This window comes from Cupressus sempervirens, chromosome 10 (genome assembly GCF_028749045.1).
Source record: "Cupressus sempervirens isolate cs-2001-9-10 chromosome 10, ASM2874904v1, whole genome shotgun sequence".
Lineage (NCBI taxonomy): Eukaryota > Viridiplantae > Streptophyta > Pinopsida > Cupressales > Cupressaceae > Cupressus > Cupressus sempervirens.
In genome coordinates this window covers 64,478,072-64,766,429 of record NC_143127.1, presented here as the reverse complement: position 1 = coordinate 64,766,429, position 288,358 = coordinate 64,478,072, and the positions used below count along the sequence as shown (strand labels likewise).

The 288,358-nt window shown below is 35.2% G+C and overlaps 2 protein-coding genes across 2 annotated transcripts; both read left to right on the top strand.

Moving 5' to 3' along the window:
• The first annotated feature begins 81,711 nt into the window (after positions 1 to 81,711).
• LOC149532579 (plasma protein) lies at positions 81,712 to 211,283 on the top strand. Its single transcript, XM_089803234.1, has 7 exons — positions 81,712 to 82,152; positions 82,263 to 82,364; positions 86,266 to 86,377; positions 142,477 to 142,592; positions 150,382 to 150,567; positions 204,920 to 205,065; positions 210,801 to 211,283. The coding sequence occupies exons 1-7, from the start codon at positions 82,019 to 82,021 to the stop codon at positions 210,983 to 210,985; spliced, it is 981 nt and encodes a 326-aa protein (XP_089659360.1). The 5' UTR covers positions 81,712 to 82,018; the 3' UTR covers positions 210,986 to 211,283.
• On the top strand, positions 105,477 to 107,618 carry LOC149532580 (uncharacterized). Its single transcript, XM_089803235.1, has 5 exons — positions 105,477 to 105,989; positions 106,105 to 106,257; positions 106,399 to 106,799; positions 106,942 to 107,348; positions 107,483 to 107,618. The coding sequence occupies exons 3-5, from the start codon at positions 106,410 to 106,412 to the stop codon at positions 107,484 to 107,486; spliced, it is 801 nt and encodes a 266-aa protein (XP_089659361.1). The 5' UTR covers positions 105,477 to 105,989; positions 106,105 to 106,257; positions 106,399 to 106,409; the 3' UTR covers positions 107,487 to 107,618.
• Positions 211,284 to 288,358: the final 77,075 nt, after the last annotated feature.

Sequence of the window (288,358 nt, the reverse complement as noted above, 5' to 3'; positions counted from 1 at the left end):
TTAATTATAACCCTAAAGTAGTAAAAATACTTGTATGAAAGAGCTTAGGGTTAGGGATTGTTTTATAGTTGTGATGCAAAATTGGTTCTTGTGATGGTATTGAGCTGTAAGGGATTATGGATTGTAATCAAGTTATAATCACAGTATCGTAATAATATCAAACTTTTTGTTTGGTGGACGTAGCCCAGGGATTGGGTGAACCACGTTAAATCTTGGTGTCTTGTGTTCTTTTCTACGTGATCTATTATTTTTTGTTATTGGATTTATTTGTATGTAATTTTTATTTATGTCTGTGGTTTAATCCTAACATACTGTGTGAGTTTGAGCCAAGAACAATCAAAGATGCCTTGGAAAATGAAAATTGGATTAAGGCAATAAATAATGAGATTGATCAAATAAGTAAGAACAAGACATGGATATTGGTACCAAGGCCAAAGGAAAATAATGTTATTGGGACAAAGTTCCTTCAAAAATTTCTTACAAGCACCAAAGCTCTAATACTAATTGTTAGAATGATTAGAATAACTAAAACGGGAAGGTAAATTAGTTATCCTCAGGTCTAGATGTACCAATTCAACTTTTAACAATTTTCAAATAACTTAAACAAACTCATAAAACCACTTGGCCAATGTAGCAACTTATCAATAACTAAACTTATTCATTCACCACTAGTTCTTTGTTCATTATATGTTGAATAATAGAAATAAACAATAGTAAATAGCATGCATCATAAAATAACATTCACACATGTATGACACCAGGATTTAAAACGGAAACCCAATTTGGAAAAAGCTACCAAGTAACATGCTACCACTTTTCAGTATTCTGAAGTGAGATCAGTTAAGAACCAACTCTATTAAAGGTTACCAAAAACACTATTAGATGTGACCTTGTTAAAGGATTTAATCAGCGTCAGGAGTGGCCTTGTTAGAGGACCTTTGATCATTCCATTAGGATGTCACCCTAACTAAACGATTTACAAATAACAGTTAGGTCAACCTTGACTACAGAATTTTACTGCCACAATGGTTATAAAGTAACACTTAGGTTTGATCTGTCAAGATACAACTCACTTTGAATATTCAAATCTCCATTCGAGTCATGTTGGCTCATTGACTAGACTTCGTCATATACTCCATCTTTGATCCACTGGGCAACCCTACAAGTAATCACACTTCACCAATCTTCCTCTTTTCCTCTACTACTCTTTTCTTCACAAGTTCTTCATAAGTTCATCATTCAACAACCATAAAAAATCTCATGTTCCTCCTTAAATAGGTAGCTTTGATATTTTTCTACTTAAACATCACCATAGATCTTAGGGTTTGATTAGAATCATTGAATATGTCCATCATTTAGTCCTTCTTCTCCTTTCTTGAAAATTCTCTTAAAATCATTACCTTTGGTCTCTTAGCAATCTCAATTCATGCATTAAATATGCCATCTCATCAATCCTTATCATTCATGCATTTTGACCAATCCAAAAATTCAACTATGTCAGCCTCAAAACATGATTCTTTCACATACATTTAAAATGATCTAACACTCGGTCATTACTATTTTCTTTAACTTAGTCAACATTGGCTAGCTCGGTCTCTATTTCTTTGTCTTTCTCAACCTACACCAGCTCGCTCGGTCTTTACTACACTTGGTCTTTACTTCATTTTCTTCTTCATTTTTCTCGATCATAACTATCACTCGGCTAATATTGTTTGCTCAGATAACTCTTAAGTTCCTTAATCTTCTACTTCATTGACCTAGTGAAACTATCACTCAATCGTGCTAAGCGTTTTACTCAACAGCTCTTCTACACTTCAACTTGACTGTCTACCTCACTTTATATGATAATCAAACAACACATCATCTTTTCAAAGACTAATTGATCAAGATCCCATTGTAATTTCATCATACTCACTCCTCTTTACTTAACAACTTCACTAGTTCATCTAGTTATCTCTCTTTTCAAATCCTCTTCATCAATCAATTGATATGGCACTCTACACTATTAGTAAAATCCTTCCGGTAAATTTTGACATCAATGACAACATAACAATTGTTCCAATTGTAGTTTCCAACAAAGGAGAGTGATATTATGCATTTTCAACTTGGAAGAAAATATATTGCAACCAAAATAAGGGCTTCAAGAAAATGTCTACTTTAAGGATGATGTTTCTATTTTAGTATTCATCCACTCTGTTTGAGACAACTTCAAGGGATTTTGCTATTCCTTGCCATTTTCCTCTTTGTGGGGTTTATACATACATATAAATACATATATAGACACATATATATATAACCATTATAATATATTGAGAAAATATTATATGTGATATAACAATAACTAATTTAAGTTAATATATTAACAAGAGACATGTCTCTTTATATCACATATATAGACATTTGAATAGTAACTACATTTGCATAGTAACTTGAAAAACACATAAATTATATAAGTGTTATTACTAGTATAGATATCTTAAATAAATCTATCTAAAGAAATGTTGATAGATATCCACTACAAAACAATTATAATTTAATTTACTACATCTAAAATTATTTAATTTCTTTTATCTCTATTGATTCAGTTTTTTACTAACTTAAAACTTTTTATTTTAATTTCTAAAAAAATGATGATTTATATCTCCAAATATTATAATTTAAATGAATATTTTATATGGTATTTATTAAATTATTTTAAAAAGTATATTCTATTTATAATAAGATTTAAACTTTTGACATGTAGATGGTTGTCAAATTTAATTTAGAAAAATAAAAGTTAATATTAGCATGCTCACACCATCCCACTCCACCTCATTTTACTTTTATCAGCATTAATTAACTAATTATAGCATATTAAGAAAACCTAAAAAAATAGCATGATATGAAAGCAGGTTGCTTATGCATACTTAAAGAAATTTGAAAAAATTATAGACGGTGAAGAGGTTGTCCACAGTTAAAAGTATACATTTCCTTGAGGTTTCAAAATTATAACAATTGTCCCTGAATCGTCTCCAACATGGAGGTGAAGGTGAGGAGTGTATATGAGCAATGTTAGTATGCTAATAGAAACCAAATTTAAACAAAGCTTCTACAAACTAAACAAAATTCATAAACTTCAAGATAGACTAAGATGAGCTCTCAATTGAAAATATGAGTCATTAATGGGCTCTCTCAATGAGAAGCTCTTTTGTTGAGTGGCTTTATCTAAATGGATAGGATGTATGCTCAATATGCTTCCAAAGGCTTCAATGGATGATTGTGGATTTTTGGTGTGGATAGATGGCTTTAGTATAGATTTGGCTCTCAAAATAGCATTATAACTTTACTTCATGGATTGTGTTAAAATGGCTTGGGAGAGGATTCCTTAAATAGGCAAAGGGCTTGAGGGATCAAGGGCTAGGATGTAAGGATGGGAAAAAGTTCATGGAGGGCTTAGATTGCATGAGAGGAGAGCACATGGATTGTTCTTCTTTATAGCCAATCAAGGAGTAACACATGTCACATGGTGAGAGGATGGAGGAAAGGGGAAGGATGAGTCAACAAAGGAGGCTCAAGGGATAAAATCTTCATAAAGACCCTCATAATGGCTTGTAAGAGCAATAAAAGGGCTTGGAAGAGTCATTTATAGCCTAGTGGACTTCATAAAGTTTTATGGTTGAGATACTTTGAGGGAGATGAGAGCAATTTCGACTTGGGCTTGATTAGGAAGGTTTTAAGCTTGCTTAGGCTTGTGCAAATGATTAGAGGATGGATTAGGATGGTTTAGGATTAGCTTAGGGATATGCAAGTGGATGGCATTTAATGAGGGTGGGTGAAGGAGGAGATATTTGTTAACTTTGGCTTGGGTTAGTAAGTCTTAACCCATGTTTAGGGAATGTGACAAGGTTAGGAGGGGATTAGGATTAGGTTTAAAGACATCTTCTAGAAGAGTCTAGACTTTGGATGAGGATAAAGACTTTCTAGAATAGTCTAGAATTTCCTAGGATGAGGATGAAGACTTTTTAAAAGAGTCTAGAACTTCTTAGGATGAGGATAAATTAGATTTTTAGGAAATAAATAAAGTTTTATTTATTTCAAGAGTTTGGGTTGAGGAGATATTTATTAAAAAAAATTTAATAAACATGAGGATTAATATTTAATCTTAATTAAATATTTTGAGTTGGGATTAGGGGTAGCAAATGATGGGATTAGCCTTTAATCAAAATTAAAGAAGGATTAGAAGATTTTGGAAGAGGTTAGTGGTCTTAAGGAAATTGGTCAAGTTTTGGGCAAAAAATAAATTTTTTATTTATTTTGAATTTTTTGGTCAATTTATTAATTAAATAATTAATAAATAAGGAAATAATGTTTAAATAAGATTTAAACATTTTTGGGAGGGATTTCTTAATTAAATAATTTTAATTAAGATAAAAGGATTTAATGAAATAAAAATAAATTAATTAATTAATTAATAAATAAATGATGATGTCATCAAAAAAATTTTAGAAAATAAAATTATTTTATTTTCTAAAGGTTTTTTAGATGTCTACAAGGAGACTAAGTCGTCCGCACATAACTAGCTAGCCAGTCTACGAAAGTGAATGTGCTCACATGCTTCCTCATCTCCTGCTAACTGATTTGATATTCCTGAAATGTGTGAAGAGTATGAGGCATTGCCAAAGAAATTGTTCATAAAGATACAATTTGACTATTACTTTCATAATTTCCTATCCCACGCACTTGAATACAACTGGTTGTGTGTGTGTAATGTCTAGAGGCTATTCATCACCTGTCATTCGCCTGATGTGTAGCTAGATCACTAGAATTATCTACAGGTCTGAAGCTAATTTGTACGATAGTTTGTAGCATTATTGAAATTATCCCAACCCATCGAATGTCTATTATCAATGGGATACCTGCATTAAGCTTATATCACCAACCAGGCTAAAGCAATAGCTCCCTCTCATTATGACGCCATGAGAGATCTTTCCCCATAAGATCATCAATACAATGTACGTACTTATATTCACCAATGTTTGAAGATTGAACACAACTTCAACAACCATTGCACTCCCATCTGCAGTAGGATAGTCGATATAATTCCGAGACTCTATATATTTGATGTCAGCAAGTTTTCATAACAACAAAGTTAGAATTTGATGATATCATTGTATCTAGACATTAGACTTACGAGGAGAGTATGAAGCCATATATACTTGTTTGAACTTGACCCGCTTACCTACTATTCCAATTGATTCCTTCAATTTATGGTAAGAACATATAGTCTTATGAATAGGGAGTTAACACAACAAACAACAAAAAGAATAATCCTACGAGGACAAGCATACAAGGTTGCGACTAAGAGAGTTGTGTCAATACTGCATCTTATCATGGTTCATTTTCTGTTGAAGTGAATCATGGTCATTGATATTGGAAACTATGTCTTTCCATATAAAGAATTACATATTCAATCTATTGCAAATGGCTTATCAACACCTACAATCTTCCAATATTCTCCTTTAATGATGAATGAAGAACTTATCAAAGATTAATCCTGTAAAGAATTATGAGAGATTAGTAATTACAGCTATCCATGTTGTCATGGCCTCGACTCCACGGTTGACATGGTTGGCATGGTTGTCTTCTGGGGGGCATGAACTTGAGAAGGGTCATTACTTTCATCTTGGTCATAATTGGAGGACCACCATTTCCGGATTTTGTGTAGTCTTTACCATATTCATATTTTGTATCATTTACAAGGGTTGAACAAATATATCTATGCTCCCACAAAACAAAATAAAAAATTATACTTAGCACTAGTCTAAGTTAAAGGAATAATATTCCCTTCCTTTTGTGATACTGTACTATGATATGAGATTATAGGTTATATTGTTATTATATGAAGGCATCATTTAGCTTTACTAGCAAACATACAATATCTGTGATCAATTGATGCTCAAGTATGGAATACGTGTATCATTTTCTCAAAACTCTATGTTTCGATTGTTGTTGTGAAGTGTGGATATTCATTATATAAGGCTTAATAATTTAGAAGAAGCAATCATGAAATGTAATGATGTGTCTGGAATGCTTTCTCATTACATCAATTTTCTTAACATTGTTAGTAGAAGAGAGTACCGGTGTAGGAAAAATAAGCACCAAAAATAAATAAATAAATTCCATATGATGTAATGCAAAACTGATCAAAAGTTATAAGAGTGGAAATTTTGCATTGTGGGGTGGAATAATAACTTATGTTCTTTTCCGATTTGAATCATCCTTAGAGGGGAGATGTCAGAAAATACACAATCAAAGATCCCATTTAAACCATCCTTAAAGGGGATATTATTCAAATGAGAGGCATCTCTCAAACAATTTGAGAGTATTTTTACCCTACAAACCTTCATAATCAAAACTAGGAGCACGAATGTCATACTCAAATTATTTTACAAATGTTGATATGAAGGAGAATTCTAACCTTCATTGGAGCATCTTGTATCAAGGATGTTGATGTCTAGATAAGTATTTATTTTGAGTATTACATTTATTTGCTCCATGTAGTTTCTCTCTTATTTGTATTTCTATATGAACTATAAGAGCTATTTTCCTTGATCTTTTTTATTTTTTCTTCAAGGGTGTTCTTGTAGGAAAAGGAGATTGATACATTATATATGCTAGAAAATATTGTGCAAGACTCAATCGTATGACAGTAGTTCCAGAGTGTTTTTGAATCTATGATTCATTAGTTATTTGATAATCGTGCTAGATAAAGTGAAGCTCTCAAAGAGAATATCATTGATGGTTGAGATTATGAGTATTCTTCTATATAAAAAGGGGGCCTCACATTTCATTAGAGGCAACCATGGACAAAGAGAGGAAGTAGATAGATGATATGTCTCAGTTGAATTTTGAGGATCTTGATCATATCATATTTAGAGGCAATTTAACACTTCATTAGAAGTAACCTTGATGAGGAGGTCAAAATATTGGTGTTGCTTCATGGAGGAGAATTCTAAGTGCAATCCCTTGTTATACATTCTTGTCTATAAGAGATAAATTTGAGGTGAAAACCTTATTCTCGAGGATATGTTTTATGGTGGATGTTATGACAACACCACATCATAGTATCCATGGTGACTTCATGTGAAATTTTCATGAGCCCAAATTGATTGTAATCAAAACAAGAATTATATATAGATTATTTATGTGATGATAAATACTCCGTAAAATAGTATAATCTTACTTATGGTTAATATGGATTCTACTCAATATAAATAGAATCAATAATAAATAGTAATGTTTACATTAATAGTTTAATCCATAAATAAATCAAATATATATATATATATATATATATATATATATATATATATATATATATATATATATATATATATATATATATATATATATATATATATATATATTATTGATTAATAAATAAAACATTGGAATCAAAAGGTAGAAAATAAATAATAAAAATATATCCCTAACATGGGACCCATACACCATACGTCGTGGCTTGATTAGTCAAGGGGCACAATCCATTCAACATGATGGGTATAAAGGCACCAAGGAATGAATTGGGGCACCGGCTATAGTGCAACTTATACCAAGGAATGAATTGGGGCATCGGCTATGGTGCAACTTATTTGGACCTGTAGAAATATGTGCCTCATGGGTAGAGCATATCATGAGATGAATGGACGCATGACATCTCTCATTTTTGTACTTGTTACAGTGTTCGAAGTGTACTAAGATGGCAAGGTAAAAGGTGAAATCAGCAGCACTTACTTTTCTTTTTAAGCATTCTAACATTTAAATGATTTTTCATACCTTTTTAAAAATAAATTAATAAACTAAAAATCAATTTTATAAAAGAATTGTAGAAGATATTAATGTAGATAATAGATGAATGTTATAAATAAATTTAATGGTTTATTTTTTAAAGTAATCTTGAAAACTAATATAATTTTAAATTAAGATTTATTTTATTTTTCTTAATAAATTTTATTGGAGGATAATTAAATTTTATCGATTTAGATGTTAGAAATCTATTTGTATTCGTACTTTTTATAATGTTTTAAAAATTTTACATGTGAATTTTGAATAATGTTTTTAAAACTATCTATAAGAAATTCATACAAAGCATTGAGTGAGATTATACTATACACTTAAAGTTTAAGATAGGATATGAAAAGTTGCATAAATTTGTACACAAAAGAGAATAAATAGTAGATTGAACATAAAAAAACTTAGGTAGATGAAATGATTCATGAGTCAGATGAAAAAGAAAAAGTATAACAATAGGTGTTTAATATTTTCCAGAAAAAATTTTATAGCTATAATATTTTATATAATTATAGTTATTATTATAATTATAATGTTAGTTATAGGCAATAGCTCTTATGTGAGAGGTCTTGGCTTCGATTGTACTCAATCTTAAATAATTAATCATAACAAATAATAAGAATTAACCTTGGCTTTGACTTTTTACCAATATATATATATAATGTTAATTATATTATTTTATAATAATAGCTAATGTTTTAAAGACAAATAAATACCTTTTTAAAAATAAACATTATTATTTAATATTAACTTATGTATAAATAGTAAACCAAAAATTACAATTAGTTTTTCAATTAATATTTTACAAAATTTATAGATTTGAAACTTATTAAATTTACATTATAATACAATGTATAGAAAACATAAGGTAATAAGGTAGTGGATTCAAAAATATTATTTCATTTAAATCATTTTAGTTGTATAAAATCTTAATGAATGTAAAGATAAATAGGTTTGATCATATTATTACTTTTTTAAAATTTATCATTTACATTAGAATAAACTTTACGCTTTAAAAAAATTAATTAAATTCTAAAAAGATAATTTTATACTAATTTAAAATAAGGAAAGTAAAATATAATTAAGAATTAGAAAATAGAAAAACTAAAAAAAAGTACATAGTGTGTAAGTTATAAATTGGAAAATGGAGAAATATAGAGTATATATGTGTGTGAGTACATCTGTATAGAGTATATATATGTGTGAGTACGTACTTACATACACACACACACACACACACACGGTTGAGATTATGAGTATTCTTCTATATCAAAAAGGAGCCTCACATTTCATTAGAGGCAACCATGGACAAAGAGAGGGAGTAGATAGATGATATGTCTCAGTTGAATTTTGAGGATCTTGATCATATTAGATTTAGAGGGAGTTTAACACTTCATTAGAAGTAATCTTGATGAGGAGGTCAAAATATTGGTGTTTCTTCATGGAGGAGAATTCTAAGTGCAATCCCTTGTTAGACATTCTTGTCTATAAGAGATAAGTTTGAGGTGAAAACCTTATTCTCGAGGATATGTTTCATGGTGGATGTTATGACAACACCACATCATAGTATCCATGGTGACTTCATGTGAAATTTTGATATCATGAGCCCAAATTGATTGTAATCAAAACAAGAATTTTATATAGATTATTTATTTGATGATAAATATTCCATAAAATAGTAGTCTTACTTATGGTTAATATGGATTCTACTAATATAAATAGAATCAATAATAAATAGTTATGTTTAAATTAATATTTTAATCCATAAATGAATCAAATATATATATTATATCGATTTAATAAATAAAACATTAGAATCAAAAGGTAGAAAATAAATAATAAAAATATATCCCTAACATGGGACCCATACACCATACATCATGACTTGATTAGTCAAGGGGCAAGAGCCATTCAAGGAATGAATAAAGGCACCAAGGAATGAGCCATTGATGGGTATAAAGGCACCAAGGAATGAATTGGGAGGTCATCACAGAATTAATACAGAAAAGGATAAGACATTCAATAGAAGAAATAGAAGATATGACAGAAGAGAAATGATTGGAGGAAAAAATGACGTGGACAAGTAAAGGTACAATTACAAATAGAATAACATCACAATGGATGGCACTGGCTAAACAACAGAAGATTTGCACCTCGGCCACTACCCTCCATTGCTAGACGCTGCCCGTTCGTTCTAACAACTCTATCCTTGTCTTTACTTTCCTTCAAATTATGTCCAATCACTCTATCTAATCAATTATGTACAATACTTATTAAAATATAGTATTCCAAATATTTTATATGAAGAAGTTATTAGAAAGTATATTTGTTAAATTAATAAATTAAAATAACAAAATATTCTTGTCAAATGATTAGATATTCATATTTAAATTATAAACTGTAGTGTATAGATTAAGAAATATTACTGCTTTGTTGTAAAATGAATATTTTTACCTATTTCATTTATTTAAATATTGTAATAAGATTTTTTTCAACTAATAAACTCGTTTTAATAATTATTATTTAAATATTGTAATAAGATTTTTTTCAACTAATAAACTCGTTTTAATAATTATGAGAAAAAATTAAAGTGAAAATTAGAAGTTATTTCAAGTGTCTTCAATCATAAACATATATCAAATTTTAAATATATTTTTGAGAGAAGATTTTATGATTTCAAATTGACTTATATTATATAATAGTTAAAAAGTTAAAATATTTTTAATATTGAAATAAATAAAAGAAGTTAAGGAAAAACAAGAAAATCAACAATGTTTATTTATGTTTACTCCACTAAGTAAAAAAAATTATAATTTTTTTTCCCTGTGAGATAAATGAAATGAATTGAATATTTTTAAATAAATATTTTTAACTTTAGAAAAAGTATATTACATTATAAAATTATAAAGTGACTCAAAACTCCTTAATGGTTAGTAAAAAATGTTTATATTTTTAACCTAAAAATTTTAAAAATATGAAGAAGAATTACTCACTTTATAATAATTTTTTTTTTAATTACATTTCCACAAGAGAAATATGAAGTAGGTAAAACTACTTACTATATAGTAAGTTAAAATTGTTTATGTTTCTTATTCTATAAAATTAAAACAATTCCTTTTATTTTATTTATATTTATGATATTAACTATTTATTAATTATAAATTTTATATTTTAGTACCTTCTTAATTTTTACTTAATAATATATATGAGAAAAAATGTTTGATAAAATATGAGAAAGAATGCTACAGCCTAAGTATTTATGATCTAAAATAATTAGTATGTTATACATTGTGTAATAAATACAATATCTTATTTTCAAATAAGTAAAGAAATTTAAAATCATCTAAAATAGTAATATAAATTATTTTAATAGATTTAAAATAAATATATAACTATAATTATAACAAAGATTATAATAAAAAATTATTTAAAAATATTAAAAATCAGTGTTATTAACTTTATTACTATTCACTTGTTGAAAAAATTTAATAAGATATAAAAATATAAAAATAAACAAAGTTAACTAGTGAATAATTATATTTTTCTCTTTTTAAAGAAGTCAATAGTAATAAAGTTAATAAGAGGTATTTATTTCAATATTGAAATAACTTTTAATTCATAAGTCAATTAAAATTCATCAAATTTTCTTTTAAAAATAATTTTAAAATTTGTAATAGATTTATGAGAGTTAGATAAATTGAAGGTAACTTTTGATTTGTGGTTTGATTTTTTTTAAAACACATTATAATATTTGAATAAAGAAAATTGATAAAATATTGATTTTACAGACAAAAATAGAAAAATATTTAATTTATAAATTAAATTTTGTACATTTAAATATAAATATGGAATTATGTAACACCAAAATAAAATAAAAGAACATTATTATTTTAACTTAACAAATAAAAGCAATTATATATTAATATCATCATATACTAAAAATACTTATTTTAATACAATGTTGTACAAATTTAACTAGATATAGAGTGATTGAATGGAATTTGACAAAAAGGAAAAGTAGTATGGTTTGAACTTTTAGAATAGACGAGAAAATGTAGGGCAGTGACCAAGGTGCAAATCTTCAACTATTTAGCTACTGCCCACAATGGATACGTGAAGGAAGGCATTATGATTTGCAAGAAGGTACAAGGCATTAACAATTGCATAAACTAAGAATTCCAGCCAAGGAGATTGCACAGTATTTAAGAGGGTCAAAAGTGACTAGGCGGGTGGGCTAGTGTTAATATCACCAACCACCACCAGTCAATCAATAATTCAAAACCAACAAGTTGCCAAGAGTTTGAAGAGTTTGAGGCTATACAGAGTACGTGTCCACCAATTAACCCAATCCACACATATTAAGTGCAGGAGAATATATACACATCTTCACGTTAGAAGGTCAAACCCTAACGATCGAGTTCATGTTTTTTACTTACAAATCTCACGTGTTTCGTTAGCTTGGAGAATAAATTCAACGTATATATCAATCAAGCCACAAAACAATAGAGTTGAAAGAGGATTCTAGGAGGCCCACGTCACCTAAGGCTAAGGTAAGTAGGTAAGGATGTAGAATGGGAGTGTTAGGAATATTTTGTTTATGTAATAATATTTATTAATTATATGAGTTATCTTTAGTTATTTTATAATAGTTGTAAGAATTTGGTATAGCTCTGATACCATGCAAGAATTTGCCTAAGGGAAAAATTCACCCAGGAACTAAGAACTCAAACACAAGCACAACTGTAGACCAAAAATGGATATGATCAATTAATTAGAGTATGCCTTAATACATTGCTCTATTTAGTATGTGACTTGATGCAAACACACTAGGAGTGCCTAAATATAAAGGCCTCTTAAGAAGCACCTAAAATGTCTCTAGAAGGAACCAGGAGATAAGATAAGCATTGACAACTAAGCACACACCTTATCCAACATTCTAGATGAGTGGATAAGAATGAGAAGGTTGTAGACACCATGTGCTTAATTAGTGTGCTAACTCTTGTGTTGTAGACACCATGTGCATAAAAGAGGTGTGAACTCTTGTGTTGTCAACATGACAACTCACAAGAGTGCACATACTCCTAGGTGGCTAATAAATAAATATTAAAAATATGCATTAACCTAAGTAAACTTAAATAAGTGTAAATAATAAATACTTATTTACACCAACACCCCCCCTTAAGTGCAACTTAGGGGAATGCCCTTAAGCTTACGAAAACTAGGATGCAATGCATGATGGGTCCCAACTACTAGGCCATGTTAGGTACCCATGTACATAATGATATGCATTCTCTCATAAAGTGGGGAAAGAGGGAAAACCTCATGGGAAAAACCCTCCCCCAAAAAGAGAGATGAATGAGGATGCATGGATGGATGGAGTAATCAAGACCTCCCCCCCCCCATTATAGCATACATCCAGTATATACAAGAGAAAAATGGACAAGGAAAAAACCTCCTAAGAGGAAAAAGTCCCCCCCAAAAAGGAGAAGAAGGAGATGAGGTAGTCCCCCCCCCTTAAAAGTAGTGCGTTGATCAATAAGAAATGCTCTGATGTAGAAGCTTATTCATGACCATAGAATGATGTTCCTCCCCTTTGGAAGAAACAAAGGCAAGGGTACCTGAGAGATACTTGCCCTAGATGGAGAAGGAATCTCTATGATGACTGATGTCGCTGAAACCTATTCAAGTGTCCCTGTGTCGACATTGATGATGGTTTCCTCTGAAACTACTAAAGTGAAGTATAGATTGAACAAGGAAGGATATAGAACCTGCTTCAAGAAACCAATAGTCTTCTCAAATGTGAAAGAGACCTCCTACAGATGTTGTAAATGAGAATCCACAATCATGCCAACCTGGAAGGATTGATCATGTAGAGAATGGACTTGAGGATCAGAGTGGGCCCTCGCAACAACTGTAGAAGAATCCTCAGCAAAGAGAAGCAATAAATCATCATAAAAGTCTCCCATATCTGTTGTGTGTGACTCCAAGAACAGAGCTGAAATTCCTAGCAAGAAATCATCACTTGGAAGACCATGTGTACCTTGTAGTGCTAAAGTACATGAATATGTCACTATGGCAAAGGATGGAGTGTCCTTCTCAAAAAGAAGATGAATGTCATCAAGAATGTCTCCCACATCTTCAATGTGAGACTCCATGAATAGGCCTACAAGGGCAGGAAGGAATTCATCACATGAAGGTAGAGTAGGAAGACATAAATGGTCTTGTTGCACTGAATCTGAAGCATCTGTGGTTGGAATAGGATCAATAGGAGCAATAGGAGCTGGACGTGTGATATCATCTAAAGAGGCTGCAACAACAACTAGAGGTAGGATATCTTCTAGAACTGGAGGAACATTTGGATCTCCATACTTCTTCCAAAGATACATCCAATAATCATGCGGTGGTCATATCTTGACATTCAACTCATGACGATCAAAATGAGAGAGACTGTTAAGAATGATTACGATCAATCTACCTTGAGGTTTCGGACATTTATCAGTGATCAAGTCATTGGAGCATAAATAAGGAAATACTTCCTTATGCTCTCTTCTGAGATGATAAGAATGGTACCACACCATGTGTAATAGTTGCACTTTGTCAACTTGGGTCTAATGCCATACCTACAAGTGGGACAATATTCCTCTTCCATGATGGACCAATCAATGTAACCTCCAAAGAAATCAAACCCCCCCCCCCCCCCCCATGAATGATTTAGGCACTTGGTAGCCACTTTCCAATTTAGGGCCTATTTCTGAAAGTAGTATTTCTATCTATAAAACCTATAATATGATTACAGATCTGGAAAGTAGACAAAAAAATGCACTTTCAAAAAAAACGGAACATGATTTGGAGTCTAAATGAGCTCGTACTAAACATTTTAAGTGGCAAAAATTGGGATTTGTGAGCTGCAGAAAAATTCAAAAATAGAGATCTCAAACCACCTACACCAATGTGTAGATCATGAAATTTTACCCAGAACAAAAAAAATTGCTCGCAAAAAGGAGTCCGTATGAGGGAGATATCGTTAATTGAAAATTGTTGTTGCTGTTATGTTTTCTGAATCGCCGTCGCACCTCCAGAAAACAAATGGCTCTAGATTTTGTCTTAGATGTCCGATTTGGATGAAAAAAAATCTGATCTGGGAGTTTTTAGACCTTTTAAATGTGATGCAAATATCAGATTTGCACCAGCAAGCTTTAATTTTCACTTGCAAAAAATCTCTCCTATGGTCCTATGGCCAAAAAAATTCTGGAAAATAATGTAGATCCAAAAAAATAACAGAGATACAAATGAAAAGAAAAGTAGATCTAAGAAAAAAATGCACATATCTGAAATGATCATACCAATTTTGCAAATCGGTCCTTCAAGTGCCGGTTTGCAAAAAAATTTGCCTCACAATTGACTTTGGCCTAGGGTAGGCAACTTAATAGCCAATTTTCACCGATTCAGCATTTCGGACACAATGGCGAGGTTAGATCTAACTCTAGATGCTCCCAATTTTTGTAGTACTCCAGATTTGTGATGAGGTGTTGAAGCAAGCGTGGTCTCAAATGACTATGTGATGAGAAAGTCTCCAAGCTCTGATACCATGCAAGAATTTGCCTAAGGGAAAAATTCACCCAGAAACTAAGAACACAAACACAAGCACAACTATAGACCAAAAATGGATATGATCAATTAATTGGAGTATGTCCTAATACATTGCTCTATTTAGTATGTGACTTGATGTAAGCATACTAGGAGTGTCTGTAAATAAAGGCCTCTTAGGAAGCACCTAGAATGTCTCTAGAAGGAACCAGGAGATAAGATAAGCATTGACGACTAAGCACACACCTTATCCAACATTCCAGATGAGTGGATAAGAATGAGAAGGTTGTAGACACCATGTGCTTAATTAGTGTGCTAACTCCTGTGTTGTAAACACCATGTGCATAAAAGAGGTGTGAACTCTTGTGTTGTCAACATGACAACTCACAAGAGTGCACATACTCCTAGGTGGCTGATAAATAAATATTAAAAATATGCATTAACCTAAGTAAACTTAAGTAAGTGTAAATAATAAATACTTATTTACACCAACAATAGTACTATTACTATTATATAGTAATAGTATTATTATTAATCTATTTTATAATTTAAATGTGAAGATTCTTAAGATCATTAGAATTATGACTAGGATTTATGATAAAGATGAATAGAAATACTAATAAATGTAAATCATTTTAAATGTAGGAAGAGTATTGATTTACATTAAACATTTAATATGAGTCTATTGAAGGGATATGTAGTAGATGTGTTAAGATAATCTCATAGGTCTTTGAAGGATAATGCTTAACTAATCAAGAATTATCTTAAGGAACCCAGAGGGTCTTCCTAGAGGATTAGGAAGCCCGACTTGAAAGGTAGTTTCAGGGAAGAAAGTTGAATAATAGAAGGTCGTTCCTCATGAACACAGGGGATCCTCCTAGAGAGTTAGGAAGCTAGATTAAGGATCCTCAAATATGTGTAGAAATGTTGGAATCCCTAGTTATCAGTCACTAGAATTGAATTTAGTAATCTATACTTCTCATAATTTCTATAGGTAAATTTTTCCTAAGCAGTGGGGACATTGCAATCCGCCCCTTGTGTACATCATGAGAAAGTAATGACTTTTGAATGATTGTCACTTCTATTTGTAGAAATTATTGGAAGGTGACAATCTTACAATAACTCAAATCATGATATACATTTTTTGTAAATGTTGAAATAGATCATGAAAGGCTTTATCTTGTAAATCAACAACTAAGTACATTAGATAGCATTAAGTTGTATTTCTATAAGTTGTTTTTATAGATATATGATAGGTACTTGGTTAATATCTTGTCTTGATATTATGATAGGCCATTACCACATTGAGTACTTGGTGAATATCATTTAGTTGATGTTCTAATATGTCATTACTTGGAGTATTTGGTGAATATCATTTGATTGATGTTCTAATAGGTCAATTTTCATGTTACCTAATATGATATCAATTTGCTATTGGTGAATATCATGCGTTGATATTCTGATAGGCCAATACTTACATGATATCATATACTGGAAATATTATGATCAAAGATTTCCTAAATGTGTTATTCTTAAATATTACCAATGGTGTAATGTCTATGTATTTTATCCTTCTTTATTAAGGGGGCTTGTTAATGCTATAATTTTTTCAGATATGAGATATATAAATAATATATGGAATAATTAACTTATTTTAAGAGTGTGTGTGTGTGTGTGTGTGTGTGTGTGTGTGTGTGTGTGTGTGTGTGTGTGTGTGTGTGTGTGTGTGTGTGTGTGTGTGTGTGTAGTTATATAACCATTATAATATATTGAGAAAATAATATTTGTGATATAACAATAACTAATGTGAGTTAATATATTAACAAGAGGCATGTCTCTACAAGAGACGTGGCTCTTTATATCACATATATAGACATTTGAATAGTAACTTGAAAAATAATTAAATTCTATTAGTGTAATTACAAGTTAGAACATATTGAGAAAACCTAGAAAAAATAGCAAATAAGTAGATCTAGATAAATAGAAATTTTTATTATCGTTAAAATAAAAAATTAAACCAATTTATAGAAACTTTGTTCTAAATTTAAACTTTTTACTGTGATTTATTAATTTAATTAGAAAGCTAAACTAAATCATTCCAATAATATTCTTTCATTTGGTAGGGATTACTGATTAATGTAATTAATAACTATTGAAATAGAAAACTATATCATCCAAGCATGGTTTAGTTTTGTTAACCAAGATAAGAAGTTGTCATAACTTCATAAAGGCCAACTCATTTTTATGGGGACATGAATAATTGAGAAGATGCCAATCTCATACTTTTTTACAGTAAAATTAATAAATATACAAAAATATAAGAAAGAGATAACAATAATTGAATGAGAACATAAGGATTGGCCTACAACTATGAATAGAGAGAGTGTACAATCCTTCGTCCAACTCAAGGAGGCATTTTGAAGGCCAAAGGGCCATCCTTCACTTAGTCTGATACTGTGCGAGCATTTATGAGGGTTGGTCATAGGCAGGTTTGTAATGACTACATATTATCCATACAATATTTCTATGAAATACCAGATTCTTTCCCATAAAATTTGGTTTCTTAGGTTGGAGCACTAGTTAAAACCTTCATTCAAGCCCTTCAAAATGAACTAGTGATCCTTAATGGAGCCAAGTTTGAGCCAGAAGAAAAAAGAGAATGGAATGGGGAATGCAGATGATGAGATTCAGGTAAGGATCCTTCCTCCTCTACGTATGTTTTTGTTCCTACTTCTCAAATGAATAAGGCCATAGAGAAAAGAATTTCTCAACTCAAAACCACAACCATCTTTCTTGCAATTCAAGACCTTAAGAAACTTCTAGTGAGATCCTTTTTTAATGAATGACTTCACAATAATTGGTACAAAAAAATAGGATATCACTTTTCCTTTCTCAATAATCCAAAAGGGTATTTTGCTTATTTTATTTGATGGCCCTAAATCCCCAAAGCATGTGGTCGACAAATAGTTTTGGAAGATTGGGAATTCCAACTTTTGAGCCATTCCTTGGTCCCCAAAGGCTATCAATGCCAACATTTTGGCACTTTCTTCCTCAAGATGGATTACTATAAACAATCTCCCACCCTTTCTTTGGAATCTCATTCTACATGTTTTTGAGACCCTTAGCAAGGTTATATGTATATATAGATCTTCCACCCTTCTCCCCCACACAAATGCAAGACCCTAATTGTAATCAAACTTGGTAAAGACATCCCAAACAATATTTCATTATGTATTCAAGGTTACTACCATGTGCTCCTTATTTCTTTCCTGGGTGGACGTAACACTTTTTTTTTGTGTAGTAAAGAAGGTCTCATAAGGAAGAATTACCATTTGGTTGAGAAATATGCCCCTAATCTTGCCAAAATAGTTCAAGCTCAATCCAAGGCCCACTTTTAGCCCGTCAATCATGAGTATTCGTGAAGTTATTATGGATTTTTGGTGTGTGATTTTGGTATAAAAACTTTAGGACCAGCATTGAAGGCCTTAGAGGCCTCACATGGGCTTTCAAATGGGGTTGATTGAAGCTTGCACAAGTTGAACCCTATAGATCAAAAGATGAGGATTTCAAAAAGTGGTTATAATAGCCAATCGAGACAATATTTTGAAAGTTATGGCCTTCTGAAGTTGGGCTGGTCAAAATTTCCAAAATAAGTGTCAAAGATATATCGGGCTGACTCTATATGTAATTTTAGAGTTAGTCAATCTCAAGGGTTAAGCTTTAATGTCTAGAAACTTCCTGGGTGGTGTAGATATGCCTATATAAGGAATGCTCATACATTGTCTAGGATAGCTCTGGGTGATAGTTTGTAGCTCTGTGTGGCAATTATTGTAAGGAAGGCGCCCATGTGGGTTTGCATATTATATTTCAAAATTTTGTAATTTTTCATTTGTGGAAATAATAAGAAGTCCATATTTTATTCTCGCCAATTGTGGTTATCTCTTTGTTTCTATTATGTGTTTGTGATATTAAGGGGAGAGAACTTCATCAAGTGGCATCGAAGGAGTACCTGAGTGTGTAAACAAATCACCAACTATGAGGTATTTTCACTAGGATCATGGTTTGGGCTGACAGTGTAGATAGAATGTCAATTGTGAGATAATTTACACTAGGGTTTCAAAAGAAGCATAAAAATGCCTCCACGAAGAGGAATTGGTGGAAGAGTCATAGGTGTTACACCTGAGGGTTTTAGAGCCCTCTAGAGATAGATGCAAGCATTGGAAGAAAAAAAATGTGCAAAGGAATAAATCTTGTTATAAGAGATGAAAGAAAAGATGAAGGAGAAGAAAAAAATGTTGAAGAAGAGGCAGTTCTGAACCCTGAAGAAGAGAGAATTTTTGGGCCATTTCTAAGATTGAAAAAAGACCTAGGTTTGATGTTCTCACAATTTTTGGAAATCTTAACCCAGACGAATTGATTGATTGGATCAATGAATTAGAAGAATACTTTGAGTATGAAAATATTGAAGATATAGATAGGATCAAGTTTGTGAAGGCCAAACTAAAGGGACAAGCAAAGATCTGGTGGCAGGAGATTCAATTTGAATGAAATAGAAGAGGGAAAGATAAAATCACAAGATGGGATCAGATGATACATAAATTGAAGTGTTAATTCACTCTTGTAGATTATGAGCTTAATCTATTGAAGAAAATTTAAGGGTTGAAGCAAGTGGGAAGATCTATTCAAGAGTATACCAAAGAGTTCTATTGAGTTCTTATTAGAACCGGCCATGCAGAAGCAGATAAGGAGAAAGTTGCATGTTATCCTAATGGGTTAAGGCCAAGCATTCAAGAGGAGCTAAGTCTAGATCAAATGCTCAATATTGAGGAGGCATACCAATTTTCCTTAAGAGTTGAGGAAAAGTTGAACAAGAAATTTGATAACAAGAATAGTGGAAGATCTGGCGAATGATCTTATGGAGACCGAAAGGATGACAAAAAGAAAAAGGATGAGGCAAGTAATAGCAATCAGGATGAATGGGGAAACAATTCAAATCATTCCCATGATTAGAATAATAGAGATTAGAGAGGAAGAGGAAGAGGGAAAGGATCTGGAAGAGGAGATTTCCTTTAAAAATGTTCTCACTATGGAGAAGAAGGGCATAGAGCATTTGAATGTTCCCAGCACCAAGGAAGGACTGATAGAAGAACTGAAGACTATGCCAAAGTTGTGCATGTTGGTGAAGATGCCAAATCATTACATTCTAAAGATGTTGAAAGAGAAGAAGTCCAAGTTAACAAAAGAGTCATGCTAAGTGGTGAGAATGAACCTAATCAAAGGAGGCATTTCTTTCACACAAGGTGAAAATGTGAAAATAAGTGTTGTGATGTGATCATTGATGGTGGAAGTATTGATAATCTAGAGATAGAAAATATGTTTTTGAAGCTAAAGTTGAAGAGGTAGAAATACCCATGTCCATACCATATTGCCTCAGTACAGGATGACCACAAGGTCATGGTTAATGAGCAGTGCCTAGTGAATTTCAACATTGGAAGTTACCAGGATGAGGTGCATTATGATATCATACCTATGGGCATATGTCATATGATTTTGGTTTAGATCCTGGTAGTTTGACAGACATGCTATACATGATGGGCATGTCAATACCTACACACTGACAAAGGATAGTGTGAAACATAAGTTGAAGCCATTGAAGGATACATATGAAAAGGTATGTAGAGCTCCTAAAGTATGTTTTGTTGATGAAAAGAAGTTTCTTAAGGGTATGAGGTGTGAGTATATGTGTTTTTTTGTAATTCCAAAAGATGGTAAAGAAGAAGTAGAGGAGGTACCTATAGAATTTGCAAATTTGTTGAAAGAGTTTCCAAATATTATCTCAGATAATGTCCCTATGGATTACCACTAGTAAGGAAGATCAGTCACCAGATGGACTTGATTCTAGGATCTAGTTTTCCAAACAAGGAAGCACATAGAATGACACTAGTAGAAATTGAGGAATTGAATAGATAAGTGCATGAGTTATTACATATGGGATTGATTTTGGATAGCCTAAGTCATTTTTATTACCATGAATGTTGATGGTTTTCCTTTGGAGAAGTATCCTAAGCATTGGTGAGCATGTAACATGATTGAAATTTTGTATTCATGATAGGGTTTTTCATCAATGACAAAAATAGTATGGTTTCTGTGAAGATTGGCAAAGTAGTAGACAGAGAATGAGGTCATACAGATAGAGGTTTGATGTTCAGATGATGCATGGTTAAGGACATGTTCTACACTTTATCCTAATGATGATTTTAAGTGTGCATCAAGTAAGTCAAAGACATGTAGAAGATATACGTGATTTACAAAGAGCAGTATAGAGGCTCAGTACCTGATAAGAATTTTTTGATGATTATATTGTATCTTCTAATAGAGATATAATCATGACATGTGAAGTTACATACAGACATCGGATAGTCTGATGATAATGCCAGCAAGTGCACAAGTCCTGGAGTCGCACATAAGAGAAGTTGTAAAGATTATGAGCCGACAGTGTTATGTGATTATGAAATAATTAATTATCTTATTGTGGTCCTATTGTAATAAATTGGGAAATCCTCAAGGCTAACTCAAGGAATTGTTTTGAGGACCTAGTATAAAGGATATCATTTTCCTTGGTTGTAAAGTGTGTGTGTGATGCAAAGTGATCAAGTAAGTGTGAACAAGAGTAGAGTATTTGGAAAATGTGAGCAAGAGATCCAAGGGACTATTAGATGCAAAGTAGGTGATTTGATATCAAGATCATAAGGAGCAGAATTCTGGTTAATAGAAAAGAGGAAGAGGAAGGAGAAGTACAATTCAATTCTATTATTCAGCAAGGAATAATACAAAGAGCATTTGGATAGTGGGTTCATTGGTCTTGCCCCTAAAGCTATTTGGATAGTGGGTACATCTACCTTCTAGAACTCCTAATAGGATTGGCACAACTCCTAACAGAGTTGGAATCTCCTAACATGGATTCAAAGTCTCCTAACAAGGACTAATATGTACAGAATTGTTTCATAGAATCCTAACAGGGTCCATCCTTTAACAAGGAATATTTATATTAGTACATCATCTTGTGGGTAGCATCCCTACCAGGTTTTTCCTCTGATCAAGGGTTTCCATAGTTAACATATTTAGCATTATTGTGTATGAGTATCTTGTTATAGTTGTTGATTATATTGCTCATATGGTTAAGTTTTAATAAGGTTGATAATTATGATAAAAGTTGGATGATTGATTCACACCCCTCTCTCAATTATATTGATGGACTTTATATTCTAACAATTGTGTTGTACCATAAGTATTAGCTCCAAAAAATATTGGAGAATGGAGGATGTACAAAAATTCACAGGCTATCAATAAATTGCAAACAAGTATAGGTTTCAATTGTCATAGATGGATGATATCATGGATTGTTTAAGAAAATTTGTATATTTCACAAAGATAGATTTGAAGAGTGGTTACCATCATATTTGCATCAGAGAATGATATGAATGGAATACCGCCTTCAAGACAAGGGAAGGATTATATAAGTGGTTAGTCATGTCTTTTGGGCTAACCAATGCACCAAACACTTTCATAAGGCTCATGAATGAGGTATTAAAGGAGTTTCTAGGTAATGTTAGCCATTTTTAACCTCCCCCCCTTCTCATCCTCATGAAATAGTTAGGGTGACAATCATGTCCCATATTCTAATGAATTATTCATAAGATGCCATGCAAGCATAAAAAGGGGTATGTAAAACTTTGGTTATATGTACTTTTCTTTTATATCCCTAAGTCTTTAAATTCATCACATTGTATGTCAATATCTTATGAGTATTTCAAGTTGTGATGGTGTGAAATCCTTTCTATTGCCTTGTCGATCCAATTTGTGATCTAACTATTATAGGGGATGTGAGGATGTGAAATAGTCAAGATAACAGACATCATGGATTCACATTTGTTAGGGCTAACTATTAGGTTAGATCCTAAAGGAATGATTCAATGGAATTTGCATTATCACAAGAAATCAACAAGGTGGAAAGGTGTCAACATCTCGAAGGGTCTTGATGGGTTGAAAGAAGAAAAGCTTCAAAGGCCCATGATCAATTGTGATCATCAGATCTTGGCATATCAATGTTTGTTGCTTTCCTACTTTTCAAAGATGCATGAAGAATAGCCAAAGCAAGAAAGAGATGAGATGACACATTCCTTATTCACCATGCAGTCCAATTCTAAACCATCACATGATTGCAAGTAGTCAAGTAAACTCTAGTTTCTAAGCTGCAAAGTTGTGATGGAGAGCAGCAATAGTTAAATGGTTATCGTTGTTTTGCAGCGGTTAGTAGAAGGAAGCTGTAAGAATTTTTGATAGAGCACTCAACAAGTGAAGGAGGTCATTGTAGCATTTTACGGTTAATCCATGAACAAATATTTCAAGTTGTGGAGTTGCGAGTAACATCTAACAGTCAAAAGGAAATGGTCTTCACACTGTCACAAGGATTTAAATTGAAGTGAAAGATTAAGTTGTGAATGTGTGAAAAAGTAATAATAGACAGTTAAGGTTTAGGGAAATTGTCGTATCGTGTGGAGTTAAGGTTAAACTAAGATCAAGGCTACAAAGTGGAAAATGCTTAGATCACACATTTGTGGGGTTAAGACTGAGGTTAAGATTTGAAGTTGTGAGACAATGAAACAAAGAAAAGGTTAAAGTCAGATGGTTTTCACTTCATCACAAGGTGTTAAGAGTGATCTAGGGTTAAGGATGCAAAGTAGTAATATTTGGTCTTCACACCATCACAGGGTTAAATGATGAGTTAGAAGCTTAAGCTATGAGGGTGCAAAATGCAATCAAACCAATTGGGTTAAGTTCTCGTAGCTTCACAAAGCTTCAATGGAAGTTATGATATGAGGTTGCAAGAATGCAAGCAAGGAGAATATTACAATTAAAGCTGATGATCACAATGTTGCATGGTTTAGACAAGTTTTGTGTTTAGGGGTTGTGAAGGAGTGACAAAGGTAAAGATAAAGGCATCACAACATCGCAAGTAAAGAAAATGCTAGGTTCTAAACCATTGTGAGGGTGTGAGCAATTAGCTTTATGGTCATCACTAGGTGGTTAGTGAACTGAAGTGATAGACAACTATGAAGTAGCAATAAGGCAGAAAATGAAGGTGCCATAGTTTCATAAGGCCATGTAGTTAATGAAGAAAAAGAATTGTGAAGTGACGATTAGAGGAAAGCACAATAGTGCAGGTCAACATGGCAGTTAGAAAAGTAGGTCAGGTTGTGGAACGTTTAAAGATATGAGGTCATGTGGAAAGGTTGACTATTGAATGATGACACAACCAACCTAGCACTACTTTAAACACAAAATCAAGTAGCTCGTTGATGGTGAACTAGTCATTTGATCGCCTGCAACCACCATTTTTGGTGTTCTCCATGCCTAATAAATGCAAATTTCATTCTACTAGCCAAAGCAGTTATGGATGTCATTTTTGTCTCTTTAGGATTTGGTTTTCACATAAAGATCAGATTTCTTGCATATGGATGTGCATCCAATCAAATCTTACTCGGATTAGTAATTACTGTTCTCTAGAACTTGAGTATAGTGGTTGAATTTTAGGTTTTTAGTGGATATCTTCTCGGTTATGCCTAAGCTATAAAGGCAAATTTTGTGACTCTTTCAAGGGTCTGTCTTTCTTTGATTCTAAAGAAGATTTATTGTATACTCTTCTTCTATAATTTCCTTTCCTTTGAGTGAATATATTCCTCTATTGTACCTTTTTCTACCATTAATACATGTGCAAAACCTTCTTGCCTTCTGTTAATATATTGCCTTTGTTCTTAAAGTTGTATGTTGTATCCATTTTTCCTTTGAATGATATAGAGTGAAGATCCTTCCTTATAAAATTTCATTGGTTTTTGATCTGTATCTGATTGTTAAGTTAAAGCAATGACTGAATCTACGTACTTCTGGATTATTTTGATGAATTGTGCAGTTCTAGGTAGAGATAAGACTAAACATACTATTTGGTGTATCACCTCCTCTTGATTAGACTAGGTAGTTTGATTTCATGCATTTTCTTCTCCCTTTTCCTTCAAGAAGTAGTTAGGCGCATCCTGGTAATGAGGAAGTTGGCCTTCTCTGGAGACTCAATCTCATTGTTCAAGTTCCACAACTTGGAGATTGTTTCCAAGTTTCACAAGGTTTCCTTTAGGTCAAACTTCAAGCAAGGGTGCAAACTTTTGTGACAACAGGTAAGTTTTTCATTATTTACTTAGATGATATTTTGATCTTTAGTAAGATATTAGAGGATAAATTGTTACACATTCATAAGGTATTTGATAAGTTAAGGGAAGAAAAGTTGCTAATAAATCTAAAGAAGTGTAGTTTTGTGAAGAAGGAGTTGGTGTACCTAGAATTCATAGTTTTAGAACAAGGTCTAAAAATGGACCCTAAGAAAGTGAAGGATGTCCTTAAATGGCCTAATCCATGGAGTGTGATTGAGGTAAGATCTTTTCATGCACTAGCCAGTTTTTACAAAAACTTTATAAGAGGTTTTAGCAGTATTTGTGGACCATTGACTCAAACAATGAGAGGGGATAGGAAAGAATTCAAGTGGACTATAGGAGAATATACAAGTTTTAATCTATTGAAATAGAAAGTTACATAATAGCATATTTTAGCACTTCCAGATTTTAACAAGGTGTTTCAAGTAATTTGTGATGCTAGTGGTACTACAATAGGAGTTATTTTGAGCCAAGAAGGTAGACCTATTACTTATTTCAGTGAGAAGTTGAATGATGCCAAAAGAAAATATTTTGTTTATGATCAGTAATTTTATGTTATAGTTTAAACACTGAAGAAATGGAGACATTATCTTCTTCCTAAAGAGTTTTCTTTTTATATTGATTATCAAGCTTTGCAATATTTGAATAGTCAAGGAAAGTTGAACAAAAGGCATTTGAAGTGATTTGAGTTTTTGCAGAGTTATACATTTATTTTGAAATACAAAAGTGGGAATTCTAAGAGAGTTGTAGATGCTCTTAGTAGAAGACAAATTTTGCTAACAGAAATCCAGATTGAGGTAGTTTTGTTCAAGGAACTCAAGAATTTATATCCAGAGGATCTTGATTTTGGTGAATCTTGGAAGACTTGTATAGAACCTGTTACACTTGATAGGATAAAGTGGTTGGATTTCATAATCCAATATGGTATGTTATTCAAAGGAAGTTAATTGTGTATTCCCAAAAGTTCTATGAGCGAGAATCTCAACAAGGAGAAGCATAGTGGAGGATTGACTGGACATTTTGGGAGAAATAAAACCATTGCTTTGGTTGCTGAGAATTATTATAGGTAATAGTTGTAGCAAGGTGTAAAAAATTTTGTACAAAGTTACAAATTATGTCAGGTGGAAAAAGGAGTGAAGAAGAATACAGGTTTGTATCATCCATTACATGTACCAAATAAGCCATGGGAGGATGTTAGGATGAATTTTTTTCTTGGTTCACAAAGGACACAATGAGGGAATGATTTAATATCTATGGTGGTTGATAGACTTTCAAAGATGGAACATTTCATTCCTTGTAAGAAGACTAGCGATGTTGTTCATGTAGCAGAGTTGTTTTTCGATAAGTGGTGAGACTACATGGTCTCCAAAGAGTATAGTTTTGAATTGAGATACCAAGTTCATTAGGTATTTCTTGCATACATTGTGGAAGAAATTGAAGACAGACTTGAAGTTTCGTTCATCACATCATCCAAAAACTAATGGATAAAAGAGGTGGTGAATAGGAGTTTGGGGAATTTGTTGAGATGTTTGGTTGGAGATAAGCCAAAAGATCAAGATCTAATTTTACCACAGACAAAATTTTCATATAAAAATTTTGTCAATAGGAGTATTGGTATATCACCATTCCAAATTGTATGTGAAATTAATCCCATAAATGCTTCTAAATTGAGGGAGTTGGATAAAGGAGAGATAAGTAGTGTTAAAGTGGAAGATATTGTTGAAAATTTGATGAACATGCATGAGAAAATATATTATTAAAATGAATACATAGTACAAGGATGAGGAATATGTGAAAAGGAGGTATAAGAAGTTTCATATTAGAGATGAAGTCATGATTCATTTGAGAAAGGAGCATTTTCAAGTGGGCACATATAATAAGTTGAAAATAAAGAAGTTTGGACTATGCAAGATAGTGAAAAAGCATGATTCTAGAAATGCCTATGAAGTAGAGTTGCCTACTGAATTGAATATTTCACTAGTATATAATATTTTATATTTGATAGGGTATCATGAAGGAGGTGATGGAGATGAAGTTGCAAAAATGCAGTGGAGTATTCCAGTGACCAGTTCAGCGATATTGGAGATCAAGGAGATATTGGACAGTTGTGTTGGAAAAAGTACAAGAATGGAACTTATGAAGAATACCTAGTCAAATGGAAAGGGAGGCCAATAGAAGATTCATCACATTTACTAAGGAAGGAGGTTAAACATCTTGGTTTTCCTCTAAACACCTAAGACATGATGGGGTCACTTCTCAAATTACCCCGGGTGTCTGATATAGGAGCATCCCGGGTGTAAGAGCAATCTTGCATCACCCAAAAAATATTTCCTTTTTGTTTCTTGAATAAGGATTGTCTTAGTCCAGAGTTGTTATTTTTGGAGGCTTTCTACTTAGCAAGTTAGTCATATGAGGTCATAATGTTCTAATTTAGAGGAAAATGTTCATCTTGGATATATCATCCTACCAGTTAAGGCTCAATGTCATATCATGAGTATTCATGAAGTTATTGCAAATATTTGGTGTGCAATTTTGGTATAAAAACTTTAGGATCAATGTTGAAGGCCTTAGAGGCCTCAGATGGGATAAGAAATGGGTTTGACTCAAGCTTGCACAAGTTGATCCCTATAGGTCAAAAGTTGAGGATTTTGAAAAATGGTTGTAATAGCCAATCAAAGAAATGGTTTGAAAGTTATGGCCTTCCAAAGTTGGGCTGGCCAAAATTTCCAAAATAAGTGTTGAAGGTGTATCGGGTTAGCTCTATATATAATTTTGGAGTTAGTCAGTCTCAAGGGTTAGGGTTTGATGTCTAGAAACTTCTTGGGTGGTGTAAAAATACCTATATAAGGAATACTTGTACATTGTATAGGATAGCTCTGGGTGATAGTTCATAGCTCTTTGTTGCAATTATTGTAAGGAAGGCGCCCATGTGGGTTTGTGTGTTGTATTTCAAAATTTTGTAATTTTGCATTTATGGTGATAATAAGAAGCCCATATTTTGTTCTCTCCAATTATTGTTATTTCATTGTTTATTTTATTTCTTTGTGGTATTAAGGGGAGCAACCTTCATCAATTTCTCCCCCTAAAATTATTAGAAAGGATCCCAAGTCAAGAGTGACCTCACCCCTAACCCCTGGCATCCCATACTCTTAATCAAGAGAAATATGGTGAAGGGATAGGGGCCATTATGGACTTGTTAGATTGTGGTGACTGATCAGGAAAGTACTGTACATACTTCATAAATAGTGGGGTTTGGGGCATCGGCCCGAAAAAAAATATTTTGGGCAGTAGCCGACATGGTAGCCGACATATTATGGCCGACATATGGCCGACATGTTATAACCCTAAAGCGGTTTAATACTTGTATAAAAGGGCTTAGGGTTGGGTATTTTTCATAATGTTGTGATACGAAATTGGTTCTTGCGGCGGTATTGAGCTGTAAGGGATTATGGATTGTAATCAGGTTGTAATCACTGGATTGTAATAAGATGGGACTTGCTGTTTGGTGGACGTAGCCCAGGGATTGGGTGAACCACGTTAAATCTTGGTGCCTTGTGTTCATTTCTGTGTGTTCTATTATTTTCTATTATTGGTTATATTTGATTGTAGTTTTTATTTCTGTCCGTGGTTTATCCTAACAAGTGGTATCAGAGCAAGGTTGTCTTTCAGTTATCCTCTGCAGGAAAGTCTCATGGTTAAGTGGGAGTCTCACAGTTGAGTGGGAGCGATGGCAGATGAGGGTAAGTTGAGGGTTGATAGGTTTAATGGGCAGAACTTCCAGTTATGGAAGATGCAAATGGAAGACTATTTATATCAGAAGGATTTATGGAAGCCGTTGAAAGGAAAAGCCAAGAATCAGGGAACTATGTTAGAGGCTGAATGGGATCTTTTGGACAGAAAGGCACTCGGAAGCATTCAGTTATGCTTGGCATCATCGGTGGCATTTAATATTACAAAAGCAAAGACGACAGAAGATTTGATGAAAACCCTAGCGACATTGTATGAAAAGCCCTCCGCTTCAAATAAGGTATTTCTCATGAAGAGTTTATTTAATATGAAAATGGCAGAAGGTGGATCTATTGCAGATCATTTAAATGAGTTTAATACTATTACTAATCAATTATCTTCTATGGGTATCAATTTTGATGAAGAAATTAGGGCTCTCTTGATTTTGTGTTCTTTGCCTGAAAGCTGGAATGGCTTGGTAATGGCGGTGAGTAATTCTGTTCCTGGATCTAGTACCCTAAAATATGATGATGGGATCGGTGTTATTTTAAGTGAGGAAACTCGTAGAAAATCCTCAGGTGGATCTACATCAGGAAGTGCTTTAAATGCACAAAGCAGGGGTAGAATGACTGAAAGAGGAAGTAACTCTGGAAATCATGGGAAATCAAGAGGAAAGTCAAAGGGGAGGAGGTCTCAATTGAGAGGACCAAATGATTGCTGGTACTGTGGGAAACCAAGGCACAAAAAGAAAGATTGTTGGAATCGAAAGAAAAATGAAGGAGATAAATCAGATGGAGACAAGGAGAAAAATGTGGTAAGTAACAAATCCAAAGAGGATGCTTTGCTTCTGTCTTTAGAGAGTGTTGATGATTCATGGGTTTTAGATTCTGGTGCTTCATTTCATGCTACACCTCATAGAGGTTATTTCATTGATTATGTCCAAGGGGATTTTGGGCTTGTTTATTTGGGGGATAATGAACCCTGTCAGATTGTTGGAAAGGGAAAAATTAAGATTAAGTTGCACAATGGGAATCATTGGCTACTACATGAGGTAAGACATGTTCCAAAACTAAGTAGAAATTTAATTTCAGCAGGGCAACTCGGTGATGAGGGTTGTGTAGTTACTTTTAATGATAAAAATTGGAAGGTTTCAAAAGGTTCCCTTGTAGTAGCAAAAGGTGTGAAAGTAGGCACCTTATATCTTTGTACAGGTCATATTGTTCCTTCTACTTTGATTGTTTCAGAGAAAAATGAATATTCAGGAACAATTACTGCAGTTGAGCAGGGAGAACAAATAGCTGCTGTAGATTCTGATACAGCGTTGTGGCACAATAGACTTGGGAACATGAGTGAGAAAAGTATGAAAGTACTTCATTCAAGGAAAGTTTTACTAGGTCTAAAATGTGTGAATATGGATTTCTGTGAAAGTTGTGTGTATGGAAAACAAAAGAGAGTGAGTTTTGTAAAGACATGGAAGGAAAACAAAAAGGAGAAATTAGAGCTTGTGCATACAGATGTATGGGGACCAGCCCAGGTATCTTCCCTTGGTGGCTCTCATTATTATGTTACATTTATTGATGACGCAACTAGAAAAGTATGGGTTTATTTCCTTAGACAGAAATCTGATGTATTTCAAACTTTTAAGAAATGGAAATGCTTGGTTGAAAATGAGACTGGTAAGAAATTAAAATGTCTCAGATCTGATAATGGTGGTGAGTATTGCAGTCATGAATTTGAAGATTATTGCTCTGCTAATGGTATTCGTAGACAAAAAACTGTTCCAAGGACTCCACAAAAAAATGGAGTGGCTGAACGCATGAACAGGACTATAATGGAGTGCGCAAGGAGCATGAGGTTGCATGCTAGGTTGCCCTTACACATGTGGGTGGAGGCTGTCAATACTACAGTATATTTGATTAATAGATGTCCCTCTACTCCTTTGGGCTGTGGTATTCCAGAGGAAGCATGGACTGGTAAGAAGGTGAGTTATTCTTTTCTCAAGACCTTCGGTTGTGAAGCTTTTGCTCATGTAGACTCTGAAAATAGAACCAAGCTAGAAGCTAAATCAAAGAAATGTGTCTTTGTTGGATATGGCATTAATGAATTTGGTTATAGGCTTTGGGATTTTGAAAATCTTAAAATTATTAGAAGTCGGGATGTCATATTCAATAAGAAAGTGTTGTACAAAGATCTATTGCAGCAACATGAGAAGAAAGAAGATGATTATGTAGTGTTGGATGATACTCCAAAAGCTGATGTTCCAACCATTCCTCATGATGTGCAACAACTGCAACAACAAATACCACACACACCAGTGAATGTTAGACGGTCAACAAGGAAAATTAGACCTCCACAAAGGTTTTCTCCCTCTTTGTATTCTATTTTACTTACTGATGCTGGTGAACCTGAAAGTTATGATGAAGCTGTGCAGGTGGATACTAAGATTCAGTGGGTGTCTGCAATGAAAGATGAAATGGACTTTTTGCTGAAAAATAAGACATGGGATTTGTGCAAGTTGCCTGCAGGTAAAAAGGCTTTACAGAATAAATGGGTTTACACATTGAAAGAAGAGGAAGGAGGTAAGAAAAGATTTAAGGCTAGGTTAGTTGTAAAAGGATTTGCACAAAAAAAGGGAATTGATTTTGATGAGATATTTTCTCCTGTTGTTAAAATGACTTCTATTCGTACTATTTTAAGTCTTGTGGCTACTAAAGATTTGCATTTAGAGTAGATGGATGTTAAAACAGCCTTTCTTCATGGTGATTTGGATGAAGAAATATATATGGCTCAGCCACAGGGTTTTGAGGTTAAAGGTAAGGAGAACTTAGTGTGCAATTTGAAGAAAAGTTTATATGGCTTGAAGCAAGCACCTAGGCAATGGTATCTGAAATTTGACAGTTTTATGCATGAGCATGGATATAATAGGTGTCATTCATATTACTGTGTTTATTTTAAGAGGTTGGATGATGATAGCTACATTATTTTATGTTTATATGTTGATGATATGCTTGTAGCTGGGTCTAACATGGATCATATTAAGGGGCTGAAACACCAATTAGCACATGCATTTGCTATGAAGGATTTGGGGGCAGCAAAAAAAATCCTTGGTATGAAGATTTTGCAGAGATAGGAAGAATAGAACATTGACGCTATCTCAAGCTGATTATGTTGAGAAGGTGTTGCAACGTTTCTCTATGGAGAATGCTAAAGCTGTCAGCACACCTTTACCTAGTCATTTGAAATTGACTAAGGAGATGTGTCCCAAGACACAGGAAGAGGAGGATAAGATGTCCAAGGTACCCTATGCTTCGGCTGTAGGAAGTTTGATGTATGCTATGGTATGCACTAGGCCAGATATTGCACATGCAGTGGGAGTCGTTAGCAGGTATATGAGTCATCCAGGATTTGAGCATTGGAATGCTGTCAAGTGGATTCTCAGATATTTGAGAGGAACATCCAATAAGTGTTTACACTTTGGGGGCTCTACTACTAATTTACAGGGCTATGTTGACTCAGATTTGGCTAGGGATATTGATACCAAGTGGAGTACTACAGGTTATGTCTTTACTGTTGGTGGGGCAGCCGTGAGCTGGGTTTCTAGGTTACAGAAGATTAATGCTCTCTCCACTACAGAGGCAAAGTATGTTGCTGCTACAGAGGCAGCCAAAGAGATGATATGGCTTCAGTTCTTCTTGGAAGAATTGGGACATCCTCAGAAGGATAATTATTTGTTCACAAAAATTCAGAGTGCCATTCATCTTGCTAAGAATTCAGCTCTGCGTTCTAAGACCAAACACATACAGTTGCGATACCATTTCATTCGGTCAATTTTGGAGGATGGACAGTTAAAGCTGCAGAAGATACATACCAATGACAATCCAGCAGATATGTTGACAAAGGTTGTAACAAGAGAGAAGCTGAACTCCTCTTCAGCTTCGGTTGGTCTTTTAGACTGAACATGAATAAAAGAACAGTAGAGTCCAGGATGGTTTGATCTAGTGGGAGCCCCATGTGGTAGTGGTATTGCTACAGGATCAGTCTCCAAGTGGGAGATTGTTGTTTAGTGTGGAGCTTGATCAGTCCCCAAGTGGGAGATTGTTAGATTCTGGTGACTGATCAGGAAAGTACTATACATAATTCATCAATTTCTCCCCCTAAAATTATTAGAAAGGATCCCAAGTCAAGAGTGACCTCACCCCTAACCCCTGGCATCCCATACATACTCTTAATCAAGAGAAATATGGTGAAGGGATAGGGGCCATTATGGACTTGTTAGATTGTGGTGACTGATCAGGAAAGTACTATACATACTTCATAAATAGTGGGGTTCGGGGCATCGGCCCGAAAAAAAAAATTTGGGCAGTAGCCGACATGGTAGCCGACATATTATGGCCGACATATGGCCGACATGTTATAACCCTGAAGCGGTTTAATACTTGTATAAAAGGGCTTAGGGTTGGGTATTTTTCATAATGTTGTGATACGAAATTGGTTCTTGCGGCAGTATTGAGCTGTAAGGGATTATGGATTGTAATCAGGTTGTAATCACTGGATTGTAATAAGATCGGACTTGTTGTTTGGTGGACGTAGCCCAGGGATTGGGTGAACCACGTTAAATCTTGGTGCCTTGTGTTCATTTCTGTGTGTTCTATTATTTTCTGTTATTGGTTATATTTGCATGTAGTTTTTATTTATGTCCGTGGTTTATCCTAACAGGACTCTTATTATACTGCTAATAAACTAAATGAATTTTATCTGGTAATTATCCTGGCTAAATCAGACACACCCCTATCTCCTGAGTAGATTAGTACTTTGTCTCACAAGAGGGTTACCTCTAAAATAAGTGTCCCTAGTAGTGAGGAATTTGAGAAGAGAAAAAGGAGATTGACGGTGAAGATGGGATCTCACCCTTAGGCCTCTATGACAAAGAGGAAGAAGATGAGAGGTTTAAATTTAGTGCCAAGAAGAAAACCAAAAAATCTAGAAGGATATCAATTGATAATTTGGAAGGATTGACAAAATAAGTTGAATGAAATATAGATGTGAGAAGATAGTCAAGAGGAAGAGAGGTATACATCTCTCTCTTGCACACCCCTCCCAACCTAATAAGATTTGGAAGAGGATCCTACTCAAGTGCTTCAAGATCTTTAAGACTCCTATGGATATTGACAAAAAAATCCTCTTAATCATGATGGCCAAGTATATTTCATGGAATGTGAGAGGATTAGAAACCCTAGATAGGAAGTTTGTCATTAGAGGCTTCTGACACCCCTCCAGGACACTGAATTTCTCCTACTCTAGTAAATCAAGGCCACTAGATTCCAACCTAAGGTGGCCTTTAAATGCATTTGGAAGGATGCCAATCTATTCTGTACTAATCACCCTAAAGGTAGAGGAGGATCATCCATTCTAGTTAGCCCTAAGTGGAAGAAATATATTGTTGATTGGGGGGTCTAACCTTGTAGAAGATTAGTCTAGATAACATTTAACACCCAAGGTAGATAAGTTGGAGTATGTTTAGCCTATTGGTTCCTCAAGTTATTGGTTGAAAAACCTATGATCCTTGTTTACTCAATGTTGGGTAATTCAATACAATTTAGCCAACGACTAGGCACTATAGCATTTAGGGTTGAATTGCGATGACAATCTAATTTGTGGTGACTTTCTTTCTTTCTTTTTTGCAAGTTTCCTTGAGGTCATCGCAATACTGAGGTAAATGTCACAATTGTGATGCCCACATAAGTATAAACAAAAATAAATAAAACACAACATAAATCATTCCCCACTTGTGTTGATTGTGGAGAGATGTGCACGAAAGATGGTGGAGAGCTCTGACCAAGGGTGGAGAGCTCTGAATGTCATCATGCCCTTGTGCTTGGTGCATTTTGTTACTATGATATATCTTTGTCTTTCATTTATGTGTCCTTGCTCAGTAATTTTGTTGTTGTGATCTCTACATTTTGTTATTGTACCTTTTCTCTATGATTTGGTTGTTGTGCCCTTATGATTTCTGTGTTTCATTGCCATGACCTTGCTCTGTGATTTGGTTTCCATGCCCTTTTCATCTCTACTTTTTTTGTCATGCCCTTGCTCTATGATTTTGATGTCATGCCCTTGCTCTGTGATTTTGTTGCCATGTCATGCCCTTGCTCTACGATTTCATTGCCATGTTGTGCCCTTGCTTGTGATTTTGTTGCCATTCCCTAGCTCTATGATTTTCTTCAGGGGTATGTAAATGTTGGTTTCTTTTCCTTCTAAATAGGTATCTCTTTATATCTCCTTATGAACATGTATATTTAGATATCTTTTTTAAGATGCTTATTACATCTTAGCACAACAAAAAAATTGATCCAACAACATACATATTCCATAATCCAAATAATAATAAAAATAAAACTCACTCAACCCATGCTAAGTGACTTACCTCAAGATCCTCCACAAAAATAATGCAGACTAGGAAAAATGGGCGGAGTTAATAAGAAATTTTACAAAAATATATCATAGGTGATATTTTTAGAAAGAAACTAGCCATAACCAGTTAATTGGATCTAGTTGTTGATTAGTTGGGTTAATTATAAATTCCTACAGAACTTTCATCAAATTAGGTACAATAAAATGAACAATCAATTGTTCCCAACTAGTAGGATCCAAGGTATATTTTAGTGGCTAATATTCGTAAATTGGCTAATTTTAGATTTTTTTGGCTAGTTATTTGGCTAATAATTTAAGATTTGATACAACCTAAATCGCCATAGTTTAATAAAATTTAGTTCCATAATATTTAAAATTGCTCAATAATTTATTTATTGAAAATTTTAAACTCAAATATTCACCACAATATTCATTACTTGATTAGATTTGAGTCACCTAAATATAACATATTATTGGAGAAAATAAATTGAACTAGACAATAATTATCGTAATTATTAGTTACTTTAGGGATATATCACCAATATTTAATTTTCACTATTGATTTAAAGTATATTAACGGTCCTCATAATATTCCATGAGGTAAAAAAATGTTCAATTTTTATTTGTAATATTCCATGGTGATTAATGAACTTCCTATTATTATTGAGATTCGTCAATATTTTATATTAAAAAAATATGATTTGAAAATAATAGCCAATAATAATCATATTTAGAATAAAAAATTGAGAGATTTGCCAATAGAAATAATTTTGTTTTTTCAACATAATGAAAGATTCGCCAATATTTTATATCTTCTTTTGGAGACAGCTTTCTTAAAGTTTACCCTGGTAGGATCAAATATAGTTTTCCACTTGAGGTGATAAAATTGCATATGCAAGGAATTGAAGAATAACTTTAGTGAAGAGTTGAGTATAAGGAGTTGAATAAGCAAGTTCTGCTTCAGTGTAAATGTCATAATCATGAGGCTCGTTCCCTTGTAGAAGCCTCTGCCACAATGACATTACCTCTAAACCATGCAAAGGGTGTTGAAGTGGTTCCCAACCTTGAAATACTCTTATAAGAATTTGGTACTTGGGTTCATCACAGGGAGACTGTGCCAATACTTGAAAGACTCTTATAAGCATTTGATATTTAGACTGTAAATTCTCAAAGACACTTGCAAGTAATTCCAATGTTATAGTACTTACCGCAACACTTTCCTAGATTCTATCCAGTGGCTCCCATAATATCCTCTATTTTGTCTAGTTATTTTCATGTATGTCAAAATAATAACTAACATTATCATTGGATCATATAATAATGAAGTAATCAACCTAGTTAATCAGCAACTACACCAATTTAATTGTTATTTCCAATGTCATAGTACCTACCACAACACTTCCATGGATTCTATCAAGTGGTTCTCATAATATCTTCTATGTTGTCTAGCTATTGTTTCTATCATGCAGTCTCTTTCTAAAGCCGCTCCTTCTCCTTTGCTCTTGTGCCTTCAATTTTGATTATCAAACTTCTGAATATCTACCTCTACCTTATCTAAAATCAACTTTAATGTGTGTTGTAACTCTACCATAGGTGTTTGATCACCAATAACTTTCATTTCAGAATTCAAGTTTTCAAGATTGGTCAACACCCTCACTTGTGGACCTCTCATGTCAAGCACTTTTTGTATTGTTTCAACACCATGTTCTTGTTTCTAAGCTAATAGTTCTTCAGATGCATTTTCTTATAAAACATTAATTTTGTTGAACAATTGTAAACTCTTAGAAAGTGCATTGTTGTTTTCATGTATGTATGTATATATGTATGTATGTATGTATATATCTGTGTGTGTGTGTGTGTGTACAAAGAGATCTTGTGGATTGTGGATTATGGATTATAAACAAACGAACAAAAATGACATTAATCATTCCTCATTTGTTTTGATTGATTGTGGAAAGTTGTGTGTGAAAGATGGTGGAAAGCTTTGAACGAGGGTGGAGAGCTGTAAACATTGGTGGAGATCGGTCAAGATATAGGATTTTGTTATTGTTCCCTTGTGATCTTTGTGCCCTTTCTCTATGATTTTATTCAAGTGGAGAAGAGGTGCCTATGTAAATGTTCTTTTCTTTTCCTACTAAACATGTATCTCTTGTTCATATATAATAGCTTTAGTCAAATTCAAGGATAACTAATTATGATGATTGTATGCATATGTGCATGTATGTATGTAAATCAGTTCACTATGTGAACTACTTTACATGTGTACATACACACTTGCATAGTACTTGTGCTAAATTAAATTAATAATTCATGTCTTGAATTCACACAAGCAATTATCCTTGCATCCAATCAAATTTATTAATACCAAACTAAGTATGCATAAATCTGTACTTACAGATTATATTATCTCTTGGTGATTGAGTAAAGATCTCCTGCATAATATTGTCCAGGTAATGATTAGATGCATTCACATTAAGTCATAATAGGATCGAGTAGATGATTCATTTATGTTACTTCATACTTTTTTTATGAACATTTTATTTAACATAATCAGCAATACTAGAATTATGTAGCTACAGCTAGTACTCTTGTTTATTTTATTTAATCATACAACTATAGCTATAGCTACAACTAGTACTAAAACATAAATATAGATCTTTTATAGTTAACTTTTTTAATTTCAAAATCTTCATATTTAACATGAAGTGTTCCCACTACTGGCTAGTGGAATAGCCACAATGTGCCACATAGCTCATGTCTTTTTCCACCAAATTATATTTTTATTATATTTTTGTCCTTCAAAAATATTGTAGGTGAATGTTCTTCTAATTTTCTATTAATTTAATAATTTGTCACTTGTCATTTGAGGTAATTTTCTATTATGAGATAGAGACATCTATCATAAGGATGGACATGCCAATTTTGATCATCCTGCTTTCAAAGCTGATTTCCTTATCAAATTAATGAAACTACTTGCAACTGACACCCTGATTTTCTACAACTTGCCCTATCATCCATTCACACAATCATCTTCCTCCTACCCCACCATGTCATGGAACCCTTGTTTGAGGTTTATATCTTAGTCCCACCATTTCAGGAGACCAAGCCAGTGATTTGTATCTAGAAAATTGATGATATATAAATTCAATATGGAGGAGGATATATTGGCATCACAAATGAATCATCCCATATCCATAAACAACATCTAATCTTCTCTAAGTCTCTCCCCTCTAAAGACCCAATACATGGAGCCATTATCATCATGAGTAGACTCACTCTACTCAGACGAATTCAATCGAAACTATTCATACCAAACTAAGTATGAAATTTATACTTACAAATTATATTATCTCTTGGTGATTGAGTAAATATCAAATATAGTTTTCCAAGGTGATAAAATTGCATATGCAGATGTATGTATGTATGTATGTATGTATGTGTATGTGTATGTGTATATGTATGTATATATATGTATATATGTATATGAATATGTATATGTATATATATGTATGTATGTATATATTTATCTCTGCATCTCATTGTCATGCCTTTGTGATCTCAGTATATGTATGTTTGTATATATGTATATATATACATACATGTTCCTTCCATGTATATATATGCATGTATATATACCTATATATACATATATATACATACATACATTTAATGTGTGTGTATGTATATATGTGTGTATGTGTGTCTATGTATGTATGTATGTATGCATGTATACAAATAGAGTGATCTTTGTATATATGCATATACATACATAGACACACATATGTGTGTGTATGTATTTATACACATACATATACATCAAGAGAAGCTTCTCTATATATATACATACATACATAGACACACACATATGTGTATTTGTATGTATATATACACATACATATTGATCTAATTTAGGATCTATAAATTTATGACTTAATCTCAACAATCAAATATACTTTCTTGATCCAGGAAGTAATTGTGTGGTATGTATTTTAAACCGTCAAAATTACAAGAAAATTTATGCTTTAAACACAATTAATCAACTATGTGTTTAATAACAAGAAAAACTTGAAGAATTGAGAGCATAAGAAAGAGAATAAAGAGACACAAACAATTTGATATGGAGTTCATCCAAGTAGGACTATGTCTTCGAGTCTACTTCTCAATTGGGGGACCGTTCTATTAATTTTTCCAAGCAAAACACTTTGTTACAGAATCCAAGCTTTGAACATTCACAGTCTCTTCTGTGCACTTGAAAGCACTATACAATGCCTTCATGCTTACAAATTCTCTCACAAGGAAAAGCCATTCCTTTCTTTACAAAAACTCCCTCTGCAAAAATTCTCCAAGAATATTTTTTCTCTCAAGGACTAATTTCTATCTCAAGAATTACAAAATTTCTCCCCAAGAATTTACAAAAATTCTATAATACACCCTTGTCCTTACAAGAGAGAAATAACCCCCTTTTATACAAGCTTATTTGCCTATTATGGTTAAAACCATAATATTTGACAAATCTCCCTTTTTTACACAACAATCCCTCTGTTACAACAAATTCTTACAAAATAATATAGTTCCCAAAAATGAATCATCTATAATTTTAATATTATTTGGCTCTCCTTATAAATAGTGTTAGCATTTGCATCCTTAATTATAGGGAAGATATATTTTGAGAGATCTTGCTATTTTATAGGGGTTTGTTCATAAGCCTTTACTAAACGACATGTGTTTTGATTTTTGTTTTTTAATAATTTTGTTGCCATTTTGTTAGAAAATATAAACCCACAAAAATAGGGGTGCTTGAAAATAAGGAGCTCCTTTTTCTGAGGTAAAAGTAATTCTACAATATCTTCCACATTTTATCTCAGATTTTGATGAAATAAACACTATTGGAAAACTCTTTAAAAACTCTTTGTATTGATACCAATATTGACCATTTTTCATGACTTCATTTTTTTTTAACCTTTTTCTGAGCCCTCTGATTTGCTGATTTCACCAAACCTTTGACTAAGCATAACTTCTGCATGTGAGATCCTTTTGACCCTGTTCAAGTTATGTCAGGTCTAATTTTTTTGAGATCTTTGAAATGATGTCGAATTTGAGAGATTCTAAGACTGTGAAAATTTTAGTCTTTCTAGATCCACCTAGATCATTCCCCCCCCCCCCCCCTAAGAAGCTTTTGGACCTCCAAAAGTCTATTTTTACATAGAACGAAAGTGAGAACATGTTTGCCTCACTTGTCTAGTATCACTTGTACAGCCTGTTGGAATTCTGAGTATTTGACTCATCATAAACACACACAAAAATGAGATAGCATTGTTGACACTATTAACCATACATTCACCAATATTTTTTGATGCATCCACCATCAACATAGTACCAACTAGTAGAAAAAGAAGCAACAACACCGAATAAATTGATGAAATGGAAAAAATATCAGCTTTTTGGATCACCTGCACAGGAACACCATTAGAAAATGAATTGTTCAAATCCTTTTTTACCATCACTAGTTGAAGACTTGATTCTGTTTGCACCTGATCCTCATTAGTTGTGAAAGACATGAGTTCCAATCTACTACTTTCATTTACAATCATTTTCAAGTGCCCTATATTTACAATTGATCCTTCATTCTTCATATGATGAGCTCTTATAATATATTCAATTCCATCCTTAAACAAATGATACTTATTATGTTCCCTATAGAAGATAACATTCCTATCATATAAGTATGGACTACCCAACACAATCCCACAAATGTCAAGTGGAACCACATCAAATTTAACCTCGTCTATGTATTTGGATATTATTGCAAATCTTAACTTACATTGCTTAGTGACTTGCAATCTGTTATCATTGCACACCCAACCTAATGGATAAGGTCTCTTATGTGGCTTTGTTTCCAATCCCACATATTTAACAACTTCCTCTGAATTTAAATTAACTTGGGATCCACTATCTATCAATGTGTCAATTTTAGTGTTCTTTGAAATCACCCTTATATGAAATAATTCACTTCTTTTACTATCTTCAGGAACATCATGACTTTTGGAAGTAGAACATGAAACCTTGGTTGAAGAATCAGCAAAAGCTTTACCTTTTAAACCTACAACTGATATCTTTGTTTCATCATCAGAATCTGATCCAAGATCATGAACAATAGTTGTAGTCTTTTGCTTTCCTTTGCTATTATTCTTAAACCACTTTGGTTTCAATTCAGGATGCGGTTTCCAACACTTTGCATCTATGTGTCCTTTCTTTTGATACTGTGAACACATAGGCTTTTCACCATCCTCTTTCTTCACTATGGCTTCTTTCTTGTCCTTCTTGTTACTTTCAAGAGGAATAAATTCTTTCTTTGAACTAGAACTTGTGTTTCCTCTACCGGCTTCAATATGGGTTGCTTGAACACATACTTCATCAAAGTTAGAAGGACTAAATGTCATATTGTATGTTTCAAATATGAATGCATTCCACCTATATACTTTAATAAAGTATCTTGTGTATAAAGAGGAATTCCAAGATTTAATGCCTTCTTGCTAAACACCTGTGTATACTCTTGCACAAACTGCCCTTTACCTTGTTTGAGATTTTGCCAATCCATAATGGCTTGTTGCAAATAACCCAAAGGATAAAATTGTTTCTTCAAAGCAGAAGTAAATTCATACTAAGATGAAATAATTTTACCATGTGTAGCAAGATCATCTTGGATCTTACTCTCCCACCAGACTGATGCAGTACCTCCCATCTTGAGAATACCTAGCTGGATTTTGGAAGAATCATCCAAAATATTTTGAATCCTACAATACACTTCAATCTGCTTAAGCTAATTATCCAATTTTTCAGCATCCAATTCACCATTATATACAGGCAAATCAAACTTCACATCAAGCTTTAATAAGGGTGTCTTCACAAAATATTTTCTTTTAGAAGAAGTAGATAGAGAAGAAGAAGATGATGAAGAAGATGAAGAAGATGGGGATGGAGGTTCAGGAGGGCAACTACCACCTCCTACTCCTTTGCCTTTATCATCTTTTGATGAAGATTTAGCTTCTTCTTTCTTCCTAGCCTTATCTCCCTTTCTCAATTGTCGTTCATGCCTCTCTTGGAGAAGAATGTCCACCAAAGCTTTCAACTCCACAAAAGCTCTCCAAAAGGGTTTCGCATCAAACTCAGAAATATTTTGTTCAAATGCCATCTCTGATCGACAAAAAGTCCTTCTTTTCCCAATATCTGGATTGAACTCTGCAAGTTCACCTTCTCCTTGTTTCAACTTCAACCTGGTTAACATTCACCACCTACAATTTCTCTATAAAAAAAGGCTCTAATACCAAACTTGATCTGATTTAGGATCTATAAATTTATGACTTAATCCCAACAATTAGATATACTTTCCTGATCCAGGCAGTAATTGTGTGTTATGTATTTTAAACCGTTGAAATTACAAGAAAATTTATGCTTTAAACAAAATTAATCAACTATGTGCTTAATAACAATAAAATATTAAAGAATTGAGAGAATAAGAAAGAGAATAAAGAGACACAAACAATTTGATATGGATTTCATCCAGGTAGGACTACATCTCTGGGTCTGCTTCTCAATTGGGGGACCATTCTATTAATTCTGCCAAGCAAAACACTTTGTTACAGAATCCAAGCTTTGAACATTCACAGTCTCTTCTATACACTAGAAGGCACTAGACAACGCCTTCGTGCTTACAAATTGTATGACAAGGAAAAACTATTCCTTCCTTTACAAAAACTCTCTCTGCAAAAATTCTCCGAGAATATTTTTTTCTCAAGGACTAATTTCTATCTCAAGAATTACAAAATTTCTCCCCAAGAATTTACAAAAATTCTCTAATACTCCCTTGTCCTTACAAGAGAGAAATAAACCCCTTTTATACAAGCTTATTTGCCTATTATGGTTAAAACCATAATATTTGACAAATCTCCCATTTTTACACAACAATCCCTCCATTACAACAAATTCTTACAAAATAATATAGTTCCCAAAAATGAATAATCTATAATTTTAATATTATTTGGCTCTCCTTATAAATAGCATTAGCATTTGCATCCTTAATTACAGGGAAGATATATTTTCAGAGATATTTCTATTTTATAGGGGTTTATTCATAAGCCTTTACTAAATGACATATATTTTGATTTTGGTTTTTTAATAATTTGTGGCCATTTTGTTTGAAAATATAAACCCAAAAAAATAGGGGCACTTGAAAATAGGGAGCTCCTTTTTCTGAGGTAAAAGTAATTCTGCAATATCTTCCACATTTTATCTCAGATTTTGATGAAATAAACACCGTTAGAAAGCACTTAAAAAACTCTTCACAGTGATACCAATATTGACCATTTTTCATGACTTTATTTTTTTACCTTTTTCTTAGCCATCTGATTTGCCAATTTCACCAAACCTTTGATTGAGCATAAATTTTTCATGTGAGATCCTTTTGACCTAGTTCAAGTTATGTCAGGTCTAATTTTTTTGAGATCTTTGATATGATGTTGAATTTGAGAGATTTTGAGACTGTGAAAATTTTAGTCTTTCTAGATCCACTTGGATTACATATACATAAAGACAAGCTTCTCTAATCACCTACTGGGGAAAATATAAAAAGATGCATGTTTAGAAAGAAAAGAAAAGAACATTTACATAGGTACCTCTTCTCCCCTTGAAGAAAATCGTAGAGCAACACTACTACATTTGGGCCCAAACACCACAAATTATATCGCTGTCACAAATTATCATCATAATTTGACCCCAAATGTTGTAGTGCTACAAAGGGCTTAGAGATCACAAGGGCATGACATGGTAATGAAATCATAGAGCAAGGTCATAGAGATCACAAGGGCATGAAAATGAAATGTAGAGATCACAAGGGCACGACAATGAAATCCTAGATCTCCACTTATCTCCACCAAGGGCATGGGAATGAAATGTAGAGACCATAAGGGTATGGCAATGAAATACAATGATCACATGGACATGGAAATAAAATCTCCACCAATGTTTAGAGCTCTCCACCCTCGTTCAGAGCTCTCCACCCTCTTTTGCACACAACTCTCCACAATCAAAACAAATGGGGAATGATTTATGTTGTGTTTTCTTTTTTTTCATTTATATCTAAAATCAACTTCACATTGTCTTGTAACTCTTCCATAGGTGTTTGATCCTCGATAGCTTTCATTTCAACATTTAAGTTTTCAAGTTTCCTCTTCATTATATAGTCCTTTCCACCCTAAAAACCACTTTGTTACTTCATTAAAATCAAGACTTGAACAAAGCTAATGATAAAATAAAGCCCATATTCTAGAATCCAAATTATAAAATTATAAAAATCACTCAACCCGTGCTAAGTGACTTAGCTCAAGATCTTGCACAAAAATAATGCAATCCGAGAAAATGGGCAAGAAATTTTAGAAAAACATATCGTAGTAGATATTTTTAGAAAGAAACAAGTCATAACCTAGTTAATTTGGTCTAGTTGTTGATTAGTTGGATTGATTACAGATTCCTATAGAATTGTCATTAGATTAGGTACAATAAAATGAAGAAGCAGTTGTTCCCAGCTAGCAAGATCAAATACAATTTTCCAAGGTGATAAAATTGTATATGTAGATGTATGTATGTATGTATGTATAGAGAGAGATCTTGTAGATTGTGGAGATCAATGGAGATCTAGGATTTTATTGTCGTGCCCTTGTGATCTCTGCATCTCATTTTTGTGCCCTTATGATCTCTATATATGTATGTATGTATGTATGTATGTATGCATGTATGTATATAAATAGAGAGATCTTGGCACAACAGAAAAATAAGAAAACTCACTCAACAAGTAGCATGGCCACAAGTATTGTCACAAGCTTTTAAACATAACTATATAACAAGTAAGTTAGGATGTATATAAGTTGACCTTACATTAACTATAAACTACAACACAAAGGTTGCACTAGGGTAAATTACAGTATTGTAATTATAGAAAACCATCTGATTCACCCGAGTGGGTGTATAATGGCGAAGAGTTGTATTAGGTGAGTAAAGCTCACCAATGGTTATAGGAATACATCTCCATCAAAACAATTAGAAACTAGAACTACATATTTGTTAGAGTGAGTAGTTCAAGGGTCTTGATCTCATGGATATGGGTATGTAGGCAGCCTGGTCGGCGAAGTATGCCCCTAGTGTGCAGATGCCTTGGACATAGTTAGGTAGCACTTAAATATTCTAAGACATTATATGTTAACTCATGAGGCCTATATTTTAAGACATTATATGTACCTAGTGTACCTAGCTTTTTAAAGTAGAAGGCTAAACTTTGTGTTTTAGTGTTAACTGAACTAGTTTATTTAGACCCATTGATTATTGTCACAAGCTTTTACAAATAACTATATAAGGAGTGAGTTAGGATGTATACAAGTTAACCTTACGTTAACTGTAAACTACAACACAAAGGTTGCACTAGGGTATTACAATATTGTAATTATAGAAAACTGCCTAATTCACCCAAGTGGGTGTATGATGGCGAAGAGTTGTATTAGGTGAGTAAAGCTCACTAGTGGTTATAGGAATATAGCTATATCAAAACAAATAGAAACCAAAACTACATATTTGTTAGAGTGAGTAGTTCAAGGGTCTTGATACCATGGATATGGGTATGTAGACGGAGTATGCCTCCAGTGTGCAGATGCCTTGGACATAGTTAGGTAGCACTTAACCATGTATGTATGTATGTATGTATGGATGCAACTATTCTCTACTTAACAGTGCCATCCACATGAGGGGGGGGGGGGGGGGGGGGGGGGGGAATTGAGCTTACACCTTTTGCAATACTTCATTTCCATTATTTGTGCTCTTTGAATCAAAGGTATATAAATTTATCACTTGTAACTATAATTTTCAAATAGTACAAACCAGAATAATTTCTTATAATTCTATAGTTCTCTTTGTAAGTTTATAAAATTGAATTTTAAAAATTAATTACATTTATGTACATCTTTTTCAAGTTTGATATTTCTCTTTTTCCTAACTCACAGTCCAAGAATAATTTTTCAAAACACATACTAACCAGTTGAAGATTGAACCAAAAAATTGTAAGAATGATTGTACCAAAACAGCTTAAAAATATGATTAGTGCACGATAATCATCTTTTTACCCTCTTTTTGGAATAGTTGTTCTTACATTTTATGATTTTTGGTGAGAACAAAATTCCAAACTAATCAGATAGGTGATCCAAAATTAAATCATAATTGGTTGAGGCATGTTTAAATACCTTATTTCACATGTTATTGAATGTTATGTGTTTTTGTGCTACTGTTAATGAATGTTAAAGGATGAACTAATGTTAGATGTTAGCTTTGGACATTATGAGATTATTTTATGGATGCTCATAATTATTTTTTACTTCATGTGATAATGAATGAATGTTATATTTTATTAATGAATGTGAGATCCATCTCTTATTAGGAACTCTTTCTAGGCCGTTGTACCAATTCTTAATCCCAAAATAGATAATCATGATTTAAAATGCAAACGTGGGTGCTTAACTTAATGAATGAGCACACCAAGCAAAAGACCTTGTGTGATGAAGGATTATATGATTTTCTATATATTTCACCACATAGCAGTTCATTACAGGGTCACATACATTCTTAAGTAGACGTTTGTGAGCACTAGGTGTTTGAAGGATCCATGCAAAAACATGTAGAAGCAAAAATGGTCACAATGAACATTTTTTATGACATGTTTGCCAAGATCATACACAAGTTCCTCAAGGTGACTTCGCAATATTAAAATTTCATGTTTGCCAACACCACTACTCCTCCTCCATATCTTTCACAAATAAAAAATATTGCCTCCAACATTACAACCATATGATAAATGGGAATAGCACATGCCCAAGCCATAACCTAATTAAATTGGTCTAGTTGTTGAGTAGCTAGATTGATTACAAATTCCTGTAGAACTATCATCAAATTAGGTACTATGAAATAAACAATCAGTTGTTCCCAGCTAGCAGGATCAAATAAAGTTTTCCAAGGTGATAAAATTGCATATGTGGATACATCACTTGAATGCCAAGCATGAAGTGCATTCCCCAATTTATAACGAGTGGTTGGATATAAAGGCTTCATACATTGTCCCAACAATGGAAGCCAAGGATGTAACCATGCATGTATTGGCACGCTTTCCCTGTGAGTATCCCAAGTATCTACTGTCATTGTTAATTTAGGCATCACTATATGATATAGAATGTAATGAAGTACTGAAGTCAGTAGTAACTTCTCCCATGTCTCCAAAAAATGTAGCATAGGTTCAAGGTCCCTTGGCTCCCTGGAATTTGTAGTAGCTAATCTCATTGCTAGAAGAATAACTTTAGTTAAGAGTTGAGTGTTTGGAGTTGAAGAAGCAAGTTATGTTTCTATGTAAATGTCATAATCATGAGGCGCATTCCCTTGTAGAAGCCATAACCCAATTGAATATACATATATATATATACAAGCTACAAACCAATTAAATGGGTCTAGTTTCTGATTAGCTAGGTTGATTACAAATTCCTGTAGAATTGTCATCAAATTAGGTACAATAAAAGGAACAATCAGTTGTTCCTAGCTAGCAAGATCAAATAAAGTTTTCCAAGGTGATAAAATTGCATATGCAGATGCATCACTTGAATGTCAGGCATGAAGCACATTCCCCAATTTATAACAAATGGTTTGATATAAAAGCTCCATATGTTTGCCCAACAATGGAAGCAAAGGATGTAACCATGCATGTATTGGTACGCTCTCCCTATGAGGATCCTGAGTAACTACTATTGTTGCTACAATGGCAAAGCAAATGCAGATGCAATACATATTTTACTATAGTCCATATGGAGGACTGCGTAAAAATATATATATATATATGACATTAACCATTCCCCATTTTCTTTGTGTAAATGTCATAATCACAAGTCTCATTCCCTTAAAAAAGACTCATTCCATTGCAGAAGCCTATGCAACAATGACATTACCTCTAAACCATGCAAATGATGCAGATGTATGTATGTATGTATGTATGTGTATATGTATGTATGTATGTATATATGTATGTATATGTATGTAGGTAGGTAGGTATATACATACATACATACATACATACATACATATACATACATATATATATATATATATATATATATATATATATATATATATATATATATATATATATATATATATATGTATGTATATGTATGTATGTATGTATGTATGTAGGTAGGTAGGTAAATATATATGTGTGTGTGTGTGTGTGTGTGTGTGTGTGTGTGTGTACGTATGTATGTATGTATGTATGTATGTATGTATTTATGTACGTAGGTAGGTATATACATACAACATATATATATATAGACCAGGAAAAATGGGTAGAGTTAATGTCATTGTTAATGGGCATTATATTTCACCTACATACATACATTATATATAGATATACATATTGCCCATTAACTCTACATTATTTTTGTGTAGGATCTTGAGCTAAGTCACTTAGCATAGGTTGAGTAAATTTTATTGTTTAATTATTTGGATTCTGGAATATGTATGATGTTGGATCAATTTTTTTGCTATGCTAAGATGCAATAAGCACCTTTAAAAAAATCTCTTTGTCTATATACATACATGTATATGTATGTATTTATATATGTATGTATGTATGTATGTATCATGTGGAGATCTAGAATTTTATTGTCGTACCCTTGTGATCACTCCATTTCGTTGTTGTGCCCTTGTGATCTTTGCATCTTGTTATCATGCTTTTCTGATCTCTGCATCTCGTTCATTTTATTGTACCTAATATGATGACAGTTTTATAGGAATTTTTTGTTGTGCCATTGTGATCTCTACATCCCAAGTATCTACTAGTGGTGATGTTAATTTCGGCATCACTATATGATCGAAAATGTTATGAAGTACTAAATCTGGTGGTAACTTCTCCCATGTCTCTAGAAAATGTAGCATAGTTTTAAGGTTCCTTGGCTCCCAAGAATTTGTAGCAACTATTCTCACTACAGGAAGAATAACTTCAGTGAAGAGTTTAGTGTAAGGAGTTGAAGAAGAAAGTTCTTCTTCTGTGTAAATGCCATAATCACGAGGCTCGTTCCCTTGTAGAAGCCATAACCTAGCTAAATATATGTATATGTCATCCCAACTAATCAACAATTAGACCCATTTAGCTAGGTTATGGCTTGTTTCTTTCTAAAAATATCTACTATGATATATTTTTGTCAAATTTCTTGCAAACTCGACCCATTTTTCCTAGTCTGAATATTTTTTGTGGAGAATCTTGAAGCAAGTCACTTAGCACCTTAAAAAAAATCTCTCTGTATATATATACATACATATACACACACATTCATATATGTATGTATGTATGTATGTGCCCTTGTGATCTCTATACATGTATGTATGTATATAAATAGAAAGATCTTGGCATAATAGAAAAATAATAAAACTCACTCAACAGGTAGCATGGCCTCAAATGCGATGGAAATGCCTATTGGTAAGTAGATTCCTCTTTTTCTCTCTCATTTTTCATGTGTTTATCTCACTTGAACTATTATTTCTTATGGGACATTTTCTAAAATTGGACTCATTTTATGTAAGGGGCAATGAGGACATTCCTAGATGTACTCATGTGATGAATTTCTCATGACCAATGAAGATGGACTTCCCCTGAGAGTAGTAGGAGGCGGTGAGGACATTCCAGGTACTTTAAAGATTGATCATTTCTTACAAATTTTAGATGTTAATAGGGAATTTAGATGGGGGGGGGGGGGGGGGGGGGGGTGGGGGGGTGGGGAGGGCGGGGGTGAGGGGGAGGAGGGGGGCAAATGAGCTTCCACCTTCACATGGTTTTCCCTAATTAGTAGATAATATTAAACTATTCTTGAAACCAAGTGAAGCTCAACATTAACTTTTGATTGTATGAAAACTAATTGTGAGAATCTCTTGGTTTTAGGCAATGCAGAAGGACTCCATAGTTCAATATGCAATGTCAATTCACATGCATATGACATCAGGCAGAGCTGAAAAACACAACAGATTTGCATTTTTGTTAGAGGTCTTTAATTAGGTATTTAAGTTATAGACTATTGTTCATGATGGTCTATAATTTTAAAAATTTAATAGACCTATTAAATAAATGTAATTGTGTTTTGTTTTATTAGCTCTGCATGTTGTCCATATATTTGAATGCAACTGCATGTGCATTCTCAATTTAGAGTGGTAGAATCTTATTTTGGATGTGATGGAAAAATGGCATGCACTAGAAGATGGGAAAATGATGTCACTTTTGTAGGTCTGGAACCTTTTTTGTACTTTAAAGATTGATCCTTTTTTTTTTAAAATAGATTTTAATGGGGAATTTAGATGTTGGGGGGGGGGGGAGGGGGTGGGGCCAAATGACCTTCCACCTTCATGTGGTTGGCCCTGCTTAGTAGAGGATATTAAACTATTCTCAAAACCAAGTGAAGCTCAACATTAACCTCTGATTGTATGACAACTAGCTGTGTGAATCTATTGGTTTAAGGCAATGCAAAAAGATGCCATACTTAAATATGCAATCTCAATTCATATGCATATGACATCAGGTGGAGCTAAATAAACCCAACAAATTTGCATTTTTGTTAGAGGTTTGCATGACCTATTAAATAAATATAAAGTTATTGGGTTTTTCAGCTCCTTTTATTGTCCATGCATACAGAACATAGTTGCGCGTGCATTATCAATTTAGAGTGGCATAATCTAATTTTGAATAGGACAAAAAATGACATACACTAAAAGATGGGAAAATGATGTCACTTTTGTAGGCTTAGAACCTTTTTTGGTACTTTGAACATTGATCCTTTCTTAAATATTTTAGATGTTAATGGGGAATTTAGATGTTAGGGGGGTAGGGCCAAACGAGCTTCCACCTTCATGTGGTTGGCCCTGATTATTAGAGAATATTAAACTATTCTTGAAACCAAGTGAAGCTCAATATTAACGTATGATTGCATGACAATATTAACCTATGATTGCATCATGGCTATTCAACATTTTTTGTCAAATTTTTATTATTATTAATACAGCATGTCATCACAATTGTGGCGGCTACCTATCGATCCCACAACATTCCTTCCACATGCCCATCTCACTTATGATGGATATTCTAGACAGTTTGTTGTGGGGCCCATAGCATTTTTGTCATATAGACATCACAATTGCAACGATGTCTTTGACAGATTTCCATCACAATTATGATAGTGGAAATGAATGGTTTTCTAGTACGTTAGCTCAATTTATGACATTTGTGGTCCTTGCAATTGTGAAGGTCTCCCTTGCTGTTGCAACTTGTGACAAAAAAAGTGTGACGCTCATCCAACGGGAGCCAATTCCTCTTGATGGTTGGGCGATGGGTTACCGTCATAATTGCAATGGCCTATCATCGCAATTTAGGCCCAAATGTAGTAGTGAGGACTAGTACTTGATGATAAAACCCTCTTCTCTTCAAGCTCTACTGACCTAGGTGGCTATACAATATGAAATCTATTTAATATTACTTATGCATATTTATTTAATTGATTCTCTTGAGATATCAAGTTATTCTCAAGGAGAAATCAAAGTTTTGAATGCTTGGGCTACTTAAATGAATACTTTATGGTAAATTTAATTATTAGATAGAAATCACGACAGTAATTTAATGTAGTGCAGGTAATTAGGTAAAGAATTTTACCAATTATGACTATTAATCAACTTAATCATAACTAAACCAATCCTTTGCCATTGGGTAAATAAAATCTAACCCATAATCATAGTATCATCAAACTTTGAAGATAGCATGTACACCATCATTTATTGGAAAGAGAACTTGAAGAATTGAACCCTAGCCTAATTGAATTTAACATCGATGATGGAGATCAATTAGACAAACATCACAATATAGCATGTAACATTTGATAATCAAAGATGCATATAAAGTTCAATCTAACAATAATAACATGAATTCAAAAGGACAATACTAACAAATGACTTATTGAACATCCAAATATATGAATTAAGAAACAAAGGAAAGTATCTTTATATTGCTATTTAAAATAAGGAAAAATGACAAAATACTATAGATTGCATAAACCTTGAAATTACATTAATCATTGAAGTTCAATATGTCTTATAATATTGCATAAAAGAGGAAAATATATTTGAGATAAAATATTGTATTTGTATATTGATAACATGTATCTTATATAATATAAAATGAGATCTTGGTACACCTTCTTATACAAAATTAAGGGGTACAAAAAAGCTTCAAATCTCTTTAGAACATAACTATTCACAACGAACTAATTATGCATATGAACAAAAAACTATTTAATAGAACACCATGTTTATCACTCTCCAATTGTATCTTCATCCTCCTCATTGTTCCACATACATTGGTTCTAGGACAATCATGTTCTTGCTAATCCATTTTGAAATATGGGAGTGTGTTGGCCATATGAATTGGGAAACTTCAGGAATGAACCTTTGTATATCTTCACATTTTTTCCCTATTGCAATACATACATCAATTTGAAACTTGACAAATTTGTGTTCTAGAATGATGATGTTATCCAATAAGGTGTGGAAATCATTTATCTAAAAACTCTTATTTTTCTTGAAATGGGTCATGGCTCTTTGAGGTAGTTTCATCATTCCAATTCTCCATTCCTCAAAGTTCTTGATATTTCCCTCATTGTTCCTTACAGTAGGTATGACAAAATGTTCACTAAAAGTAATGAGAAATATCGTATGCTCAACCTTTTTTTGCTTTTGTTTCATATATGCCAAGTTTCTTGATATGGCTTCCATCATATCAACTATGTGTTAGAAAGGATAGGGTTGTCATTGCACCAAAAGATTAACCTTTCAATGTCTGATACAACCACTAGACTTATAGAACATAGGAAGCAGTTAAGATATGTCATGAATCCTGAAGGGAAAATTTGATGGTTAGTCCAACAATCCCCCCCTCAGCATTACCCAAGGAGATTCAAACATGTGACCAAGCTCTAATACCGATTGTTAGAAAGGCTAGGGATTTTGTTGCACCAAAAGACTGACCTGTCAATGTCTAATACAACCACTAGTCTTATAGAACACAAGAGGTAGTTAAACCATGTCACAAATCCTGAAGGGGAACATTGGTGGTTAGTTAAACATTGTGTCCTTAATTTTTCAAGTATCATCAAGATTTCTCTTGGTTATCTCATAAAGTCTACCCAATTCAAAATGGGAGGGCTTCCATTTTCTCTCCAACTCTAACAATATAGTTTTTTATTTATTGAAGAAATCGAGCGTGCTACTTATATTTTGGAAACCTTCATGTACTTGGTTGCATTTTCCCAAAATCATTTTCATCCTGAATGTTAGGATATCTTCAAGGTTTCTATAAATATATTCTTTATGTATTTCTTTCTCTTTGATTTCTTTAGGTTGTTTTTCCTAGATTGCAATAACAAGGGTTTCTTGATGAACAATAATGACATTGGGTGTAGGAAGGGCTTTCAAACTATGGAGCTCACTTTCTAAATGCCTAGTTTTTGTATGCATTTTGTTGATTATTGACTTCATGTCCATCTCCCTTATCTACAACTCTTCAATCCTCTCTTTCATATACTTCATCTGAGCCCTATTAAACATTGCTCTATACATCAAATCAGTAAAAAAAACCATAGGGTTGTGTTATCTATTGTTTGAAGAACTTCCAATTCTTCTATTCCACTAGAAATACCAATCATCTTGGGCTTTTTACCCTTGAATGTGAGCCAACTATTTAAGGTCTTTGTTTTTGGATCAAACCCAGACCCCTCTATCTTCTCTAATGTTTCAAATTCAATGGAAAATGTTGCATCTTTCTATTTTCTCACCTGATATAACAAGAATAACTCTTTGAGTGTCAAGCCATGCATAATAAGGATATCACTTTTATGCACAATTTCTCTATCTTTTTCTTCAGTACAAGTTATGTCATCTAGATGTAGTTCATCAATCGTCTAGTGCACTGTAGCAACATGTTGTGATTCATCGACTCCCTCCAACCTCCTCTTCTTTCATCAAAATTTTTCATTCTATATTTGATCCACAAGTTTTTAAACTCCTATATCATAGTAAAATATTCCTACTAAATAAACCTATGAGATATAGCCTCTCTTTCATCTTCAGTATCAATTAACTCATCACTTTCCATTGTTAATACATGATAACCATGTACCTATTTCTAGAAAATTGGTGTAGGTTGTGGTTCTTTAGTTGCAGTATCTTCCTTCAAGTTCCTTAAAATATGTGCAACTTCCTCTAACTCTTCTTCTTCATCTAAATCATCATATGTGACCAATGGGGTGCTACCTTCTTCAAACTCACTTGCCTTTGGTTCAAAGGAAAAATCTCATGTTAGTAATTTTCTTCTCTTTTGGGCCAATAAGGATCGAGGTTGCTCAATTTTTTTTCCCTTTTTCTATTTCTAATGCTCTTGACATAACTTATCAAAATCTTGAATGCACTTGTCCATTGTAATTTCCTCCAATTATATTTCTCATAGAAATGTGGGAGCCCCTTACTCAGCCTTTAGTTTTCAAAATTTAGCAAAATTCTCCACTTCTTCACCCTTTGCATTGTCTCAGGAATATAATCATGGTTTATGATGATGTCTTCTTCAATGTTAAATTGGTGATTATATCTTTAAATGAAATACTTTATGTGACCCTTACGATCATATTGTTTGACTCTGTCACTCTATAATCCAAGATTATTCATAGTGTACTCCTACACCTCATTTATATTGGAATATCCTATCATGAAACTGTCAAATTTAATGAAGTGGTGCATACAATTCTCCCCTTCTCCTAGGAGTTTCAATATCTCTCTCTTTCCACAATAGTTTCTAGATGAATTCAAGAAATCCTACCCTTTTAGACACAAACTAGGGTAATTTGTGAGGTTGTTGCCTACACCCATATAAGCTAATTAGTAAGAAATTAGGCTTTCATATCCAATCCCCAAAATTGAACTCATATTTATTATCAGGAAAGTATCTTTAGGACTCAACATGATCTTGATTTGTTTGGGTATCCTAGTAATTAAACCTCCTAACAACCTAGTAATCTATACAACAAATACATCTCTGAACACTTCATAATCCCCACCCTTGCCATGTCTGTCCTGAGCACTACACCACATCTAAATGGGAAATGTATTACCCTAATAATTATTTGTGTTCAGCTTCAAAGAACTCCTAAAATGGTTAGTGTTTTGAAATAATAGTAAATGACATAACAAAGAGTAATTTTTGAACAATTTGGTGGTCTTCCACCTAGCTAGTTGCATATGGAGTGTTATTTCAATTTCTCTAGCAAATTCAAACTCTAGATAAGAGTGAGGATTTTGAATCCTTGTAGACATATTTATGTAATCAAAAGGAATCTTCTCTTTTGAGTCTTCTCCAAATAATTGAGCTCAACCATAATAAGCATTTTTAAAGGAAACCGTAAACATATCAATAGAATGAGGACCAATATTCTCGACTGGCATCAACTTATTATTCAGGCCTCTATTTATGAAATGTTTAATTTTTGTGAGCTTGAACTTGATCGTCCTCTCACACTCAATTCTGAATCGATCTCTATCTATTTTAGTTAGGGCATGTGTGCTTAAACTAAAACATTCTTTAATACAAGACCTAGTTATGACTAGTAGAGGCATTCTATCTGGTTTCCTAGTTATTCTTGTGGTTGGTTCATAATTTTCAGCTAAAACATTGATGGTTTCAATGTCGACATATACACTTAGAACTATAGTCTTGCCTAGGTCTAGCTTCCAAGCATTGTTTTGAGGCTCTTTCTCATCTCTATTTGCATAAAAGTATCAAAACAAAGACCTACCATAAATTGGCAGTTTTGCATCCTTACACTCACTATACTCATTAGAAAATATGGACATGGTTCCAGTAGTTGAGGAGTCAAGAAATAATTCTAGGAGTGTTTTCTTGATGCTCTTTCCTATGTTTTCTCCTTTATCCTTCTTAACGACTACTTATTTCTTAGTACTAACGTCTTTCTTGGGTGCCATGTGAAAGGAACTTCAAATTCAAGAAAAAGATTTAACTTACAATTTTTTAGAATTTGCAAATACAACCACACATCATGCATGTTTGTTCTTCAAATCCTTCCTCAACTTAGAGCAGTACATCACATAGAATTATATCTTTCCTTTAATAAGTTGTTGCCTTTAATTTTCTTTTAATTATCATTTATGACTTCAGACACCTCACACAATTGATCACTTCTCCACTTTTCTTACTTGTCACTACTTCACGAGGTGCTTTCTTTGTCCCTTTCAAAATAATGAAAATTTTCTATTTCATGGGTACCTTTGGTCTTTCCTTCCAAAATGGTGAAAACATGCTTTTCAAGGTACTTTCCAAGGAGAAATTGAAAATTTTATGGTGCATATTTGCATGATAATTTTTTGGTTCTACCACAATCAATGCCCCAAATGAACACACTAATAGGATCCCCCTATGGAATTGGATGTGTCAATTGAAGGAGATTCCATGGATTTTTGTTAAAGATTTCAACATGATTGAGAAATAATGGGATAAAGTTGGAGGGTGTAGGTTTGAATGGAAAGGAGATGAAAAAATCTTCTAAACCAAGATGATCACTAAATTCTAACTATTTGACCCACTTTATGGAGGAAGGAATGAGTGTCAAGGCATCTTTTTTACATGGAAAAACTTCTAGAATGGGGCAAAAAAAATTTGTTGCAGACTTGACATGTTTTATGTGAACAAAGATGCATTCAACTTCCAATTTTCAAGGGAGGAGTCTAATGTGCAAGTTTATCCCTTTACCCTATTAGATCATCATCCAACTGTGGCCAACATTTTTATGCTTAAACATCCTTCTCAATCAACCTCCAAATCCTTAGGTTTTTCCCTTATAACATCCTTCCTCAAGAATAATGACCTAAATGTTGCCACCATTATGGTGAGATGGTATAATCATTGCATTGTCAAATATCCTAGTGTTATTAATGTTGAAAATATAAGAGGAATAACTAAGAGGAGTAACAGTGCCAAAATTTCATTTGCGAAGGAGTTGCAGAGCCCAGAGTTTATGAGAATTGTAGGAGCTAAAACTAAAGAGATGGTGGGAGAACACTGCAGAAAGGAACCGGTGGGGGATTTGGAGAAATGGAGAAATGGGGGAAAATTTTGGAAAAACTTGAAAAAGGGAGGGGTTGCAAGTTACATTGCGAAACTTCATGGTTTTGATCCTGAGATCACCAACAACATGGTGAATTCATGGAAAGATGACAAGGTGAAGGAGAATGGTGTCTCATTTTTTATCGCTAAGGAGATTTTCGCTATGGTAACCAAGAATCCAATGGAGGGTTTCAAGTTTTATAGGGATAAAAAACTCTCAACCAATGCATCGAAGGATTTTGTAAAGAGCATTGAAGAAATGAATGAACTAATTGAAAGTGAGACTTTTTATGTGATGGATTCCATCAAGAAGCTCTGGAGGTATGTTTTGCATGCTATCATTGAATATATTACTCTGGACCCTAGGTTTGATCAAGTAAGAACCCATCATTTCATTCTTCTTAATCATTTCTACCATGATAGTAAAATTTCTTTCCCTTACTATTTACTTAACTCCATGAGTAAGGCTATCACTAGCTTTAAGAAGAAACCTACTGTCAACCTTGCTCTGCATGAGGGATTGTTTTTGCTTATCCACGAGTACTTCAAAGCTTAGACAGTTAGCAATAATCCCTCACTAAATGCGGAAGATGACAATGGTAGCTCCAACTACTCTTCTGACTCTGATGATATTCAGAGCATAAGCTCGGAGGAGGGGAATGTTTCTTCTAGAAAGAAAATTAAGGGTCATGTTAAGAAGTCGCCCTCTGATATAATCCCAAGAAGAAAGAGCCCAAGGGACCACAGCCATACCTCTGGTAAAGATGATATGGATTATAATGAGGATGAGGAGGAAATGGCTTCTAATGATGAGGACAAGGAGATAGAAGAGGAGATTAAAGAGGAACATGCTGGGAAGAAATAGAAGAGGGATGATGCAAATGATGAGAGGGTTTCAAATCAGGGACCAAATGTTATGATTCTCCCTCTTTCCCCTGTTCATCCTCATCCTCATTCTCATCTCGAGGAGAAGGAAAAGGACAATATTGGTGGTAAAGAGGGGGAAGTACTTTTCAAAAATAGGAGAAAAGCTTGGAGGAATTTCAATATAAGGACTGCAATGATAGGAATTTATAGAGAAGCTATGAATCCTCAGATTATGGTGGAAAACTAGGAACAACCTCAGCTTGAAGAGCTCATAGACCCGGCTATTTTGGCCATCACTGATAATGCTAGGGAGACGGGTATGAACCTTTTGAACAACACTCATAATAGCATGATTGATAATTTTAGATCAATCAAGTGGCTATACCATGAGCTAGAAGAGGTCAGAGAGTAGGTTTGTCAGTTGGAGGAAAACAAAAAGAAGATAGAAAATGAGAATTAGGAGGATCAGGATGATAGAGCTAGTCTAGTTGAGAGGAGAATTAATAACCTTGAAAACTACAATCATAATCTAGCTAGTCAGATGATCTCTCTCCTTAATTTGATTAATGACAATATCCTCTCCTTAACTGGTGTGTTCAAAGACAAACATCTACTGGTAGGTGAGGATGGAAAGGAAAGAGGAAGAGCCAGGTCTGATGATGATATTGCCACTGACATCACCTTTACTAGTTTGGACCAGGAAATGGAGAAAATCTAGGAGCAGATGACCGAGGAGCACCAGAAGATTTATGAGGCTGCACAGACCATGCAGGATCTTAAGAAGAAGAATGAAGAGTAGCCCTCTTGTTCTGTCTTTTTGTGTTTTTTTTGTTTCACTTTTGGCTTTTTGTTCTAGATTTTGCTAAGTTTTGTTAAAGACAGTTTGTTCTAGCCTCTTTGTTGGCCTTGTTTGTTGGCTGGGCCTCGTGCTTATTATCAGCCATTAGACTTGTTTTATTCTGGCTGGGCTTCTTTTGCTTATTATTAGCCATGCTTTTGTAGCTACTTTTGGGTTTCAGGGTCCCTATAAACCTATTTATCTTATCAAAAACTAAGAGGGGAGGGGTGAATCAGTTACAACTAAAATAAATCCTAGATCCCTTAGATGTCAACACAGAACACAAACTTCACTAAAAATGCACAAGCTCAGTAAACACATAGGCACTCAGTTTACACTAGTAAATGTTGTAACTCAGTAAATGCTTAATGTGAAAATCTGATGATATTTTCTGTGACTAACCTTACTTAACTTAGTTGCATTCAAATAAAAGAAATAGCATGAACACAAGTGACACCAAGATTTAACATGGAAACCCAATTTGATAAAAACCACCAATTTCAATTAGTTACTGATTTTCACTCTTCTAAAGTGAGCCCTATTAGGATCCAACCCTATTAAAGGTTAAAATGCATTGTTAGGTGTGACCCTGTTAGAGGATTTAATCACCCTATTAAGAGTGGCATTGCTAGAGGTCTTTAGACACTTCAATCTAGAAATGCCACCTTGTTAGAGGATTTACAAATAGTTGTTAAGACAACTCTGTTAAGAGATTTAGATCATTGCTAAAATGGTTAGAGAGTAACAATGAGATGACCTAATTTCTGATGCAACCTAATTGCTGATTATAGTTCTCAATTCTGGCTTGTATACTTGATCCTTTCTGATTGAATATATCTTTGCAACTCCACAAGGATATTCTGCTTATCCTTCTAATGAGCTTCCCCTTAGCATCTTATATATTCCAATTCACTTGCACACATTCAATCCTCAACTTGACCTTATATTTATACCTTACACATTGTCAAGTCAACTTGAATACAAATTCATCTCCTCAGTCAGCTAGAACCAACAAACAAATCTATTGAACTCAATATGTCAAAACAAGAAAATCCATCATTAGCTAACCCTATTCGGTAAACACTAATCATAAATGATTTTCCTTGTATTAATCAAGTGAACTTAGTTAACATTGCATCTTTACAAAGTTCCTTTGGTAACCAAGTGAGCTCCATTAACACTAGTTCCATCCAACTTTTCCTTCATTAAATGAGTGAGCTCAATTAACACTCAATCTTCTGCAAACTTCTCTTTGTTGCCTAAGTGAACTCAATAGACATTGTCTTTTGAACTCAATAGACATTGTCTTTTGAACTCAAAAAACTTTGGAATGCTCGGCAGACACAAGAAAGTATCTTCACCACCCGAGTGAGCTCGACATACACTAACTGGCAAAGATATGACATTTTGTATAACATCAAAGACAATACACAATTAACCAATTATTTTCAACAATTAATAGATGGAAAACAATGATAGAAAGCTTGAAGAAACTCTTTCAAACAGTATGGAAGAAGAAAGCTAAGGACAAGAGGAGAGACAAAACCTCTCTACACAAGGTTTTAGTAGATACAAAGACTGCCATGCAAGTTAATCCCACTAATAGTAACTCCCAAATTACCCTAGTAGTAGTAAGATACTCTTTGAGGAGGATTTAGAATGTTAGGATCCAAGGAGAAAAAACTAGGGCTATGATTGATTGGATTGATCATAGGGGCAAGGGATCTACGTACTTCTTTCAACTTCTTAAGACCAAAGAAGCAAGAGACAAAATTGAAATGCTCAAAGATGAAAGAAGATTGATTGATGAGCATGCAAAAATTCTAAGTGCATTTGCCAAATTTTTATGTGGAATTATTTACATCAGAGGACAATGGTATTGAAATGGAGACAAAAAGGAGAAGGAAAAGGGGGTTGATTTTGGAGAAGGTTTGATTGGAGGATAAGATAATGTTAGCATAGCCCATGCCTAAGGAATAAATTATATTTTCTATATCCAACAAAGCCCCTTGGTCAAATGGAATCACAATTGAATTCTAGAAAACCCATGTGGATTGGATCTAGTAGGACCTTCTTATGTTATACAAGGAAGTAGTTGATAATGAATCTCTAAGGGAAGATATTAATACAAGGTTAATCAAGTTAATCCCAAAGGATGGAGCCAAAACTTTAATCAAGAATTAGAGACCCATTACTCTCCTTAGTATTTCATATAATAATTTAGCCAAATTTTTAGCTCTAAGGCTTAATGATGTTCTTCCCAAAGTAATCTACCACACCCAAACTAGTTTTGTTAAAGGGGGGCATATTCTTGAGAATCACATCACTTATTGAGAGGCAATGGATTGGGCCAAGAGTTTAGGACATCAATCTATAATGTTTTAAATATATTATGAGAAAGCATATAATAGCATGGAGTGAAAATTCATTGGCATAATGGTAGAGTGCTTAGGGTTCCCATAATTACTCAATAAAATTGTTGATATTCTAATGGAAGATGCATCAACAATAGTTGAAGTTAATGGAACAAGATCCAATCTTTTCCCTATTAAGGTCCATAAGATAGGGGTGTCCCTTGGCAATATTAATGTTTGTTATTGCTTCTTATATGCTTCACTATATACTTAGAGATGATACCTTATCCCGTAAGGTCAAAGGGATTAATTGACCAAATCATGAGGAACTAGCCAATGTGTAATTCACTAATGATACATCCCTGCTAATTGAATTGTTAGAAAGCAACATCACAAACCCCACCAGTAAATTAGAAATATTTTGCAAAGCCTCACGTAGCAAGGTATCAATTGTCAAATCCATAATGTGGGGTGGGATAAACATCCTCCCTCCTAGTACAATAACTTTGATTTATCATGGGGAGGCCCTAACCATCTGGTAATGTAAAAGGGTATTCCTTTCTCCATTTCCCCAAACCTCAATACCATATTGGAATGGATCAAAAACAAGATTGAAAAGAAACTAGGAAAGTGGAACAATAACTACTTGTATTTGGCTAGTAGGATCTAGGTGTGTGAGAAAATATTGTCAGCCTATATAGTCTACTATTCCTTTGCATGGCTCTTCAACCAAGCTCAAATCAAATATATCCAAAAGATTAGTAGGGATTTTTTGTGGTCAGATGGGAAAGGACACAAAAGGAGGCATGTTGTTAAGTGGGTATGGTGTGCTAAAAGGAAGGAATTGGGTGGTCTTGGATTGAAAGACTTAAGATGGCAAGGTATTGCTCTTTTTTGTTAAATGATTAAATCCACATAGGGTGATGAACCTTGGAAGATACTAGTTTGTAATAATATTGCGAGAGGTGTGTTGCATACTAGTAAGTCCTAGAAGAACCTCCACATTCATGATCTCCTCTTAAGAAGGTGGAGAATTAAAGTAGAGGGCTCTAATGTATTTAAAGTCATCTGGAAGGGTTAGGAGTGTGTCAAGCAATGGGTGTCAAGGGTAGGAGTCACTGATAATAAGTCTAAAATTTGTGGAGAAAAATCTCCATGGTGGAATCTAGAGAGGAATGAGAAACCTCATGCACTTATACAAGGATGTTATGTGAAATCTTGGTCCAAGATGGGCATTGCCAAATTCATTGACCTGATATATAACGACAGAATAATTGGGTGGGAAGAATTGGCCTCTAAATATACTCTCCCCCTGCTCAAAAAAGACCTTTTCTATGCTTAAGGAGACCAAGGTGTATGCCATACTTCTAGTTGAGTGTGGAGAATATATGAATAAGTTACCCATGCTAAAATAGTCAAATAGATATCCTCTATCCACAACTAAAGTTAAATATATCTACAACCTTTTATCTAACATGAGGAGATGTATAATCCCCTCAATGCTTAGTGGTCTCTTGACTATGATGCTAAAAATTGGTCCAAATGCCTTTATTCTCTTTGACATAGGAATGTTGAACCCAAGATCCATTATTTCCTATGGAAGGCCATGCTCCATAGATTACCCATAACTAGATTGGATGGAGATCCCTAATCGTGCATTGTTTGTCTTCAGCCAAAATTTGTTAACCGCATCTTTTCAGAGTGTAGCTTTAGGTGTTTTGGACTTTTTTTAGCATCCTTGTGGGACAAGACATCCATCTTTTTAATGCTTTCTTTAGTTTCCTTCCTAGATTCCCTAAGAATCTTAACCTTTTTCTAGGTCACTCTTTCATCTCATTTGTTTTGGTTCATTTTGATTTTTAGGAATGATGACACATTTAAAGGTAGGCATGGGCTCATTATGCATAAAATTTGTGTGTAAGTCAAATTGAGCTACAAGGTCAAAGAGAAGAAATCTTTGAGAGTTACTAAAGTTTGTACGAACATGCTCAGAGATAAAGGGATCCAGTTTGAGGTCAAAACCAAAGATAGTGACAAGTTTATTTTTAATTGTACCCTGAAAGAGATGATTGAGTAGATCAAAATAAGGAGGGAGTTAAATGAGTTGAACAATCAAGTCGCACCAACTAACCAGGAGATTACTGGAGCAACCATCATAACAGGTCAAAGTTGGGTGGTATAATCAATAGGTTGGTCCAGAACAATGATATGTCCAACATACTAGTGTTTGCAAAGAATGTGGCAAAGATTAATGCTTGAATACTTCCTTGTCTCATGATTAATGCTATCCCACGGGTTCTAGCTCTACCTTGGGAACTACTGATGAACAACCCAATTAATGTGATTAGCACTGGCGACCTCAAACTTAGGTGGACAAATGCTCCCCTACCTTAGACAACATGGATCAAGGAGTATATTTATGAAAACCACACTCGTATGTGATTTTATTTTGATTTTTTTTGTATGGCCTGATGTTATTCTAGTTGATTTGAATGGGCCATAGATCAAGATGTTAGTTGATACTATTTATAGATTAAAGTATTAGTTGTAAGTGGTAATCTATGATGTAGCAGACTATTATATTATATCTTATTGAAAAAATTAAAAAATATATAACTAACTAATTTTATAATATTGAGAGATGTAACTATATAATGATACCACTTATCTTCTAAGTGTCATTTAAATGAAAAGTTGAGATAAGATCCTTACATCAAGATTGTTTCAATGTAGAGAGATCATACAAGCTCACCTCATGATTGTTTTATTGTCGAGAGAAAACATTTTTAATTTTTGAGTTTGCATGCTTTCTTTGTGACATAATGCACTTTTCTATTGGGTATTAACTAAAAGGTGTGGTAAGGGGTTTATTTTAATGTCTTCTCCAATGATTGTGCTGAATGATTTCTACTAGAACAAAGGCATTGCAATATTATTTATCTTATCAATATCCAACCATTTTTTATCATAATTGAAAGAAGTAGGGATTCAATAATTTAAAAATGCATATGACAAGGTAATTTGAATTCATGGGTTGTCCTTTTTATCCATCGATATACTATTAATTCCTATCTATGGCAGGTATACTACTACATTCATTAGATGTAAATTAATAAAAGATTTAATAATTTTTTAAATTCTTATGTCAGATATATAGTTCATAAATTTATGTATATTTATAAAATGAAAAAATAACTACTTATTTAAAATTCTATTGATTCTTAACCAAAAAGATAAAGAGAAAAGTATTTTCTCAAACCAAAATTTAGAACAATTGTCAATTTCAAGCATGGATATCATTTATTATCATTTAGTATAAAATTTGTACACATTTACAAGGTCATTATTTAAAGTCAACACTTAAAGAACCCTCAATTTACTCGTGTCAAATCCTAAGAATAAGGTAGATACTCTATAATATCGCCCACCATACTCATGCCTCTGTCATCTCCCTGTTTCATCAACACAAGATCTTCATTTCTATAATTTTATGCACTCCAGTTTGATTTTTCTAATGTGGAAAAACACTAAACCTACCGTGACTAAAAATATTCCCTTTTATATGTGATTATTTATTTTTACTTTTTATATTCTTGATTTTTCTATTTACTTTTCTTAATAATTTGCTCGTGCTTTAATTATATGGATAACTAGCTTATATATATACATATATATATATACATATATACATATATACATATATATATGTATATATGTATATATGTATATATGTATATATATATATATGTATATATGTATACATATATGTATATACATATATACATATACATATATATATATATATATGTATATATGTATATATGTATATATATATATATGTATATATGTATATATACATATATACATATATATATATATACATATATATATATATATATATATGTATATATACATATATATATATATATATATATATGTATATGTATATATATATATATATATATATATATAAAATAAGTCGAGAGATATCCTTCTCGAGGCACCTATTTTCATAATCCTATCATTTTCATCATCGCATGTTTATGTGAGTCTAAGAGGCATGAGGAAATGATTCGAGACTCTTGATATGCCTCATTTTTACTTCCATTTCTTCTCTCTACTTTTCATGATTTTAATTATATTTAGTCTATTTCTATTTTATTTTTTTGACATGTAAATGAATGTCAATTTTTTTGTAAAATGAAAAATGTTTACATTGAAGAGTGCTACCACTATAGAAAGCCTCTGGGCTTAATAAATAATAAATATAAAATATAAATTTTTAATATAATTATAACTATATTTCTATTTTATAATCTTAGATGTAGTTATATGTTTATAAATAAAACTTAAATGTATTAATAAAATAGAAATATAAGTAATGATTATATATATACTAATAAAAATGTGTAAATATACTAATAAGGATAATATTTTTAAAATTAAATATACAAAACTCATAAATTATTAAAGAAAATATAAAAAAACAATCAAACTAATAAATAAATTATTTAAATATAATTTTGTGTATTGAATTTAATTTACTTAATATTTGAAATTCTAATCTTAATTATTTTATATGAGAAATGTGGTGATGTTTTTGTCTCCTAAAAAATCTTATAATAATGTTTTTATTTTTATGGAATGGAATTTCAAATCTTTGCCCATCACAATTTTAGATTATTTATTATTATTTTCTTCTAAATTTATATATACAAGAAGTAAATTATATTTCTATATGCATTATACTAAAGTAGTCACAAATTTACCTTCTATCATTCTATTGACTCTCAATGTTTTTCCATAAAATATTACAATATTTTTTCACAAACTAATTAATTACATTTTAAGAATATTTTAACCTTACGTTATTTTCCTTTTTTTTTCCGCACTTCTATCATAAACTTAGTTCCATTTCTTTTTCCTATTTAGATGCTAGATATTTTATCTTTATTTTTATTTAATTGTACTAACTCAAAAAGTAATTTGGTCATTCAATGTCAAGAGTAGGAGACGACCTATTTTCTACTACTACAAGTGCAACTATTTTTTTTATTATAAGTGATATATTTTATTGGTTCAGAAAAAGTTTACATTGGCAAAAGAGAAGGCCTAAATGCCTTGATCTTCAATACACACCCATACATTGCAGCCCAAAAAAATAACACACTACCCCTTTGACCATTAACATGGACACATACACAAGATGTAGACATACATATACATAGAGATATAAGGCCCTTCTACATAAAATGGACATATGGAACACTACCATATAGGAGCTCACATGTGGTGACCCCAACATTCCATTATCTCCTCCCTAGATTCATTGATCATCACACTTGTTTTGACCACCTTACTCTCTTTCCTGCCTTAAATTGGTGGGGGCATTAGTCTTGGAATTTCTTGTGTCATGTTCACTGACTTTGCTCGGTATGAACTTCATCTTCCTTCTCTCTTCATCCATTCACCTCTAGTCCTCTTGTCATTGAACCATAAAATGTAGTAGCTCCATCTGTATAGACCTCACCTCCCCCACCCTATTCCAAAATGGCATCAAAAAGCTAAAAAAAATGAATGGTTGAACACCATCATCTGACCCTTCCACGCGTTTGTACTGGCCCTCAGTTATACAAAATATGACACCCACTTCTGTCATGTGCAACCATCATTGATATCCATAATTCCACCATTCTTGTCACCTTCTCTTTATCTTGGGCCAGGAGAAATGCCCATACACATAACAAAGAAGAAATATTAACATTTGTACTGGGATGAATATCTTCACCAATAAACTCCTTCTCAAACAACTGGAAGAGAATTTTGAGAAACTCCTCCTCTTATATGCAAAACACCTCTATGAGATGCCTTAGAGTAATCCCACTTTGAAACCCTAAAGTTTCTTTTTCTTAGGTGTCAATAGGTAAAAATTTGTGTCCATTTTTGTCCCTTTTAGATTTACTCCACTTACTGTTGAATAACAACAACCTTTGCACTATGAACCAACTTTATGCTATTCCTTAATCTAGAAAGTTTTCTTGTTACTTATGCCACACAGAATGACACCTTTTCATCATAACAATCACATCCCTCTATCTTAAGCCTACATCATGTGCCTATATATATCATCTCCTACATCTACTAAACCACTACTCCACCCCATCATTATTAACACACATTCAAAACGGAATTCAATAAAGGGTCATTACTCAAGGAATAAAAATATGTCTAAAATCTTCTTTCACTTCATTTTGATCTCCCAAGTTTACACCAACATTAGCCATTTTATCTCCTAGCACATTCTCATCTATTATAGTATAGCTAACATAAAAGTTTTCAAATCCTTCTAACAACCGGCAAATTCTTCTTATAAACTTATCCAGATGTTGTGTTTTCATATTTCCCTTGATAATGTAATTAATCACGCTATGAGAATCACCAAAAAGATTAATTGTCTTGCCACAACATTTCTTAGCCAATCAAAGAGGAAAAATTGTTGCTAAACATTCAACTACATTATTTGACCTTTGGGGTAATGCCTTCACACCTAAAACCAAAACATTGTTTGTTGTATCTAAGATGGCACACCCCGTGCCACTGCACTCCAAAATGCCTTTTGATGCACTGTTAAAGTTAACTCTATACCATCCATCCTCCACCTTAAGTTTCTTTCCCCATTTTTTTGAGTCTTGACCTAAAGATAAATCCTTGAAATCCCATTAACAGGCCTATTGCAGGGTAAGTGCACAAAGTTGTGGTGCCAAAAGGGGGGCATAAGTGGCCACTTTTTCTTTTTCTTTTCTTTTTTTCTGAAATCAACAATTTTTGAACTTCAACAAGAATTTAAAGATATAACAGAAACAAAAGTAGTAGTCCTTTGAATCTAGTTTCTAAACTACTAATTTTTTTTTTAAATGGTTTAGTTTTTGGCCCTCAAAAAATGGGGCCACAAAAAGTGGTACCATTTTTTCAAAAAAAACATAACATAGTACAAAGTGTGGCCCCCCTAATATTTTAATATTTTTTTTGAAATTCTTTAATTGTTCTAGTCAAAAGTTACCTTACATCGTGTAGTTTATCCCAGATTTTTTGGGTAATTTTATAAACTGTATTTTTTTCAATGAATTTTGTAAGGGGAGACATCCCAAAAAATGTGAAATATCTATGTGCTCCCCCTATAAATGATTGAAAATTAATCCAAAATCAAATTTTTTTTTTCAAAGTGTATAGAATGGAGTCTAGTTTCTTAAAAACTAACTTGTTTCAAAATTTGATGAATAAGCTAAAATCTACACCCCAATTAGTACATGTTAGTTTTTGAGAGAAAATGGACATACGTTCAAAAGAAATTATATGGTTATATAGCTAATAAAGAGATCTACAATATCATGTAACCTGATTTTATCGATGCTCAACCACAAGGAAACTTGAAGGAGAGCACAAAAGACAAATAAAGCATTTTTTGTATACTTGCAGCAAAACACGTCTGAGACCAGTTTAGAGTCTCTAAACCTTTGGGTTGGTGGTATCTAATGTGTGATATAGTGTGTGCATGCAATAGCGTGTACACACATTGTAAGCCTTGTATTTTAAAGACAGGATGGATATGAAGAGAGGGAAGGAGAGAGGTAGAGAGGTAAAGAGGGGGAGAGGGTAGAGAGTGAGAGAGACTAGAGGATAAGGAGAGTAGGGGATAGGATTTAGAGTGAGAGAGGATGGAGAGAGAATGTCATGAAGAAAGAGCATGTGATAGGATGTAGATAGAGAGAGGGATTAAGGTTGAGTGAGAGAGTGAGAGAGAGTAGTGAATGGAGAGGGAGAAAGGGAGGAAAGTGAGATAAATATGTTAGTGTAAATAATTATTATTTATACTTTACTTAAGTTTACTTAGGATAAATGCATTGTTTTATTATTTCTTAGGTTAGACACCTAGGAGTTTGCGTACTCATATGAGTTATCTTGTTGACAACATAGGAGTAAGAAACTCTAATTTAGCACATGGTGTTTACAACACTGGAGTTTGCATAATCAATTGAGTTGTCATGTTGACAGCACAATTGTTTGCACTCTTAATTAAGGACATGGTGTCTACAACATAATTGTACATGACACACCTTTGTAGGCTTGTCCTCTCATCATTGCACTAACTCCCCGTACTTAATGGAGGATAACCCGTTCCTGGTGGACATGTGCCTAGTTATGGAGCTTATCATGTTGCTAACTCGTAGACATTCTAGATGCATCATAGAGGCCTTTATATATAGGCACCTCTAATGTACTATACAATGAATTGAATATCATATTGTTATTCTGATCATACTCTGTTGGTCTATTTGTGCTAGTTATTGTGCTTATTGGTCTTGGGTGAATTTTTCCCTAAGGCAAATTCTTACATGGTATCAAAGCCATAGAGGCATCATTTCATAGCCATCGAAGACTGATCTTGCTTCAACTCTCTAAGGACACCTTGACCCAGATCCAGAGTATCCATAGATATTAGGAGCATCTACAGCCAAAACGAACCTCACAATTGTGTCCGGAGCGTCAATTCGAGGAAAATCGACTATAAATTTGCCTATATTGGGCCATAGTCAATTTTGAGGCAATTGTTTTTGCAAACTGGCACCTGAAGGTCCTATTTGCAAATCCAGTATGATCTCTTAGATTTGTACATTTAATTTGTTTAGATCTATATTTAATTTTTCTCTACAATTATTTTGTATTTTTTGGATTATTTTTTGAATTTTTTTGGCCAGCAGAGAAATTTGTTTTGTAGGAACCGAGTGGTGAAATCCCAGCCCCTACAAGTGGAATATTCCATTAAATCATAACATATTCCTTATTATATTTGGCAGCATCAACTTGCAATTCCAACGCACTCACATTTACTGGTGATTGCACAATATAGCTAGCACCTACCAAACATCTAGCGGACATAGCAATCGACGTCACCACACACTATCCGATGGGCACGTTGCATTATCAAAGCAGGCCATTCATTTTAAACCATGTAGTCTTAACATCCACTGCATGTGGGATAATTATCCCATATTCCCGACGGACACTTCCCACACCGACAATTTCAAACCTCCAGCCACCGTCAAAGAAGTCCTCCGGTGAGCGAAACACCAATAGATTCCCAGCACTAAGTAAAGGTTTTCTAATGTTGCAGCAATAATACTCGGCCCTGCCGATAAACAACCCCCTCCATGCAATAGTGATCAGACTACCACCTCGACCGACACGTGGACAAACTAGTTCAACAGCCCCACGTCTGCAGAGATCCCCATCAACATCAAACTACACGTCATCAACCCCTCCATGTGGTCACACATCATTTTTTTTGTACAACCCGTATAGGACACATCAATAGTGATGTCATCTAGGAGGTTGAATTTTTTGTTGGCATCAACCATTCACTATGTTAAAATTGACGATCGTTTGATCGTCATTTCTAGAAAAATTTGAATTGCTGTGATGGTTGTTTGGACATCAAATTTAACCTCGTGTTTTTCTGCCAAGACCCCTCTCCAAATTCATTTTTGATTTGACAGTCTAACTTTGGGAGGTCATATCTCAATCATTCGAGTTCCAAATTAGGTGCAATTTTTTTAATTTTGGGTAGAATTTCCTGAACTTTTCAATGGTGCTATTATTTTCTAGTTTTGGTGCACAAATTTGTTAGAAATTACAGTTTTTGGTGATTATAATTGTCCAATCTTGCATTTTGCAACTTCAAACACTCTGTATGGACTCATCTGGACTTCAAATCCGGTTTAGTTTTTTTGATAGTGAATAATTTTTTGTCTACTTTTTAGATCTACAATTAGATTATAGGCTTGTTTGGACAAAAATACCACTTTTAGAAATAAGTCATTTATTTGCTTTGTATTGCTTCAAAATTGTTGTACATTGCTTAGTTTTAGATTTGGACTCCAAAAGGAGGTTGCAAACAATAAATTAAAAGACCACTAAGGCCAAAATTGGCAAGTGGCTATTGTAATCACACCAAGTATAAAGTGCCAAAATCTTTCTTTTGGGGCGGGGGGTGTTTCTTGATTGAGTAAGCAAGGAGAGTGTCTCTTGGTGTTGTGTTCCTCTTTTTCTGCTACTATCTTTCATTTCTTGCATTATGGAAAATCTTAAGTTTTCAAAATTAACACCACATAACTATGCTACATGGTCTATTAAAATGTGGTGTCAAATAATGCATAATGAAGTTTCTCAATATGTAGATGGTTCCCTTCCTAAACCAACAGGTGATCAAGTTTCTAAAAGTGATATTACTGCTTGGGAATAGGTAGGTAGGAAAGCCCTAACTGATATTAGGATGGGGGTTGAAGATAAGATTCTCTATCAGACCATGAATTATAATACATCCAAGGAAGCTTGGGATGCTCTCAAAAACTTATATGGTAAAGTGTCTGAGGAGGATGCTTATAAAATTGAAGATCAGCTTGTCTCCCTAGATCCTAAAACCTTTGATTCTATACAAGATTTCATTATTAAGGTGAATGAATTAAGAACAAAGCTTGATGATTGTGGTAGTCCTATTAAAGATGACAGGTTGATCTATCTCATTCATAATAAGCTGCCATCTAAGTACTCCACCTTTGTTTCTTCTTACAACACAACAAAGACTACATTAGGGGCTACCTATAAGAAAATCACTTTTGATTATTATGCTCAACTGTTAGACGATGAATAAAAGAAACTGGAATCAATGGGAATTCTCAAGTCGACTAAGTCTAAGGCATTGGTGGCTAATAATGAAGGTTCTCAAAATGCAGCTGGTCAAAGTTCAGACAAAGGAAAGGGCAAGAAGAAGAAGTGGAAGAACAATAAACAAGAGGATACAAAAAAGTCAACACCAACATCAAATCAACAAGGCAAGTCTTCATCACATACAAACAAGAAGGGGGACTCTAATCAGGAGAAGAAAAAGTGTGCTTATTGTTAAAAGATGCGTCATAAGGAGATTGATGAGTTGAAGCACATCATGAAGAAACACAATGTTCCACTACCTAATGCTTCTAAGGACAAAGGAAATTCATCTTTAGATTCTAAGGGCAAAGGGCATTTTTTACTTACAAACATTGTTAGTCAGGGAGAATGGATCATTGATTCAGGTGCCACACATCATATGGGTGCATCAAAGTGAGATACATTTAGAGGTACCACACATCTTTGTAGGTGATGATACTAAGGTGGAAGTTGAAGGTAAAGGAAAAGTTGAGATGAACAATGGAACATTGAAGGATGTTCTTTATGTTCCAAATCTTACCTCCAACCTTCTTTCAGTCTACCAAATGAATCACTATGGAGGTGGAAATAAAGTGGAATTTCTTCCAGATTTAGAGGTAGTGAAAAGTATTAAGGATGACTCAATGATGGTAATAGGTGAAGCCAATCATGATTCAAGGCTTTACACTTTCTTGTCCTTTGTGCCTACATCAAATGCACAAACCTTGTTACTACATTCAAATGCATAAAGTAAATTATAGTATGAGAGATTTGGACATCTTAACTACATATATCTTTAGAAGCTTAGCAACAAGAAAATGGTCAATGGTCTACCTCAAGTTCAGTTTTCAGAAGGTGTTTGTTTAGGTTCCTCACTTAGAAAATATCTAGAAAAATTGTATGAAAAGGGGAAGCCTTGGAGAGCATAATGTGTTCTTGAATTGGTTCATAGTGATGTAGCGGGACCATTTCTAGTACCATCATTTGGCAAGTCATGCTACACACTCACCTTCATAGATGACTAATCTCTCTTTACTTGGGTTTTCTTCATAGCTCACAAGAGTGAAGTGTATGAAAAAATTCTAAGCTTCAAGGCTCAAGTGAAAAAGCAATCAGAAAAATTCATCGAAGTTCTTCAAACAGACAATGGGGGGGAGTATGTGAACACAAGACCAATAGACTTTTGCACTCAAGGGGGTATTGATCTTCAACATTCACTACCATATATGCCACAACAAAATGGTGTTTCTGAAAGGAAAAATAGAACTCTCAAAGAGATGACCACTTGCATGCTACAAAACAAGTCTCTTGATCAAGTCTTTTGGGCTGAAGCAATGAATTGTGCTAACTATATCTAGAATAGGAGTCCTCACATTGCTTTGAATGAAATACCTCCTTTTGAAGCATGGACTGGTAGGAAACCTATGGTTATGCACTTTAAAGTCTTTGGTTTTTTAGCATGGGCAAGACTACCTCCACAGAAATGCAAGACATTAGAAGCCCAAAGCAAACCTTGTATCTTTGTTGGATATGTAGACTCACATAAAGCCTACAAGTTAATGGATCTAGAGACACATGATATATTCTATGAGAGGAGTGTACATTTTGAAGAAAGTTGTCCAATCTTTTCTTATTCAACTCCTCCTTCTTCCTCCTTCATTGAAGAGAGTGATAGTGAAAATAGTGACTTGGAAGATGTTCATCCCCGACCAACACATAGGCATCAACTAGTTGAGATTGAGGATACTCCTTCCACATCTTCTTCCACTAGACCTAGATGGGCTAAGTAGAAATTGGATGCGGTAGGACAATTGGCAGGGAATCCTTCTGATACAAGGAGGACAAGATCACAACACAATTCAGTCCCACATGCTTATATTGTAGTTTCTTTAGATCCACAATCATTTAAAGAAGCATTAGTTATTTTCGAATGGGATAGAGCAATGGAGGAAGAGTATAACTCTCTTATGAGAAATGATACATGGGACTTAGTCTCTCTTCCTAAGGGAAGAAAATTGGTTCGGTGTAAGTGGATCTATTGGACCAAATCGGCAATGGATGGAAGTGTGGATAAACATAAGACTCCACTCATTGTAAAAGGTTTTTCTCAAGTATTTGACATTGATTACACTGAGACCTTTGCACCAATGGCAAAGATGAATTCCATTCTTTTGACAATAGCTATAGCAACAACTCAGAGATGGCTTGTTCATTAGATGGATGTGAAGAGCACTTTTTTGAATGGTGATCTATATGAGGAGATATATATGGAGCAGCCATAAGGATTCATACAAGATTCTACCTGGGTTTGCAAATTGAAGAAGTCTATCTATGGACTTAAACAAGCTCCCAGAGCTTAGTATGCCAAGATTGATTCCTTCCTTCTCTCCAAAGGCTTCACCAGATGTCGTTCTGGTCTGAATGTCTACATTCTTCAGAGGGATGATTCACATTTGCTCCTTGTACTTTATGTGGATGACTTGATCATTATAGGAAGTACTGTATCCATCATCGACAATGTTAAGGCTACTTTGTAGGATAGGTTTTCAATGAAAGACTTGGGTCTACTACACTATTTCTTTAGTATAGAGATACATCAGTCTTCATCAGGGATCACACTATCATAGCCCAAGTATACTCTTGATCTTCTAGCTCGATTTCACATGAGTGACTACAAGGTTGCGGCTACCCCATTTCTTTTAGGTTTTAAGTTAGAAATGAAGTGTTCCAGTCCACTTGTTGATGCAACTTCCTATAGACAATTGGTGGGAAGCCTCATCTACTTGACACATACACGCCCTGACATTTCATTTGCAGTTGGCATGGTTTCTTGCTTCATGCAAGAGCCACATGAACTTCATTGGAAGGTAGCCAAACGCATCCTACATTACATCCAGGGTACACATACACATGGGATACACTATGCAGCTAGTACAGGATTTCAGTTAGTGGGATATACTGACTCTGACTATGTAGGGGATCTTGATTCTCGCAAGTCTACTTTAGGATATGTGTTTCATCTTGGTTTTGGCCCCATTTGTTGGCAGAGTAAAAAGTAGAACACCATTGCTCTCTCATTGATTGAGGCTGAGTATCAAGGAGCTGTTAATGCGACGACAAAAGCTATTTGGCTACAATAGATTCTGAAGGAGTTTGGATTTGATCTACCCAGACCCCACAATCATACATTGTGATAACTAGAGTGCTATTGAAATCTCAAAACATCTAGTGCAACATCAGTGCACCAAACATATTGAGGTTCATATGCACTACATCGGAGAGCTGATTCATGAGCATGTCATCTCATTGTAGTACTATCCTACTGAGCAATAGGTAGTCAACATATTCACCAAGCCCTTCACATAGGTTAAGTATCTTCATTTTTGAGATCTCTTGGGGTTGAAGGATTTTTCATTGGAGGGGTCACATGATCCTTCTCTTCTTTATTATACATATCTCTCTTTTTGGAGGAGGGTTTTTCCCATGAGGTTTTCCCTCTTTCTCCATTTGCAGAGAGATTTCATTGCATTTCAGCATTGCATTTGTACTTGGGTATCTAACATGGCCTAGTAGCCGGGACCCATCATGCATTTCATCATAGCTTTTGTGAGCTTAAGTGCATTCCCCTAAGTTGCACTTAAGGGAGGGTGTTAGTGTAAATCATTATTATTTACACTTTGCTTAAGTTTACTTAGGATAATGCATTATTTTATTATTTCTTAGGTTAGACAACTAGGAGTTTGGGTGCTCATATGAGTTGTCTTATTGACAACACAAGAGTAAGCAATTGTAATTTAACACATGGTGTCTACAACACTAGAGTTTGCATAATCAACTAAGTTGTCATGTTGACAACACACTTATTCATACTCTTAATTAAGCACATGGTGTCTACAACATAATTGTACGTGACACACCTTTGTAGGCTTATCCTCTCATCATTGCACTAACTCCTATGCTTAATGGAGGATAACCCATTCCTGGTGGACATGTGCTTAGTTGTGGAGCTTATCATATTGCTAACTCCTAGACATTCTAGATGCATCATAGAGGCCTTTATATACAAGCACCTTTAGTGTACTATACAATGAATTGAATATCATATTGTTATTTTGATCATACTCTGTTGGTCTATTTGTGCTAGTTATTGTGCTTATTGGTCTTGGGTGAATTTTTCCCTAAGGCAAATTCTGGTAAAATAGAGATAGAGCTCAAGAGAGTAGGGGAGGGAAGGTGAAAGAGAGAGGGAAAGGGAGGGAGAGGGAGAGAGAGGAAAAGAGAGGGAGGGGGAGAGAGAGAGAGAGAGAGAGAGAGAGAGAGAGAGAGAGAGAGAGAGGGGGGGAGAGAGAGGGAGGGGAGAGAGAGGGAGAGAGAGAGGGCGTAGGAGGGAGGGGGAATAGAGGGAGCAAGAGAGGGAGGGAGAGGGAGAGAGAGAAAGTAGGGGATATGAGAGAGAGAGGGAGGGAGGGATTGATAGGGAGTAGGGGATGGGGGTTCAAAGAGTACATAGGATGGGGTGCATAGAAAGAGAGGGGCATATAGTAGAGGAGAGGGAGAGATTAATAGGGAGTACGGGATGGGGGTTCAAGGAGTACATAGGATAGGATGCATAGAAAGAGAGAGAGGGACATAAAGTAGGGGATTGGTGAGTGTGGGAGGGACGGAGGAAGAGAGAGAGATGGAGAAAGAGAGTAGGGGATGAGAGAGAGAGAGAGAGAGAGAGAGAGAGAGAGAGAGAGAAAGAGGGGCATAAGAGAGAGAGAGAGGGAGAGATTGATAGAGAGTAGGGGATGGGGGTTCAAAGAGTACATGGGATAGGATGCATAGAAAGAGAGAGAGAGAGAGGGTCATAAAATAGGGAATGAGAGAGAGGGAGAGAGGGAGAGAGAGAGAGAGAAGGGGATAGGAGAGAGAGAGGGAGAGATTTATAAAGATTAGAGGATGGGGGTTCAAAGAGTCTATGGGATATGATGCATAGAAAGAGAGAGTGGGACATAAACTAGGGGATGAGAGAGAGAGAGAGAGAGAGAGAGAGAGAGAGAGAGAGAGAGAGAGAGAGAGAGAGAGAGAGGAGGAAGAGGGAGAGAGAGGGAACGAGGGAGGGGGAGAGAGGAAGTAGGCATTTTTAAAAATGTGATTTCCAATAGCACGTACATGCTATAGCACGCATGTGCTATGGAGAATCCCATGGTGCATATGCACTATAACACATATGCACTATGGTCTGGGCTCCACAAGCCTAAGCCCATGCTACAATGTGTGCATGCTATTGGATATTTTGAAAAAAATAAAAAGGTGTCATCCTTTTGGCACCACAACTTGGTGCACTCACCTTGCAAGTGCAACTATTGTTTCAATGCTCTTCACTAGATTTCATAGATCAAATAACGAACTTTAACACTTTGTGTCTCTTGTTTTAAGTGTAACTAGTGATAGTTGAAGAGTTATGTCGAGCATGATAGTTGATCCATAGGAGTAGAACAATCTTTGAAGACATGGCCCAAATATTTTAATCTTTTTGTGAATTTGCACGTGCAATGTGATTTTGATTAATACTTTAAACAATTATTTTTATATAGAAATTTGTAAAGAAAACATGAAATAGTAGACACATCTTAAAAGAATAGGGGATTTTTCCTTTTAAAATTGTTATGACATGATTTTGTCTTGGAATATGAATTAAAATATTTATGGGAAGTGGCTTACGTTGCTTTCATAAAAATATTTAGTAGAGTGGGAAATAGGAAAAGATGAAATTTCAACTCTTTGAAAACTTAAGTAAATTTTTGTACAGTTGGATAAGGTGAAGAAAACATTTAGCATTAGAAAGAATGATGGAGAATCATATCTACTATATTAGTTTCTTTGAGGGTTATTGAAATCACTAAAGTAGGATAAACTACATAATCTAAATTTATTTTCCTTATTGGATGTAATCTTTAACAATTATTAAAGAAATTTATTTTTCCTATTAGATTTTTAAAAGCATTTTATGAAGTTCATGAAAAAATAAAGTAATTTGAGAAAGGAAAACCCTGCTTTTGAGTAGAGTAGGAAAGTTTTCTATTGAAAGAGACATGAGTCAATATAATTTCGAGAAATGTATGGAGGATGCACATGTTTTTGATGGTGAAGTGAAATCTTCTCTATGTGTATCCTAACAGGCATAGCAAATTAAGTCTCAATCATTGGTCCCTGACTGATTTGAAGTGCACCAGACATACTCATTATCAAAGAGATGAGGGGCATGGTTTGTGAAACTCACTCTAGCTATAATGTATGGATCATAAAACAAATGGGAAGGAGAAGGAAAGGAAGGGGAAGGTGAAGGAGGCGGGTGAATAGAAGGACCCAATATTGGGTTGGTGACTAGTATCAATATAGTGGTAGAAGAGGTATATTACCCATGGATGTGATGATGCAAAAACATTTGCTATTGATAAATTATTATATAAATGTATTTAGAATAATCATTAGTCTATAAAGATAAATAATTATATGCGTAATCAATTTTATGCTTATGTGAAGGAGAAGAAGATCAATAAGGAGGAGGAGGAGAAAATGAAGGAGAAGGCAGAGGAGGAGTATGAGGAAATAAAACAAACAAGAAGTAGAAGTTGAAGAAAAAGTAAAATAGTGATATTGTGATTTATTGTGCTTTTTTTAATACAAGGTTAAGAAGTCTTGATTTAAAAAAGAAAAAAGAAAAAATGGATAAGTTTATGAAATGCACACCTTAGAGGTAAATATGTATGATAAATGTTTAATGAAAATAGTAAATCATATAATGTATTGAGCATAAAACAAATGGGAAAGAGGATGAAAGGAAAGGGAAGACGAAGGAGGGGGTCATTTGAAGGACCCAATATTGGGTCAGGTGATCTATATGAATATAGTGGTGGGGAGACATATTACCCATGGATGTGATGATGCAATTATATTTATTATTGATATATTATTGCATAGTTATATTTAGAATAAGCATTAGTATACAAAGATGATTAATCATACGAGTAATCAATTTCATGTTTATGTTTATATTTAACGAGAAGGAAAAGAAGACGAGGAAGAAGGTAGAGAAGGAGGAGGAGGAGGAGCAAGGAGGATCATAAGAAGCAGAGGATATTGGGGAGGAGAACAAATTTGGAGGGAGGGAGAAAGAGAGAGGAAGAGGAGAAGAATGGGAGAAGAGGAGGAGAAGCAAGAGAATAAAGAATGAGCGAAGGAGGAGGAGGAGGAAAAAGAAAAATAGGAGAAACAAAAAAGAAGAGGATAAGGATGAGGAGGAGATAAAGAAGAAGACTAAGAAGAAAAAGAGGAGGAGAAGAGAGGAGAGACAATGAAGAAGTAGGATCTAAGGGCCCGTTTGGATCGTGGATTAGAGTAGGAATTAGAATACGCAATTCTCAAAATTGTCAAATCCACTGTTTGGGTCCACCAAATGAGAATGAGAATTAGAAAAATTAGAATCCGGTATCCTTATTTGCCCCCCAAAACCAAGATTTGGTATTCCATCTAAATAGGTGGAATTGTGCAAATACCCATTTTAATTCCATTTTTCAAAAAATGAGTATTACACGTTATTGAAATAAAATTGTTTTTCATGTCCGCTACGCTGTTTGATCGCTCATTTTGCAACACGTGATTTTTCCCCATTCTCGCCTCTGCACATATCTTCTCTGTTCGTTGCCAATGTTTAAGATATTCTTGAGGGAAATGCTTCATTTATTACCATTACAGAGCATTTCTTTTCAAATGATTAAATTCTTCTCGCTCCAAATTTCCGTGAGCTTGCGGGTTTAGAAATGGATGAAATTTATTTCAGTAAATTATATTTAATGAATTCTTGACAAAGGTGTATTTAAAAATAAATAAAAAAATCTGCACACTTGGATCCAAGATTTATCAATGCATGCATCGAATAAGGCATATTGCAACTCTCAACGGGCAACTTTTCCAAATCGCTACTGTGGTTGAGGTTAAAATGTTGTAGCTTGGTTGTATCAAATGTGAATATACTTCCAAATCCTTCATATAAGCTCAATGACGTCTTCTCTATGCTCTGTAGTTCTTCAATGCTTTGTTTCTCAACAAGGGGTGAAATCAACCTCTCCAACCGTATGCTCTTGAGTTCAGGGAGTGAAGATAAGACATCTAGACCTTTCACTGTTGCCCTCTTTGTACAACAATTGAATACCATCAGAACTTTCAGCTTTTTCATGGATTTCAAAAATGGGGGAAGAATGTATTCTCTTGAAGTGAAGAGTAACAGCAGAGCCTCTGCTTCAGGGAAATCAATATCAGACCAGTGATTCTCCTCCGTATATTCTGGTTGGTATTCCAATTTCACAATGTGCAACCAAACAGAGAAATCTATATTCTCATAATGAATTTTTGGTCAACCAAACAGTCCCAAATTGAATTCTCTAATCATAAACAGGATTCCAAATTCTAGAATCCCAAAGCCAGCATTCCGAATGCCAATGCTTAATTTATATTCCAGCAACCAAACGGGCCCTAAAGGAGCAGAAGAAAATGTAAGAGAAAAAGATGGAGTAGATGTGAAAGAACAAAATAGAAGGAAGAGGGGAGAGGAGAGAGGGGAGAGGGAGTGGGGGGAAAGGGTAGAGAGGAGAGAGGAGAGAGGGGAGAGGGAGTGGGGGAAAGGGTAGAGAAGGAAAATGATGATGATTTGAAATATATTTTAAATTATCTTAGAAAAAGAAAGAAAAAGGAAATCAAAAGAAAAGGGAAAAAAGTGGGGAGAGAGGAGAGAAAGATGGTTTTATAGTAGTTTGCAGGTCAAATGATAACAATTGCATACTGGTGAATGAACTTAACACATGAAAACTAAACAGAATATCTCACAATTCAAATCAACTATCCCCTTGCACCGGTAGTTAATTATCTTGGAATGACGTCGTCATCGACGCCGCATTAGCTCTCTCGTTCAATAAAAAATAAATTAGTGCCACAGACAATTTGATTTCATCAGTACGGGTAAGACTTTATTTGTTGGGTGGGGCTGTAAACTTCATTACGAAGGAATTCAGGAGGGTAAATTCATTGGTCTTTTTGGTTCCCAAGTATTCTAAATTGAATTCAATTGCGAAGTAGGCAAGAGATAATGTACATGCTGATAATTAGAGCAGAGATAATGTACATGCTGATAATTTTTGGGGCTCTAATCTACAAATTTGTGCAATTCCTCATATCAGACGAAGAGTCTGGACAAGACTCGAAAATCGTGGTGGGCAACAGGTCATTTATTTCTTGCATTATCCTTTAATTATTATGAATTAAAATTCATGTTAGATTACCGGGTTTTCTATTGGTTGTATGATGTTTTTGTTCTTGGGTTTGAATTCCAGACTGGAGAAACTGTATGATGGTAAAGTATTTCACGCATTGAGAATTCCAGATGAAGGAAGTGGGACTCGTCAGAGTATTGATATCGTTTTGCTCACAAAGAGGTATTTCATAGCACTTCTGTATCTATCAATTTTTGTTCTACGTGTAATCCGTTTGGCTATTGAGGAGCGAGGTATTAGGCCGCCTTAGATGCACAAAGTAGTAAGTTTGGAGGGAATTCTTATTAAAGGCTGGTCATTCTCCATCTTCCCATAATTTTTGCATCACAATTTTGCTTCATGTTTTTTGGAGACCACTTCGAGATTCATATCTTTAATCTTATCTATTTTAACTGATACCTATAGAATTAAAGAAAAACACAAACATAATATTCTGTGTAGATCTCAGAGTTGAAGGTCTCTCCAATACAAGCTAATCTAAGTTTTGCTTTTTGACCAGTTCAAATAACTGGGATTTTACTTTTGTTTTGCAACCTCCTCCTAGCTAGAGCTGTAATAACCACCTTAATATTTTCTTGTTTTCTTTTTCTTTATTTAAATCGCATCAACTTAAAGTGAGATTTAAGTGCACTACCCTTTTCGCTTTCTGATCACCCAATTCCGATGATGGTCAAGGTAAGAGCATATGGTGAAAAGATCTACATATCAATTAAAATTACAGCAGTTGAAAGTAAATCACTAAGCGCCAAGCCAGCCAGTACCACTTATTCAAGCGGAGTGCATATGTAATACTGAAGTGAAACAAACATCATCAACTTATCCACTGGGGCAAGTATATCAGCAAGAAACAAGTTTAAACCCATTCGTGGTACTGCCATCCAGTGTTTATGACACAACGGCATAGAAATAATAACTCTTAGTGGTATGACTACCCAAAGCATTACAAGATCAAGTCCATATACCATATAAACACTGAATAATTGCTGATATAAAGTGCTGGTACAAGACAACTGCTCTAACACCCCAAAATATGAACTGAATAACTTGGATATTCAATAAGACCAAGAACTCAACAAGAAATGATCTATTCAACATAGTGCAGCTTTGAAAATAAACTTGTTCGCTGCTGTCCTAGTGTCAAATCAGACTGGCATACATGCTGTTATCCCTCTGGAATGCTGATTAGAAGTCTAATTCACACCCAAATTGGAACTACAACTTCAATGCACTTCAAAATCCCTCCAATCATAACATGAGAGATATATCAGACTAAAAGATAATTCAGTCACAAGCAAGTCTGAAACAGGGCATTAGTACTACTGGTACAGTATATGCAGTGTGCATGGGCACCAACCAAACTCATCACATGATCATTTCTCATTTCCGGAATGACATGGAACCTTGAAATAAGCCCTAGGTGATCTCAAGCAAGGAGACATATGCCCTTAAAAGAACACTCTTCATACTACATTTCAAATGCCCTAATAGGGTGTACAACCTAGCAAGGACAAAATGTACAGCAGCTTCATGATTGCTGCAACACTCTCCAATCAGTACAGCCTGCTATGACATTCATTTTGCATCAAACAAAAATATCATACTAACAAATAAACCCTTGTACACTAAGTTGCCGGTTCGGATTCTGGTTCAGATGCGGGTTTGACATTTGGGTTCAAAATTCAATCAAAATTTTTTGGGGCCAGGTTCAGGTTCGTTTTGGGTTCATCCATACAAGATTTTTTATTTTTATTTTTATTATTTATATATATATGTAAATTATGCTGCAGCAAATAAGTTCATACACCACTATATGGAGTGTGTGTTTTAATGTTGGGTCGGTTGGATAATAAATCAGATAATATTTAAACCAAAAGAATGCCTTTTCAAAACAATAAAAACATTAAAAAGTCAAACTTTTTTGGTTGCACACCCAAATTCGCTCCAAATTAGCTCTAAATTCCTCTCTAGTTCTTTGTCAACTACAAAATTCGCTGGACATTTGCCCAAATTCGTCTAGGGTCCGAAAAAGAGAATCCACAGGGAATTCATCAAACAAATGACGAATTTGACAAGAACTGGAACCGACTTCGAAGTAGCTACGAATCGAATGTCGAATTTGCATGTTGAGGGGCGAACTTGGTAACTTAGCTTGTACCCGTAAGTGAAGTTGTATGGTCAAAAATGAGGTGCATGGTTGTGTGTGTATTTTTAGCATCAACATTTTGGATCACACTCCATGATCCATCGTGAGGATGTAAGAGAGTACAAGAGATGCGATCTTGCATTTTTGCATCTCTTGCACTCTCTTACATCTTGATGATAAATCATGGAGTGTGATCCAAAACTTAATGTTAAAAATACATTCTAAATCAAAACCAGAAGCTACTAAATTGAATTCTAATGGACTGTGGAAATCTGACAACATTGATGAGGTGTACGACTTGCAAAAGATGGTATGAACTACCAGAATTGAATGGTACAATCAGCAAGAAGATTCCTCCAATTTGGCTTACAAACTCTTTACAAATAACTTGAAAATCTCCACTTCAAAGAACATCAGAAACCTCCATATCTGTAACCCATAACCTGAAGAGTCAATCCATAGCACAATGGATCTCTATATGCAACCACAATAGCTAGCTAGGGCAGTTTAACTCTTCGAACCAGCAACTCCAAGAGGTGTTTCATCTTTAATAAAATTTGGAAGCACTTAGATTATATCCAGAAACAAAAGCAAATAAGTTAATAATATTTCCAAATCTAAATTCCCAAATGAGCCCTCAAGCTCCTTCACAAAATACTGATAGGAGAATTAATATTATTTTTCACATGCAAAGTCCCTCAAGCCTAGATGTTCAACATTTTGCTAATGAGATATTACACTAAGTTGTCCCTTCATTATTTTTGACCATTAGACAACTTAAGTGACTAATTAATTAAATGCTAACAACTTAATAATCAATCTAAGTTGTAAAAAGCATTGAAACGACCTAGAAAATTTGATTATACCAACATGATACTAATGACTTGGGATGGTGATCATTGGCGATCAGGTGTTTGACTAAAATAGCTTGCTCCTCCAAGAAGTTTGGAGAGGTCCCAAAATGTCGAAGCTGATTCTGAAAGCATCACTAGTCTTACCAAGGCCACATGAACTCGTTATCAATAACAACTCTGTAATGCTCTCCAAGATTTTTGGAGATCCCCTTTGTTCACCAATTAGCCTTTGGAGGAACTTGGAACTTAGGCTACTTGTTCACATATCACTTTTGCTAAAAATAGAGGCATTATGGGAACCCACATTTTAGCCTATGTCCTCTCTCAAGGTAGTTGGTTTCACAGTTTCAGATGTTTGCAAATGAAGACTAGAAGTATCCAAAATTCTCCTATAATAGCCAGCAATTTTGAGGAGATTCTGAGAAGTTCCATGCACCGTGTTTCAGATTTGCCGGATATTATTTAAATTTTGAATGATGTTTTGTGGAGTTTGCCTGTAAACTGTTGCCACTAGTTGGTGCCATACACTGGCATCTACTTATTGACCATTCCCTTCCATATTTTAAGAAGTCTACCCCAAAGTTTCTGTAGCTCTGTGATCTTGACATCTTCATTTCTAAAATTTTCAGGTACTTTTTTTTTTATTTGGTTCCACATAGATTGTTAGTACAATAATATTTGCAAGCAATTTTGAGAAGTTTCTGTGTTTATTGGGAAACTTTATATACGACCTACAGTGTTAATTTTATCTGGGCTTGTTTGGAATGTTTGGATGCATATCCTTTAAACTGTTTCAGAATGTTGGCACATGCATATGCCCCAAGTCCTAAGTTCTTCTGATTTATAATTGGAATAGACATGTACAAAAAACTTATATGCTGAGTGTAGTGTCAGAAACAGGAGTTTCCTCTTTCTGATATGATATCTTTGCAAATTATAGAGTGCAGACGGGAGGTCTTTACAGTTACTGAATTTGTTGGCCTAATAACTAAAATAGTATGTTCTACTCATTGTTTGGATTCTTAGGTTCAAATTAGTGTAATGTATCTCTTTTCCTTTTGTGCAGAGAACTATCAGTCATTGCTGTTAGGAACTTTGCAGGAATCTTAGATGCAGCATCTGATGGAAGTTGGAGACTTAGAAATTCAAAAGGACAATTTGAGAAAATCCCTAATCTTGTAAGAAACTAATGCATTCACATTTGATATCTTCTTGTTACTTTGTGTTTTATTTTCCTATTAGAGTTATTTCAACACAAAGCAATATCAAATTCTTTCCAAGCGCTGGATAATTATTTACTAATTTAGCTAGATTCAATAGCAAGGTTGCAATAGTACCAAGGGTGCTGTGGTATGGTTCCATGCAATATATAGGTGCACACTTTTGTGTGTGCATAATACACATAACACATTTTATGTATTAGAAATTTAGAGACATAAGATTTCCACAGTCCATGGTAAATGAATCAATACGCTTCTGGGTAAAAACTGTTAAAATTTTTGAATCGACAATTCAGATGAAAATCTGTGTGGAGTTTCACATCAAACCCCACAGTTTACCAGAAGCATGCTAACTCATTATTTGATTGCAATTTATGAATCTGGAGACACATTAAATTTTATGATACACGTACACAACTTAGTAATATACCATAGTAGTACTTCATTTACACAACGTCTACATCAAGTTGAAAATATAAATGGAATTCAATTACATGGGCTTAATATAGGAAAAAACACAAAAGTTGAACTTAGATCATAAAATCTCTAGCATGGATTTTGTTCAAAACTCATCATTGTTAAGGAATAAGTATAATGCAATGTTAGTAGCGGACAGACTTACTAAGGTAGTGTTGATGTGAGTTGTGTTCCATTTCAACATACAACATCGAAGACTTATTATTCCAAGATGAAATACCAAATACCAAATTTCCAACTCTCTCTTGACCAAGAATGCTCATATGCGATACAATGTAGAATGGATTGTGTGATTGAATGAGACATCCCCAAGGTCCCTTCTTCATTGTGGACTTCAACTCAGTTTTATGATGTGATATGTTGGCTATCACAAAGGGACTTACACTATTCTTTCAATGAATATCAACTATTTCAACTACTTCAATCACTTCCAACCAAACAAATGGCTTGCAAAGGGAAAGGTTTTAGAGAATCCAATCTAACTCTAAGAATGGATGACAATGTTGATGATGGGGTGAGCCTCTAACCAATCCTTGCCTTGCCTTACCAACTAGGCATAGGAGGGTGCTATTTTCTATGGATGCAGGAATGATTTTCATGTTGTCAATGTTGTTAACATGAATGTTGATGGTATCCCTTTGGGGGAGTATCTTAAGCATTGGAGAGATTGTTAGCATGATTGGCATGTTGCATTCATGACTATGTTTGTCATTTATGTCAACATAGCAACAATTTTGTGAAGATTGGCAGAGTAGCAGACAAAGAACGAGGTTGTACGGATAGAGGATTGTTGTTCTGCGTCAAGCGCAGTTAAGGACACATTGTGTCCTGATGACAAGTTTAATTGCGCATCAAGTAAGTCGAAGACATGTAGAAGATATGCGTGATTTATAGAGAGCAGTATATAGACAGAGTTCTTGAGAAGCAATTTCTGATGATTGATTTGTATCTCTTTACTGAGATAGAATCGTGATATGTGAAGTTAGACAATAACAGAGCACAGTCTGTAATGTCCCCTTTTTGATAGGCACTAGCTACTTATTTTATTTTAGCCTTTATTTTCTCCGGAGGCTAAAAAGGAAGAAATAAGGGGGAAAAGATATATTAAATTAATTAGTTATAAGGTTACTAAACAATGAAATATTAAAAAGTAACTTTATATTTAATTGATTTAATATTAAAGTGACTAACATAATAAAATATCAAAAAGTCACTTAAAAGAATAAATTGCTGGATTCCTCTAGAAGCTTCTTGGAGTTGCTTGTGAAATCTTTATAAGGAGCCTTTGGAGGATCATTTTACACATCTTGAGTTGCATATTCATCTATTGTGCTGAGAGCCTTAGTGCTTGCATACTTGCTTGAGGGTTTGAAGACTTTAAGGTGCCAATTTCGGTTGTGAGATATCAACCCTAGTTGGGAGTGGAGGAATTGGTATTCAGCCAATTCATTTGTGATTAATTGGGAGATAATATTCAGTGATTTTTGTTCAGCCTGTGCATCTAATTTTTGACATCAGTCGGCAAGGAGAAAGGTTTCAGTTTTTGTAGCGGATCCAAAAAAGAAAAGCGAAAAAATAGAGCCGAAAAAGCAGTCCGAAAAAGCAGATCCGAAAAAGCAGTCTGAAAAAGTAGATCCGAAAAAGCAGTCCGAAAAAGCAAATCCAAAAAAAGCAAAGCCAAAAAGCATGTCATCTCAGCTACTTATTCCAGGTTCTTTTGGTATTTACATTTGGCAATTGTAGATGGATACATTTGACAAGTAATATATGTCTTTTTGTTACCAAAGTATTCAGTCATTGTAAACATTGAAGTATTGAAGGGAAATCAACTTAATTCAGCTTTTTAGTTTGTATGCCAAATGTTTGTAAAAACGTCTCATTGCATAGTCATTCATAGGATGCATGCCAAGTGTTTGTGAAAATACCTCTTGGCTGTAGGTGTGCATTTTACATCAGAATTTCATGTACTTGCATTTGGAAAATAATAAAAAGAAGTTGCATATCACTTTGATTTCCAATTAGTTATTTTCCAATCATTTGTATTCATCAATATCATTGGCATTCAAAAATCATAGCAAAACAACAAACATCAGCAAACTGAGGCTGTAAGGGAAGTGTCTGACAAAATTCCTAAGGCAGAAAAACAGGGATAGAACTTCAAAAATTGTCAAGGCACTTTACATAGTTTGATGATGACATCAGCAAGTGCGCAAGGTCTGGAGTCGCACATCTGAGAAGTTGTAAAGATTGTGAGCCGACAGTGTTGTGTAATTGCGAAATAATAAATTACTTTAATGTGGTCCTATTATAATTAATTGGGAAAGCCTCAAGACCAACTCAAGGAATTGTTTTGAGGACATGGTATAAAAGAAGGATATTTTCCTTGATTGTATGCATGTATTGTGATCGAGATTGTGTGAACAAGACGAGAATATTTGGCAAATGTGAGTAAGCGATCCAAGGGATTGTTGGATGCTAGATCCAAGGGATTGTTGGATGCTAAGTCGGTGATCTGGTATCGAGATCAGAAGGAGCAGAAGTCCGGTTGACAGGATAGAAGAAGAGGAAGTACAAGTACAATTCATTTCTATTATTTTGCAAGGAATAATACGGAGATCAGGTGGATAGTGAGTTCAGTGATCTTGCCTGTGAAGCTGTTTGGACAGTGGGTTCATCTGCCTTCTACAACTCCTAACAGGGATTCAAAGTCTCCTAACAGGGATTGATATGTACTGAATGACTTTTATTGACTCCTAATAGGGTCCATCTTCTAACAAGGAATATTTATATTAGTACATCATCTTGTAGGTACCATCCCCACCAGGGTTTTCCCTCTGATCAAGGGTTTCCATTTGTGGACTTTACTTTCTAACAAATGTTCATCCAAATACCATATGAAGGCACAATCTAAATGAACATCTCCAATAGAAGTTAAGCACTTTTATTTTAGGCCTAGACTAACCTTGCATTGTTATTTACAATCAATAAGTACCAAAAGGTAGGAACACTAGCTTCACCATTAATTGCCATTCAACAACATCTTCCATTTATCTACTTCTACTTCTACTTGGCTCGAAATGAAATTTAATCTAAGTGAGGAATAGAAGAAACCATGCAACACTCCGAAGAAACACTAAGTAATCCACCATGAAGACCAACAATGAATCATCAATTGCTTTGATAGCATTATGACAACAATTTCATCAAGCCTCTTCTCCTACTCTACTTCTACTACTAGCTCTTCTCTAATGAATCTAACTTCAAACCCTTACAAATGAGGAGGCCTTGGCCTTTATAGTTGTTCAGTTACAATGAAGGCCAAAGATTGATTTAGTATTAAGAGACAAGATTTATCCCTACAAACCCTAATTAGGGTTGCCGCACTATCAATCAATTACATGAAGGCACCACCTTGTGGGCCAATAAGAAAACTACAATACTTTTGAGGGCCAATGAGAAAATTGTACACTTGGCATAATATGATTGAAGCATGCGTAATTGGAATTTTCTGATTGGTAGAAAACAAATAGGCGCCACCTCAACATTCTTGTCATGTAGATTAGATCAATCTTTTGGTGATGAGAAAAAATTTCTTGATATTCAACATTATCAAGCCTTGTGATGGCATATTCCCAATTTGTATCATCTTCTCAAATTTTCTCCATCCATTTTTGAAAATTTTCTCATTTCCATGACTTAAACTTACTCGTACTTGCAAACTTGATATCTCCTTCAATGCCTTGACTTTGATCTTCTTGAATTGTTGAAGTCGTTCATGTGGCTTGGATCCATTTAAGGCAAACTTGGATTTTAGGAGGAATTTCAAGTTGATGAAAATATTCCCTAATTTTTCTTATGGGCTTGCAAATTTGTTCTTTGGTTTTCTTAAACTCAATTTTGATCTTGATCTCCAAATTTGCACTTTGATAATTTTATTTGAACCTCTTTCTCATTTGAAGTTTTGAGCTCACCTCTTGACCTTGTAGCATCCCTTTGTTCTTTCCTTGAAGTCTTCAATTTGGTCTGCCATTATCTCCTTGCCTTCCTAGCTTCTCCTTGAACGATTTACCTTGCAAACCAAATGGAAAGATTTCAGTAAGCTTACAAAATTGAGAGGAAATAAACAAAATGAGGGTAATGTAAAATGAAATTGCATTAAATTCCACTTTCTTCCACATCCAAACAATGAGGCAAAAGGCATTTGACCAAATTTCTCTTTCTTCTTGCACATCCCAAGTTTGATTTCATTGATAAAGTCTTGCAACTTGAACTTGAAATTACCTAGAGTCTATGTAATGTTCCCTTTATAAAATAAATAACAATTTAATCTTTGTAATGGGTCGATTGATTTATTTTATCTCAGACCCATTTTTATTTTTGTTTTCTAAGTTTTTGTCGCCGTTGGTTATCTTTGTATTCCCTCGGAAAGGTTTCCCTGATGAGTATTTAAGCACGGCTTGTAGGAAGTTTGTAGATATGCTTTGGGATTATATTTCCTTGTACTGCGGATTCTTGTTGGGGTTTGGTATTGTTTGCCATTTCGGAAGTAAAAGATCTTCCCTATTTGGCTCATGTGGTTTAGGTGGAATTCAACCCTCACCCTATTCTGTCAGTGCGCAATTCGGTCTGTATCTGGGAAAATTGGAGTGCTTTCATTATTTGCAAATACTTATCAACCTGTGAATTTTCTTTCAGACTGGTACGGGCATTGTTTGGTGTTTACATTGTTGTTCGACAATTAATAATATCAATTAATAGTTTATGGTGTACGGCTCTCACTCCCTCCTGCACCTGCAAATCACATTATTACATAACCTATCCGTACAAACTCAGTTATTTTGCCTCACCTCCTAATTGTACGACACATATTTCCCCACATTACAGCCCTATACCAACACCGTACGGCTTGGTATCTCTACATATTGTACGACCTGCTATTGGGGCTCTTATTTCGTACGGCCACTCAAGTGTCAACCATACGGCTCCTTGCTACATAGACACCCAACCCATTGTACGGATTTCTAGCCAACGTACGGCTGCCTCTTTTGGCTATATGGCCTCCATCGTACAACCATCAACTCCTTGTGTAAGGCCTATTTTCTGTACGGGCATCCTCTCAATTCGCCGTACTAACAACCTAGACACCGTACAGGCTTCAAATTGGCATATCCATACCATTTCACTGTACCAGAATTCGCAGAGAGAGATAGATTGTTCGAATCGTTGTTGGAACATTACAGTGGTATCTGAGCACTTCGATCTTGCCAGCCTGTGGACAGTGAATGGGATTTTATAGTTGGAAGAGAAGGACACATTCCATTGATCGAATGGCTGATGAATGGGAACCGACCGGTGCCAAACTTGTGGCACTATTGAGAGAGCTTGCCCAGAATTAGGCACAGATCACTGATACGCAACGACTCATGGAAGAAACTCTCAAGAAGTTGGCGGAGAACAAACTATCTGGGGAACAAAATGGTCACAGCGTGGACTCAGTGTCGGGTAAATCACACCCTCAGCCAACACGCTCTCGACCTTCCATGCCGACTTTTCCACCACGGACAGAGGCACATCACAGAGAGAGACAACCAACCTTCGAAGAGATGAGAGAAGACTGGAAGAATGCAAACCTTGAAGAAGACATTTCCTACAAAGATTACGTAGATTTGAGAATGAGATACTTAGGAGGCGGAAACAGAGGGTACTTCAACGATGATCTCAGGAGAAAGTTGAGTAAGATGAATCTGTCTCTATTTGACGGATCGGGTTCCATATTAGCACAAGCATGGGTAATGAAAGCCGATACCTACTTTCAGCTGAATCCTATGTCGGAAGAAGAAGCAATCAAATTTACTGCATTGCACTTGGAGGGGGTTGCGCACGAATGGTGGCACCACGACACCACCACATTAGGGCATGATCAAATAAAGACTTATGCAGAATTCACAGAGAGATTAATAGAACGATTTGATGGGAAAGATCCTGAGCTCAATTTCAAAGATTTGGTGCAATTAAGGCAAATTGGATCCATAGATCAGTTCATTGCGGAATTTTAGAAACTTTCGGTGTTGGTCACGGACATTTCCGAAAGAAGGTGGGTCGTTCTCTTCATGGACGGACTGGCGGAACCGCTGAAAGGTTGGGTGAAGGGATTCAATCTGTTTACCTTGTTGGAAGCAATCAGTAAGGCACGGAGTATGGCATCGTCGTCGGCATCATCCTCATCCTCTTGAAGTCACTCACATTCGAAATAGCTGATGTTTCCGAGGGACAAACCTCCGCCCAAGAAGCTGTCGTTGGATGAAGCCACCCGACAAGAACTCTGAAGGAGGAAATTGTGTTTCAATTGCAAGGGGCCTTGGGAGCTTGGCCACCGATGCCTCGGGAAGGGGAAGATCCATTACATCGAGGTCGTATCCAATGATGAGGACAAACACAAACAGGAAGAAATGCTGGTCGAAGATAACCAACCTAACAATGACACCAACATGGCCAGTTTAAACCGTACGGAGAGGATTGCCGCCTTGGGTACAGCGCGAAGGATCTATTGCGTTGGCTGGCAGTCTGAGGTGCACAGTTTTCCGTGTATGAGGTACCCTTCAAGGACAAAGGGTTACGGTGATGTTGGATAGCGGAGCTACTTTGAATTTCATAATCTCATCCTTGGTAAAGCGAAGAAGTCTCCTTACGGAAGCACACACAGGCTTTCAAGTCAAGGTTGCCGGAGAGACCTCCCTGCCTTGCATGCACCTTGTTCCTCAGCTAAGCATCACAATGGCGAATCACACAGTGACGGAGGACTTTTTCATAGTGGACCTTGTTGACATGGAAGTCATTTTGGGCATAGAGTGGATGGAGACCCTTGATGAGTACACTTAGAGTTTCAAGCGGATGCACTTCACTTTTGTGGTTGACGGAAAGAAGGTTGTCCTCCGAGGGATGGCAAATGAAGGTCCGAAGGAAGTTTTCGCGCATTGAATGGAGGCAATCTGGCGGCACAATGATGTTGCGTGGGCTGCGCATTGTTTTATCTCGGCGAAACCTATAAAGGGGCATCGAACACCTCCATAGGATGATGAACTTCAGGATATTTTAAATAGGCATGAAAAAGTTTTCATGGATATTCCTCTTAGCATATCACCTCATTGGGGGTTTGAACACACAATCGAGTTGGAAATAGGGGCAAAACCAGTTATAACCAAACCGGATCACCACCCCAAGAAATTCAAGGATAAGATCGAACAGACGATTCAGGAATTGCTAGAGAAAGGATGGATCCGTCCCAGTTCTAGCTTGTTCGTGTCATCCGTGGTGCTGGTCAAAAAGGAGGATGGAACGATGCGCATATGTGTGGACTATCGCACGCTGAACAAAGGAATAATAAAGAACAGGTATCCCATCCCAAGGATAGATGAGCTGCTGGATGAACTACATGGCGCAGTCTATTTTTCAAAAATAGATCTTCGTTCCGGATACCACCAGATCCGAATGAGGGAAGATGTGGAGAAAACGGCTTTCCGCTACCACTACGGACATTATGAGTTCCTGGTCATGCCGTTCGGATTGACCAACGCACCTGCTACATTTCAATCATGCATGAATCGCATCTTCAACAAACAGTTGCGTAAGTATCTATTGGTATTCTTTGATGATCTTATTTATAGCAGGACATGGGAGGAGCACTTGAAGCATCTGAATGAAGTTCTGAGTATCATGGAGGAACAATCCTTGTTCGCCAAGCAGTCCAAATGTGAGTTTGGTATGATAGTGATATGGTATTTGGGGCATGTTGTTAGTAGATACAGGGTTCAAGTGCATCAGGAGAAGATTCAGGCTATCCTCGACTGGCCTCTCCCAAAATCACTCACGGATCTACGAGGATTCTTCAGATTGTGCAGTTACTACAGGAGATTTGTCAAAGGATTTTCTCAGCTCAGCGCACCTTTAATGGATCTAACGAAGAAAGGGGCTTTCCAGTGGAATGAAGAGGCACAACTCACCTTTGATAAGCTAAAAGAGGCCATGAGCACTTGCTCGGTACTTGCACTGCCTGACTTCACCTGACCATTCATTTTGGAATGCGACGTATTCGGGGAAGGCATTGGAGCGGTTCTGATGTAGGATAGACACACCATCGCCTATGAGAGTAGGAAGCTTACACTAGCAGAACGCCTGTATTCCATCTACGACAAAGAAATGTTGGCCATTGTACATGCACTAACCAAGTTCCGGTAGTATCTGGTAGGTGTCAAGTTTGTTGTCCGTATGGATCACAACAGTTTGAGATATTTCCTCCAGTAGTGGGACTTGAACAAACGGCAACAAAAATGGGTAAGCAAAGTTCAGTCTTTTGATTTCGACATTGAATATGTAAAAGGGATGAACAATGTTGTTGCAGATGCCTTGTCCAGGAAACCCACCATCTTCTTGCTAGACTAGATTTTAGCTGACTGGAAGGCACAACTGTTAGTAGAATATTCCAAGAATACATTTGCCTGTGAAATAATGGATGACCACACCCACGATGATCGGTACAAAGTGGTGGATGATATCATCTACTATAAAGACCAGGTGTACCTAGTGCTAGAATCCAAACTGAAGCAAATCCTGAAGGAAGTACATGATTCACCTCTGGTTGGACACCCTAACTTCCTTAAAATTTATAGAAGTATTCGGGAGAGATTTTCATTGAAGGGACTAAAAGGGGACATGTTGCAGCATGTAAGAGAATGTATGGTTTGCCAATAGAACAAGTCCGAACACACTCTTCCTATTGGACTGTTACAGCCTTTGCCAATTCCTGAACATAAGCGGGAAAGTATATCCATGGACTTCATAACAGGTCTTCCCAAGGTGAACGGAAAGGACTATATCTTTGTGGTGGTTGACAGGTTGACAAAGTATGCACATTTCTTCACCATCCCCTCGGACCTTCAGGCTGCACAAGTTGCCGATCTGTTTTTCAGAGAAGTCTTTCGTCTGCATGGGTTACCTCGAAACATTGTCAGTGATCGGGATGGACGATTCGTCAGTATCTTCTGGACATAATTGTTTAGGATGGCAAGAACAGAATTATCACCTAGCACGAGTTACCACCTGCAGACGGATGGTCAAACCAAGATTGTGAACAAGTGGCTCGAAGGCTACCTTCGGAACTATGTCTCGGCACAACAATGAGTGTGGGTAAAATGGATCCATTTCTGGGAGTATTGCTACAATACCACGTATCACATGTCTATCGGGATGGTGCCATTCAAAGCCTTGTATAGGCACAAACCCCTCTCCTTCATCGACATAGTTTTGGGTGACAGTTGCGCTCCAAGGGCGAAGGATTGGCTTCAGGAAGGATAGGACATACTGAGGAGTTTGCAAGAGAACTTGCAGCAGGCACAAAATCGACAGAAGGTGTACGCTGACAGACACCGGATAGAGAGGAGTTTTGAAGTGGGGGATCTAGTCTATCTCCAGCTTCAGCCATACCGACAGTCTTCATTAAAAGGAACAGGTAAGGAGAAATTGAAGCCACGTTTTTATGGTCCCTATCGCGTGATCCGTCGCATTGGTGAGGTAGCGTACGAATTGGAACTTCTGGAGGGTAGCCGCATTCACAATGTCTTCCATGTTTTCTGTCTGAAGAAGGCAATAGGACAAAACGTCACAGTCACTACCGACCTTCCGCCTCTCAATGAGGAAGGGAAGCTCATTCTGGAACCTGCTAAGATTCTTGAAGTGCGTGAAAAAGCCCTACGAAACCGCACTGTGAAGAAATACTTGGTACACTGGCAACACCTACTGTTGGAGGATGCAATGTGGGAAGGCGAGCACATCCTCCAGCACCCGGCATTACACTTGCTTGAGGACAAGTAAATTTGGGGACGGGAGGACTATAATGTTCTCATTATAAAATAAATAACAATTTAATCTTTGTAACGGGGCGATTGATTTATTTTATCTCGGACATATTTTTATTTTTGTTTTCGAAGTTTGAGTCGCCGTCGGCTATCTTTGTACACCCTCGGAAAGGTTTCCCTGACAGGTATTTAAACACGGCTTGTAGGAAGTCTGTAGGTATGCTTTGGGATTATATTTCTTTGTACTGCGGATTCCTGTTGGAGTTCGGTATTGTTCACCATTTCAAAAGTGAAAGATCTTCCCTATTTGGCTCATGCGGTTTCGGTGGGATTCAACCCTCACCCTATTCTGTTGGTGCGCCATTCGGTCTATATCTGGAAAAATTGGAGTGCTCTCATTATTTGCAAATACTTATCAACCTGTGAATGTTCTTTCAAACTGGTATGAGCATTGTTTAGTGTTTACATTGTTGTTCGACATTAATTAATAATATCAGTTAATAGTTTATGGTGTACGGTTCTCACTCCCTCCTCCACCTGCAAATCACATTATTACATAATCTATTTGTACAAACTCAGTTATTTTGCCTCACCTCCTAACCGTACGACACACATATTTCCCCACCATACAACCTTATACCAACACCGTATGGCTTGGTATCTCTACATACTGTACAGCCTTCCATTGGGGCTCTTATTTTGGACGGCCACTCAAGTGTCAACCGTACAACTCCTTGCTACACAGACACCTAGCCCACCGTATGGACGTCCAGCCAACGTACGGCTGCCTTTTCTGGCTGTACAACCTCCACCGTACAACCATCAGCTCCCTACGTAAGGCCTATTTTCCGTACGGGCATCCTCTCCATTCGCCATACTAACAACCCAGACACCATACGGCCTTAAAATTGGCATATCCATACCATTTCACCATACCAGAATTCGCAGAGAGAGAGAGATAGATTGTTCGAATCATTGTTGGAACATTACAGTCTAGAAAGTAAATAGGTTTTGTAGTGTATGACATGCTCAAATTTCATTTCTTACTGATCCTCCTTAGCTTTGATGTTTGGAGACAATCTGGCTTTTATGTACAAAATTGAAGTCCTTTGGATTCTCAAAGTTGTTGGAAAGGATGTAATTATCCTCCCAAGATGGCCCGCTGTCCTCTTCAATGTTATTTGCTTCCTCATCTTAATAGTTCGCTTCCTTAGTGCTGATAAAATAGCTGCTCAGATAATTCGCTGCTCTAGAGCAGCAGAATGAATTGTTTTGTTTTGATGTTAAAATTAATTTATGCCTCCTCCCTTATATAGGGAATGAACATCATGAAAAGGCATGTTCCTATGAAGGCCAAGTTAACCTTTTTAAGCCAATAAAACCATTTTATTTAATCATTTTCTACCCATTTGCAGGGCTGACTTGATTTAGGGAATCAAGTGAATGTTTTATCTTTTAATTATTAGTCACATAGGCCTCTTCTCTTGGGGAGGTATTTGAGTATGATGGAGGATTATGGAGTCCTATTGCAGTGATGGAATTTGCTACTCCAAGAGATTTTCTTTTCACCTTTTCAATCTTTTCAAACTCTTTACTTCCTCATCTTATTCTACCAATGCTTGATTTCTCTTGTCATGTTCAAGGTTTTGTTCATCATTTCATGCGTTTAGAAGTTTGAATTTGTGTTTTCAGCATCACAAGGACAAGGTGGAAATTGAGGTAGAGGGGGGATTTTCCCTCTGTCAAATTCTCAACTCCACACTAGTTAATTTTCATTACAACATTCCATTCCTCATCATCCTCTTCCATTTTTGTGCCTCTTGGAAATCAACGGCTGATATCTTAGGCCTCATAATGCAAGGCAGATTTTGAGCATGTTGGAGGGATTTGGATTCCTATAGGGGTGGCAGAATATGCCACTCTTAGAGGAATGTTTTCTCTTCACTTTGTTTCAATTCGCCACCTCTAATTTCCCTTTTTGAATTCTCCATCCCTTCATTATCTTCTCTTTGTAATGCAGGTTAGGGAGAGGTTTATCGAGTTTCATCATGTTTCATATAAGGCAGAAATCTAGGCATGGAGAGGATTTTTGAATTTTCTACTTCATTTCCAATTAATATCATCCAAAACTTGATCTAACCCATCGTTCCATGTTCTCATTTTCATTTGTGTGAGTTTGGGGACCTTTTGCCTTAGGTTTTCAGTCATTGATCCTTGGTGGAAATAAGGGGTAGGCGAGGAATTAAGATTCCTCAAGGGCAAGCAGACTCTGGCTTCCGTGAGGAATTTCCTCCTAGTCTTTTCAATCATCCTCTTCTCTCATTTTGGAAACTACCCTACACTTTTCAGTCCCCTGTCAAGTGATGGTTGTTAGTTGTCAATTATCCAACAACGCAAGTCGTCAATTATCAAAAGTCAAGAAAGGTTCAATTATCCTTAGAATTGAGTAGATTTGTCATATCCCTATTTTTAGATAGAATTTTAATAATAATCAAATAATATAATGTTAGTAAATAAATAATGATAATAAAGTTATATTAAAACTATTACAAAAATAGGAAATAATTATTATTTAATGTATATTATCAATGAAATAATTTTTAGTATGATATTTTAAATAAAAAAAAAAAAAAATCAAAATGAATAAATGAAAGAATAAAATAAAATAAAGAGAACATATTGAAGAAAGTATGTTAACTTTTTAAATAAAATTTAATAATAAATAATAATAAACACAAATAATTAAGTAAATAAATAATATAACATAGAATAATATAAATTAACTAAATCTAATGAAACCTTCAGGTTGTTCAATGTAGACTTCTTCATCAAGAATACCATTGAGAAATGCAAATTTAACATCCATCTGATATACCTTAAATCCTTTATGTGCTGCATATGCAAGTAACTGACACCTTCCAATCTTGAAACAAGAGCAAAACTCTCACCATAATCAATTCCTTCTTCTTGAGAGTAGCCTTTACATGCCAATCTAGCGATGTTTCTTGATACCTTACCATCTTCATTCAACTTATTCCTGAATACCCATTTTGTTCCAATCACATTTTTATCTTTAGGCCTAGGTACAAGAGTCCAGATTTCGTTCTTTTCTATTTGCTCTATCTCTTCATTCATAGCCTCAATCCAACTTTCATTTTCCAATGCATCTTTGACATTTCTAGGTTCAAAATCAGCAAGTAAACATGTACCTTTTAGCTTACTTCTTGTCATAGTACCTTCTGATTTGTTTCCAATAATCTGATCTGGTGCATGATGCCTTCTGACACACTTGGCCAATATAGGTTCCTTGCCTTTTTAATGAATTGCATTGTCATCATCTTGAACTTCAACTTCTTGTTTTGGTTGCTCAGAATCGGCAGGCATTGGCTCGGTAGCTTCAGAATGTGACTCGGGTCCCTGTGACTCGGTTTGAACTTCTTGCAACTCGGTGACTGAGGAAGACTCGGGAGTAGAAGTCTCTTGATTGACAGATGTGTCTAGCAATGTATCTGGTTAAATGTAAACAAATCTCTTGTAATCTTCTGGTTCCTTTTTGCTTTCTTCTTCAGTCCTTTCTGCAAACTCATCAATTCTCACATGTGCACTTTTTATGATTTTATGAGTAGACAAATTCAAACATCTATATGCCTTACTTTTGCAAGAATATCCTAAAAATATACTTTCATCACCTTTCACATCAAATTTGCCTTTTCTAGATTCTTTCAAGATATAACATTTACTTCCAAATACTTTCAGGTAACTTACATTGGGTTTATAGCCATACCATAACTCATAGGGGGTTTTGTATGAATCCTTCTTCAACTGTATTCGGTTTAAGGTATGAACTACAGTGTTGATAGCTTCCTTCCAGTATTTGATAGCAATGTTCTTTTCAATCATTAGAGTCCTTGCACAATCCATGATAGATCTGTTCCTCCTTTCAGCTATTCCATTCTGCTCAGGAGTTCCAAGGGTTGATACCTGTCTTTTGATTCCGCTTTCAATGCAAAAGTTATTGAATTCATTGGAGATGAATTCACCACCTCTGTTTGATCTTAAGCATTTCAATCTTTTCTCTGTTTCCTTCTCTACTCTTGCCAAATACCATTCGAATTTCTCGAATGCTTCTGACTTCTCTCTTAGATACATAACAGTCATCATTCTAGAGTAGTCATCAACAGAAAGAATGAAGAACTTTTCTCCACTATAGCTCTCAATTCCAATAGGTCCACATAAATCAGTATGCACAATTTCCAAAATATCTTCAGACTGATAGTTCTTACTTTTAAGACTAGTTTTTCCAATTTTGCCAATCTGACAATTCTTGCATAAACCAACATTAGGTTTCTTCAAACTAGGAATGCCTCTTACTTTCCTGAATTTTCTTATTTTCACCATGTTATCAAAATTTACATGACATAACCTTCTGTGCCATAACCAACTTTCTTCAACTTGAGCAATAAAACATGAGCACTCACCAAGATCAAGATAAAACAAGTTACCTTTTGTTTGATTGCCTAATCCAATCAGTTTTCCTTTGTCATCCAGCAGGCTTGCCTTGCCATACATGAATTCCACCTTGAATCTAATGTTGATTAGCTGCGCCACACTCAGCAGATTATGTTTTAGTCCTTCAACCCAATAGGCATTATCACATACAAGTTCTTTGGTTAATGAGATTCGTCCTCTTCCTTTTATGCAACAAGGGTCATTGCTTCCAAACCTTACACTACCATCATCATAGTCTTCAAAGTGTTCAAACTTTGTTTTGTCACCAGCCATATGATGTGAACATCCACTGTCTATGAGCCATGTATCATTTTTGCTCACATGAGAGATAAGTGCCCTCTTATTATCTTCATCATCATCAGATTCATCTATCACAACAATGTAAACTATTTCATCTTCACTATTATCAGAATCCTTAGCCATAAGACATGTTTTCTTACCTTTGTCCGTGAATGATTTGAAATCCTTCTTGCAATTGCACTTGTGACCTTTCTTCTCATCCTTGCTAGCTTTGTTTGGGCACCTGGCTGCAATATGACCAATTTCTTCACATAAAAAACAGATTAGGGGAACTTTACCTTTGTATTTTCCTCTGCCTCTAGAATATTTCTTTGCAAGTAGAGCTTCAACAACTTCAAGATCATTGTCAGAACTTTCCTCTGATTCTTCTTCACTTTCTGACTGAGTGTCCTTTATTTTCTTGCCTTTTTCCTTAAGTGAAAGCTTAGCCTCAAATGCAGATTCAATATTCTTGGAAGCTGGAACATAATTGTCATAGTTATTTAGCTCAAAGGCTGTCAATCTTCCTACCAGGGTATCCAAAGTTATCTTATGATTTGTCTCACATCTTCTTTCTTGAATTGCAGATACTCTAATTGCATAAATGGGAAGCAATGTTCTAAGAACTTTACTTACAACAGTTTCTTCCTTGATCTCTCCTCCAGAAGCTTTGATTGCATTGACACTTGCTTTGATCATTTCAACATATTTGGCAATGTTTTCATCTTCTCTCATCCTCATCTGATCAAATTGTCCTCTAAGGTTTTCTAATTTGACTCTCTTCACATTGTCATCACCACCATAGATGTCTTTCAGCTTGTTCCACATTTCAAAGGTGGTTTTGCAATCCTTGATATCATCAAATTCCTCGTAGCTTAGAGCAGATGCAATATCTATCATCATGGTGTTATGAGTCTTTTTCTCAGCAATGTCACCAACAGATAATGTACCAGAAGGAGTTGTGTATTCTTCATCAAGGTATTTCAATCTTGAATTTCCAATGGAAGCCAGATGAAGCCTCATGAGACCAATTGTTGGAAATATAGATGGAGTAACTGAGAGGGGGGGGTGAATCAGTTACCACAAAAACAAATCCACAGATCCCTTAGATGTCAGATAAAACTAATTACTGTTGTCACTTGGTAAACATACAGAAATTGCTGTAACTCGGTAGATGCAGTGTATGTTATACTTTAACAGATCTTAAACATTCACAGTGATTAACATGCAAGCATGAAAGAAATAACATGAACACATGAGACACCAGATTTAACGTGGAAACCCAATATGGGAAAAACCACCAAGTAACTAGCTACTGATTTTCATTCTTCTGAAGTGAGCCCTGTTAGGAGCCAACTTGGTTAAAGGTTACAATACACACTGTTAGGTGTGACCTTGTTAGAGGATTTAATCACCCTGTTAGGAGTGGCCTTGGAAGAGGTCTTTAGAACAATTCAATGGAATTGTCACCTTGTTAGAGGATTTACAATTGGCTGTTAAACCAACTCTGCTAAGAGATTTTGGAATCACTGCTACAGTGGTAAAAAAGTAACAATGAAATGACTTGAATGAGATGCAACTAGATTTGCTAATTATAGATCTTTGTTCTGCTTCACACTAGATCCTTCCTGATCAAATATAACTTTGCTGCTCCTCAAGGATATCTGACCATCCTTCAAATTCGCTCACACTTTCCTCTTCAAACAATCAATATACTTGCATACTTACTCATACACACTAGAATCTCAACTTGACCTTTCATATATACCATTCAGATTATCAAGTCAGCCCAATTACAACTTACAATGACCAATAAACATTACCATAGTCGACTAGAATCAATACTTGAAATAATTAAACTTCATTTCTCAAATCAATGAAATCCTTCATTGGCCGACCTTGCTTGGTAAACACTAATCTTGAAATGATTTCTTGTGTTAACTAAGAGAAGCTTGGTTAACACTGCGAACTTGCAAAATCCTTTGGAAACCGAGTGAACTCGGTGAACACTAACTGTGACCAACTTTCCTTCGTTAACCATGAGAGCTCGGTTAACACTACTTTCTGCCACAATTTCCTTCGATGCTCGACTGAGCTCGGTAGACACTGTCTACGTAGAGTAATCTCCAAGAATGCTCAGTAGACGCAGAAAATTGCCTTGCTAACCAACTGAGCTTGTAAGCACTGATAGACAGCTGATATGACATTTGTGTAACATCAAAGATAACACACAATTAGACAATTGTATCCAACAAGACCTTAAAGGGAGCACTTCATAGAAGACGGAGAAGTAACCAGGGATCTAAGGATCCTCAAGAGGGTTATTGATCCCGATGTGGAGACGTCTTTGAGGTTGGGTTAGGATAGATGATAGAATAGTGAAATATATTTTATTAATGTATAATCTAACATTGGTTTTGTAGGTATTATTGTCCTCGCTAGTGGGGACATTACAGTGGTATCAGAGCATGATCTTGCCATCCTATAGGGTTAAAGAGGATCTAGGAGAATAATTTATATGAAAGACTAATGTAGAAAGTTAATGACTATTAGAAAGGATTCAAACATATTCATGATAGCAACGTAAGAGTTCAAATTAAAAGAAATATCTATTTCAACTCAACAAAAGAAATTATCTAATTGCTTGAGGACAAGCAATTTGAGAAAGGGTGGATTGTCATATTCCTATTTTTAGATAGAATTTTAATAATAATCAAATAATATAATGTTAGTAAATAAATAATGATAATAAAGTTATATTAAAACCATAGTTCCAAAAATCGCCATGAAATCGCCGAAATCGCGATAAGATTCATGGCTCCCGATTTTTTTGGAATCGGAAATCGCTGGTGGCGATTTTTTCCTGTGAATCGCCTGAATCGCCAAAATCGGCGATTCATGGCAAAAATTGCCAAAATCGCCATCGTGAATCTTCAGAAATCGGTCGCGGCAGCAAGGATAGAAAGTTCAATTTAAAAAAAAAACACATGTTTTATTTGCTTTCTAAGTTGACTTTCCTCTTTGTTATAACCCTAAAGAGCCTTCTATTTGCTTAGTATGAGTAGAAGAGAGGAAGAGTGAGAGAGAAGAAGAGAAAAGAGAATCCATAGGTTTCCAACCGGCAAGAAGGAAGAGCACCAAAGAGATCAGAAGTCCATTTGGGGAAGCCATAAATTGCATTGGGAGCATTAAGGAGTCAATATCAACACTCCTAAACTCATTTGCAAGAGGTAAGTGTTGATTTTTTTTTTGCATGTTAGTGTAGTATGCATTTTTTGTTAAATTTTTTTAGTGTTCATTTGCAAATCTTGAATGTTTTTTATTTTTACTAAATTGCAAACTAGGGTTTGTTGTTTTGTAGTTTTTGTTTATTAGTTGCAAACTTTGATTTTTTACATGAATTTTTTTATTGCAGCAGCCCTTTGCTTTCATTTTCCAATTTCCACAATGGGTAAAAAAGATGAATGCTGGAAATATAATGAAGAGTTTCCTGGGAGAACCAAATATCAAACAAAATGTATATTTTGCAAAGAAAAAATAAATTCGGGAGGTATCTATAGATTGAAATACCACATTGCTGGCATACCTGGCCATGATGTCACAGTTTGCACTCATCAAACCGCTGAGGCAAAACGTACTTGTTTAGTGGCATTAGAAAAAATTGAACAAGACAAGTTGACTAAGAAAATGCAACTTGAAGGGTTAAGAGGTATTGGCTCCCGTGCTCCCACATCCGCAACCGCATCTACATTTGCAAGTGCATCTGCATCAGCTTCCGCATCAGCTTCCGCATCCATAGGTTGTGTTGGAGAGGGTTCTTCTAGGCCTCCTTTTCATCCTAGTGCTAGTGCTCATGTGAGTGTTAGTGGTAGTCGGTCTCATACTGAGACAGAGTCCAAAACCAACCTATTGCAGCCTAGAGTGCGGAAAAACAAAATGGATAGTTACTTTGTGCCCCGCATTACTCCTGGCTCCCAACCCATGCTTGAGGGCCTGGGTTTGAACAAGGAGATTCATGATGCTGCCAGAAAAGAGATTTGCAAATTCTGGTACTTTTGCAACATTCCATTTATTGCAGCCAGGTAATTGATTCTTTTTTCTTTGTTATCTTCAAAGTTAAAGTTAAAAGTAAAAGTAAAACTTTAATTATATCTACTTGTTTTATGATTTTAGTTTTTGACATCTAAATTTCTAATCAATATCATTATCTATTTGTGACAGGACTCCTTATTGGCAGAACATGATAGATGCAGTTACCATTTGTGGTCAGGGGTTTAAAGCCCCAACTGAGGCTGAGTTGAGTGGATACCTCCTGGAGGAAATGGTTGAGGATATGAGGCATGAGCTTGAGGACAACTGAAAGGAGTGGATCGAAAAGGGTTGCACCATCATGACTGATGGTTGGACAGATAGGAGGGGAAGAACACTCCTCAATTTTCTTGTATCCTGTGGAGGTGATTGATCATTCTACTTTCCTACATACATAATTTTGAATCCTGATTGACTATTTCAAATTTTGATTTGTTGATTGCTAATAGTAATTATAATTCGTTGTTTTGTTACTTGTAGGATATACCATGTTCCTCAAATCCATTGATGCTTCTGCTCATGTAAAAAACGCCACATACTTATGTGAGGTTATTGAGGAAGTTATAGCAGAGGTGGGGGAACAACATGTGGTGTAAGTGGTGACGAATAATGCAGCAAGTTATGTTGCTGCAGGTAAACTTTTAACTTTTTAAGTTTTGAAAATAAATTTATTTGAATTTTGAACTTTTTCTAATTCTAACTTAGAATTTCTAAGTTTCCTAAGTTCTAACATGTTTGAAATTTGAATTTCTAATTATCTTAAAATTGTTGTAGGCAAACTTTTGATGGAGAGGCACCCCACCATATTTTGGTTCCCTTGTGCAGCACACTGCCTTGACCTCATGTTGGAGGAAATTGGCAAACTTGAGTGGGTCAAGTCATGTGTGGAAAGGGCAAAAAACATATGCAAGTTTATTTATAATCATTCATTTGTCCTTAGCACAATGAGGAAGTACACAGGAGACAAAGAGTTAGCTCGTCCAGGGATCACGAGGTTTGCCTCGAATTTCATCACCTTGCAGTCCTTGTTGACATCAAGGGATGATTTGAGGAGCATGTTTGTTGGGCGGGAGTGGATTTCATCTTCCTATGCTACGACCACTGCAGGGATAGAAGTGGTGGATTGCATATTTGATGATGATGGTTTTTGGAAACTTGCTAGAGAAATCCTTAAGGTAATTTTATTGCAATTTAACATTTAATATTTTACAGTTTACTATGCTAATTGTTTAATGATTTAGTTTTACCTTAAGTTATATTATTGAATTATTCTATGTTTAAGTTTTGACTCAAATTTTTGTTTTACTTTATATGTAGGCCACTGAGCCCCTTGTATCTCTCTTACGAACTGCTGATGGGGAGAAGCCCTCTATGGGCTACATATATGAGGGCATGGATAGGGCCAAGGAGGCCATTAGAGCACAGTATGCAGGAGTGCAGGAGAAGTATGCCCCTATTTGGGACATCATTGATAGGAGATGGCAGAATCAGCTCCACAGACCCATCCATGCAGCAGCTTACTTTTTGAATTCGGCATTTCGTTTCCGTCCTGACTTCAAGGCGGATGAGGAGGTTCTCACCGGATTATATACAGTGATCCAGAGGTTGAATACTGATGAGGATAGCAGTGCTGCAATTATTGAGCTTGATAAGTTCAATAATAAAGAAGGGCCACTTTTCTCTAGCAGGGTAGCCATAGATGCTCGGGAAACAATACAAGCCAGGTAAAAATTAAATAATATATTCAATGTTCATGAATCTAGATTCTAAACTTAAAGTTGATTATGTAATTTTAGAGTTAACTTGTAATTTGTAATTTGTAAATGAGACTAATTATTTTTATTTTCCCTTATTTCAGATAGATGGTGGCAAATGTTTGGGGCCACAACCCCAAAATTTCAAAAAATTGCCATTCGTATTCTGAGTCAGCCAAGCAGCGCTTCTGGATGTGAGCGCAGTTGGTCCATGTTCGAGCACATCCACTCGAAGAGGAGAAACAGGTTGACAGTGCAGAGGTTGAATGATCTTGTCTTCGTTCATTACAACGTCCGTCTTAGGATCAGACAGATTTTGGGCACTGACTCCTCTCCGATCATTCTGGAGGAGATTGATCCAGAATCAGAGTGGCTCACAGAGGTTGTAGATCCAGTCTTCACTGAGGAAGACCGTGCGTGGATTGACCAGGTGGATATAGAGGCTGAGGCAGCTAGAGCACGTTCTTCAGGCATTGGTAGACGCACACGTGCACGCACAGACACAGGCCCTAGCGACGTTCGTGAGCCCATCTTATATGCGGGAGATATGGCTTGACAGTCCTCTAGGACCTACATTAGACGCCTTGCTACTAGGCAGACTGGATACTCAGAGGCTGAGGCTGAGGCTGTAGCCGAGCTTGAGGATGATGTTGAGGATGATGATGACTATGAGCCTGAGGCTTGAGCTGGAGCCTTGTTTTTATATTTTGTTTACAGATATTGATATTGAATCATTGATAGACATATGTTTCAAACTTTCATGGATCTTCATCTTAGATTCTTACATACATTTATGATTTGATGTCTTATGGATCATCTTATATACATTCTATGATTTAAATCATTATGATCATTTGATTTCTATTTACTTCAGCGAGCCTACAATTTACATTTTAGATAACATAGTTACGTATGTGATGGATTTTATGTTCTATGTTTATGTATGTTAAGTTTTAACTTCTATTTGATGATGTTATAGTGTGCTTAAGTTATATTCAATAAAGGGTGCATGAAATAAGTTTTAAATTGTTAAAATCTTTAAATTTAAAGGGTTTTTTCAAATTTGCCGATTCATTGCCGATTCACGATTCGATTCGGCCTTGCCGATTCTGATCCGATTCCGATTCACGTTTCTTTGATTAAAACTAATACAAAAATAGGAAATAATTATTATTTAACGTATATTATCAATGAAATAATCTCTAGTATGGTATTTTAAATAATAAAAATAAAATAAAATCAAAATGAATAAATAAAGGAATTAAATTAAATAAAGAGAACATATTGAAGAAAGTATGTTAACTTTCTAAATAGAATTTAATAATAAATAATAATAAACACAAATAAGTAAGTAAATAAATAATATAACATAGAATAATATAAAGTAACTAAATCTAATGAAAAGTCGAGAGTTATTTAACAAATAGACACGACTCCTTAAAATTAAGGTATAAAAGGGAGGAGAGTTTATTTTAGAGGGGAAAAAGAGAAGAAGAGAAGATAGGAGTTCAAAAAGGAAAAATGAAAGAGGAATATAATATGAAGAAAATAAGAATGTGACTTTTTGAAAAGATATTAGTGATATTGAAAGGATGTGTATGTTCGAAAGGGTCATAATTATGAATAGTTGTGACTCTTCAAAATTGTTGTAATTATAAAGTATTTGGACTTTTCTAAAGGATCTTGATTATGAAGTGTTGCAACTTTTCGAAAGGATTATAACTATGAAGTGTTGTAACTTTTCAAAATATTTCTATTATGAAAGATTGTGACTTTTGAGAAAGAAGAAACAAAAAGGGTCAAATAAAGACAGAGCCAAATGGACCATGCAAAGAGGAAGGTAATAAAGGTATGTTTCTGGATTATATTTTCTTAATTATAGTTATGATTTTATTTATATTAATTAAATCATACTTATAGATAATTTATGCATATACATATGTGTGTGTAAAGATGGAATTCAAAATGGATAACACACATGACTTAATAGTTAAAGATTTAAGATCAAGAGAGTCCCTTTTGAGGGAAGACATTGATCTTAATATTGTTAATTGTTTAAGATGAAGAAAGTCCTTTTGGGAAGAGAGTGATCTTAATAGCTTAAGATCAAAAGAGTCTCATCAGGAAGAGAGTGATCTTAATTCAGTTATAAGGCCGGAATATTTTGTAGATGTTAACATATGCATATGTGTCAAGGGCCCTGGATAGAGAATGTCTCTTCTAGGAAGGACCTTAAAAGGAGCACTTCATAGAAGATGGAGAAGTAACCAGGGATCTAAGGATCTTCAAGAGGGTTATTGATCCCGATGTGGAAATGTCCTTAAGGTTGGGTTAGGATAGAGGGTAGAATAGTGAAATATTTTTTTTTAATGTATAAATTCTAACATTGGTTTTGTAGGTATTGTTGTCCTCGCTAGTGGGGAGATTACAAGATTTCACCTTAGAAAGTCAGGAAAGGTTGTGGTCGTAGGGTCAAGTGGTGGTTGTTAGTCATCAATTATCTAGTGGCGTGGTTAGGTTAGGGACCCTTCTATTGTTAATCCTTTTGATTAAATTTAATATAATCTGCAATAAAGAAAACCTTCATCATGCATATATATATATATATATATAAGAATTGGATACATAATTTAGGGCACACACAACTGGGAGGAAGGGGGGGTGAGCTAGTTATGTCCAAACTTCACAAATTTAAACAACTTGCATGATGTAAACCTTAAATCACAGATTTGATATTTAAGAATGCAACCAAAGATCCACAAAATAATATGAATATATAACACAAATATTTTTTGTGTGGAAACCCTGTTAGGAGAAAAACCACAACGAGTATGAACCCACAAGATAATGTACTTTGTTAAAACTAAAAGCACGATACCCCCAAACACACATGCATTCAAGCACATGACCAAGAGCTCACTACCCAAATACAAAATAGAGAAGGTCCACTACCTTACAAATTCTAGTGGACTATAATCCACAAGATATGAAATGGATAATAGCATCTTCAACATACTTGGCTCAGTTCCATTGAAATACAAAGCAAATCTCTACCTTATTTGTACATCTGTACTTCATACACTCTCTCCTACCTGTATTTTCTCATTCACTCATACACTCTCATACATCCACATGATCACAAGATCATTACATATACAAATCATCAACCTTGAAGAAATAAACAAGGTCGACTTCACCACTCAGTCCTAATTACAATATTTAATGCAAACCAATCCATGTTGGCTAAGACATAGCTTAGACCATTAACTTCATCCTCGAGCATGCTAAGCATCCAATAATCATGCCTCGATCATTCATAACATTCTAGAACACCAAGTCAGCCAAGAACATGAAAACACTAACTCAACAACTGAAATCTTCATTTGTGAGCACACCAATCAATGCAAAATGGAAACACAATAGGAGAACAATCTATAAACATCCACAAGCACCATGAAGTACCACAAAAACAATTATATCAAATCTGATCTCAGAAATCATTAGCATATTTGAACCGAACCTCAAGGACACCAACAATACCATCTGTAACTCAAGAAGAATAGCTTGCAAATCTCCAAATCACAAATTACTTGAGCTGAAAGATATCAATGTCCCAAACACACCACATATGTCCACATACTAGAATATTGCAATACCAAATCATATCGAGCCAAATACTGTCACATTGTTACCATTAAACATCCAAAATACCAATCTCTATACAGAAACCCATAACTCATTCCAATCACCATGCGAACCTCTGTAAATTGAACTAAGTCAACTATAGACATCCCTCTTCACAATTCACACATACACATATGCTTAATTCCAATATATTGATCACACCAAGGCAAAGAACTCTTTGAACATCTCTACAACATTTTGTTGATGCCAATTTTTGTACCACTACATAACATATAGCGATTGAATACTTGATATGGAATATCAAACACTTAATCCTTCTCTTGAAAAGTAAATACTCATGAGGACATGAGAAAAACTCCAATGTTCCTTACACCTATGGATACTAACTCAGTTATATTAATGTAATTTGCTGGTTAATCACGTAGGCGGCCTTACGTTGTTCATTCCAGGATTATCAAAATCTCATTCTAATGGTGATGATGTTTGGCTTTGCAAAGTATATGAGCACCAAATGATGTTGATGGTGATGATGGAGGGTGTGTGTTCAAATGACTTATGCTTTCCTATATTTCTTCTTCAAAACTCCAACTACTAAACTACTTGCTTCTCTACTCCTACTCCTATGAATGGAAAGATTAGCAAATGGATGGGGATCTAATTTGATGAAAGCTTACCAACGGCTCTACCTCCATAAATGCAATGATTCAAGGGAAAAAAGACTAGATTATCACACAAGGCTTCCTAACAAGCCGCTAGGATGCTAGTGACCTAGTTTGTAGATCCCTATCAAACATCCACTAATATCACCATACAACTATCCATCTACTCTTACTCTTAACAACTTTCTTGAAATAAAATCTACTTTAACAACTTCAGTGCAATTTAACTCTAACTATTGGAAGTAGAAACCATGCAATAACACCAAGTGTTCTTAATCACTATGCAAGTCACAACAATGATAAAGAAGCAATTTTGGTATTATCTTAAGCAATAATTTTCTTCAACCATTGGAAGTAGAAACCATGCAATAACACCAAGTGTTCTTAATCACCATGCAAGACACAACAATGATAAAGAAGCAATTTTGGTATTATCTTAAGCAACAATTTTCTTCAACCATTGGAAGTAGAAACCATGCAATAACACCAAGTGTTCTTAATCACCATGCAAGACACAACAATAATAAAGAAACAATTTTGGTATTATCTTCAACAACAATTTTCTTCAACCCTCTACAAATGAGAGCGAATGGCCTTATATAGGGGCCAAAATTACAACCAATGGTAGAGATTGAGACAAAATCAACAATCCATATTGAATCCTAGAAACCCTAATTAGGGTTGCCACCCCATCGGCCAATGAGAAGACACCACCTCATCAATGGACCAATGAAAAAAGGAAAATTGGCAACCAATGAGAAGGCACCAAAATGGTAGCCAATCAGAATTAGACACCTATCCTACCCAAGAAGAACGAGAAATTGCCACTTGGACTTACATCAAATGATCTCCTAATATAATTCTACCTTTTTCTTTCATCTTCTTAGCCAAAACAATGAACTTGGTTAGCCTGTCGTTGACTTCTTTCATGGGAGGGCAAAGTGTGTGCTTCATCTTGAGCTCAGCTGAATTCATCATTTTACTTGCTGCTTGTAGTGTCTTCTCATGATCCTTCTCATACTCTTTTGCATATCCGATAAAGGCATTGAGGGAGGCCAGGGTGCCCAAATGCTTCTTCTTGATGGCAACCTTCCCCAACTCATCCAATCTTGATCCAAATTTTGTCTCATTGACGTTCTTCTCTTTGATATCTTCAAAATCAAGTGCAGCCCCAACATTGCTCATCATGGTTGAAATGGAAGTGTCAATGCTAGGGCTGTGCTGTGCAATCTTGTTCCGTATCTCTTCAAGTATCCTTAGTCTGATGGTCAAGGCAACAAACCAAGACTCCACCGTACTAATTCCTCCTTCATCCACCAACTTGGTTCTCTCCAAATATCTCTCCGGTAGCTCAATAAATACCTGTAGCCTGGGAATGGCCAAGTTCTTGATTGAAAGGAAATCCTTCCACTCCCCTTCAAATGCTCTTAATTTGTCTCTAATAGCCACAAATAACTTGAATGTCGAGATAAAGGAAGGCAAGAAATTTCACCCATCTTGAATTCTATCATGGATCCAATCCCTTGACTTCTTGCAACTGAGCCGATATCTCTTCTGCGTTACTCCCACTATCTTGAGGAAAGACTGCCTGGTGCAATTGTTGGATAGGCTGGCAATCTCTCCAATACTTGTTCTCGGCCTCCAACTTTACAATCCTCTTGTTTGCCTTCCTCAACTTTTCTCTAATTGAAATCATGCCTTCCTCAATCTCCTCACATTCCATGTCATCCGTGATTCTTCCCAAGTTGTGCTATACTATTTCATACTCCTGAGCTACAATCTCATCCACTACCTTGCTAACCTTTGGTATAGCAATCTGAACCTTTCAGTGACCCTCATCATCACTCCTAATTACCTTTGCCACCGTTTTTGCAATTTGTTTCTATTTCTCGCTTTCTTCCTTTTCCATTAACCCTTGAATATCTTCAGCTGTTAAGACAGTCACCACCTCGCCTCTTGGCATAAACATTTTCCTTAACCATAGTGGTGCAGTGCATCTCCCCAAATCTGGATTTGGTTTGACTAGCAAATCATCACCAATGGCCTCGGGTACTTGGCTTATTTCCTCAATATCAATTGGCCTATCCTCTTCTTCACTAGTGACTATCACATCATCTCCATGTTGGTTCTTCGAGAGAGGAGATTACTCGGTACTATCATTGAAACCGCTTGATTCCGAATCAGAGCTCACCTCTACCACGACCCCTTGTCCATTTGTATTATCTTCTTGGCCTCTAGCCTCAATTATGCTCTCCCTTGACGGCGGTGCATTCCATCTCTTTGCTGGAGGCTCCTGATGTTCTTTGTTTTTCTCGACCTCTTCTTGCTTTTAACTGTTCTTTGTTGCTGGCTACTGCTTCCACCTTTCTGTCCGACTAACTCCGTTGGACCTTCTTCCTCAAGTTTCATCTTCTCATAAGTAAGGCGTATGTTCCGATTTTGTAATTGCCTTAACTTCTCATTGTACCACAACTTAGTGTGAAAATCAACTGTCCTTGTAACTGCCTCTAAGGAAGGATCTTGATGATCATCCCAATCCACTGGACTCAACTCCATTCCATCCACTGTATCATAATCTTCTCTTAGCACCTTTTCATCATCTTCGAGCTGATCGGGAATATCAAGGCCTCTCCATCTGATTGCCCTCATCATGCCCACTTATAATCTTGAGGGGTGCTCGACATAATAACCCGGCCAAAATAACCCTGGACACAATAACCCCCCCATAATAACCCAAGGACACAATAACCCAGGGTCAAAATAACCCATGGACAAAATAACCCATAGTCATTCTAGATTAAGTTAGTATGCTTAAAAAGGGATTGTGAGGGACCATAGAGGATATTTAGGTCATTTTTAGACCATATATCCATTATATACCCCTAAAATAGCCTTAAAACATCTTTAATATGCTTAAATAACTTATAAAATGGTAAATAATTATAAAAATAAAGACAAATTCGTGGGAATAAGCTAAATAAGAGTTATTATGAAAAGATATAAGTCAAAAGGCATTATGAAGAGGCATTAAGAGGATATATAAAGTGGTAAAATTAAAAGCTTAGAGAAGTAAAGGAAGGAAGAAGGGGAGAAGAATGAAGAGTGTGTAGAGTGATTAGAAAAAGAGAAATCAAAATTCATAAAAAAATATATTTTTTAATATAATTTTTTAAACATTATATTAAATTTTTTTGAGGGTTTCTATAAAGTATACAAAAATAAATATACTTTTAGGGAATCAAGAAATTCTTCATAATTTTTAATATATACAGTGCCTCTTCAATTTTTAACAAGTCAAAAAAATAAGAAATTACTCATTTTAAATGGTTACACATATTTGCTTCATCGAGAAGTTGTCAATAAAATGATCTGGCGTTGTGCATAATATTTTACAAATAAATGTTCAAGTTGTTAAAGTTTGTAGCTACGATAGAGATCTTTATCTCTTGAAATCTGGACGTTATTACTGTTATTATCCTCTTCAGCTGAAAAGGACACTTAAGTTTAATTTGTAATAATAAATGTAAAATACGTGTCATTCACATGCAATGAGGCATGAATATTCGAAGAGTCAATTAATTATAGGAGTTATGAGAAACTCAAGGGACCTTCAGTTATAATATGAAGAGTCTCTTCTATTGTTATATATTTTGCATCAAGCAAAGGATATTGTACACTTGAACATTTCATTATCAATAAAGATATATTTTTGTTGTGTGGTTGGGTTTTTCCTTTCATTCTAGAGGGGTTTTCCTAGAATATTTCTGGTGTTCCTTGTTTCAGTTTTGTCTTCTTTTATTGCTGGTTATCTTTATGGATTTCTGGGCTATAGATTTAACACAAGTCGGTGCTATACTACAACACAAACAGAATCTGGTGATGTGATTAGCAGTACAGGACATAATCATGCTCCAAAAATTGAGATGATCACTGTCAAACAGAAGTTGAATGAAATGAAAGACATGGCGTGCTTGACTCAAGACTCTACAAGAAATATCATTTCTACTACATGTTCTAATATTTCATTACTGGTAGCAGGAGCAATACCATCAACCAATGCATTATCCAAAATGATTCGAAGGAAAAGAATAAGATTTGAAACACCACCACCAAATCCTCAGACATTGAGAGATCTTATCTTACCAATTGAATATACAATTACCAATAGAGGGGAAAAGTTTCTTTATCATGACAGTAATGACGAGAATCATTTTTTAATATTCACCACCACACAAAATTTGCAACTACTAAAAGAATATGAAAATTGGTTTAGTGATGGTACATTTAAAATAGTACCAAGTATTTTTCAGCAGTTGTAGACAATTCATGGCTTGAAAAATGATGCAATATTTCCACTCGTCTATATTCTTATGACCAACAAAACAAGATCCACTTATACACAAGTACTTGTAAAATTAAAACAACGGCAACCTGATCTAAACCCAAAAACTATACTTATTGATTTTGAATTAGGTTTCAAGGGAGCTATTTCTGAAATTTTTCCAAATATCACTATTCGAGGATGTCTTTTCCATTTCTCTCAGTGCTTGTGTAGGAAAGTTCAAGAAATAGGTCTACAAACACGTTACAGTGTCGATGAAGTATTTTCATTTGAGATCAAAAAACTGGTTGCGTTAGCTTTTGTGCCTCAAGTATATGTAATCAATGCATTTGAAATACTTCTACAATCTCCTTATTATATAGGACATGAGGAGACTTTGCAACCCATAATTAATTATTTGAAGACACATGGATTGGAGGACTAACTAGAAGAGGCAATAGACGGTCACCCAAGTTTCCAATCATAATGTGGAACTGCTATTCAGCTATTCAAGATGATCTTCCCAAAAGTAATAATTCTATTGAGTGATGGCATAGAGGATTTAGTGAATCGCTTCAATCATCGCATAGCTCAACCTAGAGATTCATCAAAGTAGTGAAAAAAGAACAGGGTCACCAAGAGAATAAAATAGAGAAATATATGGCTGGACACACTACACAACCAAGCAGGAAAAAATACTGTGCACTCAAAGAAAGACTAAAAAGACTAGTTGATGGTTATGACAATAATAATATTTTAGATTATATAAGAGGCATTGCTCATAATTTGACACTTTAATTGAAAATTCGAATAAATTTTTTTCTTAGAAATATACTTGTAATTTATAAATTTTGTTTTCCTTTCTCTATAATCTTATCGGGTTATTTTGTCCATGGGTTATTTTGACTCTGGGTTATTTTGGATTGGGTTATTATGACCCTGGGTTATTTTGTCCTTGGGTTATTATGACTGGGTTATTTTGTCTAGGGTTATTTTGGCTGGATTATTATGTCTTGTAATCATCTTGAGAAAGCTAGCTTCCTCACGTGAAAGTCAACCTGTGCATTGGCCCAAAAATCTTCTATAGTAGGAATATGTTTGAATGTATTTCCGTGAGATGCCTTGATAAGACCACGAGGATCGAATCCCTATCTTGCTCTATACCATCCTAGATGATATCATTCTAATTCTTTCTCCGTACCAACAAAGGCGACAGGATTGGGGCAAGTATTATTGTCTATTCCAAATGAGAAGGTAATCCTTGTCTCACCTTTAAGTTTCATCATTTTGTCATAATGCTCAAGTTGCCTAGCCAACTCCATCAAAACTATCTTGTCGGGTGGGTACCTTGGAAGTCTCTTGGGACAAATTGTACTTCCTGCCACTCTAATATATGTGAATTGTGAAAATTGGATGAACCAACTCCCATACTTCTTAACTTTTACTTCCGTTTCTGTTGAGAGCCTTTTAGCAGGCGTCCCTTGTAGTATCCTTACCGTCTTCATGGAAAATGTGTCATAAAACATCCTACAATCTTTGGTGTTGAACAAATGAAGTTGTGGATAACACTCACGCACCAAAAATTGCCCCGGCCCATTGCCAATCACTCCTAAGGCCTCAAGTCCAGGGTTTTCATATGGTCTCGCAATCAGATAGAAAAGATAGGATCCCATATAGAATTGCTTTTGATTTTGCACTGTACTAAGTTGCAACTCTAGATTTTCACTTATAATTCTAGCCCTATCAAATTTTCTCTTTCCATTTTTAATTTCATCAATAAAGAAGTACATCTAGTTCTCGAATTGCATACCTTGAGCTACACCCATGATTTTGCTGAGAAGTACAATAAGATTGCCATATCCTGATTTGAAATCTGATTTGATGAGCTTTGACGATTTGGTGACTCCCTTCTTGCCTTCATGTGACCAATTCTGCTTTAGATGAATGAAATAAGCCTCCCGATTATCCTAAAATAACTTAGCCGCTTGATCCATCATTACCACTGTCATGCTTTTATACCGAGGAATATTAAATACTTCTTCGACCACTTGTCCGTCGATGTTGGCTAACACTCTCTTCCCTTTATCAAAAATGATGGACTTAGTAACAATATCAAACTAGGATGCACATTCCATTACCAATTCCAGACAAGGCAAGGTAGGAGGGAAAGCTGCTGCGTGTACAATTTTGCTCTTGTAGATCTTCTTTGCCATGGGGGATTGTCCTTCCTTCAATCTGTCTTTTAACTGTATCATGTTTACTGTACCGATATTGGTATCACTTATTCGCCTCACTTTCGAGAAGAAGGTGGTCTTAGGCATCATGTCTTCCTCGTCTTTTTTGGTATTCGTTCCCTTTGGGTTCTTGTTTGCACTAACATCTACCATCCTAAACACTTATTTCTGCCCCTTCGTTCTAAATGAAATGGACTACACTTATCAATCTCCAACTTTCTTTTTATCAATGGAATCTAGCTTATTTTTGCCTCTCCAAGTCCTATCTCTACACTTATTGATTTTCAAACTTCTTTCCTAGGGATGGAACTACAACTTATTTTTGCCTCTTCATTACCTTAGGATGGACTACACTTATATCTCCCAACTTCAATCCTAGAGTGGTCTAGCTTATTTCTGCCTCTCAAAGTGTCCAATCATGAAATCTACACTTATATCTCCCAACTTCAGCCTATCAATGGAATGATGAAGTGGCGGATGATGAATGCAAGAAGAATATAAGGGAAACGAACCAAGCAAGAAAAAGGAATAGAATCCGTCTTTAAAACCAATCTTCACCTCTAACAATGAATAGAATTTTACCTTAAATCTGCGTTTACCAATAACCAAGCCCTCTTCAAGTTTGGATCAGATCTTAGAAATTTCAATCCCTAACAAATAATGATGCCCTAGCAAAAATCAGAATTTTAACTTCCTTGAAATTGCCCACACTTGCCAAAAATCAAACCTTGAATCATATAGCTTCTTCATCACATAAAATCACCTAATTTTGGAAGGAGAAATCGCTGTCAAAGATGGAGAAATCAGACCCAACAAAAATTGCCCAAGTCTGAAATTTGCCTCTAGAGGAAAATCGCACATCCAAGGAGGAGGATAAAATAATAAGAAAATAAGAGGAGGGGAAGCCCCTCTTATACCACACTTTTTGTCTCTCCAAGTGGGCTGACTTACCTAGAGGGAAAACAAAATTAAATTAGCCCTTTAATTAATGGCCCAGATATAAATGCAACATTAAAATTACTTAGCCTATAGTGAAATTGGCCCATTTAATTGCCAATTTTGATAAAAAATTGCAAAATAGAAACAAGGTAAGCATAGGAGATGTCAAAATTTTCATTTAATAATGTTTTGGCAGTTAAAATATCATTAAAATTGAATTTAGCAAGCCAAAATCAATTTTCAATTTCAAATCACCAATTTCTTTTATCATTTCTAAAATCCTCTAGGCAAAATTTCAACCAAATTAATGAGATTTTGCAATTTAGTCCACTTTCAATTTTGCAATGCAATTTTTATTTTTTTAAATAAAATAAATCCTTTTCCTAGCAGTCAAGATTCAAACTCCAATTTCAATTTCATTATCAAAATTTCTTCTCACAAAAAAAAAACTCAAGATTTTCCAAAATGACTAAATCTAACAAATTCATTTTGAAAATGCTCAAGCTTATACCATTATTTCAAATTTTCAAAAAATCATCAAGTCCAAAAATTTGCAATTTTATCCTGCCAGTTATTTGTTTTAACCATTGAAAAAATGTTGTTTTTGAATTTTGTTTGGCCTAAGGATAAATTACATGTTTTGGAAAATCAAGTTTTACACTGGGTGAAAACAAATCAAATCAAATCCCTCCTGGCCCGAAGGTGTCCAAGGTGTAAAATATTCGAATCAAAAACCTCTGGACAACTCTGAAAAATTTGTTAAGGCAATTGAAAAAAAGGAGGCCCCCAAAGTTTTGGGGTGATGGTGTGAAAACCTTACAACACAATATCATAGACATAAATATGTTGACATCAATGACAAAACATCTCTTACATATGCGATAGCAATCGCTGAAGCACATATTTGCACATTATTCTAACAATCTCCACCTTTGGCATCGATGACAACATATGATGTGAAAAACAATCAATGTCAAAGAAATCAAGTAAACAATACTACCAACAATATTATATCTTCTAGTGTCTCTTGACAATATCTCTCCCCCTTAGATTTTCACTTGAGTATCTCTCCAAATACTATTTTTCACATGAACATCTCTCCCCTTTGACATCAATAGAAAAGGCACACATATGCACTTAGACATAAAAGCCAACATTTTGAACAAAATATCTTCCAATGAACATCTAACTCACACAAGATTGACCACTCTTGAGTTTTAGCCACCATACATTAATCCAAATTGTAGGGTATCTCTATGAAATGCCTCACACTGATGCATACCCATGCATCTTCGTTCTGATCAAGAGGGGCAATAACCCCTAGCTTACCTTTGAGCTACTCAAAAGTATTCTTGGGCAAGGGCTTCATGACTCTAGTCTGACTTCCTTCTTATTCACCTTCCCTCTCAAGAAATTAAACTTGATAGATATTTTCTTTGTCTTTGAATGTAGCACTGGAATCTTTCAAATAGTAATAGCATTTGATTTTTCATAGTAAATAGCAATAGGCTCATCAATACTTACTTTGATATCTTTCAACATTTGCTTTTTCATATCACTTGTATACAATTGATTGGTATAGCAACATATTCTACCTCTGTAGTAGATTGTGATGTATAATTTTTCTTTTCTCAACCACGAAACCAATCTCTTTCCCAAGAAAAATGCACCACCACTTTTACACTCCCTGTCATCCACATTGCTAGTCCGATCAACATTTGTAAAAGTGCTAAAAGTGAAATCATCATATTTAGGATACCATAAGGCATAATAAACTGTCCCTTTCAAATATCTGAATATTTTTTTAACAATAACATGAGGTTCTTTAGGATCTGCTTGAAATGTAGCAACAATACAAGCAACACTCATAATATTTTTCCTACCAATCATCAATTTGTATCTGATCCGATTTGCTGAAGGAATCATCATCTATAGTCAACTTGCATCTGGTCACCATAGGAATACCAACTAGTTTTGAATCTTTCATGCCAAACTTTTTCATCAACACTTCACATACTTAGATTGAGATATAAACAATCCATTATCTAACTGTGTTATTTGCAAACCAGGAAAGAATTTCATCTCACCAGTCATAGATATCTCAAATTCTTTTTGCATTTGATCAACAAACTCTTTACTCAACTTGTCATTTCCTCTAAAATCGATATCATCAACAAAGACTTCAACAATCAGAATACTACTTTTATTAATCTTGAAATATAAATTACCGTCAGCAGTAACTTTGTTGAATCCAAGCACGAGTTGTCCAATCTTGCAGACCATGTTCTAGGTGCTTGCTTCAATCCATATAATGCTTTCTTCAATCGAAAAATCATATTGCTCTAATTTGTCAATGAAAAACCATCTAGTTGCTCTATGTATGCTTTTTCCAACTCACCATTAAAAAATGTAGACTTGACATCCATCTGATATATTTTGAAATTCTTGTAAGTAGCACAAGCAGAAAGTAGTCTAACAAACTAAATCCTAGCAATAGGAGCAAGAATCTCCTCAAAATTAATACCTTCCATTTGTGAATATCCTCTGTAATTTGTAAACAAGTAAAGCCTTATCTCTTGTCACCTCACTATCTTCATTCAATTCATTTCAAAAACCCATTTATTACCTATCACATTCTTGTCCTTAACTCTGGGATCAAGAATCCATGTATAGTTCTTCTAAATTTGATTCAATTTTTCTTCCATAGCCTTCACCCAATGTTCATCTTGACATGCTTCACTTACACCTTTAGGTTCAATCTTTGAAATCAAGCTATACACAACTTTATCTTTAACGATCCTTCTTCTAGTTTGGACATCTTTGTTTTTATCACCTATTCCCTAGTAATTTGAATGATTCAACTTCACATACTATAGAGTTTTAGGATTGCTTGAATTCTTGATTCTTGTGTCTCTTCTTCACCATTGTTTTCCTCTTCATCTTGAACTCTTTGTATGATCTGAATTTGAGGTTGCATTCCTTGTTTTGCACTCTCATCTTGATCATTTGCGTCATATCACATTTGTGTCCGAAAATTCTGAAATATTTCACTGTAGGAACATTTCCATACCGTAGTTAATAAAGATTATTACTAGTTCCACCTTTGATTTTCACCCGGTTAAGCGTATAGACTATGGTCACTACACTACTAACTTCTCTTCAGTAAACTGCTAAACATTTCCTTCAATCATCGTTGTCCTTGCCGTGTCAAGAATAGTTTTGTTCCTTCTTTTTGCAACATCATTTTTTTGTAGGGCCCGTGGAGTAGACATCCATCTTTTTATCCCATGTTCTTCTCAAAATGTATTAGATTCACCGGATGTGAATTCACCACCTTTGTTGCCTCTCAGACACTTCATCTTTAAACCTGTCAATATCTCAACCATAGTTTTAAAGATCTTGAATTTTTTAAAAGCTTCAGATTTCTCCTTTAAATATGTAACAAATGGTTTTTTATAACAAAAACAAAGACAGTTCATAAAGAGATTTTCCCCAACATTCATTGAATAGATAACTGAATTCCTTTTCATATGACATTAACTGTTTTAACTATCAGCGTTTAACTGAAATAACCATGTTCAGCTGAGATAACCATATCAATGATCAATTGAAGAACCTAAATTGACGATTAACTGAAAATAACTGTATCCATGATCAACTAAAATAACTAGATTAACAATTAATTGAAAATAACTGTATCCATGATCAATTGAAATACCTAGATTAACGATTAACTAAGAATAACTATATCCATGATCAACTGAAATAACTAGATTATCGATTAACTGAAAATAACTGTATCCATGATCAATTGAAATAATTAGATTAATGATTAACTGAAAATAACTGTATCCATGATCAATTGAAATAATTAGATCAACAATTAACTGAAAATAACTGTATTTAACAATAACTATAATAACAATTAGCTATCCTTTTATGCATATAAATAAAATAAATGCATAATATGTAAAAGAAAGAAAAGCATACGAGAAGTATCCGGTGGGTCTTTAGTTGGTTGTGCAAGCCTCGACTTTTGGTAAGAAGAGAAGCATTGACTTAGGCTTAACCTCCCAACCTCGGACCATACTTATCCCCACACAATCTATTGAATTAGAAAGGCCCTCCCTACTCCGGGATCGGGCTTGGGATATTCTTAGTCCAGCCACCTGAGCATTCTAGTGTTTAGAATATCTGCACAGTTATGAATAGAATTGTCTTCATAACTGACACCATTGACATCGAGTGATCAATAGATGACCAACATGCCTTTAAACTACCTTGGCCAAGGTTTTTTGATGGGTTCAATGACCCGATCACCATCGCTCGACTTGACAACAAGAAAACATTAATAAGGACGAGCATGAGCTATTAAGTAAGATTATTTAATTTATTTAATCAGATCTGATTTCACTTCCATGTTCTTGTAGGTTTCATCTCACCTCTTCAGCTTTACATGGCTATTCAGCCAGTTAGTCCCTGGTGTTTTGGAAATTCTGAGAAATCTGCTCTGTTCATTAATTCTAAAAGGATTCCTTGAATTATATATCTTATCACAAACTGTGATTTGAAAAAATATGCTCTTTTAGACCAGCAGAAACATTATTGAGTTCTGATTTCTATATGGTATATTTAAATTAGGATTTATTATATTTAAATTTCTCTTTTCTCAAGAGGTTATATTCAATATTATCTATGATGATTATATCTACAAACTAGCTGTTATGGAAGTCGGAAAAATAGTAGCAATTGACATGAAAAATATTCAGCAAAACTTGGAAAATGTTTGATTACATAACCTGAGACTATTATGGAAAAGAAAGGAAGTAGGAGCCTAGCTGGCCGCTATGATTCAGCCTCCCACAAACGTTCTTCAGGTGCTAATAACCAATGCATAAATGTATCACAATTTCTGCAATCAAGACTGTAAAAATAAAACTTGGAATGCTATGGGCGACAGTGATTTTCCAAACGATATTTGTAGGTTCTCGACTTATGAAAGTTGGAAATGAGAGGGAGAAAATTGGAACTGAGAGAGAGACAATCAGGTGTTTGAAAAAAGATACATCCATCTCTCACTCACGATTTCTTAAAAAAGAATAATGTGACTCCTTGGCTTCATAACATAAGAATATCTTGGCTCTTTCAATGCCAAGTGTTAAATCGATTTTTAAACAAAAGAAGAATTAAAAGGGTGGAAGAAGATTTGAAGATTATAATTCGAAAAATGTTATGGTTTATATTTATCTACGTACACGTAGATATATTGGTGAGGTGGCATCATTTTATTATAAGAAAATAATATTATGGTGTCACTTCATTTTTATGTCTGTGTACGTACATAGGTATATATTATAATAATATGGTGAAAGATTATTTAAAATACTTTGAGGTACGCATTTATATTTTAATTAAATTATTTATGTTTCTTAAATTATTTATTTAATAGCGCATGCGGTCCTACAGATGTATCCTAAAGTCCAAGTCGCTAGGTCCTCACCAAAGAAGTTTAAGGTCATACCTGTCACTCCTGTTGACTGGACTAAGCTAATATCCCATTCTGTTGATCCTGTTTAGCAATGCTTCCCCCCTTCATTTTCCCCTGCAATCACCCGTGAAACACTTCCACCATAATAACAAGTTCCATAATAATTTTCATATAAACATTTAAAAGACTTTAATTATTAACCATAATTCCAAAATCAAACAACTGCTAAACATCATATAACAAATAATGGTTAACGACCATCTTCATTAATAGTTAATACAACGGATATAAATAACTACCTACTTCACATGATTATGAAAGAAAAATCCATTCAATATAACGGCTATGAGCAAATTTAAAATTAGGTCAAAATTTGGGATGTAACAAAAAAAAAAAACCCACGTCATCCTTGAATAGTCATCAATAAACAATGTGAAATATTTGCCTCCATGATAACTTTTAGTTTTAGCAGGACCATATAAATTAGAGTACACAAGATCTAACAATCCATTTGAAAAGTAAGTCTTCTTTTGAAAGTAGACCTAGTTTGCTTATCCATTTGACATTCCTTACACAACATTAATAAGATTCAACAATTTAGGTAGTAGCACCTATCTACATAATCTTATCAAAATTCACATAACACATTCTCTTATTCCCTAATCAACTCTTGTCAATTTGAGCAATCAAACATCTATTAGCACTATTCAAATGAAAGACATTACCTTTAGCCTTGGTACTTGATGCAATCTCAACACCTGAACTTTCCAAAATTTTGCACTTTGCATTCTTGAATTGTAGACCATAACCCTCATCAACTAATTCTTCTTTAGACCTTCAACATATAGGACAACATCAACATTATTCTTACCATCAAGAGTAACAGATCCTCTGTCGTGGATTAGACAAGGAGTGTCATCATCGAATCTAACTACACCACCATCATACCTTTTCAAGCTTACAAACTTGGTCTTATCACTTGTCATATGATCTGAACATCCACTATCAATCACCCATTTTGTTTTCTCTTCAACATGTGTTGCTAAAGCTCTATCTTCATTCATGTAGCTTGTAGGAATCAGATCATCTTCTTCTTCAATAGCAATGGATACCCATTCATCATCAGTTTTACCACCTTTATTAGACTCATCATCTAGCACACCTTCATCAACAACATAGTAACAATTCTTTTGATAATTAGGTTGGAATTTCCTAGGCTTATGCTGTGGAACTCTTTCAGACACCTTAACACAAAATGACCTATCATATTACAAGAAAAACATTTAAGAATCAACTTTCTTTCATACTTACCAGCTCCTTTAGGTATTCTCTTGGAAATTAGGGCTTCAAGCCCTTCAAGCTCACGGTCTTCTCTTTTAATCTCTTCCATCTCTTTAGCATATCTAGATATACTATTTGAATTTTCTCTTGGACCATATCTCTACTTATCTTTAGGAATTGTAGCTTTGAATGCAGACTCTACTTTAGGGAGGGCATCACCAAATTCACTCATCTCAAAGGCTGAAAGTCTACAATCAAGCATGTCTCTTGTCACATTTTTCATAGTCACGATCTCTTCAATAGTAGCTACCTAATGCTTCTAGGGTGGACGTAAGGATCTAAACCCTTTGGAAGGAGTCTTTGTTTCATCCATCTGTCCACCAACACATCTAATACTGCAAACAAGTTCATTCACCTTTTGCTTGTAGGAAGTGATGTTCTTGTCTTCATTCATCCTCAAAGTCTTAATTCTCCCTTTTAGGCTTTGTAACTTTTCTTGCTTCACATAGGCATCACCTTCATACAATGTATCCATTTTTTTTCTAGATATCATGTGTAGTCCTCAACTCTTCAACTCCATAATATTATGCATCTTTGTATCAGTCAAAGTACTCAACAATGCTTCCTTAGCTCTGATGTTATATTCAGCTTACTTCTTCTCGCGAGGAGTAGCAATCGAAAGACTTGTAGGAGGATTATATACATTCGTTGTGATCTCCCTATATTTATCTCCAATGTCTCTCTCTCTGTGACCTTTTTAAAGAGAGTAATTTGTGCCATCAAATGTTGGACTACCCTTATTAAAGGTTGCTATCGAATCACCTCAAGCTGTTAAGTTTCCTTAAGAGGAACTAAGCGCTGATACCAATTGATGAAATTAGGGGAACACACACAGAGGTGTGGGGGGGGAGGGGGTGTTGAATCAGTTGTGTCCAAATTTTACAAACTTAAACAACTTGCAAAATTTAAACCTTAAACCACAGATTTCATATTTAATTATGGAACCAAAGATCCACAACAAAACATGAACAAATAACATCGAGATTTTTTGCATGGAAATCGTATTAGGGGAAAAACCACGACAGAGATGAACCCACGAGACAATGTACTCTGTGAGAAGCAATATACCTTACTACAATGGGAATGCACATGTGTTTAGGTACATTGCCTATAGCTCACTTCTCAAATACAAAATAGGGAAGGCAAACTGCCTTACAAATTTACATGGACGACACTCCACAAGTAATGAATTGGATAATAGGATCTTCAACATGGATGAGTCAGTTCCATTACCAATTAAATCTCTATCTTATTTGTATATCTTTGCTTCATACACACTCACACATCCACTCATACACTCTCATACATCCACATGACCGTAAGATCATTACATTTATACAAGTCATTAACCTTGAAGAAATAAACAAGGTCAGCTTCACCACTCACATCTAATTACAATAATACAATACAATATTTAATGTGAACCGATCCATGTTAGCTAAGGCATAGCTTGTACCATTAACTTCATCCTTTAACACACTAAGCATCCAATAGTCACACCTCGATCTTTCACAACACACTAGAACACCAAGTCAGCCAAGAACATGAAGAACACCAACTCAACAATTGAAATCCTCAATTGTAAGTACACTAACCAATGCAAACCAACAATACAATAGGAGCACGATCTAGAAACATCCAAAAGCACCATAAAGTATCACAAAAGTAATTGTATCAACTTTGACCTCAAAAATCATTAGCATCTTTGAACTGAACCTTATGAACACCAACAATACCATTTGTAACTGATGCATGAGCATCTTGGTTTGTAGCAATCTTGCATCAACCAATAATACTTGGATTTCAGGTTTCCAGTTTTTCCAGCATGTTGATTGTTTCAAGTTTCAACAATCCTTTGCTCAAGTCAGCACTTGCGATGATCGGAGTTGATCTAGACCTAGTCTAGTTCTTATTCCTAGGTTCACATCTCTTTGGTTCTTTGTTGCTCGAGTTATGATTCGTCTTCTCTTGGGTAGCGTGTTCTTGCCAGTTTGACGCTTGGTGTATTTTGATCTTGCGACGGGATTCTACAATCGTGAATCTCCGATGGTGCATTCAACTACGTTCTTGGATCATGTGAGGACCTACATCTGGAACCACAAGCCTACAAATGTATTATACCATTTGTTCCTTATGATTTTGGACTGGACCTATTTGTTGCAATAAGTTTCTTGTTCTTGGGGAATGTTTTGGATCTTTAGGCAAACCTGCGTGTCGAGAGGCTTAAACCACATATCTAATTAAATATGGAACCAAAGATTTACAACACAACGTGGATACATAACTTCGAGATTTTTTTCATGGAAACCCTATTAGGGGAAAAACCACGGTGGCAGTGAACCCACAAGACAATGTACTCTGTGAGAAGTAGTAAACCTTACTACAGTGGGAATGCTCGTACATTTAGGTTCACTTCCTAGAGCCCACTTCTCAAATAAAAAACAGGGAAGGCTCACTACCTTACAAATTCACATGGACTACAATCTACAAGTAATGAAATGGATAACAGGATCTTCAGCATGCTTGATTCAATTCCATTGAAGTAAAAGTTAAATATCTGTCTTATTTACACATCTTTGCTTCATACACTCTCTCTATACACTCACACATCCACTTATACACTCTCATATATCCACATGATTGCAAGATCATTACATTTATACAAGTCATTAACCTTGAAAAAATGAACAAGGTCAACTTCACCACTCACATCTAATTACAATAATACAATACAAATGTGAGCCAATCCATGTTAGCTAAGGCATAGTTCGTACCATTAATTTCATCCTTGAACACACTAAGCATCCAATAATTACACCTCGATCATTCCCAACACGCTAGAACACCAAGTCGGCCAAGAACACGAAGAACACCAACTCAACAATTGAAATCCTCAATTGTAAGCACACTAACCAATGCAAACCAACAATAAAATAGGAGCATGATCTAGAAACATCCACAAGTACCATGAAGTATCACAAAAATAATTGCATCAACTTTTATCTCAGAAATCATTAGCATCTCTGCATTGAACCTCAAGAACACCAACAATACCATCTATAATTGATGTAGGAACATCTTGGTTTGGAGCAATCTTTCATCAACCAAAAACATTTAGTTTTCATTTTTCTAGTCTTGATTGTTTTCTAGCTTCTTGATTGTTTCAACAATTCTTTGTTTGTTCAAGTCAACACTTGCAATGATTGGAGTCCAATCTAAACCTAGTGTGGTTCCTATTCCTAGGTTCACATCTCTTTGGTTCTTTGTTGTTCGAGTTATGATTTGTCTTCTCTTGGATAGCGTGTTCTTGCCAGTTTCATGCTCAGTGTATTTTGATCTTTCGACCAGAATCTACGATCTTGAATCTCCGGTGGCACATTCAACTACGTTCTTGGATCATGTGAGGACCTAAATTTGGAACCGCAAGCCTACAAACATATTATACCATTGTTCCCTATGATTTGGGACCAGAGCTATTTGTTGGAATAATTTTCCTGTTCTTGGGGAATGTTTTGGATTTTAAGGCAAACTTGCATGTCGAGAGGCTTAAACCACATATCTAATTAAATATGGAACCAAAGATCTACAACAGAACATGAATACATAACTTCAAGATTTTTTTCATGGAAACCCTAGTAGGGGAAAAACCATGGTGGTGGTGAACCCATGAGACAATGTACTCTGTAAGAACTAGTAAACCTTACTACAATGGGAATGTACATGCATTCAGGTACAGTGCCTAGAGCTCACTTCTCAAATACAACATAGGGAAGGCTCACTACCTTAGAAATTCACATGGACTACAATCCACAAGTAATGAACTGGATAATAAGATCTTCAACATGCCTGAGTCAGTTCCATTAAAGTAAAAATTAAATCTCTATCTTATTTACACATCCTTGCTTCATACACTCTCTCATATACACCCGCACATCCATTTATACTCTCATAAATCCACATGATTGCAAGATCATTAAATTTATATAAGTCATCAACCTTGAAAAAATAAACAAGGTCAGCTTCACCACTCACATCTAATTACAATAATACGATACAATTGTGAACCAATACATGTTAGCTAAGGTATAACTTGTACCAATAACTTCATCCTTGAACACACTAAGGATCCAATAATCACCCCTCGATCATTCACAACCTGCTAGAACACTAAGTTGGCCAAGAACACGAAGAACACCAACTCAACCATGGAAATCCTCAATTGTAAGCACACTAACCAATGCAAACCAATAATAAAATAGGAGCACAATCTAAAAACATCCACAAGCACCATGAAGTATCACGAAAATAATTGCATCAACTTTGATCTTAGAATTCATTAGCATCTTTGAATTGAACCTCAAGAACACCAACAATACCATCTGTAACTGATGTAGGATCATCTTGGTTTGGAGCAATCTTGCATCAACCAAAAACATTTAGTGTTCAGTTTTCCAGTCTTGACAGTTTTCTAGCTTGTTGATTGTTTCAACAATCCTTTATTTTGTTCAAGTCAACACTTGCAGTGATTGAAGTCCGATCTAAACCTAGTCTAGTTCCTATTCCTAGGTTTACATCTCTTTGGTTCTTTGTTGCTCGAGTAATGATTTGTCCTCTCGGGTAGCGTGTTCTTGCCAGTTTCATGCTTAGTGGATATTTGCGACTGGAATCTATGATCGCGAATCTTCGATGGCGCTTGGATCATGTGAGGACCTAAACCTGGAGCCACAAGCCTACAAATGTATTATACCATTTGTTCTATATGATTTGGGACCAGACCTATTTGTTGCAATACGTTTCCTATTCTTGGGGAATGTTGTGGATCTTGAAGCTGACCTGTGTGTCAAGAGGCTTAAACCACAAATCTAATAATTAAATATGGAACCAAAGATCACAGCACAACACGAACACATAACATCGAGATTTTTTGCGTGGGATCCCTATTAGTGGAAAAACCACGACGGGGATGAACCCATGAGAAGAAATGTACCTTACTACAATGGGAATATACATGCATTCAGGTACATTGCCTAGAGCACACTTCTCAAATAAAAAATAGGGAAGGCTCATTGCCTTACAAATTCATATGGACTACAATCCACAAGTCATGAATTGGATAATAGCATCTTCAACATGCTTGAGTTAAGTTCCATTGAAGTTCAAATTAATCTCTATCTTATTTGCACATCTATTGCTTCATACACTCTCATACACAATCGCACATCCACTCATACACTCTCATACATCAACATGATTGGAAAATTATTACTTTTATACAAGTCATCTACCTTGAAGAAATAACAAGGTCGGCTTCACCATTCACATCTAATTACAATAGTAACAATACAATATTTAATGTGAACCAATCCATGTTAGCAAAGACGTAGCTCGTGTCATTAACTTCATCATCGAACACACTAAGCATCCAATAATCACACCTTGATCATTCGCAACATGCTAGAACACCGAGCTGGCCAAGAACATGAATGTAACAAACGAATTTTCCTAACCAATTTAAAACACCTAATTAACAAATAATTGATTCCATTTCACATGACAATGACTTCCATTAACTTTTTAAACTAGAAAGAAGTAACTGTTTTCTATTCTATTTGCAATTTATATTCAACTGATATAACGAAATAAATGTATGAATACATTGCTAACATTTTAACCTTTTCTAATTGATAACATGTTCAACTGAAAGTAAAGTACAACTATCTTCTATATCAACTAATATATTCATTCAATTTATGCTTTTAGAAATCTTAACTACCTATTTATTCTTCTATGGATCTAAAGATAAAAGCGCAAAAGAAACATACAGAAATAATGGAGAAATGCCATTGTCATGTTGTTCAAGCCTCGGCATTGGTGAGAGGAGAAGCATTGACATAGGCTTAACCTCCCAACCTCGGACCATACTTATCCCCACACATTCTAACTTAATAGAATGACCCTCCCTACCTCGGGATTGGGTTTGGGATGTTCTTAAGTCCAGCGATCTGAGCTACCCAGTGGTTTGAGTGCCCTATCAGTTATTCCTAAATAACTGAAGCTTATGGACAAACAAAAAGATCTCATGATTGGCACATATGCCCATAACTACCTTGGCTAAGGGTTTCAATTTGGGTTCGTAAACCCGATTTCCACTACTCGACTTGACAACATATTCATTATCAGGGCATGCATGAGCTATTTAATTATTTATTCCAATCTGATTTCTTGATTTTATTTGCAGATTTAATTTACACCTCTTCACCATTCATTGGCCTCTTTGCTGGGTGAATTTGTCGGTGTCCGCATGATTCTGATTTGGTTTTACACCTCTTCACCATTACTATGGCTTCACTAACAGGTGAATTCCTTGGTGTCAAAGTATTCTGAATATGCTTGGTAATTTATTAAAAGCATGTGTAATGACATAGATTCATTTCAACAATCATGATTATCACAACTCCCAAGGGCTTTATATTTGATGTAAGCTTAGGATCAACTTGGTGATTGGTTTTTTATACACCTCAGATATCAACATATAACATTATGGATTTATCTCTACTTATCAGTCTTAATTGGCTGAGGAGGGATGTCGAACTAGAATGAGAGAGAAAAAGAAAAAGATTGGAAATACATATGCAATTCATTCACTATTGACTAAGTTTAGTAAAAAAAAAAAACGATTCACATTTAGCATTGCTTCTATGTATTAATCTTGCCATTGCAAATACCACTCAAAAATGGTTTATCATGGAATACCAAACAAGAAATAATCAGATTTCATGACCTGCGAGTTCGGTTGTATCTTGACCTTCCGCAAGTCTGAGGCTTGATTCCGGCTTCAAATTGACAATAATAATATAATGGAATTAACAACAGGTGAATATATATGATGTACTGTAGGGATTTGGGTGCAAGAGGAGTATGGTATTTGGCAGAAAGAGAAAGAGTGTTGAGACGCAAATGTATATGATGGAAATAACAGTAGATGTAAGAAATATATGCCTCCAATTTCGATCACAGCTCCTAAATAACTAAGCCGAGACTCCTCGGCTTCCATTCGTTTTCAAGAAGTCTGTTCGGATGCATCAAGAGTTTCGATTTGAAAAGAACTAAAGCGGGAAGAAAATGAGAAGAAAATGAAGAGATTTAATCTTTTATTTTATAATTGTAAGCTCTTATGTATGTTCATGTATGTATATGGATGAGGTGACATCATTAGATTATATAATTATAATTTATTGGTGCCACTTCATTTATATATATATGTGTTCGTATTTAAGGGCTTATAATAATGATTAAATAAGAAAATTCAATAATAAATCTTCAACGGTAAGAATTATATTTAATTTAATTTATTTTAAGTTTTTTTATTATATTGTTTTCCTAATAGCTCATGCGGTCCCATAATGTAAGCTGTGGTCAAGTCTTCGTATCCTTTCCAAGGTAATCTTAGGTCATACCTGCTGATCTTGATGACTGAACCAATCGACCATCCCCTTCCGATGATCCCGTTTAGCAATGCTTTCCTCTCTTCAGTCTTCTTCCTACAATCACCCAAGCAAAACATTCTCATCAAGACATTAATTCAAAAATATATTGATCGTTAATTCCAATCAAACAATTGTTAATCATCTAATGATAGTTATAGGTTGCTTATTTTCATCAATGTCTATAATAACTAACTCATTTCACATGATCATGAAAGAAATAATTCGTTATTAGTTGGTACAACGTATATAATTAACTAACTCGTTTCACATGGTCAGGAAAAGAAATAATTTGTTAACAATTGATACAACGTATATAATTAACTAACTTGTTTCACATGATCAGGAAAAGAAATAATTCGTTAAACCATCGGTTATGATCAATCTAAAAATTAGGGCAAAATTTGGGATGTAACAATGAAGGACACCAACTCAACGATTGAAATCCTCAACTATGAGCACACTAATCAATGCAAACCAACAATAAAATAGGAGCACGATCTATAAACATCTACAAGCACCATGAAGTACCACAAAAATAATTGCATAAACTTTGATCTTAGAAATCATTAGCACCTCTGAACTGAACCTCAAGAACACCAACGATACCATCTATAACAGATACAAGGGCATCTTGATTTGGAGCAATCTTGCATCAACCAAAAATATTTTGTGTTCAGTTTTCACTTTTTGCCCGTTTTTCCAGCTTGTTGATCGTTTCAGCAATCCTTTATTTGTTCGAGTCAGCACTTACAATGATTGGAGTATGATCTAGACCTATTCTGGTTCCTATTCCTAGGTTCGCATTTCTTTGGTTCTTTGTGCTTGAGTTATGATTCATCTTCTCTCGGGTAGCGTGTTCTTTCCAATTTCATGCTTGGTGAATTTTGATCTTGTGATGGGAATCTATGATCATGAACCTTTAGTGGCGCATTTAGCTACGTTCTTGAATCATGTGAGGACATAAATCTAGAACCGGAAGCCTACAAATGTATTATATCATTTGTTCCTTATGATTTGGGGCCAGACCTATTTGTTGTAATACATTTCCTGTTCTTGGGGAATGTTTTGGATCTTGAGGTTGACTTGCGTGTCGTAAGGCCTATATAGTGTAGTGTAAGGTATCTCTTGAGGTATCAATTCTTAGTATCAATATTGTAAACATGAGTTGGATCTAAGGTCTCTAACTAAAGATTGTAAGCAAGGAGGCATGTGTGAGCCTCACACATGAGAAGACTGATTTACGAACCTATGTACATCTGATTTTTTGTTAATAACTATTGATCTCACTTGGTTCTCTCCGAGTATATGTTATATTCATTGTTTTTACTCTTGCTGCACAATTGGACTGATCTTCTTGAGCTCTCTCTGGCTGGGAACTGCCTCAAGTGGTATAAGAGTGAAGGTTGTGAACTTGTGTTGCGAATCCAAAGTTGCAAAGCCCTAATTGAGTTGGGTTGTATGGTGGCAAAGTTGAGATCTGACCTACAATTGGAGAGGGTTGCAAAGATGGTTCGAGGTAGGAGAGGTGCAGATCCGACAATTATGGATATGTTAAGGCAAATTTTGGCTATACTTGAAGCAATAGAAACTGCCCAAAGAAGAGGAAGACCTATTGATGATGTGAGTGATGAGGAAGTTGTTGTAGTAAATGATGAACTTGTACTTGAACAAGGGGATGGAAGATTTATAAGAGTCATGACTAGAGTTAATGCTGGACCACATTTTAATTTACCGGATTATGATGGTAAATTTGATTTTGATGAATTGCTTGATTGGATTACTGAGATGGAAAAGTATTTCAAATATGAAAGTACAAATGCAAATAAGAAGGTGAAGAATGCTATTACTAAATGAAAACGACATGCATCATTATGGTGAGAACACTTGCAAACCAATAGACAAAGGAGAGGAAAAGAAAAGATAAAGTCTTGGGATAAGACGATGAATAAGTTGAAATGAAAATTCTTACCTGGTGATTATCAGGTTATTTTTCTAAGGAAAATGCAGAATTTAAGACCAAAGGAGATTCCTGCGAAGGCGTATATTGAAGAATTCCATAGGTTGGATATCAGATCCAGACGTATGGATGAAGTGGAAAGAATTGCAAGGTATCTAAATGGATTGAGGACATCTATTTAGTATGAAAATGGAAAGTATTGAAGAAGCTTATTAGTTAGCCCTGAAGGTCGAGGAGTAATTGAACAAAAGACATGAACATAGACAAAGAGGGAGAGGTGGTAGATTTCCCAAAAACTCCATACTCAAACTGAAGTAATGATCTATATATACAATGTCAAGGCTCTTCATATTATAACCGAAAGACTCTTCATTTTCCAAATTCATGTCTCTTCATCTTGCAAAGAGCACCATCATAGGTAATCAGGATATCTCTTGCAGCTACAAACTTCAAGAATGATGTCCAAAATAGTTGCTCTCGTTTATTATTTTTTGATATTGATATAGTATTCAAACAACTTAATTTTGATTGGCGAATTGTTTATTTTTAAGTCCATGTCTAAATAGAATAGATAATTTCTTTTTAATCTACATTGGCAAGAGAAAATTACTAAATGAACCCCCATTAAATTATAGATGCGATTTGCAGTGTTGAAATTTGTACACCTTTGCCACACTCTCCTAACACTCATTTTAGCTAGTCACATTCAATTATGCATTATAGGACTTCATTACGCATTTAATTAATAATTAAATCAAAACAAGAGTCCTCTCTCAATTCAACTTTACCAAAATCCTATATAGGCCCTTAATCACAGGTTTTCCCTTTAATTATTTCATCTACTTAATAACTTCTTACTTACCCAAGCCCTATTTTACCATGTGCATCCTTCAGTATTCTATGCCAATGTCACAACTCAGTTCCACATTCAATTTTGGCCTCTCCTTGGCATTCCTGGTCTCCAGTTAAAATTTAGGTCCACATTGGGGGGAGCAGGTTAACCTAGGCACTTTGCTCCCACCAATCCTGTGTCAAATTTGGATCATGCAACAATTAGCTTATTTAAGCTCATATTTTAAACCTATGTCAACTTGCTCTAAGTTTTGGACCCTGAAACACTAGGGAAGGGTATAAAGGCAAATTATCTCAACTCATTTGGTAAAGGAAAATAGTTGTGAAGGTATAAACTCTACAATTTGAAGACATCCTATGAGGTGAAGATCTGGGAATTAAGGGAAATCAACAAGCATCTTGGTTTAAGTCCACTTTTATCATGAACATGGAAGCTTCAAGGGATGTTGGAGGATGGTAGGGAATTACCAACTGATGATTCGCTCCACTTCTCCCTTTGGGTGTGGTATGATTTCATAATTTCTACACACAAGCTTTAGAGTGGAATTTTTTAATTTCAATTTATGTGATTCATTTACTTTCATTTACAATATCATTTAGGGTTTTCCTTCACACACTTGAGTTGATCTCTAGGTTACTTTTTATGCATTTTTGCTCATAGAAATCTTAGAAACACTTAAGATTCAAGAGCACAAACAATTCCCATTTTGATATCAGCTTTTTGAGGAGGTGGAATTTACCAAAATAGGGGATCCATTAAGGCAAACCCCTATGTAGTTACACACACGCCACTTTTGTCTGTTGCAAGTTCAACTACAAGCCCATATCCAATTCCAATGGAAGAAACCATCATCTGACACCGCCACAATATCAAATTTCAAGTTTCAGCCTCTATACCAAGGAGCAGGCTGCCTAGGGAGCGCAATCCCTCTAAAAACAACTTAGATCGATGACAGAGCTCAGATTTGGAATCCTGTCAAACTGCTCAGCCTCCGGAGCCAAGTGATCAGCTCACCTTAGTCTTGTCAAAAATAGTTCATATTCGAATCACAAGTGCACACAACACTGTTCCCATTTCATTTCTGTACCCAGTATTTTGTTTTTGATTCTCTGTAACAGTCATTTTCAGATTCAAGCTTTAAAACCTAGTCCTTCAATCTTTCACTTCTAAACAGCTGTCATGCCCAAAAATTATAGGGCAAAACACAACTGCAATTTTTATTTTTTTATTTTTGAATATATCCTAGTCATGATCAGAGTCCTAGTTACCAAGGCACATGTTTCCAAGGCTTGCATCCATCAACATCCAATTTTATGTCACACTAATTTATATTGAATGGTAGGAAAAAAGATTTGTCTAATACTTTGTCTATGAAATACTATTAGGGTTCACAAATTGATATGTGAAAGAGACCTTTGTATACTAATGTAAATGTGGACAATTGATATGTGTACCAAAGAATGGGTCACAACATATTCCATTTAATCCCATGTCAAGTCAATGATCGTAAGTGGGAACTAAATGGTTGAATTAATAAAACCAACTATCAATTACCTCAAATATCTAATTATGCCTATATATAGAGTAATTACATCTTCACGCATACAAATCTAATTATGCAACATGATGATGGTGTCTCAATGGATTATTGTTTAGTGTCATGGCCCCTATATATCAAGGCCCTATATGAAGATGAGTAAAAAATAAAATGCAACTACCATGTAGACTGTGTAGTTTCATTACCACCTTAGTACTATCCATAAAGTCAAGTATTGATTTTTTTTTTCACTTTATTGAACACATATAATAAAACTAAGCATTCTTAAGAAATGGACTATGTATATGATATTTAATCCAACTAGATTAAAACATTTATTTAAACTAACATTAAACTCTTTTTGTTGAAATTAAGCTAAAATTATTAAATAAACTCAGGTAGAATCGTAGGAATACTCTTTAATCATAATTACATTACAAAATAACACTCACAATTTATACTACAACTAATTTAACTACAATTTATACTACAACTAATTTAACTACATTGTTATACTACTTCATTTACCAATTAAAAATTATTTATATCACTTCACTTTAACAATAACACTACTAAAATCACATAGATGGGTTAACATATCAATTTTCTATTACTAGTAGTTACAACTAAACTCCTAAATATTTTAAAAAAATCTAATAACTAACAACTTAGTCAATAAAATCCTACTAACTAAACATCATTACTTAAACACTAACAACTTAAGCAATAAATCAAATCCTACTAACTAATCATTTCCAATTATTCATTTCCAATAAATTTGTTGATTACATAATCAATACTTGGGCATCATAGCAATGACTATTCCTTTACATGAAAATTCTTTCTTTTATCTCATCTACAACTATGATATTGAAAACAATATTTCTATTTCAATGCAAACTATATGCATAACGTTGAATCTTACAATGTAGCTACCTATGTCCATATTCCAACTTCTTCATTCACTTCATGGATCCATCCTTCACAACAATGTACATAAAATGATGATCTCACTTTACAATTCATTACACAAATGACAAAACAGAAGGGTCCAACTCTTACAATGCAATATACACTAACATGGAGAAGGATTTCATCCCTTCAAATAAATTACAAAATTACACATTCCTTCCTTACTACTATGCAATCGTTCATTGCAACAACCTGAATAAGATGGAGAGAGATTCTCCAATACATGTACAATGCACAATGACAAGTTTTCTCCTTCAAGCAACATTTACAAGATGATCTTTCCAAGCTTTTTCCATTGCTCCCTTGAGCACAAAATCTGCAAATACATCACAACAAAACAGCAAAGACCATGGGTACTCTCCACCCAACCATAGGCCTCCAAAGAGACCACCCCGAGCTAGGGGAACAAGGCTCAAACCGGGTTTCACATACAATCCTGCAAATGCATATATATTACATTTCAACACTTGAACAATTCCATCCCAAGGATATTTCACAATGGTTCACCAATGGAACCATAAAAATAGGGTGAAGTGTGCTTTTTAAATAGGAGACTTGCCATATCAAACAATATCTGCAATAACAATTTTCATGCCTTTTCGGGGCTTTCACAAATCAGCAAATTCCATACCCTTTCGGGGCTTTCAAAATCATCCTCCAAAACACTACCATTAGCTATAGCTTCCTTGGAGCCCATACTCCATAAACTTCCTCATCTCCACCATACTTCCCTTATCACCCTCAAGCAAGATATGAATGATTATGGCATACAATGGAGCCCATACTCCAAGATTCTCAACTACATTATCAAGCCCAACTAGCCTCTTCACCCAAGACTTCTCTTCCCTTCCCAAAGGGGAGTGAAGTCTTCATACCCATAACAACACTCATAATAAAATGGAGAAACAAGAGAAAATCAAATGCAACAACACATTTCATCTCAACACAACAATATCACAATCTTCCCATAACAAGAATCGCCATTCAAACATTTACATGAATGCTACATCACAATACAACACCATGCAACTTACGTACAATATGAATCTCACACTCCTTCATGCTTCATTTGAATGAAACACCATTATGAAAGTTTGAAGAAAAATTCTACATGGGCAACAAGAAACCAACCTTGAATCCTTTTGCAAAATGGATATGAAAGGTTGTAGAAGAGCTCCCTCCAAGCTTCCAAACTCAAGTCTCTAAAATTAGAGAGTGGGTAGACAACTCACTAATTCCCGCAAAGCCCTCTATAAAGCCTCTAACTTCTCACTTAGCTTAAAATGACCCAAACAAGAAGCCCCCATTTCCTTACATCCGTGCTCCTTTCTAAAATTGTAACATTGACCAAGTGGGAGAAAACATGTGAACTCTTCAATTTCGAAATTCTATGAAAGTGACTTGTTAGGAGGGTCTCCAATGTAATCTAGGTCCTTTAAGGTTAAATTTAGACCCCCAACCCATATTACTATCACGAGAGCACTTATTTTTCACCAAAATAACTCCGTAGGACCACTTTTTGATCCTTAAAAGTTAATAGGAAGTTAGAATTCGAATTTCCCTTCATACCATAAGGGATTAACTTGGGTACTGCATTGGGTTAGGTTTAGGTTAGGTGATTGTTGTCCAACACTCTAAATGACAAGTCAACACATGGACAACACAAGTGTCAAGTGACACAAAACAACTCATTACATTTTAAGTGACTTGTCTCCAATAATACATGAATTCAACTTTTCCACACATATCATTCACATTACGAAATAAAACATATTACAATGAGGTCCGAATCTTTCCATAGATTCAACCTTGGCTATGTAATGTTTATAGTGGTTTGAGCCTTGATCCCCCAATTAATCCCTTGGTCAAATTCCTGCACACTAAACTTGAGCATCAGTAGTCCAAGAAAATTATGTAAGCAATATGTAAATATGTGCAATGAATTATTATCACATTCAACAATAGGGTTTCATGCTTCATCAGTTCCAATTAACTTATTTTTTTCTAATCATTTTCACATAATACATTCAAAACATTAAAATATCAAATTCTGCTTATCAACATCAAACTTTACTCAACATGATCAAATTAATATTCTAAATAACTTCATAATCTATTTTTTATCATAGTGACGAAATATTGAATCCACGACTATTGAGTCCCTAGGCATGTGAATTAGGTCCTAGTGCATATCACAATCTATCCTTTAACTCTAATTTCCACCTAAACATTACAATTTCACATTACAAGCATTTCTACAATTCAATTTCTATCAAAGCAATTGCAATAGATTAGAACATGAATGAAATCATTAAATATATCATTTAGGTCCAATGTGAAAACATAAGTGCGGATCGTCAAAATGCAGATATTAAAATGACATAACCCTATAGTCTCAAAAGTGTATCAAAACATTGAATTAGAAATATCATAATGCAAATATATCATCTATGCTAGGGCAGATTGGGTGAGGCCTAACAGCAGCAAAACAATATAAGCCCTAAGAGAATAGATATTGAATTGTCTCTATTGGATAAAGGAACTAGCCAATCATATTTGTCTTTTGGTGGCTTAATATTCTAATGTGATTTATAAAGGGGATTATTGACCTAGTTTGTCTATTTTATTTTCCACCATCACACTGTCATGCAAGCGCAATAGGCAATCCAAGCAGGATCACCCAAACAGGGCGTCTAGGAGGGTTTTTTCCCTTTTAGATCAAAGTCCACTGCCATTTTAACCATCACAAATAGGTCCTCTCAGGGCCCTACCAATCACCGAGGGCCTGTTCTAAAGGATATCTGATCCTGATCCTCCAAGTATGTACGGATAGATTCCACAAGAGAAATGAATCTGCTGCAAACTTAATGTTCCAATTATATTTATACGTTTAATTTTCATTTTTGCCAAAAAAAAAAGAAAAAGATAACCAAAACATGGCAGTTGAGAGATCATGTATTTATAAGCTGAAAGTGTCTTAGCATGGGCTTAGGTTCCAGAATAATCTTGGGGAAGAAGAGCTTTTAAAATACTTCACGTGGTGATGCTCAACAAATCTCATAGGGTAGTTGTAAAAAGTGGGGAAGAAATCAGACCGCATGGATTCACCATTATTGTCACGATGATAACATAAAATCACATGGGTCTCTATTGTGATCCCAAGAGATTTATACAAAGAAAAAGACCAGAGATAATTTTTTTGCAGGTTTGCTATGTTGTATTCAGAAGTAGTGCTATGTTGTATTCAGAAGTAGTCTTGGAAAGAGTCACTGCAAAGCTGTAAGAGAATTATTTTATGTTGAGATGAAATATGTGTGAAGCTGTCTTATTTTGTGCTTTTGTCATTGCTTTTCTTATAATATTTTTTATGATGTAAAGGATGACTATCTTCAATCTCTCAATGTTTTGATTGCCAATTATTTTCGTAGTCATTTTTATTGGTATAACAAAAGCTTGAAGTTTTTTTTCCAGGGACAATCCTATCATTTAGGAGTCTGTGTTCCCTTGTGCCATAAAATATAGGATAGAAAAGGGTTCTCATTTGTTCATAACATTTTGAACAATTTCTTTGTCCTAGATCTTATCTATTTGGTTGACGAGTTTTTCCATGCTTCTCTTAAAGATGATTTCATATTAGTTTTTTTCGATTACTGTGGAACTGTTAGGTGGAGGAAACAAGGATCCAAGCTGCTATTCTTGAATCTTATCTTGAGAGAAGAGGAGTTGTCCTACCTGCAGGGCATTTGAGTTGTAAAGTCATTCTTGCTAATTCTGATTGCAGGTAATTTGGTAAATTATTGTGCTTATTGTTTGTGGTTTTTGTTGTAAATAGGTTTCCAATTGGTTAATACACAATCCCTCACTTATTTTTAATGTATGTTAAAAAAATTACCTCATGCTTTTTATAAGCTTTTGTAATAATTGAAGAATCTTGATAGGTCTCACAAAATCTAAATGAATTGAGTTCAAATTGAAATTTTTGGAAGTTATCTTATTTTGCCTTTTTCCCAAATATTTTCGATCTTGATCTATCTTTCATTCCATTACCATGCCATTATTGTACTTATTATAGATTGAGATTTGAGCTAGTTTCATTGACATCTGTGATTGTTAGTGGACATTGCTAGAATAAGTTGATTTGCACCACTACTTTCTCATTTCCATCCTTCTACTTGGACTAACTTTATTTCAATTCCTTTCCTTGCTATAGAAAGAATATATTGAATTACTATGTTGGGTACACTTGCTAGAGAGTCTTGAAAAGCAATGTCAGAAAACAGGTACTTCTGTGGAGAAAGAGAGTACAAAAGCAAACTGAGAATCATTTGGCAAGAGACCAGTGTGAAGCTTAATAGTTTCATGCCCCTTCCCAATCCCTCCTCAACCATTTTTTAAGAAATAAAAAATACATCAACTCATGAAATAAGCCCATCATACAGCAACTCACTCTGATACAACATCCCTATTAATTGCCTATGTCAAAAGAAACTAACAGACATAGCCTTGCCCAGAGATCCAAGTATCAGCAATTGAAGAAAAAAGTGATGAGTAATAGACAATGATATATATAAATGAAGCATTGAATTTCCATAAAAAAAAAAGTGATTTAATTAATGTGTGAAGTATGGAGTAATTAATACACAAGGCAGGGCTTAGTTTGGAAGGGCAGAAAGAAGTTATGAGGGGATGCCTCAATTAGGAGTTGTAAACCTTGAAGAGTGGTGACTCTTCATCCATTCTTGAGGATATATATATATATATATATATATATATATATATATATATATATATATATATATATATATATATATATATATATATATATTGGGTATCACTTCATTTAAGGAGGGCATCAATCAAGAAAAGAAATCCAATTAGTTATCAGCGCTCATAAAGAGCTGATTAGTTCCTAAGATATCAGCAATCAGGCACACAGATTGATCAGATCAGAAATCTCTATTTACTTCAGGCAACTGCATTCTTTTTCAATTGTGGTATGTATGAGATGTATGCTTAGTATATGCATCATGAGATATTGTCTACATACATTCTCTCATGTGTTTGATGTGAAATGCTAATCAATTTAGATCTTTATTTTTTTATCTATTTATTCTTTGGTGGAAGCAATCATACATAGTTGAGAAGGAGATACATTTGGGAGAACTGATATGGGACCTCAAGTTGGATTGAATTCTCTTGGTTGAATGTTCCTGTGACTTGTGGGCCAAGGAATAGAGTTTCCTTGGTTGGATGTTCCATGCCCTTGGGCTTAGTTGTGGATGGCCTTAAGCACCCTTGTGTTATCCTCTCCAATCCCCATGATGATTGGTTGTGAGAAGTGAAATAAACAATCATATAATGAGTGGAAGGAAGTATGTTAGGGAGAGGTGGTAGACATAGGTTCCCCCGGATTAAGTAGCCCATCCCAAGGGATTGAATCATCATGAGATGTTCATCCGCTTGTGAGTCAAGGGGGGAGTTGTCTTGGTTAGGCACTGTGCACTTTTGCACTTCATTGGACTGAACAGTCTTCCTCTAGAACTCAAGTTCCCTTGACTTAAGTAGCTCATCCTAAGGAATTGAACCATCCCAGAATATATCTCCACTTATGTGCAAAAGGTGAGTTGCCTTGGTCAAGCATTAGGAGCTCTTGGGGTTAATTGAGCAGAACATTAACCAAGTACCCTTTGTGGATTTATTGTCCAAACCTTGAATATGATTATTATGGGAAATGGAACCATGGATTGTTACTGCATGATTTATTTAAATAGAATAAGATAATTATTGTAATGTATGTGCTTATAATTGTTGATTAGGATCCCTAACCCGAAATAGAAATAATTGGTCTTACGAATTATATAATGTTGTCTAATAGTAGCAGCTAAATCAAGATCTATGATGGTAAGTTGTATTTTAAATAGAAATAATTGGTTTTACGAATTATACAATGTTGTCTAATACTATTGCAGGTTCTAAACCAAGATTTATGATGGTAAGTTGTATTTTAATGAGCTATATTTCTTTTTTTTTATTGGAACTTGTGATTTTAGTGCAAGATCCAAGATCCTTCCAAAAGGGGACATTACAAAGATGCACACATAGTTTATAACAATGAAACCCGAGGGTTAGAATCCCCCCCCTCCAAAAAAAAGTAATCTTGAAGTACCCATCCTTAGGATGTTGCTGCACCATGTACTTGGAGTGCCCGAGTATCCCCACCTCTGCTGTTATGCAACCATGCCACTGCTGGGAGTTGAATGTTCAATGGTTCTAGTTCGTGTCACAATTTTGCTATGTTCAAGTATTTCAATTTGGTATGTTATACTGAAACACCATTTCATAACTAGCATTTCAAGTTCTTATGTATAGTATACATCACGTCCTGCACCCCCACCTGCCGCTGCCATCCTGAAATTGAGGCCCTTTGTCCCCCCATCCCAAAAACTCGTCCCAATGTTTCAGTGTACCCCAACACTGGTGTTACACTGGTTGACAAATTGTTTTGGTTTAAACATGTCAGAAGACCTCCTAACACATTTTAGAAATTGTTATTTATTAGTGTTCCATGGGGATGCATTTTCCCCAAAAAACCTTGCATCCCCTATACAAGGATGTTTTAGAGGCTTGGAAACTTGGGGAAAATATCTTCCCCAGCACCACCAGCTCTGCCACTTCTATCGGGGAGGTTGTTAGGTCACTTGCTATATGGCATATGCCATTATATATTGATTGCAACCTTTTAACTTTGTGTAAACCAGATTGCCTTTCATGTAGCAGTCTCAAAGATGTTATATTGCAGATTTTGCCCTTTTACCTCAATATGGAAATTGGTGCCATCTCCCATTGCTATTTTGTTGCCGTCCCCAAATTTAGGCCCTTGGCCCCCCTCATCTCCATTCCCTCCCATTAGGAAACTTCATGGAACTATGTTATTGATGGAAAATTAGGGAGTCAAAGGTGCATGTGACATAAATTCATATTGTATGTCAAGGGCACTATTAAAAACAGAAAGCAATGTCTTGGAAATTTTGAAATTTGGTATGAGATTAACAAAACTTAAACTATTATGTTTGTATTGAACATTCACAAGCTAGAAAATTAGATAATATTTTTTATACTGCAAACTTTGTAAGAATACTTAATCATTACAAACCATAGGCAACAAACTTTTTCATCCAATTATTAAAAATGTAATTTATCTAAAAGTACTAGAATGCTTTCAAGACTACAATAAGATCAGAAAATAAGATGTTATATGGTTGAATACGGTGTTGATTATTTGGAAGAAAAGAAAAAATAATTATTTATCTGTTATTATAGTTGTTGAAAAATAAATAAAGGTTCTGATTGCTATGCTGCATCTAAATTCATCTTCAGGATTTTTGCAAGAATTTTTTTCTAAAAACAATTAAAAACTTACCTGTAACTGCTGCGAATCACCAATCCCTGTCCAAATCACATTGATGAATTGTTTATGTGAGTAGAGTGATAGTCAAATAGGGATTTTAAAAGGAAAAACTCATGTTTTTTACTGCATTTTCCTTGTTGGGATCTTTTCATGTTGCATCTTTGCACTTACTGGGCACATTAGGCATTCTTGTGGGTTTATTTGCTGCGTTCTGGGCTCATCCTCTGCAAATGGGAAGTCCCCTGAAAGTTGTGGCGTCCCTGCAACTCACAGTTAAACCTGCAAGTTGCTCATGGGGGGAAAAGGGTGAATACTTGCAGACAAGGCAAGTATGTAAACTATGGTAAATGCAATTAATGTTTACAAACTATAAGAGGTGAAGCAAAATTACTTCTTAGAGACAATTAATAGGGTTATGTGGTTTATGTGAACAAACTTTCATCAACTCAACCCAGAGCATGAGCTATCGAATTAAATTGATTACAGCCAACTTGAAGGGAATAAAGAAAATACACTAACTAAATGAAAATATAGCTTTTAAGAAATTCTAATGAAAATAATAAATATTATCTTTTTCCAAAAACAAAAATAAAATGCGATATTTATATTAACATGTGTGATGAAACCTGTGCCCATGCATTTACTTCAAATGCTTTGTAAAGTGCATCTATTTCTTCCTTTTATGACTGCAATTCACATTTGACAGCGTCTCACAGGCTGTTTTAAGCAGCATTTCCACATGCAACTGCTTTTCTTTTAGAAACAATTGTTTGCCCCTGCTACAAATTTCTTTTTTCTGTTCTCTTCTCAAAAGCAACATTATCTGATATCCATCAAATCCCTTCCGGGATGTTTAGTACATAAATCCAGCACAAAAGTTTTTTTCCTGCCAGATCAAGCCTGAAGAATGCAATACAGCTTTTATAAAATTTTTACATGTTTCTTCAGAAGAAATTTATTTGCTACTTGAAACTTGTGCAGGGAAATGCATTGGTACATTTCCCTATTGAATTGTTTTCCCAGACTCTTCTGCTTTATAGTATTATACCAAATATTGCTGCTCTGATACCATATGTTGGCAGCAAGAGAAATCATCCATGTGTAACTATTTTCAAAGGATTGATGACCTATTTATTGGTACAGGAGCACCTCACAGGCAACAAGGAGGGAGGATTATGAAGGCTCATGATGAGATATGAGTCTTTTTGGATGTAATAAGGTCCTATGGACCAAATTAAATCAATTTGTAAAGTTTTGTGTGATTTTGGACTAATTTCTAAGGCCATTGTCCTTGTTAGGCATATGTATGCCAACTTGGTCAAATCTGGGGAAAAGGTCAGTAGGAGTCTAGGAGTGAGTTGGATAGGTGTCTAACATTTTTTTGGATCACAAATGATCAATTGTATATGTTCCTAGGTTGATAGGATGCCATAGGCAAAAAAGTTGTCAATGTTGCTCAACAACATTGGCAACAAATTATGCAACTTTTACAACTTTGCTTCCAATGGCCACTTATAGTTTGAATTCCGGTTGGTATGGTTGGAAGAAGTTGTCTGATGTTTATTTAGCCCTCTGGTGGTCGAGGCAAAGATGTTGTTGAAGATTTGGCATTGTGAAGCAATACAACTTTCATTTTCTCTGTCAACTCTGTTACTCTTTTACTTTGTTATACCTTGTATGGATTCAATAGATGATCTAATGCACATGGTTGTTTAGAGGAATGAATTAGCATTCTGTTGGTATTGGTTTGAAGTCATTCCATTGTGTTTTGCAGAAGATATTCCCAATTTTTTGCAGACTGGATCAAAACCCTCACCTACTTAGGGTTTCATCTTAAAATGCAGATATCTTTACTTTCACCCTTGGAAAATTCTGGCCACTGGTGGAAAGTTAGGACCCTTCATGTACTTTAGAATGATGGAAGCCTCGGAATGGGAAGTGAATGTTTGCATGAGATTTGGCCATTGAAAGACCAGGCATCTCTATGTGACCGGTCGCGGTTTGCAAATTTGGTTGCAGAAGTGTAAGTGGATGGACTAGACCCCCCAAAATGGTGGTGTCCTTAAGGATGTGTAGAACTGTTCCAAGCATGGTCTTGTGGAGATTATATAGAATTTGTGGGGTGCTTTGTAAAAGACTAAAAGTGGCTTAATTCCCCAGTTGGGTATGTCTAGTCTATCAACCATTAGGACCCTTAGTGGTGAGACCTTGAATCCAAATTGAGGTATGTTGTGTAAAGGGGAAAAGGGTACTCAAAACTATGCTCTGTTTGGCAATTTGTTTGAAAGTTAGGAAGTTGTGAGGCAAAAACCTCAAAGGTAGGGCTAGTAGCAAACTAAGCCTCTACAAGGCAATTGGTGTCAAGGGTTTGGTGTGGATCAAAAGGGTGATTTTTTGGTGTAACATTGGGTCTCTGGAGACAAGAAATGATGGAAGATTGAGTCTAGTCCATCCTTTGGAAGTTGGATGTGTGTGATACCCTCATGTGCCTAGGATTAGGCCTGAAGAAGATATTGGCTTCAGAGGTAGTCTTTGATTGAGAAGCTGTATCTAAGTTGGCAATGTTGTTGATGTGTGGGTCAGAGTTGTGTTGAAAATTTGAAATGTTCTTGTGCCCCTAGGGTGACGGTTGGAGAACTTTCAAGTGCCTAAGAGATAGTGGTGCTGTGGGTTGTGGTGAACTACTAGTTTCTTTTTGAGCTCTGCATCATTTATACACCTCCCGCTCTAACAAAATTTGGTTTGTAAAAACCAGAAAAAATTAATTAGAAAACTATTTCTCTGACGGCTCTTCTCTACATGACTTGAACAAAGACAATCTAATTTAAAATGGTAAAATGACTAACACACTTTAACAACCCATGTAAGAAATATATTAACCTATGATGTGATATTTAATTACCATCTATACAACATTGACTAAACTTATTTTTTTGTCAGAGGACACGTCTCTACAATATGTCCATGCAAAGATTATCCAAGTCTTAGAGAACAATCTTGGCCTAGGCTCCTTGTGAATCTTTGGCCTTGCTATTTTCATTTATGGGTTGCAAGTAGGGTAGCATCTATAGCATGGGTATTCTATTCTGGTTATAGAAACTTTTTAGCTCTTCTATTCAACTATTCTAATTAGCTTTTATTTTTCTTGAGCCCAGGTGCTCTACTTTGGTCTGTTATGCACATCAATATAATTTTTCTTTTCCTTTTTTGTGAATATACGTATTAAGGCGAAAAGTATAGGTTGAGATTTCCATCAATTGAATGTTTTAAGAGGAAAATCTACCATTATGTTAAGATGTTAAACACTCTCTGAGTGAAAGTAAAATGTGAGTTACATTATATATTTTTTGTGCTTATGGTAGTTTTCAGTTGATGTTTTCTTTGGTAGTTGAATGCTCATTTTTGTTATTCAATATAGACTCATGTTTTGATGATACAATATATACCACTACTGAAAGGAATTTTATTTTCAGAAATTGTTTCTCTTGGATTGTAAGAGGAACATAATCTGAGAAGATAACTGTTTCTGAAAATGTTTTTGTCCAATATTGATCTTCTCATTTTTAAAAGAGATTGTGGTATGGTCCACCTAATTTTTAATAGAGTGAAAGCTCCTTCGAATTTTTTTTCAACTGTCATGGTTTAATGGTTTAAAATTTAGCCATTTTATAGCAGCTTTCAGTGTGATATAGAATCCATGCACTTTTTCTTGATTGTCTGGATTCTTCTGATTCAAAATTGAGGACAAAATTTAAAGCCTTTAAATATATATTTGAAGATGATTTACTAGAATGGCTTAAATGAGAAGCTGATTCCAAAAGAGACCAATATGTTAGCTCCTTGTGAGAAACAAAATTGTTTAGCTCCTTATGAGAATTAACATTAGATAGAAAGATGATAACACTAGAAGCCAAATTCGAAGACCAAGTGTCACCACTTATATCTCGCTGTTAGGATTAGAACTTGGGTCCTTATAATTAGATCACAATGATTTATCAATTGGTCTCTACCCTTGGGAATAATTTCTAAGTTTGCAAACCACTTTATTATTATTCATTCTTTTGCATAGACCATATGAATAGAGTTGTTTGAAATCATAGTAATTTTCGGTGCACTCTACATTCTATTTTTTAATCCCACACTGCTTTTCAAATGTGTACAGGCCATTGCCGTCAGTTACTTTGCATCAAGAAGTGTTATCCTATGATAAATGGATGCAACTAAATGAAGAGTCCAGAGGTTTCCGTGAATGGTTAAAGTGTATGTTTTCTAGAGGAGAGCATGATGTTTCACACAAGATTGATAAAAAGATCCTTTTTGTTCTCAGCACTTCTCCGACATGGGACAGGTTTTGGTTCTTGAATACTTGATTATATTTCTTTTTGAATAACATTGTCATTTGAGATAGCTATAACAGTAGTTACCTTAGTCTAACAAAGAATTGCTGTAATTTCTAGTTTCAACAGATAAATGGATGTTAAAAATGTTTGCGAAATAGAAAGAACAGTAGATGAGAAGAAAATAGATCATAATCTTTCTATTTTCTCATGAATAGAAAATGTCATCTAGTTTGTATGACAATTTCAACAGCTCTCATGTAAGATTTTGTTTCATGGAAGTATCTAAAATCAAATTTACAAAAGAACATTGGAAAAATGAGTCGGGACACACTACATATGCATACTTATGAATGTATGTACATGATTTTGTACTTGTTTTGATATCATGTTACTCATTGTGTTCATGTTAATAATATTTTTGCTAAAATAATGGTAGCGTTAAGGTGTGATTGAAATCTACAAAATAGGTGATACGAAACAAGTGACCACCTCTAAACAAAGTCAAAAGACTCAACAAGGAAAAATGTATATAAACAACACAGTTCCTGTCACGAATCCTAATTGATGTATAGTCATTGTGAATACCATCAGTATTAATCTATATACAATAAATACTATTTTGAGAATTAATTAATTATATGTATTATTAATTAACATTAACTATATTTTAATATTAATGTAATTGCATTAATAATCAATCCTTATAATTTATTAACCAATGTATAAACAAATATTAATCCATATTAATATTTAATTAATTACTAAATTAACAATCATGAACTGATGATTTATATTTAATGCTAACAGTTAAAGAGTCGATCGGGATATCAGCACTTGAATGAAGCGGTATGATTCAGTTCATATCGGATAACTTTTCATATTGAGGGAGATGTCCTTTGGATATATATATTCAAAATCATTAAAGGACAAGGAGGGGGAGGATAGGATTTATAATTGGCATAGCTAGGAAATAAGAAATTATATTAAGAGGTGATGGCACCCATTTCAAGAATGGCAAAGACTAAATATCACTTCTGTACCTGCTTTTACATTTACCTTTGTTCTCTCTCCTTCAGAAGTACCTTCATCCTAGTAATTACAAGGTACACGAAAAGGGTTGACATTTAAACCCCTGCCTGCAAAGTAAAACCCACTTAAATTGAACAACCTACTATAATTATTCATTGAATTAGAAATCGAGAACGGAATTATTATCATAATCAACCATGATGGAAAATGAAAACCTAGTGTTGGTTCCCAAAACCATAGATTGGAAATCCATCAACTTGCCACTTCTCCAACAAGATACTATAATCAGTTCTGGCAAACGAACGAGAATCACCTTGATTCCCTTGCATTTTAGGCTCCACTACACCTAGGCGGGTAGACCTTCACCTCAAATGCTAACTGCTTGGTTCAAGGCTTTTCTATAGCAAATTTAAGCTTTGGAGTTCTTCAGTTGGCAGGGTCCTTGAACTCGATTAATATGGAACTAAATGTTGAGTGTTTGAATTGAATGAATTGTATAAGGTTTTAAGAATGGATTTGAGGTTTGTAAGAAGGAAGTTATAGATTTTCTGACTTAAAATATAAATCCAATACTTCAATGATAAAAAGACCAAGGCTTTAGCTTATTCAAGCAACAGAGTCAACTGCAATGAAGACTATAATGTACAACTTTATAATGTTCTATGCACATAAATTATAAATAGTTTAATAATCAAGATGCGATGGATCAAATATATATACACAATTCTAAACTAATCCAGATTGCACTTTAACTCCTAAGGTTGGGGAGAGAGACTGGACACAGATTCAGAAACAATAATATATTTCACAATATCTACGATGATCGAGTTTAAAATGCCATAAATGACCTTGTCCACTTATTTGACATAAATTGTTTACAAATTTTTTAAAAATAATTATAAAGGACCAATCAACTGCAATTTAATTCTCCATGCCATTTAAATAATCAAAAGCAACAGGCTTTTATAAATCATTGAAATATAATATTAAAATATATTACTAGGTCATATTTGAAATTCCTTAGTCCTCCTTACAAGCGAATAGATCTCTTTGCTTCTTATGAATGCCTTTTTTTCGAATATGTTTTCCAAATGAAATAATTATTCATTTATACTCTATTCAAAGAAGGATGTGATCTTTCAAAAAGTCATATCACTTTATTTAATAATTAGCATTACTTTGAACAGGTTTTCTTTTAATTATTATTTTGTCAATATTAATCGATGATAATCCTGTCCACATGATCTTCCTTAGTCTTTAATAGTTTGAAACTTTAATATATGTTGATTATTGAAGATGAACACAGTTGACTCGTGCCATACAGATGGAATTTCTGCAATATATATAACTCCAGCGATATGCACATCTGGAAAGATCTGTTTGTATTGTGTCTTTGGAATGATTGACAATAGTTGCACACAAGAAGAATCATTCCCTTGTAATTGAACCTGTAGCTTTCAGTATCATTTTGTTATTTGTCTTTTCCATATACGATTACTTGTATAACATGATATCCCTCAGATTTGCAAAATCACTCAAATATATCCTCTCTCAAATATTCAATCAATGATTTTAATACTGTCTTCGACCTAGGCTCAGGGTTATGCATATTTTTTTTTTATTGCTGTGTATCCTTCATATTGTTTCCATCGTTGAAGGTTACAGGTTGTTGCTATTGGGATAAACGTCTTTGACTATTGAATCATTGATGCATACACTTGGATGAATCTACTGTAAATCTCTGTCACATTTGTTTCAAGCATCTCCATTTGAAAGAAAATCATTGTTTTCGTCGTTTATGAAGAAATTGTGTGTTGATGTGTACAAGGAATGTCTGCTGTATATCATAATAAATGTAGCTTTGCGATAATCCCTTTAATATTTTGTGGTTGGAACTCAATATATGTGGTGATGATTCCATTTTTGACGGAGGTTGTGTTTGTCTCATTCGCTTGATACTGCTCATGCTTGACCTTGGGCTGACTTGAGCACTCTATTCTTGCAAGAGCAATCTCTAAATACAAAATTTCCATACTTTCAATGTTTTGTTCATTAGGTGTGTTGATACCAATAATGATAATATTTGTGAAGTAATCTTCCTCCTACTTGTTGATGTCAGTTTTGTACCACTACATAACATATAGCAATTGAATGCTTGATATAGAATACCAAACACTCAACCCTCTCTTGAAAAGTAAATACTCATGAAGAACATGAGAAAACTCCAAGGTTCCTTACACCTGTGGATACTAACTCAGTTATATTAATGTGATCTTCTGGTTAGTCACGTAGGCGGGCTTATGTTATTCTTTCAAGGATGTCGAACTTTTGCTGTGATGGTGATGAAATCTAGCTTTGCAACGTATATTGACTCGACTTTCTCAATTCACTTTTCCAATTTATCTCACTTCCAACTTTGCTGTTCAAAACTCAAACTACTAAACTACTTGTTGCTTTACTTCTACTCCTATGAATGGAAAGATTAGTAGATGGACGGGGATCGAATCTGATGAAAGCTTGCAAGCGGCGCTACCTCCATAGATGCAATGATTCAAGGGAACAAAAACTAGATTACCACGCAAGACTTTCTAACAAGCCGCTAGGATGCTAGTGGCCTAGCTTATGTATCCCTATCAAACATCCACTAATATCACCATACAACTATCCATCTATTCTTACTCTTGCTTAACAAATTTCTTGAAATAAAATCTACTTTAACAACTTCAATGGAATTTAACTTTAACTATTGGAAGTAGAAACCATGCAATAACACCAAGTGTTCTTAATCACCATTCAAGACACAACAATGATAAGAGAAGCAATTTTGGTATTATCTAAGCAACAATTTTCTTCATCCATTGGAAGTAGAAACCATGCAAATAACACCAAGTGTCTTTAATCTCCATGCGAGACATAACAATGATAAGAGAAGTAATTTTGGTATTATATAAGCAACAATTTTCTTCAACCCTTTACAAATGAGGGCAAATGGCCTTATATAGGGCCCAAAAATACAACCAACGGTAGAGATTAAGAGGCAAAATCAATGATCCAGATCAAATCCCAGAAACTCTAACTAGGGTTGCCACCCCATCGGCCAATGAGAAGACGCCATCTCATCAATGGACTAATGAAAAAAAGGAAAAGTGGCAACCAATGAGAAGGCACCAAAATGGTAGCCAATTAGAATTAGACACCTATCCTACCCAAGAAGAAAGGAGAATGCCACTTGGGCTTACATCAAATGATCCTCTAATATAATTCTACCCTTTTTTTCTCATCTTCTTAGCCAAGGCAATGAACTTGGCTAGCCTGTCGTTGACTTCCTTCATGGGAGGACAAGGCGTGTGCTTCATCTTGAGCTCAGCTGAATTCATCATGTTGCTTGCTGCTTGCAGTGTCTTCTCACAATCCTTCTCATATTCTTTCGCATATCCGATAAAGGCATTGAGGGAGGTAAGGGTGCCCAAATGCTTCTTTCCGATGGCAACCTTCCTCAACTCATCCAAATCTCGATCCAAACTCTGTCTCATTGATGTTCTCCTTTTTGATATCTTCAAAATTAGGTGCAACCCCAACATCGGTCATCATGGTGGAAATGAAAGTGTCAACGTCTGGACTGTGCTGTGCAATTCATTCTGTATCTCTTCAAGTATCCTCAATTTGATGGTCGAGGCAACGTACCAAGACTCCACTGTACTCATTCCTCCTTCATCCACCAGCTTGGTTCGCTCCAAATATCTCTCTTATAGCCCAATAACTGCTTGTAGCTTGAGAATGGCGAAGTCCTTGATTGGAAGGAAATCCTTCCACTCCCTTTCAAATGTTCTGAATTTGTCTCTAATAGCCACCAATGACCTGAATGCCGAGATAAATGAAGGTAAGAAATTTCGCCTATCTCGAATTATATCACTAATCCAATCTTTGATTTCGTGCAGTTGAGCCGATACCTCTTCTATGTTGCTCCTACTGTCTTGCGAAGGGGCTGCCTGATGCAAATGTTGGATAGGCTGGCAATTTGTCTAATGCTTGTTTTTGGCCTCCAACTTTACAATCCTCTTGTTTGCCTTCCTCAACCTTTCTCTAATTGAAACCATGCCTTCGTGGATCTCCTCACACTCCATGTCATTCGTGATTCTTCCCAAGTTATGCTCTACTATCTCATACTCCTGGGCTACAATCTCATCCACTACCTTGCTAACCTTTGGTATAACAATTTGAACTTTTTGGTGACCCTCATCATTGCTCCTGATTATCTTTCCCACCGTTTTTGCAATTTGTTTATGTTTCTCACTATCTTTCTTTTCCAGCAACCCTTGAATAACTTCAACTATTGGAACAGTCACCACCTCGCCTTCTGGCATAAGCATTTGGCTTAACCATAGTGGTTCAATGCATTTCCCCAAATCTGGATTCGGTTCGACTAGCAAAACATCACCAACATCCTTAGGCATCTGGCTTACTTCCTCAATATCAATTGGCCTATCCTCTTCTTCACTGGTGACTGTCATATCATCTCCATGTTGGTTCTCTGAGACAAGAGAGTATTCGGTACTGTCATTGTAACCACTTGATTCTGAATCAGAGCTCAACTCTATTGCGACCCTTTGTCCACTTGTATTAACCTCTTGGCTTCTAGCTTCAATTATGCTCTCCCTTGACGGTGCTGCATTTGTCTCTTTGTTGGAGGCTCTTGATGTTCTTTACTTTTCTCAACTTCTAAATTTCTCTTCTTGCTCTTAGCTGCTCTTTGTTGTTGGCTACTGCCCCTACTTTTCTGTCCGAGTGACTTCGTTGGACCCTCTTCCTCCGGTTTTATTATCTCATAAGTAAGGCATACCTTCTGACTTTGTAATTGCCTTAACTTCTCATTGTACCATGATTCAATGTGTAGATCAACTGTCCTTGTAACTGCCTCTAAGGAAGGATCCTGATGATCATCCCAATCTACTGGACCCAATTTTGTTCCACCCACTGTATCAGAATCTTCTCTTAGCACATTTTCATCATCTTCCAGCTGATCGGGAATATCAAGGCCTCTCCATTTGATTGCCCCCATCATGCCCATTGACAATCTTGAGAAAGCTAGCTTCCTAACATGAAAGTCAACCTGTGCATTGGCCCAAAAATCTTCTATAGTAGGAATATGTTTGAATGTATTTCCGTGAGATGCCTTGATAAAACCACTAGGATCGAATCCCTGTCTTGCTCTATACCATCTTAGATGATATCGTTCTAATTCTTTCTCCGTAGCTACAAAGGCGACAGGATTGGGGCAAGTATCATTGTCTATTCCAAATGAGAAGGTAATCCTTGTCTCACCTTTAAGTTTAATCATTTTGTCATAATGCTCAAGTTGCCTAGCCAACTCCATCAAAACTATCTTGTCGGGTGGGTACCTTGGAAGTCTCTTGGGACAAACTGTACTTCCTGCCACTCTAATATATGTGAATTGCGGAAATTGGATGAACCAACTCCCATACTTCTTAACTTTTTCTTTCACTTCCGATGAGAGCCTCCTAGCAGGTGTCCCTTGTAATATCCTTACTATCTTCATATCAAAAGCGTCATAAATCTTATAATCTTTGGTGCTATGCAAATGACGCTATGGATACCACTCATGCACCAAACATTGCCTCGACCTATTGCCAATCACTCCTAAGGCCCTAAGTCCAGGTTGTTCATATAGTCTCGCAATCAGATAGAAAAGGTAGGACCCCATGTAAAATTGGTTTTTAATTTACATTGTCCTTGTTGCAACTCTAAATTTTCACTTATAATTCTAGCCCAATCAAATTTTCTCTTTCCATTTTCAATTTCATCAATAAAATAATACATCTTGTTTCTGAATTGCATATCTTGAGCCATGCTCATGATTCGGCTTAGAAGCACAATAAGGTCGCCATACTTTGATTTGAAATCCGACTTGGTGAGCTTTGACAACTTGGTAACTCCCTTCTTGCCTTCGTGCAACCAATTTTCTTTAGATGAATGAAGTAGGCATCTTGTGTAACAGCTGGTTTTTACTAACTACTTTATCATTAAACTAATTGAATTATAATTCATATTCACATGACATAGAATTCTAAAACGGTTTAAAAATTGAATTTAAGTCTACATTGCTTTTCTATTTGAACAAGTTTATCATTAACTAATAATTGATATATTCAACTGAAAATAAATCTAAACTAATTATAGATTACTGAAATGAAAATGCAGTTTAATATGCTCATGAACAACTAAATAAATTTGAAGATAATATCTTATTTTTTAGTAAATGAAATCTGCAGCTTGAAAGGAAAATACTAAGTTTACAGGTTAAATAGAACATACTGTTTCTAGTTGAGAGACTTTCTAAATTGGTTGTCCAAGCTCTGACTTTGGTGAGAGGAGAAGCATTATCATAGGCTTAACCTCGCAACCGCGAACCTTTTTACTTATCCCCACAGGTTCTAAATTAATAGAACGGCCCTCCCTACCTCGAGGTCAAGCTTGGGATGTTCATTGATCCAACCATCAGAGTAATCAAGTGGGTTGAGGTCCCAACAGCTATTCGGAAGAATAACTGAAGCATTAGGACAACAACACGATCAATTTGTTGTGACAAGTCTGCCTTTTACCACCTTGGCCAAGGATTTCGAAATGTGGCTTTATAACTCGATCTCCACCACTCAGCTTGACAACTAATTTCGAAAGTGGAATTTGCATGAGCTAATTTCGTTAGATTTTTATTTATATAAAAAAATGGTGACTGATTTCATTCATGTGTTTCTTTTTAACAGGTTCATCTACACCTCCTCACCATAACGGGCCATCAGGCTGGTGACTCTTTGGTGCCTAAACATTTATCTTTGTTAGTATAGCTTGCACCTTCATCACCTCATCTAGGTATTAGTCGGGTGATATCCTTAGTGCTCTCAATACTGTTTATCAGATATTATGACATATTTTCAAAAGGATAAAAGTAAAGTTATAAATGAAGAACTTTAGAGATTTATTCAAAGGATTGTCAATCTTGGATTTATTCTATCCTTTCCAGACATTTGACTGAACTGAAAGTATTACTTGGACAAACATTAATATACAACTAAGTTTATGCTTAACAGAATTATGTGCACATAAATACTGACTTATGATGATTACTTATGTTTCATAACATGTGGAAGACAACTTGTTTTAATATTGACCAGAAACATGGATAAAGACTTAAAACCAACTCAGCTTAAACAAGTTTAAGAAAGAAATAAGGTAGAAAAGACAAAACATCTCCTTATGTGGCTCACTGCCCTGCAGATGAATTACTTTTACTGGACTCAACGCCTCCGTTAGATTCCACAGAAAGTAGTTGTTTAGGGATGCAAGGACGTATTTATTCTGGATGCAAAGTCGTATACACTCTGAATGCAAAAACATTTAAACTCTGAATGCAAAGACGTATAAACTCTGATGCTATTGGTTCAAGGCTCTACAGTCGAAAATGCTTTCTCTGGATTCAATACTTCCTCCTTAGACTTCCACGACAACAAGGGACTATAGATTGCAAAAGAAAAAGATGAATCTCAGGTGCTGGTGGCACTGTAGCAGGAAAGGGCAATTCACAGAGAGGTCGTATGGAAAATAGGAAGTCAGATATCAGGATTGCCGATACACGACAAGACTATGAAATATAATAAGTTAGAATTGTCCTTACGACTTCCTGTCATTACAAGATTACATTCCAATTCTTTATCAATCGGTTTGGAAAGAAGAAATATGAAAAGAGGGGAAAAAAATTGAAATGAAGAGGAAAGATGAAGAGTTCATTAATTAATATTATTTTATCATCTTGGTTAAGTTTATAAATACGTATTTGCAAGGTGGCATTATTGGATTAATAATTCTAATGTAATGGTGCCACTTTGAATTTATTTATTTATGATCTTTATCGAGAGCAAAATAATATTAAGTGATATTATTATTTGATAAATTTAATTAAGGCAAGAACTTTGTTTTTTTTTTAATATTATATATTGTTTTTAATTTTAGTTCATGCAGTTTCCACCAAGAAATTTATTGTCAAGTCCTAATAACCTTGCCAGGGCAATTTTTAGGTCAAACCTGTCATTCCTGATGACTGAATCTTATGACCATCCCATTCCGATGACCTTGTTCCATAATGCTTCCCCTCTCTCTTCGGTCTTCATCCTGTAAACATTTAAAACAATATTCTCGCCAAAACATCATTTCAAGATTCATAATTTGTTAAACAAAATCATCAAGTGATCGTTAGGAAATTTCATTATAATAACTAATTCATTCATCATAAATGTACGACGACTAAATTTAACTAATTCCATTTCACATGAATACAATGGCTAGATTTAACTTAGTTTCATTTGATAATCAGATTGATGCAACGGCTATAATTAATTGATTCAATTTCACATGAACATGAATAAATAAACAACGACGATAACTACCATGATATAACAACGACTATTATGAACTAACTCAATTTCACTTGAACATGAAAAATTAATTTGGTTCAACGGCTATATTTAGCTTAAAAATTTTAGGGCAAAAATTGGGATGTAACATCTTGATTATCTTAAAAGAACTTGGTTGTTTGAGCCATCATTACCATTGTCATGCCTTTATGCTGGAGAATATTGAATACCTCTTCAACCACTTGTTTGCTTATGTTAACCAACACTCTCTTCCCTTCATCAAAAATGATGGACTTGGTCACAATATCAAACCGGGATGCACACTCCGTTACCAATTGCGGAGAAGGCAAGTAGGAGGGAAAGCCGCCACGTGTACCATTCCGCTCTTGTAGATCTTCTTCGCCATGGGGGATTGTCCTTCCGTCAATCTATCCTTCAATTGTACCATGTTCACCATGTCGATATTGGTATCTCTTATTCGCCTCACTTTCGAGAAGGTGGTTTTAGGTATCATGTCTTTCTTGTCTTTTTTCGTATTCGTTCCCTTTGGATTCTTGCTTGTACTAACATCCACCATCCTAAACACTTATTTCTACCTCTTCACTCTAAATGATATGGATTATACTTATAAATCTCCCAACTTCTTTCTATCAATGGAATCTAGCTTATTTCTACCTCTCCAAATCCTCTCTCTACACCTATAATAGTCTCTCCAACCTAGGGGTGGGACTCTCACTTATTCTGCCTCTTCGTTATCTTAGGATGGACTACACTTATATCTCCCAACTTCAATCCTATGGTGTTTTAGCTTATTTCTGCTTCTCCAAATGTCCTATCATGAAATCTACACTTATATCTCCCAACTTCAGCCTATCAATGGAGATGATGAAGTGGTGGATGAATAGTGCAAGAAGAAGATAAGAGAAACGAACCAAGCAAGAACAAGGAATAAAATCTGCCTTTAAAACCAATCTTCACCTCTAAAGATGAACAAAAATCTTACCTTAAATCTGCCTTCCACCAACAATCTGACCCTTTCAAATTCAGATCTGATCTTAGAAATTTCAATCCTCCCAAAATATGATGCCTTAGCAAATGGATTACTTGCAAAAATCTGCTCTTTTCACCAAATTTTGACCTTCTTGCCAAAATTGCTCAACTAGAAGGAAAGTCGCTGACCTAGAGCAGAAAAGTCTGCTCCAAATCAGAATTTGTCCTTCTAAGTTTGCCCACAATTGCAAAAATCAGACCTCAAAGCAATTCATCTCTCCACCAAACAAAATTGCCCTAGCTGAAGGAAAAAAATCATTGTCCTAGGATGAAAATCAAACCTCCAAAATCATCCGATCTTGCTTAAAATCAGATCTTCACCCACAAATTTTCCTTAGGGCAAAAATCGCCAAGCCTCTAGGAAGAAATTTGCTGCCCAAAAATGGAAATCCTTAAGCCAAAATCATTGCCAAAGGAGAAATTTGCCCAGCTAGAAGAAATCGCTCAACACTAAGCAAGAGGAGTGCAAATGGAATGAGGAAATAAGAGGGGGGAAGCCCCTTCTTATATCCTCTTGTTGACCTCCTGAGTGGGCCGACTTGCCTGGAGGGAAACAAAAACTTAAGCTAAACCCCTCAAAATGATCCAGTTTTAAATAAAACATGAAAATAACTAAGCCCCATAGAGAAGTTGACCCTTTTAATTGCCAGTTTGACCCAGAATTGCAAAATAGAAATAAGGTAAGTCTAGAAGATGTCAAAATTTTTCATTTAACAATATTTTGGCAATTAAAATATCATTAAAATCGAAGCTAGTAAGCCAAAAATCAATTTTCAATTCCAAATTACCAATTTCCTTTAACATTTCTAAAATACTCTAGGCAAAAATTTCAACCAAATTAATGAGATTTTGCAATTTAATCCAATTTGAATTTTGCAATACAATTTCAATTTTTTAACAAAATAAATCATTTTCCTAGCAATTGAAATTCAAACTGTAAATTCAATTTCACTATCAAAATTCTTTTCATCGAAAAATTTCAGGATTTTCCAAAACAACTAAATCTAAAATTTGTTTTGAAAATGTTCAAGCTTGTTCAATTAAATTAAAATTTCAAAATTTGTCTAAGTTCAAAATTTGCTATTTTATCCTATCAGATATTGTTTTTTTCATCGAAAAATGTTGTTGTTGAAATTTGTTAAGGCCTAAGGACGAAATTACATGTTCCGGAAAATCAAGTTTCGTACAAGGTGAAAATAAACCAAATCCCCTCCAGGTCCGAAGGCGTCCAAGACGTAAAATCGCCAATTCAAAAACCTCTGGACAACTCCAAATTTTTTTAAGGCAACTGGAAAAATTCCCAACACCTGCGAAAATTGCCAATGCTTACTCGAAAAAGGGGGTACCCAAAAATTTTGAGGCGATGGTGTGAAAACCTCACAACACTACTCACTGGTTTTGTCATATCCCAAGGTTTTTACGGATCTGCAACTATATATACCTTCACTAGAATCATCCTCTATTCATTGCCATTGACTATTACTGTTGCTTGCTGTATTCTTCTTTTACAAGACGGTCTACAATACTTCGTGTGCTTATCTAGTATGTACTCCATAACAATCTATATATTCTTTTACAAGAATTTTCCTTTGATTCCACTCAATCAGAATGAGCATCAACTTGGTTATATAACAAATGAAAGATAATTTCATCTCTGTATTAATTGCAATTCTGTGACTTTTATGTATACAGATATGAAAAAGTTCAATTCTGATATGACAATGTTTTGGTCAATATTTAACATGATAAAGTCTCAGTTAAGATAGAAAGTATTCAGGAGACCTCAAATTCAACACTACATTCTCCAAACTTTGTCCATCTTTGTTCTGCACCAAATCTGATTTTATTTCTCTGCACAGTAGTCTGCATTATCCACACGAAGTCTGACACCCCAGTATTGAGTTTTATGACCTGCATATTGTGCCCTTTCCAGATATGTTCTCTTTTTTATATCTCATTGACTAATGGAAATACATCACAGACATTTTGCTAATCAGCACATCGCACAATAGTCGCTGTATTAGAAAGCATTGCAATGACATAAAGAAGAACATGCTGCAACCGATTTTCATCATCAATGCAGTATGAAGAGTGTAGCAATAATATTATAGCTCCTCTTGTTGACCGTGGAAGTGTACCACTTCGAACACATGCACATAATAATGATGCAATTAACACCATTTCTTCACACTTCGTGCCAGATGCCACTCTATCTCAGTGTACAAGAACTGAGTCCACATTTGTTTATGTCTCAACCATTGAAGTGATTGGATCTTTATTCTCTTTCATGTGTTTCATAATTTGGTTGCAACAAGTCCTGTCCATAGAGTACTGATATCACCAATCAACCCTGAATATGAACTTTCAACATTTTTCAAATGGAGACCCTAAATTTTGCAGAAAATTTGGTCTCCATCACCTAGTTTGCTTCAAAAACAACATAGATCTACATTAGCTGATTCAGATGATTGATCTATTTTCTATCCATATTATACAATCTCGCATTGTAATTATGTTCATAAACATGTGTATTGTAACATCCCGTTTTCCCGGGTCTAAATTAACATCTAACATACTCAAAGAATGCAGTTACTACTTCATTTCATAGGAAGACAGTTATATCATTCATGTTCATGTGAATAAGATTTACCATTAAAATCAGTTAGACAAAATTTCTTAACTAAAAACTTGAAATACCATCAAATGAAATTACTACTGAAATTGAAAACCACATACCTTGGAAAACTGAGATCGAAATCAAACTATGGATGCTTCTGCAACCACTCGGGTTAGTTCACAAATGCACTATAACAATTTCATATGATAATTATCATTTACAAACTGCTATCTTAAAATCAAATGATAATTACAATTAAATACCACTATATTTTAAATTAGGGCATCACATACCACTGTATCAATTAGGGCATCATTTACCATCGGTTCATTTAGGGCTTCTGATACCGCTATATCACTTAGGGCTTCCGCTACCATGAATTCAATTAGGGCTTCCGATACCATTGATTCAATAGGGCTTCCGATACCACGGATTCAATTAGAGCTTCCAATACCATGGATTCAGTTAGGGCTTCCGATACCACTGTATCATTTAGTGTTCTAGCTATCACACAACCAAATTAGGGCTTTAGATTCTTTTCTTTCCGGTTATTTAACTGTGATAGTATCTCAAGATTAGAAATATACTTATATTCGATATTTATATAAATGAAAAGCAATCCATGAATCTATCTCTTATATCTAGATGTAAAATATCAATAACAATGAAATAATTCAATTTAGTCTTACCTCATAAATAAAAGTGATAATACCTGTTTCCGATAACAATTGAATGCATAACTTATCTCCGTCTGATGCACGTTTGACATTTTGGGGAGAGGTAAAACATTGTCAGGGGCTTTACCACCCAACCTCGGACCACAGCTTATCCCCACATGATCTCTAACGAGAAAGGCCCTCCCTACCCGGAATAGACAGGGAACATCTTGCCATCCTCTGGGCTTCCTGGTAATCAACTCACCATATGACTTGGTAGCAGGAGATTACAATAACAGGAATATGCATGAGCTATTAATTAATTCATATTAAATGATAAATATTGAAATGTCACAACCTCTACTGATTTCATGTTATTACAGATTCCTCTCTTTCACCTCACCACCCTTTTTCTTGGCTACATAGCTGGGTGAGTCCCAGGTGTTAGGAGTTATCAGAATAATTGGTTCTATCAAGCATCCAACATTTCACAATCTGTGATCACATAATTATGCTCTTTAAAGATTTCAAAATTGAATGTTTAATTAATTAATTAAATCAAAATTTATTTCTCTTCCGTGTTTTTGTGGATTAACTCCACCTTTTCACCATTTCATAGCTTCTCTGTCGGTGAATTCCTTGGTGTTAATAATATTTTAGATTTGCTCATAAAATTGTGATAGCATGAGTTGTAACACAACATATGATAGTGGTATTCTATACCTATTACTGTCCACCACAATTCAGTTTGTAATTATATCAATGAAAAAGAGACACATTGAACATTCTTGATTCAACAGTTTTTTTTTGCATTATAAAGAAACATGAATGGCCATTCTTGGTTCAGCAACATTCTTACTTGTCTCCTACACTTATATCATCAAATCAATTACAAAATCTGTCCTTGAAAATGAATCCTCAATACATAATAATCATATATGATCAGAGAGTTTATTTACAATACACAGATACAGTAAATGAACTCATAATGTATTCAGCTTTGCAAACTAGAAATGAACAACTTAATGCACTCATGATCAATCTTGAAGGCGCACAATATATTCTCTGCCACAACACTAATAGGCTATACAAAAGATACCAATATTTCTTCTACAAAACAAATATATATAGCTCTATTGATTACATAAAAACTGCTATGCTGAAGCTCTATAATTGAAACCTGATCACTCTTGCACACACCACTTTCACATTTGCTAACTATTAAAATGATTATGTATAATAAAAGAATTATACTTGAAAGCTGGAGACAATTGGTCTTACTGCCACGAACAAAAGATTACACGAAAGCTGAAAGAGAATAGCCATGGACAATGTCTTATTTGCAACTAACGATTTGATCATAAACATCCATCGTCAACTACAATAAAAGAGGTTGCCAACATAGACGGTGATAGTGAACAGCTTTCTAGGATGCCAGGTAAAATAAAAGACACGGCCCAAAAAGAGTGTACGCATAATATAAACGATACCAGGAATAAAGAAAACAAGCACATTAACATTATAGACTATATGATGACACATCAATACATGTCTTGGCAGCATACAGGAGACATGTGATAATAAGATAAGCTTGACAACGAACAATATCACCATAGAGAACAGAAAGAAGAACAAACAACTGGTACAGGTATGATCATAAGATCTTCTATCACTACTACCATCCTCAACATAAATAAGCAATAAAAATATGGTTTTGGCCGGACTGAGCTTGACTCTACGGCTTCCTTCAGTTATAAAGAAAGCTATTCGAATTCCCAAGATGACCATTTGAATAGATCAAAAATTCAATGTAAAAGATAAAATAAAAAGGTTGGAGAAAGATTGTAAAACAATTCGAATTGCCAAAATATTAATTGATTAACTATGCCAAGTGTTACCATTTAAGAGCAAATAATATTAAATTGAAAAGAAATAAAGTTGGAAGGTTGTACTTCGAAAATTATAATAATTCTAAAGTTATTATAATTCAAATATTATTAAAATGTTATATGTACTTATAAACATCACTTTATTAAATTATTTAATTTTAATGATGCCAAATCATTTTATATTATATGCACGTTTATAAATATTTATTAAAATAATATGATGAAAGATAAATTAAAATCTTTTAATATACGTTTTATATTTAACTTAATTATTTTAATTAAATTATTATTAAATAACTCATGTGGGTCTCGCAGATTTATTTTGTTCCAAGTCGATAGGTCCTCTACCCATCTGTCTAGTGATGGTTATGCTCCTGCCTAATTCTTTTCTAACAATGTTTCTACCCCACTGACATGCCCCCTACAAGGAAATTTTCCACCGTTAAATTATATTATCATAATAAAATATTTAAATAATCACAATGGTTAACCATCTTCTTAATTTCATGAATTCGTGATTAATGATCAACTAACATGTCATCTTCACTTGAAATCATAACGACTATCTTACCATTTCGCTAGAGTATAACAAATTAAATTGCCAACTGACTTCATGCGAACCTCAATGGCTATATTTCAAATTAGGTCAAAAATTGGGATGTAACATGTACATCACATGTCATTTCATGATTTCAATGGATGTTTTAACCTTCATTTACAACATGGACAGCCAAAATGCTAATGCTCTAAGATTATAAATATGAGCTCATTTGATGAGAAAAGCATTCAATTGTCTATTTTGCTTTGTTGTCTTTGTAGGATTAGGTTGATGTTTTCTTTGCCCTTGCTAAAGTATAAGGGTTTGGAACTGAGAAAAGCCTTGTAACTCACAGCTGAGGTATTGTGAATTAGTTCTGGGAATTATATTCAATCATTGCTGAAGTATAGTGATTTGGTTATTTTTGTTGAATCTCCTAGTGTATTTATTTGTGGCTGGAACATATCGTTATTGTTAGGGGAAATTGAATCCAATTGAATTTTATTTGCTTTTGTGACTGAAGGTTTGAGTTTGAGAATTGCCTTCACAATCATTTTGCAAATTGCTACTGTGGTCTTGCAATTTTGTTAATATTTCTCTACTATTTCTCACTGTATCTGAGAAGTTAATATATGCTGAAGAATTGATAGCATTTGGAGAAATCATTGAGCTGCTGTAGTTGATTTGATAACTGTGATTTATTCCAGAAAATTCATAGAGCATTGTGAAGGGGTTGTTCTTGCCATTCAAGGAAAAAATCAATTTTATATAGGGCTGTTTATAACCAAGGAAAGGCTGCAGTTGAATTCCAAGTGCCTGCATTATCTGTTCAAGGCCTGCAATCCATTTACAAAGGCCTGTGATCTGCTATTGTACCTGTGATTTTATTTCATCACTCTACGTTTTGGTTATTTGGAACTGCGATCACCTACAGAGGTACTCTGTTTACAAGGAAGGCCTGCAAATATATTCTATTTGGGCATGATTTGGCATCAATCTCTACCTATACCCCACGGGCCTGTTGTGGAATTCTCCCTTCTGCTGGCAGCTTTAAGCTGAAGGTGCCAGGTTGATGACATAGTGATGAGGGCACAATCCAAGACCAAAACGAACACAATAGGAAAAAGGGAATATTATTATCAGAAGCAATATGCTATTACATTCAGTACAATGAAAACAGACTCAATGATGTGCCCTAGGGCTTACAATGTTGTCTGATTCTAGAGAAAAACCCTCCTCCAGTAGCTTCTCCCAAACTCCACCAAAAATTTCATTTACAATGCCAGAAATGTTCATAAGTAACCCGAATTAGGTTTAGGGTTAGGAATATATTTTAGAATATGCCATTTGGCATCCATCGCCAAAATAGAAGGTTCTAGAAAACTTGTCAAAAGTTGGTGTAAAATTAGAAGAATCCAGAAATGGTAATCCAACTACCGGGAGACATAATTTTTGATCCAGGACTCCAATTGACAAACCCTTTACATTTTCGGAAAACTCCCAAAGCGCTCTATAGCCTTATAGACCAGCTTCGCTTGTCCCCCATTTTTCGGGCCCGTACGAGGCCGTTTAGTGCCCCAAATCTGACTTTGAAGTGCTCTTATGGGGCCTCCAGGCAATTTAAAATTGCAATAACTTTCAAACCGTAAAGCTTTTTTGACTTGATTCTTTTTCTGGAGTGCTTTAAATTACAAGTATGATCATCCCTCCAACTTACATCCTCTAATTCATCACAATTATGACTCAATTACAAAATAACCTATTTTTTGCATTGGCATGTATCCCAAGGTGCTCAAAAACTCTAACCCAGGAAATCAATAGTGGAACTATGAGAGTTAGAATCTCTATTTGACCCAAATGGGTATCCAGAAATGAAAACACATTAAATAGAAACTAACACTAAGCATATTTTTGGGTGATACAGGATTGCCTTTATACCATTGGATGCTCTTGCATCAGACACCTAGGGTAGATTGAAAAGTGACCCTGTCACTTTATAGTTGGTTGAGGAAAACCCAAATGGGCAACCTCCGCTGTGGATATCCAAGTTGAATCTTCTACTAGTCGTCCTTTCCACTTCACTAGTTATTCTTCATATTGCCTATTTCTGGTACTTCGGTCCACACGACTATCTAGAATTTCTTCAATCTCTTCCTTTTCAAAAGTCGGAATTGGACATGGCTCCAGCATCAACTCCTCATCTGCACCATCATCATGATATTCTGTTAAGTCTACAATATTGAAAACAAGAGAAATTTGAATCCCATCTGTGGCAACTCCAGCTCATATGCATTTCCTGAGTCATGTTTCCTCAAAATTTTGCAGGGGCCAAATTTCTTCATCTTCAGCATGTTGTAGGTACCCATTGGAAATCGTTCTTTCCTCAAGTATACCATAACCAGATCCCCAACTTGGAACTCCTTATGTCTCCTCTTTTGATCTGCTCTAGCCTTATACTGTAGGTTCATCTTGGTAATATGTGCATGTATCTCCTCATGTATGTTCTTGACATGTTCAACAAAGTCTTCTGCCTCAACACTTGTCCTCTCCTTTTGCTCCATCTTCCTTAGCTCTGGTGCAGTCCTTGGACTACTCCCATACACAATTTGGAATGGTGATCTACCAATATTCCTATTCATAGAATTATTGTAAGCAAACTCTGCTTGTGGTAGAATCAAATCCCATCCCTTGGGCTTATCTCCTACTAAACACCTCAGCAAATTGCCGAGACTTCTATTTACTACTTTTGTTTGTCCATCAATTTGCAGATGATGTGTAGAACTGAACTTCAATTCTGTCTGCAACTTCTTCCACAAAGTCCTCCTCAAATACCCAACAAATTTAGTATCTTTGTCAGAAACAATACTTTTTGGGAGACAATGTAGCCTTACCACCTCTCTGAAAAACAAATCTGCAATATGCACTGCATCATGAGTTGTGGCATAGAATGAAATGTGCCATTTTGGAGAACCTATCAACCGCCACAAATACTGAGTCATTACCCCTTTGTGTCCTTGGCAATTCAAGAACAAAATCCATACTTACGTCCTCCCAAGGCTTCGATGGAATAGGCAATGGCTGATAGAGTCCAGTATTGTGACTAAATCTTTTGACTGTTTGACATACTTGACAACTTTGCACAAATTTCTTCACATCCTGTGACAATTGAGGCCAAAAATAATGTTCTCTAATAATAGAAATGGTCTTATCTCGACCAAAGTGTCCTGCCATCCTTCCATTGTGCTTCTCCTTGATCAAGTTCTCCCTCATGGAACTCCTTGGAATACACATTTGACTTCCCTTGAACAACATACCATGCTGAATCATGTAATCTAGCTACTTGGTCCTGTCTAGAGTAACAGGTTCTTTACAGGCCTTCCAAGCCTCTGCAAAGTCAGGATCCTTAGTGTACAGATTCTTGAGTTCATCAAACCCAACCACTTCAACCTGCATTACTGTCACCAACAATTGTCTCCTACTCAATGCATCTGCAACCCTATTAGACCTTCCACTTCTATGTTTCAGTACAAATGTATAGCTTCGCTTGAACTCTACCCATTTCAAATGTCTCTAATTCAATTTACCTTGGCTATTTAGGTACTGCAATGTGTGGTGATCAGTATACAAAACAAATTCTTTTGGCAACAAATAATGCCTCCATTTCTTTAAGGTCTGAACTATTGCATAGAACTCCTAATCATAAACATAATACTTCTTTGCATCATTCAATTTTTCACTAAAATAGGCAATAGGCTTACCTTCTTGGCTCAACATAGCCCTAATAGCACTGCCACTAGCATCGCAATCCACCTGGAACACTTTGTTGAAATCAGGAAGTGCCAACACAGGTTGCTCTGTCACCTTCTTCTACAGCAGTTCAAAACTCCTTGCAGCTCCTGTAGTCCACTTGAACTCTTTTCTATCCCCCCTCATTGTTTTAGTTAGGGGTGCACATATACTACTGAAATTCCTAACGAATTTCATGTAAAAACTAGCCAGACTATGGAATGACCTCATCTCAGTGGAAAACCCTTGAGTAGGCCATTCCAAGATGACCTTCACCTTCTCTGGGTCCATTTTGAGAACCTCAGCTAATACAACAAACCCCAAATAGACTAATTCTCTTTTGACAAAGTTACACTTCTTCAAATTAATCAACAATTTCTCTTCCCTCAACCTTTCAAGGATACTACGAATGTGCAATAAATGTTCATCCAAAGATTTATTGAAAATCAAAATCATCCAAATAGACAATAACAAATTTTCCCAAAAATTTCTTTAGTACCTTATTCATAAGCCGCATGAGGGTGCTTGGCGCATTGGTCAGTCCAAAGGGCATGTCTAACCACTCATATAGACCCTCCTTGGTTTTGAATGCAGTCTTCCACTCATCTCCCTTTCGTATCCGTATCTGGTGATAGCCACTCTTGAGATTTATCTTTTTGAAGTACTGAGCTCCACTCAAGCAGTCCATAAGATCATCCATCCTTGGCAAAGGAAATCGGTACTAGATGGTTATTTTATTTATAGCTTGAGAGTCTGTACACATTCTCCACTCTCCATCCTTCTTTGGTGCCAGCATTGCAGGTACTGCACATGGACTCAGGCTCTCTCGAATTAAACCTTTCCTCAATAGCTCCTAAACTTGTCTGTCTAGCTCCTTAGTTTCAGTAGGAGTCATCCTATGAGCAACCTTGTTAGGCAAACTAGCTCGAGGGACTAAATCTATTTGATGACTGATTTGCCTTATTGACGGCAACCCTTCTGGCACATTATCACAGATGACATCTCAATACTTACTTAATAGACCTGAAATTTCAAGTGGAACTTCACTACTACCTTCCTTATCCTTTCTAGGAATTTAAGCATAACACTTATGCTGATGCTTCATGCCATCCAGAAATTTTCTTCCATCAACAAGACATACCCTAGCACTATTGCATACCTTTTCACCCTTTTATCAAAGGCTTCAATTTGTGGTGAACTCCATCATTTGTCAAAGAGTATGCATTTGCATGATCATCATGTATAGCATGCCTATCAAACTGCCATGACCTTTCCAACAATAAATGGCAGACATTCATTGGAATGATGTCATAGAGAGCCTTGTCATGGTAACTCCCAATCTTGAACTTTACGAAACATTGCTCACTAATCAGGACCTTATGATCATCCTACACCTAGGCAATCTGATAGGGTTGGGGGTGTTTCTCCCTCTTGAGCTTTAGCTTTGAGACCATCTCCTTTGACACCAAGTTGTTAGTGCTTCTACCATCAATAATCACATCACAACATTTACCTTTGCACTTGCACCTAGTACAAAACAAACTCCTTTGTCCAGGTTCACTCTCATCGCTCAATAAGACCCTTTCATTTACTAGAACCTCTCCTCTTTCTGCATCCTCTGAATGCGATGACTGTGCATCATCATCCACATGAGCAACCTTTGCTTGACCATCAGCTTTCCTATCTGTCCTTCCTTGGCATTGAGGGCATTTGTAGGCACGATGACCTTCTTCATTGCAATGAAAACAGGTACCACAGAAGCCTCCTCTTCCTGAACCTTGTCCACGTCCTCTACCTCTTCCTCTTTGATCTCCAAAGTTTTAATCAAGGGAGTGGTTGAAACCCTTGTTCCTCAGGTTTTGGCTAGTACCCACATCTTCATTTTCCTTCTGGTTCTCATTTCAGCCTCCAAATGACTTGCCACCGCCCTTTCTTCCTTGACTGTGCCCTCTTTGCCTTCCACCAAACATTTTGTTTAGCTTCTTCTCAACCCGTAAGGCAAAGTATGCCTCTTCAATGTTAGTCACTCTAACTAGACTTAACTCCTCCTGAATGCTAGGCCTTAACCCATTAAGGTAATGGGCAACCTTCTCCTTGTTTGCTTCCGCATGCCCCACCCTAATAAGGACTCGGTAAAATTTCGCTATTTATTCCTGTACAGATTCCTGTTTGCTTTAACCCATGCATCTTCTTGAACAAATCAAGCTCGTAATCAACAGGAATGAACTGCGTCTTTAGTTTGTCCACCATATGATCCCATCTTGTGATTTTCTCCTTTCCTCTTCTATTTCTTTCCAACTGAATCTCTTGCCACTAGATTTTGACATGGCCTTAGCAAAATTTACCCTATCAGGGTCCTCGATATCCTCATACTCAAAATATTTCTCTAGCTCATTGATCTATTCGATCAACTCATCCGGGTTTAGATTTCCTGAAAACATGCCAACATCAATTTTAGGTCTTTTTCCAAGCTTGGAAATGGCCCTAAAAAGCTTCTCCTTTGCCTGGTTTAGGGCTTCACCATCTCCTTCCCCTTCCTACCCACTATTTCCTTCTTCATTTTCCTCCTCACTTCCATCGCCTACGGCAATATTCCTCTCTACGGATCTCTTCTTGCAATGGTTGAACTTGTCTCTGGAGGGCTCTAATCTCAAGAGGAACAACTCCGACCCTTCCACCATGCTCTCTTCGTGGAGGCATCTTTTCACTATATCAAATCCCACAACTACACAGTCCTGGTGCAAATTGCCTCACAGTTGGTGCTCTGTTTACAAACTCAGGAAAATCTGCTCTGATACCACTTGATGAGGGCACAATCCAAGACCAAAATGAACACAATAGGAAAATGGGAATATTATTATCAAAAGTGATATGCCATTACATTTAGTACAATGAAAACAGACCTAATGACATGCCCTAGGGCTTACAATGTTGTCTGATTCTGGAGAAAAACTCTCCTTTAGTACCTTCTCCCAAACTCAACCAAAAATTGCATTTACAATGCCAGAAATGTTCTTAAGTAACCCGAATTAGGTTTAGGGTTAGGAATACATTTTAGAATATGCCATTTGGCATCCACCGCCAAAACAGAAAGTTCTAGAAAACTCGTCAGAAGTCGGTGTAAAATTAGAATAATCCAGAAATGGTAGTCCAACTTCTAGGAGGCATAACTTTTGATCCAGGACTCCAATTGACGAACCGTTTACATTTTCGAAAAGCTCTCTAAGCGCTCTATAGCCCTATGGACCAGCTTGGCTTGTCCCCTATTTATCAGGCCCGTACGAGGCCGTTTAGTGCCTCAAATCTGACTTTTAAGTGCTCTTATAGGGTCTCCAAGCAACTTAAAACTGCAATAGCTTTCAAACTGTAAAGCTTTTTGACCTGATTCTTTTTCTGGAGTGCTTTAAATTACAAGTATAATCATCCCTCCAACTTACACCCTCTAACTTATCATAATTATGACTCACTTACAAAATAACCTATTTTCTGCATTGGCACATATCCCAAGGTGGCCCATGGGAGATTACAGTTGCACCTAATGTCATAGCAAACTCCAAAAATGTTGGGGAAAGAATAGTGGATGATGGTGTACATACTAAGGAAGATAACATGGATATTGTTAGGTACATGAGTTCTAATTTGCATGACAACAGTGAGGATTTTTGGCATTATGATGATACAGGGGTAGCTACAGATGTGCCAGACTTTCATTTTGAGTTACCACATGATAGAGCTCAGGTGTTGGGCACAATGAATATGGGGTGTGATTGGAAATAATGTTACATTGAGTTGAATGATGCAGTTGTTGGCATGAGTTCCTAGGACCGTGCATTTGATGGCGATAGAGTGATAGTGGGAGTGAGAGCGTGTGATGATATTGTCATATCTGCAGCTACTTCCATACTAGATGAGCCCTCGAGTGAGGTACTTAGCAACAGTACCTTAGATGTTCAGGTGTGCATTGTTGATAGCACACATGTTATTGATTATGAGGTGAGTGATGTAGAGACATTGTCATGTTATAGTACACATCAACACAATGTTGAGGTTCACTTTGTGGACAATCCTATGTTTGACATGGATTTAACATTGTCTTATGACAATCCACTTTTTTTTGAGGGTGATCACTCACATTAGTGGGGTTGGGCACAATTTACACCTAAAGAGCACATGATTATATTGGGGCGAGGGGGTGAATCAATATAATAACAACTTTTACAATTAAAAACTTTCATCCAAATAATTGCTTCAATAACTTTAGGTGCTGAAATAAACAATTATGCACATGAACACAAATACACAATGATTTACGTGGAAACCCAATGTGGGAGAAAACCATAGCAAAATAATTACTTTTATATTTAGCTTATTGTTCATCTGTCTCTACTGTGAGTGTTGAGTCTGGTTCTTGCGCACGTTGATGGTATGCACAGGCTTCTTCTTTGCTGGGTTTGATTGGGATTGACATTGATCGTCTCCCCCCTTTTCAGTTCTCATTGGATGCCCTGGCTCATCTTCTCCCCTCTCGTCAGGAGTTGAATGAGCATGTCCGACTTGACATTTATAGATGATACATTGCCACTACCTGGGTTAACCCTTCTGGAGGGTTACGCCCGCGGATGTCCTTTTATGCGGAGCACTTTTTGGAGATTTCTGATGGTATTATTGTCTGTCCTAGCTACCTCTCTCAGCGGTGGTCTCATGCTTTGCGCATCTTTCTGGGTTCTTTCAGAGTTGGCTCTCACTGTCTTCGGGCTTAGATTGATCACCATATTGATAGGGGGAAGCGACTCTATAAGCTCTGTACTTTAGGGGAGGTGGAGTCTAAGGCTCATTTCCTTTTCTGATGTCCTATTTATTACGAGATCAGAGGGAGATTTTTCTGTCTGTTTCGAGAGTGCTTCTCTCTCTATGAATTCTTCAACTACTATGATCAGCGATGTCTTGCACTTTATCTTTATGAGGTCACTATGCTTTGTGATAGCATGATCCAGTCACCCCTTCCTCACCGACACTCGTCTACTCAGCTTATCACTACCTTCTTTACACCATTATCTCCTTTGTGTGGTGTGAAAAGGCCTTCTAGCTCCACTAGATCTACTGGGCCTTCTAGATGTGTCAGATCCCGTTCCAGTTATTTGCACCAATGACACTCCTCGAGTAGCCAGAGACAACATTCTATGACTGATTTCTTTTCACCTAAGAAAGACTCATGTCTCTCCTATTGTTCTTTCTGTCTCTCTTCTTTGGTTGTTTTATGTCTTTTCTTGTTTCTTTCGGACACTTTTGTGTGTTCCTGCTTGTGTTAGTCGTAATCTTGCAGTCCCATAGACCTCTTTTTGGTCTCTTGTTGGACATTAATATCATTATCTTATCTTATCTTATCTTATATAGCTTTGATCTTTTACAATATTTAGTAGTCTCCAACCTCTAAGTTTATGAGCATGGACTCACTGGTAGCTCCAACTCCCACACTTTGCAAACACCAACCTACTGGAAGCACAACCCCCACTGGCTGTCTTCGTGAGCACCAACCCACAACACACAAACTTCTATTCCACCTTGATAATGTTACCTACTCAACTGATGATGGACATTTTTCTTGCTCAATTTTTTTTTCCCAATTTTATATTTTATATCTTCATATACTAATCTTCTACGTTTCTCTTTTAACAAATCTGCAATTCTTTTCTTTTCTTTGTCTAAGAACTTACTGTCTTCAAAGCACATTGTTGTTGATGAAGTTGAGTTCAAGGTTTTTGGGATTCTTCTAGTGCATCGAGATTTTAGACAAGGCTTGTAAAGGAGTTTTAGGATGTGTACATGGTACCAAGCACGTATGGTTATACTTTTGACTTCATGTGTATGATCTTTTTCAAGGGCACAGTTCAGTTGTACATGCGTTAGATAGTGTGTTTGGCACCTCAGTTTGCTTAGTTTGGGGAAGTAGGCTTATCGTCTTACCGAGTTGCTTCCGTATGAGATGTTCACTCTTGTGACATCTACAGTTAGGGTTGTTTCAATCTAGCACGATCAGACAATTGTTTAGATGATGATGTTACAGGAGTTGGTTAGTGATGACAAAGATGTCACGTGCTTCTTCATATGGGATCCAAGTGGAAGTTGGAGTTCAGCATGTTGCTGAATTGCTTGTCTGCAATCTTGGGAAGGGAGGATTGTAATGTCCCCATTTTTGGTGAGCTCTTGCAGTCAATTGAGTCAGTTCATCATAGCAACCCTTGTGAGTTGAGAGAGAAATTTAATGGTCTCAATTGTGGACTTACTATTTTTAGTAAGTCTAATTCAGGTAGTTGCCATATTTGGCAGTGCTGTGGGTGACGTTGGCGGTTGGTCGTTGCCTACAATGGATAGAGCGATTTATTGTGCGGGTTCATATTTATTAATTAATTATTTAGTTTACATTATAGTAATGCATTTTATTATATTTAAATGTTATAAAATGATGTTGTGTTGAAGTTTTTAAATTGGAGTTACATATGGGAAACTTGTGCCATTTGGAGATTATAAATATGAGCCTATTTGATGAGAAAAACATTAAATTGTCTATTTTTCTTTGTTGTCTTTGTGGGATTTCTGAGGTTGATGTTTTCTTTGCCCTTGCTGAAGTATAAGGGTTTGGAACTAAAAAGTACCATGTAATTCACAACTGAGGTGTTGTGAATTAGTTCAGAGAATTGTATTGAATCACTGCTGAAGTATAGTGATTTTGTTATTCTTGTTGAATCTTCTACTCTATCTATCTGAGAATCGCCTTTGCGATCATTTTGCAAATTGCCGCTGTGGTATAGCAATTTTGTTAATAATTCTCAACCGTTTCTGTTTGTATCTAAGAACTTAATCTATGCTAAAGAATTGACAGCATTTAGAGAAATCATTGAGCGTTGTAGTTGATTTGATACCTGTGATTTATTATGGAAAATTCATAGAGCATTGTGAAGGGGCTTCCATTGCCATTCAAGGCAGAACTCTATCTTATGCAGGGCCGTTTATAACTGAGGAAACACTGCGGTTAAGTTTCAAGGGCCTGCATTATCTGTTCAAGGCCTGAAATCCATTTACAAAGGCCCGTGATCTGCTATTGTACCTGCGATTTGATTTCCTGAGTCTCCGTTTTGGTGATTTGGAGCTGTAATCACCTACAGAGGTCCTATGTTTACAAGGAAGGCCTGCAAATATATTCTATCTGGACGTGATTTGGCATCAATCTCTGCCCACACCTCATGGGCCTGCTGTGAAATTGCTCTTTCTGTTGGCGGCTTTAAGCTGAAGGTGCCAGGTTGATGACATAGGCTGGAAGTAACTCCCAGCGCTATTGGTGTCTGCTGCTTTTGGAGAGACCTGTTCGTGGCTATCTTGTAACACTCTTACTTATAGGTTCCATATATTTGTCTCTCTAATATAGAAGTCTATGGAGTTTATGTAATAAGTTGCTAGTGTATTTGATATCTTTGTAAGAGGGTTACAGACAGTGAATTAAGTTTTAGAATTAAACATTTGGTTGCTTGTATTATCTTAATAATGGTTTCAGTATTATAAACTGTTTGGGAAATTAAAAATGCATGTTTCAAAAATCAATTAACTCAAATTACAAAAACTCGTCATCAGTTTGCCAGCCAAGTGTTTGATGGAATGTCAAACAACTAGATAGTAAGGGAAAATTAGTGTTTGTTTGAGCTATAACTGAACAGGGGTTGTTACGAGAAGTGACAGAACAGTGATTAGAAAGACATCAGTTTATTTAATGTCCAAGAAGTATATTTGAATGCATGTATATAGGGAACTTTGAGGCTTTTCTAACTCATCATGTTAGGAAAAATACTAAATTTTGGGTCTGCCAATTTAGGGCTTTCATAAACCTTATTATTAATCAGTAAGATCCATAATTAGCTATTCATTTTTCTAATATCGACAATGTATGTGATGATTATGTTCTAGGAAACTTGAGTGAAATTGAAATTGAAATTGGGAAACTATTTCCTATCAAAATTGTAACTTGGAGTATCAAATATAATATTCACACCAAGTGTAATATATTGTTGGATTTTGGAAATATCTTAGAGAGATGATTCCAGTGGTAACTTGTGATAAAATTTCAGCTTCTTAGTCTTGTGAATTACTTGTGAGGTAACTCTACAATTCACTACAGTTAAGCTACACAGTGATAAGTCTATTGCAAACTCTAGTATCTTGCAATGCCCCATGTTTTCCTTATTGCTGGAAAATTATAAACCCCTTTGTGATGCAGTCAAGGATAGAGGATCCCCAAAGGAGATTTCCAACCTTATTGGAATAATATGCAACAGCGGAAACCCCCAAACAAACTAACAAGCTTTGAACACAATTGGAAGAAACAACACTGGATTATCATCAAGTTGGCCTGGGAATGCAGATTTTACATCATCACTGTTTATATACAACTGCTAGAAGTTTGTAGCTGATCATCCCTCAAAATAATGAAATCAGAGTTATCCGAGTCACTTCCCAGAATGTATTCTACCTCCTAATCTCGTAGCATCTTGCCACTTTTTTGCACTACTTTACACTAGAACTACTACCCTACTTATACACAAGATTGTTAGCCATGAGTCGGCTTATGCGATCATTAATTTCCAAGACAAAGGAAACGTATTACAAATAGATAGGTCGGGACCCAAATCTTAAGAATAACTCCAAATGAAATACATTATGTCGTGCAAACATACAAGAGGTTCGATGAAATATATTACAACATAGAACAATACACCAATCCACGTCGCATGCTATGAGTCTTCATCGCAAGCCGCAACTCACCACCCTAACCATTAGAATAGGAAAGCCAACATAGGACCAAACCAATCGTAAGATAACTTAATTTGGAAACATCGGAAGAAGATGCAAAGCTAGACAAAGGATCTCCAAGATGCCTAGACCATGCCTTAAGGATTGCATAAGAATGAGCTAATTGGATCGATCGGAAGCTAAAACAATAGGAAAATTGTCCAAATGAACGATAAACAAATAAATAGAAAGGAAATATCTTTGGGTGATGCAAGATTGCTAGTGAGCCAAGGATGCTCCTACATTAGCCACCCTAATTGAATATGTTGGGTGGATATTTTGCAACCGACAGTTTGTGAAAATCCAGTCACAAAATAGGTAGACCAACCATAGTGTGTGAGACAAAGTCTCTCCTACATTAAAGGGAAGGCTTCCCTTCTCACCGTTCCTTGGATTAACTCAAGGTAAGCAAGAAGTTGAGAGATTTGTGATGGGTGTTACCAATATTCTTTCCTCTTAACTTTCAGAAAAGAATCTACTTACTCGTGGAGTGAGTACTGGGCAATATGAAATCTCTAACTACAATTCTATCTTGTAGCTAGAAATAGTGATATTGATAAACCAGCAACAACTCAAAGGTTGATTGAAAGCGCACCAGTTTTTCTCTAAGTCTTGTTTTAACCTATTCTATAAAAATAACCTCTACTATTAGGGCACAAAGACTTCCAGAAGTAGGAAATTCTAACTATTTTTTGTGAATTTGAGATCGTAATACAAGCTACAATTAAAGCTCCTAGTCTATGTATCACCACAATTGCTCCCAGTCAAAGCTTTGGTTCCGATTGCTTCTTAACTCACTATGCTCCATTATTGAACACAATATAACATGAATCAAAGATAATAGGCACAAACTACAGTCAAAGCTTCTAATATGCTCCATCACAATTTCTTCTAGTCAAGCTTCAAATCCAATTGCTTCTTTTATTCATCTTTCTCCCAAATTCATACTACACAATAGAAGTTATGTTTGCACAAGTGTGGCAGAGCTTTCTTGCATACAACAAAAGATGATTTTTACAATGAGGGGGCACTCCTTTATATAGGAAAAGGAGTTGAGAAAAAAGAGGAAAAAGTGGGAGCAACTCAACCAACTTTGACCCGGTCTAACTAACAAGAGAAATTATTGGATTACATGTCATTACACATGTAAATCATATTACATGTAATTACACAATTTCATGCAATACATCCTCTTCATCTACAAACTTGGAAACTAAAGAAGGAAGAAGATGGAAGAGAATTGAAACAATCCTAGGGATTGTTCTAAAGGACCTTGTACTTGATGATGCGATCCGGGATGATAACAAGATTGGGAGTTCCTGTATTTGTGCTACTGCATTCACCTTGATAATCATGGTGTTGCATCTTTTAATAGCCTCTGATTCTCTTTGATGAATTGTCCGTTGCTATTTGAAAACTTGATGTGATCAAGCCTTTTCTCGTTCAAATTGTTGTGAAGTCTTCTTTCTAGATTAACACAAACTGGAGTCTCTGATACTTTGAAGACCTTCTCGATAGTGTTCGGATATAAATTCGGAACAACTTTCCACCAACATCTTTAATATTTTTTTTGAAGCAAAGTGCTTGACGCATTCCCACACGAACTCTGGTTCTTAGACAACCATTGGGAAAATGGAGACCAAATGAATTGCCGCTTCTTTGATTCAAAGCATGCCTTCTTTATTGGATGTCTTCATTCTTTATAGAAATTCTGGCATATCTTGACTTGCTGCAACATGAAAGCTTCAATGGGATTGAATCCATCATTGGAAGATATGGATTCCGACTCCATGAGAATATTGGCAAAATTGATCTGTGAGGAATAGTATATTCGGAGTATTGATTAGATACTCATGGAACATATGCAATGAATTGAATGTGATATGGAAAGTACATGCGGAGGGCTGAAATGGGACTTATGAAGATGGATGACATGTAAATGTGTATGGGAAAATGATGAGTTCTTATAAAGATTCCTTGAGGAATGAAGGCTAGGCACATGGGAATGTGTGGAAATGATAACTTTTGACTTTAAAAGTGTGACCTTTAGTCAAAAAACGGTTCTCAAGATGCAATTACATGTAAAGTGATTTACATGTAATCATGACTTGATGCAATCATGTAAGTGGTTTTGGAAAATAGGTTTATATGTAAATGCATATGAAGGATGGAATTACATGTAAACGCAGATGGAAGATGAGATTATATATACTTGCATGTGGGGAATGAGATACAATGTGCTATGGCATGTAATGATGGATGTGGAATGAAATGATGCACTTGTATGAAATGGGGGAAGGTGGAGTGAAGTGAAACATGTTCAAGTTCTTGGGAAAGAAGTTGCAATTCCTTCCAAAAGAAGAAAAATGAGAAAATAAGCAAACAAACAACGAAAACAAGCACAAAGCAAACACGTACCTTTGGTTTTAGACTCAAACATGTCAACAAGCATGTTGTTTTCATGTGCAAGTTCGAATTTGGAGTTTGGGGAAAATCCAAAAGTGTGAAAATGAGAGTTTTCATCATAGTTAAAGTCAAAATGCACTTTTCATGGCATATATATGAACAAGTGTGCAACATCAAGCTAAAATATGCATCAAAATAGAAAGATAAGCATGAATTAGAAAGCAAGATTGAAAATTTCTACTTACTTGGAGATCAAAGAGCCAAAATAACAAGTTTTATAGACTTAGAAGACCAATTCTCCCTTAAATCCGGATTTACAAACAACTATTCGACTTCCTCCAGACTTGCAAATAATGAATGATTAATGAGCATTTAATGGTCGAATTTGAAATGAGAATGCCAAAAATGTGGTCTCCAAAGGCAATAGCATGCATTAAAACTCAAAAACGACTTATATCGTGTTACAAGATTCAAGAATTGGCAAATTAACGGATTTCCGAATGATTGATTGATTAACAGAGGAACAAATGTGTTCCTTATAAAGAATTACAAGGACGTTGTTTCTAAAAGAAACAATGTAGACTGAAGACGAAATTAGAAACAAAATTGAAGACAGGATAGGAAACATTCCTATCTAGATTGAAAGATGGACTATAGACAAGTAGTTAACCATTATAGAAAGTATTTAACTAAGGAGATAGTATCTTAATACCCTCCCTTAATGGTCAACGTACGGGTGTTGGAACATTCTAGGATAACTAAGACCCTCCCTAGATCTACAGAATGCTGAAACCAAGAAGCTTTGCCAGACGAGTGCTATGACTCAAAATAGATTGCAATTACAAAACTTCTTTTTTGTGAAAAAAACGGTAAAACCCAGAATCTCATGCAACCTTGCGTATTACAGACAACATGAAATGATTTTTAAGGAGAAAATCAACAAACCCAGAAAAAAACAAAAACAGATTCAGAAGGCGAACAATGCAGCTTTGCCTTGATCAGGAAGCTAGGAAGCATTTTGCCTTGCTTGGGCAGCCAAACGTTTTTAGCACTAGAAGCACTCGAACTTCATATGGCCAAACTTGTGACAGTAATTACACTGTACATTTTGCTTCATAGAGCCATCTAGGGATTGAGCAGAAGGTTGATGCTGGAAAGGCTGAGAAGACTGATGGTTGCCGATGTTCTGTTGAAAGGATTTTGCAGCAAATGCCTGCTCTGAGGAGGCTGTAGAAGCACTGTTGCCAAACTGTTGTTTCCAACGATCCTGCTGTAGAAGTTTGGTGCATAATTCTGGAAACTTCAGATCAACATTAGTTGACGTAATGATGAGTGTTTCTATGAAGTGCTCATAGGACGATGGTAGAATTTTCAGAGTGATGACTACCATATCCTCTTCCTCCATTTTCCAACCAATAGCTTCAAGCTAATCGTGGATGTCCTTAATCTTTGTCAGATGCTCTTGCAAAGACATATGTTCATCCATCATAATGGAGAACAGCTGATTCTTTAGAAAGAATGCCCGACTCTTGTCAGATGTTTCATGCAGCTCCTTCAGATATTTCCAAGGTTGCATGGGTACTCGTACCCACACCCCTGGTACTCGTACCCACCGAGTACCCACGTACCTAAGTACCGGGTACACGTATCCCACGTACCGGGTACTCGGTGGAGAGCATCATAGCTAAGGACCTTGATTAAGATTCTAATTTTTTTTTGGTTTTTTATTTTTGTATTAGCTTGTTGTTTATCAAATGTAATTCAATACCAAATTAGTTTGAAACTTTGATACTCATTAACAATAAACTTTATCACTGTTCAAGTCATAAGTTTATCATTTGCAATGTGTCATTGTTATATGATTTAGGATCCTCTTGTTCATGTTTAAACTCTGCCTTCTTTGTTATGCATCTAAGCATTTATCATGTATTATTATTTCAAACATATAGCAAATTTGAAACTGAAAACAATACATTACATTTGCAAACTTTATCACTGTTCTTGTTTTGAAAAACCATTGTCATGACTCATAATTTCAGATGTTTTATAAATATAAAGGTATAATTTTTAAATAAGTTTGACATACCCAAGTACCTCCGTCCCCTATTATGAAAAATACTTTAAACATTAAACATTCAGCAATAGCATATATATATATTTCAAATTTCTTGTTTTGAATGCTTAATGTCATGACTCATGACATATATTTTGATTTATATATTTTCTATAAAATATTAATTATATAGAAAAAATAGGCATACACATGTACCCCCGTCCCCTATTTTGAAAAATATGCGTACCCGTACCCGTTCTCGTACCCGTACCCGTTCCCGTACCCACGTACCCGTGCAACCTTGGATATTTCCAGATTTTTGCTGCTGACTTGCTAGAAGGAATCTATAGTAGCTAATCATTGACAACAAAGAGCTTAAGAAGCATAACAATCTCTCAATTGCGATCATCAAACTTGTCCTGTTTTGCTTGGTCGGAGGTCGGACGAGTCTTTGTGCCTAGAACAAGCTCATCCAAATGACGATACTCGAAGATGGTTAACATGTGCTACTTTTAGTGGTTATAATTGCGGCTATTGAATTGTAGACTGCCCTGCAACATCAGATTAGTCAGAGATGCCATTTCGAAGAATTCAGGTACAAACTTCAAGATCGAAATTCAATAGGCATGGATTTCAAGGCAAATTCCTAGTTAACCCAGAAAAAATCGAAGAGTGACCTAGAAGAGAGCTCGAAAAACCTAGAAGAAATTTGCTATTGGTTTTTAGGTCTGCTAGCTTGAAAATCGAGGCACAAAAAATGAGGCACCCAAAAAAAAATGGACGACAAACCAGTTGAGCTCTCGAAAAACCCACCAAAAATCTGCAATTAAAAATTTTTTGCGACCCCAAAAAATTAGAGTTTCAAGCAAAGCCCTATCCGGCTGCAAAACAAGCTTCAAAAAATTGCGATTTTGTTGATAAAATGGTCTTTTTTGCAGTGGCAGTTATTTGCTAGGAAAAAACACAGAACCGTCAGACAAGAACGATGGTGTCAGACCTCCAAAAAAGGGCAGGGATTGCTGTTTCATATGGCTGGAAAACACGTAGAGCCTTTTAAAAAACGATAGCCAAAAAATCGCAAACCAAAATAGATCCGTGATTTTCAACAATCAGATCTGCGATTTACCAAAAAATCTCGGACCATTAATGCCATGCGGAGTTGCAAAAAACGTGTTGATAAAACACAAGAGTTGCAGACGAGCCGAGGTAGGGTTTATGGAAAATTCAAAAAAACTGCCCACAATTTTCAGATGTTTGATAAAACAATTTTGGATGATAAACCCTAGCTCAAGATTTCTCAAAGCAGAAAACGCTAGGCGGGTTTTAGAGAAAATTGACTGAATTTTTTTTGAAAAATATTAAACAAATAATTTCAAGAAGAAATTATAAATTTTTCTTCAAAAAAATTGAAGTATTAGCTCTGATACCATGTTACAAGATTCAAGAATTGGCAGATTAATGGATTTCCAGATGATTGATTGATTAACAGAGAAACAAATGTGTTCCTTATAAAGAATTACAAGGACGTTGTTTCTAAAAGAAACAATGTAGACTGAAGCCGAAATTAGAAACAAAACTTAAGATAGGATAGGAAACATTCTTATCTAGACTGAAATACGGACTACAGACAAGTAGTTGACCATTATAGAAAGTATTTAACTAAGGAGATAATATCTTAATATATTGATCCAAATGTATGGGCTAGAAATGCTATTTTTTGGGTGTTTTAAACAAAAATGTGCCATTTTCATGCAAAAATCTGGGTCGCTTTTGCAAAAACATGGCCCAAAAATGCATCTATTTGAGTTGTTTTTGATTTGAGAATGCAAAAACATCTTCTCCAAACGGGTATACATGGACCCAAATGCAAAAAAGTGGATAAAAACCAAAATTTCTGGGTGTTTTTAGCAAAAACGTGATTCATAGAAAGCATGAAATGAAACATTTTTGACATCTAAAGGCAAAAACGTGTTCTTCAATAGTAAACATATGGATCAAAACCTCAAAATGACTTCTATTTGAGCCAAAACATGATCAAAATTGCCTCAAATCTAAGCATTAGTCACCAAATTTGTCTTGGATATGCAAAATCATGACCGCCAAATGCATGTGCATTGTGTATGCATTAAAACTCAAAAGCTCCCCCCTTGTGATGGATTTCAAGCCATTATATGGGTAGATCGAAGCATTTTTTCTGTACTACGTGTTCTTGGAGGAAGAAAAAATGAAGTTTTTTGCCCTTGAATCTTCAAATTCGGGTTCAATCTTTGCCAATGCATGAAATACATGCAAAAAACATTCTTTAGGAGAGATTAGATGTTTTAAAACACGTCTTTTGCCTTTTTCATGCCAAACACAGTTTGGGAGAGTGATTGTACATTTTAAATAACATGTTTTAAGGCAAAACACATTCTCCAAGCTTCATTGCATATTTTAAAACTTTCTTTTTGGAGTTTAGATGCAAAATGCACTCTAGGAGGGTGATTGCATATTTTAAAATATGCAAAACTCACGCTGGGATGACCATTACACATTTTAAAAACATGTAAACTGCCTTTTTAGTGCAGAACGCATTCTTGGAGGATGATTACATATTTTTTTAAAAACTCAAATATGCAAGTCTCACTCTAGAAGGCCCATTGCATATTTTGAGTTACATGTATATACATGCCTTTAGTTCAAAAACGCATTCTCTAGGAGCATTTGCATATTTACATGCAAATGGGTTGAAAGACATGATTGCACAACTTAAGCGATCAATAAAGCACATGTTTAATTGATTTTTGAAGAAATATTACTTAATTGGGTCATAAATAATTGTTGGTGTAATTAAATGTTCACTAATTACACTTAAGCTTACTTAGGATAATGCATTGCATAGTAGTTTGTGATTGAGACACTTAGGAGTTTGCACCTCAATTAAACACATGGTGTAGGAGAATTCCACTCTAGGTGGTCATTGTTGTTATCTCATTCCACCTTTAGTCTACTTATGACATTATCATCCTCATCATCGCACATACTACATTGCATAATGGAGGATGATCCACCTTTAGTAGACATGTGATTCCACCTTCTGTGGGTGATAGCTTATCTTCTCCTTATCATTGTCTCTTATCGCCTCTCCTATAGAAGGAGGCCTATTATGTACATTTCAAATCAATCCATTGGATGTTAATCAAGTCCATTATCAATGATAGCATTCTTGCATCTTCATGCAATTCTCCTGCCAATCTCTTGTGGAAATTATCTTGGTCTTTCATTTGATCTTGGGGGTGTCGTAGAGTCACTTAAAATTCTAACAGGGTATTAGAGCTCTCAAGGTGTGAAGATCTCTTCTCAAGAAGTGAAATCTTGGCTTGACTCATTTTTGGTGCAGCATTTGGCAATTTGGACATTACAATTTGGAGGAGATTTCGGGAGTCCTATTTTGTGACCTTCTATTGCAAGTGAAATTTGGAGCTTGCTGGTGCAAATCAGAGGTTGACATCATATAGAGGAGGTCCAAAAACCCCTAAATCGAATTTTGTTTCATCTAAATCAGACATCTGAGTCCAAATCTAGAGCCATTTGATTTTTGAAGGTGTGGCGGTGGCGATTCAAAAAAATAATTTTAGAGGCAATTTTCAAACAACAATATCTCCCTCATACGGACTTCTTTTTCCGAGCAATTTTTTTTGTTTTGGGGTAGAATTTCGCAATCTACATAGTGGTTTAGGTGATTTTGGATCTCTGTCTTTGAATTTTTCTGAAAATTGCAAGTCCCATTTTCTGCAACTTTCAAGGCTCTATTTGGGCACATTTGGTAACATTTTCAGGTGCAATGTTTTTTGAAAGTGCATGATTTTTCCTCTACTTTCCAGACCTGTAATCAGATTTCAGTGATTTGGAGTGGGCATATCACTTTCAGAAATAGGTCTTTTTTGGCTATATGTGCACTTGGTGAATACTTGGATTTCAATTTTCTTAATTGAATTAGTAATTTGAAGGAGTTATCAGTTGATTTCAGTCATTCTTTGTTTCAATATGGAGTTTTCAAAAGTTCCATTACTCACTCCATATAACTGTCATGAATGGAAACAAGCAGTTTCTAATCAGTTGATGAGTATTGGATTGCTTAGAATGATTATTGGACAGGATCTACAACCAGCTACAGGTGTTGTAGAAAGAAGGAAATGGAATTGAACTTAGAGAAAAAGTTTTGAATATTGTCAAAATCACATGGACTTAGACCTATAAGCTCATTCTCCAATTTGAATTTTTTTATTCTATTAGGTTTACCAAAGATTACTTAAAATGTAGTCCAGGCATCATAAATCATAGCCCCCATAACTGCTATAATTTTCTGATTAGTAGAGAAACCATCTTAACACAGTCTACCCCTTTTGAACCAATATAACCAAGGTTCTTGGAAGCAAAGTGAACATCTTATCTATCTACTCCCTTTCTGATAGATTTGTTAAACCACCTCTTGCTATAGAAGGGTAGTCATATTAGGTAGCATGCCTGATGTACAATTCTTTTTCCTAAAAGAACATCCTCAGAGACAAGGGAAAAGGTCAAGGCAAGTAACTTATAGTTTATATGGAAATACTATTAAGAGAGAGAATATAAAGATCAATAAATGTAATACTAAAACATAATGAATACTTATCTGTGCATCCTTGATACGAGTTGCTTTAATGAAGGTCCATATCAATCAAATCAGAAAATGCCTTTTTAGTTTGTTTGAGAGACATCTCCTCTTTTGAATCATCTGTTCACTAAGGATGGTTCAAATTGGAACTCTGATATTGTCTCTTCTTTGACATCTCTCTTGTAAATATGGTTCAAGTGGGAATTGAACATTGTTTATTATTTTCCCCCCACAATGTAAAATTTCCACTTTTATATCGTTAAACAATTTTTGCTTCAGATCAAATATGGAAAACTTCCTTCTATATTTTTTTTTGGAAGAGTTGCACCATGCCATAAATAATCTCACAAGGATCACTGAATTTCATAGTTTTGCACTAAGAAATTTGTCAATGTTGAAAGGATATTCTGAAAGGAGAACCTCAGGCTTGACCGCTATTGAAGTTCATTGACTAATATGACTTTCTCAATCTTGGTGATGTGGTGTTCCTAAGATTTGCATTGACATACATATATGGTCTTCTCACTTTGATTCCAAACATAGTCGAATCAATTCCCGATCAATGTGGATAGTAAGATGTTGGTATCCATTTTTATTCGGCTTCACATTAAAGCAATAGCTCTCCATAATTTTTAAAACCAAACATTAATTTACATCTGTATTTGATATTCATCACATCTCCAAAATATTAATTCTCAAGGACTATGGTTGGAAGCAATATAAGTTGCTTGTTCTTTAATATTATTTGGAACTTGAAAGTTGGAAAGCTTAATATATGTAGCAGAGATCCTTCAAGTATAAAATTTCAGATATATCCAATTCTATATATCTGCGATATAGTTTTTTTCTCCACCTTTGCACTTCATAGATCATCTTATGATCTTTGATTGAACTATAGAAAGAATTGATACTAAAATGAAATATGAACCCCTTCAATTTTCAATACAATGATGGGACTCATGCGTATAAACCTCATATAGATGTGCCAAAACTTGTAAGCTTTTGTTTGTCCAATGTCCTTCAAGCTCAGGAGAAAGAGTTGACTTTCTATAAGAAGCCTCAATGATATTCATCAACACTGCTCGACAATTTCACATGTGCTTGATCTCTTTCAGTATCTCCAAGGCTCAAAATTTATGGTAATGATTTTCTAAGAAGGGGCCCATATGCCTCAAGGGATATTTGTTATGACTGGTATTTTTTGGGACCAAAGCATAGTGTAACATATGCCCATATGCCTCCGCTTTATGAAATACAAATCCATCTCACTATATTTTTCGGATATATTTTTGTTCCATCTTGAAGGAAATGATCCTAAGATACTCAAATTTTCTATTCACTTACCATTGTATAATATAACCATATATTAGCGATATTCATCAACTATATTCTAATCACTTTTATAATGTTTTTCTATGTCGTTCCTCATAGTATTGGCACCATACTAATACAATGAACTCCAAATTTTCCAAGTCAAGTGTTTCAGAAATCGATGTTTCTTGTTTGGCATTCAAACTAATTTAATAACATACAGATTTGGCAAGTGATGTCCAACTCATATATAAGAGTTGGTTCTAAAACCATTTGACCAGATTTCTTCGAAGATGAAAACAATTCTTGTGTGTTTTGATGTTTGGCACAATGCAAATTGGGATATGCAACATTGTATTACCATATGCAATCATTAATACCAACTCTTCCTTGTGGAGATTCTTAGGGAGAGCCTTATCGTCTTGCTTTATGGTAAATTCCACCACCCCAATCGTTTTGAAATACTATTAAGAGAAGGGGATTTCCCTCGAGGAACATCGAGAGGGGCAACCCCTGAGTGCCCGACAATTATATCTATTCCATGTCCCAGAATGTTCGTGTACAACTTTCCCACAACTCACATCTCCTTTTTGCTGCTTTTGCTATGCTTGCCTTTGCCAGTGTGTACAAAAACAATGCTTCCTCCTTTTCTGCTTGAATTGTTATCTCCAGCAGCTATTCCACAACATCAATCCCAGAGAACAAATGGGTATTGGCAGCACAACCCAGATCGGTAAGGCAGTGCTTGAATAGACCCAGAGTCACTAAGTGCTCCCTTGTCCATCCAGTCCCATATGACACCACAAAAAGCATTGAATTGATGACTCTGGATGAGAACATATTGGTATTGATCTATCTATCAAGCATTCCTATCTATCAATGCATTCTTCTCATTCGATATCTAATACTCAATAAGCTGGAGAAATCGTTCTTTCACTAAAGAGAAGGCATGGGAAATGAACCTGGCTCTAATACCATGTTAAAGTTGGATCTTTTTGTCTTAGCTGTAACTTGTAATAGCACTTATGTATTTTTTGTGTGTTTCAAGTTACCTTCTCAATGTGTATGTATATGATATTAAGAGGCATGTCTCCGTAGAGACATATCTCTTTAATTCTTATTAGTTATCAATAACATTTGCTTATTATCATGATTAAGCATATGATAATAAATTTTATACACACACACAATGTCTATTATATATATATATATATATATATATATATATATATATATGAGTGAGTTTTAGCTGACTAAAACTACACTAACATTAACAAGACCATTAACATATCTAGCCACCTTTTCCTTGGATGACTCTCGGTGCCCGTACCTAATTGTGATCTTGTAGCATTACTTGGTATACTCCTTTACTATCAAATCTTTTTGTTTATGATTTTGTAACCTCTTAGACAATTCAAGTTCATAATCTTATAGTATGAACTTAGCCTCAAGTCTAAAAACCATAACCCTCCATCTGGTTATCTTAGGTTCACCATTATCTTCCCTTTCTTTGTGCAATTCTTTCCACCATAACGCAACATGACCCTTCAACTTAGTATGTGCTATCCTAACTCTCTATGGATCCTTAATATCTCCAAGCTCAAAGCAATCTTCTAGTTCATTAATCCAATCTATCAATTCCTCGGGATGTAAAGAAGTTGAAAAGCATGTAACATAATTTCTATCTCTTACCCATTTGTATAGCTCTCAACAATCTTTCCTCTTGGTAGGAATCTCAGCTTTAGTTGTCTCAAGATCTTCAACAACTTCCTCAAATTCATCTTCAATCTCAGGGTTTATCCTAGCCCTAGCTAAAGCATTTTGGATCTTATACCTAATCTTATTCTGAATTCTTCCATCATTTGCTCTAGTCTTCTAGGATTCATTCTTCTAGGTGGTAGGTTTACCAAGATGCCAATCTCTGATTCCTTAGGTTTGGCAATTTGATTACAAGTGTTGATTTCCCTAATCTGATCCGGAAATCTAGCAACACCAACAATCTGCCTCAAGCAACTAATTCTGTTCGGTAACCAGAAAACTTATCAACTCCGCCAACCAACCAATCCTCCTTGTGCAACCACCACAATTACAGGTCAGATCCAATCTTTTGCCACCTTACAACCAAGTTCACAAGTGTGATCTCCAATCTTCCATCAACCAATCCTTTTTTTTCCACATTACAGTAACCTTCGATTGATGTTATAGATTAGAACCTCGACTTTTGCCACTCTACAACAACAAGACATGCAAGTCAAGGCATGGGATTCCAAGTGCTTGTTCTGCTTTGATGTATAACTAGCAACCAGCTCTGATACCCCTTGATGTAATCAAGGATAGAGGATCCCCGAAGGAGATGTCCAACCTTGCAGCAAGAATTTACAACAGCAGAAACGTCCAAACAAACTAACACGCATTGAACACAATTGGAAGAAACATAATTGGATTATCAACAAATTAGCCTGTAAATGCATATTTTACATCACCATTGTCAATATATAGGTTTGCAGTTGATCATCCCTCAAAATTATGAAAGTACAAACATACTAGAGTTGTCCTAGTCACTTCCTTGATTCTATTCTACCTCCTAATCATGTAGCATCTTGCCACTTATTCACAGTACTTTGCACTAGAACTCCTACCCTACTTGTATACAAGATCACCAACCACAAGTCGGCTTTTCCGATCATTAATTCCAAGACAAAGGAAACGTATTACAAATAGATAGGTCAGGACCCAAATCATAAGAATAACCCCAAATGAATACATCTTATCATGTGGACATACAAGAGGGTCGATGAAATGTATTACAACATAGAACAATGCACTAATCCACATTGCATGTTGTGAATCTTCGTCGCAAGCCGCAACTTGCTACCCTTGCCGTTAGAATAGTAAAGCCAACATTGGACCGAACCAATCTTAAGATTACTTCATCTAGAAATATCATAATAAGATGCGAAACCAAACAAATGATTGAAACAATCAAGGAACCAATGATGTTGAGTTCAATGCTAGTCACATATGCTTTTTCAAAATCATTTTTCATCAAATGCAATGCTTCAATATTATAAATTAGAGTTTGAATTTAAGTTGGTTATTACCCGATATATCTTGCAAGTCATAGGCTTAAGTTGAAAGAGAAATTAGGGTGTAAACATGATACAAAACCATCATGTGTGCTTTGCCTAAATAGAGGTGGAATTTATTGATTAACAATATTTCCTATTGAGACACTGTTCTCTGAAATATCTAGTCCAACAAAAGATCTTATCTAGAGAACAACGAAAGTGGATAAAGAATTATCTAAAGTTTTTAATTTCAAAATTTGTAGTATAAATAGAAAATGTTGAAATAGATGCACTATTCCATAAGAATGCAATAAATAAGGTGCCATTTTCATTAGTTAAATAAGATATTACAAAATTCTAGGCAGAGTAGGACAAAAAAAATGAGTGAAAAAGAATCATCGACCAAATAGAAAACTTTCGTACATTTTCCTAGAAGATTAGTTTGAAGGGACTTGTGTGGGGTATGAGGACTCATGAATTCATGTAGAGGTGGGGAGGGGGAGAGGGATCAATGACATGAAATGTCATATATGAGCTTCCAGGATCCACAGTCATGAAGTTTTAGTTGTGGAAATTAAAGCTGTGTGGAGTATTTTGTCTTCTTTTGGTAAAAAGAGACCAAGTGAGGCATTCCATCCCTTCTTGAGGATTGGAAATGTAACTGGGGTGTTACATCCCCTCTCAAATCATTATGGATCACACCCTTGTGGATACTTATGCATTATATCTCACTAGGCTTTTGGTCTCACAAAAGCTTTCTCTTGAAATATAGAAGAATTTCTTTCTACATATCTGCAACTTTTGTCCATGTGTCTGGATTCTTTGTAGTGCCCCCTTTAGGATACCTTTGAATATTGGGATAATAACATCAATTCGTCACATTAATTGAACTACGCAATGAAAAGTATGAATTATTTCAATTTTCACCTTCCAATTCTAATATATGTGTACAATATTATATATAAGTAAAATTGACATGATTTGCACTTCATGTGATGATCTTTATTATGTCAAGAATAATAGTAACAATAAGCAAAGAAATCTGATGTTACTTGTAGCAATATATATTTTCTATCTTAATTCTCACCATTCAAATCTATGATATCCCTTATATTACCATAGAAATGACTATAAATAGGACCACGATAACTTGGGTGCCAAAAGATGTGATCATTCATAGATATCGTGTCCCTTCAATTAGTTATTGTAGATCACTTTACAAAATATACTTGTTACTTTTCAATACTTATTAATAATTAATTCATATTTATTAGATGCTTATATTTATTCTTAAGATATTTATAGCATCAAACCATTTATCTTAGTGAGAGTAAACTTTGCTGAAATAACTAGACATGCATCCTTACGACAATATGTGTATGGGGGATATATCAATTTCGCTTATAGTTGGTGTTAGATATCAACCATTTGCTGACCACACCATTAATGGTCATTGTTATTTAGGTACTAAAAATGTTCTTCTTCAAACCTCATAACAATTTTTGGATAAGGCTGGTTATAGTTATGGGCAGTGTAACCCGGGTGTGCGCATCCGAGTCAAAGACCTGAAGCACTCGGTGCGGGTGCGTCACGCACCCAAGTACTCCCGCTGGCTGAAAATGCGTTGCCGTGCCTCGACCACACTGGTTGAGCACCTAGGTGGCTTGCAGGTGCGTCACGGGTGCTTCACGGGTGCTCCTGGGGTGCTTGCAGGGTGCTCCTAGGGTGCTCGCGGGGTGCAGTCGGCTGAATGGCCCAAATAGTTTTAAAATTTTTTTTTTTTCTTTTCTTTTAAAATTTTTTTTTTTATGCATGCTTAGAGAGCACTTGGGATGATTCCATTCTCATTATTGACATTTTGTCATTTTGTTGATTGTACTCACTTTGATATGGCTACGATACATTATTTCATTTCACTATTTCATGCTACTTAGCTCATTGTCATCATGAGCATCTTTATGATATATCATATATGATATTCATATTTGAATAATGAATTTTGAATCTTGCATCTTGAACTAAATTAATTTGTTAAATGGTCATTGGTAATGGTTATGAAGTAACAAGTTTCAAGTTTGAACTTATGGTTTGTGAATCACATTTCAATTTTCTCTATTCAACTATATTTGGTATGCTATATAATAAATTGAAGTAGTCATATATATTATATATTATGCAACCACCTCCCCCTCCTCTCGCCCCCCCCCCCCCCACCCTTCCGCACCCTCGCCGTCCCCCCATCATCCCCAAATTGAGGCCATTTTTTTCCCACACCCAAAACTTGTCTCGATGTGCCTCCGCACCGCCGCACCCCCGCTCTGGGGTAACATTGGTTATGGGTCACTAGAGTAGATTTCCAAATGTGCTGCAAGTTAGACATAGTCTTGATCTATTATTCAACTACCAATCTCCAACAATGTTCTCAGTCGTCCCCAATTTAAAAAGATTGATAACTTTACAGCTCGATCTCGAGGAAAGCCCTCGTTCTCCTAATGTAGATGGTGATGTTTATTATTATTCAATTGTTTATTCACATAACTCTTATGTTTCTACATGGATTACCACTTCCAAATAATTTTGTTCAAATGATGACTTATTATTTACTAGTGCCACATTTCGGGATGATATATATTTCAAATAATTTTGTTCAAATGATGACTTATTATTTACTAGTGCCACATTTAGGGATGATATATATTTCCCACGTATTGGTGGACATATCATGTGTTCGGTTCTTTTATCTATTGGCTTGTACGCTAACTTCTCTTCATCAAATTATAATCACTATGTAGATTGAATTTCTCATTGATACTCCTCCCCTATGAGCATCGCTATTTTATGCCTTGGTATCCTCGCAACTATCAATTCTCTCGTTGGAATCATAGAATCTTATTGCCTAGTTATTAAATGGGTTAGTTAATTTGTATTTGCTTGACTATGTGAATCATACCACATACCACAATGTTTTAATAGTTTCTGGTTAAGTTACCGATTCTTCTTGGAAACCTATGGGTGAAGAATCGGATGCATCCGGAAGCCTTGTGGAAGCTTGCCAGAAGCTAGCCATATGGTTCCAAATGCGTTTGGAAGCAAGTGGAAGTTGGTTGGAAGCCAGCCATAGGCTTCTGGATGCGTTTGGAAGTTAGATTGGCTTCCAAACGCATCCGAAGGCCTGTGGTTGGCTTTTTGGCCAGCTTCCATAGGGCTCCCGGATGCGAGGACTTCCGGATGCATCTAGGAGCATTCGCGGGCCAAGCGCCCAAAACAATTGCCAAATATGCACATGTTATAATTGATTTTTTTAGGTTGTTTTTTGCTATGAAATCCTAAATGACCCTAAAGGTGAATGCTTCAGCATTCACAACTCATTTTGGATCTTTGTTTGCACCTACAACCACTTCTCATTTGGTCTCTAGTTTGCATTACCATTGTGAAGCTAAGTTCAACATTTTCGAAGAGGATCGAAACAGCGAGAGATAGCTGCTTTCTCAAAGGAGTTTAAATTTCATGTTGAACTTATTTGAACTTATTGTCTAAGACTAAACTCTAAAGTTGGACAAGCAAAATATTGATATATCATATGAATTTTGAAATATCTTGAATTTTGATAAAGGTTTAAGTATCATAGTGTATATTTCGCGCATATATATATATATATATATATATATATATATATATATATATATATATATATATATATATATATATATATATATATATATATATATATATATATATATGTTTCCTCCCGCATTTGCATCCAAAAGAAATAAAATTTCTTGCATCCTGTATCCGCTTTGGAATCCGCATCCGAATTGGTAAGTTAGGTTTTTGGCTATTTTGAAAATAGGGAGTTACATATAAGTTCTTACAATGATCGCTTCAATCCATATATAAGCTCTTCATGGATTAATTCTTTATACAGCGAAGACATTTGCTGCAAGCTAATTTTGGCGATATCTTATGTTGATGGTCTTGTTATTACCTGGAGACTATATTGTTGATATGATCATCGTCCTATGGTTAAAGATTTATCATTTGTATATATTTTAATTTTATTAATTATTTATTTGTATTTTATATCATTATTTATTTAATTATACTTGTAGTTTTTTTTTATTAGATCGGTAAACGGCCGAAGCGTAGATTAATTATTATTATTTGTTAGAATTAATTATTATTATATGTTAAGCGAGGGTAGATTTGAACCCAAGACCTCACATGAGAGGCTTACAGTTACCGTTGCATCGTAGGCTTTTGCCTTACCATATATTATTGTATTATATTACATTTATAATAATGATAAAAAAAACTTGATCGGTAAAAGGCAAATGCCCTTTTTTAAATTTCTAAACAAATTAATTTTACATCTTATTTTTGCCCTGTGCAAAGTGCAAGCACCGAGGGAAAAAGAATGGGGAAGAAAACCCCCGGTATAGCCTAGGACCAAAGTCATGTTCTAAGAATACACTTGTCCCTTATATTCATGAGGTATTTAGAAGGCATACCTTCTTTTTAGAAAATAAGTTAATACATTTAATAATCTCCCTTATCTAGGGATAAATATCATTTTTACGTAAGCTTTCATGATCAAAATTATTACATTTGTATCATTGCAACCTTGAAGCGAAACTGCTTCCTACCCCATTGCGTCATTGATCTATCGTTGTTTATTTTATCTCCTTCTTGGCTTAGTAAAGGAACTCTATAGATTAACACCCCTGCCCCTCAACAAAAAATTCAAACTCACCATTATATGTTAGTAAAAACATTATTTTGAGAAAACCATTCAAAAGATCTGTTGTGAAGTTTCCACATCATCACCCCAAATTTTGGGGACCCCCTTTTTTCGATCGCTTTGGCAAATTTTTGAGGATGTCCAAAAAATTTCCGATTTTATAATTTCTTTATTTTTTATTTTTGTCTTGGATGCCTTCGGGCTAGGAGGGAAGAGGTTAGATTTGTTTTTCACCCCGTTTTAACTTGATTTTCCAGAGTTTGTAATTTTATCCTTAGGCTGAACAAATTTCAAAGACAACATTTTCTTGATAATTTGGACTATACTTGGCAGGATAAAATTACAAAGTTTTGGACTTAAATGGTTTTATTTTGAAAACTGGATGTAATTATATAATCTTTAGCATTTTCAATTTTTTTTTTTTTTAAAGATTTAGTTGTTTCAAAAAAATTTAATTTTTGGTGAAAAATTGATTTTGTAATGGTGAAATCAATTTAGGACAATTGAGTATAGATTCTAGAGAAATGATTTATTTTTGCTAAAAAATTAAAATTGCATTGCAAAATTGATTTTGGATTAAATTGCAAAAAGTGACATTAAATAGGTTAAATTCGCCTTGAAGATTTTAAAATCTTTTAAGAAATTGGTAAATTAAAATTGAAAAAATCGATTTTGGCTTGCCTCTGATTATAAATGATATTTTAATTACTAGAACGTCATTAAATGAAAATATTTAGCATCTCCAAGGCTTTATTAATTTTATTTTTGCAATTTTGCTCTTAACCGACAATTAAAAATGCAAAATTTCACTATGGAAGAGGTAATTTTAATGATGCATTTAAATCTGGGTCAGAATTATGCACTAATTAAGTTTTCTTTCTCTCCCAGGGCTAGTCGGCTAGCTAGGAGGAATGTGTGGAGTTGGGTATAAGAAGGCTTCCCCCTCCCTTCATTTCTCATTCCACAAGCAGGTCTCTTCCTTTCCTCGGCGATTTTGAGGCAGCCCTCTTCCATTCTTGGCAATTTTTTCTTTGCAAAGGGAGAACATTTCCAGACTTAGCGATTTTTGCAAGGAGCAGATTTTCATGTTTGAGGTCTGATTTTTTTTCTTCCATAGAGAGCTGCGAATTTTGCCGTAGGCGAAATTTGTGGAGCCGAACTTTGTGGAGGTCTGATTTTCTTAAGTTGGACGATTGTTGTTGATGAAGAAGTACATGATTTTCCTAGCTAGGGCATCATTATTTACAAAGGGCTTGAGATTCTTAGGTTTGATCCGAACTTCAAAGAAGACTCGGCTATTGGTAAAGGTGAATTCAATTCATTCTAGAGTTGAACGGTGGTCCTTAAGCGGATTTCACTCCTTGTTCTTGTCTGGTTTTGTTTCTCTTGGTTCTTGCATTTATCATCCACCACTTCATCATTGCATCTATAGGTTGAAGATTGGAGAGATAAGTGTAGAATCCATGATAGGATATTTGGCGAGGCAGGAATAAGCTAGACCACCCTAGGAATGAAGTTGGGAGATATAAGTGTAGTTCATCCTAAGGCAACAAAGAGGCAAAAATAAGTGGTAGTCCCACCTCTAGGTTGAAGATTGGAGATTGATAAGTTTAGTGATAGGACTTGGAGAGGCAGAAATAAGTTAGAATCCATCGATAGAAAGAAGGTTGGAGATCGATAAAAGTAGTCCATATCACTTAGAATGAAGGGGCATAAATAAGTGTTTAGGATGGTACATGTTAGTGCAAGCAGGAACCCTAAGGGAACAAATACTAAGAAAGACAAAGAGAATATGATGCCCAAAACCACCTTCTCAAAAATGAGGCGAATTACTGATACCAATGTCGGTACAGTAAACATGATACAAGTAAAGAACAAACTAAAGGAAAGACAATCCCCCATGGCAAAGAAGATATATAGGAGTAGAATTGTACACTCGGCGGCCTTTCCTCCTACCTTTGCCTTGCCCGGAATTGGTTATGGAATGTGCATCTAGGTTTGATTTGGTTAGTAAATCCATCATTTTTGACGATGGGAAGAGAGTGTTGGCCAACATCGGCGAACAGTTGATCGAAGAAGCATTTAATATCCCTCAATACAAAAACATGATAGTAGTAATGATGGACCAGGTGATCAAGTCATTTCAAGATAACCAAGAGGCTTATTTCACGCATCTCAAACAGGATTGGCTACACAAAGGAAAGAAGGGAGTCACCAGATCATTGAAGCTCACCGTGGCAGACTTGAAATCAGAATATGGAGATCTCATTGTGCTTCTTAGCTGAGTCATGGGTGTCTCACAAGGTATGCAATTCGAGAATTGAATGTATTACTTTATTGATGAAATTGTAAATGGAAAGGGAAAATTTGATTGGGCTAGAATTATAAGTGAAAATCTAGAATTACAACTTAGGGCAATGCAAAACTAGAAGCAATTCCACATGGGGTTCTAGCCCTTCTATTTGATTGAAGCCGGCAAAGGTTGAAGTGTGAGCTTTGGTGAAGAATGAAATCGGGTGAAGGGCAAATTTGATTGAAGATTGTGATTCAAGAAGCCGCACAATTTCAAGAAAGAGCGGATTAGTAGAAGAGATTTGAAAATATTTGAGTCTAGGCAAGGCTTGGCTATTCGTGCAAGCTAGCTTGGTTGGATTTGAATGGGAAGGTTGGAAGATTAGGAAGGTTAAGGAAGGCAAGGATAATGGGGGAGGTTGAGTTCGATTTCAAGGTAGTGGCTAAGAGCAAGGCTCTCAAGTTGCAAAGAAGTTCGCATCTAATCGAGGCCAAGGCAAGATTACCCCAAGTGCATGAAGACCTCATCCTTTTAGGGTCAGGACATCAAGTACAAGCAAGTTCGAGTGGTGATGAGAAAGTTTCTAAGGACAAGCTCAAGCATCCAAGGCTTCACCTTATCTCAAGGATTGAATAAATTTATAAGATAAGGTTGATGAGGTGGCACTTTCATGTGCATGCAATCAAATCATGCCAAGTGTCCTATGTTCTCATTGGTTGACAAATTATTGTAATTTTCTCATTGGCCCACAAAGTTGGTGCCCTTGTGTAATTGGTTGAATAATGGTAACCCTAATTAGGTTTTGTAAGATATAATCTTGGCCCTTGATTTTGCCTCTTAATCTCGGCGATTCATTGTAATTTGGAGCCTCTATATAAGACCATTTTGTTCTCATTTGTGAGGGAGCTATGTTGGAGAATTATTGCCAAAATACTATCAAAATTGTTCTCTATTCATTGTTGTGGCTTGCATGGTGGATATACATGATCATTTTGGTGTATTGCATGGTTCTTCTCATCTCTCAAATTAAAGTATGATTTCATTTCATGTTGTTAGAGTAGAAGTAGATGGCGAAGTAGATGGCTAATTATATGGTGATGTTAGTGAATGTTTGATAAGGGACCTATAAGCTAGGCCATTAGCATCCTACTGGCTTGTTAGGAAGCCTTGTGTGGTAATCTAGTCCAATAGCTCCTAAGTTCTACTTGCATATCATCTTTCTGCTTGTACTTCAAGTTGGGTTGGAAGATAGGTGTTAGTGTGAAAATCCTAAGAGTATCCCTTAGAATCATCGCACCAATGGAGGTAGCGCCGTTGGCAAGCTTTCATTTGGTTAGATCCCCGTCCATTTCCTAATTTCTCCATCCAGTAGTAGTAGAGTAGTAAGCATTTAGTGGTAGGAGTAGTTGAAAGTGAAAGTGATCAAGGAGAAAAGAACAAGTCAAGTAAGCGAAGTACCACCAAGTTATCTTTGAATGAATAACGTAAGCCCACCTACGTGATTACTAGCAAATCACATCGATAACTGAGTTAGTATCCACAGGTGTAAGGAACATTGGAGTTTTTCTTATGCCTTCATAAGTATTAACTTTTCAAGAGAGGAATTGTGTGTTTGATACTCTGTATCAGATATTCAATTGCTATATGTTATGTAGTGGTACAAAACTAACATCAACAAGATCCTTGGGTAAGGATCACCTAATATTCAAAATGATAATGCCTTGGTTGTATTTTATTTAACAATTTCTTCAGCCTTCTTTTTATTATTGATTTCCAGTGTATGAAAATCTGCTAGACAATGACAGGTTTTAGTTATTTTAATTATCATCTTGAGCTTATTCTATTTTTTGAATCTGGAATTTAAAATTAAGAGAGTGGTGACATGTATTTATTATTATCTTTTACTTTAAATAGTAACTATGTCTTAATTACTTTTAATTTGGATTATTAAAGAATGTTATTTGTTAAGTTTAGCATTAATGTTATAGTGCTAATCGGATGCTGAACCTGACCCACTTATATTAGACAGAAACCTCACATTACACAATGTTCATCTCTATCTTACATACTGACTGTATCTTTTTGAACAGTTCATACTAACTATACTTTAATATACATCTTATTTCTCCTTTTTGTATGGAAGAAGACACCTTCCAAATGTCACAACTCTTCATAGTCATGACACTTAATTTAATAACATATATTACCTTATATTCTTAATAGTATTTTATGCATATATTTTATATATTGATTACCATTTCTAAGGTATAATATAGTAATATATCATTAATATTATTTATTAATAATAATTGTTAATCAATAATATAATACTATCACTAATATTCTCAATATAATAATTATTTACTTGTTTAATTAATAACGTATTATAGTCTTAATTATTGATGTATTAAAACTTATATATTTATATTCAATATTATTATTCCCATATCTAATTAAGAGTTATGTTTCTATAGTGATATGATGATATATATTTTATTATAATATAGAACAATTTATTATTCATATTATTTATCAGCATAAATGTTATTAACTTAATATCTAATGATTATAAATTATTAAATCCTATAAGGTGGGGATATCACAATCCTCCCCTCTCGAATTTGCTTGTGCTCAAGCAAAGACTATTCATACACAACCTTTCTCAAAGATTCAACATACAAAATATATATATGGATGCAATAACACCTAAAGGATTTATGGAGTATATATATTAATGCATGAAAACACAAAGTGGACATGGAGTAGACACATGAATGCACGAAAACACGAAGAAGACACGTGAAAACACAAAGTAGACACATGAATGCATGAAAACACGAAGAATACACGATGTAGACACATAGTACATGCTTTCTCGTTTAATGTCTTACTAGAGTTTAGAAGATGATTTACTTCTTCAATAGGATCCTACAACCACAAGTTATCATTAGTACATACATGTATATATAAGTTTCAAGGAAATGTTAATCATGATAAATTACTTCATGTCAACCTCAAAGATGAAAGGAGTTGATGTTATCCAAGTTGCCTAGATGCAAAATGTGCAATGGATTCCCTCAAAGTTTGCAGGTCCAAGCCCGTATCTTGAAGGATCACGGGTTGCTGGTCCCTACCCTATTGTGGGACAAAGATCCAATTGCTTGGACATAGACAAGCCCCTCCTTGGTAACACACTGCCTTCTCTTATTAGCCACATGGGAATAGGATAAGTGCATATCCGATCATTTTATTATTTCAACTCAAGGAAGGATAAAGTAGATGAACATATTATCTGAATTTAGGATCAAAAGGTATAAATGTTATTCCAAGTTCCTAGATGCCAAAAGTGCAAATGGATTCCCTCAAAGTTTACAAGTCCAAGCCCGCATCGCAAAAGATTACGGATCGCTGACCCCTACCTTATTTTGGGACCAAGATCCAATTGCTTGGACTTAGACAAAGCCCTCCTTGGTAACATCATACCCTTCCTCCTATAGTTCAAATAAGATTTGGAAAGTAATTCTACATTGAATAATAATTCAACATAATATTATTTGATCATTCAAATAGATATAATAAATATTTAATTTAAATGCATGCTTTGATTATATATACATATATTCAACCTACTATGTATATATATTTTATTTCCAGACATATTTTCTCTTTATCATTACCAAAAATAATCTAGAATTCACTTAAATTACATATTCATTAAAAAGACAAATAGTACTTACCTCAATATTACCTTCTTCATGCATGCAATCCATGGAAGACTTTATTTTCGAGATATCTTAGCACTTTCTTTTAGTTCCTTGCACTATGTTGGCTCCATTTTTTTTCATATCTCTTCTAAGTTTTAGCTCTCTTTCCCACCATCTTCCTTCCATTGTCAAACTTATTTTAAATCTCAATTTACTTGTTCATTGTAAGATGATGTTCTTTGTTAGGGTAAAGATCTTTTGGCTTTGCTTCTCTGACATCATAGAGAATATTTTTAAGCGAAGGTAGATTCAAACCCAAGACCTCCCACATGAGAGGCTCGCAAGTTACCGTTGCGTTGTAGGCTTTTGCCTATTATTTATTTATATTTTAAATTTTAATATCATTATTTATTTAATTATAATTATAGTTTATTATAATTTATATATTATATATCATTATATTATATTACATTAATAATAATGATAATTTTAGTTATCATTCATTATATTGATTTATTTCGTACCTTTATTTATTATTATATATTTAATCTTATTTTATTTTATTTTTAACCTCATTATTATTAAACTCTACTCTAGGAAAGTGGGACATCACATTCTTGAACAAGCCTCCCTTACATCTCCTTATACATTCTCCATGGTGATGCTCAGCCTTAAAGTGACTTGAGATAAAAGGATAGAAGGTGCTGCTCATTCATATGCTTTGAAACCTGCAATAGTAAAAACAATTGATTTTGCTTGATTCGTGATCATCTCAACTGTGGTCACTCCTAGAACTTTATGCTGTCAGCTGAAACCTTCCTTGCTACAGCCGCTACAATACATGAGATTCTACAAGGGTTGCCATGGTTTGGGAACTATATCACAACCATTGCTATGCTGGCTTTCTCACAACTTTTTGGTTAATGAATGATTTTCCTTTCTACAGTAACATATGTCACAGTGAATGTCCTGCATTTGCGATAATATTTTCAGTTTAATTGAAATGATATTATGCATGTTACAACTGAATTATATGAATCTTCATACAACAACTATGCACATGCTAGATCGGATGTTTTTTGCAAAATAGAAAACTGGTGGCTTGGTCCCATGAAAAAGAATGCATGTTTACAATGCTGAAAAAACAAAAACAAAACCCATCTGTTGTCCATGCTATTGATTTTTGTGGTGCTATAAATCATCTCCTATTTGATTTGTCTATATGATAGTAATTGGCTTTGACCAGTCTGTATAATAACATTTGTTGATTGTATATACTATAAATAAAGAGTTCTATGTGGCTAATTCACTTTGTTCATCAGATTGGAGCTTAAAGGTAGTAAACAAATGTATGGAGAATTTCTGGGGTTCAAAGGGAAGAAGGAGGATATGGACACTCTTAAAGTTGTAAAGAGGTCAAAGGTGGCCAAGATAGTCAGATATAAGCCAATTATGTTCAATCTTCTGAGTGAGTAACAGTCATGCTATTCTTTCTCTATTTTTCTTTTTTGAAATGTAAATGCTAAAAACGAAATTTGTATGTTACATATATTCTTTGAACTTTTATTTCTGCAACTATAATAATAGTTGATGGGGATATATAATATATTGATACTCTAGATAAGTGCAATTAAGCATATGGTAGCATGGTATGTAAGTCACAACATCACTTCAAAATGTCTTAGTTGACTTGAGGAAACATGGAACTTGTGTTAAAACGGTTGAAACCTATACAGTAAATGCCCTTCTCTCATTCTCGACAACTTGGCCTCTAGCTTTGTTGAAATGAGACATCGTGCATAAGTTTATGGATACGAACATCATAATTTTAACACAGGCATGCCTGATTATTAACTTGCATATGGAAACAAGTTAAATGTGTGGTTCTATTCAATTTAGAGTGTTCTGCACTACTGTGTTTGGTCACTCAGCATGACAATGGCACATAACTTTCCTATTTGTTTTATGGATTTACTTTTTATTAACACCAAAGAGATGGTCGCTTGTGAGATTTACATAGAAAACTGTCGGTTCTGGTGTCATGCCTTAATTTTATAAGGTGGAAACCCACTAATTTAATTTAATTTATTTATTTATCCCATTATTATTAATATTAGGAGACTACTCATACCTAATTACTTTCATGAACATTTATAATTTAATAGTCAACTTCACTATCTCGTGATAGGAGCTAGCATTACTTCAGGCAATAACTTCCATTTAACATCTCCTTTCAACCATCTTCAATTCAATGTTAACTATGCTCCTCTTAGCAATCAATTTTAAAACAATATAATTATATAGTCAATTCCTTCTAAGGTATTTACAACATCCTAAAGCTAATGTGCATATGCGATTTCTTTTAAGTTGCCAACCAACCCTATACTCTATCTCGCTTAACTTATCCTTGATATTGTTGTTGTTATTTAATTATTATAATTATTATGTTTTAAGCACCTATACTTATTACACAGATTACATCTTAATTGTTAACAATATCTTAATTTGATATTAAGCTAATACTATTACAATTGGAATAATTGAGCAATTAATGATCTAATTATTTTATACAATTACCAATTATCTTTAAAGACTATTATAAATACAATCTACCTTCACTTCCCATTAGCTATATTCAACTAAGAATACAAAAAAATAAACAACTTAATTGCTGATTTTTATATTAGATTATAAATCAACATTAAAAAAAAAGAGTCGACTTGCTAAGTCATAATAACACCTACTTCCCTAAGACCTACTTCCCTCAAACCAATGCCATGCCATTCCTAGTGGACGTGGGTATTTTCAAAGAAGTTGTAATGAGCAAGTTTTTTTTTTGGAAGGATGAAAATTTTAAAACATTAAAGTTTTTCCTTTGTCACCTCCTTGTATCCCAATGTGGGTAGGTGAGATGGCAGATTTTAAATGATTTGCAATATCTTTTCAGCCATTCCTCAACCCCCATACGTATGGAAGAGGGCTGTCTTGTGAAGTCAATATCATTGCTTGACTTGCTGCCCCAAGGAAACTCCTAGCCGCCTAGGAAGATAGGTACTTCCACCATCATTAACTTTTTATGTATAATTCTTTTTCTTTCTAAGCAATACTACAAGCTTAGGTAAAAGCTAGAATAAACTACTAGTTTCTCATTTAATGTGCTAGGTCTATTAGGAATTATAGGATTTACATAAATATTATCTTTATATATTATTATTATTATTTTTTTTATAGTTCATATCATCATGGCCTAGGTCTGACATCTTATTTATTGAGAAAGATTTCTAAGTTATCTCTTTTGTTCTTTTTAACTAGTCAAACCAAGAACTAATATTTTATTCCAAGTTCATTATTTTAATTGACTGTAATGGAATGAGTTTTTTTTTGGTCTACCCCATACATTTTCCAGAATGCAAAATGTGCATCTACAGGTTTTATTTAAGCTCAACTATTTGGTCTAGTTCTATTCATGCAATCTCTATGATCATTTAAAATGAATTGAAGATGATTTATTAATCCATTATGTCTTAGTTGTCCTAAACTAATAAACAACTATAACATAAACAACCATCGTATCACTAACAAATTCTACTTGCAAAATAGACTAATTTGAAAACTCAGTGAAATCCTAGAAACTCAAATTTCATGAATTCCAAGTATTCCATATATTTAATGACATTCAATTTTTTTTCATAACTTATCTTTAATTTCATTGTTATCTATTGCATATCATACAACTAATTCAATTTCCAACTGTACATCAAGCAACTATTGTCATAATGAAATTTGGAGGAGATAGTATAACAAAATGCTAATACTCTATACAGGCCTCTAAGGAATTCCATATTACAATTTTCTTTCTTCCTTACATTCTAATTCAATGCTAAGATAACAACATCACAAGAGTAATGGAATGAGGAAATCATCATTTTGAATGCACAATGGGAGGACCATTAATAAAACATACATTATTCAAAGCTCTCTCCTTCCATGGACTTGTGAAATGAGAGCATACACTACTCTCTTACAATACACATTTGCTCCACTTAACATATGATTTGGAAGCTTTCACTACACTCTTACATTACAATTCCTTCACATAACAAGTGGAATTTATCTCTCAAATTTCAACACAATAACATTGAGTCTCCTCCTATGCAAGGGATAAACTTCATAACATCAAGCTATCAAGATCTTCAAATGAATTCCTGCACAAGAGAGACAAAATGGGGACCCATGGAGGCTCACCTCCCAACCTAGGCCTCAAGGAGACCACCCCTGCGCTAGGGAAAACAAGGCTCAACCGGGGTACATTCAAACAATATCATAGCCTCAAGAACTAACCAGACCACAACATTTTGCAATACGTTTACAACCCCAACCAAGGTTTGCACAATGATTCACAAATGGAATCATAAACATTGGGTGAAGGTGGGCTTTCAATTAAGAGACTTGACATATCATACCAAATTTGTAACAACAATTTATTTTTTATGCCCTTTCGCCGCTTTCACAAATCAACAAATTCCATGCCCTTTCGGGGCTTTCACAAATCAACCTCCAAACATACAACCATCAAATATAGCATCCTTGGAATCCCATACTTCATAAACTTCCTTTTCACACCATCATTCTCCTTATCACCCAAAGCAAGTTATGAATGAATATGGCATACAATGGAGCCCATACTCCAAGGTTCTCAACTATATTTCAAGCCCAACTAACCCCTTCACCCAAGGCTTGCTCTTCCCTCCCAAGGGTGAGTGAAGCCTTCACACCCATGAACAAATTTCAACATTCAATCCAAACAAGGAAATCTAGAAGAAACCCCAAGAAAATTCAGGAAACCATATACACAAACACAACACATGGATTTCAAATGACAACACATGATTCCACATCATTCACATAGATCTACAAGAAGCACTCTTCCAATTTCCAACTTTAACTTCATGAAATAAAGAAAGCATGGCATGAAGCACTGACCTCCTTACAAGCTATGGCTATGAAATGGTGATGAAGATCTCTTTCCTTCCTTGGCTTCTAAGCTTCTCCTCCATAAACCTATCTGTCTCCACAAGTAGAGAGTGGGTGAACAGCCACTAAGTCTTGCACAAGCTCCCTAAAAAGACCTCCACTTCCATCCCACCTACCTTTCTTACACCCTTGTACCTTCCTACCAATAGGAACTTAACCAAGTGGAGGGGTGAGGAAAGAGGTCATGTGACACTCTGATTTTCGAATTGGTTTGAAAATGACTAGTTTAGAGGGCCTCCTAAGTCTCCTAGGCCAACTTATGGTTATATTTAGACCCCCAACCTTTACTACTACCATGTGGGTTACTTATTTTTATCAAAATAATACTAGGGAAGCACTTCAAGTCTCTCTAAAGTTTCTATCAAATTTTTAATTTAATTTCCATCATGAAAGTGACTCATCCTAACACTTTCCAAGGTGGGTTAACTTAATTTCATAATGAGGATCAAATTTAGGTTAAGTAACTTCATGCCAAAGAATCCTATATGACATGTCATTTACACATAGACAACACAAGTGTCAATTGACACACACACATTAAAACCCTGACAAATCACGATGACATGTCTTTAATTAATTATGGTCTTTAACTTACAACACCCATGCTCAGACACATTATGAAATAAACACAATACAACGAGGTTTTGAATCTTCTAAAGATTCACCTTGGCTTTACCGTGTTCACATAGGATTGAACCTTGTTTCCCCAATAATCTCCATGGTTCAACTTTCCTGCACACTCAACTTCACATTAACATATACAATTAACTATCATCTAATCATTTCTGTTCTAAGTACTATCAACAAAACATTGCAATATCATATTCAATTAGCTTTCATTTGAGTACATTTTCAAATATTGTGATATCAACCATATGGGTATCAACATTTATCCTTCTTATCATAATGAAATTTCTGTTCTAAATACTATCACAATCCCTATCTATCAAAAATATGAAACACTGAGGTCATATCATAAAAACATGTAAAATGGATCTTAGAATAAAAGTTATAAGTGAAAATCACTAGTGCAAACTTGTTAGCTAGTATCCTTTCAAATCAACTGACCAAGATAATATTTCTAATAATGTCCTTTTGATCTCATTACGTGGTGTTTGTGCCCCTAGGATTAATTCCTCGTGTCATTGAATGTTTCTAGTTTATGCCATCACATTTCAAAACCAACTACGAGTGCAACCATTATGTTTTATTATCATTTGATCTATACTCAATGTTATTTCTTACGAGAGTGAATGTTATTTCTTTCCCCTATTTGTCTAGTGAATCATACCTTGGATCTTGTGACTAGGTTCTCAACTTAATACATGTTGAATTTCATTCTCATGTGGGCCTATCTCATTGACCGAATGTTATTGGGTAGCGTATCAATCAAAATCCACATTAGTCTTTAATAGGGTCTCATGAATCATTATAGTAACAAAAATGTCAAGCATAACCTAATTAACTCATAATCATATTTATTTCATCAGGGTCTATAACAGGGTACTATTGTGGGCCTGACATCTGGTTCCTCATTATTGTCATACAAAAGTTCTTAATTGGAAAGTCTGATCCACATGTCAATTTCACATTGTGATAAAATTCCTAGCACCTTTATATAAACATTTCTGGTGAAACATATTAATATTTTCCTTAATAGGCAACAGCTCAGGGAGGTCTTGGGTTCGAGTCCACTCGAGTTTAACAAATAATAATAATTAATATCAACAAATAACAATAATTAATTAATCTGGCTTTGGCTCATTATCCATAAAAAAAAAAGTTTAACCTAGGCTTAGGCTCATTACCCATCAAAAGTTTTTTCCTTTAATGAGAAGGAAACTTTTGAGACTAGAAAATTACTAGATAGCAAAGTTTAAGTACAGTAAGTAGCTGAATATTTAGCATTTTTGGCTGTCCATGTTGTAAATGAAGGTTAAAAATTCATTGAAATCATGAAATGATATTTATGTACACATGTTTATGAACATAATTACAATGCAAGATTGTATAATGTGGATAGAAAATAGGTCAATCATCTGAATCAGCAATGCAAACTGGGTTTGCATTTTCCATCATGGTTGATTATGATAATAATTCCATTATTGCTTTCTAATTCAATGTATAATTATAGTAGGTTGCTCAATTTAAGTGTGTCTTACTTTGCAGGTGGGGGTTTAAATGTTAACCTTTTTTGTGTACCTCGTAATTACCGGGATGAAGGTACTTCTGAAGTAGAGAGAACAGAGGTAAATGTAAGAGCAGGTACAGAAGTGATATTTCAACTGATGGATGCAAAAAAGGCTCAACAATTCAAGGTTAAGAAAATCATCTGCTTATCATTGAGCCCATGAGCCACTTAAATTTGATAAGAACTTGTCAATCACATTTGTCATCAGACAGCAAAATGTGAGGAAATAACAGCAGGACATCTTGGGGGACATTGTTTATGTAGAAAATACCTGCCAGCATAGGAAAACTGATATTTAAACTGTGCTTATATTATATTACATTGCTGAAGAGGTTGGTCTAGTGGAAAAGAAAATACATTAGTTACCCTGCCTGTGGCAGGAACTAATAAGATGAGTATTAAAAGTTTTGTTGGATTATGTATAAATGAATATATGTAGATATATTTTTTTATTTACACAACACTGTCGTAATCGGAAGCCCACACAAAAAATAACTTCAACATTTATGAAATAGCTTAAATAACAAATGATCGTGGCCATGCTTCACTAGACCAATCAGCTTTGAAACATTTTCACTCTTGTTTTCTATAGTTCAGAAATTTTCTCATATTTTAAAAAGCTACTGTATTTTAATTGGTTGTTTGCTAAAAAGGTAAGAAGAAAATTTCAATTTTTTAGAAAAAATATTAAAAATTACAATGAACGCCACATAACAAGTAGCTTTTTCTCCTAGGTTTCTAGAAAGCTCTTCCGAAAAAACTTTCTGGAAAGCTCTTCCGTCTACACCCATTCCTTGCCCCCAAATCTCACATTTTCATGTTTTCAGCAGAATTTAGGGCTTCTGCGAAAGGATTCTAGTTTGTCAAACAACGGTGTAGATACCCTCAACAACTTTCTTGTTCAGATTGCATGGACAGTATGTGCTGCTCTTTACTAGGAGAGTACAGGTTAGCCTTAATTTTTTTGGGGCTTTCCTTCAAGGTTTTATCCTTTATGCTCTAATTTTAGCTGGAGGGTTTCGTAACTCTACTAACTTGGGTATTTTAAAATTAATGACAATGGCTGCTTCAAATTTGAAACTGTGCAGCATTTCTTTTTCTCAGAATTTCTCCTACACTTTAAAACCTCATTGCAGTATGCCTAAAATTCTCTTTATATCTATTCATTCATTTAATTTCTGGGATCTTGGTTTTCTTTTACGATTAGTAGAAATCTTACTACATTGAATTCGATTCTTGATTTATTTGGTAATTATCCATGGCTTTACTGCTATAAGTGTATTATGAGGCTTGTTATGCCCAATGCACTCAATTTTGCTTCATTTGATAAGACCCTTGCTTATTGTATCATGGTTTTGAGCCCTTCAGCCAGATTGGCGAAGGGTTTAAAAACCCGCACTGTTATAACCTTTTATCAGGATTCAACTGAAGTTAAGATGTTTTACGAGGGTTCAACTTTAAACTACACACATGGTTACTAATATTCAGGATACCCGAGTTGAGACTCTATATTCTGTCAAGCCCTGTTTACATGGAAATGGGGCAATGTGAATCAAAGACGCCTAGCTGCCTTGCAGCATAGTCCCTGCCAAATGCAGTCAGGGCAAGGCTGGTTTTGACAAACAGAGTAGGGAGATTGTTTTGAAAATGAATCCAAATTCCAAATTAATTGTTTTCAATAGGATCCAAATAAAAAATCTTTGCTTTCTACTATTTGATACTAATTGATCACCATTAACTATATATGCTAACAAATGTAATCTCTCCCAACAACAACACAAATATTATAAATCTTTCATGCCTATAAATTATTTTACTCCAGATACAAACTAGAGTCCAACTGCAAAAGTTGAATATTATTGGTACTGTCCATAGAGCTAAATTGATTAATCATATCACAATTTATTTGAATAGCAGTATAAATACTTCTGAAATAAGCTCTTATTATAAACTTTTAATCGAACAGTCATATTTATTGATAAAGTAGAAACTTAACCTAACAGTATACTTGAACTGCTAATTATCAAGTCAACTAAACATAATTTGCATGCACAACAGCATGGGATTTGCTCCACCATAGAATTTTATGTTGGATCTCTTAATGACAGCTCATAACTGAAGTATGTAGCATCAGCCATCTGCAGTTCTAGAAGGGAAAACAATTAGGCAGCAGCAGCAAAAAACATCATAATAATTTTTCGCAGTATATGTACATGGCTTTAGGATCAGAGATGTCAAGAAAATCTTCTGTAGGAGGTTGCAATTTAAAAAAGGTTCCTTGATGAACTGTGGTCATTTTCATACTAACAATATCTCCTCCTTATAACAGCATATTTTGCATCATCTGAATTCAGGATAATACAGTCAGAATTATACACAAAAGATCTTTCAGAATTATACTAGGGTAACAGATTCTTACATAACCGATGTGTCATGTAAAGAAAACCATCCTCTGCATGTAAAGCATCCTTTGCTATAAATTTAAGCGCTCTATAATGTGGTGTGCACACAGTTTTAGTATTGCAGATCTAAAAGAACATAGGATACTCTATTTGTAATGGTTCTATTGTGAATGGTCAAGCAATGTGGAGATGTCTTGTTTCTAAATGTATGAGTTCAAACATATGAGTTCCACTTAAGCAATCAACCGAAATGATAAGTTTACTTACAGAGGCACTTGATGATCTTGAAGCATTATTGGCAAGAATGCTACCAAGAGATGAAAAGGAAGAAAGGAAGGGTTAGGATTAACCTTAGACAGAAATAATAGTTACATGCAAATATAACTAATACCAGAAAATAGCAGATCGCATAGAGAACACAAGACAACAAAATTTAACGTGGTTCACCCAATCCTTGGGCTACATCCACCAACAACAAGTCCAATATTATTATTATCCAGTGACTACAACTAGATTACAATCCATAATCCCTTACAGCTCAATACCGCTGCAAGAACCTACAATATCACCATTCATAATGAAATCCCTAAGCCTTTTATACAAGCTTTTGCCACTTACAAAATTAGGGCTCGAATAATAGAAAAGTAGTAGACGATGCCTTTTACAATATAAGGTCATTTTTGGCTTAAGGGCCGCTGCCCGCAAAACCCCTGTGGGGGCATTGCCCCTTGACCCCACCCTGTACTACGACAGGGAGAGCACTTGGGGCGCTACCCCCAAACTCCAGTAGAAATAATCTGGAGGGAATTCATGTCAAATAAACCTCCGAGTCTGATTAGGCTCCATATCACAATAGGAAGGACAAAAAATACCAAGGAAGAAGAGACACTAGAGATAGCTGAGGTAACAAAGACTACAAAGGAGAAGTTAAGAAATTTGGTTACATTGCTGAAGAAGATGGTTCTGAGAGTGATATTGATGAAAATGATGAAGAAGTTGTCTATCAAGGATAACTTTAGTGGCTAATATTCATCAAATGGCTAATCTCACTCATCGGGGACCCCAAATTTGGCTTTTTTTTTTGCACTTTTGGGATAGCCATGTCACTTGCACCATACAAAAATTGGGTCCCATGCTTAGGCCAATCACCAATAATAATAATAAAAGTATTTGTATTTTAGTGATTACTTCGCTAGTGGAATCTATTTTTTCCACATGGTAAATTATATATATTCACCTACAATTTCCAATTCTTTTCTTAATCAATGTCATATTAACCAATATTTGGTGAAAAATTAAGTTAGGTTATAGGTTAAGTATGTAGATTTGATATGCGTCTCTAGTCCAAAGACTTTCTATGAAACATCTTATCCTTTCTCACTTTGGCCCAAGATAAATTTGATGTGGAACATGCATCTTTACTTTGGAGGCTTTCTTTAAAACTAGGTATCCTTTTAAAATTTTGGCCCAAAATAGGATTTAGGCCATTGATTTAGGATCCTCCAACGATTATAAATAATAGGATGTTGCCTCCATATCACCATTGAATAATTTGGAGGAAAACTATAATGATATAAGTGGTATAAATTTAACCTTCGAGTTTGATAAACAATTAGGATCCATATCATAATAATAATAATAAAATCATGGTTTCTAGGTATGTGTACTTATGTCCATGATTTTATTAATAATGAAAGATTCGCCAAAATTTTATATAATTTTCATACATTTGAAAAAAAATCGCCAATAAAACTAATTTTTTTCCTACTCAAAAAAAAATCGCCAATAGAAATTAATTGTTTTCCTTTGAACTAAAGTTTGATTCACCAAAATTTTATAAGTTTTTCCAAAGGGTGGTTTCTTAAAGTTATCCCTGTTGTCTATGTTGCATGAAAGACAAATCTGATTAATATGAGAAAACTACATTGATCTCACATGTCAATAAGAATGACAAATCGATAATTGATAGTGGTTGTTCACATAATATGATTGTTGATATAAGTAAGTTTAAAAAGATAGAACATTATAACAAAAGTAGTCAAGTTTGGGAATGATGCAACATGTTATGTGAAAGGTAAAAGATCAGATATATTGAATGATAAGATCAGACATGGCAATGCATATTGGGTTGATGGTTTAAAATATAACTTGTTGAGTGTAATAAAGTTGAATAATTCAAGCTATACTAAGTTGAATTCTAAAACAAGAAGGCAAAGATTTATGATGCTATTGGTGAAATAATTGAAAGTGGTGATCAAATAAGAGGTAACTTGTTCTATCTAGACCTATTTGAAGATACTTGTCTATTTGCACAATTTAAAGATATTTGGTTTGTTAGCATGAATGTTGATGATATTCTTTTGGGGGAGTATCCTAAGCATTGGAGAGTATTTACATGTTGCATTCATGACTATGTTTTTCATTGATGTCAACATAGCAGTAAGTTTATGAAGATTGACGAAGTAGCAGAAATAGATCTTAGGTGTACAGACAATGTCTTGATTGTTTGGTGATGCACATTTATGGACGTTCTTCATTGTATCCCTATGACATTGTTCAATGCGCAACACATAAGTCAAAGACGTACGGAAGTTGTACCTAATTTACAAAGAGCAGTACAGAGACAAAGTACCTGAGAAATGGTTTCTGATGCTTTCATTATATCCTTTGGCAGTGATACAATATATTGATGTGCGGTCAGTCAGTGACTTATGATAGTCTAATGATGATGTTAGTGGATGCGTAAGCCCTAGTGTCGCACGTGTGAGAAGTTGTATAGACTATGAGCTAATGATGCTATTATAATTGATAATTAATTAATTATCTTATTATAACTAATTGGGAAAGCCTCAAGGCGACTCTAGGAATTATTTTGAAGATATGGTAAAAAGGAAAGATGTTTTCCTTATTTATAACATGATTGTAAGATTGAAGTGTATGCAAATTGTGAAAAGGAGCTGAGTGTTTATTAAATGCGAGTAAGTGATCCAAGGGATTATTGGATGCGAGGTTTGTGATCTGATTACACGATCAGAAGGAGTAGAAGTCTGGTTGACAAGACAAAAAGATGAAGTAGTAATATTCATTTCTATTATTTTGCACGGAATAATACAGAGATCTTTTGGATAGTGGGTTCATTGATCTTGCCCTTGAAGCTACTTGGGCAATGGGTCCAACTGTCTTCCACAACTCCTAACAGGGTTGGAATCTCCTAACAAGGATTCAAAGTCTCTAAATAGGGATTGATATCTACCAAATTTTGTTATTGACTCCTAACAAGGTCCATCCTCTAATAAGAAATATTTATATTAATATATCATCTTGTGGGTACCATCCCGACTACGGTTTTCTCTTTGATCAAGGGTTCCCCTAGTTAAAATATCTGGTGTTATTGTGCATGAGTATCTTGGTGTGGTTTCTAATTGTATTTCTCATATGCTTAAAGTTTAATAAGGTTGATAATTGTGATATTAATTGGATAGTTGATTCACTCCCCCTCTCAGTTATATTGGTGGACTATATATTCTAATATGGTTATGGAATAAGAGGTCATGTCATGTGAACTTTGATAATTTGGTAAGCATTAGTAAGATGAAAAGAGTAAGAGGGCTACCAAGATTGAGCAAGCCTGATCAAGCATTGTGTAAATCATGTCAAATGGGAAAAATGACAAAGTCTAGTTTCAAGAGAAAGACTTATTGTTCTAATAATATTTTGGAGTTGGTTCATATTTATTTATGTAGTCCTATTGGAGTGAAAATCTATTATGGTGACAAATATTTTATTCTATTTATTGATGATTTCTCTAGAATGATCACTGTGATGTTTCTTAAAGAAAATTTGATGCATTTCAAATGTTTCAGTGGTATTTGGCTAGAGTTGAAAAGGAAACACGAAAGAGTTTGAAGTGTTTGATATCATGTAGAGGGGGTGAATTCATATTAGATGAGTTCAACATATTATGCAATGAAAAAGGAATCAAGAGACACACTAGTATAATTGGCCCTTATTTTCAACGAAAATTGGTCGAATGTTCCACCCAGATTGGTCGAAATTTTGACCAATGGTCTTGTCGCTATTTTTTTCGTCAAAATTGGCATCTACTTTTGGCCATTGCATCCTTCGATAATTCGACCAATGTTGGTCAAAATCTTTGGGCCATTCGACTACGATGCCAACTATGTTGATACAAATGTCAAAATTGTGACAAAGAATGGTCAAAAGTTCGACTAACCTTGGTGAGGGTTTCAACCAAGCTGCGTCAAAGGTTCGACCAATATGGAATTATAAAAAAAATATCTGAAGATAAATATCCAGAGTAATCATCAACAACATCCTGGTCGATGATTAATCTGGATATTTATCTTTAAGTGTTACTTTGCATTAATATATATGGCTGTGTATTTTGTTACTACATATATTTGATGAGCTTAGACTGTTGCAAATATGGTATTACATAAGGTTGTAATAACTCCAATAGGTTATAACTTCTTCAAACACCAAAAATCTTTATACTTCAGTTGTTTGACATTTCGTCAAACACTTTGCAAGCAATCTCTGATACCACTGTAATAACCCCAATAGGTTATAACTTCTTTAAACACCAAAAATCTTTATACTTCAGTTGTTTGACATTTCGTCAAACACTTTGCAAGCAAGCTCTGATACCACTGTAATAACCCCACTAGGTTATAACTTCTTCAAACACCAAAAATCTTTATATTTCAGTTGTTTGACATTCCGTCAAACACTTTGCAAGCAAGCTCTGATACCACTGTAATGACCCTCTTCAAATCTGCTCTCAAAAATGCTTATGAAAGCTCAAGGAATTTCATCAAACAATTCACATGCAAGGGACGTATGACTGATATAGTATTTCAGCTAGCTTCAAATGACTTTTTCTTCAATTTGCATCAATGAGAATCTTGTGCTAGAAGACTACAATGGACTACACAATGACCTAACATGAGTGTGCTACTAATTTTGACAATATTCAGTACATATATATGATCTAAGCATGAGAAATGAACACCTACAACCAACTGGCATTTTTACAAACAGTTGGTATGCAAACTAACTAGCTGAAAAATAATGATATTAAATTGCTTAAATGACACCAGCAACTATTATCTTCTTAATTGCAATGAAAATTACAATGCTCATGAAATATGGCCAAGACTTTGGCATTTACATGGATTACAAAATGATAATGCTGGTATAATGCACACTTACAGCTGAAAGCTTATAACACCCTAAAAAACAATACTAACAAAAGAGCCTGGTTGTAGATGGTTGTAATAATTTCTTTCAATGCTGCCCCTTCTGCTTTGCTTTTTACGAACTGCTTTTTTGGCCTGCTTTTTCAGCCAGCTTTTTCGGATTGCTTTTTCGTACCCGCTTTTTCGGTTCCGCTTTTTTCGGACTGCTTTTTCGACTGCTTTTTCGGATCTACTTTTGTGGACTGCTTTTTCGATTCTGCTTTTTCGTATCTGCTTTTTCAGCCTGCTTTTTCGGTTCCGCTTTTTCGGACTGCTACTATGTTGAATCTCAAGACCATATCTTTCAATGGCGTCAAGATTTCCAACTAGAAGGGATTTCGTCCTCCAAACTATTGAGACATAATCTCCAGCAAATTTCCCAATTTCTTTGATATTTCCAAGCATGAATAAATGAGAGCTATCCTCTTTCTTTTAATCTCTTCCTCACTTGCTCCACGCTTCCGTCTTGCCAATGTGGGATAATACATGAGTTTTAATATTACTTTTTTTTTTTTTTTCCTTTTACAAAGTCCATGTATGTACTCGAAAGGGGAACTCTTGATTTTTTTTATAAAGTGACTTTATAAAATATTTTATAATTCAAGTCACTTTATTAAATTAATTAAATATAAAGTTACCTTTTAATATTTATTTATTTGATAACTTTATAAATAATTAACTTAATACGACTTATTTATTTAATTAAAATAATTAATTAGTCATCCTCATAAAATATTCATTATTTTGGACAACCTAATTAATTAAATTAATTAAATCAAATTGCCTCCAAAATGGGGACATGACAGTCCGCCCTTCTTGAAATTGCTTGTTCCCAAGCAATGGTTGAACAATAAACCAATCAATCCGCCTGAATCCCAAATGTAGTCATGAACTATACCACTGTTAATTAACATAGGCTCCTGCAATATCCTCTGCAATATAACCAAGAGGAATCCATAATCAAACTGACAATTACAACTCAACCAAACTCCAAAATCACAACTGCCACAGTCAGAAACCCACGAGACACAAACTCTTAGAACATCAGAACCCAAGTAAATTGGGCAAATCAAGCTGCCAACATAGTAAATACCATCAACGCATGCCACTGGCCTATACGGAATGTATAATCCAACTCTGCAACAATGGTGAATGCTCTCGAATTAAATTGTACCAAGTATGGAGAATCCACACACTATAAAACTCTTGCAGTCAACACAACTCTGCAGATCACCGGCCACTATCTCATAACAATAACTCCCATGCACCGCTGATCATGAAAAGACATCACAAGATAAACAGAAAGAAATGGAACCCAAACCAAATTTGCCTGCCATCAACTCCTCAACACAAGGATCAAATCCTAACTGATGTACATACCCTGCAGTATAATGCTGATAAAAAGAACCAACCTCAGTCAACAACTCACCATGAATAAGTGATACAACCCACTGTGACTGATCACTAGCTAAGTCAGGAGATGTCGTAGCCAAAGGAGTAGAATCAATAACAACAACTGCTGAAGCATCACTCCCAAACTCCTTCTCTAAGTCATGTATTATCAAGCTGTCAACTGCAGAACCTATCGCCATGTCATGCCCATCACAACTCTCATCCTGTGGCGTCAAACCATCCCATAACTAATGACAAGCACTAGGAATCAAAGTATATCTCTGTATCATCATCTCATCAACATGGTCATCAAAGGTAAATTGATGAGCATACCTCACAGTGTAATGCCGATAGAATGTGCCAATCTTAGTCAGTGGCTCAGACTGCAACCCAGATGAAACTAACTGCAATCGATCACTAACCAAGCTAGAACTGACTACTACCTCCAAAGACATCGCCAAGGGAGTAGTATCACTAGCAGGAACCATGCCAACTGTTGGCTCACCAACATCACACATGATCTTTGATACAACATCTCTAGTCTCCGTGCCATCAGTACTAGAGGCCACCACCATGTCAGGCATATCACAACAATCTGCTGCAACACCCAACTCAAATGAACCTGACTCTAGTGAGAACGAACCCGATATGCCAATGTTAGTATCAAGGATGGATGCATCCCCATCTCCACTGTCTCTGACAATCTCGACCATGGACATCCTCGGATCACCAGACACCACAACTTGTGACTGTACAAAATTTGGTAAAGACTGTAGTCGCTCTAACTCCATGGTCACCTTAGCCAAATGAAACTGTGACTCCTTGAAAGCCAACTGTGTACTCTCAAGAATCTCAGAAGTCACCTCGAGTTGCTGAGTAAGCTCACTCACCTCATCTTCTTTGGCCAATAATGCTTCGTATGCTGTACTCCCCCACTCCATACGATAATCTCTGTCGGCTACCAACTGCATATAATTCTGTCTCAGAATCTGAATAGCCTCCCATAAAGAGTGGATCTCCGTCAAGGAAAGATAACTGCCTCCCTGCTCATTACTGGTAGGAGAACCCCATCCATAAACTGCTAACAACTGACGAGTAGCATCGAAATGCTCGCAAACGATAGCAATGTCTCGCTCACTAACTCTCAGCTGACTAGACACATGATTGTGCAAGCTGGTCAAACTCCTATACTCTACCCCTGGCACACTCTCCAAAGGAGTAACCTCATAATAGCTATCGTTTGTAATACTGCCATCCAAATTCTGCAGTCCAACTGCTGAACTTGTATCATCAAACGGAGTGGCTAAAGCATCAACATAAACCTCCGTATCAAAGGAAACTGTTGAGGAGACTAAGTCCTCAAAACTGTCCACAACATCCCCCTGAGTGTCATCTGTAATAATCAGATCCTGGGACTCTTTTGTAAACTTTGTCATATCTGAGAGATCATCAACCCATTCCAACAAGAATGGTCGAGTGGATACATGAACAATGCCCAACAAAGGTGTGTAAAAACTAATTCCAGCATCAAACAAGCTGTTGGCATGGATGAGAATTACACTTGGCAAACTACTAATCAAGTCCATGATGGTGCAACAGATACTACTACCAAAGAATGATAAATATCTTCGGTCAAAACGATCCCAAGTACTAAGATAAGGATCCCAACATCTAATCCATGAACGAAAACCAACTGGCAATTCAAGTAAACTTCTCACCTGAGTAATGTGAAAAATACCAATTGACTTCACGAACTTGTCTACAGTCTCTGAATTCGGAGTGTGAATGCTAGACGTACTCATATCATCATCAACATGTGACCCAACTGTAAAAGGAAACTGAGTCCCTGCTATATGTGCTAACTCCCGAACTGAACTCACCTCAAGACAACGCTCGTCCACATGTCTCTTAGAATCCTGGAGAGTCAACTTCATTGCCTCCATGCCTTCCTTGATCTGCTGTAAGTCGTCACAAGAAGAACCTGTTGTGACTCCTTTCTCTCTCTCTTGCAATTGAATCATCCAAATGTGATTCTCAATCAATCCATGTATCTTATCATGATGGGATAAAACCGTGTCAATATTCTTCTCCCTTGTCTTCAGCTAGCTTGCCAAACCAAGTAAAGAGCTACTAGCCTCTATCTCATGTGAAGAAGCATCCAACTGTGCCTGATACTCACTTTCTACAAAGTCTTGAATGCTCACTTTCTGATCAACTGTACTATCCTCAAACATGACAGTATCCTCAACTGCTGTAACTTCATCCAGCCCAACTGTACTGGAATCACTATCTGTGTCAATCACACAATCCGGTGTGCCTGTGATATCACCTTCTGATGCAACTAGCTCAACCTGCACAACATCTGTAACCCCTTCTACCTGTGAAGATGATGCAGATAAACCATTACTTGAAGATATGCTAATGTCTCCCTGTATTGAATCAACATGTCTGTTAAACTTCTCATACAAGTTTCTGCCTGTCATAGGGAAGGTACAGTCCTTAGGCCTATCAAAATGTTCAATCAGTCTCTCCTTAAACTCCACATATGAGGTAATGTGTGCATGACCCATAGTGACCATACCATGATGCCACCACTCGTGTGCTAACCCATCTAGGTGAATTGTTGCATACTTAATAGCTTCTTCCTCAGGCATAAGGTTCATTTGAAAGTATGTGTCAAGCCTTTGAACCCAAGCTCTTGCTGTAGACTTCCCCGAGCCATCATAATATGGTAACTGAAGTTTCCCTACTTTCTTTCGTAGCTCATAGCTCTGGTTCCTGTCGTGTCCACCTGGCATATGCTTCATCCGCACATCTATATACTCCCTAAAGGTAATTGCAGCAATAAAATCTGGACCTCCGGCTTCCCAATCTCTCCTTAGCTGGTCCTGTATATCAGTGATCTGGGGCTCTGGTACGGGCTGCTCTAGAGCTCTAGGAGGAAATGTGAGAATAATGGGCCTCGAACTCACTGTCCTAGTTTGTTGGGGTGCATGACCGAAATTGTTCCCAACTTGTTCGCCTCCATTATGTGCCCCATCCTGATTATTACTATTCTGATTATTTCCTCCACCCACATTAGCATTCAACCCCATTTGACAAACCATCATCTGCATCATAAGCTCAAATCTCTGACTCTGTTCCTGTGCTCTTTGCTCTGCTGATCGCTGTCCCTATGTTAAGGTGTCTAATAATTGTAAGAATCTTTCCTTTCCCTGATCTAGACTGGCATTCATTTTGTCAAACATTTTTCTCTTTATCTGGCTATTCCAAATTCCCTATAAGACCTCCACAGGATGGCAGGACTTATAGCTCTGATACCACTGTAATAACCCCAATAGGTTATAACTTCTTCAAACACCAAAAATCTTTATACTCAATTGTTTGACATTTCATCAAACACTTTGCAAGCAAGCTCTAATACCACTGTAATAACCCCAATAGGTTATAACTTCTTCAAACACCAAAAATCTTTATACTTCAGTTGTTTGACATTTCGTCAAACACTTTGCAAGCAAGCTCTGATACCACTATAATAACCCCACTAGGTTATAACTTCTTCAAACACCAAAAATCTTTATATTTCAGTTGTTTGACATTTCGTCAAACACTTTGCAAGCAAGCTCTGATACCACTGTAATGACCCTCTTCAAATCTGCTCTCAAAAATGCTGCTGAAAGCTCAAGGAATTTCATCAAACAATTCACATGCAAGGGACGTATAACTGATATATTATTTCAGCTAGCTTCAAATGACTTTTTCTCCAATTTGCATCAATGAGAATCTTGTGCTAGAAGACTACAATGGACTACATAATGAACTAACATGAGTGTGCTACTAATTTTGACAATATTCAGTGCATATATATGATCTAAGCATGAGAAATGAACACCTACAACCAACTGGCATTTTTACAAACAGTTGGTATGCAAACTAACTCGCTGATAAATAATGATATTAAATTGCTTAAATGACACCAGCAACTATTATCTTCTTAATTGCAATGAAAATTAAAATGCTCGTGAAATATGGCCAAGACTTTGGCATTTACATGGATTACAAAATGATAATGCTGGTATAATGCACACTTACAGTTGAAAGCTTATAACACCCTAAAAAACAATACTAACAAAAGAACCTGGTTGTAGATGGCTGTAATAATTTCCTTCAATGCTGCCCCTTCTACTTTGCTTTTTATGAATTGCTTTTTCGGCCTGCTTTTTCAGCTAGCTTTTTCGGATTGCTTTTTCGTACCCGCTTTTTCAGCCTGCTTTTTTGGTTCCGCTTTTTTTGGATTACTTTTTCAACTGCTTTTTCGGATCTGCTTTTTCGATTCTGCTTTTTCATATCGGCTTTTTCAACCTGCTTTTTCGGTTTCGCTTTTTCAGACTGCTACTATGTTGAATCTCAAGACCATATCTTTCAATGGCGTCAAGATTTCCAGCTAGAAGGGATTTCATCCTCCAAACTATTGAGACATAATCTCCAGCAAATTTTCCAATTTCTTTGATATTTCCAAGCATGAATAAATGAGAGCTATCCTCTTTCTTTTAATCCCTTCCTCACTTGCTCCACACTTCTGTCTTGCCAATGTGGGATAATACATGAGTTTTAATATTACTTTTCTTTTTTCTTTTTTCTTTTTACAAAGTCCATGTATGTACTCGAAAGGGGAACTCTTGATTTTTTTTATAAAGTGACTTTATAAAATATTTTATAATTCAAGTCACTTTATTAAATTAATTAAATATAAAGTTACCTTTTAATATTTATTTATTTGATAACTTTATAAATAATTAACTTAATACCACTTATTTATTTAATTAAAATAATTAATTAGTCATCCTCATAAAATATTCATTATTTTGGACAACCTAATTAATTAAATCAAATTGCCTCCAAAATGGTGACATGACAAAGGCATTGATGCCTGCAATACATTAAGTGTTAGCATCACATTCAAAAGTATTTTGTGATTTTAATCATTGGAAAAAGGTGATAGATGCTTTGTAGAGTTCATTCTTGACATTGTTCAATGTGACATATTTATGCCTCTATCACTTTTGGCATTATATTAAAGAATGTTTAAGTGAAGTGTCATCTAGAGTCTGGTCTCACCTAAGGTCTTGTTGTAGTGCCTAGCCTTAGTCTATATTTTTTCTAGTTTACATTTTTTCTATTATTGCCAAACTCTTTTAGGCCAGTTTTATGTTTGATGATTAGTAGCATTATCTTGAGATTATTAGATATTATTTCAAACTCAGTTGATATAGGATGAGATTACTTGGTACTCTATACTTCATGTGTGCATGATGATTATTACAATGCTGTTAAATTATTGATGATGTTTAGTTAGATGGATTATCATGTGTTTTCTTATGGATACTTACCCCATATTGCATGTGTATGGTGTGTGTGTTTGTTTTCTTTATGTATGGCGTTTATGATGTGGTTAAAGAAGGGAGTCGTAGTCCCCTACTAGTCGAGATCTACACGATGCAACACTTCCTGCCATTGCCTGTTTAGCTTAGTATATATAGTGTATGTACATGCATGGATTTTATGCAGGTTGCAAGTACTGGGTATCGACTTCCCTGAATTGCCAGGATGAGCGTACCTTATTGCATTATCTCAATGGTAAGAGAGGGGAGATAAATTCTTAAGTCCAAATCCTAAACCCTTAAACCATTTGTCCTAGAAAATTAGGGCAAGTATCGAAGTAGTCTACCTTTCAAATGCGTCGGATGATGTAATTCGTGATTATAACCCCTTAGTATGATTTTGTATGAGTTTTTCTATGATGGGTTTTCGTATTTTACTTTGGGAGTCTTTGGTAAATTTTCTGTTAATTAAGTATAATTAAAAGATTTAATTAATGATTTAATTTAATGAAAAATTTATATGATATGTTAATATTTTATTTTATTTAATTAATTGATAAATTAATTATATAAAAAGAATTAAATTTGAGGACAAATTTATAAGTTTAAATTTGGAAGGTGATAATATTTAGTTAATTTAATAATAATATATTTACAGTGCATTTTAAATAAATGCTAAATAATATTATTATTTAAATTAATAAATAGTTATAAAAAATTAATGTTCAAAAATAAATTTAGAAGTGGGAAAATAAATTAAATTATTAAGAGTTTCATGAATGCATGACACGTGCATGAGACTAAATTAAATGAATTAATTTAAAGGAGGTCAAGTAAAAAGTAAATAAAGTAATTTAATTAATTATTGTATGTGCATGGAAAAGATAAAAGAAAGACAAATAAAAGTTAATAAAGAGTTAAAAAGTTGCGAGCAAAGAGTTCTATGGTGTGAACGCACAATTAGTGCCCCGATTTTAGGGAGAGAACTCCTTATCACAATTTGGGGGTTCATTTTCAATAGGCTGTGAATTTTGCAGAAGGAAGAAATTTTCGAAAAGGAGAAGGTTCTGAAAGGGGAATTGTTCTTTACAAATTTCAGGGGTGTAGCGAATTAGCATCAATGTCCAGATAGACGCTTGTGAAAATTTGCATAATTTAAATACACTCTTTCCCTTCCTATCTTCTTCGTGTTTGATTAGATGATTGTCTAGATAATTCTTCTGAAGAATGTATCTTATGGTGAATTCTGGATATTTGGAAATTCTTCCATTATGGAACGTTTTTAATTGTTCAATATGAATTTTCTTCCAGTAGATTTTAGAACGAGAATATTTATTGGGAAAGGGTTTGAATTTAAATAGAGGAAAAAACCTTTTAGAACACACACGCGCGCGCGCGCACACACACACACACACACACATATATCAATTGAGAAATCGTAAATTTACCATGAAATTAGTGTCGAGAAATTGAATTGAAAAATAAATCAATAAATATTTCAAATGAAATTTCCTTGTTGTAATTCTGCCTGTACATAATTTCATATCACAGATTATTATTGAAAAAGTAATAATATATAATAAACGCTTATTGTTGAAAAAATGTTTTAAATGGAAATTTATATTTAAAAAATAATAATAATAATAATGAAAAAATTTGAGGTGGGGCGAGAAGGGAATAACCCCGTACCCCCACCCCCCCTCTCTTTACTTTAGAAATATGGCAGCTGTTGTTGCCGCCCCCCTAAATAGGGCCGACGATAATGATTTTCGCATGGGGTTTTAGATTGTTTTTTTAAAAAAATGTTATGTGATTTTATAATTATTTTTTTAAAATTATCATTAATATTAAATAAAAATATTATTATTATTAAATAAAATTTTATTAATCATTTAATATTTTAATAAGTAATTTAAAATATACTTAATTTAAGTAATTAAATATTAATCAATTTAATATAATATATAAATTTTAATTTATTTGAAAATTGAAGGTTAGATAATGATTAAGGGAGATTTTTATAACCTACACTTATCAAATTTCAATTATTCCATTGGATAAGCAATGGGGGCCATTATCAAAATAAAATACATATAATTTATCCTTAGAAACTTTAGAAAATTGTTTTCAAAGTTATAGGGGTAAATCTTAATCTATTAAAACAAATACATGTGCTAATTATAAAGAAATTGGAAGATATTTCTTACTTGATAACAACTCTGAAACGGAAACTAAAACCTCCTATTTGGCTTAACCATGTGATTGTAAAAGCAAACCAAAACATGTATTTGTATCTTGTTTTCTTTATGTTATCTATGTTTTGGGGTTGACTAGATTGTTGACCAGTTATCGGACATCTACCAGAGGCTCGGGGGTTTTGTGAGTGTGGTATCATGTTGACTTGATCTTGATCATTATTGCTCAACCATGTATGTGATGGTATGCTTATGATGAGTATATTTTTATTGTGGGTTACTATGTTTCAGTGTCTTTAAGGGATAATGGGATATATGCTATGAGATACTTGATTTAACCATTCCGAGTCATTGATCAATATTGTTGGGATACTTTCCGGTTGCTCATTGAGAACCGATGGTTATTGTGGCTTATTTTTGTCACATTTCGGTTACTCGTAGAGAACTGATGTGATTATTATGATTATCTTTATGATGCTTCCTAGTCACTTGTATAGGACTGAGGTGATTTTACTATGATTCTGTGATTTGTGATTTCATGAGCTTAGGGTAGGTTATCTATATGCAATGTTGGGAAGTGGCTTTCAATGGAGGTTGGGGACCCTAAGTGATTCTGGGGATAACCCATTGTAAGTTGTTTATTAAGTGATAACTTTACACTAAATACTAACTTAAATGAACCTAATAAGAGATAATTGTATGTTTTCGCCCATGCCTCAAGTGCTAGTACAGACTAGGATGGGAGTAGACAGAACGCTTGGTTACGACCTTGCATTCCATAGTATGCCTTGTTAGTACGAGAGGATACTAGTGGCTGTAGGGATCACTAGGGACCCGAGAGTCCTGAGGGACTGCTCAGGTAACTCCGAACGTGATTTGTGCGATGACATTTTCTCGCTTACATAGTAGATTCCTACATGTCTTTGTGTGCCTCTGGGTCTAGATGTCGATCTATATTGGAACCTTTGAGTTAGTATACTTTTAGGATTCCTGGACTTAGAGAGTATCTATGTTATGTGATTTGATATCCTGTTTGGGACTTGAGATTGTCTCCTCAGCACGGTGGGAGTGGGCCATTTAGGTTCCACGTGGTTAGGTGGTAGTGCTTTTTCACTCTTACCATTGAGATCCATCCATAGTCACCATGGTTGGGGCATTCTTTGTTGGCATTTATCTTCATTCTGTTCATGGATCATTATGATGGATGGTTAGATTTTATGATGGATGTTTTATCATTATTGATGTATGGATGTATCATGTATGGTGGATGATTTCATTTATGTTATTTCACGTGTATTATGGATCTGAAGAGGATGATGTATTTCTATTTTTTACATATGTATATTATTTTAAGCCTTTCATACCCTATGACATGTACAGTGGATGAATGAGCATTTCGAATTAATTTGCCAAGAGGCATTCAGAACAAATGTATACTAAATGGACAATGGACTTTATAATTATTCTTTCATTTGGATGTGGTATTTGATGGACTTAGTATTAGATTAAATTTAAATATGATTCAACGTCATGGGATCCTTAAGGAAGGTAACCTATTATGTATGCTTTTAGTTGAATGTATGTTATTGCTTCCGCTACTATGTGTTTGATGTGAATGGTTTATCTTTTATGTTTCAAAAAAAAATGCTACCAAACTTAGTTAAACTTTAGGTTATTTCTTTTGGATCTCTTGGCGAGGCGTTACATCTAGTATCAGAGCCCGAGTTTTTACATTGGGAGCTTTGGGTATATTGGAATGCCATTAGTGTTGAACTAATTGAATTGAAACAAAATTTAAACTGTTAGTTGTATATTTTTCATACTTCAACACTTAGACTTAAAACTGAAAATGACACTTTTATTGTTTGCAAAACGTGTGTCTTTTATATATATGCTTTACAATATTATGCATTATGGTTGTTATAGTATTTTGTATCTTGGATATTATTGTAGGATGGTATCTAGGACGATATCTTCAGTTAGGGGTCATAGCCTTGGCCATGGCAGAGGTCGTGGATGAGGCAGAGCTATAAGTGTTCGTGAGTCTATCCGTGAAGGCCCCATTCAAGAAGGGAATAGGGAAGAGCATGTCAGTGAGCATCAAGAAGAGAGCCATAGAGAGCAGCATGTTGACTCTGAGGAGGTTGATCTGAGGCAAATGATGTGAACCATCATTGATCGCCTACCTCTTGTTCATGATCAGGATTGAGCACATTAGGAAGGACATGAGCATAGACACAGGTCTGGGAGTCCTCAGAGGGATCGACATAGATCCATTGTATCTTTTCAGATGAAGGACCTTCAGAGGTCAAAGATCAAGCCCTTTAATGGGCAAGGTTCTAGATATGTAGCTGAGTAGTGGCTTATTGCCCTTGACAAGATTTTTTCTATGCAGGACTTTAATAGTAATGTCAAAGCAAGGTTTTCTATTACCAACTTGGAGTACTTTGGGGCCACTTGGTGCACAATTGAGGAAAAGAAGTTGGGCTTAAACATGAACAGTGTCACATGGAAGTTGTTCTTGGAGAGCTTCCATGAGCAATTACTACTAGAGGAATGGAAACAACATAGAGTAGACAAGTTCCATAACTTGAGATGTGGGGTTGATCTTTCATCAACTTCAACATGGTATTAGAGCTCTAGATCTTCATGCCCCTGTTTTGTTTGGAAGAGATTTGACATTGGTTTTCAGATTTGAGCTTTCATCATTTTTTATTAGATCTGGGGGGGTCACTAATTTCTTAGGCACTTTGAGGCTCTTATGTTGTTTCTCATGCTTCGTTGATTTGATGGAGTGAGCTATGTGTTTAGTATTTGTTCCTATGTATTAGGCGGAGATGTAGTGGCTAGGTACTTATTCATTTTGGTGAGATGGATCATTTACCATATTGACACTCTTCTTTTCATTCCTACTTTGGTTGCAACCTTCCATGATCGATTGATCAACTCTTTAGGATTTGGTATTTCATGTCATATGTATCTTTGAGTTTAGTTGTTTGCCTTTGTGTGCCTCCTGATTTGATGCAAATTATAGTCTTCTCTACCTAGTCAGGTTCTATTTCAGTGGAGGTTCTTCAGTTTAGTAGTTACTTTTGATAGAGTGTTGCAACTTCTACATGCTTCGATGATGTTCTTCATGATCATCTTTTGTTCCTATCTTCTACGACATTCCCTATTTTGGAGGATTTTTCAGTCTTTCACTAGTTCTTTTCAACATGTTTTGAAGGATTTGAGCAAATATGCAAATCAAATCCACGGAGCCCTTGAATACCTACATGTAGAAAACTTGTCACGGAGAAGAAAAAGATAAGAAGAGGTAAGGGTTTTCTTTGAAAACATGCAAATTGTATATTCAGATGAAGAAGAGATAATAAATTACAAAGAGATCAATCCTTATAAAAGGAGATTGAAACCTGAAAAGGGTAACCTAATAAGTTACAAAGGGTAACCTAAAGGTGAAAGCTATTTAATAGTTATTAATTAATTATTAAATAGAGAAAGCTAAAAAATACATAAAGCAAAATTTAAGAAGGGAGAAAAGGTAATTTAATAAATTAAATTAAATTAACATTTTTCTCTAACACCCCCCCATAAGATGAGCAATAATGTAGTTACAAGAAATGCATAAATAGCAAGGAAACAGTGTAATGCTAAAAGTAAACTTGGGTCCTGACCACAATGCCTGATGAGGTACCTAATCACAACAAAATCTCTATGAAATAGAGAAATAGAGAAAATCCAGTGGGAAAAACTCTACTCCAAAAAGAGATAGCTAAAAACCTAGTGAAGGACTGGTGAAGCCTTTGATTAGAGGAATATTCTAGAAAAATGAACAAAGAGTGATCATGAAGAAAACCACTAAAGCATGAAGAAGCCACAAACTCTATCAAAATGAAATTGCTAATTTGTAGAACCTCCTCTAAAATAGAACCTGACTAGGTAGAGAAGACTATAATCTGCATCAAATCAAGAGGCAAACAAAGGCAAACAACTAAACTCAAAAATACGAATGGCATGAAACACAAAAGCTTGAAGAGATGATCAATCGAACCAAGGAAGGCTACAACAAAAATAGGAACGAAAAGAAGAGTGTCTATATGGTAGATGATTCCTCTCATCGAAATGCATAGGTATCCAGCCACTGCAATCGTCTAGTACATAGGATTAAATATTGAATACATAGCTCAATCTAATGAACCAAGGATGCATTAGAAACAATAGAAGAACCCCCCCCCCCCCCCCCACCAATATAGATAAGAGTGAGGTGATAGGTAGTTGAGAAAGTGGGCCAAAAAATCTCTTGCAAAATAGAAAGAACTAAGAACATCGAGAGTGAGGAAGAGGTACAGACACCTATAAAGGCACGTGTAATCGACACATAATGGGGCTAATGTCATGGAAGGGACACTCACTTGACAAGTAAGAGGGCACTAAAAGGAAAACAACTATCCCCTCGTGGCACTTTATAATGTAGTGCAAGTACAATAAATCACAATGATGAAAAAGATTCTAAAAAGAAAAGAGTGGTACTTTATCTCAATGCGTTTGCATTAAAAATGCTTAGAAATGATATCAACAATGACTAGAAAGGGTAAATAGCTAATACAATAGATAGTACAACCCAAAAGAAGAGATCCCATGCCATGAAAATGATCTTCGGACCTAAAACACCTAAGCTATCCACCATAGAGAAATAAAGCAAAAAATATGGTAGAAAGAGCATGGACTAGACTCTGGAAGAAATTACAACATTTCTAAAAAGTAGACAGAAGCAGCTTTCCAAAAATATAATGTTTTCAAAAAATAGAGAAGGGACACTCAAGATATGCCCTTCGGAGTGAAAAACTAAACACTTGACTTTGATTGCCAAAATAGAAAATCAAATTGCATCAAAACTAAAAAATACCTACATCAATGTCTCTGTCTCAAAACCAACTTTTCGATACTTCTTTTAGATCGAAAAAATACGTCCGTATGCTCAAATTATGACGAAAAAATTAATAGGGCCCCTGGAAATGCATTAAAAATTATTATTTTTAAATAAAAATAATAATTTAAAAATTAAAGCAAAAACCCTTGCACTGTCGATGGAGTGGTGGCCAGGCGGTGGGTGAGTGGCTCATTGGGTGGCCACGGTGGGGGGTGGGAGGCGCCGTCGACAACAGTGGCTGCTGAGCAATTTCGGGGGCCGCTGAGTGGTAGCGGTCAGCAAAACCGCTGGTAGTTTACTGCAGGTGGTTATTGCCAACCGCTAGCAATCTCAGTGACTGCTGATAGTTTTCTAAATTTCTACAAGAGAAAAATGTCATTTAAAAAAAAATTACAATTTTTTGAAAAAAATCTACGTTGGAGTGCGTGTAGAGGCCGTACAGCCCTGTCGGACAATTTTTTTTGCCTCCTAAATCAACATTGTCCAAAATGGACAAATTTTATACGGAAATAGGGGTTTTGATGCCTTCTAGATCCATCAGTGAGGGAACCAAAGAAGCATTAAAAACAATAGAAGAACCCCCCCCCCCCCCCCCCCCCCCTTCCACCAATACAGATAAGAGTGAGGTGACAGGCAGTTGAGAAAGTGGGCCAAAAAATCTCTTGCAAAATAGAAAGAACCAAGAACATCAAGAGTGAGGAAGAGGTACAGACACCTATAAAGGCACATGAAATCGACACATAATGGGGCTAATGTGGTGGAAGAGACACTCACTTGACAAGTAAGAGGGCACTAAAAGGCAAACAACTATCCCCCCATGGCACTTTATAATGTAGTGCAAGTAAAATAAATCACAATGATGAAAAAGATTCTAAAAGACAAAGAGTGGCACTTTATCTCAGTGCGTTCGCATTAAAAATGATTAGAAATGATATCAACAATGATCAAAAAGGGAAAAGAGCTAATACAATAGATAGTACAACCCAAAAGAAGAGATCCCATGCCATGAAAATGATCTCCGGACCTGAAACACCTAAGCTATCCACCATAAAGAAATAAAGAAAAAAATATGATAGAAAGAGCATGGACTAGAATCTGGAAGAAATTACAACATTTCTAAAAAGTAGACAGAAGCAGCTTTCCAAAAATATAATGTTTTTAAAAAACAGAGAAGGGACACTCAAGATATGCCCTCCGGAGTGAAAAACTAAACACTTGACTTTGATTTCCAAAATAGGAAATCAAACTACATCAAAATTAAAAAATACCTACACCAATGTCTTCGTCTCGGAACTAGCTTTTTGATGCTTCTTTCAGATCAAAAAAATACGTTTGTATGCTCAAATTATGATGAAAAAACCAACAGGGCCCCTGGAAATGCATTAAAAATTATTATTTTTAAATAAAATAAAAAATTAAAAAAATTAAAGCAACTACACTGCCGGTGGAGTGGCGGCTGGGTGGTGGGTGGGTGGCTCATTGGGTGGCCACAGTGGCAGGTGGGAGGCGCTGTCGGCAGTAGTGGCCATTGAGCAATTCTGAGGGCCGCTGAGTGGTGGCGGTCAGCAGAACCATTGGCAGTTTATCGTAGGTGGTTATTGCCAACCACTAGTGCTCTCAGTGATTGCTGATAGTTTTCTAAACTGCTACAAGATAAAAATGTCATTTAAAAAAAAATTACAATTTTTTGAAAAAAATCTACATTGGAGTGCATGCAAAAGCCGTACGACCCTTTCGGACAATTTTTTTTTCCTCGCAGATCAACGTTGTCTGAAATGGACAAATTTTATATGGAAATAAAGGTTTTGATGCCTTCTGGATCCATCAATGAGGTTTTTTTGGCCTCAAGCAACTCTAAAAATTAGTAACCCCTTATTTTCTCAGGAAATACCCAAAAAACTTTAGATTTGATCTGTCAAACCCTTGTTGTTCCTTTTTCTTCAAATACTGAACAAGCTATAGTAGATCTAGCTTTGATACTATGAAAGATTTGAGCAAATATGCAAATCAAAATCACGAAGCTCTCAAATACCTGCATGTAGAAAACCTGTCACATAGAAGAAAAAGACAAGAAGAGGTAAGGGTTTTCTTTGAAAACATGCAAATTGCATATTTAGATGAAGAAGAGATAATAAATTACAAAGAGATCAATCCTTATAAAATGAGATTGAAACTCAAAAAGGGTAACCTAATAAGTTACAAAGAGTAACCTAAAGGTGAAAGCTATTTTATAATTACTAATTGATTATTAAATAGAAAAAATCTAAAAAATGCTTAAAGAGAAATCTTATGAAAAGAGAAAATGTAATTTAATAAATGAAATGAAATTAACCTTTTTCTCTAACATGTTTTCCATCTCTATTTGGAGTAGGGTTTGTCCCATGTGGTTTTCTCTATTTCTTCTCTTTTCAAAGATTTGGTTGTGCTTGGGTACCTCATCAGACCTTGTTGTTGGGACCCAAATTTACTTTAAGTAGTAGTTTCTAAGTTTTTAGCTACTCCCTAAGTTAATCTTAAGGGGGTTTATTAGAGTAATAAATTTTTTTCTTATTAGTTAAATCACATTGATTTAATTATTAAATTACTTATTATCTTTAGTTTACTTAAGCTAAACATTAGGCATATAATAATTAATTATTTTATTAATTATTATCATGCAACCTAGATTTTACCTATTAGGGCTTTGATCTCCTTTATAAGGACGGTCTCTCTTTGTATTTTATTTATTCACTTTAACAATTTCTCTTTTTTCTCATCAAGAATGTCTCATCTATGGATCTTACAATTCTAGCCTCTATAGCTTTTTGTTTCTCTCTTCTGTGAAAGGTGTTTGCATACAAGTGATTCTTGGGAGCTATGTGGTTGATCTTTCATCAACTTCAACATTTACTATCTTGCTACTACCTTCCTTATTGTGAACCTACTGCCTAGTTAGTTTTCATCATTTGGAGAGTTCAATTCATTTATCCGACTCTAGGGTTACCTTGTTTTTGTCATTCTTGAGTTGATTTGACCATTGTGGACCTAATCCTAAACATCTAAACTTGTTGGTCATTTGGATTCTTGTTTCATATCTCCCTTGAGTTAGCAAATCTTGCCTTATCTTGTTCCCAAAATCAAGACTTGCAAAAGTTAGAGACTACCCTAGTGGAGAAAGATTTCTCTTAGATTCTTTATATCATCCTTGGATTGTGAGTATTCACTTGTCTAAATATATCATTTTATCTCATATTATTGCATTTTTATATTGCATTACCACTCTTGGATATTTCCACAATGTGAGTCCCTTTGGGCAAATTATCTTACACGACTGTGAGTCCCATGCGAGCAAGTTTGTGTAACAAGAGTTTTACACTTATCTATCTTTGAATCTTTGAATCTTTGGTTCCCACAACTATAAGTCCCCCAGGAAAGTTTGTGTTGGATCTTTTGAATCTTTTATTTGGCTCTTTGAGTCAATGTGTTCTCTATGCTCACACATTAGTCAGAGAGGGACAAATGTAAGCACTAAAAAATGGTCACCTTGATTATGTGCCCCGATTTTATAATTTATCTCAAGCTTGAATCAATATTTGCATCATCATTTCCTTTGATCAAATTAAATTATTTGAATTATTTAATTCATCATTATTATTTTACATCAATTTCCTTGATTAAATTGGAATTTATTTATTTATTTAATTCTAAATAAATGGTTGATCACTTTGATTTTTGACATTATTTAATTAAAGGAATTTTCTCCCTTTTCATAAAATAAAACCCCTCTCCACATTATTTTATGTGGAACATTTATTGTTTTAAAAGAAATAAACGTTACACACTTTATAAGAAAAGAGATTATTTTATTTTTAAAATCTCATCTTATAATTTTTATGGAATTTTACACTCCACGTCACTAATTAAATGCTAATTGCACATTCTTTTATGTGGGTCACATCCTTTCATTTAAGTTTCAATTTCCCTCTAATTTCATCATGCCTCTTGGCTTTGGTATATAGGGAGAACTCCTTCCTTCATTTTTAATGATGCAATTTTATTATCACCATTATGCTATAGGTTTTTGGAGCTTTCATGTGATTTCCTTGAGGATTTGCAACATACTTGTGATTGATCATACTTTCATACACACTTGATGCTACTATTATACTTGCAAATTTGAAGCTTTCTTGAAGACTTGGAGATATCTTGCATGTTCATTTGAATCTTTTGTTCATTCGATGAACTTGCAAAGACCAAGACCTATGTTCATATGAGAGCCACCTCTCTACAAACCTTTGCACATTGATGATAGGAAGCTATGAGTTGATTCTTGAGATCTTGCATTTTTATGGAGTTTTATTGATTGATCTTGAGTGTAAGGATTCATAGAAGTGTGTTTTCTACTTGTCCACATTTTTTCATACACACCTTAATATTTAGCTTTCAAATGACAAATTGAATAAGATGCAACTCAATACTAATAGGGATAGGATATATAAGCACCTGGTCTAATAGATGAGATGTTAGTTGGTTTTTTAGGGGCCCACACTTAGCCACATCATTCCTAGTATGTGTTAGGGGCCCACAAGTAAAATAGATATAATCTAGATTCAAAATTATATAAGGCTAAAAAATGAATAACTTTGCATAAATATTAGTTGTTAATACATGCATACAAACAACCATTCAATTCCTTTCACTTCAATCAATCAACCTACCCACACCACTGACATGTTCTAAAGTCCCTTTATTAGGTCATTCAATACAAAAACCCAAAATAGGTCAACTCAAACTATAAACATATCCAATCAAGTACAACAATCTATTTACATGCAAATGAGTCTCATCACCTTAATTAAAAATAAGGCATTGTCATGTAGAAGTTCATTAACCCAAAATAAGTTGACTATTGGTGATTTAGTCCAAGTACTAAGACCATTAGTGCCTACTAAGACATAACCAACCTAAAACATTTGGAATGACCCTATATCATCATTCTAACCACACTATTTCTTCATTTTATCTCAAGTTCACATCTTGTGGTCACTTCAATATTAAACCACATGCATTAACAAATAAAATTGGATAAGGTCAAAAATGAACATGAAAAGGGCATTATAATATGAAATTAAAGAAATAGTTAATGAATTCTTACAAGTAAAGCTAGAAATGCAAAATTCAAATTGATAAGAGTACCAAAATTAAAGATGCAAGAACGAGCTTCAAATGTACAATTCAACTTTTAAAAAATGTGTTCATCCAATTCATGCCATTCAACACCCATTGAAGGTAGATTAACCCTCAAACAAGAATATTCTTATCTATTGAGCTAGTTAAAACTTTAGTGACAATTTTAAATGATGATAAATTGTGTAGCAAATAAAACTGAATGAGTTATCAAAATTTAAAATAATCTTGAGAGTAGGTTTCAAGAAATAAATAACAACACAAGAAATAATATAAAATATTGACCACATGTGACATTGAGATCAAAGAACTTGAAGTGCATTATTGGCACCTACAAATCATGTTAAATTTTTTTATTGAACCTCATAACCTTGCATGAAAGTAGAGGCAAGGAACGATCCATTGATTCAAGTGCTAAAACGAATGCACTCTTAGGCCTTCATATAAAATATATGGGAAGCTTTCAAACTACTACAGCCCATAAATGTATATGATGCCCAATTCCTCAACCTTTTTCAGCCCAGTCCTTGTTGGTGAATGGAAACCACTTAATGGAATTTGGGTATTTATTAAAAGTAATGAAATAATCTCCTATGTACAGATTTAATAGTTCTTGTTAACATTTTCCTTTCACACACGATAAATGGTAAAGGCATTTGGAATGAGATTTGAGCATTTTTGAAAGCATAAATAAGGGCATGAGAATTGTTTTGATTAATTTCTTTAAAGAAATGTAATTTTGTGCACTATCATAGCCACATAAATTTGCAAAGAATAGGTCAACATGAGGTATGTGGACAATGGAGGAAGCAGTGATTGAGCGAATGAACAATTTGCAATGCCCTAATTGACCCCTACAAATGTATTTTTGTGATCTAGTGGACAAAAACTTCTGCAATCTCTATGAATGGTTACTTGTGTAGTTGGGTGAAAAGAAAAATTGTGATAGGTGAATGAACATACTAACTTGAAATGGCTCCTGCTCACGTAGACTGCATTTAAACCTCCTTTGACAAATAAAAAAAGTGATGGCACCTTTTTTTCCTTTTTTTAATGAATCTGATTTGGTCAAAATTTCAACCAAATTGGGAAAACCTAATTTGGTCAAAATTTCAACCAACTTTGGCATAAAAACAAAATAAATTTATTCGATAAGCCAATTAATAGCTTGGTCGAATAAAAGGTTGAAAATTAACCTATAATGTACTAGTGACAAATGAATGAACCAAGGACTCCACCACAAAAAGGGATAGTTGAAAGAAGGAATAGATCAATCATGGACTATGCAAGGACACTGAAGATGGAGAATAATGTTTCACAAAAGTAGTGGAGAGAAGTTGTAAGTATTGCAGTCTATACTCTAAATCAAGTTCAAGTGAACAAAGGTACAAATAAAACAACTTTTGAACTTTGGTATGGTTATACACCCAATGTGAATTATTTCAAAGTTTTTAGAAATAAATGTTACATATTGAAATATGCAAGGAAAGGAAAACATGATGCAAAAAGTGACAAAGATATATTCTTAGGAAAGGATAACTTTAGTGGCTAATATTCGCCAATTGGCTAATCTCACTCATCAGGGACCTTGAATTTGGCTTTTTTTTTTGCACTTTTGGGATGTCCATATCGCTTGCACTTAACCAAAATTGGGTCTCATGCTTAGGCCTATCACCAATAATAATACAAAAGTATTTGTATTTTAGTGATGACTTCGCCAATGGAACTTAATTTTTCTATTGGATAAATTTTAAAAAATTGCCTTAGATTTCCAAGGATTGTCTTAATTGATGGTCATATTTGCCAATATTTGGTAGCTTACAAATTAAGTACATATATTTAGCATGCGTCTCTATTCTAAATATTTTTCAAGAAAATTTTTATCCTTTCTCACTTTGGCCCAAAATTGATTTGATTGGGGACATGTGGCTTTATTTCATGGTCTTTCTTTAAAAATTGGGATCCTCTTAAGAGTTTAGCTTGAAATAGGATTTATGCTATTGATTTAGGATCATCTAATGACTATAAATAATAGGGGTGCTACCCCTGAACTACCATTCAATAATTTAGAGGGAAATTATAATGATATAAGTGGTAACCTTAAATTTTGATAATTAATTAGGCTCCATATAATAATAATAATAATAATAATAATAAAATCATGGTTTCTAGATATGTGTACTTGTGTTCATGATTTTCATCATAGTGGAAGATTTGTTGGGATTTTATAGAATTGTTATACTATTGAATAAAAATTGCCAATTAAATTAATTTTTTCTACTTAAAAATAAAAATATGCCAATAGAAATTTATTTTTTCACCCTAAATTAATGTTCTATTCACCAAAATTTTATTCTTATTTCCAAATAAGGGTTTCTTAAAGTTAATTTTGTTCCTAGGATATTCCACTAAAAGCAAGGCTCAAAAGTGTTTGAATTATAACACTATCAAAATTGTGGAAAGTGCAAATTATAGAGTTGATGAATTTACATAAAATAATAAGGAGGAATGAAAAAAGAACCTGAAGACTACAAAAAATTTGTCTACATATATGACAGGGAACCTAGTCCTTTACCTGAACTAGAGAAAGAGGTTGTCGAGCATCAACAACTAGGAACTGTCGAGGTTCAGCAGAAAACCTCTGTTGAACATCAAGATATAGGAGTTGAGTCATGATAGAAGAATTCAAACATCAAAGAGAGGAGACTAAACACCAGACATACCATGTCGAGTTACAACTGGAGATACATGAATTAGAAGAGAAAGCATAACCAAGTGAAATACATGAAGAAAAGAAGACTTGGACCTGTCTTAGCAAAGTATGTAAGAAGGAATCATACATCAAACCATATCATTGGAAGCAAAGATTCAAGAGTCATGAAAAGAAGTAAGTTGATGAATGATACATGTTTACTATATGAGGTTGAACCTAAATCAGTTAAAGATTATTTAAAGAATAATGACTGGATTAAAGCAATGAATGAAGAAATTGATCAAATAAAGAAGAACAAGACATGTACATTGGTACCTAGACCAAAGGATAAGAATGTGATTGGAACCAAGTGGGTATTAAAAAATAAGCTAAATGAGAAAGGTGAGATCACAAGGAAAAAGGCAAGGTTAGTTTGTAAGGGATATGCATGAGAGGAAGGAGTTTACTATGGTGAGATATTTTCCTTGATTGCAAGGTTGGAAGGAGTGAGAAATTTTCTTGCATATGTTTCTTACAAAGGATTCAAGGTATACCAAATGGATGTCAAGTATGCATTTCTGAATGGAATCTTAGAAGAAGAAGTCTACATTGATCAACCTAAAGGATTTGTTGATCCTAGCAAGAGCAATATGGTATGAAAACTACAAAAAGTATTATATGGTTTGAAGCAAGCCCCTAGAGCTTGGTATGAAACGTTACATGCTTATTTGGTGAAGATTGGATTTGCAAGAACTAATGACAATAGAAATTTGTACTTGAAAAGTGGATATGAGAGTAAGATATTGTTAGCTAAAATTTATGTTGATTATATCATATTTGGAAGACATGATGTGTTGTGTAAATCATTTGCTAATGAGATGAAGAAAGAATTTGAGATGTCAATGTTTGGAGAGATCAAGTTCTCTGTTGGTTTGTGAGTTTATCAGATGAAGAAGGGTATGAGATCTTTAATTTCTAGATTTCATTGTGTAGAGTTTTTTTACCATCAACATTTTCAATCGTACTGCATGATCCATCATCAGGATGCAAGAGAACATGAAGAACAAAAATGATAGATTACAGATCTAGCAAAGCATATAAAGGAAACATCGGGGTGGGGGGGTGTTGAGGAGAAGAATAAGACAATAGGAAAATATATACAAAAGAGGAATATCTACAATTACCTAAATAATTATGAAAATGAATCTCTCTCTCTCTCTCTCTCTCTCTCTCTCTCTCTCTCTCTCTCTCTCTCTCTCTCTCTCTCTCTCTCTCTCTCTCTCTCTCTCTATATATATATATATATATATATATATATATATATATATAACACCCATGCACACCAAAAGGACTAACTAGAAAAAATAAAAGATCTACAATCTATCATTTTTTATTCTTCATGTTCTCTTGCATCTTGATGATGGATCATGTAGTATGATCTGAAACATTGATGGTAAAAAGTATATACACAATCAAATCCAGAAATCAAAGATCTCATTTACATGGATTGTGGAAATCTAATAGATTTGAAGAAGAGTATTTACATTACTCAATCAAATTATATCAAGGAGATATTGAAGAATTTTGGAATGGAGGACTCAAGACCAGTTGGAACAACAATGGTTATTGGTCATAAAATTTGATGCAGAAGCATCCAATGGTGTAAGGACAATCCTGTATCACCCAAAAATATGCTTAGTGTTAGTTTCTATTTAAAGTGTTTTCATTTTCGGGTACCCATTTGGGTCAAATAAAGATTCCAACTCTCACAACTGCACTATTGATTTTTTGGGTTAGAGTTTTTGAGCACCTTGGGACATGTGCCAATGTAGAAAATAGATTATTTTGTAATTGAGCCTAATTATAATGAGTTAGAGGGTGTAATTTGGAGGGATGATTATACTTTTAATTTAAAGAACTCTAGAAAAAGAATCAGGTCAAAAGGCTTTACGATTTGAAAGTTGCTTGGAGACATCCTAAGAGCACTTCAAAGTCAAATTTGAGGCACTAAACAACCTCATATGGGCTTGAAAAATAAGGGATGAGAAAAGATAGTCCAAAGGGCTATAGAGTCCTTGGAAAGCTTTCCAAAAATGTAAATGGTTCATCAATCGGAGTCCTAGATCAAAAGTTATGCCTCCCGAAAGTTGGACTACCATTTTTAGATTCTTCTAATTTTACACCAACTTCTGACGTGTTTTCTAGAACATTCTGTTTTGGCGGTGGATGCCAAATGACATATTCAAAAATGTATTCCTAACCCTAAACCTAATTTGGGGTACTTAAGGGCATTTATGGCATTGTAAAGGAAAGTTTTGGTGGAATTTGGGAGAAGGTACCGTGAGAATGGTTTTCTCTAGAATCTGATAACATTGTAAGCACATAGGGCATGTCGTCGAGTCTATTTTTGTTGTACTGAATGTATTAGCATATCATTTCTGATATTAAAATTTTTCCTTTCCTATTGTGTTCATTTTTTTCTTGGATTGTGCCCCCATCAAGTGGTATCAGAGCTGGTTTTTCTGAGTGTGTAGACGGAGTGCTAACTGTGATACGGTGTGGTTGTGGGTTTTGATACAAGAAGATGACTCCATGAAGGGAGCGTGGTGGAAGGGTCGAAGTTGTTGCTCCTAAGGTTAGAGCCCTCTAGAGACAAGCCTAGGCATTGCAAGAGGAGATTCGTAGAGGGATGAACGTTGTCGTAGGCAAAAAAAAGTGAGGAAGAAAATGAAGAAGGAAATATTGGGTAGCAAGGGGAAGGAGATGGAGAATTCCTAAACCAAGTAGAGGAGAAGCTTTTTAGGGCGATTGCCAATCTTGGAAAAAGACCTAAAATTGATGTCGGCAATTTTTTTAGAAATCGAAACCCAAATGAGTTGATCCACTGGATCAATGAGCTAGAGGAATATTTTGAGTATGAGGATGTTGGGGACCCTAATAGGGTTAAGTTTGTGAAGGCCAAAATAAAAGGCCATGCCAAAATTTGGTGGCAAGAGATTTAGTTTGAAAGAAATAGAAGAGGAAAGAAGAAAATCACAAGATGGGATCACATGGTGGACAAACTAAAGAAGAAGTTCATTCGTGTTGATTACAAGCTTGATTTGTTAAAAAAGATGCAAGGGTTAAAGAAAGCGGGAAAATCTATCCAGGAATACATAGAGGAATTTTTCTGAGTCCTTATTAGTGTGGGGCATGCAAAAGAAAACAAGGAGAAGGTTTCATGTTACCTTAATGGGTTAAGACCTAGCTTTTAGGAGGAGTTAAGTCTAGTTAGAATGACTAGCATTGAAGAGGCATACTAGTTTGTCTTGTGAGTTGAAGAGAAAGTAAAAAAAAAGTTTGAGGGAAGGAAAAGAGGGCACAGTAAAGGAGGAAGGGATGGTGGTAGGTCATTGGGAGGCCAAAATGAGAACTAGAAGAAAAATGAAGATGTGGGTACTAGCCAAAATTAGTGGAATGAAAGTTTCAACTGTTCCCATGATCAAAACTTTGGAGATTAGAGAGGAAGAGGTAGAGGACATGGAAAAGGTTTAGGAAAAGGAGGCTTCCATGGTACCTATTTTCATTACAATGAAGAATGTCATCATGCCTTCGAATGCCCTCAATTCCAAGGAAGGATAGATAGGAGAGCTGATGGTCAAGCAAGGGTTGCTCACATGGATGATGATGCACAATCATCAAATTCATAGGATGTAGAAGGAGGAGAGGTTCTAGTTAATGAAAGGGTCTTACCGAGCCGTGAGACTAAACCTGGACAAAGGAGGAGTTTGTTTTTTACCAGGTGCAAGTGCAAGGGTAAATGTTGTGATGTGATTGTTGATGGTGGGAGCACTGACAACTTGGTGTTAGAGGAGATGGTCTCAATGTTAAGGATCAAGAGGGAGAAACACCCCCAACCCTATTGGATTTCTTGGGTGCAAGATGATCATAAGGTCCTGGTTAGTGAGAAATGTTTGGTAAAGTTCAAGATTGAGAGTTACCATGATGAGGCTCTCTGTGACATCATTCTAATGGATGTCTACCATTTATTATTGGTAAGACCATGGCAGTTTGATAGGCATGCTATACATGATGGTCATGTAAATATATACTCTTTAACAAAGGATGGAGTTTTCCACAAATTGAAACCATTGATAAAGAAGGGTGAAAAGATATGCAGTAGTGCTAGGATATGTCTGGTTGATGGAAGAAAATTTCTTGATGGCATGAAACATTAGCATATGTGTTATGCTTTAATTCCTAGAAAGGCTAAGGAAGGTAGTAGTGTAGTTCCACTTAAATTTTTGGGTCTATCAAGTGAGTATGGAGATGTCATTTCTGATAATGTTCCAAAAGGGTTGCTGCTAGTAAGGAAAATAAGTCATCAAATAGATTTAGTTCCTAGAGCTAGTTTTCCTAACAAGGTTGCTCATAGGATGACTCCTATTGAGACTGAGGAGCTAAACAGACAAGTTTGGGAGTTGTTAAGGAAAGGTTTAATTCGAGAGAGCCTAAGTCCATGTGCAGTATCTACAGTGTATGCACTAAAGAAGGATGGAGACTAGAGAATGTGTACAGAATTTTGGGCTATAAATTGAATAACCATCAAGTATCAATTTCATTTTCCAAGAATGGATGATCTTATGGACTATTTGAGTGGAGCTTAGTACTTCAAAAAGATAGATCTCAAGAGTGGCTATCACCAAAAATGGATATGAGAGGGAGATGAGTGGAAGAATGCATTCAAGACCAAGGAGGGCTTTTACGAGTGGTTAGTCATGCCCTTTGGACTGACCAATGCACCAAACACCTAAATGTGACTTATGAATGAGGTACTAAAGAAATTTTTGGGAAAATTTGCTATTGTATATCTGGATGATATTTTAATTTTTAGTAAGTATTTGGATGAACATTTATTGCACATTCATAGTTTCCTTGAAAGGTTCAGGGAAGATAAATTGTTGATTAATTTGAAAAAGTGTAGCTTTGGAAAAAGTGAGTTAGTCTATTTGAGGTTTGTTGTATCGGTTGAGGGTCTCAAAATGGACCCAAAGAAGGTGAAGGTCATCATGGAATGGCCTACTCCAAGGTTTGCCACTAAGGTGATGTCATCCATGTTTTGGCTAGTTTTTACAGGAAGTTCATGATGAATTTTAGTAGTATATGTGCGCCCCTAACTAAAATAATGAGGGGGGATTGAAAAGAGTTCAAGTAGACTATAGGATCTGTAAGGAGTTTTGAATTGTTGAAGAAGAAGGTGACAGAGCAACTTGTATTGGCACTTCCTGATTTCAACAAAGTGTTCCATGTGGATTGCAATGCTAGTGGTAGTGCTATTGGGGCTATATTGAGCCAAGAAGTTAAACCTATTGCCTATTTTAGTGAAAAATTGAACGATGCAAAGAAGTATTCCATTTATGATCAAGAGTTTTATGCAATAGTTCAGGCCTTAAAAAAATGGAGGCATTATTTGTTGTGAAAATAATTTTTCTTGTATATTGATCACCATGCATTGTAGTGCCTAAATAGCCAACGTAAATTGAATCAGAGACATTTGAAATGGGTAGAGTTCATGCAAAGCTATACATTTATATTGAAAGATAGAAGCGAAAGGTCTAATAGGGTTTCAAATACATTAAGTAGGAGACAGTTGTTGCTGACAGTAATGCATGTTGAATTGGTTGGGTTTGATGAACTCAAGAATCTATACCCTGAGGATCCTGACTTTGCAGAGGCTTAGAAGGCTTGTAAAGAACCTGTTACTCTAGACAGGACTAGGTGGCTAGATTACATGATTCAAGATGGTATGTTGTTCAAGGTAAGTCAATTGTGTATTCCAAGGAGTTCCATGAGGGAAAACTTGATCAAGGAGAAACACAATGGAGGGATGATAGGACACTTTGGTCGAGATAAGACCATTGCCATTATTAGAGAAAATTTGCCCTCAATTGTCACAGGATGTGAAAAAGTTTGTGCAGAGTTATCAATTATGTCAAACAACCAAAAGATTTAGTCACAATACTGGACTCTATCAGCCATTTCCTATTCCATCAAAGCATTGGGAGGACATAAGTATGGATTTTTTTCTTGGATTACCAAGGACACAAAGGGGTAATGACTCAGTATTTGTGGTGGTTGATAGGTTTCCAAGATGCCATATTTCATTCCATGCCACAAGACTCATGACATAGTGCATATTGCAGATTTTTTTTTCAGAGAGGTGGTGAGGCTACATGGTCTCCCAAAAAGTATTATTTCTAATAGAGATACTAAATTTATTGGGTATTTCTAGAGGACTTTGTGGAAGAAGTTGAAAACATAATTGAAGTTTAGTTCTGCACATCATCCATAGATTGATAGACAGACTGAAATGTCCCTTTACTGGTTTTGTATGATATTTCCAACCTCTAATCAGATCTTTAAGATCAAACAACCAATCTTTCAAAGATCCACCAATTTCTCAATAAATCCCAAATCGAGTATGCCGAAAATAGTGCCAAAAACTTCACAGCTTCACATATTATTAATAAATCTGAAAGTGGAAATTTTTACAAAAAATTGAGCAGCATAACAGCCTATAAAATGATATTTCCAGATCTGTATAACATGCACACAATAGCTTCCAAACGAAGGACAAAAACAATGCTCATCGGGCTCCCGAAAATAGCACAAAATAGTCCGAAATCACCACAAAAACTTAATAATATATCACAGAAGTATAATCACATCCAAATACATACATTCAGCTCTATTTTAACATTTAAAAGTATAATATAAAGCAGCAACCCAAACTGATATGAAATACTCAACTGGAAACACCAAACTCTTACAAAAAACACACCCGAAAATTCACAAATCTGCACTGTTCAGCACAAAGGCAAACTCTGCATGAGCATGCACATGAAATGGCTTCAAACTCCTGTCCTTAGCCTTCCTGGAAACCTGCAAACTCCCATTCTTGGGTCTCCCTGAAAACCTGCAAACTCCCGTTCTTGGGTCTCCTTCTCCACAGGTTTGGCAGCCTCTGAAGAATAACAAATAAATGAGCAAAATCAAGTTTTGGAATGAGCCCAAAATGCCTCCAAACCCCTTAAAAGAGAGAATAACCCTAACTCATGTCCAAGAGGGGTTAATAAAACATATTTTAATAATAATTTTCATTTATTAGTCTATTCGCTTCCAAAGATTATCCCCCTTTGCTGAAACTTCACCTTTTTGGGCCTACCTGCCTTAGCAAAGATTATTATTTTTAATTATTTGAAAAGGGGGCATGAAAAGTCCTCCCCTCCCAAATATTGCTTGTCCTCAAGCAATGGCTGAACAATAAACCAATCAATCCACCTGGATCCCAAATGTAGTGATGAACTATACTACTGCCAATTAACATAGGCCCCTGCAATATCCTCTGCAATATGACCAAGAGGAATCCATAATCAAACTAACAATTATAGCTCAACCAAACTCCAAAATCACCACTGCCACAGTCAGAAAACCACGAGACACAAAATCTTAGAACATTAGAACCCAAGTAAAGTGGACAAATCAAACTGCCAACATAGTAAATACCATCAATGCATCCCACTGGCCTATATGGAATGTACAATCCAACTCTGCAACAATGGTGAACGCTCTCACATGAAACTATACCAAGTATGGAGAATCCACACACTGTACAACTCCTACAGTCAACACAACTCTGCAAATCATTGGCCACTATCTCATAACCATAACTCCCATGCACCCTTGATGGTGAAAAGCCATCACAAGATAAACAACAAGAAATGAAACCCAAACCAAGTTTTTCTGCCATCAACTCCTTAGTACAAGGATCAAATGCTAACTGATGTACATACCCTACAATATAATGTTGATTAAAAAAACTAACCTCAGTCAACAGCTCACCATGAACAAGTGATACAACCCACTATGACTGATCACCAGCTAAGTCAAGAGATGTCATAGCCAAAGGATTAGAATCAATAACAACACCTACTGAAGCATCACTCCAAAACTCCTGCTCTAAGTCATGTATTATCAAGTTGTCAACTGCAGGACCTATCGCCATGTCATGCCCATCACAACTCTCATCCCGAGGCATCAAACTATCCCATAACTGATGATAAGCACTAGGAACCAAAGTACATCTCTGTATCATCATCTCATCAACATGCTCATCAAAGGTGAATTGATGAGCATACCTCACAATGTAATGTCGATAGAATGCGCCAATCTCAGTCAGTGGCTCAGACTGCAATCCAGATGTAACTAACTGCATTTGATCACTAACCAAGTTGGAACTAACTGCTACCTCTGAAGACATCACCAAGGGAGTAGTATTACTAGTAGGAACCATGCCAATTGTTGGCTCACCAACATCACACATGGTCTTTGATACATCATCTCTAGTCTTCATGCCATTAGTACTAGAGGTCACCACAATGTCAGGCATACCACAACAATCTGTTGCAACACCCAACTCAACTGAACCTGACTCTAGTGGGGACAAACCCAATGTGCCAATGTTAGTATCAAGGATGGATGCATCCCCATCTCCACTGTCTCTGACAATCTCGACCATGGACATCCTCGGATCACCAGACACCACAACTTGTGACTGTACAAAATTTGGTAAAGACTGTAGTCGCTCTAACTCCATGGTCACCTTAGCCAAATGAAACTGTGACTCCTTGAAAGCCAACTATGTAATCTCAAGAATCTCAAAAGTCACCTCAAGCTGCTGAGTAAGCTCACTCACCTCATCTTCCTTGGCCAACAATGCATCATATGCTGTACTACCCCACTCCATAAGATAATCTCTGTCGGCTACCAACTGCATATAATCTTGTCTCAGAATCTAGATAGCCTCCCATAAAGAGTGGAACTCTGTCAAGGAAAGATAACTGCCTCCCTGCTCATCACTAGTAGGAGAACCCCATCCATAAACTACTAACAATTGACAAGCAGCATCGAAATGTTGGCAAGCGATAACAATGTCTCGCTCACTAGCTCTCAATTGATTAGACACATGATGGCATTGTCTTGACTGTCTCCTACAAACCTCCTCTGATGCACTGTCTAAAGGAGTATCCTTAAAGTTACCAGTCTCTATATTATTACCATCCATATCCTGTGAATCAACTCTAAAGCTCATATCAACAAACGGAGTATCAAAAACTGTAGCACTGCTGTCCAACTCCTTTGTACCCAAAGAAACTAAGTCTTCAAAACTGCCCACTGCATCCTCCTAGATGTCATCAATGCCAATATGATCCTGGGACTCATTTGTACACACTGCCAAATATGAAAGATCATCAACACATTCCAGCAAGTATGGTTGACTGGATATATGAACAAAGCCCAACACCGGTGTATAAAAACTAATACCAACATCGAACAAGCTGCTAGCACAAGAAAAGACAACACCATGCAATTTTCTAATCAAATCATGATAGCACCCAAACAAACACTGCTACCAAAATGTGTTAAAGATCTCCAGTCAACTGAATCCCAAATGCCAATATAACAATCTCGAGTCCATATCTATAAACTAGAATCAACTGGTAACTCAAGCAATATCCTCACTTGAGTAATATGACCAATACCAACTAACTCCACATACCTGTCATGATGAGATAATGTAGTCACAATATTGTCTTCACTCACCTTCAGCTGACGGGATAAATCATGTGAAGTACTACTAGCCTCAACCTCATGTGACGAAGCATCTAATTATGCCTGGTACTCTCTCTCAGAAAAGTCATGAATGCTCAATGTCTACTCATCTCTATCAGGTATCTCACCATCATGCACAACAACATCCTCATAATCATCATCCTTGAGGTCAAATCAGTCTATCACTCTTTGACTAAAATCATCAAATGTAGTTACCTGATCATGACCTTGAGTAATCATTCCATGATACCACCAATCATAGGTTGCATCTTCCAAGTGTAGACTTGCAATTTGAACAACATCACTCTCCTTCATGGGGTTAAGTGTGAAGAAGGTCTGTAATTTTTGTAGCCATGCTCTAGCTGAAATTTTATTTGTTCCATCAAAAGTAGGTGCTATAAACTTGCTTATTTTATTTTTGAGCTCTCTTCCACTTATGTCATGATCCCTTCTGTACTCTTTCTTGGGCATCAAAGTGTTCATCATATCCACATGTTCTCTAAAAGGAACTAAACTGCGAAAGTCATCATCTAAACCATTGTAAGTAGCTCTTAATGCAATCAAGTTACCTGTAACCTCTTCCATGGGATTAAGGGTTGGATTTGGCACTGGTGGCTCATCTGCATGTAGAAAAATAGTTTTTGTTGATTGAGAGGGTGTGAGTTTCAGATTTCTTGACTCCTCTGAAAAGCTCCCTTTCTAATTAATAGATGCAACTCCTTGCAATTTTTCTGTCAATATTCGCAAAGCCTCTCTAGTTTCTGCCAAACTATCCACTGTTTGCTTCTGAGTATTTTGGATGTCTTGGAAGAATTTCTTTGCCATCTCATCTAGATTAGCCATACTTTTTCCTTCCTTGAATTTTATACTTTTACTTTCAACTGGAGGTTTCATCAAAATTTCTTTATTCTTTTCTCGCTGTAAATATCTCTTTTCTCTTTCACTTAGTTGCATGCAACCATAAATTTTGACATGCAGCTGATTAGAAGCAACATGCAACCACCAAATTCACCAAGAACTAACATGCAAATGATTAGAAGTAGAATGCAACCATAAATTTTGACATCCAGCTGATTGGAAGCAACATGCAACCATAAATTATGACATGCAAGATTTGGGTAGTTATCAAAACTGACATGCAAGATCTGGGTAGTTGTCAAAACTGACATGCAAGATCTGGGTAGTTGTCAAAACTGACATGCAAGATCTGGGTAGTGTCAAAACTGACATGCAAGATCTGGGTAGTTGTCAAAACTGACATGCAAGATCTAGGTAGTTGTCAAAACTGACATGCAAACTTCTACAAACCCTTAGGCTGGCAAGATCATGGCTCTGATACCACTAAAATGTCCCTTTACTGGTTTTGTATGATATTTCCAACCTCTAATCAGATCTTTAAGATCAAACAACCAATCTTTCAAAGATCCACCAATTTCTCAATAAACCCCAAATCGGGTATGCCAGAAATAGTGCCAAAAACTTCACAGCTTCACATATTATTAATAAATCTGAAAGTGGACATTTTTACAAAAATTTGAGCAGCATAATAGCCTATAAAATGATATTTTCAGATCTGTATAACATGCACACAATAGCTCCCAAATGAAGGACAAAAAAAATGCTCATTGGGCTCCCGAAAATAGCACAGAATAGCCCAGAATCAACACAAAAACTTAATAATATATCACAGAAGTATAATCACATCCAAATACATATATTCAACTCTATTTTAACATTTAAAAGTCTAATATACAGCAGCAACCCAAACTGATATGAAATACTCAACTGGAAACACCAAACTCTTACAAAAAACACACCCGAAAATTCACAAATCTGCATTGTTCAGCAGAAAGGCAAACTCTGCATGAGCATGCACATGGAATGGCTTCAAAATCCCATCCTTAGTCTTCCTGAAAACCTGCAAACTCCCATTCTTGGGTCTCCTTCTCCACAAGTTTGGCAGCCTCTGAAGAATAACAAAGAAATAAGCAAAATCAAGTTTTGGAATGAGCCCAAAATGCCTCCAAACCCCTTAAAAGAGGGCATAACCCTAACTCATGTCCAAGAGGGGTTAATAAAACATATTTTAATAATAATTTTCATTTATTAGTCCATTCGCTTCCAAAGATTATCCCCCTTTGCTGAAACTTCACCTTTTTGGGCTTGCCTGCCTTAGCAAAGATTATTATTTTTAATTATTTGAAAAGGCGACATGACACATACATAAGTAGTGAATATAAGTCTAGGAAATTTTTTGAGGTGTTTAGTAGGAGATAAGCCCAAGGGATGAGATTTGATTCTACCACAAGAAAAAATTTCTTACAATAATTATGTAAATAGGAGCATTGGTAGATTGCCATTCCAAATTGTGTATGAAAGTAGTCCAGGGACTGCACTAGAGCTAAGGAAAATGGAGGAAGGAGACAGGACAAGTGATGAGGTAGAAGACTTTGTTGAACATGTCAAGAACTTACATGAGGAGGTGCGAGCACATATTACCAAGATTAACCTACAGTATAAGGATAAGATAGATCAAAAGAGGAGACATAAGGAGTTCCAAGTTGGAGATTAGGTTATGGTATATTTGAGGAATGAACAATTTCCAGTGGGTACTTATAGCAATCTGAAGATGAAGAAATCTGGCCCTTGCAAAATTTTGAAGAAACATGACTTAGGAAATGCATATGAGGTGGAGTTGCCAGATAGATTCACATTTCTCCTATTTTCAATTTTGTAGACTTAACAAAATATCATGATGATGGTGCAAATGAGGAATTGATGTTGGAGCCATGTCCAATTCCTACTTCTGCAAAGGAAGAGGCTAAAGAAATTCTAAATAGTTGTGTGGGCCAAAGTACCGGAAACAAGCAATATGAAGAATACTTGGTGAAGTGGAAAGGATGACTAATAGAAGACTCAACTTGGATATCTGCAATAGAGGTTTCCCATCTGGGTACTTTTCCTCTACTAGCTATAAAGTGATAGGGTCACTTTTCAATATACCCTGGGTGTTTGATGCAGTAGCATATAGTGGTGTAAGGGCAATCCTGTATCACCCAAAAATATGCTTAGTGTTACTTTTTGTTTAAAGTTTTTTCATTTCTGGATATCCATTTGGGTCAAATAAATATTCCAACTCTCATAGCTCCATTATTGATTTTTTGGGTTAGAGTTTTTTAGCACCCTCAGATATCTGCCAATGTAGAAAATAGGTTATTTTGTAATTGAGCCATAATTATAATAAGTTAGAAGGTTTAAGTTGTAGGAATGATTATACTTGTAATTTAAAGCTCTCCAAAAAAAGAATTGGGTCAAAAAGCTTTACGGTTTGAAAGTTATTGCAATTTTAAATTGCCTGGAGACCTCCTACGAGTACTTCAAAGTTAGATTTGAGGCACTAAATGGCCTTGTATGGGCCTGAAAAGTATTGTGAAAGGATGGATTGAAGCATGGAGAAGACGAGACTCTAAAGAGTAAAGTCAAACAAGAAAGGGAGAGTGATCTTGAAATATCAGCCAGATAATGATCAAGAAGATGATATGCATGATATATGTTATGGATGATGTCTTTGGCATTTTTATCAAAGAGGGAGAATATTTGTATTGTTGTCATCCTATATTTGAATGAAAGATAGAGAATCTATATGAAATTATTTTTTTCAAAAGAGGGAGATGTGTGAAGTTTGAAATGTATGCAGTTACCATACAAGATAGATATCAGAGGGAGAACATGGTTAGAGGTGTTGCCAATATAGTTGGGAATGCAATTAGTGTTAGCATTGAAGAATATACAATTGGTATCATAGAGAGAGAAGTGTAAGTGAGTGAAAGATGAGAATCATAATAAAACTAAGGATATTAATGAAGATTTTGTATCAAATCATAAACAAATTTGTTAATGACAACTCATGAGAATGTCTTTTGCATTTGCATGGTAACTAGAGTTGTTGCCATTAATGCCAAAGAGGGAGATTGGTGGATGCTACAATTTGGAATAATTTTTATGTTTTCATTGATATCAAACCTACTAGATAGGCATTTAATAATAATTTAGAGTTCCATATCAATTGATTGATGAAGAGGATTTGAAAAGAGAGATAACTAGATGCACTAGTGATGTTGTTGAGTGAAGAGGAGCAAGTATGATGGAATTACAATGGGCACTTGATAAGTTAGTCTTTGACAAAATGATGTTGTTTAATTAGTGTATGAACTATAGAAGTATTGAGTTAAACACAAGAAAAGACAAGTGAAATGTGGTAGGTCAATGAAGGAGCTGAAATAAAAGATTAAGGAATAACTTAAGAGATGGTCAAGTAAAAAGTATTAGTTGGTTGATAGTTATGACCGAGAAAGATGAAGAATAAAATATAGTAGTGACCAAGCATAGTGAAGACTGAGTGAGCTAGTGTAAGATGAGAAAGACATAACAATAGTGATTGAGATACATTGTGATAGCTGAAGAGAGGAACATGGTGATGACTAAGTGTTAGCAAAATTATAGTTTTTGAAAGAATCAAGTTTGAGACTAACATAGTTGAATTTTTGGATTAGTCAAAATGCATGGATGATAAGGATTGATGAGAAGATGTATTAAATGCATGAATTGAGTTTGTTATGCAATCAAAGGTTAGGATTTAAAGAGAAGTTTCTAGAAGTATCAAGAAAGGGGTAGAAGGACAAAATGTTGGTTGAATCCAAACTAACCCTAAGATCTATGGTGATGTTTAAGCAGGAAAAGATCAAAGCTACCTATTTAAGGAGGCATAAGAGATGTTTTCTAACGTTGGTTCACTTTCGATTAGTGATTTTTATGGAGAACCTGTGAATACAAAAGTAGTAGAGGAAATGTATGAAGATTGGTGAAGTGTGATTGATTGAAGGGTTGCCAAGAAGATCAGTGAAGGAGATGATAATGAAGTCCAGTCAATGAACCAACAGATGAGCTGAATGAAGATCTAAATTCACAAAGTGAGTTTTACCTATTGTTACTTTCTAACCATTATGACACTCAAAATATTTTAATCAAGGTTGACCTAACAATCATTTTTCTAAATCATTTAATCAAGGTGGCATTCTAATAAAATGATCCAAAGTACTCTAACTAAGTCACACCTAAAAGTGTTTTTTGTAATCTTTAACAAGGTTGGCTCTTAACCAAGCTCATTTTAGAAGAGTTAAAAGTGGTAGGATGTTACTTGGTGGTTTTTCCGAAATTGAGTTTCCACGTTAAATCTTGGTGTCATATATGTGTGATGCTTTCTATTTACTGTTGCTTATTTACTATTGGTCAATATGTACTAAACAAAGAGTTAAGTGATGTATGAATATGTTAAGTTGATGATATGCTATATGGACCAAATGTTTTTATGAGATTGTTTAAGTTGTTTGAAGTTAGTAAAAGTGGAATTGGTATATAAGGATTTGAGAATAATCGATTCACACACCCCCCCCCCCCCCCCCCCCCTATTTATTCTAAATATTCTAATAAAAATTTCATGTTGTTAGGAAAAAATTCTAACAAGAAAGGAGGAGGTCAATACTGGGAAAAGAGCTTTAGTAGTCTAAGAAATAATATTTTTGAAAAACATGCCCAAAAAGGTACATGCAATTTGGATGATAATCAAAACCTAAAAACTAGCAAAGAAAGGAGTGAGAACCATCGATCATCAAACCAAAAAACCTCACTCAAAATATGTTTAAATATCACCAAAAGATATCCAATCTAGCAAAAGTATTTGTGTGGGAATCCAATGACATGGACCTTAAATAAATGGTACCTTAAATGAATGTGTGCATCCAAAAAAAATTGTGTGAACCTTATTGGGTATGCTTGGGGGGCCTCCTGAGGTGGGTCCCAACATGTGGCTAAGAACTCCAAAAAAACTTGTAGTCCATGCCCAAAAGCACCAAGCATAAAATTGGTACTGGATGTAAAAGTTGAGCACTTTAATAAAGCACAATGTGTGTTTGAAAAATAAACTTTGGAGGCATGGAGGCCCAAAAATTGGGCATGATTCATGTGTGTGTCAAAAACCAAGTTATAAAGGTTCAAGTCCAATGTGCCTAAAAAAAGTGCCTTCACCTCTTAGTAAATATGGAAAGTGCATAGTATATATTGAAAGGGTCAAGGCCCATGCATTGGTAAGGTACATAGGTGTCAACAATGACTGACACAAGATAGGAGCCCACTAACATGTGACATCATGCCTATATAAAAAGGCAAGGGTGTGAGAGCCAAAAAAAAATTTCTCAACTTTTTCAAAAAATAGAAATGCCTCTTTAATAACAAGGGCATGCACTTTTTGCATTCCAAAATAAATTTGTTTGTAAAAATAAGCAAAAATAAAAATGAAGCTATAATTTTTGAACCCAAAGCCCATAGCTCCCAAGAATCACTTGCATGCAAACACTTGTCACAAAAAGAGAGAAGAAAAATTTATGGAGGTTGGAATTCACAGATCCATAGAGGAGACATTATTGATGAGCAAAAAGATAAATTGTTATTAATCAAAAGTGAATCAATTGTTGTAAATTAAAAAGAGATATCAATCCTTATAAAAGAAGATCAAAACCCTAAAATGTAAAACACAGGTTACATTATTGTAATCAATTAAAGAATTAATTATTATATGCCTAAAGTTTAGATTAAGTAGAATATGCATTACTACATTTAAGGCCAATTGTTGATGGAAAAATGTCATAATTATGACAAATAACTATCATAGGATAAAAATGGAAGTGTCAAATCAAATATGTCACTTGTGCGATGGCAACTAAGGGTTTCTTATTATCATCATGATTATGATAGTAAATATTATTGTAGTTCATGCCATTGATGGCCATATGACACAATATACAGTCCATTGCAAAACAGGTGCCTATCAATATTGTGATGCACATGTGTCACAACTTTGTGACATTAGCTTGTCGAAAAACTTGACTACGACATTGATGTGTGACAATCATGTGACAAAGATGCTATATATATGATGACTAGGTGTCACAATATTGTAAGAAGTAATTTATGGGTACACCACCAAAAAAACTTATATTGTGATGATATGTTCAACGGAGTTCCTAAATTATGATGTCGACTTGTTGATATGTTCATTGGTCACCCTTGTTATGCGACAAAAAATAAAATGACATTTTTATTAGAGCAAAGGAAGAGCATCGCAAGTGAGATGATCAGTCATCAGAAGATTGTTAGGATAAAACCACAGACAGAAATAACAATTACATGCAAATATAACCAATAACATAAAATAATAGATCACATAGAAAAGAACACAAGGCACTAAGATTTAACGTGGTTCACCCAATCCCTGGGCTAAGTCCACCAAACAACAAGTTTGATATTATTACAATCCAGTGATTACAACCTGATTACAATCTGTAATGCCTTACAACTCAATACCGTCGCAATAATCAATTTTTGGATCACCACTATGAAACAATCCCTAACCCTAAGCCCTTTTATACAAGTATTTTTATGTTGCTTTAAGGTTACAATATGCCGGACATATGTTGGCCACGACCCTTTTTTTTTTTTTACTTCTCTAATTAGTAACCACAAACTAACAATCTTCCACTTGAGGACTGATCAGGCTCCACACTAGATAACAATCTACAACTTGGAGACTGATCTTATAACAATACTACTACCACATGGAGCTTCCACTGGATCAAACCACCCTGGACTCTGTTGTTCTTTTATTCATGTTCAGTTTAGAAGACCAATTGAAACTAAAGAGAAATTTAACTTCTCCCTTGTTACTACCTTTGTCAACATATGTGTTGGATTGTCATTTGTATGTATCTTGTCCAACTTTAACTATCCATCCTCCAAAATTGATTGAATGAAATGGTGCCGCAACTGTATGTGTTTGTTCTTTGAATGCAAAGTGAAATTCTTTGCAAGATGAATGACACTCTGACTATCTGTAAACAAATAATTATCCCTCTGAGGGTGTCCTAATTCTTCTAAGAAGAACTAAAGCCATATCATCTCCTTGGCTGCCTCTATAGCAGCAACATACTCAAACTCTGTAATGGATAAAGCATTAACCTTCTATAACCTAGAAACCCATCTCATAGCTATCCCACCAACAGTAAAGACATAACCTGTAGTACTTTGCCTGGTATCAATATCCCCTGCCAAATCTGAGTCAACATAGCCTTGTGAATTAGCAGTAGAGCCCCCAAAGTGTAAACACTTATTAAATGTTTCTCTCAAATATCTGAGAATCCATTTGACTGCATTCCAATGCTCAATTCTTGGATGACTCATATAACTATTAACAACTCCCATTGCATGTGCAATATCTAGCCTAGTACGTACAATAGCATACATAAAGCTTCCCACAGCTAAAGCATAAGGTACCTTGGACATCTTATCCTCATCTTCTTGTGTCCTAGGACACATCTCCTTAGTCAACTTCAAATGACCAGGTAAAGGTGTGTTGACAGCTTTAGCATTCACCATAGAGAAACGTTGCAACACCTTCTCAACATAATCAACCTGAGATAGCGTCAATTTCTTATTCTTCCTATCTCTACAAATCGTCATACCAAGAATTTGTTTTTTTGCAACCAAATCTTTCATAGCAAATGCATGTGCTAATTGGCATTTCAGCCTCTTAATGTGATCCATGTTAGACCCAGCTATAAGCATATCATCAACATATTAACATAAAATAATGTAGCTATCATCATCCAACCTTTTAAAGTAGACATAATGATTTGAATGACACCTACGGTAACCATGATCATGCATACAATTGTCAAATTTTAGATACCATTGCCGAGGTGCTTGCTTCAAGCCATATAAACTTTTTTTCAATTTGTACATTAATTTCTCCTTTGGCTGAGCCATATATATCTCTTCATCCAAATTTCCATGAAGAAAGGCTATCTTAACATCAAGATGCTCTAAATGAAAATCTTTAGTAGTGACAATACTTAAAATAGTACATATAGAAGTCATTTTAACAATAGGAGAAAATATCTCATCAAAATCAATTCCCTTTTTCTATACAAATCCTTTTACAACTAACCTAGATTTAAATCTTTTCTTACCTCCATCCTCTTCTTTTAATTTGTAAACCCACTTATTATGTAAAGCTCTTTTACCTGCAGGAAACTTGCATAGATCTCATGCCTTATTCTTCAGTAAAGAGTTCATTTCATCTTTCATTGCAAACTCCCATTGAATCTTAGTATCCACCTACATTGCTTCATCATAACATTTAGGTTCACCAGCATCAGTAAGTAAAATTGAATACAAAGAGGGAGAAAATCTTTCTAGAGGTCTAATTTTCCTTATTGACCATCTAACATTCACTAGTCTATGTGATATTTGTTGTTGCAGTTGTTAGACATCATGAGGAATAGCTAGAACATCATCTTTTGGAGTATCATCCAACACTACATAATAATCTTCTTTCTTCTCATGTTGCTACAACATATCTTTGTACAACACTTTATCATTGAATATGACATCCCTGCTTCTTAAAATTTTATGATTTTTAAAATCCCAAAGCCTATAACCAAATTCATTAATGCCATATCCAAAAAATACACATTTCTTTGACCTAGCTTCCAGCTTGGTTCTATTTTCAAAATCTATGTGAGCAAATGCTTCACAGTCGAAGGTTTTGAGAAAAGAATAACTCACCTTCTTACCAATCCATGCTTCCTTTGGAATACCACAACCCAAAGGAGTAGAGAGACCTCTATTAATCAAATATACAATAGTATTGACAACCTCTTCCCACATGTGTAAGGGCAACCTAGCATGCAACCTAATGCTCCTTGCACGCTCCATTATAGTCCTGTTCATGCGTTTAGCCACTCCATTTTCCTGTGAAGTCTTTGGAATAGTTTTTTTTCTATGAATACCATTAATGGAGCAATAATCTTCAAATTCATGACTGCAATACTCACCACCATTATCAGATTGGAGCTATTTTAATTTCTTACCAGTCTCATTTTAAACCAAGCATTTCCATTTCTTAAAAGTTTGAAATACATCAGATTTTTGTCTAAGGAAATAAACCTATACTTTTCTAGTTGCGTCATCAATGAATATAACATAATAATGAGAGCCACCAAGGGAAGATACCTAAGCCGGTCCCCATACATTGGTATGCACAAGCTCTAATTTTTCTTTTTTGTTTTCCTTCCCAGGCTTTACAAAACTCACTCTCTTTTGTTTTCCATACACACAACTTTCACAGAAATCCATATTAACACATTTTACCTAGTAAAACTTTCCTTGAATGAAGTACTTTCATACATTTCTCACTCATGTGCCAAAGTCTTTTGTGCCACAACTCTGTATCAGAATTTACAATAGCTATTTGTTCTCCCTACTCAACTGTAGCATCTGTTCTTGAACATTGATTTTTCTTTGAAACAATTAAAGTAGAAGGAATAATGTGACCTGTACAAAGATATGAGGTGTCTACTTTCACACCTTTTGCTACTACAAGGGAACCTTTTGAAACCTTCCAATTTTTATCAGTAAAAGTAACTAAACAACCCTCATCACCAAGTTGCCCTACTGAAATTAAATTCTTACTCAACCTTGGAACATTTCTTACCTCATGTAGTAGCCAATGATTCCCATTTTAAAACTTAATCTTAATTTTTCCCTTTCCAACAATTTGATAGGGTTCATTATCCACCAAATAAACAAGTCCAAAATTCCCTTGGACATAATCAATGAAATAACCTCTATGAGGTTTAGCATGAAATGAAGCACTAGAGTCTAAAACCCATGAATCATCAACACTTTCTAAAGATAGAAGCAAAACATCATCTTCAAATTTTTTACTTACCACATTTGCCTCCTTGTCTCCATCTGGTTTATCTCCTTCATTTTTCTTTCGATTCTAACAATCTTTCTTTTTATGACCTAGTTTCCCATAGTGCCAACAGTCATTCGGTCCTCTCAATTGAGACCTCCTCCCCTTTGACTTTCTCCTTGATTTCCCACGATTTCCAAAATTACTTCCTTTTTTAGTCATTCTACCTCTACTTTGTGTGTTCAAAGCACTTCCTAATGTAGATCCACCTCAGGATTTCCTATGAGTTTTCTCACTCAAAACAACACCGATCACATCATCATATTTTAGGGTACTAAACCCAAGAACACAATTAATCACAACCATTACCAAGCCATAACCCTAATTTCTTCATCAAAATTGATACCCATAGAAGATAACTAACTAGTAATAGTATTAAACTCATTTAAATGATCTGCAATAGATCTACCTTCTGCCATTTTCATATTAAATAAACACTTCATAAGAAATACCTTGTTTGAAGCAAAGGGCTTTTCATATAGTGTTGCTAGGGTTTTCATCAACTCTTATGTTGTCTTTGATTTTGTAATATTAAATGCTATTGATGTCTCAAGGCATAATCAAATGCTTCCAAGTGCCTTTCTATCTAAAAGATCCAATTCATCATTTGACATAGATTCCTGATTCTTGGTTTTGCCTTCCAATGTCTTCTATAAATCCTTCTGATAAAGATAGTCTTCCATTTGCATCTTCCATATCTAAAAGTTCTACCCATTAAACCTATGAAACCTTAGCTTACCCTCGTTTTCCATTGCTCCCTCTCAACCATGAGACTCCCACTCAACCATGAGACTTTCCTGTAGAGAATAACCAAAAAAAACAACCTCGCTCTGATACCACTTGTTAGGATAAAACCACGGATAGAAATAAAAATTACATGCAAATATAACCAATAACAGAAAATAATAGATCACATAGAAAAGAACACAAGGCACCAAGATTTAATGTGGTTCACCCAATCCTTGGGCTACATCCACCAAATAGAAAGTTTGATATTATTACGATCCAGTGATTACAACCTAATTACAATCTGTAATCCCTTACAGCTCAATACCACCGCAAGAACCAATTTTTGCATCACCACTATGAAACGATCCCTAACCTCAAGCCCTTTTATACAAATATTTTTATGTTGCTTTAGGGTTACAACATGTTGGCCATATGTCAGCCACATCGTATCTACAATACTTCATTGATCAGCCACCACAAACTAACAAAAATGAGTTATTTTAATTCTATTATGCCATTTTGTTACTGTAGTTGCGGTAATTGACTTCAAGATGCCAATCTTAACTATGAAATAGATAGCTATCTATCATTAGTCTTTGATCCTCCTTGCAAAGGCCAAAATGAAATATTCACAAGATTCATTTTCTCTCTTTTAAGTTAAAAATTGAAGTAGCAAATATGAAGACTAGCGACAAAGACCTATTTGTGGCATTGTCAATCTTGGTGTCTCGAACTTGACCTTCAAGAAGGGGAAAACCCTATAAAAGACCATAATGCATCACCCAAATTATGTCATTTTCTACAAGCATCCACAACCACAACTACTTAGAAAACCTGCAATATTTCCTAATGCTACATGTTGCACTTTCTTGTTCTATTTTTATACTTCTCTCTCTCGAGGAAGACACATTTAAAAAATACCTATTTTTTGGTACATGCACTCAATGAAATGAGAGAGATAGCTAGAAGTGAGAGAGATACTTTGAAAATAATAATAGACATTAATTTGATCCATACATTGTATTGAGTTGTAGTTGATGATCCCTGAGAGTGTGTGGGATGCTTGTGAAAGTGGCTCAGGTTCCTACACATGTAATTCAACTATGCTTTCACTTGAAAACCACCCATTTTTTATTGTAAGCCATGATGGGGCTCTCTTTGCATCCTATTTATGCCCCCTCATTGTTTTCCAACCTTCATTGATGAACCTTGTCATGTTAATACATACATAATCATTACAAAGTGCAAAAAAGTATTAGTACACCAATTTCAACTTAAGATGTTTACTTGTATTAATACATAAAAAATCAAATACCAAATGTATACCTCAACCATTGTGATGCACATGTGAACCAGAAACTTTACCATGTTCGGGTGGTCTACCAAGATTGCCACCAAGTTGCATTCCAAGTCATGTGCATTGTTATCATTATTTGCTTAAAACAAATATACTCAATTTATGTTAAAACTTAACAAAAATTACAATTAAAGTATTCAAATTGAAATATTGTTTTGGATCAATCAGTAGAATCTTGTGCATCATTTCATCTTGTAACATTTGCACCACAGCTCCATAGCCATTTTTATAGGCTAATTTCTTTTCCTCTTCTGAGAGTTTTCTTTTGTACTTTGCACCCTACATTTCTTTTTGGTATCATTAAACTTTTTTACATTGTTTCATCAAAACTGAATTGATTGCAATTTATAAATATTTGCATGATAATTTTTATTTACTAATACTTACTACTCATGCAAAAAGTTTTCAATAACCATCAAATTGAGCTTATGTTTCTCGTGCTTTTAACTTCTTGCATCTGATGCCTTTGATGTGTTGGGAAACCTATGAAAATTTTGGAATATGTTAGGTCATATAAATACAAAGAGAAATTAGTACATATATAATTGCATTCTTAACAATATCACATACCTTCTTTCATTGGTTGGTAGTTCATGTCTATGGTGGTGTCTATCAAATCTCTCTACCCCATCCAACTTAACATTCTCCCACTCTAAAATAGGAATGCAAGGGGGGCACTCATAGTTAGGGTTATTTTCTACTATAGTCTTGTAGTGGTCTCTAATATACTCAAGTTTTTCCCTACTTTATTAAGTAGGCTAATTCTCTTAAATGCATGGGGGGCAAAATAGTTTATCATACTCTTAATGAGATCCTCCTTTAATTGTGGAGTTCTAGCTCTGGCATGCCACTTTATAACTATTGGTGTAGATAAGTATTTAATATTTACACTTATTTAAGTTTACTTAGGTTAATGCATATTTTTTATTAGCAACCTAGGAGTATGTGTACTCTTGTGAGTTGTCATGTTCACAACACAGGGGTCTGCACCTCTTCTATGCACATGATGTCTACAACACAAGAGTTAGCACACTAATTAAGCACATGGTGTATACAACCTACTTAATCTTATCCACTCATCTATAATGTTGGATAAGGTGTGTGCTTAGTTGTCAATGCTTATCTTATCTCCTAATTCTTTCTAGAGACATTCTAGGTGCTTCTTGAGAGGCCTTTATATACATGCACTCCTAGTGTGTACATCACATCACATACTGAACATAGCAATGTATTAGGACATACTTTGATTAATTGATCATATGCATTTTTGGTCTATATCTGTGCTTGTGTTTGAGTTCTTAGTTCCTGGGTGAATTTTTCCCTTAGAAAATTTTTTACATGGTGTAAGAATTTGGTATAGCTTTGATACCATGTAAGAATTTGCTTGAGGGAAAAATTTACCCAGGAACTAAGAACTCAAACACAAGCACAAATATAGACCAAAAATGGATATGATCAATTAATTATAGTATCTCCTAATACATTGCTTTGTTTAGTACATGATGTGATGTACACACTAGGAGTGCCTGTATATAAAGGCCTCTCAGGAAGCACTTAGAATGTCTTTAGAAAGAACTAGGAGATAAGATAAGCATTGACAACTAAATACACACCTTATCCAACATTCTAGATGAGTGGATAAGATTAAGAAGGTTGTAGACACCACGTGCTTAATTAATATGCTAACTCTTTTGTTGTAGACACCATGTGCATAAAAGAGGTGTGGACCCCTATGTTGTCAACATGACAACTCACAAGAGTACACATACTCCTAGGTGGCTAATGAAAAATATGCATTAACCTAAGTAAACTTAAGTAAGTGTAAATAGTAAATACTTATTTACACCAACATCCCCCCTTAAGTGCGACTTAGGGGAATGCCCTTAAGCTTACAAAAACTAGGATGAAAATACATAATGGGTCTCGGCTACTAGGCCATAGTAGGTACCCATGTACATAATGAAATGTAGTCTCTCATAAAGTGGAGAAAGAGAGAAAACCTCATGGGAAAAACCCTCCCCCAAAAAGAGAGATGAAAGGGGATGCATGGATGGATGGAGTAATCAAGACCTCCCCATTATGACATACATTCAGTATATACAAGAGAAAAAGGGAGAAAGATAAAACCTCATAAGAGGAAAAAGTCCCCCCCAAAAAGAAGGAGACAAGGTAGTCTCCCCCCTCCCCCCTAAAAGTAGTGTGTCGAATAGTGAGAAATGCTTTGATGCAGAAGTTGATCCATGACCTTTGAATGATGTTCCTCCCCTTTGGAAGAAACAAATGCAAGGCTACTTGTGAGAGGTGTCCTCTGTATGAAGAAGGAATCTCTATGATGAACAATATCTCTAAAACCTATTCAAGTATCCCTGTGTTGATGTTGATGATGGCTTCCTCCAAAACTAATGAGAAGAAGTGCAAATCAAACAAGGAGTGTGGTAGAACTTTCTTTAGGAAACCAATAGTCTTCTCAAATGTGAAAGAGATCTCCTGCAAATGCTGTAAAGAAGAATCCACAATCACACCAACCTAGAAAGATTAATCATGTAGAGAATGTGCAATAACTATAGAAGAATATGCCTCAGCAAAGAGAAGAAATAGATCATCATGAAAGTCTCCCATATCTGCTATGTGTGACTCAAAGTACAGAGCTAAAATTTTTGGTAAGAAGTCATCATGTGGAAGACCATGTATACCCTGCAATGCTAAAGTACATGAAGCTATCACTGCGGCAAAAGAATTCACCTCAAAAAGGAGATGAATGTCATCAAGAATGTCTCCCACATCTTCAATGTGAGACTCCATGAACAGGCCTACAAGGGCGGGAAGGAAGTCGTCACATGAAGGTAGAGTAATAAGACATAAAGGGTCCTACTACACTAAATTTGAAGCATCTGTGGCTAGAACAAGATCAGTAGGAGCAACAGGAGCTGGAGGTGTGATCTCATTTGGAGTTGAAAAAACCATAGCTGGAGTGACTAGATGTAGAATGTCCTCTGGAGATGGAGGATCACAAGGATCTCATATGCTTCCCAAATAGACATTCAAATATCACAAGGAAAATGTGCTAATCTAAGAGGACCAAAAGATTCCTTACTCATACTTTTACACATAAATTGATTAAGGTTGATATTATATGTCCAATCAAAATATGGTGGCATTGAATAGAGATAAGGAAGCAATCCTAGATGTTCTCTTAGATGGTCAACTATCAAAGTACTCCATTTTTTATAGTTCCTTGTTGTCAATTGTGCTCTAATACCAGACTGAAAAATTTGACAAGATTCCATGAGATCAATCAATGAACCTCCAAAGAATCAAAGAACCCCCCCTAATGTATGATTTAGGCACTTGGTAGCCACTTGCCAATTTAGGGCTTATTTCTAAAAGTAGTATTTCTATCTATAGAACCTATAATATGATTACAAATTTGGAAAGTAGACAAAAAAAATGCACTTTAAAAAAAAATAGAACCTAATTTGGAGTCCAGATGAAACTGTACTAAGCATTTTAAGTGGCAAAAATTGAGATTTGTGAGTTGCAAAAAAAGTCAGGAATAAAGATGTCAAACCACCTGCACCAATGTGTAGATCATGAAATTCTACCCCAAAACAAAAATAAATTCTCGTAAAAAGGAGTTCGTATGAGGGAGATATCACTGTTTGAAAATTGTTGTTACTGTTATTTTTTCTGAATCGCCGTTGTGCCTCAAAAATCAAATGGCTCTAGATTTTGCCTCAAATGTTTGATTTGGATGAAATAAAATATGATCTGGGGGTTTTTGGACCTTCTCAATGTGATGCAAATATCTAATTTGCACCAACAAGCTTCAATCTTCACCTACAAAAAATCTCTTCTATGGCCCTATGGCCAATTTTTTTTTGAAAAATAATGCAGATCCAAAAAAAGTAACAGAGATGCAGATGGAAAAAAAGTATATCTAAAAATTAAATGTATAGATTTCAAATGATCATACTAATTCTACAAATTGGTCCTTCGGGTGCCGGTTTGCAAAAAAAAATTGTCTCGCAATCGACTTTGGCCTAGGGTAGGCAACTTTATAGCCAACTTTCATCAAATCAACATTTCAGATGCAATGGCGAGGTCAAATCTAGCTCTAGACACTCCCAATTTTTTTAGTTCTCTAGATTCAGGCTGGGGTGCTAAAGCTATAGTGGTCCCAAATGGCTATGTGATGAAAAAATCTCCAAGAGCTCTGATACCATGTAAGAATTTGGTATAGCTCTGATACCATGTAAGAATTTTTCTGAGGAAAAAATTCACCCAAGAACTAAGAACTCAAACAAAAGTACAACTATAGACCAAAACTGGATATGATCAATTAATCAGAGTATGTCCTAATACATTGCTTTGTTTAGTATGTGATGTGATGTACACACTAGGAGTGCTTGTATATAAAGGCCTCTCAAGAAGCACCTAGAATGTCTCTAGAAAGAAACAGGAGATAAGATAAGCATTGACAACTAAACACACATCGTATCCAACATTCTAGATGAGTGGATAAGATTAAGAAGGTTGTAGACACCATGTGCTTAATTAGTGTGCTAACTTCTATGTTGTAGACACCATGTGCATAAAAGAGGTGCAGACCCCTGTGTTGTCAACATGACAACTCACAAGAGTACACATACTCCTAGGTGGCTAATAAAAAATATGCATTAACCAAAGTAAAGTAAGTGTAAATAGTAAATACTTATTTACACCAACAATAACAATAAAAAAAATGCTAGATTCGTAAATAAATGTATCAAAAGAAAACTATTCTAGCAATAATATGAAATATAAAAAAATCGATTGGGGAATTTTAGATTGGATAGAATGTTCCATCCTTTATGTATGGTGGGCCCAAATATACGAAATAACTCTTCATTAATTTTTTTATAGAAAACATTATTCCTTGTAAAACAATCATGGGATCAATAGTTATTGCCCTTCTTTGTCAAGTAGCCTAATTATGAGTATAAGATTGTAAGAAATGACCAATCTATAAAGTACCTAGAACTTGGAAAACTCTCAAGGGACATCCATCCTCATCACTCATGAGAAAGATGCAATCTACCACTATTCTTGTACATTTAATATAGGTACATCCAAGAAATTCATCCTTATTTTGTGTGGCATATGATGTTGCTTAAAATGAATCCAATTTTACAAAATGCTCCCAAGAAAGAATACATAGATCAAATGAAATATACACATGAAAAATGAGAGAGGAAAAGAGGATCTACGTACTTGTAGGTGGTGTAGTAGCATTTGTGGCCATGTTGGGTGTTGTCAACTTGTAGTCAACAACACATATAACATTATATTCCTTGTTGTAGGCAATGTCAACATAAGATCATTAACATGTGCTGAAAAATAAGATTGTTGTAGCATAATAAAGTATGGACAAGATTGTTAGAGAGTAAAAAATATATACTTTGAGAAAAACACAAGTGGAGGATAGAACATGTCATTTAGTTGAACCACCTGAAGGACCCTCCTCAAGGCCATGAGGTACATCACTAGTCTAAAAAACCTATAAAAATAACATGCCAATATTTTAGTTAATGACATAAATAAAAGAGTATAATATATAAATAATTATTGATCTCTTGTTATAATTAGAAATTGCATTATTACTTAACTAACAACTTTTAGCTAGCTGCATCAATTCAATCACTCTCCTCATTAACTAAGGAGTCTAAGGCTAATGAGATCTCAATTGCTATAGTTCTAAAGAAATGTTATAGAGGGCCTTTTGAACTACAACCATAGGATTAGGGGCTAGCGCAAAATCAATAGTGAATGGGTCCTCCTTTATGGAATCCTCCTCAGGGACTGCATGCTCCTTTCCCTTACTCTGATTAGTACTCATTTATAAGAACAAGATTATTAGCACTAAATTTTAAAATTACTCCAAAATAGTAGTGAAGAGAAAAATATAATAAAAAATAATAATAAGTTTTACCTATTAGGAAGAATAATTTCCATAAGGATCATCATCTTCACGTCTATGTGGTTTCTAGGCCATAATTTAGCTAGTGTGTATTTGAACAAAGATTCATTAAGACGTGTTAAAATAAGTCTAATTAGTAGAAACATTAGAAAAAAACTTAATAATTTAATGGTGTGTTGGAGTCAATGATCAATGATTTAAATGGTGTATAGTATGTACCACCTTGACCATGATAGTGGATTTGTTTGTATATGTGCGATTCAAATTGTAATTGATAAGAAACTCTTACCCTGCACATATTTTTTTTATTGCACATAAATACTTGATTTCCTTAACACCTCAAATATGCAATTGGGTTGGTTAATATTTGGTGCAAGTCGCATACTATTTATAAAATCTATAATATTTCTTTATGCTTTTGGCCTTCCATCAATGTATATAACTAATCTTTTACTTTGTGCAGTCTCTTTCTATTGTATATAATTTGTTAAGAGTGCATACCTGCACATACTTTTTTATATCTAACAATATGCATCCAATTACTATAATCATAACAAGGTCTGATATGCTCCATTAGTTCAAAAACTTTGTTGTAAGAAACCTTTATGCCATCCATGGAAAATAAGCCAAAACCATGTAATGATGATGGTGTTATGCAATATATTTTCTCTCCAACACAAGAATCAATATTTATTGGAGGAAGTTCCTTGGGAACCCACAGTTTCCGTAGATGTTGGTACCTAAAGGGCACCTTACATTCGCCTTTTCTCTCATCATCATAAGAACATGAGCCCCCTTAGAAAGGAAATATTTCATGCATTTAATAAATTTATTTCTAATCTTTTTGCCTCTAGTTGATCTCTTTAACCTAGACATACTACATGTCCCACTTTCTTGTTCCATTCTTATACTTCCCTCACTTGAGGAAGACACATCTGAAAAATACATATTTTTTGGTACCTACACTCGATGAAATGGAGAGAGATGAATAACAATGAGAGAGATATTTTAAAAATGATAAAATACATTAATCTAATCTATATGGTGTACTAAGTTATACCTGATGATCCATGAGACTATGTGGGATGCTCGTGAAAGTGGTTCAGGTTCCTACACATGTAATTCAATTATGTTATGTTAGTTAAAAAATTAATGATTTATATAATCAATATTACATAATAGAAAACATGGAGTACATTATGAGGACATCATAATCATTATGTATTTTGTGTATCCCTTACCTTTACTTTATGTTGTCTATAAAGGACTCTCAAAAGAAGTTGGGTTAACAATGTCAGTAGTCCATTACCTATTAATTTGACCAAGGGTGGAAGCATCGCACAAAAAATAAACATGAAATTAGCATGAATTCTTTTTGAATGTATCACATTCATCATAAGCATCACACATGAATTTTTTAAAAAGGTACATCATGAATTAATCAAATTAAGCATTGATCGCATAATTATACATTTCTATCAAGAAATCAATATTAAATAACATCAGCATTGATTGGATAAGTGTACATTTTGTTCATGTCATTGATCATCTTCATCCATATCATCATCATGATCATTGTAGTCATCTTCAACAACATCATCATCCTTATCATCATCGTCGACATCATCATCATCATCATCATCATTGTGATCATCATTAGTAGTAGCAACAACATTAGTAGGCACAACATCATCATCATCTTTTTCTTCAAGAGAGAGTTTATATTAGGAAGATAATGATCAACTAACTCTCAATTGTGACCATCATCTACATCATCTTCTCCTTCTTCTTCCTCAACGTCTTCCTCTTCCATCACATTATACTTTATCAACCTTCCTCTGGATCATGTCTAACAACAAATGACCAACCCAACTTATGTGAAACCTCCAAATAAAATACCTACTCACATTGGCTTGGGATAACATAAGGCTCGTCCCCAACTACTTCAAACAACCTTGTATTAATAATTAGAAATTCATTGTCATGTTCAATGACAATTCTATCAGGATCATTTTGATTAAATCATATCATGTACCATTTGACAAAGAAAAGAACTAATTTGAAATAATTAAATTCACACTCAAGTATATCATCCAAGATTCTATAGTATCAATTTTCAAGCTCTCGAGGATGTGAGTCATTTCTAGAAGAAATATTAGTGACCTGAAATACTGCACTAATACCAGAATTATATTTTTTCTTTGTTTCATCCAATTACTTGATACAAAATTTATACCCATTGCATAACATAGCCTTCTGATGTTTTACCTATGATAATATGTCAAACATCTTTAAATTAGTGTATCATGAGTTGACAAACAAGTGGGTAATTAACGAAATTCAACATACCTAAAAATCCCTTAAACCATTTTCTAAATCTATTTCTCTTTGTGTAGCATTGGAGTCTTCATTATGATAAGGTTCTTTAACCAATGAAGACACAAATTCCCATTTTAATGTGTGACCAAATTATTGACATCGTTCAATCCATACCATCATCCAATCTTTGATTGTTTGCAATATACAAATTTAGTGCATCCCACTCTCAAGTAACTATAGAAAAAAAATAAGTATATGAATTATAGTGATTTATTTAAATGATTAGGAAATAATTAACTTCAATAATATTTTGCAATTTATTACTTCTCACTTTCCTCAATCTACCTTTCCTCACCAAGTACTCCCCTTGGAATTTTTAGCAGAGTTTAGATCCCAAATATAATCTATATGGGTATTTGTTGCAAAATTAGGAAGACATTGAGTAACGTACACTATATCCCTCCACTATAGAACCTTCAAGACATGCGCTTTTTCGAACCAAAGCCTTCAAAGTTTTCAAGTGTTGCTCCAAAGTCCACATTGACCTAGTTTGTATAGGGCCACACAATTCAATATCCTCAACTTGGTGTATGAAGTAGTGTTCTTGTGAATTGAAAAAAGTTGGAGGTAGAGACTTTTGTATTTCATATATCAGTTGAGGAATTCTTGTCTTCTAATTCTTCATATATATATTTTTAAGGATTTCCTGGGATGACAACCACCTACAAGAGATTCAAAACACAAATATATATAAATATGAGACAAATTATGAATATAATAAATATATATAATAATTTGAACAGATATCATTTATTACCTCATGTATTTTCCCAGATCATATATCACTTTTTTGATGTTATTATCAAAGTTCTCAATGAAAGATAGGGGTAGCACATACTACAACAATTATAAACTGGCAATTTCTTTCTTTTCTAACATAATACAACGAAAAGTACATGTAGTTTTACAAATATATTGTAAGTAGACAAGAACATGGCTTACCTTGATGAAGGTATCCCAATCATGAATTTTCAACCCTAACAGAGAATCACCTTCCTTTGATATGAGATTGCTTATGTTTGCAACAAATCCTATGGGAAATTTAGTTTTTCATGACTTGTTTTATGACATCACTTTGATGCTCCATTCATAACCAAGGAAGGTCACTGATATTAATATGGTCTTTATTGCTATTTGATTGAATGAAAATTTTTAGTACATGATTGGATTCATGAATGTCACTACAAATTTTAATAATTTTTTCTTTGTCATGCCTTGTATCCAATATTTTACACAATGTCTCTATTATATTCTTTCCAATATGTTGTGTATCAAACAAATGTATGATTTTTAGGTCCTTGTAGTAGAGCAACCTACTAAATTGTTTGGGATAACATTTTTTATGCAGGAGCTTCCTGGGTGTAAGATCAATCTTGCTGCATCTCCCAAAAATATTTCTTTTTTGTTTCTTGAATAAGGGTTGTCTAATGCAAAGTTGTTGTTTCTAGAGGCTTGCTACTTAGTAGGTTAGTCATGCAAGCTTAGAATGTCCTAATTTCAAAGTGGATGTTCATATCAGCCTACCAGTTGAGGCTCACTACCATATCATGAGTATTCATGGATTTATTATAGATTTTTAGTGTGAAATTTTGGTATAAAAACTTTAGGATCATTGTTGAAGGCCTAAATGTACCTAGATGAAGTCTAAGAAATTGATAGATGGGCACTTGTGAGGATTCGATCTTGTAAATCAGAAGCTAAGGATTCTGAAAAGTGGTGATAATAGCCAATCAGAGCAATGGTTCAAAAGTTATGGCCTTCTGAAGTTGGGCCAACCAAAAATTTTAAAATAAATGTCAAAGGTGTATTTGGCTGACTCTATATGTATTCTTAGGATTTTTCAGCCCTAGATATTAAGTTTGAGTGTCTAGAACCTTCTTGGGTGACATAAAATTATCTATTTAAGAAATGCTCATACATTGTCTAAGACAGCTCTGGGCGATAGTTCACAATTTTGTCTTGCAAACTACTATAATGAAGGCACCCATGTGGTTTAGCATATTGTAATTCTAAATTCTATAATTCTGCATTTGCGGCTATAATAAGAAACCCATATTTTGTTCTCGCCAACTGATGTTATTTCTTTGTTTATGTTATGTATTTATGGGAATAAGGGGAGCACCCTTCATCAAGTGGTATCAAAGCCAAAGTTCATGAGTGTGTAAATAGATCATCGACTACTTAGAAGTTACACGAGGATCATGGTTTGGGATGAGCGTGTAGACAGATCATTGATTGTGAGGCTGTTTGCACTAGGGTTTCAATGGAAGCACGAAAATGCCTCTACAAAGAGAGTGTGGTGGAAGAGTTGTAGGTGTTACACATGAGGGTTTTAGAGCAATCCAAAGACAAATACAAGAATATGCAAATGAATGAATCTTTTCATAAGAGATGAAAGTGAGGATGAGGAAAAAGAAGAAGAAAATGTTGAAGTAGAGGCAATTCTAAACCTAGAGGGAGAGAGGTTTTTTAAGGCCATCTCCAAGATAGGAAAAATATTTAAGTTTCAGGTTCCCACATTTTTGGGAAATCTTAACCCATAGGAGTTGATTGACTGGATCAATGAATTGGAGGAATACTTTGAGTACAAAGATATTGATGATCTTGATAGGGTCAAGTTTAAGAAGGCAAAACTGAAAGGACATGCGAAGATTTGGTGCCAGGTGATTTAGTTGGAGAAAAATAAAAGAGGAAAGGAAAAAATTACCAGATGGGACCGGATGATAGCTAAATTGAAGAGACAATTCGTTCCCATGGATTATGAGTTGAATCTACTAAAGAAAATCCAAGGGTTGAAGCAAGCAGGAAGATCTATTCAAGAGTATATTGAAGAGTTATACTAAGTTCTCATTAGAAATGGCCATGCAAAAGCTAATAAGTAGAAAGTTGCTTGCTATCTTAATGGGTTAAGGCCAAGCATTTAGAAGGAACTGATTCTGATTTGAATGATCAACATTGAAAAGGCATACTAGTTTTCCCTAAGAGTTGAGGAGAAGTTGAGAAAAAGTTTGACAACAAGAATAGTGGAAGAAGTCACAGAGGAAGATCTAGTGGATAGTCTTATGGAAGCCAAAATGATGATCAAAAGAACAAGGATTAGGTGAGAAGAAGTAGTTAGAACCAGAGGGTAAACAACTCCAATAATTTCCATGATCATAATAACAGATATCAAAGAGGAAGAGGAAGAGGACAAGAATCTAGAAGAGGAGGTTTCCATGGTGTTGGTACCCAATATGAACCTAGTATTTAAAATTCCAATTTATGGTCTCAAACTTCTTTGAACCATGGTTTGGAGCGGTTTGAAGTGGTTCATCTTGCAGGTTTAGCATAGAAGTTTAATGGTTCAAAGATTCAAGAGGCTCAACAAAGTTCAGGATTAAAAAGTAGATCAGACTTTTAAATTGAAACCCATGTTTGAAGTCAAAATGACAGGTAGCTTGTTAGTACAATGGAATAGAGTTAAGAGCCCTATTTGGTAAAGGAAGGTGGAAACCTCTACAGAGTTTGTGAGAATGCTCATTATGGTTAAACAATTACTTATTTTTCAAAAAAAGACTTGCACATGCTCATTGAGATCTACAGATATTGATGGCATAAACTAGTCATTTAATGTGGCAATACAAATGTACAGACACCACAATTATGCAGACATAATGGTTGGATACATATCTAAAAGGTCAAATTCAAAGCTCAAAATTCCTTGACATCCATATCATCTATAATTTATCTAAGGGTCAAGAATTCTAGGAGCTATCAGTGATAATAACATATTGGTGTTGAGGGAATTATTTAGGTTTTGGTTCAGGGTCAAGAAAATTTTAATGGTTTTGATCAATCAGACAAATGCTTCTAGGTGGATGAAGGTTCAAGACTCCAAATTTGAGTTGATCCTATTATAGTTGATATCCAGTGATATCTGTTCTAATCTTCACTAGAAGTGAGTGACATTGTTGATAATAGTGACATACACAATAAATTTCATCCTCATGCATCGGGCCTATCAAGGATTCAAGCTCTTGAAGACATGAAATGGGGTTGGCTTCTCAAATCAAGCATCATGGAATACATATAAGTGCAAACAAGAATGGTGAAAACCCAAAAATATAAAACACTTTCATACATAAATTCCAAGGTTCGAATTGTAGATATGAAAGTAAAAGTCTCCAAAGAGCTACCAAGTTGAGCATATAAGTCTCCACTTTGAGGCGATGACCATGTTAACAATTGACTCACACTCCTAATCAATGTGTTGACTCCACATGTTGGTGTTGAAAGCTTTAAGAGTTGTGAATATCCCATGGAAAGACACAGGCCAAGCCATCTCATGCAAGTATGGAAATTTAATCTAGGGAATAGATCGCCTATCTAAGGAAGGAAGTGTGGGCTGCTTGACAGAATGCTTTGAAGGTACACAGAAATCCAACAAAGATGTACGACACATGTGAATCGTTTGACAAAAAGCATGTTGAAGTCTATAAAGAATCAGCTTATCAAAGTTAGCATAGATTATCGCACAGAAACTCCAACTTAGTATGATTACAATAGCATTTTAAAGGGTGACTGTGTGAACTTGTTGGTGAAGTATTACAATGCAGTCTACACTTGAAGAAGCCATGGATGATTCATCCAAAATGTGAATCAAGAATCCCAGTCAACAGCAAGTGGAAAACTCGGGTCATGATTCTTTTCCAATAGTATTCTTGCCAATTCACAAGCTCATCATCGATGGCAAGAGGCTCAATGTTCTTAACATAAAGCTCTCTTGAATTGGGTGAAAGGAGGATGATGGTTTTATTCAATGATATCATGTTATAGATCCAACTATAATGCTGCCATCACAGTCTCAATATTTCATGACACTCGCAGATTGAGAAAAGTTTCAGGCACTAAAATACGACAAGTTCAGATTGGTATAAGAAAAGTATTTGACATAAAGTCAAGAGGCTTAGTCAACTTGTAGTCACAGGCTTATACAAATAAAACAAAACCAACATGCTGACTAGGTATTAAAATATAGCACCAGTAGGGAGTTCATGTAGGACACCCGCAATTGGTCTATTAAAGATTATGATGATGGAAGATTTTATTTATCAAATGCATATAGGTACCCCATGAGTACCTCTGAGTCGAGTTCTTCACTCTTCATGTGCATATAGTGAACTTTTTCACCAAGTAGGTAATCGAGACTTTGGAAGCTTCGACAGATGGAGATGTAAAGTGTATCGGGTTCTCTGTCAATTCAACATGAGGAGTAACAATTGTTGACGGTGAGCTTTCCTGATCAATAAGACAAACCAAAGATTAGCGTATTTCAAAACTGAATTCCATATCTCCTCTCAGCATGGATCACTAAAGTTTTCATGAGTGCACTTGTTGAAAATATGTCAGAAAGCAAGCCACGAGTCAAGGCGTCAAAGTTACAGAATACTGTTGGAAGCCCCGAAAGCCATGGCGACTTGAGCATCAACATGAAGCAACCATGCAGACTATTTAATAGAATGCTTGATAGCTTAAAAAATTAATCCTTTACATTCTACAAATTCACGATTGAATCCAAATGAGTGAACATTGTCTCATAAAAGTGTCGAGAGTGCATGTGAATTGTTTGATGGAATGCGTAACCATGGATTTTCTCCAATTGATAGAATGATGGGTGAATGATGGTTGCCACCAAATCATGGATTTGCATCTTCAGGCAAACCCAATCCATGAAGACTTTTCTTAAAACCAAAACGTTTCTATGTGGAAAGAATTGAGCTCGGGAAATCTAATAGCCTTGAGATCAAGTGACTTGACTTGAGTTTTGCATAACAAATGGAGTAAGAATGAGATGTGAAATGATCACTAATTATACATCTATCAAGATCATTTGATATTCTTTTTAAAAAGAAAAGTCTTTTGAAAACCATTTAACACGTGATGAAATTATGAGATTGAGGAATCTCATGGAAATAACTTTCAAAAGTTATTGGTAAATGTAAACTTGTAATAAAGTTTATTTCATTAAGGAGAATCAATGAGGGAGAATGAGAAGGCCGAAAATTCAAAAAGTATTTTTAGTGATCAGTTATTATAACTAGTAATCATCATCGAAAGAGATAAATAGGCCAGTTGAAGATTAAAGGGGTTCCAGTTTTCACTTGGCAGTAGACTATGTGCTACAGGATAGTATTGGATTCAAATTGTAATGCAAGGAGAGAAGGGAAATATTTTTCTAGATAATAATTTTTGTGTGTGTCAAACAACAAAGTCTATTTTGTTTTGTCATGTTTAGAGGGGAAGGGTTTTAATATATCAGAACTTTGAGTCTGCATATTAGATTCTTGATCAATGATAATCTTTGAATTGTATTGGTTATCTCTAAATTTAGTTTGACACATCTGATTATTGTCATGATTATCTCCTGGACTTTGTGCTTACGTTATTTGATTATTTGGAAAGAGCCATTCATCTTTCTCTCCTTTTCTTTTGTAATGTAAACTCTAAATAAATGGATTTTGTGTCATTTATTTCCTCTTAATTACTTAGTTTTTTCGTATCTATTTCGTGTTTACAAGTAGATGTTTGTAAAGCTTTTGTGCATTTTGGTTAAAAGCATCCAAATTTGAATTCATTTGTAAATCATGTACGAGGAGTTGTACTCGGATAAATTCAGAGGGAATTTACACTTTTCAATAATGAAATGACCCAACTGTTAGTGTTGATTTAGTCTTCTTATTTGGGTATTTAGAGTTAATTTGTATGTATTTTCTTTGGAGGACAATTTATTCACTAACACATGGAAAATGTATTCACTATGGAGAAGAAGGGCATAGAGAATTTGAATGTTTCTAGTGCCAATGAATGAAAGGTTAGAGAATAGAGGGTTAGGCTAGAGTTGGGCATGTTGACAAAGATGCCAAATCATCTCATTCTGAAGATGCTAAAAGAGGAGAAGTCCTAGTTAATAAGAGAGTCTTGATGAGTGGAGAGATGAACATGATCAAAAGAGGATTTTGTTTTGCACCAAATGAAAATGTGAAGATAAGTGCTGTGATGTGATCATTGATGGTGGAAGCTCTCATAATCTAGTGTCATAAAAGATGGTCACAAAGTTGAAGTTGAAGAGGAAGAAACACTTACATCCATACTATATTGTCTGGGTGCAAGATGGCCACAAGGTAATGGTCAATGATCAATGCTCAATGTAGTCCAATATTGGAAGGTACCAAGATGAGGTACTTTGTGATATCATACCTTTGGGCATATGTCATATGTTACTGGGTAGTTCATGGTAGTTTGACAAGCATGTTGTACATGATGTGTGTTAGGAACCTGTGTGTTCCTTCTGTTTATTTTGTTAGAGTAGTGTTGTTGGACGCATATGCTTTGTAAGTCGTCCTGTGAGTATATTTTATTATCCCACATGCATAGGTAGTATTACTTTTTTAGATCGTACTCAGTATATAAGAATAGGTTGAGGCCCTTGATGGGCACGGACGAATTTATTGTATTGAGCTTGCTCAAAGGAGGTTACCCCCTCGAAGTGGCCTGCGATCAGTAGATTCATTCTGAGTTCTGCTATCACTTTGTATTCTGTTATTTCGAGCATTCTCACGATATTGCTATAAGGAGGTTCTTCACATCTGGTATCAGAGCACTCTCTTGGGCTCGCTGGGTGGAAATTACATCAAATTTTTTTTCTGTCGTGGCCTTCAGGTTCCTCTCACTTCTAATATCTCTTGTTATTGCAATAACTCTTTTCAGTTGTTCTGTCTGTGAGTGAATTTTTCAGTTGTTGTTCTGTTTTTTAGTCGTAGCTTCCTTGTTTGCTTTCTGTTTCTGCTCATACTTCCGCAGAACGTCTGCAATATCATTTCGCATACTTCCTTCCTTGGCGACCCAACCCCAAATTTTACATATCAAAGCCCTAAATCCCTCATTTATCTAATTTTAGGGTTTGCCCTATCTTTTTCACCTCTCATCCAATCGCCACCAAACTGAGCCACAAGATTCAATTCCTCATTTTGCTCCCTTATCCCTCTTGGACTGTTCGCCTCATTTCGCCTCCCTACCCTTGAAACCCTCATTTTTCTGTTTCCCTTGTCCCCAGATAGTCTCCCACCACCCGTCGAACACCCATTTCCTATCTGAGTTTTACCCAAATCCAAGTTTGCCGTAACTAAAAAAGTTTTTGTTTCTCATCTTCTACCCATTTCAAAAAAAAAAAAAAAAAAAAACCTTGCTTTATGGTTGTTACGCGTACAGGAGCAAAAATCATGGAAGAAGAAATGGCATCCCTCAAAACCAAACTTCAAGATCTGGATGACAAAATTCTGGGTCTTAACTTTCAGCAGTCCGCCATGAGCCGAAACCATTCAGGAGATACTGGGTCCTCTTCTGGCACTTTCCGTGGACCAAAGCTTGATTTTCCACGCTTCGATGGTTCTGATCCGACTGGATGGATCTATAGGGCAGAGCAGTATTTCAGCTTGCATAATACTTTGGATAACCACAAAGTCCCCCTTGCATCTTTTCATTTGGAACATGAAGCTCTTCAATGGTTCCGTTGGTACATCAAGGCTAATGTAGGCCCAACGTGGAGAGAATTGTGCACCCTCATTTTGGAGCGCTTTGGCCCTAGTTCCTTTGATGATTTCACAGGAGCACTCACTAAACTGCGTCAAACAGGCACTGTAAGAGAATACCAGACAGAGTTTGAAAAATTAGCTAATCACACAGAGGGCATGTCTGATGAATTCTTCCGTAGTTGTTTTGTCAGTGGTCTGAAGGATGCACTTCGCTCCGAAGTCAAAATGTTTCGACCTACTACAATGATGGAAGCCCTTGGGTTGGCTAAGTTAGCGGAAGACAAGATTAGTGCTCTACAACGCTCCAGATCTAATTTTGTTCCATTCAGAAATACAGGTTCTCACAACCCTCCAGTCATACCAGCTCCCAGAACTACTCCGATCAAGCACTTGTCTGAAACAGAGATGCGAGTCAGGCGAGACAAAGGGCTTTGTTATAATTGTGATGAGAAATGGTCTCGGGGCCATAGATGTGTTCAGCAAAAGCTCTATCTCTTGGATGTGGATTCTCCACCGGAACTGGAAGAATATGTAGATGCTCAGGAAACAGTGGATGATGAGGTTGAGCCTCACCAGCCTGAACCTCCTTCACCAGAAGCTCCACCAGAGATATCTGTCCATGCTTTGGCAGGAGTCACTACTCCACAAACCATGCGGGTCCAGGGTTTCTTCAAGAAGATCCCTCTTACTATACTCATTGATTCTGGTAGCACTCATAACTTCATTGATCCACGAATAGCCAAACAGGCTGATTGCTTTATCCATCCCTGCTCTAGCTTTGAAGTCATGATTGCCAATGGGGGCACTTTACCTTGTAAAGGGAAATGTCGCAATGTGCGTCTCTCTATTGGCGATTATAACATGCGCTCTGACATGTTTGCCTTACCCTTAGGTGGCTGTGATGTGGTTTTGGGTGCCCAATGGTTACGCACTCTTGGCCCCATTCTCTGGGATTTTGCTGAACTTTGGATGCAGTTTTCAGCCGAGGGGCACCAACACACTTTGAAAGGCTTACAACCAGGGTCTCTCAGCATCATCAGTTCACACCGTATGGAAAAACTTCTTAAGAAGAATTCACATGGTGTCATTGCTCAGCTCCATTCCATTCAGATGCAGCCATCAGCAGTCTCTAGCACTCCTGCCGATCTCCAACACATTTTGGACAAGTATTCTGGTGTATTTGCTGAACCTGTGGGATTACCTCCTTCTCGTCCAGAGGACCACCGTATTCAGCTCCTTCCTCGCAGTGTTCCGCCCAACATCAGGCCCTACCGCTACCCATTTCATCAGAAGACCGAAATCGAGATACTTGTCCGTGACTTACTGAAGCAAGGTATTATTCGCCCTAGTACCAGTTCCTTTTCTTCTCCAGTTCTGCTTGTTCGCAAAAAAGATGGGTCATGGCGACTCTGCATTGATTTCCGAGCACTTAATCATCTCACTATAAAGGACAAGTTTCCCATTCCAGTTGTTGATGAACTTCTTGATGAACTTCATGGGGCTCATTTTTTCTCCAAGTTAGATCTTCGTTCTGGGTATCATCAAATTCGGGTTAATAAGGAGAATATTGTGGCCGATGCTCTTTCTCGCACATTTGATAATCAAGCTTCCCTTTCCGCTATTTCTATGCCCATTCCCAATTGGTTAGCGTCTGTTCAGCAGGGCTATGACAGTGACTCTTCTTTATCTCAAATCATTCACCAGCTAACCAATAATCCTTCTGCTATACCACATTACTCTTGGGATGGTGCTTCTCTTCGATACAAGGGTCGGCTAGTGCTTCCTCAGAACCCAGCTCTACATCAGGCTATTTTTTATGAACTCCATGCTTCTCCTTCAGTAGGGCACTCAGGCTTCCTCAAAACTTATGAGCGAGCAAGGAGAAACTTCTTGTGGAAAGGGATGAAACAGACGATTCAACAGATGGTGGCTGAATGTGATACTTGCCAACGCCACAAGGGTGAAACGACCCTCCTTCCTGGCTTGCTCGAACCATTGCCCATCCCTACACGGATTTGGACTGATATTTCTATGGATTTCATTGAAGGGCTTCCTAAATCCGGTGGCAAGACAGTGATCTTGGTTGTGGTTGATCGTCTCTCGAAATATAGTCATTTTTGTGCCCTCAGCCACCCCTATACTGCCTCCTCTGTTGCACAAATCTTCATGGACCAGATATTTCGTCTTCATGGACTCCCTTCTTCCATTGTCTCTGATCGTGATGCAACTTTTACCAGTCATTTTTGGACTGAACTGTTTCAGAAAACTGGCACCAAACTGAAGATGAGTTTGGGCTATCACCCACAAACTGGTCAAACTGAAATTGTCAATAAATGCTTGGAAACTTATCTTCGTTGCTTCACTTCCGAACAGCAACATCAGTGGGCCAAGTGGCTCCCTTTAGCTGAATGGTGGTACAATACCTCTTACCACACTGCCTCTAAAATGACTCCATATGAAGCAGTCTATGGTCAGGCACCTCCAGTGCTCCTTCCCTACACTCCCAACAGCTCACCAATCCAGGCAGTTGACATAGTTCTCCGCAACAGGGATCAGATTCTTCGTACCTTACAGGATAATCTTCACATGGCCCGTAATCGGATGAAACAGCAAGCAGATCAACACCGTTCTGAGCGCTCATTTCAAGTTGGGGATATGGTTTTTCTTCGTCTACAGCCATACAAACAATCCTCCCTAAAGCTGAAAGGGCGTCATAAGCTGGCCCCAAAATTTTATGGGCCTTATAAGGTTCTGCAGAAGATTGGTTCAGTTGCTTATAAACTGGAACTTCCTCCTTCTTCCCGCATTCATCCAGTCTTTCATGTTTCTTGTCTAAAGAAAGTTCTGGGTACCACTGTCAGAGCACAAACTACTCTCCCTGAAATGGATACGGAAGGATCCATTATCCTGGAGCCGGTGGCAATCATTGACCAGCGCACTCGCCAGCTTCGCTCTCGCTCCATCTCTGAGGTCTTGATTCAGTGGCATGGCATGCAACCAGAGGATGCTACCTGGGAACCCCTTCTTCAGATTCAACAACAATTTCCACACCTTAAGCTTTGAGGACAAAGCTTTTTTCTAAGGGAGAGGGGATGTTAGGAACCTGTGTGTTCCTTCTGTTTATTTTGTTAGAGTAGTGTTGTTGGAATCATATGCTTTGTAAGTCGTCCTGTGAGTATATTTTATTATCCCACATGCATAGGTAGTATTACTTTTCTAGATCGTACTCAGTATATAAGAATAGGTTGAGGCCCTTGATGGGCACGGACGAATTTATTGTATTGAGCTTGCTCAAAGGAGGTTACCCCCTCGAAGTGGCCTGCGATCAGTAGATTCATTCTGAGTTCTGCTATCACTTTGTATTCTGTTATTTCGAGCATTCTCACGATATTGCTATAAGGAGGTTCTTCACACAAAGCTTGTAAGTGGTTGCCGAGTTATTGACAAAATCAATAGATGACGAGTGATAATAGCTACTGAGTGAAATAGAATAGATGCCAAGTTAAAAAATTTTGGAAGTCGAGTGACAGGTGAAGGTACAAGAATGCATTAAATGCAAGGTTTTTGAGCCGCTTAAAAGTGAAAATTGATTCATTTTGAGCCATTCAAATGAAGAGCAATTACCAAGAGAACGACTGAGCAATTTACAAGCATTCAATTGGTGATTTTCAATGATTCATCATCAACCCAAGAGATCTCAAGCATTTAACCAAGTATTTCCTTCAGGTGCCGAGTTGTACAGTTTGTGAAGTTTAGATTAAATGTCAAACCCTAGTTTGACCAAAATGGTGTCTAGTTAAAAGTCGACCCAAGGAGAGGAAATCCATGAGATTCAACTTGTTAGTAATGAGGTTAAACAACCCGAGTTTAGGCCCATACCAGATGTACTATACAAAAATGATTCCACAGGTGCATTGTCTATGATTCCAGAAAAAGTCGTTATGGTCCAAGACATGTGTAAGTGTTATAACTGTAAGATTGGAGCCATAGGAGACCTAGAAATCTAGAATGCCTACAACAAACTCTATGATGATGGAATATTGAAGGATGAATTTTCAATTGTAGAGAAGAAGGGTTTAACCAAAGCCCTGGTTTTCCCAATCGTATTCAAAACTGAGTGGATACATATAGTACTTAGCAAAATCCATGATGGATCATTCTAGTTATAGCAAGGACCAATTAAAATTACTAAGAAGATGGTTCATAGGGTCATAGGTTTTCCAACCCTAGATCAGCCCAAGATACTCAGAAGTGAAAAGAGGGAAACCATTGAGAAAAAAATAGGAGAAAATTGGAACAATAGAGGCTTGACCATAAACACCATTTCTGATCCCCTTCTAGATTTTTTTGTAAGGATCATATTACTTAAGTTTTATCAATCCAATAGGTTGAATAGTGTACCTTGCATAGCAGTGGATGTGGCATATAAGCTTGTAAAGAAAGACCACACCTATGACCTTGTAGAGCTCATGTTGTAGCAGATAAATGAAAATCTTGGAGCAATAAGAAAGTTCAAGGGAGCACAATGCAAATTTGGGTCAATGTTGGTATGCATGTTCTTTTATGTGATGAAGGAATTCCCTTCATTTTGCAAAGTCAACTGGGATCAGAATAAAACAATTTTTGATCAAATTGATGATTACATTACACAGATGGGAGATAGTTTTGATGATCAAATGATTGTATATTTTGATGATTTTAAAAGCTCAATGAAAAGGAGAATGAGGATACCAGTTTCATTGGTAGAAAAATATGAGAATGACATGCTTTCTAGTTGATATTGATTACACCTATATACAAGTAGTCATTCCAAGAGTAAGATGGCTTAGACCATTGGGATATGAGCTTGATGTAGATCAAGCTTCAGCAGAAATTACAACACTACTTGCAGAGAATATTAATAAAACTGAAAAGGCATTTGGAACCTATGACGTTGTCAGACCAAGGGTGGTAATAGACCTTAAGAAAGCTACAACAGTGAAGAAGAAGGAAAAGTTGGTGAAGAAGATAAAGAAGAAATTTGGTGTTGAAGAAACAAGTGCAACAGGAGAAGCATAGGAGATTAGTGATGATGAAGAGGAAGGTAATGATGAGAAAGATGAAGATGAGCCAAAAGAAGGGCCACTTGAATTGACACAAGGCCAAGGTGAAGAAAAAGATGATAGTGCTGAGGAAGAAGAAGCCAAGGAAGCACCCATCAAAGGCAAGGTCATCAAAAGGAAGGCTAAGACGCCTCCTGATCCTCAGCCTAAACCAAAGAAAGATGCCATGCCAACACCCAAGAAGGCAACAACCAAGGCTACAACAAGGGCCTCCACACAAAAAGCCAAGGAGGAAGCTATCACAAAGAAGAAAGCAACCAAGAAGGCATAGGAAGAGCTAAGGAATATAAAAAGATATGTGTCTCAACCTGATATTAATGAGGAAGATCAATTTGAAAAGGTAAGTCATTCTCCTAAGTCTTCAGTTGATACATTATGTGAAAAGATTAGGAATGGAGACTTAAGTGACATGAAAAAGGTTGATTTCAATAAGTTCACTAAAGAGGAACAAAATAGGATAGAAGAATCAGTCTATGTAATGATGACACAGTTCAAGTATACACCTCTTGAACTAGATGGACAATTTCCAAAGGGATTGTCTAAAATTGTAGAAGACAGATGGCATTTTTGTTTGAAAATGGAGAAGGAGACGAGAGAATCAACCCTAGAAAGCATACTGCCTAATTTGACAAGGGAATAGATAACTAAAGTAGTCAAAAGGCATAACATGATGTTTACACCTAAGTATAGGGCATTCTCCATTCTCCAAAACAAAATTGAAGAAGTTATACAAAGAACCACAAGATTGTGGAAGAATTTATATAAGAAAATTGAAGATGTCCTTGAAGAGGAATACAAAGAAGAAGCTACTACTAAGCTAGAAGAGAGAAGAAAGAGGACAGAAGAGAAGATAGAAATAGAGGAAAAGGTTGAAGAGGAGGAAGGAAAAGATGAAGACAGGGGTACTGATGGGCAGCAAGACCAAAGTGTGCAAGACACACAACTACCACCTCCTAGCCCTCCTCACTCTTCCATCACACCTACAAAAATCATAAAGATTAAGGATGTTACTAACACCACAAGTCAAAACATCAACCCATTAACTACAAAGGATCTCACTAAGATCCTTGACCAAACAACTCTTCAAGCACAATTGTGTACAAGTCCCATATTGGTTAGTGTAGATGAGCTCCAAAAGTTAGTAGATAAAATCAAGGATGGTGAGGTGCTACCATAAGAACCACCTCAAAACATTCAAATAATTGGACTTTCATTTCTACCACCTCCATCACCACCAAGAATAGCCATGCAAGCTCATCAGGAGTCGAGTGCAATAGTAGGGGAATTCATAGGTACATCAGTATAGATAAAAAGTACACCCCCAACAAAAGTCACATAGGAAGAGGATAGGGAAGAAACACAAGATAAGGAGGAGTCTGCAATACAAACTTTGGTTGAATTGCCAAAAATAGGAACTCCTACCAAACCCATTCAGAAGTCGAGTACTAACATGTTGACCTTACAAGTCAAGACACCAAGCTCAAATTCTACTAAGGTATCCAAGACCATTCATTATGGTATTCCTGAGCTTGATGAAGAAATTCAAATACCTTATTATGATTCAAGAACTTTAACTGAGGAAAAGATGAATGAGATACAAAGTGCATTGGACAAAATAAGGAAGCAAGAGGCAATGAGGAAGGAATAAAAATACAAGTTGGCAATGAATGAGATCAAGGATATATTCATGGATGCCTTTAGCCTACAACCTCTAGATGCAAGTAGGCCAATCCTTGAGCAACTATCTGATATAGTTGACAAAGTTAATAATGAAGACCATGATACAACTGCAAAGCTAATGGAATGGTCAGAAAAGAAGTTTCTAGGCAAAGTCAACCAAAAGATAGCCAATAACATAATTTTAGGACAAGTTGAACTAGCCAAGAAATTGGATAAGGTAAAGATTGTACTAGGGAACATCTTTTCCCTTTACAGCAAATTGTGTGAATTTTCTAGGTTCACACAAGAAATAAATCCTAAAATTTTGAACCTTGAGAGAAAACTAAAGCTCTCCAGTATGCAACTACCCTCAAATCCTGCACATAGTGAGAAACATTTTACTCAAATGCTTCACACAGAGGGAATTAGTTGCATTATCAACAGAAGAGGCCACTATTAAAGAAAAACTGATGCAAATTCAAGCCTCAATTACTCCTCATTTGGAAGTCTTACACAAGGAGCAAATGTATGCTAAAATAGTCCTCAAGAAGGATCCAAATATTTCTACACATGAAGGACTTATTGATCTAGTAGCAGAGCTTGCAATCCAATAAAGTCATTGGATATTGCATTGAATAACTGGGATGCAGCTCTCTAAATACTCCTTGAGGTAAACAAGACATTTTTGACCAAGCATGGCATTACTATTTAGAACCCTTTGACATTAGTGTCAAAAAGGGGGAGATAATGTAGGAGACAATATTCTAAGGGGGAGATATATTAAAGGAGGAGAAATGCATATAGCAAGAAGATAAGGAGATAACAGGTTCAGAAGTTAGGAATAGGTCAGAAATAGGTCAAAGAACAAAGTGGATTAGGCACATTGGCACAATTTTCATGACATGACAAGGCATACACAACTCAGGGGGAGTCATAAGGCATATTGATTGTTTACAATATTTTTTTTGAAATTTTTTATGTAAGTTAAGCAAGTGAAGAATGTACACATAAGGATTAGATCATGAATGATCAATTAAGTGTTTTTGACACTCATGTCAAAGGGGGAGACTGTTGATCAAATAAGTAAGATTGACAAATGAGTGTCAACACACTTAACCATTTTTTACCATATGTGATGAGTCACAGATAGTTCCAAGTAACACAAGAAGTTAATAAGTGCCAAGTAACATAGGAATTCTATAGGTGTCGAGTGACAGTAATTCTATAGGAGCTGAGTAAGAAAGAAACATAGTGGATGTTGAGAAATCTAGAATAGATGGTGTCGAGCATTAGTATTACTTCATGTGTCGAGAAATGCAGGATCAACATGAAATTTTGTGCAATCGCAAACCATGATATTAAATGGTTATGCATGACTCATGATTGGATAAAAGGATAAGATCAAATCCTCACAACCACCTATGCAATTCTCATGCAGCCAATTAGAAAATTAGAGATTGCATGCAACCAATGGGTGAATTTTAAGGGTTTGAGTGGGAACACTTGAATTAAGGATGCATAATGAACCACTAATCCTTATAAGGGAGTCTTGATGCCATTGAAGAAAAGAGAGTTGAAAGAAGAAGGAAAAGCATAGCCTATTATTAAGGTCCTTGTAGAACATTTGGTGTCAAATATTTAGTGGAAAGGACAACACTTAAACATCCAGTTGATCAGAACAGAGCAGGAAATGAAATTAGTAGATCAGATCTAGAAGCGATTAGTGATAGAAGAGCAGATCAAGTACCTGAGATCAACATCAAAGATTGCATTAGATTAGGTGTATTATTCTAATACTCTCTCACAATTGTGTTAAAAAATTGGAAATCCTATTGAGTTAGGTGGGT

Bases quoted from the DNA above. Each gene is read 5' to 3' on its own strand.
- LOC149532579 (XM_089803234.1), top strand. From the start codon at position 82,019: ATGTACATGCTGATAATTAGAGCAGAGATAATGTACATGCTGATAATT. The intron at 142,593-150,381 runs GTAATTTGGTAA...AAATGTGTACAG, and splicing joins CTTGCTAATTCTGATTGCAG to GCCATTGCCGTCAGTTACTT. The intron at 205,066-210,800 runs GTGAGTAACAGT...CTTACTTTGCAG, and splicing joins AATTATGTTCAATCTTCTGA to GTGGGGGTTTAAATGTTAAC.
- LOC149532580 (XM_089803235.1), top strand. From the start codon at position 106,410: ATGGAGAGGCACCCCACCATATTTTGGTTCCCTTGTGCAGCACACTGC. The intron at 106,800-106,941 runs GTAATTTTATTG...CTTTATATGTAG, and splicing joins TTGCTAGAGAAATCCTTAAG to GCCACTGAGCCCCTTGTATC.